The sequence below is a fragment of the Boleophthalmus pectinirostris genome, unplaced genomic scaffold, assembly GCF_026225935.1.
Source record: "Boleophthalmus pectinirostris isolate CB_2022bp ecotype Guang Dong unplaced genomic scaffold, ASM2622593v1 HiC_scaffold_9, whole genome shotgun sequence".
Lineage (NCBI taxonomy): Eukaryota > Metazoa > Chordata > Actinopteri > Gobiiformes > Gobiidae > Boleophthalmus > Boleophthalmus pectinirostris.
Window position 1 is genome coordinate 6,916,863 of NW_026571541.1, and position 235,908 is coordinate 7,152,770.

The 235,908-nt window shown below is 37.5% G+C and overlaps 5 protein-coding genes across 8 annotated transcripts; 4 read left to right on the forward strand and 1 right to left on the reverse strand.

Annotated features, from left to right (window-relative positions):
- Positions 1–4,888: 4,888 nt before the first annotated feature.
- Positions 4,889–122,764, forward strand: LOC110160369 (unconventional myosin-Ic). Of its 3 annotated transcripts, none has more exons than XM_020925006.2 (32): positions 4,889–5,049; positions 82,403–82,558; positions 83,443–83,558; positions 89,738–89,936; positions 90,514–90,594; positions 91,248–91,427; positions 95,819–95,917; positions 98,693–98,803; positions 99,736–99,807; positions 100,988–101,107; positions 101,808–101,881; positions 101,991–102,096; positions 103,113–103,193; positions 104,530–104,621; positions 104,722–104,816; positions 105,319–105,365; positions 105,468–105,548; positions 106,738–106,843; positions 108,975–109,092; positions 109,774–109,887; positions 110,953–111,029; positions 111,128–111,196; positions 111,953–112,037; positions 112,501–112,660; positions 113,250–113,333; positions 113,470–113,563; positions 114,996–115,051; positions 115,132–115,267; positions 116,158–116,228; positions 117,807–117,904; positions 118,251–118,350; positions 119,896–122,764. In XM_020925006.2, the coding sequence occupies exons 1-32, from the start codon at positions 4,960–4,962 to the stop codon at positions 119,920–119,922; spliced, it is 3,195 nt and encodes a 1,064-aa protein (XP_020780665.1). In that variant the 5' UTR covers positions 4,889–4,959; the 3' UTR covers positions 119,923–122,764. The 3 variants fall into 3 exon arrangements, with proteins under 3 accessions (XP_020780665.1, XP_020780668.1, XP_020780666.1); XM_020925009.2 differs by lacking the exon at positions 4,889–5,049 and adding an exon at positions 14,011–14,318; XM_020925007.2 differs by lacking the exon at positions 4,889–5,049 and adding an exon at positions 63,162–63,425.
- Positions 122,765–125,615: 2,851 nt separating this feature from the next.
- LOC110160358 (large neutral amino acids transporter small subunit 4-like) lies at positions 125,616–182,888 on the forward strand. The gene is made up of 14 exons (XM_020924996.2): positions 125,616–125,784; positions 130,713–130,942; positions 142,247–142,469; positions 143,203–143,258; positions 143,535–143,611; positions 164,713–164,805; positions 166,002–166,135; positions 167,713–167,918; positions 172,565–172,708; positions 174,493–174,619; positions 175,719–175,851; positions 176,812–176,885; positions 177,492–177,615; positions 178,335–182,888. The coding sequence occupies exons 2-14, from the start codon at positions 130,783–130,785 to the stop codon at positions 178,491–178,493; spliced, it is 1,710 nt and encodes a 569-aa protein (XP_020780655.1). The 5' UTR covers positions 125,616–125,784; positions 130,713–130,782; the 3' UTR covers positions 178,494–182,888.
- A 3,187-nt stretch (positions 182,889–186,075) lies between these two features.
- On the forward strand, positions 186,076–203,637 carry LOC110160363 (phosphatidylinositol transfer protein alpha isoform-like). The gene is made up of 11 exons (XM_020925001.2): positions 186,076–186,232; positions 189,748–189,778; positions 197,816–197,961; positions 198,960–199,051; positions 199,167–199,174; positions 199,528–199,602; positions 200,034–200,114; positions 200,188–200,376; positions 201,455–201,577; positions 202,068–202,117; positions 202,689–203,637. Exons 1-10 carry the CDS (start codon positions 186,216–186,218, stop codon positions 202,110–202,112), a joined length of 807 nt encoding a protein of 268 aa, XP_020780660.1. The 5' UTR covers positions 186,076–186,215; the 3' UTR covers positions 202,113–202,117; positions 202,689–203,637.
- A 1,227-nt stretch (positions 203,638–204,864) lies between these two features.
- On the forward strand, positions 204,865–221,160 carry inpp5ka (inositol polyphosphate-5-phosphatase Ka). Of its 2 annotated transcripts, XM_055166798.1 has the most exons (14): positions 204,865–205,013; positions 205,463–205,535; positions 208,746–208,850; positions 211,265–211,373; positions 212,426–212,542; positions 213,123–213,298; positions 213,731–213,842; positions 214,704–214,813; positions 214,896–214,922; positions 215,602–215,839; positions 216,232–216,369; positions 217,272–217,355; positions 217,440–217,544; positions 218,964–221,160. In XM_055166798.1, exons 2-14 carry the CDS (start codon positions 205,468–205,470, stop codon positions 219,054–219,056), a joined length of 1,482 nt encoding a protein of 493 aa, XP_055022773.1. In that variant the 5' UTR covers positions 204,865–205,013; positions 205,463–205,467; the 3' UTR covers positions 219,057–221,160. The 2 variants fall into 2 exon arrangements, with proteins under 2 accessions (XP_055022773.1, XP_020780659.1); XM_020925000.2 differs by lacking the exon at positions 214,896–214,922 and having other exon boundaries at positions 204,866–205,013.
- Positions 221,161–221,165: 5 nt separating this feature from the next.
- On the reverse strand, positions 221,166–232,085 carry xaf1 (XIAP associated factor 1). The gene is made up of 8 exons (XM_055166799.1): positions 231,952–232,085; positions 228,452–228,587; positions 228,084–228,140; positions 227,392–227,644; positions 224,729–224,796; positions 223,794–223,944; positions 222,522–222,616; positions 221,166–222,449 (listed from the first exon to the last, which is right to left on the reverse strand). The coding sequence occupies exons 1-8, from the start codon at positions 231,987–231,989 to the stop codon at positions 222,399–222,401; spliced, it is 849 nt and encodes a 282-aa protein (XP_055022774.1). The 5' UTR covers positions 231,990–232,085; the 3' UTR covers positions 221,166–222,398.
- Between the last annotated feature and the right edge of the window lie 3,823 nt (positions 232,086–235,908).

Below are 235,908 nucleotides of genomic sequence, written 5' to 3' on the forward strand. Positions count from 1 at the left end.
GTTGGCAATGGTGAAACAACCTGCATAGACTCATGATATCTGCAACGCTGTCCTATAGTGACCTGAGACATGAGGGACCAGGACTGAACCAGGACTGAACCAGAACTAAATCAGGACTAAATCAGGACTAAATCAGGACTAAATCAGGACTGAGTGTCAGGATGGGCCTAGAGGTGCGCCAGCGTAGACCATTGGGTTATCGCAGGCAAAAGGACCGGCACAGAGCTCCGTGCCACACAGAACCATGCCCAATCGGGCTTTGTGGACACCCTGCTTCACAGGCTCAAGGTTCTCTCTCTCTTTCTCTCTCCCTCCAGTCCAAGATTAGTCCTGGTTTAGTTCTCGTGGTTCAATCATGAATCACGTACCCCCACTAAAAATCCCCACTACACCACTGGTATTTAATAATAGTAATACATGGTAATAATAATTTCGATTTGCGTAGGCGCTACAGATGCAGTTTGCTGCTTTGGCTGATTTGCTCTTTGACTGTCCAATCAGCGAGTCTGAATCTGGTGACGTCGTACGCCTGCTAGAAAGCCCTGGCGACACCAACTCAAAATCTGATTGGTTGAAGCAACAGTTTCAATGACATTTATTTTGTGTTCGAGGGCCTGCAGAATGGATTGTGAAGGCCTCAGACTCTTCTTTGACTTTAACTCTGCCTGGCAACAAATGATGGCTGAAATGTGATTAGTTAAATGCTTTAATATGAAAACACATGTCTTGAAGCAACACAAGCATCGGAAAAGCTCTGAAAGGAAGTGGACAGATCATTTGGAATTATTTAATAATAATATAATTAACACCAGTCTGTTTTATTTTTTGTTGTATTATTTGTCTGGTTATTGATGTGCATGTATACACACTCAATGATTCAGATATTGACGGCCACTGGGTTAACGCCATTTGAAGAGGCAAAGGCAAGTTTATTTGTATAGCACAATTCGTACACAAAGTAATTCAAAGTGCTTTACAGAATAAGAAATACATTAAAATCATAATAAAAAATCTAAACATAAATAATCATAAAGATTAAAATTAAAAAAGAGAGACATAAATTAAAGAGAAGAGTTAAGAGTTAAGTTAAAGGTGCACTTTGTAACTTTTCTGCCGTATGTCCATCACCTGCTGGTCTCCATGGTGATGTTCTTGCTTTGTACCACAGTATGGCATTAAACTTTTCTATTGTCTTGGAGAAAAGCAGGTGTTTCCACCCGGGCCATGTTACAAATCAGATCTGTGGAGGGGCGGCCTTGACCCACTCACAGTAAGAATGCTTTAAGGTTTTTGTTTTATTGCTGGTAGTAAAGTTAATGCCATGCTGTGGAACAATCTAGTCTGTCTGTGTATATATGTGTGTCTCTGTGTATATGTGTGTGTCGGGGTGTGTTTGTGTGTGTGTGTGTGTTTGTATGTGTGTGTGTGTTTGTGTGCTCCTGTTCCTGTCTGGGCTGTGGGACAGGAAGAACCCTCTGTAGCGGCATAGGGTCCCTGTTTCGTTTTTTGGGAGCGGGTGGTGCCAGCGCGTGTCTCTCTGCGTGACCTGAGGGGGGCAGCACACACCCCACGCTCTGACAAAAGTCTGGGAGGAGGACACTGGGAACGTTCAAAGCAGGAAGAAACCAAAACAACAAGAGATCCACATCCATCACCCAGAAGAACAGGCTACTCCCTGAAAACAAGTCAGGACAGGTTTTTACAGGATTATAATCCAAATAAGAAACGAAACCAGTCTATTAAAGGTTCTGTATTACATAAAATAGACTCATGTGAGATTTAACTCATGTTAGAATGTTGTTGCATCCTCAAAAAATATTATTCCTGGAGTTGAGTTTTGTTTTATTCTCACATGTTTGAATAATCCTTTATTATTAGTCTGTCTACATCCCCAAAGCTAAATGTTTTTTTTTTTTTTTAAAGATTGGAAATTCCAGAGTTGAAATCATCCAAGTGATTCTAGTGACTTGTGTAGAGCACTTCCTGTGTTATTATATAATATCACAGAGTGTTTTCTATTTAAGAGTCAGTGTAAATCTGCAGGGTTTGTGTGTTAAATGTGTGAATGAAACAAAACACATCTCCACATCTGTTTGTCATGAGAAAACTTTATGATAGAGATCAGAAAATAGTGGCATATGGGCCCTTTAAGTGTAAGATCTACAGCTTTAAAACATTCAAAGCTATTTTAATTTGTAAGAGAAATTAGCAGTTCATTGCAATATAGATTTATAGATTTATGTTGTTTTACAATTTGATGCTACGTCTCTGGACCATGTAACTTTTTTTTTTTTTTTTTTTTTTTTTTTTACTTTTCTGCCACCTATTTGACTTCACTGAGATGTTACTGCCTTGTCTCCAATGTTCTACACAGTATGGCATTAACCAAATTTGCATGTGTTTCATGGCAGGCTAAGCTGGCCTGCCTAACTTGGCCTGGTGTCATCACAATCTTACCTTCATGGAGGTACATTTATTACAAGACTGTAGGGGGGTCTCCAACCTTTTTTCCCCAGTGAGCTCCTTTACAAAACAAAAATACCAAAGAGCTCCTCATTTCAGCAGTCAGAAAGAAACTGAGTAAATATAAGAGCCACAACAGGGCTAAGATGAGGAACACCTAGATGTTTATAAAGCATAAACCATTATCCATTTATCGGTCAACCAAGTTAGGCATCAAAATTTACAATTTACATTTACAATGGTAATTAATCAGATTTTAATTATTATCCACAATACATAGAATTCAGAAATCCCCTGGCGAGCTATTTGGAAGGGGGTGGAGAGCTACTGGAGACCCCCTGCTGTAGAACATTGCTGGCAAGATAAAAAATAAAAATTAAAATACCTAAAAAGGCAAAATAAATAAATGAATAAATAAATAAATAAAAATCTCTATGATGATGAGAAAGTGGCAGACCCTCCACTAGAAAACTTACATCTTTAATCTACACAGAAAGGACAATTATAACTGAATAGATAATAATTTAATGTCATATTGTGGAACATTCAAGACAAACCTGTAAATTCTCACTGGGCCACATATGAAAATGTAATACATCTGTAACCAAGAAGTCTAAATTAGAGTAAAGGAAACATGAATGTATAGGGCTGTATTATTACATATTGTATTAAGATAAATGACAATAGAAAAGTATTTCCTTAGACTGTTTATTGGCAAGATGAAGACAGATTACATTGTGACGAAGTGAAGTTTATGACTGATTAGTAGACTCCTAGTGAAGGCCATATATAAAAATATGCTTCCCAGCTAAACGATAAGAAAACATATTGCATTCCAAGATAACATAACATCGCCGGGACATTCCTGGAGTATTTAAAAACACATAAGTCCTGGTCCCTCCTCTCATATCCTTTCCCTGTGACATCTGCAGCTCCACATCCTCCTCGCTCAGTGCCATTTCACATCCTCTGCTCCAGACCAGAGGAAACGCGCTCAGGACTGCTGAAGGTAACACCCCTGTCCCACACCAGAGCGGGCAACACAACTACAGCCAATCACCGAGCTCGGATTGGTCCAACGTCTCCTCTGCGTCTCCAGGTAAGAGATTTCAGATTGACTTGTAGAAGATTTTTCTGTCATTTCATTCCTGGAGTTACAAGTGCTTCTAAGATTAGGACTAAAACTGGACTAAGTGAGAACTGAACCAGGAGTAAATAGGGACTGAATTGGGATTTAACCAGGTCAGAATCAGAACTACAGTAGGTCTAAACCAGGACTAAACCAGGTAGATGTGATATTGGACTAGTTCAGTTATGAAATAAGACTAAAACAGCTCTGACCCAGGACTAACCCAGGACTAACCCAGGACTAAACCAGGAGGACTAAACCAGGACTAAAACAAGTAGATATGACATTGGACTAGTTAAATTATGGAATAAGACTAAAATAGCACTAACCCAGTATTAAACCTGGACTAAACCTGGACTGAACTAGGTAGATCTGACACTGGACTAGTTCAGTTATGAAATAAGATTAAAATAGCACTAACGAAGTACTAAACCGGTACTAAACCAGTACTAAACCAGGACTAAACCAGGCAGATCTCATATTGGACTAGTTCAGTTATGAAATAAGACTAAAACAGCACTAACCCAGTACTAAACCTGGACTAAATCAGGACTAACCCAGGTAAATCTGACATTGGACTAGTTCAGTTATGAAATAGGATTAAACCAGGACTAAACCAGGACTAAACCGGGACTAAATCAGGTTGGTCTAATGTTGGACTTGTGCAGAACTAAAATAGGACTAAACCAGTACTAAACTAAATGACTAAAAGGAGTGTAACAGGTCTACAATTGGTCAAAGCAGGTCTAAAGCAGGACTTAAAAATGTGTTAAGATATTTTAAACATGGATTTTGTGGTAGTGCTAAACTTGAACTAAACCAGGTCTAAATCCAAAATGAAACTCAACAAGATCTAAAACATGTCTGCTTATGTACATCAGGTCTGAAGTGAGTAAATCAAGACTAAAGGAGGACTAAACGAGATTTAAACCAGAGCTAAACCAGGACCACAACCAGATTTTAATCCAGTACTAAACATGGACTCAGACAGTGTTTTTTCAACCTTTCTCTTGTCACGGCACACTTTTTTGTGAGACAAGCAAGTAGAGAAAAGTTACACAGTGCACCTTATATAAACTCAAACTGGACAATCGTTCAAGTTATGCAGTGTTGACAAGCGAAAGACTAGACCACCCATATCATCGTGAAGCATGCGTAATCGAGATTCTAATTTCAGATACTTGCAATAACTCAACATTCTCTCTCACTTCAGGACTTGGAGCTTGCTCAAGCCACAAAAGGGTGGATTTTTCAGCCACTTTTGACACACCAGGAGCAGCAGCAGAAGAAGAAGAAGAGGAAGAGGAAGAAGAGGAGAGAGGTCCACATTTGTGACTTTTCTTTTCGAAGAAGGGAAAGTTACAAAGATGATGGAGCTCACGATTCAGCTCATCCCGACCGGGGAGATCATCCTGTCTCCGGGGAAGAACGGGGAAAACTACTGCCACAACTGCAAGGTAAGTGTCAACAGTACACACAAAATTGAACTAACAGAAAAGCTATGACAGCATTACACACAAGATTTAAGTAACGCAAAATCTGCATCAGCATTACACACAAACTTGAAAGTTAACAGTACACACAAAATCTATGTCAGCATTACACAAAAAATTAAGTCAACATTACACACAAGATTTAAGTAAAAAACTAAGTCAACAATACACACAAAATGTAAGTAACGCAAAATCTATGTCACACACAAACTTTAAGTCAACATTACATGAAAGATTTAAATAATGCAAAATCTGTCAGCATTACACACAAACTTTAAGTCAACTGTACACACAAAATGTAAGTAATGCAAAATCTATGTCAACATTACACACGCACACACACGCACGCGCACACAAATTAAGTCAACAATACACACAAAATTTAAGTAACACAAAATCTATGTCAACATTACACACAAATTTTAAGTGAACAGTACACACAAAATTTGAGGAATGCAAAATTTCTATCAACATTACACACAAACTTGAAGTATTCTAATAAAAATAAGAGACTGTTTGTGACCTGTGCACCAGATGGAGTGAAGAGACTGAACATGTGTGTTTATATTCTGAAGTCTGTAAAAGTGACACTCATTTCAAGGTTGTTTAATAACTAGATCATTACAAACAAGCTTGTTTTTTGGATATGATAATATAATTTTTTGTGTTGGTTTGTGAAAATAGAAGTTATAGAAATACCTCATACAACTAAACTAGTTTAAAGTTACTATACTTGATGACGCTGAGGTCCGGCTGTGAAAATGTCTTATACTTACTAACAAGCTTGCTTTTGGTGATATAATGATATATAGATATGTTTAATGTTGGTTGGATCAAAATGTATACCTAATACTTCTGATATAATGTTGAAAATTGTTGGTGTAATCTTGTGTGGTACTTTGACAAGCTTGTTAAATGGTTTTCCTTTAGTATTAACTGTGTAGTATTGGTAGTAGAAGAGTAGTTTTCACTTTAACAATCTATCTACAGCAATTTTGGTAGACTTATTGAATTGTCCTTTAACTAAAAAAAACGTTTTACAGTTTAGTAGTGTTTTGTATAATATAGGTTAGATTAGATTACTTTATTTGCCATTTGAAATTAAAAATCACACTGGAAAAACATGTGCATAAGCTGAAAATATTGTGTTGCAAAAATCAAATAATAATATTCAAAAAAGCAAAAATACTGTAACCACTGTTTTCCAAACACAGGCTCCTTAAAGATGCACTGTGCAACTTTTCTTGTGGAGGGTCTCGCTAGATACTTGTCTCCATGGAGATGTCATTGCGTTGCCTGGAATGTTCCAGGGTATAACATTAAACACTTCCATCTAACATTTATTCATTATGGGTGTTTCTATTGCTCAAAAATACAATAATTCTCTCTGTGAATAGGGATGACACTCCACAGATCTGACGTGTAATGTAGCGTAGTGCTGTAACCTGCTCATCCGCATTGTGATAGAAAGGTTTAATGTATACTGTGGAACATTCCGGACAAGTTGGTACCGGATCCTCTACTAAAAATGTTACGCAGTGCACCTTTAAAGATTTAAACAGTAGCAATAAATGAGTCCAAGAAATGTTTTTATAGCTATATTCAGATTAGAGTATGAGCAGCAGCAGAGATCTATGGGAAACATCACTACACATACATACAAGTACCAGGGGACTGTCTGAAGTCTATAATGCATAGCTAACATAACACAACATTACATAGTGCCTGATGGATGGAGTGTTGATGGACAGAATACGCCCTGCCTTTACATTACAGCTGCTGCTCTGAGCACATTTCAAACATGAGTGTGTCGGATACACGCACACTGTGAGGGAGAGAGGGAGGGAGGGGCTCTGGAGGAACAGCTGGAACCAAACGCTGACAACAGAATCTCAGGAATGACATGAGAGCAGCAAAAATGTCTGATATGAAAACACGTAAAGGTGCATTGTGTAGCTTTTCTGGTGGGGGGTCCGTCAAATGCTTTACTCTGTGGAGATGTTATTGTTTTGTCTAGAATGTTTCACAGTATGGCGTTAAACCTTTTTATCTTCAGAGAGACTAAACCAGACCAAGTTACAGGTTAGATCTATGGAGAAGCAACTTTAGTTCAGTAGAGATTGGCAATTCCAGGGCTAAAATTATCCAAATGATTCTAGTGAAGCTCTGTGAAGTTTAAAAACACAATGAAGCACTTTCTGTATTACCACATGACATCACAAGGTGGAACAGAGCATTTTGTTTTTGAGAGAGGAATCTAAATATTCAGGGTTTGTGTGTTAAACATGTGTGAATGACACTAAAACAACTCCAGGTATGTTTCTGATGTAAATGGCTCGTTTTACCTTTAGTTCAGTAAAGATTGGCAATTCATGGGCTGAAAGTATCCAGATGTTTCTAAACTGTGTGGAGTTTAGAAACACAGTGGAGCACTGTATTGCCACATGATTACATCACAAGGTGCAACAAAGTGTTTTCATTTTGAGAGAAGAGGGAACCTAAATCTGCAGGGTTTGTGAATGAAACTAAAATAACATTATAACATTATTGGTCCTTTAAAGTACAACATGTAAACACACAAAAAGTGAAACCACATTCACCTCAAAGTGATATTTTCTCAAATGAATTCTAATAATATATTTCACGTATACTCGGGCGTGGCAGTGTCCAGTGGGTGGAGCTTGTTGTCTCCTCTTCTGTGCTGTCATTGATGCTCGGTTCAGGAATGCTGTAACTCCAATGGGAGGAAGACTCTGCACTTTGTTCCTTTCTCACATTCCTCCAAGGTCAAGGTCCACGTGAAGCCCTCTCCTGGGTGTGTGTGTCTCTGTGTGTGTGCACGTAAAGACCTCCTCTGTGTATGTGTGTGCACGTGAAGCCCTCTCCTGGGTGTGTGTGTCTGTGTGTGTGCACGTAAAGACCTCCTATGTCTATGTGTGTGTGCACGTGAAGCCCTCTCCTGGGTGTGTGTGTCTGTGTGTGTGCACGTAAAGACCTCCTATGTCTATGTGTGTGTGCACGTGAAGCCCTCTCCTGGGTGTGTGTGTTTGTGCGTACACGTGAAGCTCTAACCTTTGTGTGTGTGTGTGCATGTAAAGCCCTCTCCTGTCTGTGTGTGCACGTGAACTCCTGTCCTGTGTGTGTGCACGTGAATCCCTCCCCTGTGTCTATGTGTGCACGTGAAGCCCTCCCCTGTGTCTATGTGTGCACGTGAAGCCCTCCCCTGTGTGTGTGTGTGCATGTAAAGCCCTCTCCTGTGTGTGTTTGTGTGTGCACCTGAAGCCATCTCCTGTGTGTGTGTGTGTGCACGTGAACCCCTGTCCTGTGTGTGTGTGTGCACGTGACCAACATATGTACACACACTTACATTAAGAGGACCTGCCTCACTTATGGGGACAGTAACTAAATGAATCAGTTCTCCATGATTTATTTAATTGTGATTCATCTGTCTACATCTCCAAAGTTCAAAAAGCTCTGATCCACCTTGTGACGTCATGAAGCGGTAGTTTTACCTTCAGTACAGTTGAGATTGGCAATTCCAGGTTTGAAATTTCAGTGAAGGTGTATGGAGTTTTAAAAGCTATAGTTTTTGATGAGGGAACAACATTATAACATAGATCACAAAATAGAGTAATATGAGACCACTGATTGATCAAAAACATGATTTAAATTTCAGACAGACATTAGATTGGTTACAAATGGGAGTTAAGTGGTGACTGGGATCCAGGATTAGGTTTGGGTTTATCAGGAAGTGAATGAAAGTCTACGTAACATTCCCTGGAAGGATGAAAACCCAATGTGTGCTTGTGTGCGCAGGTGTGTGTGTGTATGTGATGTGTGCCTATGTTAAGCAGACTCAGGATTTCCAAAGACAATTTAGTCAACAACAAACCTGGCCCCAAGCCCAGTCATTGTGTTGAGGGCATCAGGCAGTTTACTACTTCCACCAAAAGACCTCATGTTTTTCCACTCCTGATCGGGAAATTACATTTGTCGTACAGTAAAGTGATGAGAAATTAAAATATGCATATGTACTTGAGTGGGCTTGCCTCTCCAGAGATCAAACTTGTTAAATTTTTCACTTGGCTCCACCTGCTGAGTTTAGATTCAGGCCCATACTGCGGAACATTCCAGACAAACCAGCAGTGGTGAAAGGTGACAAAGTATGAAAGTAAAAGTAAAAATACAATACTTTTACCTCACTACATTTGACAGCATGTATCTGTACTTTCTACTCCACTACATTTAAAAAGTACTTTTCTTCATAGTGTGAGACATGTTGAAAAAGCTGAAACTTATTTTTAGCACATTTAATTTGAGTAACGCCCCAACTTTGAGCAAACCAAACAAACAAAAATTAAGAAATCAGCTGAATCACTTAAAATCTGTTAAATTCTTTATCAAAATCTTTACTTTTGATGCTTTAACTGTAAAAAAAAGAAGAAAAAAAAAAAGAAAAAAATGCAAAATGCTTTTACTTTTCACTCTTAAAGTACATATTTAAAGAGGTACTTCAATAGTTTTAATTATTCATGTGAGACTTTTACTTTTACTTGAGGAATCTTTTGCTCTTGTTTCTGTACTTTTACTTAAATAACAAAATAGAGTACTTCATCCAGTAACCATTCTCCAGCTCCTTGTTTAGAAGTACCTAGAGTTGAGTTTAGGTTCAGGCCCATACTGCGGAACACTCCAGACTAACCAGCAGTACTGGAAGGTAAACAAAGTAAAAAAGTAAAAGTACAATACTTTTAACTCACTACATTTGACAGCATGTATCTGTACTTTCTACTCCAGTACATTTTAGATCTGGACTGAAAAGTAAAAAGTACTTTTCTTTATGATTTGAGATTCGCTGAAATGGCAGAGACTTATTTTTTAGTACATTTAATTTGAGTAACGTCCCAACTTTGAGCAAACCACAAACACACAAAAACACAAAAAAACTGCTAGAAAAAATAAGAAATCAGTTGAATTACTTAAAATCAGCTAAATTCTTTATCAAAATCACTACATTTGATGTTTTAACTCTAAAAAAAAAAAAAAAAAAAAAAGAAAAAGAAAAAATCTCTGCACTTTTCACTCTTAAAGTTCATTTTTCAACATGTGCTTCAGTAAGTCAATTTCTTCATGTGATACTTTTACTTTCACTTAAGGAATCTTTTGCCCCTGTAGCTGTACTTTTACTTAAGTAACAAAGTAGAGTACTTCATACAGTAACCATTCTCCAGCTCCTTAGTTAGAAGTAAGTAGAGCTGAAGAATGAGGATAGTAAATTAGGACCTCAATACAAAAAGGCCCTGTTTGCGTTACTTCAAAGTGCATTTTTTAAAATTATAATATATTTCATGTCTCCCAAATGTATCAAAAATGTAGAAAATATTAAAAAATAAATGAGCGGGTGTGTCCAAACTTGACGGGTAGTGTATATTGGTGTGCACATAAGCTCATTCAACTTACATAAGGATTACAGCATTACCCATCAATTACCATTAAGAGAGTTTATTTCAGGACTTTTTGTGATCTTGAAGTGGCTTGGCAGTGATAAAGGAGGCGGATTTCTCTGTTTTCCTCCTGTTGAAGTGTGTGAGTTTGACAGAGGTGTGGAGGGGCAGACTGGAGGAGGAGGAGAGAGAGGAAGGTGTGGAGGCTATCACTGTCACAGGGGCCTTTCCGCTCGCTGCAGCCTGCCTGTCTAACTCTGCCCCGTCAACAGGATACCCCCTCTCCCCGTGCACGCCAGGAATGTCTAAGTACCTATCCAATAAATTAAAATTAGGACAGTTGCTATAGCGATTAACAATGTACAGTAATGCAAAATGTCATATGTTTTGAATGGGACAAAAACGAAATGTATTATAATTGTTATACATTATATTTAAAGGAACACTATGTAACTTTTTGGTTGGGGGACAGTCACCTGCTTGATTTATGGATGATATGTCATTGCTCTGACTGGAATGTTCCACAGTATGACATTAAACGCTCTACCTTACATTTATTAAATTATAGGTGGTTTTAAAGCATTAAAATACCTTGGCATTCTGACTGTAAATCTAACGTGAAACTTGGTCTGGTTTGGTCTCCATGACGATAGAAAGGTTTAATACCATACTGTGAAACATTTCAGACAAAGCAATAACATCTCCATGGAGACAAGCGTTTGAATAAAAGTAAATAAAAGTGATTGACATTGCATCTTTCATTCACTCCACACTCAGTGGTGACAAGCTATTCTAGCCACAGCTGTCCTGGGGCAGACTGACAGGTGTGAGGCAGCCAATCTGTGCCATCAGCCCCTCTGACCAACACATACACAGAACACATTCATACAACATAATCTAAGTGAATTATCATGCCTAAAACATGAAAACAGGTGTACAAAACCAATGACAGTTTGTAGATCACCATCTATACATTTGTGAATATTAATGAGGCAAAAGTACTGTTCTTCCATAAATATTCAATCTGTAAAACTTTACAATCAAATCAAACACTAAGTTAAGTCAATGAGCAAAAGTAGCCATAAGCTAAAGCTTATTGTGCCCTCCAACTACAGCATGTTAATGGACATTCGTCTACAAAATTAATACAACATGTTACTGGTCATTTTACTTCATCATATTGAAAGAAAAAGCATTTTTTTTCTAATTATCATACATTTTCTTTACTATTGTTATTCTTTCACATACATTCCTTTTACTGCTAAATTATTCCTTGATTGTGGGAAAGATGGACTGGCGTGGGTGGTGTTGTGTTTTAGTTGTTCCTCGAGTGATACAGAAAAGAGGGAGCCACTGTCTGTGTGAATGTTCATGTATGTTAGCACGTATGTACTTGTTTTAATGTCATGTTTTCAAAGTGGCTCAGTTTGTGTTAAAAGCCTGGTATCTCCTGTCGAGTATACTTTATGTTTGATGTGTGATCTGTCTTCTTATTATTTTAAGTGTCTTCTAAATGTCATAAACTCGATGGTGCATGACACTAAATAAGTAAAATAAACTAAAACTAAAAAACTACTATTCTCTTAAATGCAAAACAAAAAATCTTCAACTTTTCACTTTGTCATTGCTGCAATAGTTCACCTTTTTCTGTAATTTTCCCATGTCAAATCCTGCACAGAGCAATCAAAAAGAAATCTGATTACTCCCGTCAGATTTAACTGTTCACATTTCGGTAATCTCATAACTGCAGAAATCAGATTATGATCAGATTTGAGCATGAGTGGACAGAACAGACCGTCAGAGGCTGGATCGATTACGCCCCCTTCTGGCAGTGCCTCCGTAGTACACCGCAGCCCTGGCTCTGTCTCCCCTGACCCCGTGGCTGTAAAAGGTCACCTTCACTGGCCTCCACGTGTTGCGTAAGTCGTATCTATAAACAGATTTGACACGGGCCTTACGTGGGCGAGGTGTATGGTAAAGGCTGTATAAAGAAATAGCAGACACAGTACTTCAAATGTGGGACAAAAATATATTCTTCAACATTTTACCATAACTTTTTTTTTCTTTTCACTTTTTTTTTTAGTTTCAATGCCTCCATACTAAATATTGACACCTTTAGTATCAGCAAATCAACCAGTATCTTAACTTATGCAGTGTTTGCACAAATCTGGGTGACGTTCAATGTCCTTTGAAGAAATTGGATTATAATGTACTTACATATTACCAAGCACAAAATCATTGTGTCTGTAACATGATTTAATTTTAATTAGTCTAAGAGCCCCACGCAAACTATCCCCGTAGCCCATATACTACTGAGACTGTTTTAATGGCTGCAAATTAATCAATAACTTGTGTGGTATCAGCACATTTCACAGTGACCTTCAGATTACTTTGAAGCAATGAGATTATAATGTACTTACTGATATGATGTTAGAAATATAAGTAATCTTGGTATATAGGGCAAGCACTAGCAGTGGCAAAGTCCCTATAGACCTAATTCTAAATTTTAGCTTCAAATTTTAGCTATATCAAAACAGGCTACTTTTTGTTTTAGACTTTTCAGCTTGTAACTTTCTTTTCTCAAAATCATTTATTTTAGTCATTATATATTTTTTCAAATTTATTACAATACTACAATGATGTAAGGAGTTGTGCTGTGCTGGCAGTCAAACAAACTCTGTGACCTTACTGTAGTGAAGGCTATTTATTGACGTGGGCGTGGCCTGCGGAGACGTGCCTGCGTAGCATATAGCTACAGAACTATAATAAACATAAAAAATAAATAATATATATATATAAACTATAAAAAGCATAGAACTATAAAAAACATAAAATAAAATAAAAAAAAGTTTATATAAAAAAGTTTATTTTTAAATAGGATCCAGCCTGCGTAAAGAAGTGCAATGCCAACTCTAACCAGCAGGAGGGGTGAGAGTGCTGCAAACCGCAACCTCATAGCCTTCTTTTGGAAACACAGGAAGGATGTTTTATTTTTAATTTATGATTTTAATCAAACACGCTACGAATTATTTCATCATATCACAGTCACGTATAACTAGGCTACATAGTTAGGCCCATATTAAAAAGTGGTCTTCCTATAAAATTTGCCAAGTCAAATTTTTTTCACGTTGCCAATGTCAATTTAGTAAGTTCTTTTTCTTTTAATTTTGAAATGTGACAACTAAACCTTACTATTTTTAAGTTGGTATAAATAAGATATTGAAATTGAAGCCTTGAGTCTAACTACTGGAACATCTGTAATCTTGATCACTAAAAGCAAGCAAGAAGGACTGGTAAAGGGCTTTATTTAGCTATTAAACATGTAAATAGTAATGTTTAACCCGCGTTTTTCTTGTTTTTCCAAAAACAAAGGGCACCGAGCAATTATCGTGGCTAAAACAAACCCCTATCATTCATTACGCGCCAGTGAGATGGTGCTTGGACTTCCTGATACCGCTGCCAGTGCCCTTCAGACGAGAAGTGGAGAAAAACTTAGAACACAGCTCAAAATAAGAGGAACAAACTGAGCCAAAAGGTCTCAAATTCGTTTTTTAAATAGCAGAATTATTTGGCGTTTCTGTTTCTTTTTTTTTTTTTTTTTGGGGGGTGGGAGTGTCCAGACGCACGGTGCAGCAGACGTCCACGTTACGTCTCCATTGACAGATACGAGTCCTTTTATTGAGTGGGTCTACACACTACTGCAAGGACTACATTGGACTCTGGACTAAAGATTTCCACTCCCGCGAAGGCAGGGGATCGCTACAGCGCGTTTTTACTCGGATTTTTCAGGTAGGACACGCGAATTTTGCAAGATCGCTGTTGCTTTAAGTGTAATTAAAGAGTTTTCCAGTACTTTGCCATTGCACGCTGGTCATGTGTGTATCGTTGCGGCATGTCTCAGTCTCTGTGAGGAGGTTGGATACCATATGTTTGTCAAATATGTGGAATTTTCCGTCTTTCTTTCACTTATACGAACTTTTGGATCCATAAATGTCCATTAATAGAGCTGCAACTGGCGATTGTTTAAGCTGTTGATTATCAGCAATTGTTATTTTTTTTCCAATTAGTCGACTTTCTATTGCACATTGAGATTTTACGTGCATTTTTAAGGTTAAAAACGGTGATTGGGGCCCTCTGGATATGAGATTTTACAGATTTTTGTGACGATAGTGTAGGATTTATTGATGATAAGTTTATGATTTTATTGCCTATTGCAGTTTTGTTACATGGTTTTTGGTTTGGTTTAGAGTCTGTAATACACTTCATGATAAACGAGTATGATTAATCGTTACAGCCATTGCATTTGACTTCTGGCAATGGTATGTACAGTTATGGTGAAATGCTTGTCAGTGTTTTGGCACCACTTTCGTTTTGTTTTGGCTGTTTTGGCTGAGTAACCCCACCTAGAACCTCCAGGCTTCACACTTGGGTTTTTATAGCTGGCAGACAGATTAAAGACAGCGTAAACTGAACTAATAGACTTCACACATGTGGTACACTTCAAATGGGTCCGTGCCATGTGAAAATTTACAGAAAAAGGAGAAAGAACTTGCTTATGTAATAGACTAAAATAAGAAGTTATACTCAGCCACTTCACCATGTGAGTAATAGGGAAAAGTAAGGAATTTATTTATAGGCAACCCAACTGTTTCTTGAGTAAACTATTTTAAACCACCAATGGCAGGCTATACTTCTTCCACAACTACATCACAGACTACTACTACTACTACTACTACTACTACTACTACTACTACTACTACTACTACTACTTATGCTTAACACACACACAAAATGAATTGAACTTTCTAAAATCTCTCATTAATTTACTAAATAAGACTTTCTCTGCTTAAGTTGCTTTAAATATGTGACTTTTAGTTCAAACCCTCATGCCCCTGTCACCCCTCCTTCCTCTCTCTTTAAAGCGCCTGCCCATATGTCGCCTGCCTCTGCACCTGTCAGTGTTTTGGTTCAGGGCAGGACCAAAGGGAAGCACCTGGGCCCTGTTCTCACCCAAATCTGAGGACGTGTGAGGTCGTAATGAGGGGGGTCCTGTCCTTGTGGCCTCACAGCTGCAGTGTCAATACAGAATGCACTCTTGGTCACTATATAGGCATTATTATTATTGCTTTAGTGTCTGGCTTTTATTGTTATACGGATGCCCCATTGAAGCAACTACTTAAAATAGTCTGCGCTAATATGACAATTGTGACTACGGGTTAGGCTAGGGGTGCAAAAATATCAAAATATCGATATCTTAATGTGATGATACAGTATCGATATCGTGGGCTGCCGTATCGATATATCGCCAAGAGTATTTTTTTGGTATATTTTACTTTGCTATTTTGTTACAGCGCTACAGTTTTGTTGCTTGTTTAGAGAATTTATGTGACACATTTGACATTTTCACTGCTTTTATGATTAAAATGTTTGTTTTTCATATGAACCTGATGCACAAGAAGTGGTTTAACAAAGACTTTTAGTATCACAGCCATTATTTTTACTGAACTGTATTGAATCGATTTGAAATATATCATATCAAACCAAAAGTGCACTGTATCAAGTTATGAATCGTATTGTGGCGTATGTATTGAGGTATGTATCGTATCAGCAAGTTCTTAATGATATCCAGCCCTAATTGTGACATTTCTACAAATATTTGTGGAAAAAATATATTATGTTTTCTGGTTTTGGTTTTTGGGTCAATTCACGAAAGGTCCTGTATTACACAAAATCGACTCTCGTGAGCTTTAGGCCATGTTAGAATGTTACCTCCTCAAAAACATACCTGGAGTTGTGTTTTGTTTCATTCAGACATGTTTGAATAACCCTTTTTTGTTAGTCTATCTACATCTCCAAAGCTCAAAATGCTCTGTTCCACCTTGGGATGTCATGAAGTGACTTTTCGAGTTAACTGCTATGTTTTATATTTTGTAGATATTGGCAATTCCAGGACTTATCCAAATTGATTCTGGTGAAGGTGTATTGAGTTTAAAAAACACAGTGGAGCACATGACATCACAAAGTGGAACAAAGTTTTCCATTTGAGAGAAGAACTCTGGCTTAAATATGCAGTTGAACATGTGAATGAAACAAAACACTACTTCAGGTATTTTTGCAATGAGAAAACAACATTATAACATAGATCAGAAAATGGTTAAATATGGGCTCTTGAAAATAAAAATGTACATAAAATATTCCACAAAAATTGTACTGTGATCATAAATGTGCACTGCTATTTGTTGCTTTATCTGCAATGTTCCACAATATGGCTTTATTAAATGCAAACAAATGCAAGATAGATAAGTTTAATGTTATAGCACTTGTGGAATATTCCAGGGAAAGCAATACGATTGCCACGGAGACAGACACGCAGCATATTTACCTAGCATACCTTTTGAGTGAATGAATCCTTACGTAATTTGTTTGGCAATGGTTGAATGAAACAAAATGTACCTGAATCTTATTTGTGTGCCTTGTATTGCGTGTGTGGTTCCACCCCCTTCGTTTAGATGATGCACTATCCTGCCGTCACTTGTTCAATGTTTACTCATCATTAGTGTGGACGTACTGTGTGTGCATGCACCTCTACATTCTTTTCCCAGAGAGATTTCTTAATAAATCTCGTCGAGTTTGGCACGTTTCACACGCATTCACATTTCATAACAACTTTGCGTCTTGTGTTGTTATATGCGCTATGTGAAAACACAACTAGGTAGAGCTTGGAGGGGCGTGGCATCGGAGTTAAATTGTGCTGGAAAACTGACCCCTCTCAAGGTCACACAAAGATCATGACCTCAGTGTGGTTTAAGGGCCTATATTACACTGTTTTTTGGTCTATGTCATAATTGTTTCCTCATCAAAAACATACCTAAAGTTGTGTTTTGCTTTATTTACACATGTTTAACACACAAACCCGGCATATTTAGGCCGAGTTCTTCTCTCAAACTGAAAACACTCTGCTCCACCTTGTGATGTCATGTGGTAATACAGGAAGTGCTCTACATAGACCTTCACTAGAATCATTTGGATCATTTCAGCCCTGAGATTTGCGAATCTCTACGGAACTAAAGGTAAAATAAACTACTAAAATTACCACTACATGACATCACAATGTGGAACATAGCATTTTGAGATGAGGAGACGTAGACAGACTAATAATAAAACATTACTCAAACTAGGGATGGGCATGATTAGTTGATTAAGCGATAATTGATCATTAAGAATTTCGTCGATTTACTGAACTGAACTGAATGTAGGTTGCTGTGCGTAGCGGCTATATTCCACTGAGTCGTGTCTTTTAGTTCGACAGAAGTTGACGCACAAGAGCTGTTTTTCTTGCTTAGTTTATGCAAATTAGCCATGTGGTTTTAAGTTTAGTTTCTGTGAGACTTGTGCAAAACTGCATTAAACATATAATGTCAGTGTTATGGTTTAAAGTTGAGTTTATTTATGCAGATTAGTAGTGCAGTTAGTAATAATAATGATGATAATTTGAATATAAAAACGCTGATGATTAATTGAAAATTTAATCGAATGCCCATCCCTAACTCAAACGTGTGAATGAAACAAAACACAACTCCAGGTCTTTTTAGTCAAATACAGGATCTTTAAAAATCTTTTCATTCATACAGTTCACTCGATTCTACTCTTTATCCATATGTCTAAATATTGTAACTAGCATAATTTATTCAACTTCATTCAGTTTCAGTATATTTCAATGAAAGTACATTGTTTGTGGACATATTTTAACTAATAACTTGGATAGAAATAGATCAGATATCAGTGTTTCTCAGTCATAAGTAATAATGATAATTGTAGTACTGATTACAATATTGAAGTAACATTTGGTATAGTGGTGTTTGTGGTGTTATTGCTGTAGTGAAACCATCATTGGTATTAATTCCTTAAAAACCCATGTTGCGTAAGTTCACTTTTGCTATAAACATCCATTTTCACTTTTATCTTGATGTTACATTAGTCAGTTACGATCTGCACTTATCCTCAGTTACACCCTGCAACCTAAACTTTGACTCGAGTCCAACTTGGCACAGCACCCCCTCTCGTCACTGCTGTCGTTACATACGTTCAGAATGCGTTTTTCTCTTGGGAGCTGTGTATCTTTTAGTTGTACTTCCTCCATCGGGAACAGTTTTTATAAAGCATGTTAAAAAGGCCCCACGGTGCACTTCTTAAGGGCAGGGCTGCTGATATTTCTGTTTGCGGTTGCATGTGCCATGTGGTGAGTTGAAGGTTAGAATTAGGTTTTAGTCCAAATGTGAGCCTGTATTTCTCCTGAAGGCATTTTTACTGTCCCTTTGCTTGGTGATAGTGTAAGCCACACATGTACTTACAGGTCCCGTATTACGCAAAATGGACTCTCGTGAGGTTAAAGCCATGTTAGAATGCTGTCGGGTTTTGTTTCATTCACCAATATCACATCCTTGTATCCTTGTAGTTATTGCTTTGCCTAAAATGATCCACAGTATTGCATTCAACTACTGATTGCATTTATTCGATTACAGGGGATTTTATTGTCTGGAAAAGCATGCATTTTTATTGGTGGCAGCATCACTTATCCACAGATCTGACCTGTAACTTGAAAGGTGTAACAATAACCGAAATATTGTGATATCGTATCGTCTATAGTTCTCACAATAATATCACAATATATTGAATCACCAGCCTCTTTGCTTAAATGAAGAGTTTAGACCATGATCCTTTGCTCCATTTCAGTGTAGACTACAAGAAGAAATAACAGTTCTAAGCACTTTTAAGTCTTAGTTCTTTGGATTAAGTCTTGTCAAGGCATTTTAAGAGGAAAAAGTCTCATATTAGCCGTTTTGTTGACTTCCACAAAATATTGCAATAAATATCGTACAAGAGATTTAGATATTGTTACATCCCTAATCGTGAGCCTTCCCACAATATCGTGAGCTTTCCCACGATATTCCCATAAATATCGTACTGTGAGGTTCATACCGTGACGATTTTGTGAGACTTGGATATCGTTACACCCCTAGTAACTTGGCCTAGTAGCTTCACCTGCATGACTCCGTGATGATATGTTTAAAGAGCCATTAAACATCCTCCTGAAGCTTTACTCTACCCCTAAGCAAAATAGGCAGGTGTGGGGCTGGCTCTGGAGCGATGATTGACAGCTGACTGACAGTCACAACATGTTGCAGACCAGTGTGCGGACTTTGAAACAGAGCAGACATTTGTGCTTGGATCACACCGTTTTCCTTTTCTCCAGACACAGGGACATCATGGTGCCTAGCAGTGCCAGGTAGGGGCGGAGCCAAGGGTCCTCACATACCACCCATAGATGCCAGTGGCTGTGCTTGTCACATAATAACCTGCGTCTGACTCTTTGGCAGCCGTTAGCCCAACCAGGAAATTCTAATGTACTGGCTGTAGTTGATCCTAAATAGACAGGTTACAGACACGACTTTGACCCAAAAGTCACATTTTTAACAAATATGCACCAAAATAAGGACAGGGATAGGTATACACTTCTATTTTACACTCATTTACACAGATCATCAGTAGAAAAGTGATTTTGGTGTTTCGTGGCCGTTTAATGAGCGGATGACCTACCACCAGAAAAGTTACATAGTGTACTTTTTAATCTAATCTGCCCATCTGTAACGCTGGGTGGACCCTATAGGATACACCTGACTCTTCCTCTTGTTATATTAATGCCTCCACTGTCAACAACAGGAAGGACTCTCCCAAACACTCATGATTCAGGCCTAAATTTGAACTTTGTGATGAGAAATGCTCACTTCCACTTTCGTGAAGCAGCCCTCTGCGTGTCCGGATCAAGGATGTTACTCAATATTATGCAAATGACATGAATGGGGAAAAGTCAGTGTGAACTCACGTGTTTGGGTGCTATATTTTCACCATTGCGAGACAGGGTCAAGAATATTAAAACTGTAGCAAAATACGGCTGAAGTACATTTGATGAGTTCACATTTCCACACATGTCAAAAACTTGGATCTTGAACCGAACCTGGACTGAACCTGGACTGAACCTGGACTGAACCTGGACTGAACCTAGACTGAACCTAGACTGAACCTAGACTGAACCTAGACTACTAAACCTGGACTATTAAACCATGACTTATAAAACTAAACCTGGACTAAACCTGGACTAAACCTGGACTAAACCTGGACTAAACCTGGACTAAACCTGGACTAAACCAAGAATAAATGAAGACTAGACTAGGACTAAACGAGGACTGAACCAGGACCGAACCAGAACTAAATGAGGACTAGATTTGGACAGAACCAGGTCTAAACCAGGTCTAAACCAGGTCTAAACTAGAAAAGCACTCAGAGAGCGCGGACCTCTGACAAGGACTACCCCCATTTTTTATATAAATTGTGATAAAATCAGTCTTCTGGATCAGATCTGGCCCCATTTACCACAATGTTAACTAAAATTTCAAAGTGATCCAGAATCCAGGATCACCCCCAAAATGAAATCAGTTCTTCCTTTTCACATTTCCAACAAATCCTGAAAATTTCATCAAAATCGGTCCATAACTTTTTGAGTTATTTTGCTAACAGACAAACAAACAAACAGACAAACGCCGGCAAAAACATAACCTCCTTGGCGGAGGTAACCAGGGTCAAACCAGGATCAAACCAGGACCAAACCAGGACTAAACCAGAACTAAATGAGGGCTAGATTTGAACTGAACCAGGTCTAAACCAAGACTAAATCTGGACTAAACGATGACTCAACCAGGTCTAAACCAGGGTCAAACCAGGGTCAAACCTGAAAATCGATTGTTTTTATAGTTTAGTTAAGATAAAAGTGGACTAAGGTTCAAAGGGATTATCTATAAAACATATTAATTTGTGGTTTATTTCATTGTACTAACAAATGTTATCTCAACCTAGACTTTAACCTGACTAAAAGCTAACGTCACATTTTCCTGGTGCAAATTTCCTGTTTGTGTTTACAACCTAAAATCACCCACCCCTAAATTGGTGTAATCTGGTAAAATTGCCTTAATTTACATGGATTTAGCCTTGGTCCTGTATTACACAAAATTGCCTCTTGTGAACTTTAAGCCATGTTAGAATGCTGTTACTTCCTCAGAAACATACCTGGAGTTGTGTTTCGTTTCATTCACACATGGAGTAATTCTTTGAACTGTGAACTTTAAAAATACCGTGGAGCACTTCCTGTATTACCACATGACATCAGAGTTTTTTGTTTGATAGAAGAACTCAATTTAAATCTGCAGGGTTTGTGTGTGAATGAAACAAAACACAACTCCAGGTCTGTTTTTGACGAGGAAACATTATAACATAGATGAGAAATTAGTGTAATATGGGCTCTTCAAATTTTCGTTTATTGTCTTGGCTGGTTTAAAAGCTGGAATTTGACTGGCTGCATTGAGATAAGCAAAGCCATGGTATCTGCACTGATAACATGAAGCTCCCGGTATCTGCCCAGACAAAGACAAAAGCTTTTGAATAAGTATTTGCAAGTTCAGGGACGATATACTGACATGTACCTTCTGTGGCTCGAATAAGTTTTCTACAGATTATTTCATTACTGATCTTCTGAAGCTAATAAAAAGTTACCTGTTACCTCCTCAAAAAGATACCTGGAGATGTGTTTTGTTTCATTCATACTAGGGCTGGGCGATATGGAAAAAAAAATCTTGATATAATTTTCTCCTTCCTATAGGTTGATGATTAAAAATGAAAAATGTAATTGTTAGACTTGTTTTGGTGATGCCTGTTACCTGCTTACCTACAAATAAGTCTAATTGGGCAACTTCTCCTCATTTGTCCTCATGTGACTTCTTTTTAATTTTGGCAAACAGGGTTTATCTTAAAGCAGGTGAAAAAAAAGACAATAAACTTGCGCAGTGAACAGTGTAGCCATGTTTCAGCCCCCTCGATGCTTATAAAATTTAGCTCCTTATCAACTTTGATAAGTGGAACTACAGCCCACACAGTCCTTTGTTTTACAGGAACACACTGTGGTGTTACTTTGGGACAGTTTCACACCCTAAACTGTAAAATTCTTAGACTAGATTACATTTTTATATTGGTCAATCTTGCAGTCTTCATTTTTAATTTGAATATGCAGCTCAGTTTCAAACGTCAATTCTAAAGGACCCATATTACGCAAATTTTTTTCTATCTTCATTTGGATAATTTCAGCTCTGGAACTGCCAATATTTACTGATCAAAAGGTAAAAGGTTAACCTGATTGATCAGCCAGTTTCACTTTGGGGAAACCATCTGACCTCGCAGCATTAGGATTCATTCGCTCGACGGTAGGTGGATACTTTATATTTAATTTTTTATTTAACCAATTGCCGCTATTTGGTTGTGACGTATGTAATGCGCCAAATCCCGTAGGAAGGTCAATAACGTCTTTTCCTTTGATAAAATTCACCAAACATACTCTTTGTTTCGGCTTTAAATCTTCAATCTTGGGAATCGTTCTAAACACAGAATGTATCTCTTCGTCTACATCCATCTCAACCACTTTGTTTACTGTTGTGCTCTACCACAAAAGGGACCCAGACAGGCGCTTGAGTTTGACGTCATGGCTTCTTTGCAGATTGGCCAGGTTTACAACTTCTGGGGGTTCTTACAAACCGTCCACTGTATTCCAGTTCCTGACCGAATCACTGGAGAGAAATTAAATTGAGTGAAGGCACAAGTGCCAGCCTGGCAAGTAAAAGGAGCTGTTAACTTGAAAACTACAGCTTCATGACCTCACAAGGTGGAACAGAGCATTTTGAGTTTTGGAGATGTACAGATAAATAATAAAGAATTACTCAAACCTGTGTGAATGAAACAAAACACAACTAACATGACTAAAAGCTCACACAAGTCCATTTTGAGTGATACAGGAGCTTTAATTGTCTCCCCACTTTGCTTGGCAGAATGAATGTCATCTATTGAGTTCAGAACAGCTTGTGTAGTGATGCAGTGATGTAGTGTGCAGATCTGAGCCTGTTATCTTGCAGTCTCTATTGTAAACATGTAGTAGTCCTGCACAGTGCTAACGTTATTACGGGAATCCAATTGTCCTGGTCATTATATGTGAGTGCAGGGGCCTGGTTAGATCATCAGGACAGATACACGGAGGCTGCTAAATGAATGTGAAATGAGTCAGAGCCACAGACGGGAAAGAGACCGAGACACTGGAGAGGAATGTCCATTGAGCTGAGAGACAATTCATGCATAAACTATAATAAAAATGTCAAATGAGTCACCTTTAATCAAACAGTGGTCAAATTATTAAAGTTTATTATTTCAGATTTTTATTGTAATGTTGTTTCCTCATCAAAAACAAACCTGAAGTTGTGTTTTGTTTCATTCACACATGTTTAACTCACAAACTCTGCAAATTTAAGCTTAGGAGTTCTTCTCTCAAACAGAAAACACTCTGTTCTACCTGGTGATGTCAAGTGGTAATACAAGAAGTGCTCCACTGTGTTTTTAAACTCTATACAGCTTCACTAGAATCATTTGGATCATTTCAGCCTTGGAATTGTTACCAGAGGACCAGAGGTCATTGTTTTGCAAGTCTCAAATAAGTCTCAAGTGTGCCTCAAATCTGAGTCAAGTCCCAGTCAAAGACGGTCCAAGTCAAGTCCAAGTCGTCTTCTAGTCATTTTCATATCACAGGATACTAGGGATGTAACAAGAACCAAAATATCGTGATATCGTTTAATCAAAGTTCTCACAATAATATCATGGACCATCACAATATATCGAATTAGAAGTCTGTTTGCTAAAAAAATACGGAGGGAGCTACATAGACCATGATCCTTTGCTTCATTTCAGTGTAGACTACAAGAACAAATAACATTTCTAAGCACTTTTCAGTTCTTTGGATTAAGTCTTTTCAAGGCATTTTAAGAAGAAAAATGAGCATATTAACAGTTTGATTAGTCTCCACAAAATATCGCAATAAATATCGTACCCTAATCATGAGCCTCCCCACCATATCATGAGCTTTCCTATGATATCACAATAAATATCGCACCATGAGATTCATACTGTAACGATATTGTATCATGAGATTTGGATATCGTTACACCCATACAGAATGCCATATCATAGTATTTCAGTTATATCCAAAGTAACAGAGAAATGAGAGGGACATGGTCCAGTTTGTTCCTGTAAAATTAACCTCTGCAAGCATTTTCTAAAAACATATATTTTTTTAGGAGAATCATCAAGTCTTAAGTCACAGGCCTCAAGTCTGAGTCACGTCCCAAGTCACTGATTTTCTTCTAAATAGAGTCCCAAGTCTTAGTCCATTTTTATCAAGTCCAGTCGTAGTCCTAAAAATATTGGCTCAAGTCTGTCTCGAGTCTACGTTATGACTTGCAAGGCCCCACCTCACCTCACCATAAACTGTATAAAGAAGTGGACTGAGTGAGTGTAACATCATGACATCACGAGGTGGAACCGCATCTTAAGTTTTGAAGAAGTAGGCTGACTGGGATAATGTGGGATTGCTAAAACTGTGTGAATGAAACAAAACACAAACACAGGTCGGTTTTTGATGAAGAAACAACATTCTAACATGGCTCAAAGCTCACAAGAGTTGATTGTGATGCATCTTTCAACTCTGGACTACGTGTCTGTAATGTTTTTATGAAGAAATTGTAGAGTGTGGCAATAAGGTTAGAGCTTTTCAATTTTGAGCAACATCAAAAGTTTTAGTCAACATAGATGTAAAGATAAGACTGCATATTCATAGTGCCCATGTCTAATTTTTGTGAGTGTAGCTATTACTGTACTGACTGACTCCAGCAATAGGACTCTGGAAATCACCCTGGACATGAGTCAAAGCCCGTTTTATTTCACCCTCCTCAGTGGGACAGTCTGAGTCAAAGAAACAGTCAGAATTGGCAGCTGCTTTCATCACAGCTTTATTTAGACATGACATATTTGTAACAGAAGCTCAATTTTTCTGTCTTTCTTAGTCATGCTTTTATTTTTGCCCGTTCCCCTTTAGTAGAAACAATAATAATCATCTAACTTCCTCCTATAGTTTAGGCCTTTACAAACATGTTCTAAAAGGTGATTCTCGGGTTAGTGTAGTAGTTTTTATTTAAGGGTGCTCTCAGATCTTAAAGTGCCTATGACAGGTTGGACTACGCATTTTACTAAACTAAAAAAGTTAAGATCATTATAATTAAGATTCTTGTAAAGACATTCTCACGTTTTCCCAATTTGGCAGTTTTTTAGGTATAAAAATTTACTTCCTGGTTGGAAAGCATGACATCTAGAGAATCCCATAACTGTTTCCTAGTAAAACTCCCAGGAAAAATGTACATAGAAATTATTATTTGGACTAAACCTGGACTAAAGAAGGACTAAACGAGGACTAAACAAGGACTGAACCAGGTCTAAACCAGGTCTAAACCACATCTAAACCAGATCTAAACCACATCTAAACCAGGTCTGAATCAGGTCTAAACCATGTCTAAACTAGGTCTAAACCAGGTCTAAACAAGTACTAAATGAGGACTAAAGGAGGTCTATATCAGGACTAAAGGAGGTCTAAACAAGAACTAAACAAGGTCTAAACAAGTACTAAACGAGGTCTAAACGAATACAAAACCAGGTCTAAACCAGGACTAGACCAGGACCGAACATGACAAATAAAATGATAACACCTTCATTTTGTTGAAATTGCTTTTCTTGCATGTAAACTGTGATGAACTTTTGGGTGGAATTCCCCCTAATGTGAAGTCATCAGTATCCTGAAAACGCCACATGATTTTCAACTTTTATTTACAAATTGCTTCTTGATTGGCGTAAAAACTATAATTTATATTTACAGCAGGTATTATCCAACCAAAATTAAGTAAAAATTTGAGAATTATAAAAATCTGTCATGTGCTCTTTAAGGCTCCTGGATGTGCTTAAAAAGAAAAAAATTTGAATGAAATCCTAAATTAAATGTAATTGCAATCACAATGTTTGGACTGAACAATATTGGTATTTCTGACAATCAAAAATGTGTACGTTTGATTTATATTTTATCCATAGATGTTTATATAAATAGACATAACTAACCCGCTAGTCACCGCGTTCCAAATAGGAAGTAAGCATGGGGGCACTTCCGGCTTCATCGACTCTGGCTCCAATTCACACTACCCTGAAAAATTGTTGCACCTCTCTCTGTAACTACTGCTTTCAGACTCCACATTTTGGTCTTAAAATGTTCAGATTAACCCTCTCTACATGATCCTGTTGTTTTTATTTTGCAATTTTGTCTGTAAAATTCCTATTCCTAACTTGGCTCCAAATTCGCTCCTATAACTGCCATCCTCAGTGAGCTTCATTTGACTGGAGCCGAACACTGTAGGAAATGTTACACTCCCTTAGTCCACCTCTTTATACAGCCTATGATTTGATCCCAGCTTCTTGTGGGGCAGGATGTTGTCATATCGCCTGAGCTCTGTTACCTGGTTGTAAAGCGCTGACTATCCAGATCTAATCCACCTGTAATGCCACACCCAGAGATTATGAGGTAATGCAAGATAACCACTAATCTCATTGACTCAGCTAAAGCGGTGAGCTGCATGTACGCTACATATGAAGTAAACCTATTATAACATTAAAGCTTGGAGCGTTGCATTGTACATTTCTATAGAATTCTGCAGAATACTTAGTCACTTGTAATCGTCAATGAACACACACCTCAGTTATGTCAAGTTCACTGGAAATGAACATTGAAATCCAGGCCTAGCTAGTGAACTGCTGGGTTTCAGATGACATCGCAGCATTCTATAGGCCATTGTTAATTAATACAGATGGACACAAAATAAAATAGTTAAAATGCAAAATTGGCCACGTTCATGTGATGTTTTTAATTCCAAATTAATTGTTCTGAATTAAATAGTTCTCAATTAAAATATTCTCCTTTGAGTTTACATCAAAATAATAATTCCGAATTGAGGTTTACATGGAAAACATGATAAATTGCCTTTATTTAATTATGCTCAAAGTCTGGGAGTGGGGAAGTGTTCTGATTGGACAGGGACAGAAATGTATTCATGTCTACCGGAAGAAAACACACACTTCCGCTGCTACCGGCTTTTTTGTCATCTCGGTTTGTCGTTACGCCACGGACACAAACATGATACAAACTTTTTTCACAGTTATTCTGATGATAATTAAACAGCTGCTTGAGAATTCTCTCATACACTTTACGTCTGTCAGCTGAGGAGGAGGAGAAGGAAAGAGTGTCAAAGAAGGGAGGAAAAAAACAAACTGAGTCAACGGCTGCTCTACCTCAGCCCACTCCCACATCCCACTCGCAAATCAAAAAAGCAGTGGATGAAAGTCCGAAGTGAGGACAGGTGAAGTTGTATCATCTGGATCGTGTCAGAAGGGCGACACAACGAGCATGCACTGAACAACCAAAATTATTTTTAAGAAGAATAAACATTTACATGATCAAGGAATAAATTAATTCAGCTTTAAAATCTAAATAAACCACCCATTTACTTCAGAATAAATTCCTAATGAAAATGATTATTTGGAATTAAACTTAAGTGTTTACATGTTTTTTTTTTTGTTTTTTTTTTTTAAGTGGATTTCATTTTTATTCAGAGTTAAAGCTCTCATGTAAACATGGCAAGTGTGTTGTCATACAGTGAGTTCTTGAGTTTAGTTAATAATTGAAAATACTAGGTTCAACATTTGTGAATTCATAACACTTAACACTTTCCAAGATACTCACAGATGCTTTAGAGACAAACGAAGGCAAACAAAAGAAAAAAGAAAGTTAATGAATGAATGAAAGGTGGTTTTAAAGAGATGTTTTTTCATGGGGAGTGTGGACGAGCCTCTGATGTGATTGGGCACGGAGTTCTAGAGGGTGCGGGCAGAAATGAAAAGGCCCTGTCCTCCCAGGTCTTATAAGTACAATGTAATCATTAAGAAAATCTGGCTCTTTCCCCCATCTGAGAGTATGACACATTCTAGAATCTGACAACCACCAAGCAGCAAGCATCAGTTTTCCATATCGATTACACTGTGCTTTACCATGAAATGCCCAAAAGGTAAATTCATGAATGTTGAACCTGATCATTTCTATTAGGGACTGGATCATAGAACTAATTGAATTACAACAAAAAACTTTATTTTTACTTACACTTCATCTGTTTTAAATAATATTGGCCTGTACAAAGTTGTGATGCCATCTGAAACCCAGCAATACAAGTAGGCCCTAGTTAAAAATGTGTAATATTATATCCTTTTTAGGTTAAGTTGTAGGTTTTATAGGGTTTTTAATGTAATTTAATAATACTCTCCTGTATTGACTACCCTTATGTTGTAGTTTTATACATTGGGCAGTGTTTATTTGAAACAGCGCTAATGTCCCATAGACCTCCTACGTCCTGCCCACTCGTGATGGTAGGTGGTCCCTCAGACATAAACCGTTCTCTCTCTTTAAATTGTAACTTTGTGGTTCATTGTTGTGGTAGGATTTGCAGACAGGAGCAGAGAACGATTTTATATATATTGTATTTTTTACCTGACAGACATCCTTGTGGTTGCATCATGTATGATATAGTTTCAAAATGAACAAGAGAAAGGCTAAAAATACTATGCAAAATGAAAAATTTACAAAGTTATATCACCACTCTATGTGTGTATTGCCACAATTGGGAAGCATTGTTCCCTGTCCCATTATACACTCCCAGTCAGTCAAAGGTTTGGACACACCCTCTCAACTCAACTTTAAGAAACAATTAGTAGAGCTATTTTCCTTTTTTTCTTTACTACATAATTCCTTATATCTTACTTTGTTTATTTGACATCTTCTGTATGTCTGTGAAGCAAAGAAGTAAAAATAAAGAGAAAGAAACATTGAATGAGAGGGTGTGTCCAGACTTTTGACAGCCAGTCTACCCCACAATCTACAATAAAGCCCACCTGAACCTTAAATTACCATATGCAATAGGAGTGTAAACATTTATCAAGACAGCGGCCCTGTCTCGCCATAACATGGGTAATATGTATGTAAAATCAACCCCAAAAAGTAGAGATTTAACGCCTTCAGAATCCCACAAAACAATATTTTTTTAAAAGATGTGCATCTCACGGTTCGACATTTATTGCGATATTTTGTAGAGGTTTACAAAATTGTGAATATGCTACTTTTTCCTTTGAAAAGCCTTTGAAAAGCCTTTAAAAAAACATTGGTACTGTTGTAATATGAATGAATTAAGGTTTGAAAGTGCTCAATAACAGTTGTTTCTTCATGTAATCTGCACTGACAACACCAAAGGATCATGGTCTATGTAGTTCTATCTTTTTTTTTTTTTTTTTTGCTACTACTGCACCATGACAAGGCAAATTCATACACAAAGTAATTCAAAGTGCTTTACAGAATAAGAAAATGTTAAAATCACAAAGAAAGTCATTAGAATCACCGTAACTATTCATTTAAGCAAAGAGGCTGGTAATTTAATATATTGTGATGGACTCCGATAGACTTTTGTCAATACGATATTATCACGATATTTCGGTTATTGTTGCATCCCTACCAAAAAGTCATTTATAGTAACTCACAAAGCACTAATTCAAGTCTAAGTCATGTTTCACGCAGATAATGTTCAAAATTTTAATAGAAATATGAACAACTTTTTCGTTTTGTTGCTAACAAACTGCCCAACAAGCCAAGTTAATATTTTCAAATGTTTTCAGTAAATAACCTTTGTTTATGGTGTGTTGTGTTGCATGTTTATGGTGAGAATTGCATAAACAAATTATCTTCTGGATCAGATATTGGCTTCCAAATATCGGTTCATCGGATTTCCTAATTGGGCATTGATGCAAAAAGACTATTTACTGGTCATAGTTGGCCTAGAAAATCTTATAATATTTTAACTTTTCTGTACAAAATTGGTCTGTAGAGATAAATAACAGCTCCATAACAGATTTGGATCAGTTTGGTTTGATTTTACTTTTGTTTAAAGGAAATTAAAGCTATTTTCAGTCTCTGTGCTTGTATCGGTTGATATCGGGAATCTGCAGATACTTTAAGCCTTAAAAGTACACTGTGTAACTTTTTTGCTGCTTGCTTCTATGGATATGTCATCGCTGTGCCTAGAATGTTCCACAGTAACAGTGACATTAACTACTTATCTACTTTACATTTATTCAATACAAAACTGAGACTCCCGCTTGCATGAATGAGACTTTTACAATACAGTTTTTTCAGTTATATTCTCGTCATAATCCAAACAAATTACCCATGATCCTCCTCACTGCATACCGTCAACAACTATCATTTTCCCAACACTTCCTATGACTTACCTGAGTTTTGGGACACTCCCTGGTTGTGTTTGTTGAGGTTAACCACTCGAAGCCAATCCCAGAGTACTGCAGAGACAGTGGGCGGAGCGGTTGTCACGGTGACATCATTACGGGTTGTAATACTGGGAGTGAGACAGGCAATAGAAAAAAAAAAAAAAAAAGACATAGGGTGAGTTATAGCAGGAGGAGGATTGGATTTCTAATAAAACATAACAATAGCCGCTCTGTTTGCTTTGAGAACTCCACGACTCCTCTGGAAATATAAAACCTGAGTTCACTTCGCAGTAAATGGGCCTTGACCTTGAGTTGTAAGATTCTGACATCTGAAGTGATATGGCTGGGTTCAGTAAAATATAATGTACAATATATAGCCCAGTAACATCAACCTGTCACTATAATTACTGTATTGACGTACTGTTCAATATATGGAAAAGTATTGCAGTAGTGGTAAGATTTGAGCTGTAAAGACTAGAATAAGAAACTTGGCTTATTATTGTTCATTCTGATGGCTTTTTGATGGTACAGTATATTTAAAGAAATGATTGGGATAAACATTGTAAATATTGACATTTTGAGACCAATTTCAACTAATATAATGACAATGTTATAAAAATGCAAATACACCCTTTCAAAGATCAATAAACTTATTTAACACTAGGTATGTAACAATATCCAAATCTCATGGTACGATATTTGCAAAGAGTGCAGGTGGCCTACAATGACGCTTTATGGGTGCTTTTGAGGATGCCACGATGGACGAGTGCGACTAATGTTTGTTACTGCACAAGTGAACACTTTGCAACCTGCACTTAGAATTTTAATGTACAGTTTCATCTGCAGACTGAACAAATCAGACAACGAAATAATAATGTCAGTCACAAATATAAAATTCAGTGCAATACGATATCAGTTCAATATGTGGAAACACTGGTATGGTTGTCTTTTAAAAACTTAAATGTTTATTGTTTTTTTCTCATGTCACTGTCCTTGTCTGTTTTAAAAATGGACCATGTAATGAGTCCAAAATAAAGATGATGATGATATTATCACGATATGCATCTCATGGGATGATATTTATTGCGATATTTTGAAAAGGCTGATATAATTGTAGATTCGACACTTCTGGTGTGAATTATTACCATCATAATCCCAAGAATTGAAGTAAAAAACATATTTTTTTGTTGTTGTCTGCACTGAAATGAATCATGGGATATGTAGTTCTCTATGTTTATAAGTTGTTGCTACTATAAAACAATGCATTTAAGCAAAGGAACTTGTGATTCGATATATTGTGACAGCCCATAATATTATTGTGAGACTTGACGATATCACGATATTTCGGGTTATTGTTACATCCCTATTAAACACAGGAATTGCAAGAAGACCCAAAACAATAGGCCTAAATAAAATAGACTTGTTAACATAAGAATAGGCTAATGTAGTCGGGTTTACAGCAAGGACTTGTTAACAAAAAATGCACTTAAATAAACCATTCAACCACCACCAAAACAACAAATAAAATGGATTATTAAATCTCTGTAACATTTTTGCCCGTTGCCTAGTAGCCTAATTGACACGTTCGTTCAAGCGTCAGTTGAAGCCTTTTGACATTCAGTCTCAGAAAAGAAACGAGCATGCAAATAGAAATTATCACGGGCGGAAAAGTTATCAAGCTCATTAAAAGTTATCATGCGATTAATTGATTTATTGGTTAGTGGAACAGGCCTAGTCCTATATCATGCAAAATTGACTCTTGTGAGCTTTGAACCATGAGCTAATGTTGTTCATCAGAAACATACTTGGAGTTGTGTTTTGTTTCATTCACACATGTTTGATTAATCCTTTATTATTAGGCTGTCTACATCTCCAAAGCTCATAATGCTCTGTTCCACCTTGTGATGTCATGAAGCAGTATCAGTAGTTTTCAAGTTAACAGCTTCTTTTACCTTTAGAGAGCATAGATCAGAAAATCATTAGTAATAGAATCATCAATAGTGTAATCATTCATCCATTCATAATAGGATTCTGTTTTAACACATCCAGAAGAGTTGACAAATAAACTGAAATATGAACTGACAAACTAACACAAGAATCACATTTCAGAACATGTTTGAACAAAGCTAAACTACAGGATTAGCTGTTTTTATGCAAAATAAAACAGGAAATTCATAGACTGTATAAAGAACTTAGGGAGTGTGATGTCATAGTGTTCATCTCCAAATGAAGGTCACAGTGTTAACAGTTACAGGGGCAAATTTGTTTTAACGGACAAAATAGTGAAATGAAAACACCAGGGTCATGTAGAGAAAGTTCATATGAACAATTTAAGACCAAAATGACGAGGCTCAGTGCAGCAGTTACAGAGAGAGGGGCCACAATATTCCGGTGTGAGTCAATGGGAGCCGGAAGAGCCCACATACTCACTTCCTATTTGGAATGTGGCGGCTAGTCAGTTAGCTGTGTCCATTTATATATACAGTCTATGGTGGGGCTGCAAAAACTTCTGCTCATTGCGTGCGTTCAATGACTAAATCTGGCACATTTACTAGTACATACTGTACTAACGTGTGGATTAATTTGCACTGTCCCATATTTAATACATTAACAGATGCTGTCTAATGAAAAATGCACTTTACAGTCTTTGTGCAGGGCCCCTCCCTGCACTGGACCCTGGGTAAACCGTACGCCCATGCTCATCAAATTTGTACACCCTTATATGTTAGAAAGTGTCTGACTCAGTTACAGTGGGCAGTGGTGAGAGTTGTGATCTAACCACCAACTTTTTTGAGCTGTGAAAACCTCCTCTGGTCTGGGCAGTGAACTGTAACACAGGAAACACAGGTGTTACATCTTTGGTTTGACTGTCAGTAATGTCTGGGTGTGCCTCAGCACTTTGACATAATTTCCAATAATTTAAGTAGAAGTAGAAATGGGTAGATTAGCAAAAAGAAAAAAAAGAAAAAAATAATAATAAAACATGCAAAATTGCTGATTAAAAATGACTGTTGTAAACTTCTAAATGACAAAGTGAGATTTCTGCACCTTGGTATTTTACAACCATTTCATATTTATCTGATAAATCCAACACATTCAAGAGCATGTCTGTAGGACTGATTGCAATTAAACAACATTCTATTTGAAACCAGTCAGGCAGCTGGAGTTTAGATTTGTACAAACATGTTCTAAATGTCATTTGTTTATTAGTCAGTTTCTGTTTCTGTCTTTCTGTCAGTTTGCGTTTAAAATGTGAACTTAAAACAGAATCCTATTAGTAAAACATACATCACAAATTGCAAAGCTGAAAGTCAGAAAAAATTACACATACATATTTTTCTCAAACTATAAAGATATAAACGGTTATTACACTTAGTTTTTATTTTAAATCAAGATTAAATTCACAGTGAACCATTTAAAACACACCAGTAATAATAAGATGTCATAGAAGGCTATTTCAGATCATCTACGTGAAAAGTCTCCTACAGGGTTATCAGACTTCATATCAAAACACATGGAGATTATTTTATGCTAATTTGTAATTTTGCAACCGTTCAAATTTCAGATCAGTTTTCTAGTGCAAATAAACAGCTGAAAAATTTACACAGCACCAGGCTACTGTATGTACCAAACCTAATCTCATATTCCATACGTGTTTACATATTTTTACACATATTTCAACATTTGAGAAGCATTTATATAACAGTTCTATCCTCTTCAGAACGTATTAGTCGGCCTGTTTCTTTTAGTACATCTCCATTCTCACTTGTGTCCTTCCTTTTAGTCATTGTGTGTTGAAAGCCACACCTTTAAGCTTAACTAAAGCTGTAGTTAAAGTTTAACACCTATTCTCTGATATTAGTTGGTTAAAGGTAGTGCTGCTCCTTATTCCGGAAAAAGAAACTAAAGATTACATGGCGGTTGAAGAATGAGAGAATGAGCTTTGATAGTACTTATCTGACCATGGCATTTCTGGTCTCCTTGATTTCCTTTGGGGTGTGATTGACAGGCGGATTGACCAATCAGAGGAAAGCAAAGCCTGATCGTGTCAAAGCAAATATGGCATTTTACAAAGCACCAAACTCTTCTTTATCTCAGGTAGAAGTTTTATATTTTATTCTGAATTATATAAGAATTCAGCCCATCCCAAGTCAAGATAAAAGTTTGAAGCCGTTTTGAAGCCCAGTTCCTGATGATTCACTTCTACTTCATCAACTTCTGCTTCTACTTCAGGGTGGACGATGTTGACTATTTTTGGCAGTCCCTGATAACAATATTCAGATGCTTTTTTCAGTCCAATGACAAAACCAGTGACAAAACGTTACAAAGACGAGCGAATCGTGAGCCGGATCCTGTCTCCCTGATTTCAGAGGTGAAAGTGTGATTGACAGGCGGATTAACCAATCAGAGAGATGCATGACCCGTTTTTTTGTATCAGTGTCTCTCAAATGCAGAAGACATCTCCTCTTGAAAATCCTTGTATCATTCAGAATAAAACCTATAACTTCTTCTACCTGATAAGTCGTAGTTTTGTGTTTTGATTGTTGATTTTGTAAAAATTCATGCTGTTTTAGTCATTTATATTGTTTTTCTAGTTTTTTATGTGTAAGCAGCTATGCTTGTTTTTGACACGAATAGCGCATGAGTCTCTTTGATTGGTTAATCCACCTGTCAATCACGCCATCTGAAATCAGGGAGATGGAGACACAGCTCGAGATCCACTTGTCCTTGTAAAGTTTTGTCAAAGTCTGTGGTTCTTCTGGCCAGGTAAATTTTACAGTTTCTACTAAAATACTCCCAATAAAATGTATTTACAGCCTTAGCATTCAGAGCCAGTGAGTTTCAGCCACACGCCTCACACAACACCCAGATGAAGTGCTGTTTGTGAAACTGAAGGTCGTTAGATTAATGTTTGACTCTGAGAGATTTTCTCCTGCTGTAAAAGTTGCAGTAAAAGTTGCAGTAAAAGTGGCGGGGGCGTTACAAGTGCGGAGTTTCTGAAGTAATAAACGTGCTAAAGAGATTGCCGCATATTTAATTGGATCATTCATTTAATGTGACTTCTAAATATGATTAAACTCCACTTTCTATGCTGAAAATACAACAACAACAACATTTACTACTACTTCTACTACTTGTACTATTTCTACTTCTACTACTCGTACTACTTCTACTATTACTACTACTACTACTACTACTACAACTACCACTACTACTTCTCCTTCTTGTACTACTTCTACTACTGCTAATATTACTACTATTACTACTACTACTATTACTACTACTACTTCTACTACTACTTTTACCACTACTACTTGTACTACTTGTATTGCTACTGCTACTGCTTCTACTACTACTTCTACTACTACTACTGTTACTACTGCTACTTCTACTACTTCTACTACTTCTTCTCCAACGACTATTACTCCTACTGCTACTACTACTACTACTTCTACTACTACTACTACTACTTCTACTAATTCTACTACTATTTCTACTAATTCTACTACTTCTACTACTTCTACTACTACTACTTCTACCACTCCTACTACTCCTACGACTACTAATATTACAACAACTACTATTACCATTACTACTCCTACTATTACTACTTCTACTACCACTACTACTACTACTATTACTACTAGTACTATTACTACTACTACTTCTACTCGTACTGCTACTTCTACCACTACTTCTACTCCTCCTCCTATTACTACTTCTTCTACTACTACTACTACTACTCCTAGTACTCCTACGACTACTATTACTACTACTTCTACTTTTACAACAACTACTACTGCATTATATAATGTTCCACATATTTTCTGACATATTTCTTATGCGTGATTGTTTTCATTAAATTTCATAGCTTTCATACCATTGTAATAATTTAATACAGTTAATTGTTGATAGTGAAATGATCTGAGACTTAAAATCTCAAACCAGCTGCATGAAAATATGTGACTGTCCATTAAGTCAGAATGCAGGCTTGAATATTTCTCTCAATTTTGTGGTTATTTTTATCCATAAGCCCTCACCGCAGCTGCCAGCCACATACCGACCTCCCAGACCCAGAAAAGGCAGCTCGAGTGTGGGGCATACCTTCCACCCACACCCCCTGCCCTGGACTGCGCTGAGCTGGGGGTCCTGGGGGTCAGATGTGAGGTATTCCCTGGTGGATGGGACCAAAAGCTGGACAACAGTTGTTTTAGATTTATGTCCAGGGGAATTCTCATCATGTGGGTGCGGTTCTGTAGAATCCATGAAATGTCAATTTGGTGTTTTAAATTGGATTACTTGTACTGAGATTCAGATGACATCACAACATTTTATACGCTAATATTGCTTAATCCTGTTGGGGGCAGCTAAAATGTAGTTTCTAAATGCTGATTTTTGATGTAATACAGTGAGATCTTGGGTCTAGTAAATAATAGAAATGATCAGGTTCCACATTTGTGCTTTTGCCTTTTGGATATTTCATGGCAAAGTACTATGTAAACAGTAGACGGATTATTTGTTTATCAGCACAGTGGATGTGCACGCAACCTGAGTGCAGAAAGAGCGATGTTGTCAGCACTAAAACAGTTTATCACTGTATGTAAAATAAATTATGATGCTACATGAACATTAGTGAGTGGGATATGTCTTAATAACCTTGTGCGTTAAATGGAGTTGAGTGCTTAAATGATGAGAAGAAATGGTTCAAATTTCAGTAGCTGGACATAGAGCTGGGCGATATGGAGCAAAAAAATACATCTCGATATTTGTACAGGAAAAATAACCTCCCATAAACTATTGCAAAAACAAATACGCCAAATTCCACAAGCTGTTTTTTTTATTGAAATGCAAAGAGGTAGGCAGTTCATGTAGGAATAAAGTGCTTCTGTGACATAAAAATAATAATTTAACTGTAAAATAAGAAATAATACATATTGCCTTCTTTTCATTCAAAAATAAAACAACTCAACTCAAGCTCATCTTTGCATTAACTCACCATAACCATGAGCTCCTTTACCATAGGAAGCTCGGGAGGTTCCTTATTTTAATAGATCCATGTTCCTCACCAGCTTAAAGAGCTATGAGGCATCCCACAATCCACTGCTGACCATTTCCAAATACTATTGTAGTATTGTAGCAGATTATTTATGCTGAAGATTTTAATGAAGAAACTTTACATTACTAAACTTTACAACATATAAACCTGTGTGTACTACTACAGAGCCACATCAGTTTGTTTGCTGTCCTGTGTTTAAAGCAGTTTTGCACATTTGTTTCCGTGTTACACAGACGAAACTTAAAACCACATGGCTCATTTGCATAAGCTATAAACACTGGGCATGCGAGCTGAGCAGGAATGAGCACAGAGAAGGCAAACAAGTGAAGCGTGGCAAAATCAGAGCATTATATCGATATGTACGATATGTCAGAATCCATTTCGTGTTTATATATTGAGATATTGCCCACCCCAAGCTGGCCATACATTCATAGCCCCTCCACCTGGTAGAGCCTGAAATCTGCAGAAATCCTACGAGACACTGACATGATACCAGGCAGGACAGCAGCTCCTTCTGCAGGTTACATGAGGAGCAGAGCGTGACGTGGTCTTATAATCCTTCGATAAGGAAATTCGGGAGTATGACGTCAGCAGACTAGCATAGACTGTTTGGCTCCATTCAAATGAAGTTCACAGGGCTAGGAGTTAAAGTGAATTTGGAGCCGAGTTTTATATTAAGAACAGGAATTTTTTTAATGGACAAAATAACAAAATAAAAACACCAGGATCATGCAGAGCGGGTTAATACAAACATTTTAATCTATACTGTGCAGGTGATGGACCCTGTACTAGAAATGTTACGCAGTGTACCTTTTTAAATTTTTATATATTTTGTAATTATTTGAAATATAAGTGGTGCTTATTCAAATGTATGGACAGTGTTTCTTTTCCTTAAACGCTGAACCACACCCATACGACTGTCCTTGTCTGTCTAGAGGGATTCATATCATACCATGTAAACGAAATGTACTTCAGCCGTTTGGTCACTGTTCATTAATGCTAACCAAATTACATGCACGAGTCCTCGTCTGGGTTATATAATGTTATAGTTGCAGTAATAGTACACAAATAGAGTGGAGGAGAAGGGTGTTGGATCAGAATGGGCAGAGCTGTAGGTTTCACTTTTCATTCTGTGGTATTTTTAGGATGGGCTGATATCAAGTAGTTGCAGACACAAGAGCGTTCCATGGCTGACACTGCAGTTTAAATGATGGTTAACCAAAATGCTAAATGTTCTTAAATTGTGTAAAACATTTACAAAATGCCCAAAATACGTATATTACTTTGTTAAAGGTGCCATATTACGCTATTTTCTGATCTGATATAATGTTGTTTCCTCATCACAAACATACCTCGAGTTTTGTTTTGTTTCTGTTTTTGTTTGTCATGTGGTAATACAGGAAGTGCTCCACTGTGTTTTTAAACTCCATACACCTTCAGTAGAATCATTTGGATTATTTCTGATCTGGAAATACCTGAATCTCCTGAACTACTGAACAAAAGGTAAAAGGAAATTGTTGAAAACTAATGATTCATGGTGGCACAGAGCTTTTTAAGTTTTAAGGAAGGTGTCCATCACCTGCTTGTTTCCATGGAGATGTTATTGCCTTGCCTGAAAGAATTGTTCCACGGTATATTAAACTATCTCCACGGAGACAAGAAGGCGATGTTACCAGGCCAAGTTACAGGGCAGATCAGGTATCCTCGCTCTTTGCATGTTTTTACATTTTTTTTTTTCTGTTAATGATAACCTGTATAAGAGAATAAGTACAATGTATATATTTATACCTTTAATGCTATGCTGTGGTAGCCTGACCGTTTGCTCCATTAGGATTCGTTCGCTCATCAGTGGGCGGGTACTTTTTTTATTTAACCAATAGCTGCTATTGGTCGCGACGTAAGTAATGCACCAGAACGCTCAGTGGTGTCCAAGTAATTGCTGGTGCAACAGCAAACAAAGCAGAGAGTGAAAATATTCGATCTTGGGAATCGTTGTCAATACAGAAGGTCTGTCTTCGTCTACATCCATCTCGACTGCTTTGTATACTGCTGTGCTGTACCACAAAAGAGACACAGACAGGTGCTTGAGTTTGATGTCATGGCTTCACAGCTCTTTGCTTATTGGCTGGTACACGGTCTACATCTTCTGGGGTTCTTGCAAACAGTCTAGTGTATTCTGATTCCTGACCTCGCTGGAGAGAAATGAAATTGAGTGGAGGCACTAGGTGGCGCCAGCCTGGCTAAAACTGTGGTGCATTCCAGTAAAAAAAACAACAACTATAAAATCTCAGAAACAAGGAGGCAGTAGCCCCTTCTCCAGAAAAGTTACACAGTGTTCCTTTTAAATATCTGGAACTTAAGATCCTCAGCTGACTCCTTCATGAAAAAAAAATCCTTCCGAGTGTAAATCAATGGTGAATTGGATTAAAATGGTGCAAATGGTTCTGAGAATAGTTCCATGACACGAACAGAAGTAATGGCTGTTGTTCACATACATCATAATAAGGAGGATGGTGCAAGCCCTCTGCAGCGGCCCAGCCCTGCCGCATAAATCCGAGAGGAGCCGATTCCTCACATGTCGTAATGGACCGGAGAAGTGAGAAAGTGTCTGTTTTGAGTGAACTTGTGTGGGGTTATCTTTAAAGGGAGGGTCCTTCTCCAGAGACAGTTCAAATATAAATCTGTATTAATTCGCCACCACTAATAACAAACTGATGAGTCTCTACGGGACAGTTTTGGCAACGCTCATCTGTATCTTTTTAATGACTCAGATAGTGTTGAAAAGTGTATTTTTTATATTATAGTATATGGTAAATAACAACATGGTATAGTGCTTTAGACCCTGGCACTTACGCTTCACAGCAAGAAGGTTCAGAGCTCAATTCTGGGCCTTTTTGTGTAAAGTTTGCATTTTCCCCCTGTGTCTGGGTGGGTCAAGTCCTCCAGCTAAAGTAGTCCTGGCCAAGACTAGCAGTAAGATCATGAAGAATGGGTCAAATGCAGAGGACATATTTCCCTACAGAGACAATAAAGTGGACAGTACCTTACCTTACAACGAAACAAAACAATTTCAATAGAGAAATTATAAGCTACCAGTTATAAGAGTTGCTGCTTCTCTATTTTAACAGTTTTAGTCAAGGCTTATGTAATATTACTTTGAAGAGTATCTTAATAGTATTTTAATGTTATACTATCTATATGGATGCAACGATATTGACAAAAGTATCCCAGTAACTATTATCAGAGGATATTTTGACCATGTGGTATATTAGAAATGTATGTTATTATTAATATTATAAATATGTTTACAAGATATGTTTTTTTTTTTTTTATCTTTAATCAGCACTTTTTGCTCCTCATCATATTTTCAAAACAACATTAAGTATCTGATTTACCACACACTCTAATGCAGGGGTGAATGAATCTTTTTAGAGGGAAAGTCTGGTATGTGCTCTCTTTCTTTTCTTGATAGTGTTTTCAGCACAAAATTGAACTGGAATAGTAATATTGGCACCCTTTCGCGGCCAAATGAAACTCCCTGGAGGGCCAAGTTTGGCTTGCGGGCCCCACTTTGGGCACCCCCCCTCTAATGCATTGTGGGATGTTGCTGTCTGCGTAGTACATCTTGATTCTTTTTTAGACGCTCTCTCCCTCACAAAAATGAACAGCTGATTCCACCAGCCTTCCATCTGCTGCATAGTTTTCTTACATCTTTATAGAGTGAGACTAAACTATAATGCATACAAAAATAAGTTGTTTATAATATTAATAGTGCTTATTGTGAAGTATTTTTGTATTAATCTGTGCTTGCAGTGACAATAAAGTATTTATGTATTTTTTGATACAGTGTGTATTACTATAGTCCTTATTTGATTGTATTTCAATATAACTTTTAGCGTCTCCTTGACACTAAATTGGCTCCATATTGAAAAAGTCAACTCACTGTACCATCCCTCTGAGTTGTTATGATCCAAACTGTGCTTTGTTCATGTTAATGGTATTTTCAGGGGAGTATAAACTAATACACACAGGCCCAAATCCCTAGAGGGCCAAGTTTGGGCATCTCTGCTCTAATTCATTGTGGTTTTCATTTTGCAATCTGCGTAGTACATCTTGATTATTGTTTTGACAGCTCCCTCCCTCACAAAAATGAACAGTGGATTGTACCATCCTTCCATCTGCTGCATAGTTTTCTTACATCATTATAGACCACAAGAGTGACACTAAACTATAATGCATACAAAAATAAGTCATTTATAATAGTAATAGTGCAACTTGTGATAAATAGTCTGTTTTAAACTGAGTTAAACCAGCGTAGATCTGTACCTCTCCTTTTGGCCCCTCCCTCCCTGTCCCCGGTGCACTGACAGCTGATAATGTAAACTACTGTTCGTGTCCATACAAGCCTGCACACCAGAGACCGCTCCTGTGCTGCTTTCAAGGCTCACAGGAATGTAGGAATTAGAATTTTGAAAGAATTATGTCTGTAACTTTATATTTTACATAACATATTACCTAAGCGGTGCTTATATTATTTACGTCAGGCTTACGTTATTGCTTGGTTGTAATCATTTTAAGTATGTTTATTAAGTTACTGTAGGTATATTTGAGGACACATTGCAGTAATTATTTTCATTTCATAAACAAGAACGAGAAGAGGCAGTCGTAAAAGTACTGTAGTCATGTAGTAAAATTAGAAGTTTCTGCAGTATTATAGATGCGATACTAGTTGTAACAATAGTACTTTCACATTTGAATTTAGCTGTGGTAGCCCAGAGGTTTTAGTGATTGCACAGATCAAATAGCAACATGAATGTAAAATGTAACGTGTAGAAAATGTTGAAGTGTCATTAAAGTGTCATTTTCATTGCAATACAAAAGCAGCCGTTATGTTGTTTTTGGTCCATTGGTCCCAAGTCCCCAAGATGTCTCCTCATCAGGACATGCACTTTTACCACAGTGCAGGGGCAGGTGGAGACTTGCCACAAAGAACTCCAAACATGGGAAACTTTTGCCTTTTGTCTATCCCCTGAACACTCCCTCCTCTGTGATTCTCACCGATAAACATTTGACCAGTTCTGTCAATCTGCTGGCTTTCATATCACCGCAAAAAGGAATAACTTGATACAAAATGAAAGGTGCACTACGTAGGCCTGTCATAATTATTATATTGACTTATCGTTCAATATATCAGAGCAGGACCTAATATACAGTATGTTTGGACTCAGTATCTATCATGTGTGCAATTTCTTTGTAGAGGTGATAAGATTTTTGCCATTTTTATGTAATACGGCTAATTATTGGTTCATTCTGCTGTTTGTTGTAGCTCAGGCTTTATGACTGTAAGTAGCAGTATATTTAAAACTGGTTCACTGGGATTATCCTGCTTTGTGTCTGTGGCGTAAAGTACTTTCATTATCATTTTCTGTAATATTTCTGTGTAACGATATCATACTTTATCTTGGCTCACCACATGCTTGTCTCAAGGAGATGTTTTTGCTTTGCCTCGAATGTTACACAGTATGAAACTAATCTTTTATGTCTTGTTTTTATTCAGTCACGGGACTTTTTATTGCTAATAAACGCTTTTTTAAACTGTGAGTGTGGTCAGCTCTTCATAGATTTGACTTGATCTGATGGCATCACCTACACAATAATATCGTGGGTCATCACAATATATTGAATTACAAGTCTCTTTGCTTAAATTAAGAGTTATGGTGCAGTAATAGCTAAAAAAAAAATACAGAGGGAACTACATAGATCATGATCCTTTGCTCCATTTCAGTGCAGACTACAAGAAGAAATAACAGTTCTAAGCACTTTTATGTCTTAGTTCTTTGGATTAAGTCTAGTCAAGGCATTTTAAGAGGAAAAAGTAGCTTATTAACAGTTTTGATGGCCTCCCCAAAATATCACAATAAATATCGAACCGTGAGATGTATATCGGGAAAATATCATACTGAGACATTTGGATATTGTTACATTCCTAATCATGAGCCTCCCCAACATATCGCGAGCTTTCCCATGATATCACAATAAATATCATATTGTGAGGTTCATACCGTGACGATATCGTTTCATGAGACTTGGATATCGTTACACTTCTATTAAGTATGTTTTGTATTCTGTACTTTTTAATTTCTTACTTTCTTCACTATTTTACACTACTTGGGTATTATTATTTGGATGTATTTTTCCTTACATACGTTCTCTGTATCTATGTATCTATCACAATAACACATTTTGAAGTATGATTGCTGAAGTATATTGCTGTATACAATATATTGTATATGATATAATGCTGAATAAACGATATATGCTGAAGTATATTGGTGAAGAAACTATAGTATTGAAATTCGACACTGACACTGTAAAACAAAAGCAGGTTTAAACCACAAAAACTATTCTAAATGTAAAATCTTGTTACAAAATCATGAGCTGCAATAAATCAACAGCAAAATGAAACACTTTAGCACTTAGTTTGCATCTGGTTCCCTGTCAGCTGCTGTTGCTGTTTGATTGAGTGCATTACATCATGAAGTGGAAGTGTTGCGTCTCTCTCCACAGATTCACACTTATTAAACATCACTCTACAGCTGGAGCTCAGCAAAACAATTGGCCAGTGCTGGATTTCCTGTTTACTTGTTGCACTTCCTGTCTGCTGATTGGGTGCTAATGGCAACATGACAAAACAATGCCGTTGAACACAATAATACGTTTAGATTTCAGATAAAATTAAGAGGAAATCAACATAGTCATTCTGAGAAGTCATCGTGGAGGGTCCGCTACATTTTTGTCACCATGGAGATGTTATTGCTTTACCTTGAATGCTCCATGGTGTGACTTTAAACATTTCCATCTAGCATTTCTTCATAATGGGTGTTACTATTGCGCAAAAATACAATAAGTCTCTGAATAGTTCTGTGAATAGGGGCGCCTCTCCACAGATCTGAAATGTAATGTAGCGTAGTTCTGTAACCTGCTTGTCTTCCTCATGATGTACAAGTTTAATCTATACTGTGGAACATTCTAGACAAAACACTAACATTTCCATGGAGATAAGCAGGTGGAGGAACCTTCACTAGAAATGTTACGCAGTGCGCCTTTTAAGATTTCCACATCAGTTTATTGTTTTTGCGTATACTATTTAGTGCATTTTTAGCATCAATGTTCCCAAATTCACAATATCTCCTTGGAGAGAAGCAGTCAGAACATGCAGAAAAGCTCCATCGTGCAGCTTTAAGGCTTATATTTGAACCATTGTTGATGTCCTTGCTTCTGCTCTTGTTCCCAACCTAGTATTATTATGTCTGTGGAAGTGTCTGTAGGAAATGCCTATTAGCCCTGAGCAGTGGAAAAGGAGGCGTGGCCAGGCCCAGGAGCACGTCCATATATGGAGTGTGTGCAGGGAAAGAGGAAGCGGCGCAGTTTTCCACACTGGCTCACTGAAATATTTGGGGTTGAAGTTCTGTCCCATTTTGTCCCATTAGTGTCATGTTATCGCAGAGACACCCTGCCCTCACCCGGACTCACACACAGGACGAAATCTGCTTTAGTCCAGGATTTGAGAATTCATTTGGCGCTTTGCAAAATAGGATTACTGTCATCATACCATCTCATTACTTAAATAAATGAAACTGAAATAGACAGTAGTTTTCTCAAATCAGTATTCCTTATGAGGATTTAGGTTGCACAAGGGGGACCTAATTTCCAAATTGCACTGGTATTTAAAGACGCACTGTGTAACTTTTTGATTGCTGATCCATCACCTGCTTGTTTCTATAGATATGTAATTGTAATTTGGCTTGCAAGTCTCCATGGAGATTCATAAGTTCATTACCATATGGTAAAATTTTTCTATAGCGCTTTTCCACCTTCAAGGCTTTACAACAAGGAAACACTCACCCATTCACACAGACACTGTGGACAAGGTGGGTTAAGTGTCTTGCCCAAGGACACAACAACAGCATTCATCTGTGGGAGCTGGAATCACACCAGCCAACCTGTGGGTCAGTGGATCTGACCGCTCAACCTGAGATGTTTATGTTGAGAGCTGGATTCGAACCGCCAACCTTCAGATCAGTGGGCGAATGCTCTACCAACTGAGCTACTGCCACCATACTGTGGAACATTTTAGTAGGCCTGTAAAGATAACAAATTTTGAAGTATGATATATTGCTTTGCTGAAGGAAATATACATAGATGATAAACGATAGTACTGAAAGTAATTTAAGGCCCTAAAGAAAAAAGTATTCTAAATCTACAATATTGTGAACAAAACACTTTAGTACTTAGTTTACATCTGTAATGAGTCATAGAAGTTAGTAATTCAACCTCCTACAGCTCAAATCTTATCATAAAACCAAAAAAATTACCAAAAAATGTCCAAGTTCTGCAAAGAAAAAGTCCCCACGATAAATATTGACTCCCTAAAATGATTGTTTCATCAGTCATACTCTTTAGTAATAAGTTGATATTGTAATTATTGTGACAGGCCTACATTTTAGGTTAACTGTCCAGTCAGAACCACAGGCTCTGACAAAACTTTACAAAGATGAGTGGATCTGGAGTTGTGTCTTGTCTACCTGATTTCAGAGGGCATGATTGACAGGTGGATTAAGCAATCAGAGAGAGGCATGCTCCGCTCGCGTCAAAAACAAAAGGACTCAAATAGCATGGATTTTTACAAATTTTTTTTTTAGAGTTTTATATTTTATTTTGAATCTTTACAACATTTTGGAGAAGTTTTCTGTATTTTTGCCCCCTATTGTCCAATTCCAGTCTCGTTTGGATTCAAACAGAACATAGAACAGGGGTGGGCAATTATTTTTTCCTTGGGGCCACATGAGAAACAGGAAATATTGTGGCGGGCCGGGCCAAAAAGCTGGTAAGAGTATATGCTATGACTAAGCAATGAAAAACTGATGTTGCCTCACAAAAATATAATTAAAAAAACACATCTAAAATAAAAGTAATGCAGCTTTAGTCCATACATGAGGTCAATTATAAAATCTGTTTATTTTGTAATTCCAAATGAGCTTAAACGGGCCGTTCACAGTTAACCGCATGTGGCGAGGTCTGACGTAAAAGGTAGTGACAGCTCAGGCAACATTTTAGGCTCATCTCCATGGAGACAAGCAGGTGATGGACCCTCCAGCAGATAAATTACACATTGCACCTTTATTGTAATATCCTGGTTTATAGTTGATAGTCCCTTGAGTCTTGGTTGAGCCTTGCGCCGGTCTCTGCTTTGCGCCCACATGGTTCACATTCCAGTGTCCTGACATCATCCGCCCGCTCCAACTCTCTCCTCTTTTCTCCTCATTTTTTCACTCCCATTTTCCCCTCATTCATTTGACCAGGTTCTCCCTCTTTCAGGATGGATAATTTATCTCCAGTTACACACCATTCCCAGTCTGCTTTGTATTTAAAGAATGTCATACCAGTGTCAGCAAGGTCAGCTTTGAGGTAAAATACACTGAATTGGAGTCTTCCTTTTATAATAGGAATAATAACAGGCACTATCCTAAATAAACCGATGGAGAGATAGAGACGGGGGGATGAATAGAGAGATAGAAAGGGAATAAAAATAAAAACAAATGTATGTATTCATTCTTATCAAAAGAATGAATACATATTTTTCTTCAGTAGTAGTAATAAGTAGTAAATTATTCAAGTAATTATGTAAGTAAATAAGTAAGTTGTGGTTAGAAGTAGGTAGGAGAAGTAGGAGTAGGAGTTGTAGGAGTAGGTAGTGGTGGTAGTAGTAGTGGTGGCGGTAGTAGGTAGTTAGTAGTAAGTAGTTAGCAGGTAGTAGTTGGTAGTTAGTAATAAGTAGTAGTAGTGGTAGTGGTGGTAGTAGTAGTAGGTAGTAAGTAGTAAGTAGTTGTTAGTAGTTGTTAGTGGTGGTAGTGGTGGTAGTAGCTACTTAGTAGTAAGTAGTTAGTAGTAGTGGTAGTAGGTACTTAGTAGTTAGTAGTAAGTAGTGGTAGTAGTAGGGGTGGTAGTAGTAGTAGTGGTAGTATGTAGCTAGTCGTGGTAGTAGTAGGTAGTAAGTAGTTAGTAGTAAGTAGTTAGTAGTAGTGGTAGTAGTTTAGTAGTAAGTAGTTAGTAGTAAGTAGTGGTAGTAGTAGGGGTGGTACTAGTAGTAGTGGTAGTATGTAGTTAGTCGTGGTAGTAGTAGGTAGTAAGTAGTTAGTAGTAAGTAGTTAGTAGTAGTGGTAGTAGTTTTGTAGTAAGTAGTTGGTAGTAGTGGTAGTAGTAGTAGGTGGTGGTAGTGGTGGTAGTAGTAGTGGTAGTAAGTAGTAGGTAGTTAACACTAAGTATTGGTAGTGGTAGTCGTAGTGGTAGTTGTAGTGGTAGTAGTGGTAGTAGTGGTAGTAGTGGGTAGTCAGCAGTAAGTAGTGGTAGTGGCAATAGTAGTAGCTAGTAGGTGGTAGTAGTTTGATTTCATGAGTACTTATACTATTTTGAAGTATTTGAGTATTCATCTCATGTATCAGACTAAATGCTGTTAAAAGCATGCATTAAGAACCACTATAGCCCATTTACTCTGTTAATGCAGTGTTCTGAGCTGAAGACATCCAGACTTGGCCCTGGTCTGGTTCAGCTCTGCTCTGTTGATTTAGGATCTTTTTGAGGAGGTTTTATTTATAGTTTGATTTGTGGAGAGACTTGGGCTCAGGTTTGGATCTCATCTGGCTTTTGTATCAGCCCAAAGCCCGACCTGACAGAGGGGTCAAAAGGTTACACAATATTTACTGTCAGAGCTTTTAAATGGGACGCGTCAATGAGGATTAGCATTTGAAGTTCTGTTATTGTCAGAAAATCCTTTAGTAAATTGCAGCAGGCATAAACATGTCACGCTGGATTATTTGTCGTAGTTAAGGAAGACCTAATGTGCTTGTGTCTGTTATAGTCATAAAACATTTTAAATCACAATATTCATATAAAGTAAATAAAAGAAACACATCTATAACCCATTGTAAGGATGTAATGCAAAATAAATCACACCGTATGATACAACTACGATATTATTGCGATATTGGGGATACTAACAGAATTGAAGAAATGCTACTTTTTCCTTTTAAAAAGCTTTGACTTGGAGCTATATTGTCATAATCCAAAGAATTAAGATAGGAAAGTTCTTTAAGAGTTATTTCGTTATGTTTTCTGTAGTGAAATGAAACAAAAAATAACGGTCTATAAAGCGTCCACCATTTTTGTTGCATTTTTGTCTGTTGCTGCAATAAAACGATGAATTTACGCAAAGATGTTTATAATTTGAAATATTGTGACAGCCCACGATATTATTCTGAGAACTTTGGTGATACATCACGGTGACATGTGATATATCGTATGTCGCCGTAAATGTCATCACAGCAAAGAGTCATGAAGTTATCAGTCCCTCGGATGGATACAATTTTTTAAATTTTATTTTGAAGTTCGCTGAAGTCAATATTGATGATAAATGATAATAATGGAACTAACTGATGCTACTGACACAAAAACCCAAGAGCAGATTTAAACCACAAAAACGATTCTAAATCTACAATATTGTAAAAAAAAAAAACAAGAAAAAATTTGTCATAGAATCATAGAAGTCATTAATTCAATCTTTTACTGCTTAAATCTGATCAAATAGCCAAAAAAATAACAAAACTTTTCCCAATCGTGCAAATAAAATGTACACACAATAAAAACTGAACCCAAAAAATATAGTTCCTTCTATTATATATTGAACTATAAGTTGAAATAGTAATTATCTTGACAGGCCTATGCAATGCTGCCAAATCCTACGTGTATCACTAAAAGAAAATTTTATTGGATAACGAAGTAATTGCAAAACAGTGGACATGCGGGGGATGGTGAAAAAGGGCGTAAATCGGCAATATGATGTCTTGAAAATAAGCGATTAAAGATGACTGAATACAACTTCACGAAGATAAATGAGAAGGAAAAGCAACTATAATATGATTTAAAGTTATAGGTCTGCTTTAAAATGCCTTTGGTTATAGCAATAATAATACGCTTGACAAAAAATAAAAACAGGAAATGAACTGCATTGGTTCAAATGTTTCCATAACCCCGCATTTCCTTTTCTATATATAAAAATCCAGGCCTCAACTCTTCCCAAAACCATCATAAAATGTCTTTGCTTCCTGCTGCGTGTACCCGAGGGAAAGTGTAAGAGCTTGCTATGTGAAGTGTCTTGCCCAAGAGCACAACAAATGTATGTACTGATCCAGGGCTGTAGCCGATTAATCCGTCAGTGGAGTCTTGGACTGTTTTTATTCTTTGACTAATAATTTGACGTAGGTTATAAGGATTTATGGGACAAGAGAAGAATGTATGGCGTGAGTTAACTGAAGATTTGGAAGTCAGTCGACCTTTTTAGTCAAATAATCAATCTTCAGGACAACAAGAATTTCTTTCGTCATCTACAGTCCCAATGTGGTCAGGTCTGGGGCTGAACTGTCTACCTGTATAACTAACATATATTATATTTGGTGTTTTTCAGTTTCCAGAATGTTATACTCCCAGATAAACAGGCGCCAGTTTTCCATATAAATTATATTTGATTACATGGGCATATTTTAAAAGGATCCACACATTTTGAACCAAACATTTAAAAAATTCTAAGGATACACTTTTAAATTGATGTAATAAGAATATTTCCTGTTTTTAATTGGCCCAGAAACTCTCATAATATTCAAACTTTTATTTAGAGCCTGCTTACATGAGAACACTTGCAGGTAAAAACGACAAAAACATTTTATTGGAAGTGCCTTTGATTTAGATGGTGACTGCATTTTTGGGGTTTAAAAACGCAAAAATCTGAAACCACCATCCATAGTGGAAAATTTGAATACTCTCCGCTGTAGCCTTTCCATCTACACTGCCCAAGATGCAAAACTCTGGTCAGATCTGCTCACATCACGCACGCGTTTACGTCACATACATACAGTACACAGAAACAAGCATGTCGGATCATTTCCATGCTTTGGACCTTCAAGCTGTACAGAATGTACAGAATACGCAGAGGTACTGTTAGTGAACAGAGAAGGATCTGCAATCACCTCTGTCAAATTCTGGATGCACCAGTTCGTTGCAGGCAAGCCAGACAACTATGGACGAGACCTGGAGAACCAGTCGATGGTGGGACAACTTTGTGGAAGGAATAGCTGATGAAAATGCGTGGCATGAAAACCATATGTCCAACAATGCCCGTGTTGTTTTGGGTATGCATGCCAGGTGGCATTCACTTAATCAAATTCCACATACTTTTGCGTCACTGTATGCAAGCAGATTTCCTCCTGAAAATTCTCATCTAAACGCAGAATAAAAAGTGAAGATGCGTCTTCTGTTCATACTGTCGTCATATATACGTAGCCTTAGACAAAGCTCTGTATTTACTTAAGTAATAAATAACAATCACACATATTTTGTCTTAGTTTCTTTCCGTTTTAAGGAAGAAATGCTGTTTTAAGGCTGCACTGTTGAGTATCGGCAAATACTTAAAGCTGTAGTATCGGTATCGGAAATGAAAAAGCTGGATCGGTGTAAAAAAAAAAAACAAAAACTTACATGACACATGTTCATGAAAAAAACCTAAAATAATTGTAATTTCTTTTGGCCTGCCTCTCTGGCTGACCCCTCCTCAGTGGACTTGTATGTCATATTTGCTTAACATTACAGGGTCAGTCCGGCTCCATTTGGGACTTCTGTGTTGAAACCTCCCTGAATGTGATCTTGGTTTGATTGAGGCGTGCTCTGTGTGATGTAACTGAGCTTCAGACGGAGGGTCCCAAATGTGGAAACATCATCTCTCTCAGCTCGCTAACGTTACACTGTCAGTTTGTAATGGCCCGCGTCCAAACCTGAGTAACTGTGGAGAGGTCATTTCAATGCTTATTTAATTAAGAGCCAAAATATTCAAAGTATACATGGAGCTGTGCCAATTGCGTAATATATACTTTCTCACTGGGCAGTATGGTCAGATTTTGGTCAAGAGTAAGGAGTTCAAATAGCTATAGATAATATTCAAACCACTATTCAAGGAATCCCTATATTCATATTGTTATTCCGTGTTATTAAAGGTGCATGGTGTAACTTTTCTGGTGGAGGGTATGCCACATGCTTGGAGATTTGCCTAGAATATTCCTCAATATGTCATTAAACGTATCTATCGCCATGGAGACAGAAATCATTAAGTGTTAGGGCTTGGTGATATGTTTTAATACTCATTTCCTTAACAATACAAACTTTTAATGATTACCATTTAAAGGTGCACTGTGTAACTTTCCAAGGGGAGGGTCTGCCACTTGCTTGTCTCTATGGTGATGTCATTGCTTTGTCTGGAATATTCCACAGTATGCCATTAAACTTACATTCATTCAGTTAAAGTAGTTTTTATTGCTCAAAAATACCACATTGAAATACACACATTCTTACTGTGAGCGGGGCCATCGCTCCATAGATCTGGCCTGTAACTTAGCTTAGTGACATTGCATGCTTGTTTCTATGGAAATGGTTAAGTCTAAATGGTAAATGGTCAGTTTTATATAGCGCTTTTCCACCTTCAGATCACTCAAAGCGCTTTACATTAAGGAACCACACTGGGGGAGAGGTGGTTTAAGTGTCTTGCCCAAGGATGCAATGACAGCATTCATCTGTGTGAGCAGGAATCGAACCACCAACCTTCTGATCAGTGAAACACTCTTACCAGCTGAGCTACTGCAATATGTACTGTCTATTACCATACTGTGGCACATTTCAGGCAAAGCAATTACATCTCCACTAGAAAAGTTACACAGTGCATCTTTTGCACAAAAAATAGTCACATATTTTCTAAAGCATATCATTGGCAATTAGGGGTGTAACAATAACCAAAATATCGTGACATTGTATCGTCAAAAGTCTCACAATAATATCGTGGGCCATCACAATCTATCGAATCACAAGTTTCTTTGCTTAAATTAATTGTTATGGTGCAGCAATAACTAAAAAACAGAGTACAACTACATTGACCATGATCCTTTGCTCCATTTTGGCGCAAACTACATGAAGAAACAGCAGTTCTAAGCACTTTTAAATCTTTGTTTTTTGCATGAAGTCTTGTCAAGGCATTTTAAGAAGGAAAAAGTAGCATATTCCCAATTTTCTTAGCCTCCGCAAAATATTGCAATAAATATTGTACCGTGAGATGTATATCGTGAAAATATCCTACCAAGACCAAATGACAGTATCGCTATTAAATTTCTGTCCACTATTGGTTCCTTTCTCACCAACAATGGCCACGTTTACATGATGTTTTTTAATTCTGAATAAATTGTTCTGAATTAAATAGTTTAGAATTAAAATAATCATTTTCGAGTTTACATGGAAAGAATAATTCCGAATTGAGATTTACATGGATGTTAAATCGCCTTTATGTAATTCCGCTCAACGTCTGGGGGTGGGGAAGGGTTCCGATTGGACAGGGAGCGCACAAATGTATTTACGTCGACAGAAAACACACACTTCAGCTACTACCGGCTTTATTGTCATCTCGGTTTGTCATTATGCCACGGACACAAACATCTAAACTTTTGTCGCAGTTGTTCCGATGATAATTAAGTAGCAGCTCAAAAATTCTCTCATCACTTTATGCTTTACGTCAGTCAGCTGAGGAGGAGAAAGGAAGAGTGTCGGAAAAGAGAGGAAGAAGACAAACTGAGTCAGCGGCTGCTCTACCTCAGCCCACTCTCACATCCCGCTCACAAATCCAAAGAGACGTGGATGAAAGTTTGAAGTGAGGACTGGTGGAGCTGGATCGTCCGGATCGTGTCAGAAGAGCAACCCAATGAGCATGCACTGAATGACCCGAATTATTTTTAAGAAGAATAAACGTTTACATGATCAAGGAATAAATTAATTTGGCTTTAAAATCAGAATAAACCACCCACTTACTTCAGAATTAAGTTTCATTCTGAATAATCATTTTCATTAGGAATTAAGTGTTTACCTGGTCTTTTTAAAGCAGAATTCATTTTTATTCAGAATTAAATTATGTGGCAATTGACTGAATGTGTAGTGTTCTATGTCGAGTAAGTAAGTATGCATGGAGATAACAATGCAGACTCAATCACAGCGTCGGCTTATGTCATGCACTTTCACTTGACTTGATGCTTGCTGTTCCCAGGCCTGGTGCATGAGTGTATGTGTGTGCCTATGGGTGGAAACTCTATATTTATCATGGACGGTCAGAGCAGAGATGGAGGAGGAGGAAGTGAGAGCGGAGAGAAGAATTTGGGGGAGGGCCGAGGGGAAGGAGAGGTTCCCACGAAGCCGAGGCCACATGTACAGCAGCGGTCACCGAGAGCAGTCTAAACAAAGAGACATGAGCTGTTACCGCAGCAACAAAGACGAGGAAAAGCAGTTTACAAAATCTGTCTTTATTGAATTCAAGTCAAGGAGATTCAAACTGAAAGATGAGTTGCCCCTATTCACAGAAGGAATGATTGTATTTTTGAGCAGTAAACACGCCCGTCATGAATAAATGCTAGATGGAATTGTTTAAAGTCATACCATGAAACCAGGCAAAGCAATAACATCTCCATGAAAACAAGCAGGTAGCGGACCCTCTACCAGAAAAGTTGCGCAGTGCACCTTTAAAGATAACTTTTCTGGTGGAGGGTCTGCAGTCTGCTGGTCTCCATTGACGTGATGTTCCACAGTATTACTTCAAATGTTCCTGTCTCCATGGAGAAAAGCATAAGAAGCCACAAGGCCAAGTTACAGGTCAGATTTGCGGAGAGGCTGCCACGGTCCCAGTTTAATGCATGGTTTTCAAGGAATACAATTGAATAAATGCAAAATAGAACATCTATACTGTGGGATATTCCAAGCAAGGCTATAAATGCATTAATTGACAAAGGATTTACAACATATGGAGATTTTTTTTTTTTTTGTATATTTTGATTCCCAACGTCAGCATCCATCCATTTTTTTATGTGGTTGCTATTAGGGATGGGCATGATTAGTTGACTTATCGATAACTGATCATTAAGAATTCTGTCGATCACATTAATTTTTATTCCACAAACTGAATGTAGGATGCTGTGTGTAGCGTAGCGTAAGGAGACGAGGCTGCATCTGACAGCACAAACACTGGAGTTGTGGCCTCACAGTCCCACTTTTGGGCACTGGCATCTCCTTGGAGACACTGCACCACTCAGTGAGTGTGTTTACATGCACATTAGTGTCCCGGGTATGATCGGGTTTTTTGTGATCCCGGTTTCGTCAAGATGAATATATACGCAGTATCCCAGTTTCTGCAGCATAAAGTTGAGTGCACATGCATCCAAAGACAAACACTTTTCAGTCTTTTCATCACAACAGGAGCCAACATAAATAAAGTGAGTGAAATGACTGTTGAATAAAGTGCTGTGCTAAACCTGCACACCTCTGATCTCTGAAAACATGACCCATCTCCAACATAACGCACACAGAACAGACTCACCATCATCATCATCATCATCATCATCATCAACAACATCAACATCCCTCTGTCGCAGAGAGAACACTCATATTTCACTGAGTTGTGTCTGCATGAACAGCATCAGCGCGCAAGGAAAGAGCTGTTTTGTTTATAGTTTATGCAAATGAGCCATGTGGTTTTAAGTTTAGGTTCTGTAAAACGTAAACAAATGTGTCAAAACTGCATTAAACACATTACAATGTCAAATGGGCTGATGTGGCTCTAGACTGGTTATGGTTTATATGCTGTAAAGTTGAGTTTATTTATGCAGATTAGTAATAGTAATAATAATGTCGTTAATTTTAAATATAAAAACTTTCAAAAATCTATCGTTAATTCTCCCAACAATTGATTAATAAAATTGAATGAATGCCCATCCCTACTTTCTATTTTTTTGTTTGTTTTTTTTTCTTGTGATGTACAGAATGGGATTAGCTGTATTTAATTGTATTATTATTTTTCTAACTGATTTTAACATTATACCAAAGCAAGAAACAAAAATTAAAGAAAAAATAAAACCCTCGTGGTTGTATAATTTATAATATGTTTCCTATGACAAAGGGATGGCTTTTATCTCTGTCACTGTAAACCACTTCCTTATTGCTTTGTGTTCTTTAGCTGAATGACCTGCTCTGTTTACCAAAGAGAGATATGAAGCATGTTTGGATTGTTGCCATGGCTGCGCTCCTATCACGGTGAATGTGAATTTGATATAATTTATGTATGTGCTATAAAAGTGAGATTGAGCAGCTGGTTTATGTGTGTGGGCTGTTTCCAGATAATTTGACATCATTCTTAGCCAAACAAGACTGCATAGCTCAAAGCATTTACTATTTGGTTTAGCTGGTATAGTGTGCCACCTGCATGTTCGAATGTTTCACAGTATGGCATTAAACATACATATTTTTTACATTAATTCACTGTTGTTTTATTGCTGAAAAATACCATGGACAAACACTGTAACTTGGCCTGATGGAATTGCCTGGTTGTCTCCCCTTTTCTACAGTTTTGGCAATTTTCTAGCCATAAAATGTCTATCTTAGAATTAAACAAACTATACTTTTTTCATTTATCTAAATTTGAATCAAAAATGCTTTACAAAAGGTGGTATTGTGCAAGGTCTAACTTTTTTTAAAATGCTTTTCTACATGGAGATGTTATTGCTTTGTCTGGAATGTTTCACAGTATGGCATTAAACCTTTCTATCTTCATGGAGACCAAACCAGACCAAGTTACAGGTCAGATCTGTGGAGAGGTGACCCCGCTCACAGTCAGAACCCTGCTCACACTACGATATTTATTGCGATATTTTGGAGTCTAATATAATTGTAGATAGGACATGTTACTGCTTTTAAAATACCCTGACAAGATTTTGGTGTGAATTATTTCCATCATAATCCGAAGAATTCAAGTAAAAAACATATTTCTTCATGTTGTTTACACTGAAATGAATCATGGGATATGTAGTTCCCAATGTTTATAATCTGTTGCTACTGTAAAACCGTGTATTTAAGCCAAGAAACTTGTAATTCGATATATTGTGACATCCCATGATATTATTGTGAGACTTTTGATGATACGATATCACGATATTTCCCGAAAAAACATCTGTCCTAAGTCCTTGTCCTATCTCTGTGGTGTTATCTTAAATATATTTTAGTGCAGAACGGGTTAACTTCTCCCAGCTGAGTCCCCCTCCTCCTCCTCCAGCTCAAATATGCTGCCTCAGCGTGAACCGGCACATTACACGCACTTTCTCTGCACCAGGGACAAACTCTAGACCCCCAAAAACACGAGACCACCAGTCTTTGTCCTGAGTCCAAAGACCCCAGAGTCCCAGGGTTTCAGGGTCCGGGGTCAGGTCCAGGTCCAGGTCTTATCAGGTCCGTATCATGTGTTCCTGAAGTGTGCCCTGTATTATCACACAGCAGTGACACACAAAGAGCTACACGTCTGGAAAAGATTAGAAGGATTCCTGCAGTGAAGCCTTGGGTTGGATTCTGCTTACAGAGGGGAAAGGGGCTACACTCACTATGACTCTATATAGAACTGCTCCAATAACACATTTTGAACAGACTTAGACAAACTTCACTGACACAAAAGGGAAATTCACACATCGCAATATATTATAATAAAAAAAAAATTGAGGGAATGAAAGTAATGTACGGTTGTAGTCAAATAATGATATAAATGTACAAGTACAAATTTGAAAGTATGACATATTGTAAAAAAGTTGTAGGGAGTATTATGTGTTAAGAAAAACAAAAGGGTGAGTTGTTGTGTAGTTGACATAGGGTATTATCTGTTACATAAGGGTGAGTTGTTGTGTAGTTGTAGGGAGTATTATCTGTTACATAAGGGTACGTTGTTGTACAGTTGTAGGGAGTATTATCTGTTACATATGAGTGAGTTGTTTTACAGTTGTAGGGAGTATTATCTGTTACATATGAGTGAGTTGTTGTACAGTTGTAGGGAGTATTATGTGTTACATAAGGGTGAGTTGTTTTACAGTTGTAGGGAGTATTATCTGTTACATATGAGTGAGTTGTTGTACAGTTGTAGGGAGTATTATCTGTTACATAAGGGTGAGTTGTACGGTTGTAGCAAGTATGATCTATTACATAAATTTGAGTTGTTTTACAGTTGTAGGGAGTATTATGTGTTACATAAGGGTGAGTTGTTGTGTAGTTGTAGGGAGTATTATCTGTTACGTAAGGGTACGTTGTTGTACAGTTGTAGGGAGTATTATCTGTTACATATGGCTGGGTTGTTGTACAGTTGTTGGGAGTATAGCCTGAATGAGTATAATCCAGTATAACCAGTATAATATTAATACTTAATGACACTGACGCAATAACAGTAATTGCAAGTTAATCCCTGTAAACATATTCTTAAATATTACAGTTTGATTACTAGGCCTGAGCTGCAACAAATAAATAACAGAATTAACCAGTAATAATCTGCCATAGAAGTTAGTTCCATGGACTAGTTTGAGTTAAATGCCAGTACTGTGGAACTTTTCAGGCAAAGCAGTGACATCTCCCTGGAGATTGAGACGAAGGACTTGCAGCAGGAGTCAGTTTGCATTATGAGTATAATTTTAACCTTTATAAAACTTTTCATTTTATAGAAGACAAGTCAGGACACGAATGCTTCAGATAAGTGTATTACCACACACCTGTTCACCTCTTTAGAAAAGACAAGTCTTGGCATTTAAAATTTTTATAGTTGAGCTTGGTTTTTCTTGAGAAACAGTTCAGATTTTAACTTGTATTTTTGCAATATTATTTAAAATTAACTTGTGTATGAAATTTACAAACTTCTTATTAACCATTTTGTAATAAGTTGTACACATTAGATTTTGATTTAAAGGTGCATGCGATGTTATTACTTTGGAATGTTTCACAGTATGGCATTGAACGTTTCTATCTTCATGGAGACCAAACCAGGCCAAGTTACAGGTAAAATCTGTGGAGAGGCGACCCCACTCACAGTCAGAATGTCTGTTTTTCTATATATATTTTCAGCTATAAAACCAGCTGTAATTGAATAAATGTATAGTAGATCTGTTTAATGTCATACTGTGGAACATTCCAGGCAGAGCAATGAATGATGTGTCCATAGAAACAACCAGACGACGGACCTCCAACCAAAAAGTTACACAGTGCACCTTTACATGTTGCAGAGGTATTTGGAGTGTACAGACTGAGGACAAAGTGAAGGTGGTTGTGTGCAGCCTCAGCATAAACCCTATAGCTCCGTATTAGGTTTCAGTGACCAGCAGAGGGCGTCATGGAGGAGGAAAATGTGATGAAGCATGCCTCCTACACCTGCTCACTATTCAGCTATGCCACAGCACAGTCCCACTCAAATGACAATGTGCAAGTCATGTCTCTCTCCAGAAATCAATGCTTTATACTAAAATGAGGTTTAGATGTGTATGTTACTATAAATATTTGTGGTATATTTCTTTATCATTTTTTATAAAAGATATGGAAAGCAACTAGAAAACTGTTTAAAGGGCCCATATTACGCTGTTTTCTGATCTGTTATAATGTTTCCTCATCAGAAACATACCTGAAGTGTACATGTATTTAATCACTAAAATTGATAAACATGTATTCTTACTGTGTCATACTGTAGAACATTCTTGTCACAGGAAAGCAGGAAAGTTACACGGTCTAGCTTTAACTTTTGCTAAATATAACACATCTGTATAATCTGAGCTTTGTGGTCTTTACGGGTCTGGGTCTGGATTCTCAGGAAGGAGCAGAGTGTCTAATGAGGCCCATAAACTCTGAGCTTTTCCTGCTGCTGCTGCTGCCTGAGCTTTGAAGACCAGTGTGTCCTGGAGCAGACTGTCCAGTGGCACAGAGGGGCTACTACAAAGACGGGATACTACAAAGAGGGGATACTACAGTAAGGGTATACATACTACAGTGAGGGGCTATTACAATGAGGAGTACTACAGCGAGAGACTACTAGAGTGAGGGGCTACTAGGGTGAGGGTATAGTACAGTAAAGAGCTACTTCAGTGAGGGTATACTACAGTGATGGTATACTACAATAAGGGTATACATACTACAGTGAGGGGATGCATACTACAGTGAGGAGATACATACTACAGTGAGGAGATACATACTACAGTGAGGGGATACATACTACAGTGACGGGATACTACAGTGACGGGATACTACAGTGACGGGATATGACAGTGAGGTTATACTACAGAGAGGGGTTACCACAATAAGGGGATACTACAGTGAAGGTATACATACCACAGTGTGAGGATACTGCAGCGAGGGTATACATACTACAGTGAGGGTATACTACAGTTAGGGTATACTGCAGCGAGGGTATACATACTACAGTGACTGGCTACAACATTGATGGGATACTACAGTGAGGGTACACGTACTACAGTGAGGGTATACTACAGTTAGGGTATACTGCAGTGAGGGTATATTACAGTGACGGGATACTACAGTGAGTGTATACATTCTACAGTGAGGCATTAGTACACTGAGGAGTACTACATTGAGGGTATACTACAGTAAGGGAAATCTGTAGTCAGGGGCTACTACAGTGAGGGGCTACTACAATGAGAGTATACATAATACAGTTAGAGTTTACTACAATGAGAGTATACATACTACAGTTAGAGTTTACTACAGTGAGAGTATGCATACTACAGTAAGGGGCTACTACAGTGAGAGTATACTACAGTAAGGAGCTACTACAGTGAGGGTATGTTTCCATGGAGATGTAATTGCTTTCTATATGGCATTAAACTGTTAAACACCAGCCCGAGTTACAGGTCTGATCTGTGGAGGCAACGGCACTCACAATAAGAACACATGCATTTCCATGTATGTTTTAACAATAATAACATATGTAATTGAATAAATGCAAGAAAAACTAATTTAATGTCACACGTTGGAACATTCTGGGCACTTCTAAGTAAACTCTTTCTTAAAATTCATGAATGCTTTTCAACTTTTAATTTCACAATGCCCCATCTCTTCTCTGAGCCAAATAAATAGCTGTTTTGAAAGGATAATTCCACTTTACGTCAACAGGCTTTGGCCCGGTCCATGAGTTTGTGCAGGTCTCCAGGTGTAGACACTTTATTTGCACTTTACTAATCTGTGTGTTGTAGTGGAAACATCTTTCTTCTCAAACACACATAGCCGCTCTGTGCTGTGCGAGGAGAGGTCACTGTTCTCCAGCTCCACACGGGCTTTCATGTTCTGCACTGGACTGTGAGAATAAACAGGTCTGACTCACTGACGCACTTTTATTAGAACAATGAAGGGTCACAGCTACACTACACTACACAACAAAAACAACATCTAGCTAAGTTAAAATGACTTAAATTTACAACATTTCACTTTATTTGAGTAGACATTTTGTAGTTCAAATATGACAATACATCTTGCTACAGTTAAGAGAAGAAAAACAACAACTCTTTATGGAATAAGTATGTTTGTCTTAATTCAAGCAACATTCGATTTTGTTTCTTATTTTATGTGCAAAGAGTTGTTGTTTTTTTATCCTAACTATAGCAAGATGTATTTTCATATTTTAACTACAAAACGTCTTATTTCATTTTTAGATAATTTTACTTGTCAAGTAAAATTTACTCAAAGCACGATAAAACTTTCTTAATTCAAGTCATCTTGGCTTGGCTAGGGTTTTGTTTTTGTGGTGTACGTTTGTGCTAGGGTCACAGGGTCCCTCACGATTCAATACGATTCTTGATACATGGCTCACGATACGATATTATCATGATATGACGATAATCGATATATCGCCCATGATGCTCTGTGCTATATTGCTGTTTTTTAAAGAACCAAATACATTTTAGCAACGGTATTTTTTTGTTAAACCACTACTTGAATACGAAATAAATCAAATCTGTTTTAATCATCAAAACTGTGAACAGTAAAAAGTCTCCTTCCATTTAATAAACATCCAATTTGTAGCGCGGTCACAAAAAATTGCTACAAGATATCAAAAAATACTCTTGCCGATATTAGGGCTGAGTATTATTAAGAAGTTGCTGGTATGATACATACCTCGATATATAGACCATGATATGATACATATTTCAATACAGTGAGTTTACGATTCAATACGATACATTTCAAATTGATTCGATACAGTTCAATAAAAAATAATGGCTAAATCGTGCCAGTGATACTAAAAGTCTTTGTTAAATCACAAACATTTGAATTCTCAAAACAGTGAAAATGTCAAATGTCTTGCATAAACGTGTTTCCTTCCACTAAACAAGCAACAAAACCGTAGAGCTATAACAAAAAAAATTTGTAAAATATACCAAAAGATACTCTTGGCGATATATTGATAAAGCAGCCCATGATATCGACACTGTATCAGCACATTAAACGATACAATATATTGATATTTTGATATTTTTGAACACCCCTAGCTGATATATCCAGCCCACAATAACAATACTGTCTTGTCAAATTTAGTATTGTGATATATCGATATTTCAGTATTTTTGCACACTCCTAGTTTGTGGAATATCTGATAAACCTGCAGCGCTGGGTAACCCATAGATGAGGTTGCTCTATTAGCTCTGAAATATATGTCAAATGCAGAAGACGGGGGCAATGTACAACCTAAGGACCTCTATATTCTACTTAAATATACATATAAACATTTTTGAACATTGGTATCTTTTAGCTGATCCCCTTTTTTGTGTTGATTTGAAGACATTTTTTTAATGTTGGACGCCCTTCCACTTGCAACAATCTACTTCCATGCATTCATTGTCTGTATATTATAAAACACATATGTTAATTAATTGAGATAACGTGGTGCAGAGTCACAGACCTGCTCAGACTCTTTTTGTGACCTTTTTTCCACGTTATATAATTTTGTTAAGTCTTGAATTATATGAAAATACTTTTATACTACAAGGTTTGTTTACAGTCACTACTTCTAACCATATTCCAGTTGCAAATGGGTAGTTAGTGAACACCAGATGTTTTTTTGCATGGGCTCCTTTGTCTCCTTCTGCACATAGGGTTAAAGAAGGCCTTAAATCTGGGGGAAAAGTGGGCGGATATCAGTACGTTGTAGTTTTTAGGGGGAGCGTGCTTTTGGAGAGCTTTACTGGAGAAAGCGAGAGAGAGAGAAAGGGAAAGGGGGGTTGCTGACTGTCACCCAATGCAGGGACCATTTCCTTTGTGGAGACGGGAGAGAGGGAGAGAGGGAGGGGAGAGGCTGGATAACTGTGTAGCTCTAGCCCGCAGAGGTGAGTGTGAGTGGGCTGTGAGAGAGGAGACCATGGGGCAGGAAGATCCAAGGACCACGGACAAACTTGGGAACATCTAAAAACAAACTATCCGGGACTGAAGTGTGGAGGAGTTTTTGTAGCTGGGGGATCAAATCTATACTGCAAAAAAAGAAAAGAAAAAGAGCCAAAGAAGTAGCCATGAAGTACAGACCAATGGTAAGGCATGCAAGAAAGTGAGTTTTGTAGTTTTCTAGTTAAAGCTACACTGTGTAACTTCTGTTTTTCTATACGGACGTGTTATTATTTTGCCTGAAATATTCCCCACTATGGCATTAAACTTATCTGCCTTGCATTTATTCAATTACAGGTGCTTTTGTTGCTTAAAAATACCTTGAAACACACATTCTTACTGCAACTGGGGTCACCTCTATTCCCCACATATCTGACCTGTAACTTGGCCTGGTATTGTCAGCTGCTTACACGGAAATGGAGGAGTTTAATACTGTACTGTGGAACATTCCAGGCAAAGCAGGTGGTGGACCCTCTATACCAAAATGTTACAGAGTGCAACTTTATCGTAAAATCACCTTTCAGTTTACTAAAGGTGAAATGGAATAAAGATTTTTCCATTAACACTTGTAATGTGATCCAAACGCAACCTTGAATGGCTGGCCTCAAACTTCAAGGACACAGGTGAGAGAGAGGGACAGGTAGCTCTGTTGTTTGTAGGGCTGGACGAAACAAAAAATACTCAAATAAAGTCTTAGCAAAGGTAAAAAGTACTAAAAAGATCATGAAAATGTAAGCAGAGATCAATATTGTTACTTAAGTAAACATTGAATCTGTGTATTCTGTATATGTACTGCTATAGAGTTACAAAAATACTTGCTACGATACTGCTATTTTTCTTTAAAGGGCCCATATTACACTATTTTCTGATCTATGTTATAATGTTATTTTCTCATCAAAACATACCTGTATTAAGGATGAATGATTTATCGTTTTGGACTGAAAATCGCAATCTCAGACAGCACGATTTTGGGAGCATTAAATCTGCATTTTTGCAGAGTTCCTAAAGCCCAATTTTAAGAGCGAAGTATAGTTCTGTGTTGACTCAGCGCACACTGCTGCCGTCGCCTTGTCGCCGTCATTTTTTATCTATGGATCTGCGTCGAGGTCTATGCACCCGCAAAGTAATTCACCGTCACAACACTAGGAGGCGAGGATTTAAACCTGCCGTTTGTGTAAAGTTTAACATGAACCATCTCCAACGCGACAGAAACACAGAACAGACTCACCATCAGCAGCACATCCTCTGTCACAGGAAGAACACTCATATTCCACTGAGTCTTTTCCTTTAGTCCGACAGAAGCTGACTGCATCACCGCACAAGGAGTGAGCTGTTGTTGTTTTTTTCAGTGCTTATAGTTCATGCAAATAAGCCATGTGGTTTTAAGTTTCATTTCTGTATAACGTAAACAAATGTGTACAAACAGTTCAGCGTCAAATCATCGGTGCAGGACTCTGGTATGATGTGAGTTTCTGTGATATTTGCAAATGTTCAGTGCACTTAAAATCGTGGATGAACTCTATATCGCAATATCTGCCGGAAATATCGCAATTCAGTTTTTTCTTAAAATCATTCAGCTCTAACCTGTCTCTTTGTTTTGTTTCATTCATACAGTACATGTTTAATACACAAACCGTGAATATTTAGGCTCTTTTGAGAAAGAAAAACACTCCACCTTCCACCTTGAAATGTCCCACAGTAATACAGGAAGTGCACCACTGTGTTTTTAAACTCCATCCACCTTCACCAGAATCAGTTGTATAATTTCAGCTCTGGAATTGACTACCTCTACTGAACAAAAGGTAAAAGGTAGATGTTACAGAACAGAGCATTTTGAGTTTTGGAGATGTAGACAGACTAATAAAAAGACTAATTGTGTGAATGAAACAAAACACAACTCCAGGTCTGTTTGTGATGAAGTAACAACACTCGAACTTGGCTTAAAGGTCACAACAGTCAACTTTGCGTAATATAGGACCTTTAAACACTAGTAAACTTTACAAAAATCAACATGGGATGAATGAAAACTTGTTATTAAAATGTCCATCCGAATTCCCATCACATTGCATCGCAGAGTCTATTTGTGGTGTGTCTGGTGTTTGGTGTTGATCTGTGGTATGTCTCTGGCCTGTGATAGTTCCATTATCTGCTGCCGTTTGATATGTGAGAGAGTGAGAGGTGTGTCCCTCCGCTGCCCTGATGCCTCGGGGTTTGGGGCTGTTGTGTGGCCGAGCAGCATTCCTTTACAGAGAGGGAGGGAGAGAGAGAGGAGAGAAGGAGGGAGAGAGGGAGAGAGGGGAAGAGATAGAGAGAGAAAAGAAGAGGGAGAGGGAGGGAGACGGAGAGGCAAGGAGGGAGAGTATGTGAAAGGGGGAGAAAGTGAGAGGGAGAGAGAGGAAAGACAGAGAGAGGGAGACAGGGAAAGATGAGAGAGAAGAGAACAGAGGGAGAGAGAGAGAGAACAGAGAGAGAAGGAGAACAGAGGGAGAGAGAGAAGGAGAACAGAGGGAGAGAGAGAAGGAGAACAGAGGGAGAGAGAGAAGGAGAACAGAGGGAGAGAGAGAAGGAGAACAGAGGGAGAGAGAGAAGGAGAACAGAGGGAGAGAGAGAAGAGAGAACAGAGGGAGAGAGAGAAGGAGAACAGAGGGAGAGAGAGAGAGAACAGGGAACAGAGGGAGAGAGAATAGAGGGAGAGAGAGTGAACGGTGAGAGAGAAGCGGAGAGAGACCAGGGGGGAGAGGTGAGAAAGAGAGAGAAAGGAGAACAGAGGGAGAGAGAGAAGGAGAACAGAGGGAGAGAGAGAAGGAGAGAGGGAGAGAGAGAAGGGAAACAGAGGGAGAGAGAGAAGGAGAACAGAGGGAGAGGGAGAGAGAGAGAGAACAGGGAACAGAGGGAGAGAGAATAGAGGGAGAGAGAGTGAACGGTGAGAGAGAAGCGGAGAGAGACCAGGGGGGAGAGGTGAGAAAGAGAGAGAAGGAGAACAGAGGGAGAGGGAGGACGAGAGAGAGAGAGAACAGAGGGAGAGGGAGGAAGAGAGAGAGAGAGAGAGAGAGAGCAGAGGGAGAGATAGAGAGAACAGGGAATAGAGGGAGAGAGAGAGATAAACTAGAGAGAGAATAGAGGGAGAGAGAGAACAGAGGTGGAGAGGGAGAGAATGGAGAGAGAGAGGGGAGAGAGAGAACAGAGGGATAGAGGGGGAGAGAGAGACCAGAGGGGGAGAGAGAATGGTGAAAGAGAGAGAGTAAACAGAGGGAGAGAGAGGGTGGTGAGAAGAGAGGGGGAGAGAAACAGAGACAAGGAAGGAAGGAGAGAGAGGGAGACAGAGAGACGGTGAGAAGGAGGAGTCAGGGAGAGGGAGGAGGGAGAGAAAGAGAGAGAGAGAAAGGGGAGGGATGGTTTGAACAGAGGGAGAGAGAAACAGACAGAGATAAGGAGAGGGAGGCAGAGAGACAGGGAAGGAAGGAGAGAGTGTGAGAGAGTGAACGGGAGATGGTGAGAAGGGAGAAGCAGGAGAGAGGGAGGAGAGAGAGAAACAGAAGGAGAGAGTTATAATGTGAAAAGGGTGTCATTGTTTTCTTGTGTGCAACACTCAATAGGAAACAAACGCAGCACCTACCAATATGCAAGAAACTGTCTCTCAAACAATCTTATCAGTGATGTCAATAAAAAGTAAAAAAAATAATTTGAAAAACGAGATGAGAGATTTGTAGTAGTTTCAACGACTACTATTGCTACTACTACTGCTACTGCTTCTACTTCTTCTTGAATATTGCTTTTTATTACCTTGCCTCCTAGACCTCGAAAGCAGTACTTATGTGTACAGTTGACGTTTGAATGGAACTTTTTCACTCTTTTTCTCAAACCGGATTGCTATATTGACAAAGTAGCTACAATTGAAGTATGCGTTGCAAAGTATTACCAATCGATACATGAAATCCTGCGTGTTTACTCCTAACCCAAAAGTTGTATGTCTATTCCCTTACACCTTTAACAGTTGCAGTCTTGTACACAAGCGGATTCTTGTCATTGCTGCCTGCAGGGCTGTGACATCACACCAGAGTACTTCATATCTCCCATCTCTCTCTCCACTCCTCACTTTGTCGTCCGTGTGGATTTTAAGTCTTCGGGGTTGACAGAAAATGACAGTTTTATCTTGGACATTATGAGCGGAGTACAGGAGCGTAATTCGGTGGAGTATCGCTGGGTGAGTGAAAGAAGCCCTGTGAAGTAGCTTTAGTAGTAGTAGTAGTAGTATAGCATTACTTAATGTTATAGGTCATGAATGAAGGCAGTGCTGCAGGTATGTGAACTATAAGATAACAGGAGTAATCGTAGTAGTTGTGGTAGTGGCTGTAGTAGTTTTAGTTGTTGGAATTGTAGTAGTAGTAGTAGTTGCAGAACTTGAAGTAAAGTACAATGTTGTATCTTTACTTCAAAGTTTCAACGTTTTTACTGCTTTTGTTCAAGAGTGTACTTTGCATACATTGTACTGCATTACTTCCTTTGTTATTGTAATGTTTTAGTTGCAGTAATACTAGTTGTAGTAGATGTTCTTGATAGTTGTTATAGTAGCATAGTATATGGTCAAAGTATGTAGTAGTGGTAGCATAAGTTGTAGTATTACTTGTTGTAGTAGTAGTAGTAGTAGTAATAACAGTATAGCAATAAAAGAGCACATTTTAAGGTTTATTTGTGTATATTGTGATAGTAATGGTTGTAGTAGTAGTAGCATTAGTTGGTGTACTAGTATTACATACATAGCTGAGTGATTTATAGTATTTGCAAATATTGAGGTAGCAGTAGTAGCAGCATTAGTAGTAGTAGTAGAATGTCACTAAGGGAAAGTACTATAAAAACATGACAGCCAGTTAAGTGAAACATATAGTGTAATCAAAAATATTGTCCTTAACCCACACCGAATCAGCTGCTTTTAATTGACTGCTGCGTTTTGATTCATGTGTCTGAAGCCACGCCCACTGGCCTGACAGTTCTGCACACGCTCAGTGCGAACCCTGGAGCTATTTGTCAGTGGTTGTCAATACGGCATTGTGGGAAAATAAACTAGTTTTACGCACACGACTTAGAGATATTTAAAGGGCCAATGTTACGCTATTTTCTGTTTCCTCATCACAAACATACTGCAGTCGTGTTTTGTTTCTCCTGCATATTAAGCTGAGATCCTTTTCTCAAACTGAGAACACTCTTTTCCACCTTGTGATGTAATATCGTAATACAAAAAGTGCTCTACTGTGTTTTTAGACACCACACACTTTCACTATGATCATTTGGGGAATTTCAGCCCTAGAATTTCCAAACTCTACTGAACAAAAGGTAAAAGGTGACATGAAAACTACCACTACATGACATCACAAGGTGGAACAGAGCATTTTGAACTTTGGGGTTGCAGACAAACTAATAATAAAGTATTACTCAAACATGATTGAAACAAAACACATCTTCAGGTCTGTTTTTGAGAAGGTAACAACATTATAACATGGCTTAAAGCTCATAAGAGTTAATATAGGAAGAATATTTGAGTTGTAATTTGTCACTTTTTTTGTACAGCTTTCTTGGGAACAGTTTGTGGTAACAGTCTCTAGTAGATGAACTGTGTGTATATAATGCGATGTAATGTAAGAAGGAGATACTGTTTTTCATAAAGTTCCATTAGTGATACTGGTATCGGTTACATTTCCGATACCGCACATTTTTAGGTATCAGGCTTCACTGTTGTTCACGCCCTGTGCTGTCATTCTTACACGGGATCCACTGGGGACAAGGATTTGATGTCATTGTTCTTCAGGTTCTTGTAGCCTTGTTGTTATATTACGCAAAATTGACTCTAAGCTTTAAGCCATGTTAGAATACCTGGAGTTGTGTTTTGTTTCATTCACTCGTGCTTGAGTAACCCTTTATTATTAGTCTGTCTACATCTAAAAAGCTCAAAATGCTCTGTTCCACCTTGTTATGAAGCTGTAGTTTTCAAGTTAACAGCTCATTCAGTAAAGATTGGCAATTCTAGGGCTGAAATTACTCGAATTATTCTAGTGAAAGTGTAGGAGAAGGAGTTTAAATAGCAATGGAGCACTTCCTGTATTACAAAATTACATCAGAAGCCTAAAAATGAAGTCTTTGTGTGTACAGTCTTTAGCTTGTGTTTTGTCCCTGGCTCTGACCCAACTATTACCTCAATATTAAAATGAAAGACTAAATGTTGGTAGGTAAGGAGAAGGCAGAAACCAGATGAGGACAAAGCAGACTGTGCCAGACTGAATCATGGTGGAAAAATGCAGAAATGGGCAAAACACTGGGAGAGCGTGAGGTTTACCAAGTCTTCATCAGAAACACACTTCTGGAGTTAGTTCTTATCAATAATGCCTCAAAATTCAAACCACACGTCAGAGTTATTTGTTTAATGTTACCCGGCTGCACGCTCCATTGCCGCCATTGCCGATTTCTGCATGTTTGTTGTGCTGTTTTGCATGAAGAATATCGAAAAGACTTAAGTGACACAGTACACCTTTAACGGTTTTGTGGTGGAGAGTCTGCGAGGGTGCCTGGGATGTTCCACAGTATGGCATTACACATATATATGTTGTATTTATTCAATTAGAGGTGTTTTTATTTCTCAAAACTACTGCAAAAACATGCATTATTACTGTGAGCGGGCCCACCTCTCCACAGATCTGACCTGTAACTTGGCCTGGTGACATAACCTGCTTGTCTTTTCTTCATGGAGATAATCAAAAAACATCCACAAGGAGTCAAACAGGTGTCGCACCCTGTACCAGAAAAGTTGCATAGTCCAGCTTTAAGTCAAATTGGAGCGTTTTATGGAATATTTATTGTGAAATTCAGAATTTTTGGCCCACATTCTTGGAGCCAAGACAACATTACAGCATAGATAAGAAAATAGCGTCATATCTCTCTTTTAAACATGAATCACAAAACATACTTACAAGTGATAAGTAGGTCTAAACTTCGGCTGAAATCCAAAAAATGTGATAATATAACGTTCTCCATACTTTAGGATTTAGATATTTTCCGCATGGGTTTTAACTTTGTCTTATAGCATTATCAGACTTCTGCCAATTCTGAATATCCAAGGTTAAATAAGTTATGTGAGTGTATAAAAATGCATTCATCTCTTATCTAGCTTGAATCTGTTTGTCTTAAACCGTTTACCTCCATATTTCACACAGAGGTCAAATGAGGTCAGATGAGGTCATGTTTATTGTGACCTGTTGTAAAACTGCGGCGCCTTCAGTGTCACTCAGAGACAACACGCCTCACTGTGTAAACTCTGTCTGTTATGTTTTCTGATAGACCAGTGATATCCTACAGCTTTAGCTATTCACTTCCTGCATGTTGGGTCATCATGAAGTTAAGGAATGTTACTATGACATTTCAGTATTGTGGTTCATTTTATTTAAAAAAAAAAAAAAAAAAAAGTATCCACCATCTGTCTTTTCTAGAAATAGAGAAAATGAGAGCATCTCCCATTTTTGTTCCACAGTTTTGGGTTCAATATTTTTATCTCCTTGGAGTCACAGTAAAATAGTTTGAAGTACAATACATTTGGTACAGAGATATACTGCAATAAACTACAGAGATATACTGCAATAAACTATAATATTGAAACTACTTTATAGCACTGATACCACTAAACCATTTTTAAAGAGATGGTATTGTTAAAAGACCTGAGCTGCAACAAATGCATTACAGAATAGCAAGAATTAGCCATAGAAGTCACTTATTCAACTTTTACAGATCAAATGTTATTGTAGTGCAACAAAAATACCCCAAATCTCCACACTTTTACAAAGAAAATGTACAGAAGATAAATATTCACCCCTCCACATATTTTGTCCCAGCTTTCATATATTCAACGATTTGTCTATGTAGTATTTATCGTGACCGGCCTACATGGAGACAAGCGGTTGAGGTATATTAAGATAAGATGATATAACTTTAATGAAACAATCTTTCTCTATATAAATGTATTGCTTTGCTTTAGTAGTCTGTTTGTTGCCTTGTTTTCCCAATCGCTTTTGTAACACTAATCATTTTTTAATGGTCCTATATCACACAAAGTGGATTCTTGTGAGCTTTAAGTCATGTTCGTTACTTGAATTTGTGTTATTAGGTTGAAGAGTTTGTTTTCATACCTGACAATTTCGACTGCTCCGTGCGATCTTCCTAAGAGTGGTCACGTGATGTTGCTGTCATGTGTCCGCTCAGCTGGTTTATACATATTTTGGCACTGTTTTCCTATTGGAGGAGGCAGGACGACAGCGCCATCTGCAGTCTGACTTCCTCAAGACAGTATCCCAGGTATGTGAGAGTAAACCGGGATGAGGGGGGCTTTTTTACTCTCACACACCTGGGAAACTGTCCTGAGGAAGTCGGAAGACCAAATGGACCGCATTGAACTACCTGAAGTTGTGTTTTGTCTCGTTCAGATGTTTGAGTAGCCCTTTATTATTAGTCTGTCTACATCTCCAAAGCTAAAAATGCTCTCTTCCACCTTGTGATGTCATGAAGTGGTAGTTTTCAAATGACCTTACCTAGCTTTTACCTTTAATTCTGTAGAGATTGGCAACTCCAGGACTGAAATCATCAAATTGATCCTAGAGAATGTATGCAGTTTAAAAACACAGTGGAGCATCCTGTATCCTGTGGGATTTGTGCCTTAAACATGTGTGAATGAAACAAAACACAACTCCAGGTCTGTTTGTGATAACGAAACAATATAATGTAGATCCGAAATGAACATGATATGGGCCCTTTAGCTCTATTCTGACTCTGTATACAGCTTATGTATTGTATAGAGTGACATTTTTGATGGTATATAGTGTAGTTTGATCCTAAAGCAGCAGGTTATTGCGGTGTTAACTCGTCTAAACAGAGCAGTGATACGTGAGCTGGGCCTGAGGCGAGAGGGAGGTCTCACTCTGAGCGCCTTTTGTTCACGGGCCAGACTCTGCTTCTCTCCCGGGACTCACTGTCAGGAGAGAGAAAGAGAGGCATTTATTTCATATCAAATACGGATTTATTTTTTATGAATTTGGAACCAAAACTGTGTTCGCTAAAGCCTTATCTCTGTTTTCACTCAATCTGGCCATTGTTTTTTTTAACAATTCAGTACAATATCTTTTTTTATTGGGACGGTCCGATGAGGATTTTCTGTTAATACAATATCTGATTTGTTGTTGCCTCTGGCTGATAAGCAATTTTTGCCTGTACCAGTAATACAATTTTAAAATTCATATCAAGACTCATACATTTATATACTATATTGCTCAAAATAAACCCTTATGAGCTTTAAGCCATTGTTATATGTTTATATCACTGCCATATGTTTGAGTAATCTTTTATTATTAGTCTGTCTACATCTCCAAAGGTCAAAATGATCTGAACACTTTGTGATGTCACGAAGAGGTAGTTTTCTAGTTAACTGCTACTTTTTATTTAGTAGAAATTGGACGTACCAGGGTTAGAAGACAGAAACCCTGCATATTTAGGCTGAGGTCTTCTTTCAGACTGACAACACTCTGTTCTACCTTGTAATAATAAAGGAAGTGCTCCACTGTGTTTTTAAACTCCATGCACCTTCACTTGAATCTTTTAGGTTATTTCAGCCCTGGAATTGCCAATCTCTCCTAAACTAAATGTAAAAGGTAGCTGTTAACTTGAAAACTACCACTAGACTTTAAACTTTAGACTTTAGATTTTTATTGTCCTCAAGGTTAAATTAATTTTAAAGCACACATAACTTATTTAACACATACAGCGCAACAAACACAGACACATTACAAAGATATTACAGTACACTCAGCGGGGACTGTTGTTCAAAGATGTGATGGCCGAAGGGATCAGGCTTCTGCCAAATCGGGCCCTCGTGCACATGAGTGCCCTGTACCTCCGTCCTGAGAGCAGACGGGTGAGATGTTCGTGTAGTGGGTGACCTTTTCTGTGGAGGGTGCAGTGCGTCCAATGGTCCTGTTGTTAAGATCTGCAAGGTTGGGTAGGAGTTCTATGATTTTAGCAGCTGTGTGTGTTGCCTTTGTGAGTTCAGACGGGTTTTTAACAGTGAGCATATTGAAAAAGCAGGTGGCACAATACAACATAATGGACTGGATGATGGATTGGTACAACAGTAATAACAGATGTGGAGAAACATAGAGTCCTTTGAGTTTTCTGATTACTGACAACTGTTGATGGCTTCTTTTGTAAAGAATGCGTGTATCATTCATTCATTTGTTTTTTAAAATAAAACCAAAAATAAGAAAACGAAAAAACAAATATTTTCTTCATTATTTGTCTCCAAAACCAAAATTAAAAAACAGTTAACGATTTTTTTGTTTTTTTTTGTTTTCGATTTTGTTTTTAAATGAAAAAAAAAAACAAACAAACAAAAAAAGAAACGGATAACGGCCGTTTCCTGTGTGTGTGACTTCCGTGACTGCGATGTTGGACTGAACCAGGACTTAAACCGGGACCAGGACCAGAACTGAGACCAAGATTGAGACCCAGAATAGGAACAGGACTGAGACCAGGACTGAGACTGAGACCAGGACTGAGCCTAGGGCAGAGATCGAGAAGAGGACCAGGACTGAGACCAGGACCAGACTGAGACCGGGACCAGACCAGGACCAGATCGGGACTGAGGCCGAGACTGAGGCCGGGACCAGATCAGGAGCAGACCAGGACTGAGGCCAGGATCCTGAGACCGGGATCAGGTGTGGACTGAGGCCGGGACCAAACCAAGACTGAGGCTGGGACCAGACCAGGACCAGACTAGGACTGAGACCAGGACTGAGACTGGGACCAGACCAGGACTGAAAACTGTTTAGTCCTGGTTTAGTCTTGTTTTAGTCCTGATTCAGTCCTGGTTTAGTCCTGGCGTCGCATAAGTGACATAAACAGGAAACAGCTGTTATCTGATTTTTTTCATTATTCAATTAAACACAAAATCGAAAAATGAAAAAAATTAATCGTTATCATCGGTATCATGTTTTTCATTTTGGTTTTGGAGACAAATAATGAAAAAAAAAATTTTTTTTTTGTTTTCTAACTTTTGGTTTTATATTGAAAAATGAATGAACGGATGATACATGAATTGTAACTGTCCATAATATGATGATCAAATGTAAGTGCATTGTCTTTTGATATTTGACACTACTTGACATCACAAGTTGAAACAGAGCATTTTGAACTTTGGAGATGTAGACAAACTAATAAAACATGTGTGAAAGACACAAAACACAACTACAGATATGTTTGTGATGAGGTAACAACATTCTAACATGGCTTAAAGCTCACAAGAGTCACTTCTGTGTAATCTAGTCCCTTCAAACATTGCATAATAAACATAATGCTTGTAGTGTAACATTGATTCCTCCATTACTCAAAACTTGGTCACCACTTACCTGGACCAGTCCTTTCCAGTTTTCTGCACAGGATTTGGAAAAGCTTACGTTATGTTTTGGGACGGGGTCAGGCTGGTACCCCGCTCTCCTCCGCTGTGCAGGGCGGAGGTCTGGAGAGTGGCGGTACAGTGAGGAAAGCCAAACACCGGGAACAATGAAGTCATGGAGAGAGAGAGGTGCGTGAGCTTTAGACCAATGGGACCGCAGCAAAGGAAGCAGCTACAGGCCTGGGTTTTTCCTCAAAGGTGGCATAATATTTGGAGGGTGCAGTCATTAAACGTGGCATTGTAGAGTGAATGGTGCCACTTTGAGATGTGTATATGATGGATTACTGAGATTTTAGGTTAAAGGGCTTCTTGTTCTGACCCACAAAATGTCATATAGTGTATTAAAGAGCCTATATTACATTATTTTCAGATTTGTTATGATGTTGTTTCCTCATCACAAACATACCTGGAGTTAGAGTTCTGCATAGATCTATTACATTACAGTACAGCACCGAACCCACCCATTAACCCTTGATTTTATAAAAGTTAAACCTGCACCCGTTACCCACCCGGACCCGTTAACATTCCACCCGTTACCCGCCCATGCCCGTGATTAATCACACACAAATTAAAAGCATTCCAACTGAAGCATCCATCAGAATACGAATTGAAAATTTACGACTTCAAGAATTACAGTCATGAAATGAAATGAAACTGTTACGCTTTCTTCATTATGAATATGAATAAAGACGCGACTCAACTATCATCACTTCACAGGCTTTATTTACTGAGCAGAGGAAAGACTGATCGAGATGCTGCACTTTTGCGACGCCCACGCCACTGACTGAACCAGGACTGAACCAGGACTAACCCATGGTTAATCAAGGACTGATCCCAGGACTGAACCAAGAGGACGAAACCAGGATGAAACCAGGACTAAAACAGGGCTAAAACAGAACTGAAACAGAAGTGAAACAGAACTGAAACAGAACTGAACCAGGACTCACTGTTGGGACGGGCTCGGAGGTGCGCAGACTGTCAGGTGATCGCAGGCAAAAGCACAGGCACAGGGCTCCGCACCCCACAGAGGTACGCGCAGCCATCGCCCAACTGCGCTTTCCGGACACCCTTAAGTCCAAGATTAATCCTGGTGTAGTCCTGGTCCAGTCCTGGTCCAGTCCTGGTTTAGTCCTGGTTTAGTCCTGGTTTAGTCCTGAATTAGTCCTAACGCACCTGAAAAATTCCAAGTTTGGTTTCATTCATACATGTTTAACACACAAAGTGTTCAAACTGAAACTCTGTCCACCTTGTGATGTCATGTGGTAATACAGGAAGTGCTCTACAGTGTTTTAACCTCCATACACCTTCACTAGAATCATTTGGAATTGCCAGTCTCTGAACAAAAGTTAAAAAGTTATTTGCTAATTTGAAAACTACCATTTCATGACATCACAAGGTAGAAGAGCGCATTTTGAGCTTTGGAGATGTAACCAGACTATACTAAATAAAGGGTTACTCAAACAAAACGCAACTCCAGGTATGTTTTTGAGGAGGTAACATTATAACTAAAGACAGAGTACAGTATTTACGCACTCCTTGATCATTGTAAGCAACATGTGGAAATGAGCCTTCCACGCTTGCCCCTCCCTTCAGTGAAAGTAAGTGGAAGTCTGGGACAATGGGTGACTATAGCACCTCTGGGACCAGTTTCTCTTCAGGAGAAAACCCGGTAGATAAAAAGATATTGTGATTGTGTTTTAATGAGGGGAAACCCGACTGGAAACACTTAGCGGGAGATAACTTTACTATAGATATATATAATAGTGTAATCTGTTGTATCGTAAAGATTTGACAAGGAACGAAAATAGGATAAGAGCATGTTTCAGTGGTTAGTTTGTATTAAAGCCTCACTGTGTAACTTTTTGCACCTTGCTACCTGCTTCTCTCCTTGTTCCTTTGGTTATATTATTCCACAATATGGCATTAAACATGACCTTTGTGTTTGAGGCATCAGGATGTTTGAAGACTGATTCTATATAAAGATATGGTTTCTGTGTACAGTGTATTTTTGTAGTGTTATCCCATATTTACCGTAATCGTTCCTAATTTAGCATTGAAAAGCTAAAAGTCCTGGTTTTGCCTTTCTTGGTCCCACTGTTTTCTCTTGTGTTTTAACGTTTGCTTCTTGTGGTCAGCACTCCAGCGCTTACAGGAAGTCATATATTCACAGCTGCACCAACCGCAGTCTATTCCCATCTCAAACAAAACACAGAACGCACCAAAATCTGTACAAATCACTAAATATTTATCCGCGGGGAATATTCTGAGGTTACATAATGTTCTCTTGGTTTGATTGACAGGTGAGAGGAGGTGTGGGCCGTACAGCTATAGTATTCCCCCTCTCCCTCCTCTCTCTCTCTCTCTCTTATGCTCTGTTGATATAGTTTTCTTTCATTCTCTCCTTCTTTTTTCTTTCCTTTTCAATCTCCCTCTCGCTTTTCCCGTTTATTTTTCTCAATATCCAATTCTCTATATATCAGTCTTTTCCTGTTTCTCTCCTGTCTCCCTCCCCTACTCTTTGTTTCTTTTCTCTCTTACTGTCTCTCTCCCTTTCTCTCTCTCTGTCTATGTGTGTTTCTCTCTCTCTCTTTCTGTCTCCGTCTTTCCCTCTCTCTCTGTGTGCCCCTCTTTCTCGCTCTGCCTCTGTTTGCCTCTGTTTCTCTCCGTCTCTCTCTCTTTTTGTGTGCCTTTGTCTCGCTCTCTCTGTTTCTCTCTCTCTGTTTCAGTGTATGTCTCTCTCTCTCTCTCTCTCTCTCTCTCTCTCTCTCTCTCTCTCTTTTCTCTGTTTCTCTATGTGCCTCTGTCTCACTCTGTCTTTCTCTCTGTGCACCTCTGTCTCTCTGGCTGTCTCTCTCTGTCTCTCTCCCTCTCTTTTTCTCTCTCTCTGTGCCTCTGTCTCTCTCTCTCCCTGTCACTGTGTGTCCCTCTTTCTCTCTCTTTTTCTCTGTCTGTCTCTGTTTGCCTCTGTCTCTCTCTCGCTCTTTGTCTCTTTCTCTCTGTGTGTGTGCACCTTTGTCTCTCTCTCTCTGTTTCTCTTTTTCTCTCTCTGTTTCGGTGTTCGTCTGTATCTCTTTGTCTGCCTCTGTCTCATTCTGTCTCTCTCTCTCTCTCTCTCTGTGCCTCTCTCTCACTCTGTCTCTCTCTCTGTGCCTCTGTCACTGTCTGTCTCTCTTTCTCTCTCTGTCTCTCTCTCTGTGTGCCCCCCTCTCTCTCTCTCTCTCTCTCTCTCTCTCTCTCTCTCTCTCTCTCTCTCTCTGTCTCTCTCTCTCTCTCTCTGTCTCTCCGTATGCCTCTGTCTCTCTCTCTGTCTCTCTCTCTCTCTCTGTCTCTCCGTATGCCTCTGTCTCTGTCTCTCTGTCTCTGTGTGCCTCTGTCCCACGTCCCTTTCTTCATCTCTCTCCCCCTCTCCATCTCAGTTACTCTCTCTTCTCCCATGTTAAACAGTAGGTCTCTGTGGGTCAGAGTGACTGGGGAGAGCTGAAAAATACACACACGATACCAAGATATTGTTACTGTATTCACAAAAATATTTATGGGAAGTAAAGGTGGAAATGACAAGCAAAGTACAACGTTATTACAAAAACTTCCTCCTTAACAATGGACCGATTAGAATCTGTTTCACCTTTGATTACTTCTCTGTACCAGGATTTGGTCCATGTGTTGATTGGCTATTTTGGTGACACATTTAAAAGCCACATTTAAAAACTTTAGCTCAGTTTTATCATATAGTTCTGTGCTTATCTGTTTGAAGGTCCTACATTATACAAAATTGACTTTGTGAGCTTTAAGCCATGTTATAATGGTGTCACCGCCTCAAAAACAGATCTTCACGTCACACACTTTCCTTCTATATTTTACCTTACCTCTGTCTCTGTCATGCTCTGTTTGAGTGACAGGAGATTCCAACCAGTTACCGTGAAGTTTTACCTCACAGATATAAGATAATAAAGTGTGAATGTGTTTGGGTCTCTCCTCTGCACACACACACATCTCTTTGCCAATTCAGTCTGTGGAGTATGCACACTTCAAAGTTCCACATTTAAGAGCTAAGTCAACATCCTTAATGTGATTATGGGCTCCCTGTGTCCCACTGTGGTGTCTGGATCAAAGCTGCCTTGAATCTTTTTGCGCTTCTTAAAAAAAATCAGGTTTAAACTCTATTTAAAGGTGCACTGTGTAACTTTTTGGTTGGGGGTCCATCACGTGCACATTGTGGTACTGGAATGTTCCACAGTATGACATTAAACAGCTCTATATTACATTTATTAAACTACAGGTGGTTTTATTGCTCAAAAACACACACACACTATATATATATATATATATATATATATATATATATATATATATATATATACCCTACCACAGATCTAACCTGTAACTTGGTCTGGTTTGGTCTCCGTGAAGATGAAAAGGTTTAATTCCATACTGTGAAACATTCAAGACAAAGCAATAACATGTCCATGGAGAAAAGCATTTGACAGACCCTTCATCAAAAAAGTTACACAATGCACCTTTAAGCTATGTTAAGTACTTTGTTACATGATAAATGGTCAGATTTTTATGTAGCGCTTTTCCACCTTCTTTACAGCAAAGAACCACTCACCCATTCACACACCAGTATACGCAGACACTAGGGGCAAGGTGGGTTAAGTGTATTGCCCAAGGACGCAACAACATTTATCTGTGGGAGCTAGAATCTTACCACTAACCTGTGGGTGAGTGGATCTGACCGCTTAAACAATGATGTTTTATGTTGAAAACGCTCTACCAACTGAGCTAGAGCATGTAAAAATTCTAAGATATTTATACATCCTATAAACTATACTTGTTTTCACTTTCAAGCAAAAACACAAACTCATTAAATTGTGAAAATAATGAGGTGACTTTATTACTCAGCTCTTAAAATTGTAAAATTAAACTGCAGCATCTCATCCATATTTATAGATCTTGTCCTCTGCAAATAATGACCCCCAGTCTCCAAAACAGCGCTGTGAATCCAGTCTGAAGTGTTATTTAAAAGTAAAAAGGCGAGAGTAGATCCTTACGTGTGTCTGTTTACATCCACATAGAGCGTGACTATACTTCCTGTGTACTTTATCGCCAGCCCCCTATGCATTACAAATCATGTATCTGAAGGAGAGATGTAACAGTAACCAAAATATCGTGATATCGTATCATCAAAAGTCTCACAATAATATCGTGGGCTGTCACAATATATCAAATCACAAGTTCCTTTGCTTAAATGTATGGTTTTATAGTAGCAACAGTTTATCAGCATAGGGAACTACATATCCCATGAAGAAATACGTTTTTTACTTGAATTCTTGGGATTATGATGATAATAATTCACACCAACATCTTATTAAGTTATTTTAAAAGCAAAAAAGTGTCCCATCTACAATTATATCAGCCTCTCCAAAATATCGCAATAAATATTGTTCTGTGAGATGCATATCGTGATAATATTGTACTTTGAGATCTGGATATCGTTACACCCCTAATAAAGTATTGCACCACATTTCACAAATAATAATAACACAGTTTGGACTTGTATCTAAAATAGAAGTGCAGAGCTCTGACCTTTTGAACACTTCTCTAAGCGATTGGTTTTAATGTAGACAGGAAACAGCTGAATCGAGGTGCGTTCACAACTCTGTAGCCTGTGGTCCGCAGCCATATCCTGCTGCAGTCTTTGCGATTAGAGATTTAAGATTTTTCTCGTGTCTGTGGCGTGCGCTTTTTACCTCATGCAATCTTTTAAGACTGAAAATCCTGTAGTGTGTGGTGGCCTTTACACAGTACACCTTTATTACTGAGAGCGAGCAAAAGTTACACCGTACTGCTTTAATTCTCAGATGGGACGTCTTACCTCTGGCCTGTGTTTTTCCCTCATGTAGCGCTCTATGCTTATTAATACATTCCCATAAGTTTTCTTTTCAACAACAACACCTGCTGCAGTTGTCTTTCACTGCAGTCTCCTTTACACTAACAGATGCAAACATGGACGTAGCCAACATTCGAAATCTTCTGCAGAAAACTAAAGACTCTATTTTAAAGACCGACCTCCTGACTAAGAGTATTGATGATTTCAAACTTGTAAGTCTAAAACTGCTGTTACTTTTATGTCATGAAGTATTGCTTGGGTGGGGCGTAGTTTCGGCGTAGTGAGAAGTTTATAGAGACATCTGTACGCTGTTTTAGAGACTCAGTGTGGTTAGAATTTTATGGTGCTTTTGTGACTATTAATGCCTGTGTCTAGTGCACGAAATGTATATAAAGACACTAAAACCGAAACCTTTTGTAATTTTAGATCATTTTGTAAATCCTTTCATTCATTGCTTTTTTGCTGCATTCAGTAATGTGTAATGAAATTTGTTGTTGTGGAATTTCCTTTGTCTGTAATATGGATGATTTTTGTTGTGTGTGTGTGTGGTGTGTATGCTTGTGTACTTATTAGTGTGTATACTTGTATACTTATTAATACCCATGGAGTCAGGGGATTTTGTTTGTTTATGTTTCTTGAAGGGCCCATATTACGCTATTTTCTGATCTATGCTCTGTTGTTTCCCCATGACAACCATACCTGGAATTGTGTTTTGTTTCATTCATACGTGTTTAACATACAAATCGGCCATTTAAGTTTTTCAGACAGAAAACACTCTGCTCCACCTTGTAATGTCATGTGGTAATACAGGAAGCGTTCTTCTGTGTTTTCAAACTCCCTACACCTTCACTAGAATCATTTGGATAATTTCTGGAATTGCCAATCTCTACTGAACAAAAGGTAAAAAATAGCTGTTCACTAGAAAACTACAGCTCCGCAACATCACAAGTTACGTCTTTACCTTTGGAGGTGTAGACACTTAGCCTGATTCATCAGCCAGTTTCACTTTGTGGAAACTGTCTGACCTCGTAGCATTAGGATTCATTCACTTGGCGGTAGGCGGGTACTTTTTTTATTTAACCAATCGCTGCTATTTGGTCGAGACGTACGTAATGCGCCAAATCCCGTAGGAAGAAGAGCAATAACGTCTTTACCCTTGATAAAATTCACCAAACATTCTCTTTGTTCCGGCTTTAAATCCTCGATCTTGGGAATCGTTCCCAACACAGAATGTATGTCTTCGTCTACATCCACCTCGACTGCTTTGTTTACTGTTGTGTTGTACCACAAAAGGGACCCAGACAGGCGCTTGAGTTTGACGTCATGGCTTCACAGCTCTTTGCTGATTGGCCGGTGTGCGGTCTACAACTTTCGGGGTTCTTGCAAACCGTCTAGTGTATTCCGATTCCTGACCTAGTTGCTGGAGAGAACTGAAACTGAGTGGAGGCACTAGGTGGCACCAGCCTGGCTAGTAGACACTAGACTAGAGAGACTAATAATTTTCAATTACTCAAACATGTCTAAGAAACAAAACACAACTCCAGGTATGTTTTGGATGAGGTAACAACATTCTAACATGACTTAAAGCTCACAAGAGTCAATTATGCATAATATAGTACCTTTAAATTATGTGCAGATTTTGGGATTTGTATCTTCTGATTTGTAATTATCTTTGCAGCCCTTGTTTGAAGTTTGTAATATCTGAATGCCTGTCCCTGGTCTTTACTGACTCCTCTTTGCATTTGTGTGTTGTTCAGGTGGTGGGGACAGACGGGGTGCGGGCGATGATGGAGTCTGCCCTCACAGCCAGAGACCGTGTCGGGGTCCAGGACTTCGTGCTCCTGGAGAACTTCACCAGCGAAGCAGCTTTCATCGAGAACCTGCGCAAACGCTTCAAAGAAAACCTTATCTATGTGAGTCACTGATAACATATTATAGGTCTATAGTAGTAGGAGTAATATTAATAGTAAACGTAAAAAATGTGTACAAATAAGAATGATTAAACTACAGATAAGCTGATATATTAAGCTGCTAGTTGGACTTCTTAGCTTTAGGTCTTAAATCTCCAGCATAACCTCTATGATAGCTGTACAAAATGTGACTACACAGCTTCCTTAAAGAAAAATGGCTGTGGGTGAGTTTAAATGTACATAATTTGAAAAAATAAAATAAAATCTAAATCTGCCCATAAATATCAGTCCGAAAATATCAACAAACCTTATCGGATTCTAAACAGTCGAAATCGTATTGAAATTGGCCATGGAAAAAAAAAAAAAAAAAAAAAAAAAACACCATATAAATATAAATCATATAATAAATTTGAATAGCTAGAAGTTCACAGTAGCATAAAGATAAAATGTTTACATGTCTAAGAGCAGGTACTGTTATACTATTGTGTAGTGTTTTAATACATTACAGATATTGTACTTTGTCTTGCTCAGCTTCATATATGTTCATAGACATGTAAGTTATGTTTCTTATTATACCATCTTGGTCCTCCAATTTAGCTGTAGTAGCAGTAGCAGTAATTTTATTCTGTTTAAATCCAGGCTCAAAACAGTTCTGTTTAGCTGTGCATATGACTGAAAGGTGTTTATTCTGCACTCTTCTCTTTTAATGTTGATTTTATGATTATTTATGTTTTGATTTGTGATTTTAATATATTTCTTATTCTGTAAAGCACTTTAAATTACTTTGTGTATGAATTTTGCTATACAAATAAACCTGCCTTAAGTAACAGTAGCAGTAGCAGTAGCAGTAGCAGTAGCAGTAGTAATGTCCTGTCTCCCTGTTTCAGACGTACATTGGCTCGGTGCTGGTGTCGGTGAACCCGTACAGAGACCTGGAGATCTACACCAAGAACCACATGGAGAGATACAGAGGAGTCAACTTCTACGAAGTCTCCCCACACATGTAAGGATGTTTTTACAACTATGAACAAGCTTAAGCAGCCAAAATGAAGAGTTAAAGAGTATTTTATTAAACAAATGAAAATGAGTGTGATATATTTGTCAGGGAAAATATTAGGACACTTGTGATGGTTAAGAAAAGATGGAAAAACTGAGGCGACTGATGTTTCTGCTGCTCTAGTAATGAAGAAGGAAAATGTTGTAGATGGAGGAGACTGCTTTTATTCTGTTTGAGACGTGCAGCAAATGTTTTTAAAGGTGCACTGTGCAACCTTTTTGGTCGAAGGTCCACCATCTGTTTGTCTCCATAGAGATGTTATTGCTTTGCCTGAAATGTCCCAAAGTATGGCATTTAACTTATTAATGTAGATAAAGTTACTGGTCAGATTTGTAAAGAGGCAATCCTGCTCACAATTTTTAATAATAACACCATGCAAGATTGATTAGGAACTTCACTGTCATACTGTGGAACATTTCAAAACATTATCATCTCCATGGAAACAAGCAGCTGACTGAAATCCACTAGAAATGTTATACAAAGCAACTTTTTATATGTTATAATGTTGTTTTCTCATCACAGAACATACCTGGAGTTGTGTTTTGTTTCATTCGCACATGTTTAACTCACAAATCTTGCATGTTTAGGCTGAGTTCTTCTCTCAGACAGGAAATACTCTGTTCCATCTTGTGATGTCATGTGGTAATACAGGAAGTGCTCCACTGTGTTTTTAAACTTCATACACTTTCACTAGGGTCATTTGGATAATATCAGCTCTGGAATTGCCAACAAAAGGTAAAAGGTAGCTGTTAAGTTAAACTATCACTTCATGACATCACAAGTTGAAACAGAGCATTTAGAAATTTGAAGATATAGCCAAACTAATAATAAAGGGTGTGAATGAAACAAAATCCAACTCCAGGTATGTTTTTGAGAATAAAACAGCATTATAACATGGCTTAAAACTCACAAGAGACCATTTACTGCACTTGCTACACCAAATAACATTCAAATATATAATGCACGCTCATAAATATATGCCATACCAATGGGGTGACATAAGGGCTTCAGTGTTGTAGTATTATGAAGTTTTTCCTCTCTGCGATGACATAATATTTGTGTGGGAACATTTGAAGAAGTCTGACTACCCAGTGCATGGCCTGACTCCTCTCTCTCAATACATTTCTTTGTGAGAGATCTCAGGCTTAAAGTGTTTGTTGAATAGTTGCCACAGGAATGGTCTTGGGGATTCCCTTCAAATCCTCCCACACAATCGGAGCATTATGGACTTTAAAGGGTCCATATGACTCTATTTACTGATCTATGTTCGAACGGAGTTGAGTTTTGTTTCATTCACACATGTTTAACACATGAACCCTGCATAATTATGCTGAGTTCTTCTCTCAAACTGAAATAAAAGTATGGAGATGTTAACTTCAAAACTACCACTCCGTGACATCACAAACAAACATGTGTGAATGAAACAAAACACAACTCCAGGTATGTTTTTAAGAAGAAAACGGCATTCGAACATGGCTTAAATAAAGCTCAGAAGATTCCATTTTCTGTCAAAGAGGACCTTTAACGTTTCAACATTTAGTTTTTTAAGTCCCTCTGAACTGCTTTTCTTTGTCTTTTGTTCTTGAGATTAGGGAATAGTGCTGTTCTTCCTCTCAGTATAAATAACTAAAGTAACTAAAGATGGTTTTGTTCAGGATTCTGTACTGTCTCGAGGGATTGGACTAATCTGTCTTGATCCGCAAAGGAAATTACTTGGTCATACTAGTTCAGTTGCACAATAGTTAAAAAGATAATACAAAATCTATCATTTGGTTTGCTTGCACTTATGACTCGAATCATGAAATGCCTGTAAGTTCTATTCACAATTACAGTAAATATATATTTTATGGCAAGACAGATTTAAACAACAACACAACACAAACTTTAAACATGTTCTTCAGTTGTTACTACCATTTATTTATGAACAAAGTAAAAAAAAATGCATGGGAATATGTACCGAAGTTCTAGATCTCACAAGATTCCCATACATACTTTTTGTAACCTGTAACCTGCCACCTGCTTGTCTCCATGGAGATGTTATCGCTTTGCCTGAAATGTCCCATAGCATGGCATGGAACACCTTTATCTCAAGAAGAATGCAATCCTGTGTATGATTTTCTGGTGAGAGGTACATCACCTGCCTGTTTCGAAGGAGATGTTGCTGCTTTGCCTAGAAAATGTCATAGTATTGCTTAAAACTTCTGTCTTTCATATATTTCAATTTACAGGTGTTTTATTGCTCACAAATCCTTTAAAAAGCATGGATAGAGTAAGTGATGTTGCCTCTCCACAGATCTGATTTGTAAACCTGATCTAGTGGTGTCTCTTGCTTGTCTCTATGGAGTAATATAACTTGACTGCCATACTTTGGAAGATTCCAGGCAAAGAACAAGCAAGTAGATGAGCCTTCCACCAAAAAATTACACAGTGTAGCTTTAAAGTTTGGTTGTGAACTTGTGATTGATCTTATTCTGAGTGGAAAGGAATACGTGATGTGGTGGTCACGCTGCAGAGTCTGTGAGTGTGAGTGGAAACTAAAGTAAACTCCAGTGTTTCCTCTCGAAGATTTTCCTCCTGAAAGGGAATCCCTCGACCTCCACCTGACCCCGCCACATCACACTATAACACTGTAGTACTGTGCACTATAACACTGTGCGCTATAACACTGTACACATGAAGTACTGTGCGCTATAACACTGTACACATGAAGTACTGTACACTATAACATTGTACACATGCAGTACTGTACAAGCATAGGAACAGAGTCAAACAATAGATTATAGAAGAGCTATGGGCTGTTTTTCTTGAATCTTTACTGAAAGTGCACTTTGCATTCTTTATGTGAGCGACTTGCTTCTCCACAGATCTGAGCTGTAACTTGATCTGGTGATGTCACCTGCTTGCCTGCATAGAGATAGATGAGGTTATTGCTATACCCTGCTGCATTTACAAGTGCACAGTGTAATTTTTCTGGTGAAGGGTCCGCCATCTGCAAGTCTCCATGGAGATATTATTGCTATGCCTTGATTATTGCACACTATGGAAATAAACTCAGCAATCACAATAGAGACAGGTTAATGATCAGATCTATGGAGAAGCAAGCCTGCACATGGTAAGAATTCATGTTCTTTAAAGAATTTTTGAGCTATAAAACACCTGTAATTGAACAAATGAAGGGGAGATGTGTTTAATACACTACTGTGGAACTTTCCGGGCAAAGAAATAACATCTCCATGGAGACAAGCAATTAGTGGACTCTCCAAAAGTTACACAGTGCACCCTTGTGGATCAATAAAGTTTGTCTAAGTTTGTCTAGCAATAACATCTCCATGGAAAACAAGCAGGTGGCTGACACTCTTCCAGAAAGGTTACATAATGCACCTTTAAGACTGAAATGTATTTGTTAAGAAAAATCTATACAAATTAATGTTAAAATAATATGGAAAAAATAAAATTGATTCTAATCTTCTGACCACATCGCCCAGTGGTACATGGTAGTCATAGCAGTAACAGCAGTAATGGACCTCTCGCTAACCCCTCTATTTTCCACTATTCACACTTCCCACTCTAGATTATGATCCAAAAAGGGAGTGTGTTTGCTATCTCGTTGTAATTACTTTGGTGTCAGAAAGTCTCCGCTCAGGCTGAATCAACAGCGTGGCCGTGATAGTGTCAAAGCACTGATAGATGAGACTGTAACTGAAGCAGGCTGAGCTCCACTGAGGAAACTGTGAACCAGAGTCCTCCATACGCCAGGGTCAAACACACACGGCATTCCACACATGATTTTGAGACGGGATCATGGATTTTAGAGGGAAGAGGGAGCAAAGTGTGTGGGATACCTTTACTGTTGCCTCCTGCTTTCTGTCTTCTATATACAATAGCGTAATCCTTCATGAAAGCTGCAGTAAACTCTTAAGATGTCTAGTGTAGAAATCAGGCAAAAGTATTTGTGGAGTTGTATTAGTAGAATTAGCCGTTGTAGCAGTAAATGGTATCAGTTTTGAATTTTCTACAGTTTACACCAATTGTGACTTTAAAAACGAAAAAATGTGATTCTGTATTTAATCAACTTTTTATCAATAATAGTATATTCTACAGAATAGGTGCGGACTTGCAAGTCGTGACTTGGACTTGATTCAGACTTGAGTCACTATTTTTAGGACTAAAGACTTGACTTGATAAAATGGACTAAGACTTGGGACTTGACTAGGACTTGAAGGTCAGTGACTTGGGAATTGGACTTGAGCCCTGTGACTTGAGAAGACTTGATGCTTCTCCTAAAAAAATAAATATTTTAACAAAATACTTTTCTCTTTACAGTTGATAAATCGGGTGCTGAATTTTACAGGAACAAACTGGAACATGTCCCTTGCACTTCTCCAATTGTTATTTTGGATTGAACGGAAGTACTGTGATACCCAAATGTACTACAGTAATATACAGTACAATACAGTAAATTACAGTACAGTACAGTAAAACTGAGGGAACTACACAGAACATGATCCTTCTATTTCAGTGCAGACTACACGACAAAGTTACTGTTATTTTTATTTATTTTTTTGTCTGAATTCTTTCTATTCTGACTGTAATGATGCACACTAAGATCTTGTCAAGACGTTTAAAAAGGAAAAAGTACCATTTCTACGAGTCTTATATAAGTACTCATATAGAAATATACCATGACCTTTTAAGTATTGTTTAGTTTAAAAGTCATATAAATAGCAAAAATGTGAGCTATATTTGGTTTAAAAACCTGAAATCTCAAACTTGAAGCTCAAAGCAGACAACTTGGACTTGACTTGGACTTATGGGCCAGTGACTCGAGACTTGACTTGGACTTGAGGTCAAAGACTCCAGACTTACTTGAGACTTGCAAAACCCACCTCTGATAAATGGACATAGCTAACCCGCTAGTTGCCGCATTCCAAGGAAATAGGAAATGATTACGGGGGTGCTTCCGGCTCCATCGACTCTGGCTCCCGTTGTTGAGAAATTGTCACTCCTCTCTCTGTAACTGCTGCTTGAGAATATTGTCTGTAAATAAATTCCTATTCCTAATATGGAACTGGCTCCAAATTTGCTCCTATAACTGCTAGCCTCGTGAGCTTCATTTGACTGGAGCCGAACGTTGTGAGTGACGTCACATTCCCTTAGTTGATTTCTTTATACAGTCTATGGTTAAATAATATAATAAACCGCTAAAATAAGTCAAATGAAAGATTTTAAATGTTTTGCAAACTGAAATTGCGTCAGTATTTTTTGCCATGTCGTCATTTTTTTCATTCATCCTGGCCTGAAAAGTTTGGGCCCCAGATCTAGACACTGGATAAATTAGAAGTACTCATAATAATGACATTTTTGTAAGCATTTTAGCCATTGAAATATATGTGTAAAAATGTATATTGTGAGGACATTTGTGGTGTGCTAGCAAGCTACAAAAGTAATTTAATAAAATGCACAGTAGCAGGGCTAACATTTTGCAATGTTGTTTGGGCATTTTTGGTAAACACAAATAGAAATAGGGAGTGCATTACGAAACTTATTTTTGCCTTGTCCATTCCAGGAACAACAACAAGTGGTACAAGTAAATGGCAAATATTTCCCATGGATATTTTTAAATCTGTTATTGCTAGAATTAGGGATGAGCCAAAACTGATGCTGCCATCAAATATTGGCACCAATACTGAACATTTTTGATGGATTGGGGTATTGATTTCATGATATCCGTTCTGCCAATATCCTGGCTCAACCTTTAATTGGTTGTAATAAGAATATTTACAGGCTGAATTTGGCCTTGGACGTCTCATAATGTTTGAACTTTTATTCATACTCAGCTGCTCAGTACTGATTTGAAGGATAAATAACAGTTACATAATACAATTGGATCTCTGTGTAATCAGTTAACTATGTTAAGTTCCATTTTCCATCTCTACACTGGTATCAGCTGATATTGGGCATCAGCAGATACTTAGTCAAAATATTGATATCAGTAACAAGACTTAATTTTGACTTTTATATTGAAGCTTTATAAAAATGCTTGAGCTCACCACTGATGTTGTTATGGTATTTGAGTATTTGATTGTTACTGAGATGTTCTAACACTTTGATGTATTGATTTTCAGCTATGCGGTGGCAGATAACTCTTACCGCTCGATGAGGACGGAGAGGAAGGACCAGTGTATCCTGATTTCTGGAGAGAGCGGAGCTGGAAAAACTGAGGCGTCCAAGAAGATCCTGCAGTACTACGCTGTGACCTGCCCCGCCAGCGATAAGGTCCAGACCATCAAAGACCGTCTGCTCCAGTCCAACCCCGTACTGGAGGTGAGACCACAGCAAGATTTAAGATTGGATCTGTTTTTGTTTTTTAGTTTTACTGATTATTTTATAAGCTTACCTGAACAAATGCACATGTGATATTGTCATTTGATGTGTATGGATTGTCTTAAAGGTCCTATAATTACACAAAAATGACTCGTGTGAGCTTTAAGTCATATTATAATGTTACATGTTAATGTTACGTTATCAAGAACACACCTGGAGTTGTATTTTTTGTTTTATTCACACGTTTGAGTTATCATGTATTATTATTCTGTCTACATCTCCAAAGCTCAAGATGCTCTGTTCCACCTTGTGATGTCATAAATTAATAAAACTAATGAAATCTATTAGTGTATGGAGTTTAAAAACACATAGAGCATGCAGTTTTTGTGTGTTAAATGAAACAAAACACAACTCCAGGTATGTTTGTGATGAGGAAACAACATTATAACATAGATCTGAACATAGCATAGTAGATATGGACCTTATAATGTCTGCCTACAGTATTTATATCTACAGTATCTATATATTTTCATATTTCTTATTTCTACATTACTTACTTCTATATTTCTCTCCATAGGCTTTTGGAAATGCCAAGACTCTGAGGAATGACAACTCCAGTCGCTTTGGAAAATACATGGACATCCAGTTTGACTTCAAGGTGAAATTGATTGATCAAATGAAAACAGTTTACTAATTTAACATAATTTTATTCTTGCTCAACTTTAAATCAATTCATGGGCTTCAAATTTAGAAAAAAAAAATAGCACTTGCTGTGGCAATTAACAAAAAAAAAAACAAATATTGCATGGACGAAAGTCACTTGTGAAACAGAAGCTGAAACCCACTGAAGACTTTATTACAAGACTTCATCATTGCTTATTGCTTTGTTTAGTCATTGAAAGATCTTACCAGATTCACTCTCAAGGAATTGACGTTTTTATAGATTCATTCAAGATGGAGAAACATGTTAAGGGACATTCAGTTCATTATTATTAAGCAGAAATAACCTGTACGTGGTATTAAAAGGTACTTGGTCAGATATTGTACATAATATATCACTCCTTCTTGCGTGTAGTACATTTGCACACACATTGTTCCCTGTGACCCCCCTTAACTTTCCCGCTTGACCATCACTCCATCTTTCCCTCTTTCCTTCTTCTCCTTCTTTCTCCTCTCCTCTCTCCCCCTCTGCTCTCCCTCTCCCCTTCTCCTTTCTCCCTCTCTCCCAATCTCCCCCTCTCCTCCTTTCTTCTCTCTCCTCTCCTCTGACCTCCTCTCCCCCTCTCACCCTCTCATCTGTCCCATCTGCAGGGAGCCCCCGTGGGAGGACACATCATAAACTACCTCCTGGAGAAGTCCCGTGTGGTGCACCAGAACCACGGAGAGAGGAACTTCCACATCTTCTACCAGCTGATCGAGGGTGGAGAGGAGGACCTGCTCCGGAGGCTGGGGCTGGAGAGGAACACGCAGCAGTATCAGTATCTCATCAAAGTAAGTCACTACAGTTTGATAAAAAAAAACAGAGCTAAAGGCAAATGACGTATGTACAGTATGTACAAAAAACTAAAAAGACAAACACTCAAATGCTCAAAACCAGTTGTCTAAGTCCAGTTCTATTAATATTTAACAATGTGGAAGTATGTACAAGTTATTCCTTTCTTTTTTTGCGCTGTTGTTGAAAGAAAACACACACTGAAAAATGTCACTTTCGATAAATACTAGAGATAGAGGGATACTTTATTGAGCTCCAGGGAAATTCATGTTTTCCTGCAGCCAACTGTTGCAGATTATGTTGCTGCAACATTTCCACTGTGTGTCTCAGTGACCTTTGTGTCTCAGTCAAAGGTCTCAGTGTGATTTAACAGGAGGACTGGTTAGGGAGGGTCAACAGTGTGGCCTTTCCTGTGGAAGGGCCAAGGTGTCCCTCCTCTGTGTTCTTCAGCAGCTCTTACTCTGCTCTGTTTTTTTTGTTGTTGAGGAAATGGTCCATTCCCTCAAAATATTCCCTCTGGAAGGTCTTCTACCACATTCGCTGCCACATTCGCTGCCTCATATGATGTAAAAAGCCTGTAGCATCTCAAATGCCCACAGCTATACATGCATCACAAATTTCTGGCTTCCCGTCATCTCACAATGCATACAGGGAAGGATTTTCCAAAAAAGTGAGCATCAAACCGCCATACTTAATTTCCCAGTGGGATGCGTCTATTGACAAAGCCAGTCTTTTCTAGTCTTTTGAACCATATTGCTTTTGTTTCTAGTTCTGATATCCTCATATTTTAGTTTTGGGATTCAGACATCGTAATTGTGTGGTTGTTGGATGTCCTAACAGCGGAAAACGGCGCGAGAAATGGGCTTCAGACGTTTGTGATCTCCATAAATGCAAAAGGGAATCAGATCTGTGTGAATCACGTTTTGGTCACTTTGCAGTGGAAGGTGATTCTTGGCGAACAGCTGGTGCCTTTCGCTTTGGCATTGAATTTTTAAATTCGTAACCAAGGTTGAGCGCTCCACATACAAAATGTTCGATGCAAACTTGGGATGAGTTCTTAGGCAGTCAAAGGTTTCCTTTTTCGTCCTTCCTGTGTATCAATACTGCCCATCATCTTCGCCTTTCTCTATTTTTCAATTCCGTTGGGAAGGGAAACAGTTAAAACGGAGGTTTGCAGTCACATAGATCTGATTCATTTTTGCAACTATGGAGTTCGCAAACTTTCGAAGCCCATTTCTCGAGCCGTTTTCCGCTGTTAGCACATCCAACAACCACACAATTAAGATGTCCAAATCCCATAACTAAGATATGACGATATCCAGCAAAAGTGATATGGTTCCAAACACTTGAAAAAATCTGCTTTGTCAATAGACGCATCCCACTGGGAAATCAAACATGGTGGGTTGATGCTCACTTTTTCAGAAAATCCTTACCAGTATGCATTGCACAATCACCGGAAGTCAGAAATTCGTGATGCATGTATTATAATTAGGGGTGTCAAATTATCGCGTTAATTGCGATTAATTAATTACAATCATATTTAGCGCGTTATGTTTTTTAATCGCGTTAATCTCATTTTTAATCTCTAACTTTACTGTTTCTGTATGCGAGTTGCTTTATTATAAAATCTGTTTTTATGTGTTGTTGGGACAACAACACATAAAAACACATTTATACATTTTTTTATTTCGGTAATTCCACTCATTGCCGGAAACCCACACAAAACGCGCGCAGTAAGAGCGATGTAAACGTCATGTTCACGTTGGCGGCGTCAGTCGCACAATGGACGAGGTCAAAGAGCCAGTAGAACAGAGGCAGCAGTGCACAGGTAAAAACACATTCGTGTCTTGGAAATTATTCTCCCGACGTGAAATATAAAAGAAAATAACAAATATAAAATCGCCTACAACTTAAATGTCACTGGTGAAAACAGCCTGCATAGGCTCATGATGTCTGCACTACTGTCCTATAGTGACCTGCCACATGAGGGGACACACACACAAACACACACAACACACACCTTCATCATCGTCATCAACCTGAGAACGCGCGGACCACGTTTCCTTCCGTAGACACTGCGCGGACACCGACGTGCTCCCGTGAGCCGCGTGTGGATCGTATTTTCTCGCTACGCTGCGTAAACCGCGCTTCCTCCTGTGCGCCTCTAAACCAGAACTAACACCAAGACTAAAACCGGGACTAACCCAGTCCAGGACTAAACCAGGTCTAAACCAGGTCTAAACCAGGTCTAAACCAGGACTAAACCAGGACTAAACCAGGACTAAACCAGAACTAAAACCAGAACTAAAACCAGGTCTAAACCAGGTCTAAACCAGGTCTAAACCAGGTCTAAACCAGGACTAAACCAGGATTAATCCATTCCAGGACTAAACTAGGACTAAAGTAGGACTAAAGCAGGTCTAAACCAGGACTAAAACAAGGACTAAAACCAGTGATCTCATATATAAAGCATTTCTCTATCAATAATATTTTTAATATGGTTAAGGAAAGACTGGACTTTTTATTGTCTTTAAGTAGACAAAAGTTATTATGTTCAGATTTCTTCATCTTTGCTACTTTACAGCAAACAGTTTCTTATTCATGGAGACTTGGGCTCAACAACCAATTTGCAGAGATTTGTTAAACAATAAATTACTTTATAAAGTCACTTTTTTTTGTTCTATATCAGTCTTTTGATCTGCCACAATAATGTAATAATGAATTTAAATGAAAATACCTCAAATTGAAGGCTTTTCTCAGCAATTTTTGGTGAGATTAAAATGAGATTAATTAGATTAATTAATTACAGATCATAATTAATTAATCTCTCAATTTTTTTGAATCGCATGACAGCACTAATTATAATAATATCGAATAACTCTTGCTCCACCATGCCAATTTACCTGATGAAAGAATTATTTTTATTTACCATTTGTATACTTTGAAGTATATTGTAAGTTAAAAATTGATGACTTGTTTTATTCCAAGACATTCTGAACACTTTAGTCCAAGCTTGGTAGTGAACCTGTGTACTACCAACATCCAAAGAGTCTAATGCTTTGCATTTTTGATAATTCATGCTTTCATGCTATGGCAATTGTTCTGTTATAGTGATTATGTAATTCAAATCTAAGCATTATATTTTTTGAATAGGCAAAGGTCCTCACAAATCCTTCAAATCAGGAAGAAATAGTATTGTAAGAGTCTAAAGAGTTATGCAAAATAAAAGAAAGAATGCATGAGTGACTCCATAGTTTAATCTGTTTATTAGTGCTTCTCTATATAGCTGCATTTGCCAGTCCTAGTACTCAATGCACAGGGTGTGTCTTTATTTGACCAAGAATTAATTATGCTTACTACAATCCTAACTATTTTATATTAGATATTTGTTTCATTATCTACTTATAGACTTTGATTAACTATAAAAACAAACAAACAATACAATACAATAAGCTGGTACAAGCCTTGCACAGTGTTAGTCAAGGCCCCAGTGGGATTTCTGTTTTCTCAGTCTGACTCTTCCCCTGAGGCCAAGCGCTGCGTTCAGGCTCCCTCCGAAAACACAGCTTCACCAACACACACACACACGCACACATACACCAACTGTTAGTGCCCCAGGACAGCACTTCACACGTGTGTCAACAGCCCTTTACGTGTTACTGATGTTTATGGAACCTGCTACATCTGTTAAGAACTGAAGAACACGGTGTGGTACAATGTGACACTTTTAACTACCTGCTCAAAAAAATCATTTATCATTTATTAATCATTTTGTCAGAATCAATCAGATCATTAAAGGTACATTGTGTAGCTTTTTTGGTGGAGGGTCCATCACCTGCTTGTTTTTATGGAAATGTCATTTATTGCATTTATTCAATTACAGGTGGTTTTATAGCTCAAAAATACAAGCATTCTGACTGTGAGCGGGGTTGTCTCTTCACAGATGTGACCTGTGACTTGGTCTAGTTTAGTCTACTTGAAGATTGAAAGGTTTAATCTCATACTGTGAAACATCCCAGACAAAGCAAAAACATCTGCATGAAGAAAATCATTTGAACGCTGCACCAGAAACGTTTCACAATGCAATTTCATTTCAAATTTTCTGTCAATATTGAGAATAAATTTACTTCTAGACCACCAACAGATGTAGGGAAAGTCTACGTAATATTCACAAAACTCATAGTGTAATTCCCTTAAGTGAATTTAAACACACAATATCTGTTTTCTTTTCATTGCAAGTGTTTTAACTGAATGTATGTACTTTTTATTGCACATTTTTATTCACTGTAAATGTTTTGAGTTGGGAGTTCCTAGTTAAATAACATAAATATTATAGATGGTTAGTGTATATCATATGTTGGTCTTTATTAGTTTTTTTAATGTTTTTTAGGGAAACTGTCCCAAAGTGAGCTCCATAAACGATCGAAGCGACTGGAAAGTGGTGAAGAAAGCCCTCACGGTGATTGGCTTCAATGAGGATGAAGTAGAGGTGAGTGCTACAAGGTTTTATACAGTCTGTCAAGAGCTGTTTTTAGGTCCTATATTACACAGAACTGACTCTTGTGAGCTTAAAACATGTTAGAATGTTGTTAGCTCCTCAAAAACATACCTGGAGTTGTGTTTTGTTTCATTCATACATGTTTGAGTAACCCTTTATTATTAGTGTGTCTACATCTCCAAAGCTCGAAATGCTTTGTTCCAACTTGTGATGTCATGAAGTGGTAGTTTTCAAGTTATCAGCTACCTTTTACTTTTTTTTCAGTAGAGATTGGCAATTCCATCCAACTACTGAAGATGTATGGAGTTCAAAAACAGCGGATCACTTCCTGTATTAACACATGACATCACAAGGTGTAACAGAGTGTTTTCAGTTTGAGAGAAGAATGCAGCCTAAATATGCAGGGTTTGTGTGTTAAACATGTGTGAATGAAACACAACTCCAGATATTTGTTTGATTATAGCATAGATCAGAAAATAGCCTAATACGGGCCCTTTAAGCAGATAGTTTTTTAGCTGCTGATGCATAAAATCTGACTTGTAAAAAGTACTATTGATTTATTTACGTGTAAAACATCTAGTGTAGCTTACATTGTGATATCTGAGGTTACTAGTATTTGTTTAGTTTCAGGGTGGTTGTCCTAAGGCAGGGTTAAGCCTAAACATACAGAGATACTGTACAATGATTTTCTTAGGTACACTGAACACTGTGTAATGCTGTTGTGTTGTGTTCACCCTCCACTGTGATTGGTTATTGATACTTTACAGTGACATCAGCTGGGGGTGTTCTACATGTATTTTTTTTTTAGCAGAATGTTTGTCAGTTATCATAGTGACGCAATGCAGCATGACCAAACACTGTCAAAAAAGTTTTAAGATTGTCTGAAAACTCAGGATATCAGGATATGGTGATTGATTTGATTGAGTGATTTGATTTGAATGGGGACAGTAGCTCAGTTGGTTAGAGCGTTTGTCCACTGATCCAAAGGTTGGTGGTTCAACTCCCACTCTCAACATAAACGTTATTGGTTGAGCTGGCCCACAGGTTGGCTGGTGTGATTCCAGCTCCCACAGATGAATGCTGTCATTGTGTCCTTGGGCAAGACACTTAACCTACCTTGCCTCAGTGTCTGCGTACTCTGGTATATGAATGGGTGAGTGGTTTCTTGATGTAAAGCTCTTTGAGTGCCTTAAAGGTGAAAAAGCCCTATTTACCATTTATTATCATATTGCTTAACCCTACTTAAAGCTACACTGCGTAACTTTACCAGTGGAAGGTACACCACCTCTTGCGTTCAGTGAAATTTTCCACAGTATGGCATTAAACAAAGAGTATAGCCATATACCTACATCATTGTAAATATCTTTTTAAAACGTACTGCTTTGAGTTTGAGAAATCTCACATGTTGAATTATAACACCATTTATTTTTTATTGCTTGAGTATTGCTTTTTAGTCTGTTTTACTTATTATACTTATGTCAGATTTCAAACTTTTAGCATGTATTTCCTGTGAAATCCTTCCCGGTGACAGCATGAGCTATGCAGCACATTCTCCCCTGTGTTTGAATTGGGCCGTTTCCGTTTGCGAAGCCATTTGAGAGTATATCTGCGGTCATTATACAGAGAGGAGTTATTTGTGCTCAGCGTGGGAGTCTTCGTGTGTTTTATAAGTCTGGGCTCGGGTCCAGATCTCTATAGGTCTCATGCTGTTTGAGAGACGCAGGTGTGTGCACTTAGAATACACTGTTATGTAATCGTATACAGTCAAAATAAAAGCCATATTTTGCTGATAATAGGAAGGAGTACTGAAGATTTGTACTCAACTTAAGGTGCATGTATGTATGTTACTTTTCTACTGCAGGGTCTGTCAACTTCTTGTTTCTATGGATATGTCATTGCTCTGCCTGGAATCTTCCACAGTATGATATTAAACAGTACTACCTTACATTTGAGCTCAAAAATACTTAGAAAAACAGGTATTGGGGTGAGCAAGGTCATCTCTCCACAGATCTGACCTGTAACCTGGTCTAGTTTGGTCTTCGTGGAGAAAAGCATTTGACGAATCCTCCACCAGAAAAGTTACACAATGCACCTTTTAAAATGCATTTATTTGGATTAAGACTCAAGTACTCAATTACAACAAGCAGTGCTGGCAAATTTGTACTTTAGTGTTAAGTATACGCTTGGAAAATACTCCTCACAGTACTAGTTACTTCTTTCACAATTGCAAGTTAGATTTAAATCCCTGCTACACACAAAACCTGCTTATTTTCTTCTGTCAAAGGGAAAACACTCTCCACTCCACGTTGTGATGTCACGTGGTAACGCAGGACGTACTCCACTGTGGTTTTAAACTCCATACACCTTTAGTAGAATCATTTGGATAATTTCAACCCTGGAATTCTCATTTTCTATTAAACAAAAAAGGAGCAGTTAATTTGAAAAGTAGCACTTAGTGACTTCACAAGGTGGAACAGAGCATTTAGAGTTTTGGAGATATAGACTCAAACATGAAACAAAACACAACTCCAGGTCTGTTTTTGAGGAGATAACAACATTCTAACATGTCTTAAAGCTCACAAGAATCCATTTTGAGTAATATGACCTTTTAAAGTATCGGCTGATCTAAGTGGTTAGATCTGTACTGATCAGACTCTGACTAAAGCGCTATAAAGATAAATATAATCTTATCTTGACACTCTTTCATGTTTATTGCCTTACGGATGATCTTGATCTAATCTTCTTCTTTGTTTTCCGTTGCCATAGGAACTGCTGAACATCATTGCCAGCGTACTCCACCTGGGGAATGTGCAGTACGGAGGAGAGGACGGCATCGCCTCCATCACCTCGGATACGCAAATCAAGTACCTGTCCCGGGTGAGTCTTTGTCCAAATCGTGCCCTAAATGTGTATTAGACCCAAACTAATAATATGTATTGATAAATAGAATCTGAAAACCTATAATATGTGCCAAATAGATATAGTTAAATAATTATGTATATGTTTTTAAATGGCTCCTTTTGATTGTTTGACTTTGACTCATGATTAAACTACTGAATACTGAAACTTTTTTGTTTAAAATGCAATGTGCAGTGAAATCAATAATTCTTTGATAAACTGACCTATTAATTAGTTAAAGAAATTACACAGAATATGAATAACTAGTGTATGTTTTGGAGGCATTTATTGAATACATTTGTTTTTATGTACTTGGATACTGGTGCACTATGTACATTTTTGGTTGAGGGTCTGTCATCTGCTTGTTTCTCTGGATTTGTAACTGCTCTGCCTGAAATGTTCCATAGTATAGCATTAAAGAGCTCTACTTTACATTTATTCAATTAAGGTGGTTTTATAGCTCAGAAATACCTAGAAAAATAGCCATTCTGACTGTGAGCGTGGTCGCCTCTCCACAGATCTGATCTATAACCTGGTCTGGTTGGTCTCCGTGAAGATAGAAAGGTTTAATACTATACTGTGAAACATTCTGGACAATAATAGTAATAATAACATCTACAGGAAGAAAAGCATTTGACGGACCATCCACCAGAAAAGTTACACAATGTACCTTTCAAACCTTTTTATGAAAATTTAGATTTAGAGACATTTAACACACATGCTAGTTTAATTCAGAGCGTTAAATTGTAAGAAGTACAACTCCTATTCCCACATGTAATTTATTCCTGAAAGTTTATTTGTATTTCTCACATAACTTGACAGATCTTACCAAGATTTCGTCTGTATCTTGGTTTATTTATTGATATTGTGAATGGTTGCGGTGTGTGCTAACTTTGCTCCTCTGTCTGCAGTTGCTGGGAGTGAACGGGGCTGTGCTGACAGAAGCTCTTACGCATAAAAAGATAATCGCCAAAGGGGAGGAGGTAGGCTGCTACACTGTTGCATTGTGGGTGATAATTGTTTGTATACAGGGCTTTCCTATGAGTAATGTCTGCTACAGGCTTAATTACATTTTAGCGGTCTCACGATTTATGTTATGACTGGACTAAACTTGGACTAAACTTGGACTAAACTTGGACTAAACTTGGACTGAACCTGGACTGAACCTAGACTAAACCTAGATTGAACCTGGACTAAAACTGGACTAAAACTGGACTAAAACTGGACTAAAACTGGACTAAATCTGGACTAAATCTGGACTAAACCAAGATTATAAAACACTGTGTATGCTGTTGTTGAAAAGAAAACCTCTCTGCCCTGATTATAAACAAGAGTATTGTATATTGGCTATTACATTTCCTACTTGTTCTCCAAGTTTATATAAAACTAAACCAGGTCTAAACAAGGTCTAAAACCAGGTCTAAAACCAGGTCTAAACCAGGTCTAAACCAGGTCTAAACCAGGTCTAAACCAGGTCTAAACCAGATCTTGACAAACTAAGGATCATGTTCATACTTGTCTTGGTCTTGAGCCCAGTGTTGTCCTGATGGCAGACCTGTTTTGATTCTGTTCTAGTCCTGGTTTAGTCCTGGTCTGAATTTAGTCCCAGTTTAGTTCCAATTCTGATGATGTGTGCAAATGTAAACTCACAAACCAAACAAATTAAAACTGACTCTTGTGAGCTTTAAACCATATTAGAATGCGGTTATCTTATCAAAAACATACTCAGAGTTGTGTTTCATTTCATTCACACATGTTTGAGTAATCCATTATTAGCCTGTTTACATTTCCAAAGCTCAGAATGCTCTGTTCCAACTTGTGATGTTATGAAGCAGTAGTTTTCAGGTTAACGGCTACCTTCAGTTTAGTAGAGATTATAATTCCAGGACTGAAATTATCCAAATGATTTTAGTGTGTAGGTGTATTGAGTTTAAAAACATGGTGACACATCCTGTATCACCTGCTTCTAAGCCTAAATTTGCAGAGTTTGTGTGTTAAACATGTGTGAATGAAACAAAACACAACTCCAGATATGTTTGTGATGAGGAAACAACATTATAAAATAGATCAGAAAATAGTAATATATAGTAATGGGCCCTTTAACCACAAATTAACCAGGACTAGAACATGATTTGATTAGTTTTGTTCTGTTCATATCCATAGTTGGTGAGCCCTCTGAACCTGGAGCAGGCCTCCTCCGCCCGGGACGCTCTGTCTAAAGCTGTGTACGGACGCACCTTCACCTGGCTCGTCAACAAGATCAACGCTTCACTGGCCTATATGGTAATACCATAGACTTTTTAATTAAAAACTACATAGCTAACCCGTAGCATCCAAATTCCAAATAGGAAGTGAAGTTGGGGGTGCTTCAGGCTTCATAGACTCTGGATCCAATTGACTTTACATTGGAAAACATCTCCTCTCTCTCTGTAACTGCTGCAGTGGGACTCATTTTTGGGCTTAAAATCTTCGTATTAACCCGCAATCATGTGATCCTTGTGTTTTTATTTAGCTTTTTTTTTTGCTAATAAATTCCTATTCCTAATATGGAACTCTGGTCCAAATTCACTCCTTTAACTGCAAGCCTCATGAGCCAAACATTGTGGGAGACATCCTTTTTCCTCCTTTTTCCACTTCTTTATACAGTTTATGGGTCATACTAATTTAACAATATAATTAATATAATAACTTCTGTCTTTTCTTCCCAGTGCTATTACTGTTATATAGCATGCATTCTGTTATGGTGTAGCAGCACCCCCTTGTGGCCAAGAATCTACCATGACAGAGTTATGATACCAATATCAACAATTAATATAAAAGAAAATCAGTTAATACCATAATTGAGTATAAAATGTATCTTACCAAAGCATAGAGAGCATAGAGTGTTCATTATTCATTATATGCAAATGATTCCTAATTTGTTATTTTAAATAGCGGATGTTTGCTGTGTGAAATAATAAATGTATTGAATGTTGTGTTTTAGGATGATTCTTACAAGCACTACTCTGTGATCGGCCTCTTGGACATCTATGGATTTGAGGTCTTCCAAAACAACAGGTAAACATATAAAAACTCTTAATTACACAAATCAATCAAAATACACTTTATGAGTGTGCTTACAATTGCCAGTTCTGTATTTTAACTCCTAAATATTGTTTTGTTTCAGTTTTGAGCAGTTCTGCATCAACTACTGTAATGAGAAACTGCAGCAGCTGTTTATTGAGCTCACCCTGAAGTCTGAGCAGGACGAGTACGAAGCTGAGGGCATCACGGTAGGACCAAATTATACTACTACTGCTACTATTATTACTACTATTACTCCTCAATACATTATTACTATGCTGAATGTTTTGTTCCTGTTCTGAAGTCACATTTAGTTAATAATGGCTTGTTGGGTTTATTCTGCCACACTACAGCGCTCCCTTGTGGCCATTTCTTTTCTTACACATCCCTGTTGAGAAAATAAAACTATTCTTAGCAGGCTACACTAATAACATTTTTAACTTAGAGATATTTGTTTAACTTATTTGGCCTAAAGAGACAAGCAAAATATGTGTTGTTTCATGTCTTTATTTCAAGTAAATTATGAAGAATGTGGATTGTAGAAAGTAGCCTCAGTTTTTGTTTCATTTTTTAAATTAATAATTATATTTTAAATAACTATACATAGCATAAGTTTTAAGCCTTGGGCATTTATTTTTGACTGCACCTTCTTGGTATAATCCAGCCTGTCCGACTCCTACCACATGGTTCCAGCTGCTAATATGTCATTTGTTAGTTCTATTATTATCCGAACAATCACTATTATTATTTGGAGACCTTTAATGGACCAGCACTTAAATCTGTTCATAATTCAAACAAAACATTTCTCTCTTTGTTATTTCATGTCATTTCAACCATAGACAGTCAAATAATAAGTCTATGAATTTATGCTTTTATGTCTCGTTTGTTTTGCATTGTGGGACAAGAGCCCGTTGTGTTAATGTGAATGCAGAGCAAACACGATGTGGGAGACGCTTTGAGTTTGCTTCATAAAGAGCCCATTATCGACTGACGTGAAAACTGTGGGTTGAGTAACTGTGTACAAATGATGCGGTGGCTAACCCTAACATGGTAACACAGCTGCTGTACATGTGTCTGCTCCATACGTCCGAGTGGGTGAGGACTAGATTCCTTACATTGTGTACATGGCTGGCAATACATAAATCTTCTTCTAGTATACGAAAGTGTGTAAAATATGCAGTATGTGAGTATAAAATGTGCACTGAGTTTGTTTGTTGTTTTCCAGTGGGAGCCGGTTCAGTACTTCAACAACAAGATCATCTGTGACCTGGTGGAGGAGAAGTTCAAAGGCATTATTTCAATTCTGGTAAGAAAAAAAACAAAAAACAAAAGAGTATGTGTCAGTGCTGGGAATGTTTTTTGCTGAGAATGTTCCACAGTATTGCATTACTTAGGTGCCCATATGTCCCTACTGAACCAAGGACAGTCCCAGTCCTAACAGATTTATACAAACCCAGTCATTTGTCCCACTCCCAGTTCCAGCTGTCCCTTTTTTTTGTCCAACTTTAACCCCGCCAACAGTAAACAAGGGACTATACAGTTGTTTATTTAGTTAAAATACAGAAAACTGCTTCAAAATGACCATAAGACGAAAAAATGCACAGAATAGACAATGTTATGCACTCCTTTTACAATTTTATTTATACCAACCATTCCAACCTGGGTGTGTCCCACTTTTGAATTTTGAAACTCTGGTCACCCTACCGTAGAAACATGCCCATAGTTAAGTATTTCCAAAACATCACTGAAGTTAAAGCTGCACTATGTAACTTTTTGCTCTGAATGTTCCACAGTATTGTGTTACTAAGGTGACCGGACTTCCCTATTGACCCAGGAGAGTCCCAGTTTTGAGCCCCGTGTCCCCCGTTCGAGCAGATTTTTACAGAACCAGTGATTTGTCCCAACTCCAGTTGTATACAAGAAATGTCGCAGTTGTCCGTTTATTGTCCAATTTTATGCCCGCCAACAGTAAACAGGGGACAATACAGTCATTTGTTTAGCTAAAATACAGGAAATCGTGCTTCAAAATGACCATAAGGAAAAAAAAAAAGATAAAATAATGCACAGGATGGACAATGTTACACACTCTTTTCACAATTTTATTTATACCAAAAATCCCAACCCGGGTGTGTCCCAGTTTTTAATTTTGAATCTTTGGTCACCCTACTGTAGATACATTCCCATAGTTTAGGATTTCCAAAACCTCACTGAAGTTAAAGCTGCACTATGTAACTTTTTGCCTTGGAATGTGCCGCAGTATTACATTCCACATATTCATATTACATTTATTTCATTTCACGAGTTTTTATTGCTCACAAATATATTGAATGACATGCGTTTTTACTGTTACCTGTATCACCTCTTCACAGATCTGACTTGTATCTTGGCCTGTTGTCCATGTACAGTAGTTGCTTAGTCTACATTTAATGCCATACTATGTAATATTCTAGGCAAAGAGTTGTCTTCTTCATTGAGAACCATATAAATGTAAATCTATAAAGCAGGTGATATATTCTGATAAACTTGATGTAAAATATTGACAATGGCATTGAATAACAGAGAGTCTGCGTAAAGGTCACACTCATTTTATCGACCTAAATAAAACTGTCTCACATAATTTTATTTTATGCTTTTCTCTTCAGGACGAGGAGTGCCTGAGACCCGGAGACGCCAGTGACATCACCTTTCTGGAGAAACTGGAGGACACAGTGGGAGGACATCCGCACTTTGTCACGTAAGTTTAAGCTTTTTGTTTACTAGTGCAACAAAAAATAAGTGTTATTAACAGAATAAACAGCCACTTTTGACTGTAAATGAGTAATTTTTTTCTATAGGCACAAGCTGGCTGATGGAAAGACCCGTAAGGTGATGGGGCGAGAGGAGTTTCGACTGCTGCACTACGCTGGAGAGGTCAACTACAATGTCAACGGTGAGGAGAAGAAGAATACATGTTAATTTACTTTACGTTTATTTACATACTGACAATATCGTGCCCAAAATAAACCACTCTCTATAATCTGGACAGCCTTTTGTAAATAAAAATGCATAAAGGGGGAAGCAGTTAGTATGAGGAATAGTAATAGGAGCCAAAGATGGTGATAATTGATAATCAAAGTACGCTTTATATCATTCTTTTCTAAGTCATATATCTTAATTTAGTTTAGTTTTTTTGTTTGTTTTTTAATAACATAAGAATTCCATAAATCTGGTCCACCTCACATAATCCACTGGAGATACATCGTTTACTCCTAATGAGATAGATCGTTTACTTTTTAGTTCATACTTTATTGCCTTTCATTCTGGGCCAAAAACTCCCTCAGAGGGGACCATCCCTTAACAAAAGAGTCCAAGTTTCCTTCAAGAATCTTTCATAGGGAAAAAATGTAACATTTATAATCCAATATGTGAAATAATCCTCTTTCCTCTCTCAGGATTTTTGGACAAGAACAATGACCTCCTTTTCAGAAACCTCAAAGAAGTACGTAACTAGAAACAACAAATAATGTGTACAAAAGTATTCAAATATACTAGTGCTGCACAATTGTCTTATCTTTGGCTGATGATGGCTTTTGTGTTCCAGGTTATGTGTATGTCTGAGAACAAGATCCTGACTCAGTGTTTTGACCGAGAGGAGCTGAGCGACAAGAAAAGACCTGACACTGTAAGATTATTATTATTATTTAAATTAAAGCTGCACTGTGTAACTTTTCTGGTAGAGTGTCTGCCACCTGCTTGTCTTCATGGAGATGTTATGGCTTATGTTAAGGCATTAAACATATTCATCTTGCTTTTACTCAATAACATGGGTTTTTGTTGACCTAAAACTATTGATTCTTAGTTTGAGTGGGCTCGCCTCTCCAAAGATCTGACGTTTAACTTAGCCCTGTGGCACTGCCTGCTGTCTCTGTAGAGATAAATAACTGTATTGCTATACTGTGACACATTCCAGGCAACATCTTTATGGAGAGAAGCAGGTAACGGACCCTCCACCACAAAGTTGCACAGTGCATCTCTCAGTTTTCCGATATCCAAATTTTGCAAAGTATGGTCATTTCCACATTCACAGTGTTATCAGTAATCTAGTATATTGCCTTTTACTTCTAAGCAGTTACAAGTATTTCAAAATTATTACTTCTATAGTAATAATAGTAAGAGTATATACTTCTTATAATTTTAAAGGGCCCATATTGCGCCATTTTCTGATCTATGTTAAAATGTCTCTTCATCACAAACAGACCTGGAGTTGTGTTTTGTTTCATTCACTCATGTTTAACACGCAAACCCTGCATATGTAGGCTGAGTCCCTCTCTCAAACTGAAAACACTCTGTTCTACCTTGTGATGTCATGTGGTAATACAGGAAGTGCTTCACTTTGTACACCTTTACTTGAATAATTTGGATGATTTCAGCCCTCGAATTGCCAATCTGTACTGCACTAAAGGTAAAAGGAGCAGTTAACTTGAATAATAATGCATAATATAGGACCTTTATGTCCCAGACTAGTATGTTTTCCCACAGTAAAACAAACGCAGATGTGTGCCCTGTCTCACTGTGGCGGTGGGCGGTCCTAAAGGGGATTCTCTCTCTCTCTCCTACTCTTCGAGGAATGCCCCTTCGAAACAGTGACCCAGTTAAATGCCCTACTGTCCCAAACCACACCGCCAGTCCTTCACAGTGGACCTTGTGTTAGCGTCCACATCATACGACCACTGCTCTGCCCGTCTCGCTATTTTCCTCATTAACGTCACCATCTCTGCATCCTAAAGCATCCGTAAAGTGTTGCATCGCTCTTCCAATCTTTCTGAACTAACTTTTCCCATTTGTTTCCCTTGTCGTGTGTGTGCGGTCAGGCGGCCACCCAGTTCAAAGCAAGTCTGGCGAAGCTAATGGAGATTCTGATGTCTAAGGAGCCGTCGTACGTGCGCTGCATCAAGCCCAATGACTCCAAACAATCAGGTAAAGAGCCGATTTATTTTGTATTCCTGAAGAGAAATGAACTTGCTGGATTTAATCACTTATGGGTGCACTGTGTAACATTTCTAGTGGAGTGTCTGCCATCTGCTTGTCTCCATAAAGATGTTATTGCTTTGTCTAGAATGTTCCACAGTATAGATTAACCCTATCGATCATGAGGGAGACAAGCAGGTTACAGCACTACGCTACATTACAGTTCAGATCTGTGGAGAGTCGCCTCTATTCACAGAAGGAATTAATGCATTTTTGAGAGATAGAAACACATGTAATGAATAAATGTTAAATGGAACTGTTTAATGTTATACCATGGAACATTCCAAAGAAAGAGAGACAAGTAGGTAGTGGACTGTCCAAGTTGCGCAGTGCACCTTTAAAATAAGAAATAGTGTGATGTAGTGTAATTTGCATATTGGTCAGATTAAATGTATTGATTTTTGATTGATGCGATTATTTTATTTTGACCGTATGAGCAAAACATGTACAATAAAAGGAAAGAGATCCGCACTACAGTTGTTTGAAGCTCCCAAATTTTTATTTCAATGACGCCACGTGTGACTTTTGGGTCAAGCTCTTCTTCAAATATATCTGTCTCTTTCCTTTTTTTGTACTATTTTTCTCTTTGGACCCAGCACGCATTTGGAATTTTGGTTGGATGTGCATGTCTCTGTCTGCTATATGAGCAAAATATAACATGAACTTTTGAACAGATTTTTTCTTTGGGATCAATAAAGTGTCTATCTATCAATCCATGTATCTTCTATCAAATGGCTTTTAAATGGCAGAACACAAAGCAGGATTTTTCATGTACAGATTAACACAAAGATACTCTGTCATTTTTGTGTTCACTGCTCACTTGAATAGTAAATTTTATGGATTTATCTCGGTTTGGGACAGGCACAAAAGTTAAATTTGGGTGTTATGGTTGGTTTGACATAGTAATGAGGTGATCTTGGTGTTATTGTGTTATAGCGGTTAGAAACAGTGTTAGATCAGTTCTATTACATGTACGCAAAGTTAAATGGCGGCAGGCTACTTGTTAAATGTGTTAACCAGTCTTCTGTGTGGTGTAAATTAGCTTCACTAATGCAAATACTTTCTTATTTTATCAAAAATTTAAACTAATTCATAAAATTTTCATACACATTAGCAATTTCACAATGTTACACTTGTATTAATTATTATGAAAGAAAAGTTTGCGATTCTCATGAAAATAAACAGTTTTAAAAATCATATCATTGTAACACTTGATCAAACATTATACATTTTACAGACAACTTTTTTAGACTACAGAAGATTATAGATACTAAAATCCTTAACCATAAAAATAGTAGAATCTTTAAATTGATCGATTTTGAGTTTATGTTTTGTTTTATTTAACCATTATTTATCCAGATAGGTCAATTGAAAATGACAAAATGGATGAATCTTGCCATCCCTCCTCTGGTTCACTCTCTCCAGACGCTGCGCTTGTTTCTGTATTTGTGTATATCTATCTGTCATTGTAGTGTTGAGTTTATGGCCTTTGTTTGGTTTCACAGTTCTCCTTTTGTTCATTCACACTGTTTCTCTGTGTGACTCCTACTGCTGCAGCTGAGCCATAACTGCCCCAGTCCGGTTCATTTCTGCCCCACACGTTACATATTTCCAATCTGACAAACAGGACACCCCCCTCTGACCCTCTTTCTATGCCTCATCCATAATGTCTATACATTGGGAGTATTAGGATTCATCTTGTTTATATCTTGGCGACTAGAGTGGTCATATAGTAAGACTTTCATAAATGATAAATTCTACATTCAAAACAATGTATGCTCTAAAAGTGAATGATCTTAAATGTAAATTACATTTTACATCTAACAGCAGCTGTTATACCTGGTATCAATCATCTGGGGAGTCTTTTAAGTGTGATCTTGTTGATTAAGTTAAGGATGGTGTTGATAGAAATGTGTATCATCCCGATTATTTTGTTAGTTATGTTTTACAAAGATTTTTTAAGAGGTAATTGGTCATTGTGCCCGATTTGTAAATGACATAATTGTCCATACTGTTACACATTTCCAGTCTAACTGTTCTGCCCCCTCTCCGTGTCCCCCTCCCCTCTTGTGTGTCCCAGGACGATTTGATGAGGTCCTGATCCGGCACCAGGTCAAGTACCTGGGGCTGATGGAGAATCTCAGAGTGCGCAGAGCAGGGTTTGCCTACAGGAGGCGCTATGAGATCTTCCTGCAGAGGTGAGCATAAACGTATATTTTATCCATGTCAAGGATGTCCAAAGTGGGGCCCGCGGGGAAACTAGGTCCTCCAGGGGGTTTCAATTGGCCGACAAGGGGGCTCTGAGCTCTTCTTAAGAAGAATCTATTTTGATTCAATTTTGTATTGAAAAGACTGTCAGAAGATGGGAAGGAGGCCAATCCTGTCTATTTCACTCAATTCAGTCATACATTTCTTTGCAGAAAAACTGTTTTGCAAACTATCATTACATTTGGACCTCAACCCTCTAATGTGCATTTATTTTGTCCCACTGAGGAAAACTTTGGGCACCCTTGAACTATGATAAAATGACACAGGTTTTGCTTTACTCACCATAACAAAATATTACATTTATGTAAATAGTAGTAGTAGATATTCATTGAATGTGAATATTTGGTGATTATTTTGTACTTTCATGGTACTTTTTGGTGTCTATTACTAAATATACCAGTAAAAGTACAATGTTATATGTGGTCACTATTCATAAATAAAAGCTGTAGAAGCAGTTTGTAATAAGTATAGTTATAATAGTAGTAACGTTGGTTGTAGTACTATGATTATGAAATGAAAAGATATTGTAAAGGTAGTGGGAAAACTCACTTCATTCATACACAGCTGGCATTGTTATATGTTTTAGTCTTATGAACTTTGACCTCTTGCAGATACAAGTCCCTGTGTCCGGAGACGTGGCCCAACTGGCAGGGCAAACAGTCGGATGGGGTGGCCACTCTGGTCAAACACCTGGGATACAAACCAGAGGAGTACAAGCTGGGCAGGTGAGAAAAACACCACTATAATGTTACTATCAAAGCATCACAGAAATCTAATGTTCCTATGTTTTTAAAGGTCCTATATAACACAATATGGACTCTTGTGAGCTTTAAGCCAGTTTGAGTTTTGTTTCATTCACACATGTTTGAGTAATCCTTTATTATTAGTCTGTGTACATCCACAAGTTCAAAACACTCTCTTCGACCTTGTGATGTTATGAAGCAATAGTTTTCAAATTAACAGCTACTTTTTACCTTTAGTTCAGTAGAGATTGGAAATTCAAGAGCTGAATTTATCCAAATGATTCTAATGAATGTGTATGAAGTTGAATACACAGTGGAGCACTTCCTCTATTACCACATGACATCACAAGGTGGAACAAAGTATTTTCTGTTTGAGAGAAGCCTCAGTATCAGCCTAAATATGCAGGATTTGTGTTTTAAAGCGTGTGAATTAAACAAAACACAACTCTGCATGTGTTTTTGATGAGGAAACAACATTATTACATAGATCACAAACTAGCTTAATATGGGACTTTTAATACATTTATTTATTTATTCATTCATTTATTTATTTGTTTGTTTGTTTGTTTATTTAATAGGGAAAGTGCATATTAATGAACATCTACAACATTGCAGTGTAAATGTGATAGATTATAGCAAAAATTTCCATCTGTAGTCCCTAAGCAGATGACACCACAAATTTAACAGCAAAAACAAGTGACAGTTATACACTAAAAATGTCCACAAGTCTGGTTTTCCGAACATCTTACAATTAGCAACATATTGCTTTATTTGTTATTTCATATGTTCCTTTCCATTCTTAAGATGTAATATTTGTTTTCTGTTGTTAAGCGCTATGGCAACAGCTCTCATTTTCATCATTCTGAAACCTATGGATAATGATTATTACAATTTGATAGTCATTTTGAGTAGTAAAAAGGTTAAAAAGTAGTTTTTGTATATTCCTATGAATGATTTTTGTGGGTGCTTACAATATACAAAACGTATTTGTCTAAATGTGTCGGAGCTTTTTCTTAAATAGTTTTTGTATTTTTTTTTTTTTTTTAGATCAAAGATCTTCATTCGTTTCCCAAAGACCTTGTTTGCCACTGAAGAGGCGCTAGAGACCAGAAAACACAGTCTTGGTAAGAGCTTTATTTACAAACATGATGTAATAATGTTAACAAAATGAATATTGTACAAAAGATTTTATTATAATACTTTGTTTTTGTGCCTTTTTTAGCTACAAAGCTCCAGGCCGGATGGAGAGGCTACAGCCAGAAGTCCAAATACCAGAAACTCAGAAATGCAGGTAAGAAATCTGTCAGTGAATATATACGATACGATGGAATTCGAAATCTTAGATTACAACAGTCTTATGCTCTTATCATACTTAAAGGTTCTATATTACACAAAATTGACTCTTCTGATGTTTAAGTCATGTTTTAATGCTGTTAACCTGTCAGAAACAGACCTGGAGTTGTGTTTTGTTTCATTCCCACATGTTTGAGTAAGCCTTTATTATAAGTCTGTCTACATCTCCAAAGCTCAAAATGCTCTGTTCCATTTTGTGATGTCATGAAGTGGTAGTTTTCAAGTTAACAGGCTACCTTTTACCTTCTTTTCCATTGAAATTGGGGAAATTATCCAAATGATTCTAGTGAAGGTGTATGGAGCTTAAAAACACAGTGGAGCACTTCCTGTATGACCACATGACATCACCACCTTGGGGTTTCTGTTTGAGAGAAGAACTTGGCCTAAATCTGCAGGGTTTGTGTGTTTAAACGTGTGTGAATGAAATAAAACACAACTCCAGGTCTGTTTGTGATGAGGAAACAACATTATAACATAGATCAGAAAATAGTGTAATATAGGCTCTTTTAAGTGTTCAAAACATTATATTGTATTTTTTATGTACTTGAGAAGTGGGATCAGACTAAACCTTGGCTTTAAATCTACTCTTTGAAATATTCATGATTGTTTTGTTGCTGTTTGAGCCTTATAAATACATTGAAAATCTATAGTTCATGTATTATTCAAGAATGCTGATATTTTGTTGTGTTTTTAGCTATCGTGTTCCAGGCTTGTTGGAGAGGCATTCTGGCTCGGAGGAGGGCCCAGCGCAGGAGACAGGCATCTGACACCATTCGCAGGTAAGATTAATGTGCAAAAGATGTATTATTGTGCTATTTTTCTTCACTTTTAATGTATATTGTAAGCATTTATTAAAAGGGCCTATATTACAGTACATTCTGATCTATGTTATAATGTTGTTTCCTCATCACAAACAGACTTGGAGTTGTGTTTTGTTTCAATCACACATGTTTAACACACAAACCCTTCTTCTCCCAAACTGAGAACACTCTGTTCCACCTTGTGATGTCATGTTGTAATAAAGGAAATGCTCCACTGTGTTTTTAAAGTCCAGAAACAAAACACAACTCCTGGTATTTTTTTTTATTTTTTTTGATGAGTAGAGTCACAAAAGTAAATTTTGCATAATATAGGACCTTTAAATAATCTACTTTTTAGTTGAATTATTTTGTGATTTTGGTGAATAAAAACTTAATGTACTTTGGCAGTCAGTTAATTATATAATTGTTATTTAATCTCCAGGTTCATCAAAGGTTTCATCTACCGCCACAAGGAGCGCTGTCCTGAGAACGAGTACTTTCTGGATTATGTGCGCTACTCTTTCCTCATGAACCTCAGAAGAAACCTGCCCAAAAACGTTCTGGACAAGAGCTGGCCAACCCCACCCGCCGCACTCGTAGAGGTGGTTTATTCTTATCATATTTAGTCTTTTATTGTTGTTTTAGTATTCTTTTTTACTCTTTTTTTTGTTGTTGTTATAGCACTGCCCTATTTACAGTTTGTATCTATCATGAAAATGTCAAATTCTGAGTTTGTTTTGGACTGTGTATGAGTCAATTGATCATAACCATTAGTTTGATCAGTATATTTATATAATTGTGATTTAAATGTTTTAAAGGCACACTTTGTAACATTTCTGGTGGACCGTCTGACACCTGCTTGTCAAAATCTTGCTTTGCTTTGAAGGTCTCACTGTGTAGCAGTCATCTTTTCTATCTTACAATTATTAGATTAGAGGTATTTAATTGTTCAGAAATAACTTGAAAAACATATATTCTTACTTTCAGTGGGGTTGCCTCTCCACAGATCTGACCTGTAATTGGAGCTGCTTGTCTCTTTGGAGATAGAATTTTAATGCCAAATCATAGAACATTTTAGGCAAAGCAATGCCATCACCATTAAGACAAGCAGGTGGCAGATGCTTCACCAGAAATGTTACATAGTGCAACTTTAGAAACATAGACTGATTTAGTTTTTCTTTTTGTTGTTAGGCTTCAGAGCATTTGAGGAAGCTGTGTATGCAGAATATGGTGTGGAATTACTGCAAGAGAATCAGCCCTGAATGGAAACTCCAGGTAAGATCATAATAATAATTCAATGATGTATTCAAATAATTTCCCTTGTGGATCAATACAGTTTGTCTAAATCTATTAAATAAATAAATAATAATAAAGTACTTTTTGTATTGTAACTGTTGCTGTCTGTTCACAGCTGGAGCAGAAGATGGTCGCCAGTGAAATCTTCAAAGATAAAAAGGACAACTACCCACAGAGCGTGCCCAAACTGTTCGTCAGCACCAGACTCAGTAAGAGCACTTTCATACACTTTTAAAATCGATTTTATTTCCATTTTTTTATGATTTAGTATTAATATTATTTCCAAGTTGTATTTTATATTAGTTTAAAGGGCCCATATTGCACTAGTTTCTGATTTGTGTTCTAATGTTTCCTCATCACAAACAAATGTGAGTTGTGTTTTGTTTCATTCACATATTTAACACAAAAAGTGCTGTATTTTTAGACTGTGTTCTTCTCTCAAACACTCTGTTCTACCTTGTGATCTCTTGTGGTAATACAAGAAATACTCCACTGTGTTTTTAAACTCCATACACCTTCACTAAGATCATATGGATAATTTTTCCTAGAATTTCCACTCTCTTCTGAATTTAAAAAAAAAAAAAAAAAGGTTGATGATGTTGAAAACTACCACTTCAGACAGAGCATTTTGAGCTTTGTAGATGTAGACAGACTAACAATAAAGGATTACCCAAACATGTATGAACAAAACAAAACACAACTCCAGGTCTGTTTTGAGGAGGTAACAACATTATAACACGGCTTAAAGCTCACATGAGTCAATTTTGCGTAGTATAATAGCTTTAGGCATTTGCATTGTTCAGAGCTGTGTGGTCAGACTGGGCCTTGTGTCAATAAATCCTTTATTGCCTTTTTGTGATGGTTTTTATGGTTTTGTCCTTATCTGCCGTTTGTGTTACAGTTTGAGCCTTGGGGGGTTGTAAAGTAATTTTATTTGTGTCTAAACAAAGGAAGGCCTCCAGGGTTTAGGAAGAAACCTCAGCATTACGATGGTCAATATTAGACCAAGGAAGCTTTTTAGTTTCAGACATATGGTGTTAAAAAAATAGTATACATAACCTTTTTGAAATGAATTAGTTCTTTGAAAATAGTTAGGTCTTTATTTCGAGCTATGTCACATCAGAACAAACAGACAGTGGTATAGAGATTAATGCAATCTGCTCACAAATGCATACAAATGAAGATAGTTCTCGAAATGGAGTGGGAAGACTTATTTTTTACCACTCAGCAATACAATACACACACACACACACCAACATTTAACATTTATATACACACATTATCACAGGTAACAATTATTTTTAAATACCAACAATGAAATTTGTAATGTAATTTGAAAAACAAGATTTATTTATTTTTTGTCTCATATTGATTGATTTTAAATTGTCTATTCAATTAAATTTTTTCTCTTTAAAAGTTTATAAAAATATCTTGGTATTCATTTCCTGAACATTAACAAATACATATAATCAGGGACATTGAAAGAACAATCATCGACGATTAGACATGACGGAATTGCAATCTTGAATTTGATTATTTCACAGATTTTCTTTGTCAATGCATTTTAGAGAAACTTTTTATAACATACTGTAATAACTTTGTACATTTTGGACATTGTTACATGAATAATTTCTGTTACAGGTGGAGAGGAAATTAACGCCAAAGCGATTCAGAGTCTGGGCAGTGAGAAGATGAAGGTTCGTATACAGTAGTTTTGTTTTGTCAATGCTGTTTTAACGTTTGTTTTCATTTCTTCTTCTTCTTCTTCTGTTGACAGTACGCAGTGCCAGTCACCAAATACGACCGAAAAGGCTACAAGCCTCGACGCCGGCAGCTGCTGCTCACCAGCAACTGCGTCATTATTGTTGAGGAGGGCAAACTGAAGCAACGCATCGACTATGGAGCCTTAAAGGGTACAGTATATAGAGAAGTACTTACAGACAAAGGAATTAAGTATAAAAATAAAAAAAAGGCTGACAAAGTTTTTAGAGTGAATACGTTTCTCAGTTCTGATTTAGTGATGTCACTCATAGTGTTCAGCCAAATGTTCCAGTCAAATGAAGCTCACTGAGACTTGCAGTTATAGGAGCAAATTTGGAGCCAGTTGTATATTAGGAACAGGAATTTATTTCCGGACAAAATAGTGAAATAAAAACACCGCACTGCAAAAAAGCTTGGCCACAATTTAAGATATAACGCTTAAATCTATCAGAAAAGGACTTAAAAGTAGTAACATTATCCGTCCATGCAGCAAGATAATTTAACTTAAATAAATAAATCTGAAAACAAGATGAATAACCTGATATAAGATTTTAATTCTTGGCCAGGTCAGAGACATTTGCAGTGGAGGATCATGTAGAGCGGGTTAATACGAACATTTTAAGACCAAAATGACGAGGCTCACAGCAACAGTTACTGAGAGGAGAGAATTTTTCAGTGTAAAGTTAATTGGAGCCAGAGTCGATGGAGCCAGAAGCGCCCTCATGCTCACTTCCTAATTGGAAAGCGGCGACTAGTGGGTTAGGTATGTCCATTTATATATACAGTTTATGATCTGAAGTGAGGATTTAACTGCACTGAAACTAACACATTCTAGTTGTTTACAAAAGTATCTGTTATTAAGTTAAGTCCATTGAACTACCTTAAGGTGCAAACTGTTACCTGGTCATGTTTTGCGTAGTTATTCATAGCTCTAATGTATTCTTTCACACATATATTATCATACTCTGATTGATCCTATTGTTTTCCTTGTTTAGGAAGTAGTTTTCAGTATACTTTGTAGTAATCTTTGGTTACTTTGCAGGTATCTCAGTCAGCTCCCTCAGCGATGGACTCTTTGTTTTGCACGTGCCCAGTGATGACAACAAGCAGAAGGTAAATATATGTGTTTATTTAATCTTATTTACCTATTTTTATTTAAATAGAGCACACAACAGCAAAAAATTGTAATGCACCGTGTAGGATTCTATCTGCATAACGATTACAATATTATGGCTTTAAAGATGCATTGTGTAATTTTTCTGGTGAAGGGTCTGTCAGATACTTTTCTCCATGGAGTTGTTATTGCTTTGTCTGGAATACGGATGGGCATTCGATGAAATTTTCTTAATCGCTCGTCGGAAGAATTAACGATTGATTATCGATTAATCATTAACGTTTTTATATTAAAATGATCATCATTATTATTACTATCTGCACTACTAAGCTGCATAAATAAATTCAACTTTACGACATATAAACCGTAACGACTCTAGAGCCACATCAGCCTGTTTGACATTATAATGTGTTTAATTCAGTTTTGTGCAAGTCTCACAGAAACAAAACTTAAAACCGCATCGCTAATTTGCATAAACTCAGCAAAGATAAAACTACAGCTCTTGTGCGCTGATGCGGTCAATTTCTGTTGGATTAAAATACATGATTCAGTGGAATACAGGTTAGTGTGACCAGATTTGCGTTTGTCAAAACCAGGACACCGTACGGGGGGAGGGAGGTGGGGACTCGTCATCGATTGCGCGACTCTCACCTGGTAAAGCTTTTCTGGACACCGAAACATATGTGCTGCTTTGTACACTGTGCACATGGACTCCCACTTGTCCCGAACGTAACGGAAAGCGTGGAATTTCTTGTACAAGTCATCGTTAAATACGCATTTGTGCTTCGGTACGCTGCAGACTGACCGAATGTTTGTGTCTCGCTCCTTCTGAGTGCAGAGAGACACATGTACACACCTGTTTGGTCACGATACACACAACAACCTACATTCGGTTTGTCGATTAAAATTAACCTAATCGATGAAATTCTTAATGATCAATTATCGATTAATCGATTAATCATGCCCATCCCTAGTCTGGAATGTTTCACAGTATGATATTAAACCTTTTTATCTTCATGGAAACCAAACCAGACCAAGTTACAGGTCAGATCTATGGAAAAGCGACCCCGCTCACAGTCAGAATGCCTGTATTTCTTGGTATTTTTGAGCTATAAAAAACTCCTGTAATTGAATAAATGTAAAGTAGAGCTCTTTAATATCATACTGTGGAACATTCTAGGCAGAGCAACGACATATCCATAGAAACAAGCAGGTGACGGTCTCCCAACCAAAAAGTTACATAGTGCAACTTTAAGTATCTGCTGATCCACCGATACCAACTGATACTAAAAAACAGCATTTATTTCCTTTAAACTGAAACAACAAGAGAAAAAACTGATCCAAATTAGTGATGTAGCTGTTGTGTCACTGTAGAACAACTTTGTGTAAATAAAAGTCCAAACATAATGAGACTTTCTACCAACTATGACCAGTAAATAGTCTCATTACATACATGTATTTGTCAAACCACGATATCGACTGAACCGATATCCAATCCAGCTAATATTGTCTGTTACAAATTCAAACCTCCACATTAAAATAAATGTACTCGATATAATGTCTTATATCTTTTACAGGGAGACGTGATTCTGCAGTGTGAGCATGTGATCGAGACTTTGACCAAACTCGCCATTTGCGGAGAGAAAGTGAACAACATCAACATCAACCAGGGCAGGTGAGATGGAGTTAAAGTTGTATTATTATTGTCGCTTACAGGTACGTACAGATGGGGGGCAGCTAACTTAAATACTGATAAATTGTAGGTTTTTGTTGTAGCATAGAAAGTCAATGGGTCTAGTCACCGATAGAAAATATTACATTAAAGATTTGTGAATACACTTTTTGGCTATTTCATGATTGTGTCTTGTCCCTCATCTGGGATTCTGGCATCATCACATTCTAGAATCTGAAAAACACCAATTTGGGATCTATTTAGAATAAAATAATTCCCATCATATTCAGAATTAACTGTTAAATATAAAATACAAAATGACCAACCGTGGTTCCTTGTGTAATTCCAGTATAAAGTTCACTGCGGGTCAGGGTAAAGAGGGAATCATAGACTTCACTCCTGGGTCTGAGCTTCTGGTGGCCAAGGCCAAGAACGGGCACCTGTCTGTGGTGAGTATCTCATTTTATTTTTACATATTTTTATGGTTTTGCTTTGGTTGGGGGTTTGTCAGCTGCTTGTTTCTATGGAGATGTCATTGCTCTGCCTGGAACGTTGCACAGTATGACATTAAACAGCTCTACCTTACATTTATTCAATTACAGGTGGTTTTATTACTTACCTGTATCTTCATCTGGTTTGATCACCATGACGATAGAAAGGTTTAATGCCATGCTGTGAATTATTACAGACAAAGCAATAACATCTCCATGTAGGAAAACAGGTGGCGAAACTTTCACCAGAAAAGTTACAACATTTTTAGCTCGAATTGAAACTTTTTAGCCAGTAATAATACAATAATTCTCTTCAATAATTCAATTTTGTTACATTTAAATGCCAGTTTGAATGTGTTATAATAGGAAATTGTGCTTTCAAAGTGTAAACTACAGATTTTCGATTGTACCAATAAATAAAATCAAAACATTTACATCATTTACATTAAATAACCTAAATATGACATAATAACATGCAAAAATAAGATTAAAATTGCACAAATAAGTCTAAAATACTAGTTATTAATGGGTATCATGGGCTGGGTATCATTAAGAAGTTGCCGATACGATACATACCTTGATACATAGGCCACGATATGATCTCGATACAGTGCACTTTCGATTCGATATGATGTATTTCAAATCGATTTGATACAGTACGATAAAAAATAACTGCTAAATGATGGCTGTGATCCTAAAAGTTTTTGTTAAACCACTTTTTGTGCAAAGTTTATATGAAACAGAAACATTTGAATCATCAAAACAGTGAAAATGTCAAATGTGTCGCATAAACAAGTTTCCTTCCACTAAACAAGCAACAAAACTGTAGTGCTGTTAAAAAAAAAAAAAGTTAAATATACCGTATTTTCCGCACAATAGGGCGCGCTCAAAAGCCTCCAACCGCATCATGACTGAGTGTCCCACAATCCAGAGCGTCCTATACACGAATCCACTCGGGTGTCCCAGCACGACTTCAGTAAACTACAAAGCTGCACCACTCGCAGAACACGCAAACACACACGGAGCAGACAGCGACCGCGCAGCAAAAAACACCCACAGACACACTCATCACTCCACGCCGACGAGGAACGGAACGGAGGAACGAACCGAAAAAGCGAGTCCAATGTGCCACTTCTAGACACAACTGAACAACTGAGTCACTGCGAACACGCCGACAATCCAGCGATCCCAGACAGCACCCTCCCTACACGCCACAACTGACCAGAGTCACCGTGAACGCCACAAACAAGTTTAAAGTCCGGTGGGGTTTATATGTGAAAAAAGTTTGAAAATAGACCATTCTATGACCTTTTATATGCCTTTTATAACCCAGAGCGCCTAATAGTGCGGAAAATACGGTACTAAAAAATCCTCTCTGCAATATATCGATACAGCAGCCCACGATCTTGATACTGTTTCATCACATTAAACAATACGATATATTGATATTTTGATATTTTTTGCACACCCCTAGTTATTAACATCTCAGTGTTTTATTTACAGACTGCTCCCCGACTGAACTCCAGATGATGTGGACCACAGCGCTCCGTCCGGGACTAACCTCCTCCCTCGTCCAATCGGGACTGCGGACTGCTCTGCCTTAGCCAATCAGAAACCAGCTGTCCTCTCAATATCACAGCACACGCTTCCAATACGAAAACTCCAGCGAGACTAATTGAAATATTTATGTTTCTATATTATATTTTTGAGATTAATAATGTTTTGAATATACTGATTTTATACGCAAAGCCAAGGAATAACAAAAGTGTGGGTGCGTTGCACCTTTTTGATTTGTGCGCTTTTGGGGTAATATTTGGTTAAAGGTACACCGTGTAACTTTCCTGGTGGAGGGTCCGGCAAGTGCTTGTTTCCATGGAGATGCCTTGGCGTTGTAGCGTCATTTGCCATTTGTTTCTTTGGCAGTGGATACGTTTAATACAGCGCTGTAAAAAATTCCAGGCAAAACAAAGTGACAGGTCAGATCTGTGGAGAGAATGAGTGTTTTTAAGGTATTTTTGAGCACTAAAAATACCTCTAAATGTAAGATATGTTTTATTACATACTGTAGAATGTTCCAGGCAAAGCAGTAACATTTCCATGGAGACCCTTTACCTGAAAAGTTACACCGTGCACCTTTCAGACAGGACCAAAAACCATTCGATTTCACCCTAATTTGAAACAACGCATTTAAAAGTTGTTGATGACGATTGGGACTGCCTTTTTGTTCCTGTTTACGATTATAATCACCACTGTACTATGGGTTAAGCATGTCGAAGCATCGAGATAGGTAGGTTTTATCACTGAATGTATTGAAAGAAGGGGAAAAAGGCAAGCGATGAACATGTTTTTTAAAAAGAAATGCACAGAAAGTGAAGAGAGGATACAGGTTGAGGGTAGAATAATAAGTAGGAAAGATGGTACAGCAGTGATTTGAAAGAAAACTAATTTATTCTTAACAATGTCCAGTGAGCTGGCAAATGAACATTACGAACAAAATAAGCAGGCTATCTTTGTTAACCTAATTGTTGCGTGCTTGCTTAAACTTTGGCACAGTGCAATAGGCCTATGTTATGGTCTAAAGTTGACCCAGAGTGGTGATAAGGCGAAACTACTTGCAATACTTTCCCTGATTTACTTCAACATCATAAATCAACTCATGCTTGTATCTTTTGTTTTTAAATGGTCTGTATGACGCTATTTTCTGATCTGTTGTAATGTTTTTTCCTCATCACAGACAGACATGGAGTTGTGTTTTGTTTCATTTACACAAATCAAGTTCTTCTCTCAAACAGAAAACATTCACGCAAGACAGTAAGTGCTCCACTGTATTTTTAAACTCCATATAACTTCACTAGATTCATTTGGATCATTTCAGCTCTGGAGTTGTCAATCTCTACTGAACGAAAGGTAAACAAAAACTTAACAACTTCGACTTTATGACATCACAAGTTGGAACAAAGCATTCTGAACTTTGGAGACACTGACAGACTACTAATAAAGGGTTACTCAAACGTGTGAATGGAACAAAACACAACTCCAGGTATGTTTTTGACGAAGTAACAGCATTATAACATGACTTAAAGCTCACAAGAGTCACATTTTGTGCAATATAGGACCTTTCACTTGTAAAGCCAAAACATAACTTATGCCTGAATAACGCCATGAAAATGCCATAAAAAAAAATATAGCTAGCCAAATATGTGCTCTAAGCAGGAAAAATAATCTTATAATTCACTTTCCATTTCAAATCATTGTACATGTCGAGGGCTGCAAGGCGAACTGACCACTATCTCGGATGTAGTCCACCTAAGGCCCATAGTTTTATTTCTATTTCTATATCTTCTATTATATTGGTTCATCATGCCTTTTATGGTCTAAACAACAAATGAGCAATCAAATAATCTTATTGTTTAGCACATTTTTTACATTTCAAATTTATCTTTCAAATGCTCAGGTTTAGAACTGATCTTACATTTATAAAACTAAACAAAAAACAAAAAAAAAACCCTCACAACTTTCATTTTTACGCCAAATATTGTAACATAATTCTTTAAAAGTGCATAGTGTAACTTTTGTCATGGAGGGTCAGCTACCAGCTTGTCACCATGGAGATGTTATTGCTTTGCTTGGTATGTCCCACAGTATGACTTTAAGCATATCTATTCCCATGGTAACGCCACCCACCAGGCCAAGTTACAGGTCAGATCTGTGGAGATGTCACCCTGCTTTCAGTTTTTGTTGAACTTGAGAGTAATAAAAACATCTGTAGTTGTATTGAACGTAAGATTTAAGTTGAATGTCATACTATGGAACATTCAAGGCAAAGCAATACCATCTCCTTGGAGACAAGCAAGTGGTAAAAGCTCCACTGCAAAAGTTCCACAGCACACCTTTAACTCCTGTCTGCTTTTTGCTCTAAGTGAGAAGACGGTGCAATAAATTGAAAACCGTGCTTGTTCTGCACTTACACGTTTTTTTAGCCAAAGAAGCAACGTTGATTCTTTGTGATTCTGTAAAATTTGTGCTATTTTTTGAGTTGAATGTCGTTTTTTTTTTTTTTTTTCAGGAGGGATTTGTAAATGTATAGTTATAAATGAGAGACTCAAGCCAAGTAAGGTTTGGGTATGTTAAAATTTTGGGGTGGAAAAAAAGTTTAAGTATTGTTTAATGTTAACCTTTTTATTCTGTGCCTTTTTGAATTGCAATGTTTGTAAGGGATCATAAGAGAAATACCTCCTTCCTTTGTAAATAAGCTTTAACCAAATCATAATAACATATTTCAAGCACTCTTCTGTCATTACTGTATCGTTATGCAGACACACTAAGAAATACTAAAGATCTGAACAATAAATCTGAGACTATAAGACTCATACTCGTGCTTGTTTCGTGTCATTTATGGCTTTGTAATACAGAAATTAAAGCTGCACTAAGTGATTTTTTTAGCAGAATGTTCACAGCCTGCCCGTTTCCATGGAGATGTGAGCACAGTATGGACAAAGGAGTCAGATGTGTGCAGAAGTGAGCCCATCCAGTGCATGTTCAAGGTATCTTTTTTCCAGCAATAAAAAGATAAGATGCAGTACATTCAACACTCTGCCGCTCGCCTCCTCCCCCACACCCGCTCCAGAGACCACATCACCCCTGTCCTTAGGCAACTCCACTGGCTCCCTGTACAATACCGCACCCAATACAAGGTTCTCCTCATCACCTACAAGTCCATCAGTAACCTGGCCCCTCCCCATCTCACCGACCTCCTCCGTCTGCCCCGTCCCACCCGCCGCCTCAGATCAGCCGACACCAACCTCCTCACTCCCCTCATCAGGACAAAGCACCGGACCTTGGGGGACCGAGCCTTCGCCGCCCCCTCCCTCTGGAACTCACTCCCACAATCCATCAGGAACTCGGACTCACTGCAGCACTTCAAATCACGACAAAAACTCACCTGTTTAAACTGGCATTCCCCCCATGATTCCCCCATTTTCTACAGTGTTTCATTTGGTTGTAAAGCATCTTTGAGTGTCCAAGAAAGCACTATATACCTACGATGTATTATTATTATTATTATTATTATTATTATTATTATTATTATTGTTAAAGATATGTTTAATTCAATACTGTGGAACATTCCAGGCAAATCAATGACCTCTCCATGTGGACAAGAGATAGCCTTCCACCAGAAAATAGTTAAAATGCTATAAACAAGGAAACTTATATTATATCGGCCTCATGAAGCAGCTATTATCAGACTGAAAGTGTGTTTGTGAAGTATGGATAAAGAAGCATTACAAGGCCAATTATTTCAAATTGTTTAGTTTTGCTGAGTGTATCTTCAAATGGAGCTCAACAATGACCACAGCCTGATTCTGGAACTAAATTTCCATTTCATTTTTCCCATAGGCTTTCCCCAAAAAATTCTATTAAAAGTTTGAAAGCTCTGGTCTAATCATCTTTATTTTGACTAATGACCACAAGAGCTCCAACTTTATTTAAAATCTGATTCTGAAAATTTATAAACCACAAAGTTATCTATAAAAAGAATCTTGCATTTTAAACAGCCTTTTTGGACTTAAAACAAGCACTGATGGATATTAGTTATTACGCAGATGCTTTGAAAAGTGAATGAGAACTGGAAATAAATGAATGGAAAATGTACTTCCAGAATTGGAGCAGGCTGTTACTGTTAAAGTTCATTTATAGACTAGACTGGGGCTTACTGGCAATCTGTACATTCGACTGTGGGGGCCATCTCCCCAGTCCTCAATTTTTGGTGAGGATTTGTAGAGGAAAAGTCCAGGGCTGTTTTCTGGGTCCCAGTCTGCCCCTGAGACTAGACCAGAGGTGGGCAATAATTTTTTTTCCATGCGGCCAAATGAGATACAGAAAATATTGTGGTACTTAACTCAATTCTGCATAATATTAACTGTATTTCTTCATAAAAAGCAGTAAATGTCGTTCTTTTGATGAGCTGGTAAGGCTGGTAAGAGTTTATGTTATGACTAAGCAATGAAAATGTAGGTTGCCTTTAAAGAAACACTTTTACAATAAAAGCAATGCAGCTTTAGTCCATGCATGAGGGAAAATTATAAAATATGTTTATTTTGTAATTCCAATTGAGCTTAAAGGGGCTATTTGTGACCTGGGAGCTGGACAATGCCCAAGTCTGGACTGGACCAACAAGCAAAGTTTACCTTAGTATATGTTTGGGCCATCAGACGTTTCTTTTTTTTAGTGTTTTTACTTCTTGGGTTGTAATGTACTAAACTAATAAATAACGAGCTGTTTATTTCCTTCTTAACCATCGAGCAGACAATTTCTCAGCACCTCTATCAACTATCCTGCCATCTCACTTTTTGCCAGTAGATGTCGCACTAAACGTGGGAGTTGAAATCTTGCTCTGAAGTTTTTTTTTTTTCTGCTGACTGATGTTTTGAGTCTGTCCGTGTACAAGCCATGTGCAGCTCCCTCTCTCCTCTCCTCCACTCCGGACTTCTGAGAAATACAAGTTTACCACGAAGGAGAAGTAAACAACCTGACACCACTACACCTAAGTTTCAAAGGTTGTTATAACACAATTAATCAGTCAAGTCAGTCAAGTCTGCAAACGCAAAATATGCTTCATTATGTGCAACTTTACAACTAATATTCTAAGTTATAAAGCGTATTTTGGATATGATATTAACGTGCGTAATTTGGCGAGGTTTTTGCAATTTGAAACAGACGACGCGAGGATTTCAGTGGTATTTTAGTAGCCCCATTTTACACCCGTGGGACCAGTTTTATGTTATGTTTTTGTAGATATCATTAAAACAAGAAACTGTAAGCCTCAATAATAAATAATCACCATTACGCACGTTTTTGGAGTGCAAGAAAACCACTGTAATAGTCAGTAGTAGTAATTAACAAACTAGGCTTTAGGTCTTTGTCTAGGTGTGCTTTTTCCGGTTGCTCCGATGAAACCTTTAAATCTTTCGTGTTTTTGCAAATTGTTTTCCAGTTTATTGAAAGGAAAGTCTGATCGATCATCCTGACTGTATGGTGTAACTTGTTTTGCGTTTAGTTCGCGCGTTGAGCGAAGAATTTTGGCAAAACAAATGGTCCAACTTAGGGAAACAAAAGTCATTAATATCCGTGTGTTCTGTTTGGCTGACGCTCGTCTCTAGCTCAGCCCTCGACCAACCAGAGCGCGGGGTTGTTTGTGAACGGCTCTGCGCTGGTATAAAAAGGCGAGCGATGAGAATGAGAGAAATTTTGATAGAAACCAGACCAAAGAAGCTGTTTACATGCAAAATACTTCTCCTTCTTTGTCTTTCTGTTACTGAGGGTAGGGGACATCCGCAGAGGGAGTCGTGACAGCGGACACAGCTCTTCTTGTCCCCCCGGATCCGGAGTCAGGTAAGCGGTCTGCAAAAAGGATGCTGTACCCTGCGCTGCTGTTTTGACAAAATTCACTTGATAAACGATAAAATGTTCAATGACATCTACACTTTAACGCACTCTTGGATTCAAAATAAGCTTCTAAGACTACAACTGATTTGTAAGATTCTAATTCCTGTATTTTATCCCCAAAATTACGCGCAAGGGAACACCAACATCGCTTTATCGTCAAATTAACTTTAAGTATACCATTTCTTTTGTTTGATTTTTGTTTGTTTTTGCTATTTTTGCTATTGTGGTTGAGTAACATTTTTGCAGAAGCCGGTTCCAGCCTGTTTTCAGATCATATCTATTACAAACTTGCAGATTTATTTCCCGTTTCCTTGTCTGCTGTTGTGATCGGACATTCAAACACTGCGCCGAAGTTTTTTATCACAATCTCCCCTGTTATCTCAAAAAATGTGGTTTAAAATACTAAAATGACGTTGGTGTCTCGGTTGTCTCGGGTTTTTTCATTCTTTTTCTGTCAGTAGCAGCAGCAGCGCGTTAGTTTGTTATTCTGCTCCCGCTGTTGTTGATACTGAACAGCTGAGCGCCTCTGGAGCGACAACAGCGTCAAGTTTCAACGGCAATAAACAGCGAGAACAGGAAGCGCCACCGCATTTTCACAATAAAGGCCGTTTACGCCAAACCTTGAGCTTTTTAGTTTTTATTATGCAAAAACAGCTGTATACCCTATATACCCTATACTGGTATAACCGTATGTCCTGTCAATAATCTTATCAATGTTGCACTGTCTTCCTATGACCTTTGTATAAGCCATATTTTATTAACTAGGGATGTAACAATAATCAAAATGGTATCGTATATCGTCAGAGTTCTCACAATAATATCGTGGACCATCACAATATATCGAATTACAAGTCTCTTTGCTTAAATGAAGAGTTATGATGCAGCAACAGACAGTGACCATGATCCTTTGCTCCATTTCAGTGCAGACTACAAGAAGAAATAACAGTTCTAAGCACTTTTAAGTCTTAGTTCTTTGGATTAAGTCTTGTCAAGGCATTTTAAGAGGAAAAAGTAGCATATTCACAGTTTTGTTAGTCTCCACAAAATAAATATCTCAATAAACGTACCGTGATATGTTTATCATGAAAATATTTGGATATTGTTACATCCCTAATCGTGAGCCTCCCCACTATATCATGAGATTTCCCACGATTTCGCAATAAATATCATACCGTGAGATTCATACCGTGACGATATCGCATTGTGACACTTGGATATCGTTACACCCCTATTTATTACTTACTTTTCTATTTTATTTTGCCTTCTACATTTACATTTATATACTTATGTCTTATTTGACAGCTGTCTCTTGCCACCTTTTTTGCTTATTTAGAATTTATTATTACCATTAATATTCTTTTTTTTATATTATTGCGATGTGTGAGTCACTGTGTCCAAATCATTTCCTGAGTCTAAGTCTACGTCTATGCAAGTTTAAGTTTTAGGCTACACCAAAAATGCAAAACGTAAGCTGGTTGAGTTTTTAGAGTTCTACAGTATACATTTTGTTATATTAATGTATTGATACAATTGGAAGTAAGCTATATGAATTTTTATTGAATTTGCCTCCATATGCTTATAAAAAAACAACAAGTAACCTATTTAAGATTTCATTAGGCAAAAGAAAAATGAATCTCAGGTGGAACATAGCCTAAAAAAAAACTTGCAAAGATTTCTATTCAAATTTCCTGAATATGTAGTTCATATTTAGTCTTATAGTTTTTCATTTCTGACTTGAGGTGAATTAGAGAACCTTTTATTTTCATGGTAACTACTGCACAGCTCATTGAAAACTGTTGTAAGAAGTAAAGTGATTTGGAAAAACTTTGCATCTTTGTATCTGACCCTTACAATGTTGTTAAGTCTTTTATTTTGAAAGCGTCTCCCCGGATGTGCGTGTTGGAACCTGTGTGCTGCTGGATGCTGGAGGGGGTGGGCTGTAGTCAGATGCAGATAAGTGGATGGAGGGAGGAGGAGGAGGAGGAGGAGGAGGGAGGGGTGTGCGGATGATTCTAGTCCAGTTCAGACCAGTTTTAGCTTCGCTCCTCATTCACCCTCTTTGTTCTGGATATGCTTTTAAAACTCATCAGGACACTGGATTATAAAGTCTGCAGTCCCCTCCTCCATCCTTTGAACTGACAATAAAATATGAGCGCTTCAGCTTGCAAAACAGACGGAGCATTCAGTGTGGGATAGCCAGGCCTACATCACAATACAGTACACAAGTTTGAGCAGGTTTTGAAGCTTGTTATTGCTTCCCGAAAACGCATTGTCGAATATTAATAAAAACAAAACACAATACAGAACATGCCGTGGGATTTGTCATTCAAACTTCCCATTTTAGTGTAACAGTTAAAAAAGAAAAGAAGAAAAGATACCAGACTAGAGTGGTACCTGAATCTCACGCCACACTGGTTAAAACTGGCTTAAGATATTGACGTTGCCTTCGTGTACTTTGATATACTGTGGTAAATTTGGTTATTCTGTCAGCTCATAGGAAAATAGAAAGATGCAAATCATACAGTAATTTGATAACAGTTCAGATATTCGTTGGTTTAAGCTTCCTGTTAATACTTTAGATACAGATTTAGTTTTGCTTAGTGGTTTATTTTTATCACTTTGAAACCCACAAACCTTCTCTCTTTTTTTCTACCTCTTAAACCTTGTATAGGTTTATTAATTATGATATAAGCATGCATTTTAATAGAATAAAGTAGAAGCATTTTCACTTTATATATACTAGTATATTCAAAGTGATATGCAAACATGAAAACGAAACATTATAATCAGTATAAGAGTGTTTCCCATGACAAAATTAGGTTTTGTTGCTCATAAAAGAGACTAAACTGGTCAAAAATGCCTGACTAAAGAGCAAAAATGACAAAAAAGCGACATTTATTATACTGTACAAACAGAAGGAGGTTAAATGATCAAAGACAAATAATCAAATCTCTGGGAAACACTGGGTATAGTTTGATATTTTTGTCTCTTTTTTGTGCGTTCAAAGCTCATATATTAGTCACATAGTGTGTAATGAACGTGACTGGGGCGTAGTGTCCTCCAGAACATCTCATGCCTCTGACAGGTTGTGATATAGAACACAGCACAGCATTTCCCCTATGGGCCATAAATGAACTGAAACTCACGTGTAGCTGCTGTATCTACTATGTCACTAACGGCCAATGGGAGCGAAGCAGGGATTCCCCTCGGCCAATCAGTGGAGGGCGGAGGCGGGGTGCGGAGATGAGGGGGCGGGACTGGCGCTCCTCAGCTGTTTTCTGTTTTCCTGAGCCCTCGTCATTAGCACAAAAGAACAAAGAAACCTAAATGATCTGAAATGAAACTGTTGTCAGAAATGCATATAATGTATGAATGAGCTTACATTTGATTAGTCTGAATGAATGAAGTACTTTAACCTAGTGTTCTCTTGTAAAACTGGCTTCACAAATATTTGCAGTACTTATAACTGCATTAAGACTGTGGTATAAGGATCACTGACGATGCTTGATTAAATTATCTGATTAAGTTCATTGTAAAGGGATCTTTGGACTTGATGTAGCCTTGGTTCAGACCAGATAAAATCCTGGTTTAGATCTTGTTTCTTCTTGATAACAGTTCTTATTTGGGCTCATTTTAATAAACATGACCCAGTATTTCTAGGTAATTATTGAAAAGCTAATCATTACTAATCAAGATTTCACTATATTATACAGTTTATACAGTTGTCATACCCAAATTCCAAAATCTATTTCGATACCAAGGAAAGTCATGATTCTCAATACTGATTTTGGTACCATAATGTTGATAAAAACAAATTTTTTAGACATTATAATTAGGGCCTGGCCGATATTATCAGTTGGCCGATATTATTGGCTGGAATGTGGACTTGGAGACATATCAGTTATTGGCCTAAATTTTGCCGATCTGGTCCAGTAGTCCGTGTGATCATGTTATACCTCATTATGAAATGTAGACTCTCTGTACTGAGTCCATTTAATCCAATTTACAGACAGATAAATGTCCTAATATGTGGCGCGGCATCAGTATTTATCAAAGGAGTAATTTGTCTGTGAGTCACGTCACTCACGTGTGCTTGTTTACACCCTGGTTTACACCCGTGCGCAGCCATAAATCCATGTGCGCAACACTGAGGCGCAGCTTTAAATGCTCTTGTAGTCCAGGATGCTCCTTGATTCACAATACTGAATGTAAATAAAAGTGAACTTCAGCGCACATTAGGCCATCAACAATCAAAGTGTTATCAAAATCAAATCTTAGTTTAATAATCACTTGGGAATTTACAATGAATTTTACATCTCTAAATATATATATCGACTAGCGACACCTCCAAATCCCCTTTTATCAGAATCATATCGGCTCCAAAAAATCCACAGGCCCTAATTATAATGCAATTTTTCTGATCACAAAATAATAGCTGTTTCTTTATGCTGTATTATCTTGTATTAGTCATGACATACAGTAGATAAAACTATTCAAGAAGAGTCCAGTTTTGAGTGTCCAGTTTCAGTTCTGGCTTTAATATTGATTAGAGTGTGTGTATAGATTTCTTCTTCAACCTTATACTGTTCAAATTACCATATATACTGCGCAGTATAGTATCTCTCTTATACCTGCTGCTACTGGCATTTGAAATCAGTCATTTGAACTTGTATTCTACCTGTTCTTTTATTTTTTATTGTGTAGTGTGTAGTTATGTGTGTTTAAGATACTATTAATGCAAACCAATTTAATGTAGACCTTTTGAACTTTTATAAATTTAAAGGTGCTCTTACTGTAAGCATGGTAACAGCTCCATAGATCTGACCTGTAACTTGCGCCTTAAAACACTAACTTATTTTTTTTGTCTTGTTTAGGCTCCAGCAGACTCCTCCAGCCCTCCTCCATTTCTCCAGGCCCACACAGCTCTACCTCTCCCCGGGCATCATGGCTCCGACCCTGGCTACGGCCTTCTCGCGCCGCTGGTGGATGGCCATCACGGCGGTCATCGAGAACCTGCTCTTCTCTGCTGTGCTTCTGGGATGGGGCTCTCTGCTCATCATGCTGAAGTCCGAGGGCTTCTACTCCTACCTCTGCAAGGGGCCAGGTCAGTGCACTACAGTCTAGGAGAGATATGGATTAGAGATACTGACTGGTTTTTTCATGGCTGATGCCGATACTGAACGTTTAGAAGCCAGAAGAAGTGATGGCCGATAAACCCCAATATTTTTGGGCTGATATATATGGCAGATTTTGATTTGCTTTGTGTGTACTCTTTAGGCAGTAGGTCAAACCAAAAACTAAATATCGGCCTGTAAGCTCTAAAATTAAGGTCGATATCCGAAAAAATACAACTATCAGTCCAATGAGGTTCTTTTGGTCTTCCGATAATTTATGTTATTAGGTTCTTTTTTCAGACCAGACCAGAGTTTGTTTTCATACCTGACAGTTTGGATTGTCACTAGCGCTCTTCCTCAGAGTGGTCACGTAATGTTGCTGTGACGTGTTGCTCAGCTGATTTATACAGGTTTTGGCGCTGTCTTCCTACTGGTGGAGGCAGGACGACAGCGCCATCTGCAGTCCGACTTCCTCATGACAGTATTCCAGGTGTGTGAGAGTGAAAAAGCAGCCTCGTCCCGGTTTATAGTCCCATGGGCATGTTTCTGTATTTCGATTGCCTTGCCTCTTTAATTTAAAGTGTTTGTTGTCCTATGTCCCAATGATGTTTTCTCTGTCCTAGTGAGCAGTCGAAACTGTCAGGTATGAAAAAGTCTTGGTCTGAATAAAGAACCTAATAACATGAGCACAAATATCGTTAAGCATTATCAGCCAACTGATACATCAATCTGTCTCTAATGTGGATATAGGAAACAATATGGCAAAATTACAGAGAAAATGTTTTAGATTTAGAAATAGACTTCTGACTTTTAAATTTTAATGACCAGGGGAATTACTGGGACATATAGCTCAATACATATACCATAAAACAATATGCATATAAGAATAATTCTGCATTACCTGCCTATTCATTGGTTTCAGCTTCTTAAAGGTGACATTTTGAGAACTTTTCACAATTCTAAAGAGATATTACGTTGCTTTCAGTTGTCAGCCAAGACATAACGCAGTTATCAACCAGTGGAGCTTTGGGGTTTGGAAAAATAAATGGAAGAATTAACATTATGAAACAAAATGATACAAGCTTGAAATGTGCGCTTATTTTCTTGTGAAGTAAACACAGAGTTTTACAAGATCATATTGACCTCAAAGCAACTCAAAGCCAAAGAGCAGTAGTAGTAGGAGGAGAAGTTTTCATCATTAACAGAAGTAACAGATGAAAGGACAAGCTCAGACTTGGTTGTTTTAGGCATATAAAGTTGGTCTCCGAGTAGTTCAATATGGAACAGAAAAGTCTTCTCATGTAAATAGTACTATTGATATCCCATCTCATATTTTTTCATAATATATAATACAGGTACTGACGATGTAATTAGTAGTGTTACATATTTTAACACATGGACAAGTGCACATGATCCCTGTCTTTGTAATCCTCATAAAAAGCAATGACCTGTTGTGATTTTAGCATACGCAGCATTATCCCTGTGTTCTTCTTGAACAGCTGGGGTTTCACCGTTCAATATCAGAGAATACAGAACGTCTCAGATCAAACGGACACTGCACCTGTCCTCATCTGCCCCTGATCAAAGCCCAGACACAACGCACTTAACCACCAATGGAGCTTTGGGCTTTGGAGAAATAAATAGAAGAATTAACGTTATGAAACAAAATGATAAAAGCTCGAGATGGGCACTTGTTTTGTTCTGAAGTAAACAGCGATTTCAGAGATCAGAATTCGAAGATCAGAGTGACCTTAAAGCAACTCAAAGCCACAGAGAAGTAGTAGTAGCAGTATTAGTAGTTGTAGTAGTAGTAGAAGTAGTAGTGGTAGTAGTGGTAGTAGTAGTGGTAGTAGCAGTGGTAGTAGCAGTAGTAGGCCTAATAGTATTTGTAATAGTGGTACTAGCAGTACTAATAGTAGTAGTGGTAGTGTTAATAGGAGTAGGCCTAGTGGTAGTAGTAGTTGTAGTAGTCTTATTGGTAATGGCAGTAGTAGTAGGCATAGTAGTAATGGTAATAATGGAAGTAGTATTGGTAGTGGTAGTAGAAGTAGTAGTAGTAGTAGTAGTAGTAGTAGTATTAGTAGTAGTAGTGGTGGTGGCAGCGGTAGTAGATGATGTAGTAGTAGTTGTAGTTGTGTAGTTGTGTTACTAGCAGTAGTAATAGTAGCAGTGCTGTAGTAGTTGTTGTAGTGATAGTGGGAGTGGTAGTAGAAGTAGACCTAATAGTAGTAGTAGTAGTAGTAGTACTAATAGTAGTAGTAGTAATGGCAGTAGTAGTTGTAGTGGTAGTGCTGGTAGTGGCAGTAGTAGTAGACCTTATAGTAATAGCAGTAATTGTACTAGTAGTGGTAGTAGTAGCAGTAGTGGTGGCAGTGGCAGTAGTAGTAAACCTAATATGTCTAGGTAGTAATGATAGTAGTAGTGGTAGTAGTGGTAGTAGTGGTAGTAGTAGTAGGCCTAATAATAGTAGTAGTGGTATTTGTATTTGAAACAATACAGTTAGTCAACAGATTTGTTAAAATGATAAAAAATCCCTGGTCTTGTCCTTCTTTTTAATATATCGTCATAGCAACAAGCAGCATCTAGAAAGTTGTGTCTGTTTTCTCGAGTGGTGTGGAAATCAGCCTGTTCAATAAAGATGGACCCAGCGCACAGTAATTATGTTAGCACTGTTGCACAAGGAAGCAGCGATGAAAGCTACAGCATCATTTAGCTTACAAAACTGCCCACACATTAGTCATCAGTTATTCATCTATGAACAGTACATTATATAAGAATAACATTTTGATATCAAATCTGTTTTAGCATTTTGTGTTGTATTTTGTATTTTTTTTCCTATATTCATTTGTCTGGCAGCATCTTTCTGACCTCAAAGCAACTCAAAGCCACAGAGGAGTAGTAGTAGTAGTATGAGTAGTAGTAGTAGCAGTGGTAGTAATGGTAGTCCAGTAGTCCAGCAGTAAGCCTTGTAGTAATTGTAGTAGTGGCACTAGCAATAGTAATAGTAGTAGTGATAATGTTGTAGTAGGAGTAGGCCTAGTGGTAGTAGTAGTTGTGGTAATGGTACTAGCAGAAGTAATAGTAGTGGTAGTAGTGGTAGTGGCTGTAGGAGTAGGCCTAGTAGTAGTAGTAGTAGTGGCACTAGCAGAAGTAATAGTAGTAGTAGTAGTGGTAACGGTAGTAAGAGTCGGCCTAGTTGTAGTAGCAGTGGTAGTAGTTGTAGTAGTGGTACTGGTAGTGGCAGTAGTAGTATAGTAATAGGCCTAGTAGTAATAGTGGTAGTGGCAGTAGTAATGGTAGTGATAGTAGTAGTAGTAGTAGTAGTAGTAGTACTAGTGATAATGGTAGTGAGAGTAGGCCGAGTGGTAGTAGTAGTAGTGGTACTGATAGTGGTAGTAGTAAAAAGTAAAAGTAGAAAAATAAACAGGACAAACATTGGAATTTTTCAGAATTGTCTTGATCTGTTGCAAACCACATGACAAAATGAAATAAACAGTTTTCACGACCATTGGAGAATCAAAATTGGTATCGAAATTGCGTTCCCTGGAGCAGAGCCCCTCCACCAGAAACATTCCACAATGCACCTTTAAACTCGTCAGTGGCCGTTATAGTTTCCATTGAAGGGTACTCAAGATAAGATGAGTGGCTCTGTGTTGTCAGCCAAAGTCCAGCTGCTAACAGTATCCAGAATGATGAATCTAGTAGTAGTAGTTTATTTGATCAAAATAAAACAAAACAAACATAGACTACAACCACATGGATCATGACTGGAATGTTTAAGCTGAAGTAAAAAGTACTTATAATGCCAAACCCTATTAAACAATTCCAAGAAAGAGTGTATGAAGAGCAACTTTTCATTTACAATTTCACTTACGACTTACAATACTTACGAGATATAAGAGACAAATATAAATTAAAACAAACAAAATTTAATGCATAATTCATTCATTCCAAAGCTCTATAACTTTCAAAATATAACGCTTTATACTCTTTTTTTAAAGGCTTCTACAGCATTAGACTTTTAAAAAAAAAAATCATTACTCAGATTGTCCCATATACTAACCCCTCTAACAGAAATACAATCACTTTTTTTTCTTAGTATTTATCTTCAAATTTTAAAGATGCCAGTTGTTTTTTTGTTTGTTTGTTTTTTCCTCCCAGTTTATGGTCGTACAAACTAAAAATAATGTTAACTAAGGCACAAAAGTTTATTTTGTGCCTAATGTTTAGTTTGAGGGTGGTGAGAGAATTGATTTTTAAAATTCATTTGACCTCTCAGGTTGTATTTGAATTCATTTGTGAAGAACAGTTTTTGAATGTTATCTGGGAGCAAGTTGAGTTTCAAATTTGAAAATAAGTTTTAAATAAGATTTGGCATATTTTAAATTTTACCAGGTCCCCAAATTTTAGTGTCTACATTTGTATGTTCTCTATATCCGAATCTCTACTCTTATACTATAAATATACTACTTATAGGCGGTAGTAGAAATAGTAGGCCTAATAGTAAAAATAGTAGTGGTAGTAGTGGTACTGGTAGTGGCAGTAGTAGTAGTAGTAGTAGCAGTAGTAGTAGTAGTAGTAGTAGTTGTTGTTGAGCCCCTCCCTGTACTGGACCCTTTACCCCCCAGTCCGGCGCCCCTGCTTAAAAGAACAGGACTGCAAAATACTGCATATAGTTCCTGTAATGGATTTGTAATGTACAGTACAGACATGTGCAGCTATTAAAGGGCTAATTTGACATCCCTACAAGCAGTTCATTTGGCAGTTAAGAAAAATGGAGTTTGCGATCCATTGCCAAGGTTTGTGTGAGATTTGGCTCCAAGAATCCTGTCTCAAATTGATTTCTACTCACTCAGCGTCACTGCATTCACTGATTAGTCACAAGCACATACGTCAGTCACCTTTGAAACTGTGATTAGTCCTATCAGCGGAATGGATGACTTCAAATTCTTAAAGGTGCTTTGTGTAACTTTTCTGGTGGAGGGTCCGTCCAATGCTTTTCTGAGATGTTATTGCTTCTCAATATAATATTAAACCTTTCTATGTTCATGGATACAAAACCAGGCCAAGTTATAGGTAAAATCTCACAGTCAAAATAACTGTATTTTTTAGGTATTTTTGGGCTATGAAACCAAATGTAATTGAATAAATGTAGTGTTGTATTACTCCAGACCGGTCTTGGTCTTGAGACCGGCCTCGAAAGTTTTTTACAGTCTTGGTCTTGTCTCGAACTCACCCGCGTTTGGACTTGATGTCCTCTCGGTCTTGAAGACGCTTGGACTCTGTCTTGTCTCGGTCTTGAAGGCGCTTGGACTTGGTCTTGTTTTGATCTCTAGCGCTGACACTTGACAAGTGATAAAATGGAGATTTATAAAAACATTGATATATATATATATGCCAAAATAAATAAAATACAAATAAATGTAAAAAATTACAATTTCTCTATTTGGTCTCGATGGGCCGTGGTCTCAGTCTTGTCTCGGTCTCTGCTTTTAAAAGTCTCGGTCTTGGTCTTGTCCTAGTCTCGGGACCCTGTGGTCTCGGACAGGTCTTGGTCTCAGTTAGTGCGGTCTTGACTACAACGCTAAATAAATGTAAGCTAGAGCTGTTTAATGTCATACTGTGGAACATTCCAGGCAGAGCAATGACATCTCCATAGAAACAAGCAGGTGACGGACTCCCAACCAAAAAGTTACACAGTGCATCTTCAACTTGTTAAGCTGATGACATTGTGATATCCTATCCATGGGTTTCAGAAATTTTTTTAAAATATTTTCACTCATTTTGATACTCCTTGGATGTAGTACTAACATTAGTACTTAAATGTGTAAGATCACATATATTTAATAAAAGTAAACTTGTTTTGCAGCACAACTCTTCACACTGTTATGAAAGGATTCAGACAGAAGTTGCATCTGAACTCTGTTGTGTCACAGTTGTGGGTTTTTGCATGTGTTGGTAGCTGTTTGTTTATCAGTTCAGTCTGCCCTTCTTTCCTCCTCTCAGCTTCCTTCCTTCCTCCATCTCTCTCTCTCTTCCTCTCTCCCTCCCTCCTTTTTGCTCTCGTTCTCCTCATTCTCTCTCTACCTTCCTCTAACTCACAATCTCCTTTGTCTATTTCTCTCTCACCCCCTCTTTCTCTCCTTACCCCCTCTCCCATCCACTCTTCCACTTTCTCTCTTCTCTCTACTCCCTTCTAACCCCCCCCTCCCCCCCTCCCTGTCTCCCTGATAAACTGATAAACCCGTCTCACCCTCCCTCACCTTTGTCTCTCTCTTTCTCTCCCCCCCTCCCTCTGTCTGGAGTTGTGCGTGTCATGTTTGTGTGTGTGTTTTGTGCGTGTTGTGCAGTGACAGTTAGAGCCGTGGTCTTTAAATGTGTCACCTCTGCTCGCATGACGGGCTCTGAACAAAACAGACTTCACCTTTTACACAAAGCCTGTGTGTAAACACATGCACAAGTGCTCTGAGTTCAACCGCGCAGCCTCTGGGGATAGAAATACATAAACATCAAAGTAACAGCTGATTTCTGTGCAATTGCCCTTCACTGGAAAAAAAACAACATCTAACTAAATTAACATGGCTTAAATTAGGAACATTTGACTTTATTTGAGGTGATTCAACTTGACAAGTCAAATATTTACTAATGGAATAAGTGTGTTTGTCTTAATTCAAGCAACATTAGGTTTTGTTTCTTATTTTAAGTGCAAAAAGTTGTTGTTTTTCTTATTTTAAGTGTAGCAAGATGTATTTTTATATTTTCAATACAAGTAGTAGTAGATTTTATTTTTTAAAGTGTGATAAAACATAAGAAAAAATATTCAATATTAGGGAAGGTTATTGGCCTAATAAATAATAAATAAGCTATGACAGGACCTGACTTGCCTCTCCATAGATCTAACTTGTCCATGGTAGTTGCACCTGCGTAGTTTATTATCATAGGAACATTCCAGGAAACACGACAATAGATTCATAGAAAAGCAGTAAAATGTTACATACAGTAGTACACCTTAGTATTATTAGTAATATTTTATTGTATTACATTGTTCTCCTTGGTCTAACTTTAACTGTAGTCACGTTTTAGAGGCTAAAGGTTACTGGGCCTCACCTACAGCTGCTTAAACACACACGCTAATAGTTTTCAACATGTCCAAACAAGATTACTGAAAAGAGGAGCTGTTGTGGATCATGTAGTAATAAACCAGGCCAAACCAACCCTGTCTTGTTTTTACTGTGTTGACCTAATTCGCATTTTGTCCGGCACTTCCCTTATTGACTGTGCTGTGTGTGATTATGCAGCACATCTCAGCTCTAGGGACGCGCCGCCATCTTTGTGTTAGTGCAAAACTCAGCACTTAATCCTCTTTATACAACACAACTCCCGTGCTAATCTAAAGTGCATCAACTTAACTTTGAGACAACAGCAAAGTGGGAAGCATGTCTGTCTCTCTTTGCGCAAATGCTTGGGGCAAATCCATTATATATTGTATTTCTACTACTAGTACTACCTTCTAATAGAAAAAAGTCTACAGTCCAGACAATTTAATGAATCTAACTGTGTTAAGAAAATGATAAAACATTTTGGACATAGGACCTAATTTCCTAGTGAGCCAGAGTGTTGGAGACACGTGGAGACACTTTTTGAAATATTTCATCCTGTCCTTGTATTTGCAGAGGTCGCTGGTGCTAGGCTAGTGCATGTCAATGGCAATAGTTCTCCTGTCACTAAAAACACTCCACAAAACACCCGAAGCAAAACAATTATTACACCAGACTGTGCACATGAATGTCTGTGATGACAGAAAAATGTTTGAAATAAAACTAACCTTGCATTGCATGAATCGTCGCATGTTGAGGGACTATTTTCTCATATATCGATCCGCCACTGCTGAGCTTTCTATCAGGAAGTACAACTCACTGCTGCTGCTCAGACATAAATCCTTCAAATTCAAGGTTGCTTTTACTTCTAAAATTATTCTATCAACACAGACATTCACATCTGCAGTCTGGCGTTATAATAGGTTTGCTTTGGGTGATTTGTGGAGTGGGTAAGACTGTTTTTAGTGGCAGGCTAACTATGTCCATTAGTTAGCCTGCTAACTAGGAAATGAGGTTATATGTTCAAAATTCTGAATTCTGTGCAGTTAAGTTTTTACTAAAGTTTCTCACTAAAGTATTCAAATGAAGCTTTGGGTGTATTCTTTAAGCAGCAGGGTGGCCAAAACTAAATATCGCAGGTATTTTGGAGTTTTATAGCGGATAGCTGCTTCATTAAAAAGTCCTAATATCAGCCCGATATATCACCAGTATCTGCAGTGTATCTCTAGACTGTAGTTATCCAGTAAAGCTCGAAATTTTAAAAAGATCCAAATTAAGAGTCAACTAAAAACACGTCATTATAATGAGTTCTTAAAACATGAGAGAAAACTGCATTTTTTCTACTGAAATAGATAAAATGCCATACTGTGGAACTTTCCAGGTGAGGCAATAACATGGAGAGAACCAGGTGCGCCATTAACACATTTCATTTTGCCATTGACACATTTTGATTGGGCAAGTCTCAGAACAACATATTCTTAATTAAAACAGCGTTGCCATGGTTACTTAATATCCCTATACCACCTTTCTTGTTTGTGGTGACCCTCTTAATGCTGCTTGCAGACTGTACTGAAAAGCGTAAACAACTCATTTGACCTTTCACCCACTCTAGGGTCCTCCCAGGCGGCCGAGTCCAGTTCTGCTGCAGGCTTCCTTATTGTGACATCATCATTTCCTGGTCTCAAACCCCACTTCCCCATTTCTTTCTAATCCTAGTTCGCCTCATTAAAGTACACAAGCAGGGTCGATGCAGTTAAAGTACTCCAGTGAGTACTCAAATAAAAAAGTACATGTTGTTTATCAGAGAAAGAGTCGTGACCCCTGTTGCTAAGGTGAGCGCCCCTCCTCTCTCCACTTGTGAAATGGCTTAGTCAGGTTTTGTTTTTTCCAATAGCTTAAACTAAAAACAAGTCAGAGAGAGGGAGGAGGGAAGGAGAGAAGGAGGGATAGACAGGGGAGAGGGTGTGTGAGAGAGAGTGGAGTGGAGAAAGGGGGAAAAGAGAGAGAGAAGTGAGAATGAAATAAGGGAAGGGAGAAAGAGACATGGATGAGGATAGAGAAATATGAGGTGAGACAAGAGAGAAAGGAGGTGTAAGAGAGAAAAGAGATAGAGGAGGGAGTGAGAGAGAGGAAGGGGGAAAGTGGGAGAAAGAGAAGAGAGGAAAGAAATAACTGTAGAAAGAGAGAGGAGAAAAAGGGATACAGAGAGAGGGTGAGGAAGAGATAAGATAGGAAAGTGAGAGAGAGTATGAGGAGATGAAAATGGAAAAACGAGAGCTGAGAAGAGGAGGAGAGATATAAGAGGAGAAGGTGAGGGATAGGGATAGAGGAGAGAGAGAAAAGATAGAGAGAGAACAAATTGAAAGACAAAAAAGAGAGACAGAAGGAGTAAAGTAAATGAGAGAGAAGAGACAGAGAGAGAGACAGAGAAAAGAGAGGATTGGGGTTAACAGAGAAAGAAAGATGCAGAAGAGTAGGGAGAGATAGAGAGGAGAGGAAAGAGAGGAGAGGTAAAGGACTGGAGAAAAAGACATAACTGTAGAGACAGAAAAAAGAGAAAGGTAGAGGGTGAGAAAGAGATGGATGGAAAAAGAAGAGAGATAGGGGAAAGAGAGAGATAAGAAGAGAAGGTCAGAGATAGGGGTAGAGGAGAGAAAGGAAAGAGTTAGTGTGAACAAAGAGAGAACGAAGTGAGAGACAAAAAAAAAGGAAAAGGAAAGAGAGATAAAAGGGGAAAAGATTGGAAAGAAGAAAAAAGACATAGCTGTAGAGATAGAAAGAGAGAGCGGAGAAAAGAGAGAAAGGTAGAGGGTGAGAAAGAGATAGTGAGAGAGAGGATGAGGAGATGAAGATGGAAAAAGAGAAATGAGAGGAGGAGAGAGATAAGGGGAGAAGGTGAGAGATAGGGGTAGAGGAGAGAGAGAAAGCAAAGTGAGAGACAAAATAGAATAGGAAATAGAGAGATGAGAGAGAGAGAGAACCTGGAGATAGATCTACAGAGAGAGAGAGACAGAAGGAGTAAAGTGAATGAGAGAGGAGAAACAAAGAGAGAGAGAAAACATAAAGAGAGTAGAGAAACAAAAAGAACAGGAAACAGAGAGATGGGAGAGAGAGAGAGAGAACCTGGAGATAGATATACAGAGAGAGAGAGAGAGACAGAAGGAGTAAAGTGAACAAGAGAAGAGAGACACACAGAGAGAGAAAACATAGAGAGAGTAGAGAGACAAAAATAAGAGGAAACAGAGATGGGAGAGAAAGAAACAGAGAGAGAGAGAGACAACCCAGAGATAGATATGTAGAGAAAGAGCGACAGGAGAGGTAAAATGATTGACAGAGGGGAAGCAAAGAGAGAGAGAAAGAGAAAAGATAGGGGGCATAGAGATTGAGACAAAAGAGAACAGGAAACAGAGAGATGAGACAAAGAAATAGAGAGAGAGAAAACCTAGAGACCATAGGAGTAAATCGAACAAGAGAGGAGAGACAAAAAAGGAGAGGAGCAGGATGAACAGAAAAAGATGCAGAAGGGATGAGAGGGATAAAGAGAAGAGGAAAGAAAAGAAAGGTAGATGAGAAATAGAGAGAGAGAAGGAAGAGCACTGAGTTCACAGGAGGGATATTTCCTAACTGTTTACAAGTCTCAGCCTGTGCCTCACACTGATACAGAGAAGCGGAGCGTGCAGCTTTAGTCGGTTCTATTTCTGGATCCGGAGAGTTCCCCCTCACGTGTTTATGAGTTTGTCTGACCTTCTGAAAAGCCATCAAATGTGTCAGCATAATGGAACTTTCAGATTGGACAGTGACACATGTAGGTCTATTTTCATTTGGACTCAACAGTGCAGATTAGGAGACAACTGCTGGCTTTGCAGAAATAAAAACATGTTTACAGATTCTAGTTTAGTGGATAAGATTAAACTACTCTGAACTATGGATTGATTCACAGAAGAACTACCTGATTGCACGTTTTTCACTGGCTTTTAAAGAGGCTTTTTTAGCATGTTGTTTTCTGATCTTATATTGTTGTTTCATCATCACAAACAGACTTGGAAGTTGTGTTTTGTTTCATTCACACAAACCCTTTATATTTAGGCTGAGTTCTCTCAAACTGTTCCACCTTGTGTTTTCATGTAGTAATGCTCCATACACCTTCACTAGAATCATTCAGATCATTTCAAATTGTTTTCTTGCGTCTTTTTATAGGAAACAGTTCGAGTATGAACATGTCCAACTCTTCAGACCCCCAGTCTTCGTCGGCAGAGGAAGAGGAGTATCTGGAAGTGAACGGGTGGCAGATCTGTAAAGACCAGGATGAGATGCTGAACCTGGCCTTCACCATCGGCTCCTTCCTCCTGTCGGCCATCACTCTGCCCATGGGCATCATCATGGACAAGTATGGCCCCCGCAAACTCCGACTGGCTGGCAGGTGAGTGAATAACACTCTGCACTACACTACACTACATTACAGTACACTACAGTATACTACCACTACAGTACACTACAGTATTCTACCACTACAGTACACTACAGTATTCTACCACTACAGTACACTACAGTATTCTACCACTACAGTACACTACAGTATACTACCACTACAGTACACTACAGTACACTATAGTACATTAGCACATCTGTAGTGTTGGGAAGTAACTAAATACATGTACCGAAAATGCTTATTCTGAATATGTATTATTTTCATATAACTGTATTCCGGTACACTTACTTTTTTATTTGGTGGTATTCATAATAAAATGACTTTTCTAAATTAAAAAGAATACATGGCTATAATTAATTGAGCAATTTTGGCTTTGGACTGCTCTTGTAATATGTGTGGGTAATGATTAGCAATACAGTAAGTTATTGCAAAACAAAACAATCAAGCTGTTTATGAATTACTCATCATTGCAGTTTTTTATCAGGCAGGTTTTTTTTTACATGCAACTCGGCGTTGCATTGTACTGTATTCAGAACACAGTACTCTGATTGGACCATGTGTCAAAATATGTTACAAAATACATTTTAATTTGGTTATTCAGTATTTTGTAACTAAATACATTTGTATATTTTTTTATTCTTTGTGTTCTTCCCATCACTTCATATATGTAGTAAAGTCTTGTGAAGAGAAAGAGTGTATAACTGTTGATTCTGTGTGTCCACAGCGCCTGCTTTGCCTTCTCCTGCCTCCTCATCGCCTATGGAGCCAGTGATCCTAACAGTAAGAACAAAATACACTTTGTCTACTTGAAAACATAATTTTAACATATATTTCTAAGATATAGTAACTTAGGGAAAATAATAATAGCAATATTGGGACAACAGTTGCTGCAGTTGAATGGTGTTCAAGGTCAAGCTTGACATTGACCTTGAACCTTGACCTTGACACACAACATTGAAGCTGCTTTGATGTCACATGTCTAAATCGATACTTTTAAGTCACAAAAAAGAAACATTTTATGTAGCATGATTTCACATTTATTTCTTTTTCCTCCAGGTCTGTCCATCCTCATCTTCTTCGCTTTGGCCATGAATGGGTTTGGAGGGATGTGCATGACCTTCACTTCTCTCACAGTAAGCTACAGAACTTTTTTATATTACATTTGAAAATGAAAAACCAAAGACACAGTTTTGATGGCACCAAAGACAGTGACAAGCACAATGTAACGAGATGGAGCGAGGCCCTGAGTACAAATCATCTTGGTTGTTACATGTTCATATTCTCTATATGAAAATAGCATATTACAGATTTTGTAAAGGGCCTCTCCCTGCTCCGGGCACTGTGTAAATAGTACATTTTATCCTCCAAGTCTGATCCTTCTTGATCAGACATAAGATCAATCTCATCTCAGACAAAAGTGCTGAATCATGAGAGTGTGCTGGAACTATAGAGTGTACATATAAATGAACACAGCTAAACCGCCAAGCACCGTATTCCAAATTGTGAGCTTCATTTGACTGGAGCTGAACTCTGTGGGTGACATCACACTCGCTTAGTCTACTTCTTTATACAGTTTATGGCTGGAACAGACAGAGACACAGACACAAGGCAGGAGCATCAGGCGGTCTGGGTGGTACTGATGCATTATTCACTGGTGTCAGGCCCTTAAAAAGACATGAGCTCTTCACTGTTACATCCACATAAGGCTGAGGACAGAGCAGGGCTTTTCTCACACACGTGGAGCAGTTGTGTAACAGTCTGACGTTATGGGTTAAAAGGGTAAAATGCAAAGTCACATATGAAAAAAAGCACTGAATTTTGACATGTTTAGACACAGCATTTTTACGTGTTTCGCATTGAGAAAAAAAAAAACAAAAAACTGAATGTGCATATGGCAAAGGAGTTACAAGATGAGGAATGATTCAAGGTGCATAATGCAACTTTCCTGGTGCCGTGTCATTGGTTTGCTTCAATGTTCCATAGTGTAGCATTAAATGTGTGTGTCTCCATGAAAACAAAACAGTAATGATGCCAAAGCCAGACTGTTCTCTTTAAGGAAAATGAATTCTTTTAATGTCAGTAATGTTCTTTATGACCTATTTTTATAAGTTTCATTGAATCTATTCTTGCATTTTGTATTGTCTGTCAGTTCGGTGTCCTCTCTATGTCTAGTAGAAATCGTCTGGCTCTTTTGGTCAAAGTGACAGGTAAAATTGTCGGCTTACAGCAGTCCCAGCTACAGGGCATCTACCAGGGGTTTGCAAAAATATTGAAATATCGATATATCGTATCATTTGTTGTGATGATACAGTATCAATATTGTGGACTCCTGTATCGATATATCTCCAAGAGTATTTTTGGTATATTTTACTGAATTATTTTGTCACAGAGCTACAGTTCTGTTGCTTGTTTAGAGGAAGGAAACTCGTTTAAGCGACACATTTGACATTTTCACTGTTTTGATGATTAAAATGGGTGTGTTTCATTTGAACTTTGCACAAGAAGTGGTTTAACAAATACTTTTAGTGTCACATGCACAATTTAGACTTTATTTTTTATTGAACCGTATCAAATCGATTTGAAATATATTGTATCAAATCAAAAGTGCACTGTATCGAGATATGTATCGTATCGTGGCCTATGCATCGAGGTATGCATCGTATCTGTAACGTCTTAATGATACCCAGCCCTAACATCTACAACAGAAGGGTGATTTGCAAGGCCCAACAAATAATTGAGAGCCCTAATCACCCACTCTTTGAGGAGTTTAAGCTCCTTCCTTCTAGGCAGCGTCTGAGAATGTCTGAGATCAGAACTCAGAGAACTTAGACTTCCTTTATTTCTGAAGCCATAACTAGGATGAATGCTCTCTTACAGCTTGGATCAGTCATGGTGAAATGCGGTTACATCTCCTGGTCTTCTTTTTTTCCCCTATTTTTAAAGGAATGTATATCTACTGTATGTCTGACACTGCTGCACAACAGTTCCCCTCTGGGACAATAATACAGTTGAAAGTTGAAGTTGAAAGTTGAATGCATGCTTTTCAAGGTAACTGAACAAATGCAAGATAGATAAGTTTAATGTCATACTATGGAACAATGTAAAGCTCTAACATCTCAGATAAAAGACCCAGCACCAGGAAAATTACATTGTGCATCTTTAAATCTTTCTTTATGTTAATATAATAATAAATGTTACACAACATATGGAGAAAATATATGACGTTAAACTCAAATACATCATTATAGTTACATAAGGCGAGTCAGCAGACACGTTTTACATTGCAGTCTTGGGGGCATGTTTTATTAATGTTGGGAAAAAGTACAATCAAAGCTTCCTCTGCTGTACAACTTCCGTGCATTTGAAATTTGCGATGCCATTCATATTTCATCTCCACTATTTGGTGATCACAAACACTACAGTCGTCTCCATATTTAATTCATAATGTGGTTTTCTACGCCTTAAGTTCATGTTATGCACGTCAGCTCTCAAGACATAAACAGGAAGCGCAGACAGAGAATCTGAGATGCGTCTTTGTATTTCCCCACACACAGACCCTGAATGCCTCACTCCCACAGTCCCACACACACACAAATGCAGTTGTTGTTCAGCTCGTTTACCCCAATCACCACAAAGAACCAGAAGAAGTAGAAGAAAAGATGAAATACTCAAAACATTTTATCTGCTACTTCACACAAAACTCATAACTATGTAAATAAGGGCCCATATTATGCTATTTTCATATCTGTTATAATGTTGTTTTCTCATCAAACACTTACCAGGAGTTTTGTTTTGTTTTATTTACACAAAAGCTGAGTTCTTCTGTCGAACGGAAAGCACCGTTCCACCTTGTGATGTTATGCTGCAATACAGGAAGTGCCCCACTGTGTTTTTAAACTCCATAGACCTTCACTAGAATCATTTGGATTTTTTAAGTCCTGGAATTTCCAATTTCTACTAAACAAAAGTTAAAAGGTGTTGAAAACTGCAACTACATGACATCACAAGGTGGAACAGAGCATTTTGAGCTTTGGAGATGTGGACAGACTAATAATGCAAGATTACCCAAACATGTGAACGAAACAAAACACAACTCCAAGGTTTGTTTTTGAAGATTCTAACATTCTAACAATGTTTAAATCTCACAAAAGTCAACTGTATGCAATGTAGGACCTTTCAGTACAAAGCAATGCAAGATCTAAAATGGTGCACCACTCTTTTCCATTTTAAAAAGAAGATGTTAAATGTTTAACTCTGGGCAGATACATGAATTATGATACTTAGTTTGTGCTATAGTACTTTGCTTACTGAGTTATTTGTTTCCTCTTGCTGTATTTGTGAATATGAACTGGTTTCAAAATGATGCTATGACAAAGGAATAGTTAGTTTTCTAGACATTACATATAGATAAATATAGATGCATTAATTTCTACAGCTAGAATAGTGAGGCTAGTGTTTAAAATTCCACTTGAAAATTCTTGGACAACTATTATGAAATACACATGAGTACCTTTTAATGCAAGTACACACAAACTGATGTAATAATATACTGTATGTTAATTTTAAATATTTAAAAGCACACAACCTTTCTGTTTCGTGTATGTAAACAGGTTCAAATTACAGATTGTTTTGACAGACTATTTGCTAAGAATTGACAAAAAATTTCATGATATAAAACTTTAATTATTATTTACCCATTATCCAATTCATAGTAGCACACACATTACAACCCAACCATTACCTTGAAGTAAAAGTATCTACAGTATACATATTTATTTTCCACCTCACGTCTAGACCTCCCCTCCTCCTCTTCCTCCTCTTCCTCCTCCTCCTCTTTCCCCCTTGAGTCTATGTTGTTTTTGTCTTCTCTAGTTTCAGTCGCCCGTGTGCTCTGGTTCATGTACAGTGACGTACAGTGTGCAGGTCTGTGTACACTGTGCGTTTAGCTGCGGACTGGGCCTTTAACCTGCTCCCAGGGCTTCATTAATGTTTCCTTCACTTTTGAGGTGTGTCCCTGTGAGGCAAACTGCTGCTCTGTCTCTGCTCAGGGCGCGCTAGTGAATTTTTAAACGTGCAGACACAGGTGAGGAAAGTAGTAAACGTTAACATAAAACTACAGTAAAGAGTATTGTCACTTCATAAAAACAGTGGCATAGTAGTAGTATTCATAGAAAGAACTGCAAGGTTGCAACTTTCCTACATACGGAGAATTTGGATAGCCAGAATAAACCAGAAACTGCATTCAAGTAGTGCATAAAATACAAAACATACATAATGCAAAATAAGTAACGATGTAACAATAACCAAAATATCGTGATATCGTATCGTCAAAAGTCTCACAGTAATATCGTGGGCTGTCACAATATATCAAATTACAAAATGATTTGCTTAAATTTATTGTTTTATAGTAGCAATAGCTAATAAACATCAGAAACTACATATCCTGTGATTAATTTCAGCACAGAAAACATGAAGAAATATGTTTTTACTTGAATTCTTGGGAATATCACATTAATAATTCATATCAAAATCTCAAAAAGCAAAGAACTGTCCTATCTACAATTATAACAGCCTCTTCAAAATATCGCAATAAATATCATACCGTAAGATGCATATCGTGATAATATCATATCGAAAGATTTGGATATCGTTACATCCCTAAAAATAAGTAATATTCAACCAGAAAGTGCTCAACAATTTAAACATGTTTTTGTTAGTGTACTGTAGTAATATGTCAGTCACTATAAATACTAATAGGTTTTGGCTCCTTGTTTCATCTGTGCCATTTTGAGGACTCCTTACAATTCAAAAGATGGTACTCTTACTCTACTGTAGTAATACTAGTATGTATAGATTGAGGACTCGTCACTATTCAAAAAATATTATGTTTTGTTGTAACTCAATGCTATCCAAATCTCTCGGTACGATATTATCACGATATGCATCTCACAGTACAATATTTATTGCGATATTTTGAAGAGGCTAATATAATTCTCGATAGGACACTTCTTTTTTTGCTTTTAAAATACTTTGACAAGATTTTGGTGTGAATTATTACTGTCAGAATCTCAAGAATTCAGGTAAAAAACATTTTTTTATGTTGTCTGTGCTGAAATGAGTCATAGGATATGTAGTTCCCTATGTTTATTAGCTGTTTCTACTAAAGAACAATGCATTTAAGCAAAGGAACTCATAATTTGAGATACTGTCACGTGTAGAGTAACCACAATTTAACTTTTACTAAAATTTTTCCCAAGTACATGTTTCTCTCTTATGAGGCAGACAGTATTTTCATCAGCTGAAGGTTTAGGCGCTTTAGACGGGCCTGTTTTATTTTACAGTCCTTTGTCCTCTGTAGACAGGTCGTCTCCGTGCTTTTTCTAGTCTTGGGTTACTCTTTTGTCTATGTGCACTAACTTCCTCAAGCTAACCCAGTATTGAGTGTCCCATTGAGATTTTTTTGGGAGGGGTTAAGGAAAAGAGACCCTCCTTCCTTCCCTCTTCCTGGTTTGAGTAAACAACATCTTGGAGTGTTTTGCTGTTTAAATGGATTCAGTTCTGTTGAGAACTGAAACACAGGCTCCTCCCCGTGTGCTCGGTGCCTCAGTTTGGGTTTAGTCCAATTTCTGGAAATGCCTTTACTAAGAAAAGTTATAACTAGTTGTTTTTCAAATCCAAGTCCAAGGGTCCCTAACTAGAATTGTTTTTGCCTAACCCAAGAGTTGATATCTGTTTATCTACTGTAAACGTCACGTTAGTGTTACAATATTGATTCAAAACAACTTTTTATTGCTTTGTCTGGAATATTTCACAACAATTAAACCTTTCAATCTTCATGGAGACCAAACCAGACCAAGTTACAGGTCAGATCTAGTGAAATCACCTAATTTTGCTTCTAAAATTCACAATTATTACTCATTCATTCTCACAATTATATTAAAACAACATTACATTACATTAAATAATCCTGACATTCCATACCACTTGTATACAGACAAATACACATTCAACAAAACCATATAACGCCTGATTGAAGACTAAAATCACTAAAATAACAATGACTAAAGCTGATGCACTATTTTAGGTCAACCCACTGCGCTTAACCCAGAACACATGTTGCTCTCATTTAACATCGTAAACTGCAAATCCACTGAACACCTGCACAAAAGCCTGGTGCGTTCAAAATACCAGCCAATTACCATAAAATGTCAACATGCAGTGTAATCTAAACATGCATCTATAGTCGTGGAAAAATGCCTTATAAAATGTATGTTGCAGATCTTGGCATGTGTATCTCTCTCTAGTAAAACCTATGGGGCTATTGTTAAGACTCCAAATTCCTGTGGCTGATAATATGAGGTGTGTGTTTGGTTTGTTGCAACACAAAACTGGATTCTCTGGGATCTGTCTGTCTGGGCTATTGCTTCCCATTGTGGTAATAATTGGTATAACAGCACTAGTACAACTGCCAAATAGTAGTATAAGTAGTAGTAGTAGTAACAGTAATGTAGTATTGTCGCATTCATTAATTATTTAGAATTACTGAGATATAGAGGTTTTGGTAGTATTTGTAGTAGTGGTAGTATTTTTAGTAGTAATAGTAGTAGTAGTAGAAGTATTGTGGTAGTAGTGGTAGTAGTAATAGTAATTGTAATAAGTAGTAGAAGTGGTAGTAGTAGTAATTGCTATAGTGTGGTAGTAGTGTAAGTAGTGATTTAAGTTAGTAGTAGTCATAGTAGTAGTAGTAGTAGTAGTGGTTTAGTGGTGGTAGTAGTAATTATAGTAAGTAGTAGTAGTTGTGGTATAAATATAAATATTGCTATAGTGTAGTAGTAGGAGTAGTAGGGGTAGTAGTAGTAGTAGTAGTAGTAGTGATGGTATAAATATAAATATTGCTATAGTGTAGTAGTAGTAGTAGTAGTCGTAGTAGTAGTGGTGGTGGTGATGGTGAGGTAGGACTACAGTTGTTGTAGTTGTAGTAGTAGTTGAAGCTGTAGTCACTGTAGTAAGCAGTATAAGTGGAAGTAGTAGTAGTAATTGTATAAATAGAAATATTGCTATAGTGTGGTTGTATAAAAGTATTAATAGTATGAGACATGAGACATTTGAGGGAGCATTCACACTCCTTGTATCATATTTAAACTGGGACTAAGTCTGGAACTAAACCTGGACCGGGTCAAGACTGAACCAGGATTACAACAGGACCAAATCGAGTCTAGATTCAGGATTACATTTTTGGTTCATGTTTGTTTAAAATGAAAACAATGTTAACAGAAATCCTTAATCCTTTCTTGCAAGTTACAACTCAGGTCTTAATTGTACTCGTGTGAGCATTTGTCCCAGGGCAGTGACGGCGGTTAGAAGCAGAGGAAGTGCTCCATGATTTGAGTGGTCACATGACGTGTTTTGGCGGTTAATAACAGATTGAATACTTTGAAAGGGCAAAAGTGAGTGTGAAACGTTAGATCAGAGTTGGAGATGCAGCAGTGTCATGGTTCAGGTTATTACAAATCTCCTTTTGACAGGCACTAAAGCAGTAATAGAGAGCAGGGTTGGAGAGGTACTGCTTCTGTTAGTGCCAAACACGATCTGAAAATGTCAAATTTACAGCTGTTTATTGTGGAACTTTTCTGGTGGAGGATCTGTCACCTGCTTGTTTCTATGGATATGTCATTGCTTTGCCCCGAATATTCCACAGTAGGGCATAAAAATTACATAAAAATACATTTAATTAACCAAAATGTTGTTTTTCAGCACAATGCATATAATTCAGAAATCTTTACTACTACTTGGAAAGGGTTGGAGAGCTATGCCATGATCAAGAAAAACAGACATTCTGACTGTGAGCAGGGTTGCCTCTCCACAGATTGGACCTGTAACTTGGTCTGCTTTGGTCTCCATGAAGATAGAAAAGTTTAATATCATACTGTGAAACATTCCAGACAAAGCAATAATATTTCCATGGAAACTCTCCACCAGAAAAGTTAAGAATTGTTTACTACTATTTTTCAGTGTTTTATTATGAAAAGAGTGAATCTGGTGAACAGCAAACATGAAAACTTTTAAGAAGACCCCCGCATGCTGTTTCACTCTTCATTTTATCAGCACCACATTACAGTCCCTCTGTGAGTGAGGTCAGGGTGACCCCCGTCAGTTACATGGTATTTAAAGGGAGGGGCCCCCGTATGACTTTGATTTAAAAATGCACATTCATAACTATTGTTTAAGAATATAGTATTAGCGACATGTTTTTCGTCGCAAAATCTACAAAATTCCTTGCATAGTCCAGCCGTGGTTCCTAGATTCCTCGTTCACAGTTGACTCTAAATTCTTGACGGTGTGTTAGTTTCACATCTGGGCAGCTTTCCAGGAATGTACATACAGTATGCGCAGAGGGAAATACCGTGGGGGTATGCTGCCTGTGTCCATGCACCACTGAGTACATGAACAAGGCCAGTCACAATATGGCTCACATTAGATCACCCCGTAATTATGTATTGGTGTGTGTTAACAAGCAAAAAAGAAATCTGATCTTCAAGAACATCTGGTTGCATGTGTCAGTTAAAGATGCACTGTGTAACTTTTTTGGTGGAGATGTTCTTGTTTACCTGAAATGTCCCAAAGTGCGGCAGTAGAATCATCTATATTGCGATTTTCAATTACAAGTGTTTTTATTGCCCAAAAATGCCTTGAAAAAATTTAACTTGTAACTTGGCCTGGAGACATCAGCTGTTTGTCTCCATGGGAAAAAATGTTTTAATCTTGACAAAACATTTCTATTGACACAAGCAGGTAGTGAACCATTCATTGGAAAGATTACATGGTGTACCTTTAGTTTGCAGCTTTATAGTGTAAGTATTGTACTCTTTCAATCTGTAACATTTTCTTTTTTTGTCTTTACCACTTTATTTCATCCTTTTTTGCATTATAAACAACAAAAGACAATCAGAAAGAAGTTCACATCAGAAGAAACTGTTTACATTTCTGCAATCTGATTACTCCAGAAACCAGATAATGATCAGATTTTTACATATAAACACAGCCCGCATTCTTACTCCTGTACCCCACTCCTCTGATTTTTATGATGGATGGACTGTCCCATGTCTGGATAGAACCGGTCCGAACTGGTTTCACAGGCGCACCGTCATTACCACCCTCTGACGGACAGCTTCCCTTTTCCATTCCTACATTTTACCCTGCAACTGCAATGTCAGATTTCCCCTCCGAATGACTGCTGCTCAGCTAGTTTCTCTTCTGCTCAGTATGACATCGCCTGCTCAAACTTGTCCCAGAAATCAATTGCAATCTCGACAAAACAGGTTATTTTGACTGACAGTAACCCCAACCAATGAAAAGAAATGATGGTATGTTTTTGTTTGGGGAATATGTATGGGCATGTATAGGGCGTCACGGTTTTGGAAAGTAATGAGATTGTAATTAGATTTTCAATACTTGTTTAAAAAAATACACTGTAAACAAATTCAGGAGTATTAAAGGTTATGTTTTAACTCTTGTGAGCGTTAAGCCATGTTATAATGTTGTTCTCATCAAAAACAGACCTGGAGTTGTGTTTTGTTTCATTCATAGATCAGAAAGTAGCGTCATATGAGCTGAAATATGAAGGATAAACTAATACAAGAATCATATCCATTCATACATGTACACAAAGGTCTAAAATACACGTACAGCAAGAGTTAAAAAAAAAAAAAAGTAATATTTTGCTTGTTGCAAGGGATATTCTTGGTTGTGATCCATTGTTTAGTCAGATATGATGGTCAGAACTGATGTAAGATTTAAGATTTAAGATTAACTGTCTGAGCCCTGGTTTTTAAAAAGCTCAACTCCAAATAATCCATTGTTCTTTATTTCTGCCAATCAAAATGCATTTATTTATTGCTCTAGTAGTTATAGGTTACTTATGAAACTATCAAGTCATATACCAGATTTTGTTCCTTAAATGTCCTATATTACGCATAATTGACTCTTGTGAGCTTTAAACCATGTTATAATTAGGGGTGTGCAAAATTATAAAAATATTGATATATCGTATCATTTAATGTGATGATACAGTATCGATATCAGGGATTGCTGTATCAGTATATTGCCAAGAGTATTTTTTTGTATATTTTACTGTATTATTTTGTTACCACTAGTTTTGTTGCTTGTTCAGAGGAAGGAAACTTCGTTTATGCAAAACATTTGACATATTCACTGTTTTGATGATTAAAATGTTTGTGTTTCATATTCACTTTGCACAAAAAGTGGTTTAACATAGACTTTTAGTATCACAGCCATGATTTAGCCTTTATCTTTTGTTGAACCGTATTGAATAGATTTGAAACATATCGTATCGAACCGAAAGTGCACTGTATCGAGATATGTATCATATCGTGGCCCATGTATCGAGGTGTGTATCACATCGGCGACTTCTGAATGATACCCAGCCCTAGTTGTAATGTTGTTACCTCATCAAAACATACCTTGTGTTTTGTTTCATTCATGCATGTTTGAGTAATGATGCGTTATTAATCTGTCTACATCTGCAAAGCTCAAAATGCTCCATTACATGTCATGAAGCGGTAGTTTTCAAGTTAACAACTACCTTACCATTAGTTCAATAGAGACTGACAATTCCAGGTCTGATTTGAGTGAGGGTGTAGGGCCCTATCTTGCATTGGTAAAGAATCATGTGTGATGTTCCTGGTAGTAAAAAATTTACACCAATAACAGCATTCTATTTTATTTTATACATATTTGGGTTGTATAAATACGATATTAACTAAAATTGTCACTAAAAATATGATCAAAATCCTTTCAAGCTTGACATCTCACACTAAAATCCTCCATATAAATTGTTGTGGTGGTCATTTTTTTATCACAACCAACTTTGCCATTACAATCAATAATTCAAACCAAAATTGTAAATTTTTTGAATGTTAAAAAAGTACTCAAATGGCACCTATAAAATGAAACCTATGAATTCTCCACATGCATCACTTGCTGAACATCATTGTGTTATTGTGTTATTAGTTTGACAAATATTTATTCGCTTGAGTCATTTGGGGTGCAGTGTTCTCTCACCACTGACTCATGATTTAATTACACTGATTACATTTAACACCCATAGGACATTAGGGCAGTTTGGACAAGCCTGGCTCTGTTTGAACTGGAGTTAAACCAGTCCCATCAAACAGTGGGCCTGGGCACCATCTAAATATTATGGTAATAAAATAGTATTGTAGTATATAAGCACCATTATTGCTAGTATTGTTAGTTGTCTTGTGGAGATGGTATTGCTTTGACATGAATGTCTCACAGTATGGCATGAAACTAAAAATAAGAAAACAAAAAAAAAACAATTTTCTTCATTATTTGTCTCCAAAACCAAAAAAAAAAAAAAATAAAATAAATAAATTGATATCAGTTCGCTTTTTCGATTTTATGTTTAAATGAATAATGGAAAAAACGGATAACAGCCGTTTCCCATTTCTATGACTTAAACTGTGAGGCTGGAATTTTGCATTGCATATGGACTGAACCAAGACTAAACCAGGAATGAACCTGGACTGAACAAGAACTAAACCAGGACTAAACCAGGTCTAAACCAGGTCTAAACCAGAACTGAACCAGGACTAAACCAGAACTGAACCAGGTATAAACCAGGTCTAAACCAGGTCTAAACCAGAACCGAACCAGGACTAAACCAAGACTAAAACAGTACTAAACCAGGTCTAAATCAAAACTGAAAAAGAACAAAACCAGGTCTAAACCAGGACTAAACCTGGACTAAAGCGGTCTCAGTCTTGGTCTGGTTCTGATCTGGTCCTTGTCTGGTCCCGGTCTCAATCCTGGTCTGGTCCCGGTCTAGTCCTGGTCTCAGTCCTGGTCTCAGTCCTGGTCTCAGTCCTGGTTTCAGTCCTGGTTTCAGTCCTGACCTTGTGCCGGTCTCAATCCCAGTCTCAGTCCCGGTCGGAGTCCCGGTCTCAGTCACGGTCTCAGTCCTGGTCTGGTCCTGGTCTGGTCTGCCAGTCTCTAATGAAATAAAGGTTAAAAAAAATTTATATCTGTTAACTTCAAAAAAACACTACATGACATCACAAGTTGAACAGAGCATTTTGAGCTTTGGAGATGTAGACAGACTAATCAACCAGGATTACTCAAACATGTGTGAATGAAACAAAACACAACTCTGGGTACGCTTTTGAGGAGATAACAACATTATAACATGTCTTAAAGCTCACAAGAGTCCATTTTGTGTAATATAGAACATTAAATTAAAACATTTGAAGCATGTCTCTTGTTCTTGGACAGTAGACTTCCAACCTGCTAAATCACTCGTGAATCTCTCCAACTTCATGCCCCATTAGTTTTCACACGGTTCATATAACGTGTGTTTGTGTCTGTGTAAGAAGTGCATCAGCAAAGACCAGGGACTTTTAGCAACAAAAAGTTCCCATTGTGTTTGTTGTCGCTGCTTGAGTGAATAGGTCCTCTGTTAGCCCAGTGTATCCAGGCAGAGAGTACACACACCACTGTTTGTTTAAAGCTAAATTTAGACCTACCTAAATGATTAGAGCAGCCGTTGGGTTATAAGTCAGGCGCAAAAAGCCATAAAGTCAGGTTTGTATAAAAAATAGAACAATTAGGGACAAACGGTTTATTGTAAATTATAGGTCAGTAGCAAATCATAATTTTTAAAAGCACTATCATTTCCTTCATAAACAACAAAATATCCTGTCTTTCTTCATTCTGCATTAAACTAACTCTGTTCAGATTTGTTTTGAAATGTGATTCTTGGATTTATCAGTTCATGTTTCAGTATTTTTGTCAATTTTTCTAGACGTGTTTATCGGAATGTTTGTTGGAAAATCGAAATCAGATTTTCATTTTCCTATCAAGCAATTTTTCACTTAGTCATTCTCACTTTCTTGCTGAAAATCAAACACAGGTTCCTGAAAATGTTGAGTTTCACACTATTTCAAAACTTTTTGGCAGCGTTTGCTAATGTGTGCATTGTGTCACCATGGTAACGGCTAAACATTCCACCATATAAATACATATAGAACACCCCTGCATGATTTCACAGCAAAATATCTTATTTATTTGCTGAATTTGAAAGGTGAGGTTTAAATCTACTTCATTTTGGACTGTTTTTGAACGACATTTGAGAAAAGAACTTAAAGGTGCATTGCGTAACTTTTCTGGAGGGTCCGTCACCTGCTTGTCTTCATGGAGATGTCATTGCTTTGTCTAGAATGTTCCATGGTAGAGATTAAACCTGTCTATCACAATTGAGACAACTATAAGAAAGATTACAGGTCAGATCTGTGGAGAGTCGCCCCTATTTACATTGAGAGTTACTGGGTTTTTGAGCAATGGAAACACCTGTAATGATTAAATGCTAGATAGATGCGTTTAATCTTCATACCGTGGAACATTCTAGACAAAACAATAACGTCTCCAGGCCCGTCGACAGAAATGTGAGGGCCTGGGGCAAGAAGCGTCACATGGGGCCCCCTTTAATATGAATTAATAGTGATAGGGTCCAATTCTGAGGCTACCTTTATATGATGACAGTCTGAACAGAAGACGCAAAAGTGGCGTCGCGTCTTTGATTTTATTCCGCGGTTAGACATGTGTTTTCGGGAGATGTAAGGCATAAGGTGACGCAAAAATGTGTGGAATTTGATTGTGTATGCATGTCAGGTGGCTAGGTGGTGTTGTATGTGACTTGAACGTGTACCTGACGTGAGCAGATTTGACCAGAGTTTTGTGTCTTGGGCAGTGTAGACGGAAACACTACGGTGGAGAGTATTCATCTTGTCCACTCTGGAGGGTGGTTTCAGATTTTTGCATTTTAAGCCCAAAACACCATCACTGTCTAAACAAAAGGCACATCCAATACAATATTTTGTTGTTTTTACCCACAAGCGTTCTCATGTAAACAGACCCTGAGCCCCTAACAACGCTGGGATCTGGGACAACAAACCCTTTGCTGCCCCTTCAAGGTAGTAGATACCTTGAACATCTCCATGGAGGCAAGCAGGTGACAGATCTTCCATCAGAAAAGTTGCCCACAGCACAAATTACTTTTTGCAGTGATGCTTTACACAATAGTTCACATACCAGTATTGAGAGTTGGACATTTTGTTTATTCCAGATCTTTGTAAAAATCTGCCCAGTGAGTCTCAAAGCAAAGATGAAAAACACATTTCTGACACGATTAAAAGTCCCCAAAAATATGACAACAGTTTCAGATTTTTGTGCTTTTAAGTTCCCAAGACACCATCACTGTCTAAACGAAAAGCACTTCCAATAAAATATTTTGTCGTTTTTACTCGTGTAAACAGACCCTGAGCCCCTAAAAGCCTGGAATCTGGGACAACAAACCCTTTGCTGCTCCCTGTCTACTGCCCTGAACATCTCCATGGTGACAGATCTTCCACCAGAAAAGATGCGCAGTGCACCTTTAAGTCATGTCTTACCATGTGTTTTTTGAAGTTGTATTTGAAATTTGAGGTTCAAAAGGCTAACACAGTATTTAATCATCTCATTGACTGTAATTGCTGTGATTTCTCCCCTCGAGCTTCTCTGCAAACATATTCAGAAGCTCAGTTTTACATAACAAACTGGTTTCACTCACTGCTTTCTGGGTAATATTTGGCGCTGACTACACACATATGCAAAGGAGACCATTCCTCTCTAAGAAAACACATTATATCACCCTTTTCTATTGAATTTTTTTCCAATAATTTTGATTCTTAAAGTGATGTTTTAAAGGTGCATTGTAGCAAAGTAACAATAACCAAAATATCGTAATATTATATCTTCAGAAGTCTCACAATAATATAGAGAGTTGTGACAGTATGTCGAATTACAAGTTCCTTTGCTTAAATGCATTATTCTTTAGTAGGAACAGGCTAATAAACATAGGGAATTACATGTCCCATGATTCATTTCAGCTTAGACAACATGAAGAAATATGTTTTTTACTTGAATTTTTGAGATTATGACATTAATAATTCACACCAAAATCTTGTCAAGGTATTTTAAAAGCAAAAAAGTGTTCTATCTAGAATTATATTTGTCACTCCAAAATATTGTTATAAATATCGTACCATGAGATGCATATTGTGATAAAATCGTACCGAGAGGTTTGGATATCGTTACATCCCTAGTGCATTGTGTAACTTTTCTGGTGGAGGGTCTGTCAAATCATTTCTCTGTGGAGATAAGATGTCGACAAACTTTTATTGATCCGCAAAAGAAATTACTTAAGATGTTATTGCTTTGTCTGGAATGTTTCACAGTGTGATATTAAAGCTTTCTATCTTCACGGAGATCAAACCAGACCACGTTACAGGTTGGATCTGTGGAGAGGCGACCCCACTCACAATCAGAATGCCTGTTTTTCTAGGTATTTTTGAGCTATAAACTAGAGCATTGACATCTCCATAGAAACAAGCAGGTGACTGACCCCCAACCAAAAAGTTACACAGTGCATCTTTAAAATATATGTGTTAGACTTTTTAGTAATTACACTTTAATTAGCTTTAATAAACAAAGACAACAAATAGTTAAGAATGATTCAAACTTAGGAAATGCTTAATTAATATCATAATTTCTAACGCTTAAAGGATCCATATTATGTTATTTTCAGATGTGTGTTGTTTCCTTATCAACAAAACAAAACTACCACTTCATGACATCACAAGGTAGAACAGAGCATTTTTGAGCTTTGGAGACGGAGACAGACTAAAATAAAGGATTACTTAGACATGAGTGAATGAAAGAAATCACAATTCCAGGTCTGTTTTTGATGAGGTAGCTGCATTACAACATGTCATTTTAACTTTCCTCATATTAATTTTGCAGTGATGTTTTACACAATAGTTCACATACCCACATGGACATTTTGTTTATTCCAGATCTTTGTAAAAGTCTGCCCACTGACTCTCAAGTCAAAGATGAAAAACACATTCCTGACACGATTAAAAGTCCCCAAAAATATGACGACTCTTCTGACGATTTATGTAAAGTTCCAGATTAGACTGTTCAAAAACACCTCCTGCCCAAAGGGGATTATGATGTTTTGATGTTTTTATTACCCACTGAAGTATTCACTGTTTCAAGCCTACAGTTCAGTGAGGTCACGTTAGTACACAGCAGGTCTACAGTATTTCTGCATTTAGTATTGACTTTTTATAGTGCTTCCTTTATTTCAGTGGGAAGAATTATAGAACTACTACTTCTGCTACTACTACTTCTACTACTACTGCAAATTTTACAACTAAAATCAGTAAAAAGTTCTATCTTCTTGCCAAATTTTGACATTAGAATTTAAATTTTGGAGATATACAAAGTGACATCTATTATAAACTATATTTTTAAAGGTAAAAATAGGGTAAAAATTACAAAGTGAACACATTTGCAGTATAAAAAGTGATATCTGCAATTTCTGTTTATTAATACAGTTCACTTTTGTGCCAAAGTTTAACCTTAATTCAATAAAGTGTTCTGACAGTTCAGAAGGATTGCCGTAATATCATCTTAATATTGTCAGTGAGGAAAATGAGATGTACAAATTGATCCCACACATTAAAATCTCATTATATTTACACGCTTTTTTTGCATTCTGAAAAAAACACTGGTACAAACAGTTCTTCATCTTTCTTTCTCCGTCCTCCTTTGTCTGTTGTGGTCTGGAGCTGTCTCTGTTTTTGTGTCCTCTGGTGTCTCATTTGTCTGACTGACGTGTTATTGACTTGTGTTTATCTCTCTGTCTCTTTCTCCCTCTCCCTCCCTTCCTCTCTCTCTCTCTCTCTTCACCCCTCTGTCCCTCTGTCCCTCCCCCTCTCTCTTTCTCTGTCTCTTTCTTTCTCCCTCTCCCTCCCTTCCTCTCTCTCTCTCTTCACCCCTCTCTCCCTCCCCCTCTCTCTTTCTCTGTCTCTTTCTTTCTCTATCTTTCTCCACCTCTCTCTCTCCCTCTTTCTCTCTTTCCTTCTTGTTCTCCCTCTCTTTCCTTCTCTCTCTCTCTCCCCCTCCCTCTCACTCTTTCTCTCCCCTGCTCTCTCTCCCTCTCTCTCTTTCCTTCTTTCTCTCCCTCTCTCTCTCCCCTACACTTTCTCTGTCTCCCCATCTCTCTTTCTCTTTCTTTCCCTCTCTCTCTTCCCTCCCTCCCTCCCTCCCTCCTCATCTCTCTCTCCTCTCCCTCCCTCTCTCACTCCCCCTCTCTCTCTCTCTCTTTCCTTCTTTTCTCCCTTTCTCCCCAACACTTTCTCTTTGTCTCCTTCTCTCTCTTTCTCCATCTCTCTCTTTCTCTCCCTCCCTGTCTTCCTACCCATCTCTCTCTCTCCTCTCCCTCTCTCTCCACAACTCTCCTACATCTCTTTCTCTCCCTCTCTCTCTTTCTCCCCAACACTTTCTCTTTCTCTCCCTCCTCTCTCTTTCTCCTCTCTTTCTTTCCTTCCCCCTCTCCCTCCCCCTCTCTCTTTACCTCTCTCTCTGTCCTTCTTTTCTCCCTTTCTCCCCAACACTTTCTCTTTCTCTCCCTCTCTCTCTTTCTCATCTCTTTCCCTCCCTCCTTCCTTGTCTCTCTCTTCATCTCTCTCTTTCCTCTCCCTCTCTTCCTCCTCTCTCTCTCTTTCTCTCCCTCTCTCTCCTTCTTCCCAACACTTTCTCTTTCTTTCCCCATTTCTCTCTTCATCTCTCTCTCCTCTCCCTCTCTCTCTCTACCCATTTTCTCTATCCCTTCTTCCATCTTTCCTCCTCTCTCTCTCTCCCTCTTCTTTCTTCCTCTCACTCCATCTGTTCCTGTATTATCTCTGCTCCTTCTTTGTCTCTCACTCTTCACACTCCACAACACTTCTGTTTTCTTCAGAAACCCACCGGACCAGTTCTGTTCTTGTTTTTCGTCCACGGCTGACGTCTCACTCATGACTGACCTTTTCACTTCATATTTTACTTGACGAAAAAATTTTTTGTTCTGACCCATTTTACACAACCGCTGACTAATCAAATATCTAAACTAATATTGAAAGTAGAAACTCATTTACGCAAGACCACGCGATAATATAAAAGAAAGTACTACAATTTAATGTTGAAAATGGATATTGCATCCTCTCTTTAGTGACCCCTACCCCACATTTGGACCCCCACACCTCCGTCAGAGTTCGGTGCCAGTATTCTGATATATTGGTTTCTGCAGACTCTGGCACATCAGAGAAAGCATGAGGAAGTGAGAGGGGTACTATATCTGAACTTGTTGACTGCACGTAGCTCATGGGTCGGCGCTGGCGCATCCTGCTGACCACGTCGTGTCCTTGGAGACCAGCTGGGCCGGACCCGTCCTGACCCGTGTCTCATGTACTGGGACAAAGGTTCTCACGCTCCCCTTTATCTGCGGTATTCAGACATACTCCCTGGCCTCGCCCGTTTGCATTGATCATTGCTTAAAGAATGTGCTGATAACATTTTCAAATTGTCTTATTTTTTGTGCAATTTTGTGGTTGGGGGTTCATAACCTGCTTGTTTCTAAGGAAATATCATTGTTCTGCCAGGAATGTTCCACAAACACCATTTATTATTTATATTTATTCAATTACAGATGGTTTTATAGATCAAAAATACCAAGATAAACAGGCATTCTGGCTGTGAGTGGGGTTGCCTCTCCACAGATCTGATCTGTAACTTGGTCTGGTTTGGTCTCCATGAAGATAGAAAGGTTTAATACTATACTGTGAAATGTTCCAAATCAATAACATCTCCATGGACAAAAGTATTTGCACTACAAAAGTTATACAAAGTTCTAAAAATGAAATGTGAAATAAGGCAATTAATAGTTGAAAAAATGTCCACAAAATAAAATTAAAGGACTCACTATGTAACTTCACTGGTGCGCCCGCAACCTGCTTGTCATGGAGATGTTATTACATTGCCTGGAATGTTCCACTGTATGGCATTAAACGTCTATCTTTCATTTATTATCTGACCTGTCACTTGGCCTGCCTGTGTCCTTGAAGATAGCTTAGAAGAAAAAGTTATTTAATTAGTTGTTTTATTTAAATGTTTTCCCCAATTTTTAGCATTTTATATAACAAAAAAGTCTTAATTTGAGAAAACATAGATTATTATTTGAGACATATGGATGTTGCTTAATTGTTAGTTTACATTCACTGACCTTTTAAATAATTCCCGGTGCACCTCGCAAAGTTTTTGGGTACGCTTAGAAGCCCCGGTACCTCTGATTGAAAAACACTCCCCCATTTGACCCCATTGTACTCGCTCAGTCCCCCGCTGTAAATTGTCATAACCTGTATTCTTCCACTCCAGTGCTACTACAGAAAAGCCTTGTTATTTGTACTACTTTTGGCTGGGTCAGAGTCATTTTGAACACTTACCTTTGTTCTAATTAACCAAAGAGTGACGTTTTCATGAGGTGAAAGGGTTCTCTAGCTGCTAACAAGCTGACCCCCGCAGAGACACAGAGTAACTGGAGGAGGGTTCTTGGTACGGTCAGGCACAAGGCTTTTTATGGTGAATGTGTTCCTCCTAATTGGAAATAGACTCATTTGTGCAACAGGCTCAGCATTTTACTGTATGTTGTAACTAGTGACAATTCAATATTTTTAAATGAAATTCATCAGTTTCAGCTTCCTGTTATATGGTGCCATTTTGAGGACAATTCAAAAGATTCTAGATAAGATAATATTCTGTTTTGAAATGTAGTTGTGCAACAGTACACAAAAATTATGGTTCTGTATGTACCTCGATTTTGAGGTCACGGTTCGGTTCATTTTTGGTACAGTATGGGAACAAAATGTAAAACCATTTGCTTGTTGTTTATTTTTGTTTTTATTAAACCAACAATTTATTTTAACATTATACAAATGGGAAAATAATTATTCCGTGCCAGCAAAAGGCGATAGCGAGGACCGTGGTGTGACAATCATAGTTTTGCGAGGATTCACATGGTTCGGAGGGACGTAGTCAAGGCGGCCATCCTAACTATAAAGCGCTATGGAAACACTGCCACCCCAATCACAGACAAGTTGTCATGAATATTAAAGAGTCGAGCCTTCTGTGCAGCTGTACGTGTAGTGGCGGAATGTAAACACACACAAATTGCACAAATTCACTCGTGCACAGCCCTGCACCGAACCAAACATCCCATATCGAAATGGTTTGGCACGAATACATGTACCATTACACCCCTACTGAATTGTATTCTGTCTATATCTCCAAAGCTCTATTCCACCTTGTGATGTCATGAAGTGGTAGTTTTTAAGTAAACATCTACTTTTTACCTTTTGTTCTGTAGAGATTGGTAATTCCAAGACTGAAATCATTCAAATGATTTTAGTAAAGGTGTATGGAGTAAAAACACACTGAAGCACTTCCTGTATTACCACATGACATCAGGTGGAACTGAGCTTTTTTTTGTATGAGAGAAGAACTCAGGTTAAATATGCAGCGTTGATGTGTTAAACATGTGTGAATGAAACAAAACTCCAGGTATGTTCAGGTATCTTCATACGGGCGCTTTGAAACGCATGACCTAAATGCATAACACACATAACTCGTCCCATGTTGACCGTATCAGATCTCCGGAGTGACGGTGCTGTCTGCGTCTGGTGTTGATCTGCAAAAGCATCTTGTTTATATGTGAACTCTGGGTTTGGAACAGTCTGTGCAGAGCTTCTTCTTCCGTCTTTATTGTGCAACTCTGTGTTCCACGTCAAACAGTAAAAGGATTGTGGTGACACAGAGAATCTGCAGCCAGTCATGCACAACCAGAAGAATGACACAGAGCTGCTTGTGATCAGGGTGTATCTCATGTGACTTCTAGAACTGAGAAAGGTTATTGTGAAAGGAGACATATGAAAAATGGACTTTCATATCTTGTAGTAAATCTTTGTTTACTTCACGTTGTATTAGATTGATTCATGCATATTTGAGTCATCTTGTGTTGTCATGCATTCAGGGCTTCACCTATATCTCCTTATGCAAAAATATACAAAACAATTAGAATAGCATAACATAAAACATGCTGCTTGCTATGGTGAAATTGCTCTACGAAGAGGTTTTATCAGTTCTATGCACATTTCAAGAATGGATTTATCCTCCAGAACCTAGCATGTCTTTTGAAATAAATCAATATATATATAACTATAACTGTAAGCTCTAAATATATAGAATCTCAGTTTATCTAATGTCGTATTTTGTTCTCTTTCAGCTGCCTAACATGTTTGGAGACTTGAGGTCCACCTTCATCGCTCTGATGATCGGCTCCTACGCTTCTTCTGCTGTCACCTTCCCTGGCATCAAGGTAATTCTCAGTACTGAAAGTTTGTACTGTATTTAACTGTACTTTGTAGAAAAAGTACTTTTATATAGCTACTAGGGATGCAAAGATATTTGATATAATATCAAATTGCTCAATACTGGTCTCACGATTCGATACACGTGTTTGGTCAATCCATGTGCCCATACGTACATATCCCTCCATGCGCTTTGTTTTGTCATTAAATTTGGTCTGAAAGGAGAACAGTTATCACAGCGTCCTCCTCAGATGCAGCAGAAAACAGTTCCATAGGGACTTAAAGAGGAAATATTCTAACAGAGGAGGATTTTATCTTTCAGTTACTTTATATTTTATGTTGATAAACCCAAGTATGACAAAGATATGAACTATGAAATACTTTAAAATAACTTTTGGCTTTACATCAGCTTTAATCAAATGCATTTGTATACGCACTTGCGAATATATGCAATTTTTTTCTTAGACTTTATCTTGTAAGTTTTACAGTCCGTTGAGACATTTTTTTCTAATATAACATAGTTTGAGTGTCCAGAAAGAGGATGGGAGAGCTTTGTGTGTCAGAAACTGTAGCAGCACAGTGTAGGAGGAGCTATGTACTGTCTCTGCTGGAGAGGGCAGAGCCGCAGACATGTGAGCATGTCAGGTGTAACTCATTGAACCAAATGAACTAAAACACTTTACATAAAACTTTACAGTAGTTGTGCTGTAGTGTATTGTATGTAATGTTTCATTAACATCTTAATGTTATTATATTTTACTCATAAGCAGAAAAAATTACATGAGATTTTTTTTGTCTTAAAACGTATCAAAATTGAATCAGTATCGTGACCCGTATATCGAGATACGTATCGAATCGTGGGAAAACCATATTGTTGCATCCCTAATGACTACAAATTTAATTAGTGTTGCCAAAAGTATAAAGTATACATGGATAAAACTCTTTCACACAGTTTTTGTAGTATTTATGTCTAGTCTTTCATAGAAAACTTGATTAATTAGACTGCAAACGCTACAAGATTGATAATGTGTTGAACTCAATGACATCTACTAAATTACAGTTTTGGATTAGCTACTTTAGACCCCTGGTATTGTCCCACGTTATGAACTGTCCTCTCTATCCTCTTTTGTTCTTCATCTTCTCTCTGTTCTGCCAACTCGAAAATGTGATATTGATTTCCCATTACTTCTGTTTTTGTGTCCAGGTCATTTACGATCTCGGAGCCACCTTCATCTCCATCCTGCTGGTCTGGGCCGGCTGCGCATGCCTCGTCTTCCTCAACTGCTTCGTCAACTGGCCCCTGGAACCCTTCCCCGGGCCCGAGGACATGGATTTCACGTAAGATATAACAACAGCGCAAACCGAAACAAGCTGACAATTTGGTAGCCTCGAGCGCCGTTTCAGATATCCATTATAATGCTATGAGGCTACACCTGCTCTAAAGCGGATTCACACAGAGCTGAAAAAATCTGCCTTTAAGCGCACAGAGATCACATAGACACTGTTAGGTTAGAAAGGTGAATGGTTATAGTCTCAAATCCCCTTGAAATGCACCGTAAACCCAGAGCTTTTAAACAGGAAATAGCATTAACTCTGCAGATCAAGTGGCTTCTCTCTTATTCGCATGGCTCACAAGTTTCCAAAAAGTCTTCCCTGTCAAAATTTTGCAGTTTTGTCTTAAAATGTTATAATATCCGTAGCTGAAGTGTTGTATTTTTTTGGAGAGACAGGTATAATAAATCCACAGGAAATCACACAGACTGGAGAAGAGATACCAGATATTGATCCTGTAGGAAATGAATGTTGTAGTGGCGGCATAAAAAAAAAAAGAAGAAGACAAAGCATGGGAAGATTTTTAAAGGGCCCATATTACACTGTTTTCTGATCTATATTATAATGTTGTTTTCTCATCACAAACAGACCTGGAGATTAGTTTTTTTTTTTATTTACACATGTTTAACACACAAGCCCTGCATATTTAGGGTGAGTTTCTCTCTCAAACCTTGTGATGTCATGTGGTAATACAGGAAGTGCTTTACTGTGTTTTTAAATTCCACACACTTTCACGAGAATCATTTGGATGATTTCAACTGTGGAACTTTTAATCTCTGCTGAACTAAAGGTAAAATGTAGCTGTTAACTTGAAAAATATCGCTTCATGACATCACAAGGTGAGACAGAGTATTTTGAGCTTTGGAAAGGTAGATAATAAAGGATTACTCAAACATCTGTAAATAAAACGCAACTCCATTTATGTTTTTGATGAAGTAACAATATTATAACACAGACATTTAGCGTAATATTGAATTAAAATTCAAATTATTAATATCCATTAGGGCTGGGTATCATTAAGAAGCTGCCGATACGATACATACTTCAATACATAGGCCACGATATAATACGTATCCCGATACAGTGCACTTTCTATTCAAAACGATATATTTCAAAACGATTTGATATGGTTCTGTAAAAAAAAAAAAAAGACTAAATCATGGCTGTGATACTAAAAGTCTTTGTTAAACCACTTCTTGTGCAGTTTATATGAAACACAAACATTTTAATCATCAAAACAGTAAAAATGCCAAATGTGACGCATAAACGAGTTTCCTTCAACTAAACAAGCAACAAAACTGTAGCGCTGTAACATAATAACTGAGTAAAATTGAGCGATATATCGATATAGCAGCTCACGATATCAATACGGTATCATCACATAAAACAATACGATATATTGATATTTCGATATTTTTGAACATCCCTAATATCCATTATACTTTAAAACTCTTAGCTATTTTACACAGTTACATAGTCACAGTTAATCATAATTATTTTGGCTACTGTATGTTTTGATAATCCTGACACCATTTTTCTATACTGTCCCTTACCTGTAATATAACCCTAACTGTATTTTTCAGGGTGAAGATTAAGTTCAGCTGGCTGGGCTTCGATCACAAAATCACAGGGAAGCAGTTCTATCGTCAGGTGACCACCGTGGGGCGCCGCCTCAGTGTGGGGAACACTCTGCAGCCTCCTGCCGCCAATGAACTGGCCACTCAGGAGGCCAACAAGCTCTGTCTGTCCACAGTGGACCTGGAAGTCAAGACCAACAAGCCTGAAGAGAGTGAGTCATATATGTGTCTATGAGGGACTACAGTATGAATCATGTGGAATTTCACTGCTGACACATCTGCTGAGTGCAACATAGTGCAGTCTGGGTTCTCTCTGTATGTTCTGTTGAGCTGCAACAATTCGTTTTGTTTTCTGGACAGCAGTGAGCAGCCACCCCCAGTTACAGAACTTAAAGATCTTTTCCATTTTCTTATAGACATTAAGAGGAGAAAAATTATATTAAAAGTTTTAAAGCTTGCTAATGGAAAATGTACTTTAATTATTAAGCAAGCGATCACTGTTGAGCTTCTTACAGACTATAAAACACAAGCCTGAAAGATTGTTTACAAGACAGTAGTTCAATAATACACTTAAATATTCTCTGTTTACGAGACTTGAGTCACCGTATTACAACCTTTTTTATTTTTAACCAAATCAAACTTTTCCCACATAGATTTACAGATAGTTGAAGCTCAACTAAACACACGTTAAGATATAAAAGCACATTTCAGCTGGATTGCAATTACAGCTTCCAGTTTCTGAAATAGGGGTATCACTAAAAGATTTAGATAATAGAATTTTGTCAACATTGTCCCATCTAAAATTGGTCAAATACTGTACAAGTAAGTTTAAACCCAAAAAACCTAGTTACCTTTGTCCCATATTACTCCACTTTGCCCCATTAACCCGAGTGACCACAATGCCACTGCTCCTCTCTGGTCCTATTATAACTCAGTGACTTACAGTGGGGGCCTGCTCTCCCCCCTCACGCTCTTTTCGGTACTAATGAACCGTGCACCAGGTCCGGACTCTTTCTTAGAAAAGCCTCTCAGCGGGAGAAGGGCAAACAGCAGGGGGCAGTGTAGTAGGTTAAGTATTTAGCTGTTGCATGTAATGCTCCTGTCCATTCATGTATTTTAGGCTGAGTTGGTGCCATTCTTGACATTTCGTTGACGGTTTTTGGTGTATTTAGGCGCTTGACTTTTGAGGAATTTTTTGAGATACAGACAAAATCTGTTGTGTCAGAATAAGGACGGAAACGCACTGATTAATTAGAATAGTACTTTTCTTAATATATGGTTGATAAGAGCTGGGTTGGTAGAGTGTTTGTAGTCAGGCTGGTGCCACCTAGTGCCTCTGCTCAATTTCATTTCTCTCCAGCGACTAGGTCAGGAATCGGAATATACTAGAAGGTTTGCAAGAACCCTGGAAGTTGTAGACCGGGCCAAACAGCGAAGAGCTGTGAAGCCATGACTTCAAACTCAAGCGCCTGTCTGGGTCCCTTTTGTGGTACAGCACAACAGTAAACAAAGCGTCGAGATGGATGTAGACGAAGACATTCTGTATTGGCAGCGATTCCTGAGATTGAGGATTTAAAGCTGGAACAAAGAGAATGTTTGGTGAATTTTATCAAGGGGAAACACGTTATTGCCCTTCTTCCTACGGGATTTGGCGCTTTACATACGTCATGACCAAACAGCAGGGATTGGTTAAATAAAAAAAGTACCCACCTACTGTCGAGTGAAAGAATCCTAATGCTGCAAGATTAGATGGTCTCCACAAAGTGAAACCGGCTGATGAAGCAAGCTAGTGTTGGTCCCCTGATCCAAAGTATGCCAGTTTGAAACTTGCTCTCGACATAATCATTGTTGTTGTGTCTTTGGGCAAGACACTTAATGGTCCTCGCTCCTCCTATGAAAGCATGTGTTAATGGACGAGTTGTTCCTTGATGTAAAGCTCTTTGAGTTTGATATAAACAAGTCTTGAGGTCAAAATAAGTCGGCTCTGAGCTATCAGCATCCAATTACGAAGCATTTTATTGTCTGAGAATCAGGAAATCTGCATTTGCATGCTAGTTGCATCACTGTTAGGTCAGATCTGTGGAGAGGCGACCCCGCTCACAATCAGAATGCCTGTTTTTCTAGGTATTTTTCACCTCTGCCTGTAATTGAATAAATGTAAGGTAGTGCTGTTTAATGCCATACTGCGGAACATTCCAGGCAGAGCAGTGTCGCATCCATAGAAACAAGCAGGTGACTGACCCCAAACAAAAATTACACCTTGAGAGCATTAGTCTCCACTTGTGCACTGAGCCTAAATCATAACAACCAAACTGCACCATCTGTGTTCACTTTCCTTTTTTAAAAGAGACCTATTAATGATCAACCTTTCCCAGCAGCTCCTTCCACTTGTTTAGGTTTTGTCCACAAGTTAACAGGAGTTTCCTTAGTAACCAAAGCCACTGTGAATATTTAGATAGTTCAAGTCACTGAGCCTGAGTCAGATAATACAAGGAGTTTCCATTTTGAAGGCACTTTGAGACAAGCAAAAGGCAACAGAGAAAAAAATGAACTAAAATGTTGCGTATGTTGCAGCTTATATATTTTTCTATTTTGGAATGCAAGCTTTATTGTTAGTAGTGTTGAGTTTAATATGCAAAATATATTGCGTTGAAATGTCTTGTTCATATATGCTGTTAATGTCTTTTTCTAGATTACTGCCTACCAAAATGTGAGGAGAGAGAGGCTGTTTTTCCTATTGGTATCAAATTTTCAGAACAAATTTCCCAAAAAGAAAATTTACAAATGTAGATTTTAGAATTTTATTTAATATAATGTAGAGTACACCCATAAAATGTTGAGAAATATCTGAAACCCAGCCATATTCACTTTTCAAATGGAGAGTCTGGCACCTGTTTGTCTCCATGGTGATGTTATTGCTTTGCCTGGTTTTACAATATGGCATCAATTTATCTAGTATTTATATTCAATTACAGGTGTCATCTGCATACTCTCCATGGAATTTAATGCCGTACATGGGGACATTTCAGGCAACGCGTTAACATTTCCTAGAAAGTCATAGTGCAGCCTTAAGCATTTCTGCTCATTTGCTTTTTACGTACTACAGTTTACTTTACTCTCTGATTTACCTTTGCAAACAGTGTATTACACAAAACGGACTCTTGTGAGCTTTAAACTATCATGTCTTCTTGGACAATATAAGACTTCATATGCTCCACTAGAAATTTGTGTGAATGAAACTTTGTGATCAGGAAATAACATTATAACATACTGTAGATCAGAAAATAACCTAATATTTACCAATGCGTAAAGACAGATTAACCACATGTAAATATGTGTGCAAGTGTGAAAAAGTGCAAAAATAAATGAGTATAAAGGTACACACTGTCAAGCTAAACTGTTACGTAACTGTGAGTAATGGCAAATACAACAACCCTGTGTCAGATATGGAAATGCATAGGCTCATGGCATCATCGTACTGTACAAAATATGAAGCAATACAGTGTAAGAACTTACGGCATAGTGAAACATTTTACAATAAAGTGCCATCTGATGTGTATGTACAGATTATGTAACAGATTAGAAATATTTGGGCGCCTAAGAAGGCCTGTCACCATAATGAATTTTGAAGTGCCACTGTGTACATTCCAGAACTAAATATAGACGATGCATGATAATATTGAAACAAGAGGTGGATGAAATACTCAGTTTTGTTACTTAAGTAAAAGTACAGATATAAAAAAGGTGAAAAGTTTCTCCAGTAAAAGTATCACATGAAAACTAATAAACTAAATAAGTGAAAGTGTAAGTAAACACATTTTTAACAGGTATGTTAAGAGTAAAAATTAAAGGTATTTTGCAGAGATTTTTAGAATAATTAAAGGATGAAATGTAGTGATTTTAAAAAAGAATTTAGCGGATTTTCTAGCTACTTTTGCGTCTCAAATTAAATATACTAAAAGCATGAAGGTCTCACACTGTAAAGAAAAATACTTTTGATTTTTCAGCCCAGATCTAAAATAAAGTGGAGTAAGAAGTACAGACTCAAATGTAGTGAAGTGAAGTAAAATTATCCACTGTAAAACTGATTTAAGTAAAGTACAGATACGTAAAATTTGTACTTAAGTATTGTACTATTACTTTCGTACTTCGTTACCTTCCACCACTGATTGAAACCAAACCATGAATCAAAATGATCCTCCAAAATTTACTATAAATCTACAATATTGTAATAAATTGCAGTTGAATGATAAGTTGATATAGTAGGACTGTGCAGGTTGAATGGGAGCAGTGACTGAAATGTACAGAATTTTGGTGCTTTTACAAATGGCAGCTCCTCCAAAGTCACATTTTTATATTGTAACTTCAGGAATGCACATTTTTTGTTTTGGTGATATAGTATTTTCATTCTCTGCTACACATGTTGTCTAAAGGCTAAAGTTATCTGAAGTTACGTTTGGTTCAGCTCAGCCCAGTGTTTTAAATAGATTTCTAGACTGGCAGCAGAAGCATACCTTATTTTAAAGGGCCTATGTTATATTACACTATTTTCTGATCTATGTTATAATGTTGTTTCCTCATCACAAACAGACCGGGAGTTGTGTTTCGTTTTATTCACACATGTTTAACACACAGATCCTGTATATTTAGGCTGAATTCTTTGCTCAAACACTTCTCTCTTCTAGCTCTGGAATTGCTAATATTGACTTCTGCATTACATAGTATTGTGTAATAATCCACTACTATATACTTACTCACCAAGAATGACTTTTACTTAAATGTTTGTGTTTCAGTAGAAAGTCAAGGGGGGACACAACGTTACCCATAACATAACAATCCATTTCTTTTGTTCCCACAGGTCAGTCGTTTATCCGCAGTATCCTGAGCCCCATCTTCCTGCTCTCCCTCATCACCATGTGTGTGACACAGCTCCGCCTCATCTTTTACATGGGAGCCATGAACACCATCCTGGAGTACCTCACCGAAGGAGACCTCAGCACAGGTACTATTAATGCTACTACTAATACTACTGCTGCTACTACTACTACTACTACTACTACTACTGCTATTACTATTACTAGGGATGTAACAATAACCGAAATACCGTCTTATTGTAGTGCCAAAACTCTCACAATAATATCATGGCCTGTCACAGTATATTAAATTATAAAGTCATTAGCTGAAAGGTATTTATGAAAGAGGGAACTACATAGACCATGATCCTTTGCTTCATTTCAATGTAGACAGCATGATAAAATAGCTGTTTTTAAAATAGCAATTTTAAATCTTTGGATTATAACAGTAATAATTCACGCTGAAGTCTTTTCAAAGAGTTCAAAAAGAGAAAAAGCTCATATTCACAACTGTGTCAGCTTCTCCCAAATATTTCAGTAAATATTGTACTGTGAGATTTGGATATTGTTACCTACAACTATTACTACTGCTGCTACTACTACTATTAGGCATACTGTTATTTTTTACAACAAGTACACCATTAACCCATCTTTAAGTCAGATAGAGGAAATATTCTCATAGTATCAGCATATTTTTTTAATGCTGTCACGGTATGGTATAATGTGCATTTTAAATATATTTTGTTGAAAGTACAAATAGAGATTAAGACATTTTTTCCCCATACAAATTAGTAGTAGATATTGTTACATTGATATAGCAGAGGTATTAGTTAAAGAACTCAAAAGTACATTAGTAGCTGTAAATGTCACTTTTAGTTGCATTAATTGAAGGAGCAAAATAGTAATTTCCACTTCACAAAAATACTTTTATACAAGAGATGTTATTACAGTGCGGTACTAATGAAGTTGTTGTGGTAGTTGCAGCTCGATCAATAGGACAATCTCACATTCAAAACTTCACAATAGTACGCTGTTCTTATAATTCCTACACTTTTTGCTTTGTGCTGATATGTGCTAACTAATCAAGTCTGAGTCTCCTTTGCCTGTCTGGCTTAAACCGCTTATGTTCTTGTTTCTAACCTGGTCCATGTTCTGCTCCTTCCTCTGCTCTGCTTCCTGTCACGCTGGCTTCCCGTTTCAGTCGAGAAGATGGAAGTTGGTAAGAGATTTTAGGACAAACTTTCAAATGACTCAAACATTTTGTGTTTCTTCAACTTCCTGCAGCTCCATGCCATCTTTGTCTGTCACATAAATGTCTATTGTGAATGTGAAACGGTTTGTCTGTTCTAGTTCATGCATCCCTTGACATAGACAAGTTTAAGTTTTTAATGCCATACTATAAATATCACCTCTGTGGAGACAAGCAGGTAGCACTCTATGTGATTATCACACACTTACTCAAACACCAGTGTAAGCAGTGTCTTGCCCAAGGACTCAAAGGCAGAATTTCATTTGACAATATTAGTTTTAGTGGGTGCGTCTCAACAAATTCTCGTAATACAAATGAGTCAATGTGTACCCAACATAAACTGTATAAAGAAGTGGACTAAGGGAGTGTGAAGTCATCCACAATGTTCAGCTCCAGTCAAATGAAGCTCAAGAGGCTGGCAGTTATGGGGTGAATTTGGAGTCGAGGTAAACATATTAGGTATTTATTTACAGACAAAATAGCAAAATAAAACAAACCAAAGTGACAATGCTCGCTGCAGTAGTTACAGAGAGAGGGTTAACAGTTTTTCAGTGCAGTCAATTGGAGCTTATGGCCTATGAAATCTCTAAATGTACACATCCCATCACATCTTCATGCTCATTTTGTATTTTTATTTAAATGCTAAACTAAAACCTAAACTGCTCTGTCTCATCTGTTTCCCAGTGAGCGTGTACACGTCCATCTTTGGCGTCCTGCAGCTCCTGTGTCTGGTCACGTCTCCCGTCATCGGTTACGTCATGGACTGGAGACTCAAAGACTGTGAGGACGAGAACGACAAACTCACCAAAAGGTCAGTCTCATCTCGTTTCACATTTGACCTGTTCATGGTGTTCATAGACGACGTTTTGAGTTCTGAGCTTGTTAATCGCTATGGCAACGGTGCTAATTTTTCATTACACAGACAGAAACACATGAATAGAAACAAAAAATACCCTGCTCAGATTTCATTTCCTGTTATGACCAGTTTTTAAAAGTAATACACAAGCACAGTACTACACAGAAATAATAGTTTTGCTTTGGAATGTTCCAGAGTATGGCATTAAATGTATCCATCTTGCATTTATTCAATTACAGGTGATTTTATTCTCCAAAACACTGTAAAAACTTGAAAAACCTTATCAGATTTGACTCATAACTTGACTTGCTGGCATCACGTGTTTGTCTCCATGGAGATAGATAAGCTTAATGCCATACTGTGGAGCATTCCAGGCAATAAATAGCATTCGATAAAGGCGAGCAAGTGGCAGGGCCTCACCCAGCAAAGTTACACAGTGCATCTTAAATATGCTATACCTGAATTTGACTGGAAAAGGATTGGATTGTCAGCCACCTTCACACCTAAGTCAACAAAAATGTGTTTCTGACAGCTGTTTTTAGAAGGTTGAGGAAATAAACTAAGAACTAAAAGATGCCTTGCCCAGATTTCAGTTCCTCTACACCTACTCCACCAACATGTCTTTTAAAGTGCGTGTGACAGGTTTTGATGATTCTCTAATGTTGAAAATATGTTGAAAATTACTGGAATTAGAGAGGAACTTCTGTGTACGTTACAGAAATGTTGGGGCAGGGTGCCACATGGTTGCTGGTAACAGTTATAGAATTCACAAGGAAGTCAAACTTTAATGCTAAACTAGGAAAAAGTGTGACGTCACCTATAGCGTTCAGTCAAATTAAGATTGTAAATGGTAGCGGCTATAGGAGCGAATTTGGAGCAAGGTCAATATTCGGAATAGGAATTTATTTATGGACAAAATCGTGAAATAAAATCACAGGATACAGAGTGAGGGGTGCCAATTTCTTAATGTAAAGTCAATTTGAAACAGAGTCGAAGGAGTACATTTATATATACAGTCTATTCTAAATACTTATTATTTACATTGTGCTAATAGGGAGCCTGGAGAGCCCCGTCGCCCGGACAAAAAGATCCAGAAGATTATAAACGCCACGAGAGCCTTCATCTTCACGAACCTGCTGCTGGTCGGCTTTGGGGTCACATGCCTCGTGCCCAACCTGCCCCTACAGGTAAACCGCTTAGATACAACAAGTATTTATATATACACAGAGGGGGGAGTGGAGTCATGTTTTGTTTCATTCAGGCTGAGGTCTTCTCTTGAACAGAAAACACTCTGTTCCACCTTATGAGGTCGTGGTATTACAGGAAGTGCTCCACTGTGTTTTTCCATACGCCTTCACTAGAATCATTTGGATAATTTTAGCCCTGGGATTGCTTGACGTCTACTGAACTAAGTAAAAGGTAACTCCTAAGGTGGAACAGAGCATTTTGATCTTTGGAGATGTAGACAGACTAATAATAATACAGGATTACTCAAACTTGTGAATGAAACAAAACAAAACACAACTCCAGGTCTGTTTTTGCTGACTTAAAGCTCACAAGAGTCAATTTTGTGTAATGTAGGACTTTTAAATAATGTTCAGAGTCTGGAATTCCCAAAAAATAAACACAAAAATGACAAAAACAAATCATAAGACGTGCAAATGTTTGAACCGTTTAATATCGTCAACAAGCATTTCTCAATTTAAAATTACCTGCAGTGGGGAGAGTAACCAACATTTTAGTACTGCTGATTCAAAGTAATTATTATTATTGAAGTAAACGTATTGCGTCAAAAAGCTGCAGTATTTTCAGAACCAAATAAATGGAACTCACTACCTACGTCATACAGCAGCGGCATTTTGAATATCAGCCAACCTTAACTTTCTTGTACATGTGGAAACTCAGATCAAATATATCAGATGTACTTTCATAAGGTCTACACTTTCAGTCATGTGTCAAAGATAACTTTAGCTGGAGTGAGTGTTATAGGGACAGTATGCACATGGCACTGCAGGTGATTCAGTACGCGCTCTGGTCTTATGCTGACACCTACTGGGCGCATGTGAGATTGCACGCCAGTTATTTTAGTCTGGGGGATTTTTATTTACAAGACTATTAAACTAATATACATTCTTTTCTTTTTCTAGATTCTGTCATTTATTTTGCACACTATTGTCAGAGGCTTCATCCACTCTGCTGTTGGAGGACTTTATGCTGCTGTGTAAGTTTAAAAATATATCATTAAGTATATTTCACATACTGGTTGCTATGCACTTATTGCTTTATGGAGCACTATGTAACTTTTCTGGCGGAGGATACACTAACTTGTTTCCATGGAGATATTATTGTTTTGACTTGAATACTCCACAATACTGCATAAAATGACTGTATCCATGCAGTATAATTTTAAGGTGCATTGTGTCACTTTTCTGGTGGAGGGTCCGTCAAATGCTTTTCTCCAGGGAGATGTTATCGCATTGTTTGGCATGTTTTGCAGTATGGCATTAAGCCTTTCTATCTTCATGAAGACCAAACCAAGTTACAGGTCAGATCTGTGGAGAAGCAGCTCTGCTCACAGTCGCAATGCCCATTTTCTAGGTATTTTTGAGCAGTAAAACCACCTGTAATTTAATAAATGTAAAGTAGAGCTGTTTAATGTTCTCCTGTGGAACATTCCAAGGACAATAATATCATATCCATAGAAACAAGAAGGTGACAGACCCCAAACTGAAACGTGACATAGTGCACCTTTAAGTACAGATGAATTAATTGCTCATAAATAGTTTGAATATGATGAAATGTGATCACTGTTGTTTGTCCCTGGCAGGTACCCGTCCTCTCAGTTCGGCAGTCTGACTGGGATGCAGTCTCTGATCAGCGCTCTGTTTGCACTCCTCCAGCAGCCTCTGTTCTTGGCCATGGTCGGACCCCTGAACGGAGACCCCCTCTGGGTGAGAAAACATGCATATTATTATGAATGTGTTTTTATAATAATTATTTGTAGTATTGGAAATAAATTCATCAGCTATATAAAATTAATTTTGTTAAATAAAAAATGCCTAATTAAGTTGGATCTTCAATCTCAAAACTCAGTATATATATATATTTTTTTAAAGGGTCCATATGACACTATTTTCTGATCTAGGCTATAATGTAGTTTCCTCATCAAAAACAGACCTGGAGTTGTGTTTTGTTTCATTCACACATGTTTAACTCACAAATCCTGCATATTTAGTTGTTGTTTTCAAACGGAAAACACTCTATTCCACCTTGTGATGTCATGTGGGAATACATGAAGTGCTCGCCTGCATTTTTAAACTCTATACATCTTCACTTGGATCATTTGGATAATTTCATCCCTGGAATTTCACTGAACAACATGTAAAATGTAGCTGCTAACTTGAAAACTACAGCTCCTTGACATCACAAGGTGGAACAGAGCATTTTAGGCATGTGTGAATGAAACAAAACGCAACCCTAGGTATGTTTTTGCTGAGGTAACAACATTCTAACTTGGCTTAAAGCTCACAGGAGTCGATTTATGACGTTAGAATAGGTACTTTTTTGTGTACATTCTGCACTACACCCTGTCCTGTCCAATTTACAAGTCTCTATTCCAAAACTCCAATCTCTCAGTTCTGCTTCTAAACCCATATATCCTCTTGTTTAGGTGAACGTGGGCTTGCTGGCTGTGAGCATGCTGGGCTTCTGTCTGCCCATGTACCTGCTCTGTCACAGCCGCAAACTGCAGCGTCTCAGGGATGAACGCGATTCTGACCCCAAAATCTACGTCAAGATGAACGGGGAGAAACCAGAGGCCTTCATCTAGATACACAGGAAAAAAACGGGAAAAAACAAGGTGTAATCTGCATGGAGAACCACACTGAAGACAGGATTTATCAACAGGTGAAATGAGACGGGGCATTCACGCTCCTTTTCCGAAAATACACAAACTTGAACTGTCTTCAACCACATGTGTCAAAGTCCTACCAATTCCCGACCGGTCCTCACCAAATCCTAGGTCCAAGCTGGATTTTAGTTTCACTTTCTCAGATACTGACGCTACACTGTGACTCCTACAGCCTACAGCCCAAAGGGGGCGCTACAGGGACACCACAGACAGTCCTCATCCCTCCTGCAACTGCGACATCATGGAGACAATGAAAAAAAAACTCAAAAAAGAGAGACTGTTTTTTGTTTTTCACTCCAGTTTTTTATGTTTAATTCTGTTACTGTTTCAGCACTGCCTGTTTATTTTGAGGTTTGAAACTATGTCCACACTTTTGTCTAAAATAATCATGCTTGGAAGTTTTAAGAACGCAACTGTAGCAGGTGTAGTGAACTTGTTAGACCAGCAAGGGGTGCTGTGCACTCTGTTGCAACTTTCATTACAGTTTTTGTTTTGTTTTTTTCTTTTCTGACGCTGTTGATTTCGCTTGGCAGTAGGGATAACATTCTTTCAAAAGCACAAGGATCTCTATGTATCATTTATAGTGAATTGTAACAAAAACTAGTTGATAAAATAGAAAATTCCATTGTTTTGTTGCTCCAATTGGATGGTGGTGGAGCATTTTCAGTTAACTTTTTATCCAACTGAAGAGTAGCAGACCCACTTTTGTGACAATTTTATAACACAAACGTCTTCTAAAAGTGAAGACATACTTTTAACTTTTATCAGTGTCTCATTTCAATTGTCTTACCTCAAAAAACATGACTCAAAGTCCATACATCTCATCTGTTTTTAATCATAAAATTACATTAGTGTGGACATAGTTTTGTAGGGGGCCGGAGATGTCGCCCCCTAGTGTTCCATAACAGTGTTTACGTACACAATTTTACCACAACTTTTAATTCACACTGGCCTACGAAGCGCACACAATAGTATAGCATTTCTTTTCTTCGTTTTTCTGGGCATTTCAAATTAGTATTAATATAAAGTAACCTCGAATTCACAAATAGAACACTGCAGCTTCTATCTGCATGTGTGTGACAATAAAGTACAAATGCATGATACCAGACGAAAGCTAGACAAACCACGAATGCTCAACTTGTTATGAAATTTTTACGTTGTGTTTTGTACTTTTTCAAATATTTCTTTTTGATAGTCATGGACAGAGTAGGTTCAGTAGGTTGATAGTTAAAGGACCCATGTTATGCTGTTTTCTGATCTGTTATAATGTCGTTTCCTCATCAAAAACACAACTCCAAGTGTGTTTTAAGGAAATAACAGCATAATAACATGACTTCAAGCTCACAAGAGTCCATTTTGCATAATATAGGACCTTTAAATTGTGGGACTGCAGTTTATTCTTTATCAATTTGTTGTAGCAATAACTATTTCTCTATGACTAAGGTGCTACCTGAGTGACACGATTTCCAAAGATTTATTTTACTCTCAATAGCATCTTCACAGTATTCATTTCGGTTGTTATTTTAAGGCAACACAATCACTTGGGAAACTTGAAAAATCTGCTTACACGTTGTAGTATTTGACTGAAAATACACACAAATTATAACGATTTTAGGGCTGTTTGAAGTAAACAATAACAGTTGTCTAAGTTAAAATGCTGGAAAATGTGTAATTGAATGTAATTTTAAAGGCGCACCATGTAACTTTTCTGGTGGAGAGTCCGTTACCTGCTTGTCTCCATGGAGATGTTATTGCTTTACGGCACTAACATAGCAGTTGCACGTTTTTCTAGCTCAAAAATACCTTCAAAACATGGATTTGTACTGTAAATGGGCTCGCCAATCCACAAATCTGACTTGGTGACGCCACCGTTTGGTCTCCATGGATATAGAAAAGCTGAAAAGTTACAAAGTACACCTTTAATTAGCTGAGTCTACACCAAGTTTGGATTTTAAAGTCTATTTTAAGAAGCCCAAAAGATCTTAAGATTAGAAAATATGGTGCTCCAAGTTTCCCCTTTCATCCCACTTTACATGATTACGACAAATACTACTACTACTACTACTACTACTACCATTTTATCCAATTTGCTTTCAGTTTGAGTTCCCATACTGAGAGACAGGCCTCTACCAAGTAAGCAAGTCAGCGAGAAAAGAATGGCACAAACTGCACTTTAGCCCACTATTAAAAGGACCTCCGTCATGTATGTTTATATAGAGAGCATGACTGCTTCTTCAAGTGGTGCATGAGCCTAAGAATGTATATGTAAAACTATATTAGAGCTTCACTTTGTATTCCAGAACATGGGGATTGGCAAAAAGCAGTTATTTTTATATTCTCAGAAGATTCACATGTTCACTGTATGGCCTTTGTAGATAAAACAGGAGAGGCTTGTCTCTCGGTGAAGGAAAGCAATAGCAGATAAAGGCAACGGTTAATTAAAACACACTGGGGTTATGGATGCAGTCATTCAGTTTCAATATTCATACTGAAATTTTGTAGCAAATGTAGTAAAAGTTATTATTTTAAAAGTAAAAAGTAAATTGTCATATTGAATGTGAAGTAATGTAAGAAGTACTGCATTTACATTTTTACATTTAGTAGCTTTATTCGGTCATTTTACAGCACTATAAAACAAAACAAAACAAAACATAGACTAAAACCACATGGATCATGACCGAAAGGGTTTAGGCTGAAGTCAGAAGTACTTGTAATGTCTAACACTTTTAAACAAAGACAGAATTCCAAAAAAGAAAAGCAGCAGAAACAGCAAGTTTGTGTTTACAATTTCACTTAGTTAGTTATTTTATTTCCAACCTGCACATACAGTTCACAACATAACAATACAAATGCAGATACAAACATGCAGGTTTGAAAGGGGATGGATGAAGCAAGGATTTTACATTTCCAATCCAATCCCACATTTGACTGACCAACACTTCAACTTAATATATCATACATGAAAAGACAAGACAAAACAAACATTCACACCTCAGACCTGAGCTCAGCTCTGTGCTCAGGGCATCACTGTCTCTCATCCAGGTATTTTTTATTTTGTTTCTCTTTTAAATAGTTTTTTTTTTTTTAAACTGTACCAGGCTCTACACACTTTTAGTTCTTCTGATCATCCGTTCCAAAGATGAACTCCACATACTGAGGTACACATTGACTTTAAGCTGTTCTAAATTTCAGCAGATAAAATTTATTATTACCTCTTAGTCTGTAGTTATGACGAGCATTTCAATCTGAAAATAAATAGTTTAAAATAGCTGGAAGAGAGTTGACAGATGCCCTGCACATAATTTGAGCTGTTTTAAAGTTTACCAGATCATGAAGTTTTAAGTCAGATTATTAAAAAAAAAAAAAAAAACACTTCCGATTTACTGTATATACAAGAGACAAAATATAAATTAAAACCAACACAATTTAATGCATAATTCATTCATTCATTCCACTAGTACTAGTAATACTAATACTACTAATCTCTAAAAACATTGTAGTCATTATGGTTAAGTAATGATATCAGGAATTCTCAATTGGAAAACTGGGATAATGAGTTTCATATTTTGTTGTTGCAATTGCCAATGAAGTTAAAGATAGTGTAAGATAAGAGGACCTTTATTTGTCATGCAATGGGGAAATTTCAGAGTTGCAACCACAAGTACAAGTATGCAATATCAAGAGTGCATCCTACCTAATCTGATACGTACTATATTAGAAACTTAATTACTGCATCCAAACCGTCAAACTTTACGGGTTTTAGCTTCTTTTACTGCTGACATTTTGAGGACTTTCCATCATTCAAAGATCTATAGGCTAATATTTTGTTTAAATCTGCCAACGGTCCTCATTTTCCATCATTCTGAAACTCATGGCTGGACAATATCTCCCTTCCACAAACAGAACCTTACATTATCAGACCGTTGTTTCGTGTCGCTCCAGCCGCTCTGAATGAACGATTTCCTATTAAGAATTAAACCAGCACTTTCTCTCACTGTTGTACCTTAATCCGCTCGCATATCCCGATCAGCAGCTTTGGTAACTATTCAAGCAGACTTTTCTTGAGTGATTGGTTGATAGAAAGGTTTTTAAAAGGTAAATAAAACTGTTGCATTGTGGGTGTTTCTGATTTGAGGCATGGACTTCTTTTTGTGTTACACTTCATCACTGTCGCTATTTTAAACTGTTATTTTAAGTATGTGTTCATGTTCTTATTGTGTTTTTGTATTGTCTTGTATCACCATATTGCCATTGTTAAGTTGATTTGTTGAAAAAAAGATCAATATTTGAAAATAAAGTTGATTATTTGTACAATTGAGCTTCTTTTGTGTTTATTTTAATCTATTTTTCTAGTTTTTCCAGTTGTTATTTATAATACTTTTTGAACTTTGTTATGTAGCTCACTGCTTTTACCAGTGGTGGATGCTACTTAAGTAAAAGTACAGATATAGAGGCAAAAATGTATTCAATTAAAAGTATTGCATGAAAAAAAAAAATCAACTTAAAGGTGCACTGTGTAACTTTCTGGTAGAGGGTCTGCCACCTTGTTTTCATGGAAATGTTCTACAGTGTATAATGGTATTAAACTTATCTATTTCCCACAATGCCTCAAGTCCAAGTTACAGGTCAGATCTGTAGAGAGGCAAGCTCATTCACCATAGGAATGCATGTTTTTAAGTAGTATTTTTGATCAGTAAAATACTCATATTGAATAAATGCAAAGTAAGTGAGTGAAACCTTTCAGGCAAAGCAATGATATCTCCATGGAAACAATCTTGTTGCTGTCTCCCTACCACATAAGTTACACAGTGCACCTTTAAGTAAGTGTACCCGATAGATTTCACACAGATTTTGATAAATGATACTGATAACATGATACAGATTTTGGTGAACACTTGCAATACCAATCAATTTCTGAATTGTCTTATGCATTTTGTGTGTTTATTTTTGTTTGCTGAAAACCTTTACACAGGTGTTACCACAAACATGGTAAAAAATAACCCACCAAATCATATGAAAAGCACTTTACTTCACTTTACTACTCAGTCCTATTCGAAAATGTAGTGGAGTAGAAAGTACAGATAAGATACCTGCTCTCAGATTTAGTGAAGTAAAAATAAAAAGTACCCACTTAAAAAAAACTACAGATACCTAACCTAAAAATTCTACTTAAGAACAGTACTTTACAACACATACTTTGTTATTACTAAAACTTAAAGTTCACTACAGGCCAATGCAATGTAGAGACACTGGTTGCAGGTTGGATTAGAGCTGCAACTAAGCAATTATGTTTTTCATCCAAGACACTAAATGTAGGCTACAAGTTTCCTCTGTGATTTTGATGTCATAACACCACAGTCTGAGTCATAAAATCCCTTCCCTCAACACTCAGTGGACTCACAGCTGAGAGGAATAGGCCACTACATTAGAAACAAACACGCAATTGCAATATCCTAACAGCAGGGGTCAGTATTTCACACAGATCTGAATGAACAGTTGTAAAAACGGAGGTTTAGGGTGAGCTGTTTTGTGAGTTGTGAAGCTGCGAGTTGTGGACTTTTATAGGGACTAAGGATAGCAGCCAGTCGAACCAGTTTTATTTTTACCGTTTAGTGAATCATGAGCTTTTGAGTTGTCCCAGAAACCACTGGATCATCATTAAAGAAACATATGTAATTTTATAAGCAGGTGAGTGTGTCAAATCATTAGGCTTTAAGTAATGTTATTAGAAGTCTATTAGTGATTAATGGGTAATTCCAAAAATAAATTAAGAACAGCCTCTATATAGCCAGTCTCTACTGAACAAAAGGTAAAAGGAGCAGATAACTTGAAAACTAATGCTTCATGACGTCACAAGGTTGAGCATGTGAGCATTCTGGCCTTTGGAGATGAAGACAAACAAACAAACAATACACAACCATGAATGAAACAAACTCTTACAAAAGTCAACTTTGCGTAATATTTGTATAGGACCTTTAAATGTAAATTAGACAAAACAATAATTAGACAAAACAAGATACCTACCTGAATGAATAAAAAAGGATAAGTTATACTGTTATATTCTGGTATACTATTAACATCTCCATGCAACAAACAGAGTCTGCACACTTTAAAAACAGGTGAAACATGAACAGCAAAGTGAGTCAGACGAACTTGAGTACATGATCGGCTTTGTAATGTGTGGTAACTGCACGGTTTGCTTTGAGTTGTTTTAACGTCGTCTTATAAACAAGTCAAACCAGAGCTGGAGGTTTCTCTGGACCAGAAGGACCAGGTTCAGCCCCACCTCAACCCCACCCTCCACCAAGACAACAAGACTATAATTCTGTTCTGCTTATAACACTTTGACACAGGGACTAACATAAGTTTAAGTCGGCCTATAGTGATAATCTAGAAACACAAAGTAATAAAGCTGTTCTTCCTAATGAATGACACGTGTACTAATAAATGACATGCTAATGCAGATACTATAAAGCATTATGCAATTCCTAAGATCAAAGGTGTGCTGGGCTGACCTCTCCACAGATCTGCCCTGTAACTTGGCCTTCTGGTGTCACTAAGGAAACAAGCAGACGAGAAGCCTCCACTAGAAATGTGATCGTGCACATTTAAAACCATATATTCTAAAGAAAATAAAACAAAAAAAGAAAAAAAAGAAAAGAAAAAAGAAAGAAAGAAAGTAAAAGAAAGTGTTTTTTTTTCTTTTTTTTTTAAGGATGGGCACTAAATATTATTTTAATTTTAATCTGTGACTCCAAAACCAACCTAGCACCTAGCCCTAGGTGTGCCCATTTAATGTCAGCTTTGGTGCATCTGCAGAGTTCAGCAGTTCAGCCAACCTTATAACCTATATTTTATCTTTTAAGGACAATTCTGAGATTCTAATATGAATAGCAATTCAGATAACAGACATTCATTCATACATTTTTAAGTCCTTGACAATTTTTTGTCTAGGCTACACTTTAAGCTAGGTCTAACTCTGTTTTAACCTGTGTGTGGCAAAAGGAGAAATTCAATTTATCAACTGAATAAAAGTTTATTTTGGTCTAATATGAAAACGTTTGTCCAGTTGACAAATTGAATTTCTCGTTTTGCCATGGATTCTACCTAGAGGACGGGGATTTTACACACATTTAAGTTAGAAAAAAAAAAAAAAAAAGTCTTGTTGTAATGTTTTCCAGGCCCCTAGGTTACAGGCTGTAATTTACTTTACAGGAAAAATGTGTCTCTAAACTTCCTGGCTTTGAATGACACTCAAAAGAATAACTTCATAAAAAACGGTCAAAATATGTGAATAGTCGAGTGATCAGTCAGACAGCAGGGAGGTGCCGTGACTCCAAATGAAGAGTACGCTATTTATTTATCCTCCCCAGAAACTATTTGTTAGAATTCTAAACGGAAATCACGCTTGTCAAGAAGAAAAGAACACGCGCATTTGAACGCCACCTGACGCTACCTGTAACGTAAGGTGAGACCCCCCGCCCCTTTCCTCCCTAAGCCACGCCCCTCCGCATCTTTCAGGAAGAAAAGCCTCAAAGGAGCGGTGTGAGGCGGCGAGCGCGCAACGGCCTGCTTTGCACCCACTTTCGCGGAGTTTTCCCCACTTTTTATGCTGCTTTTTGGGACGAATCCACAGCCGACATGCTAATCCACGAGTAGTAAGTACCGTCAAATCTGAAAAATGACGTTATAACGGTAGAGTTTGAATGGAAAGACTTCAGACCACAACATGTAGCGTACAGGAAAAGGTCTCCAAGAACTTCCCTTGAGACTAGCTTGGTTTCATCAAGGGTAAAACACACACGAGTTTTAATATAATTTAGCGTGGATCGACTTTAGGCTTTTGTTTACATCATAGCCTACACGTTTTGAATGGATTTGGTAAGCATTAATTATATGTATACTCAGAGATAAGGAAACCGTAAAGCAATCTTTGAAGTAGGTTACATTTTTAGCAGCAGTCATTTGATATCCTCTAATACAAAACACACACAAAAATCGATTTCACATACATACATTAGAACAATGTATGTAAAATATTGTCTTAGCTATAATCTTAATAATCCTAAACGTTGTTAAGGGCAATAGAATCTCTCATGGGGACTAAAATGGAAATCAGGCCATCCTAGGTAAACTTTGCTTCAAACTAAACAAATTAGGTTATATAGATTTCATTCACACGTAAATACGGGTAGTTCCAGTGCATGTTATAAGTTTAGAGAATATTGCTTGTAAAATTTTGGGGGAAAAAAGTATTAGTTAAAAATTTGCCCATAAAAGTTCATTTTTTTACTCGTTTGCTGTCATATGAACATCACTGCTCCCCAGCATCAGTGTCACATGACCAGGGGCCAAAGTGCACAGTCAGGCTTATCCCATTGGTTCTGCTGTGAAGACCATAATTCACTTAACATACTTATTTTAATCAAGTTTAGATTTTATCCTCTGCTTTCTATAGGTTAACTGCAGCTACCATTTTAAGCCCCCATTAAGCCAGCGTAGTCGGATAAGCTCGGTCTATATAGAAGTTGTTGCCTGGCAGTCTCCTCTTCCACTCTGTTCTAATGAAATATTTAGGACTGGCTACACTACGCGACAGGTGGCGATTAATTGGCTATTGTAAAATGTCACACAAAAGACACACACACAGCACACACACGTTTAATACTGTCCACAGACTACCCACACACACACGCACGCACATGGTATGACTTAAATAAACTTCGTTATTCAAGCCATACTCAGGGCTTCCCCAAATCCATTGTTACTGTAATATAATATTTTAAATGTAGGTTGAACATCGTGGATACGTCTACTATTTCACATTTTCTAACTACGTAATCATTTTTTTCTTATTGTGGTTGTAATTTATAGAATAGAGGTGGTAAATATTTGTTGGCAAACACTGAAGTCATAGCGGTCATGATATTGTATTGTTTAGAAGTACCGCTGTAACCTGAAGCCACTTACTGTAGATATGGTTTATACTTAGAGGTTTCAAAATGTGTGTTCAGTTGTGCCCAGCGAGTAGGCTTTTCAGATACAGTTAAGTTATTTTAAATGTACAGCTAAAAGATCCACATAAAGGTTTTCAAGTTTTTTTTGTTGATCCTGTCTGCTGTCTACTCTTGCCACTGCCACCTTGTGTTGATGCAATGAATTATTCTTTATGTTATGGCTGCTTCAACGCCGCTTTGACCACAGGGGTTTTTCCTCTGAATCAACCAATGAAAATGCAACTAGTCATTTCGAAATTTGTCACTTAAAGGGCCCATATTACACCATTTTCTGATCTATGTTATATAATGTTGTTTCCTCATTAAACATACCTGGAGTTGTGTTTTGTTTTGTTCACACATGTTTCACACACAAACCCTGCATATTTAGGCTAAGCTCTTCTCTCAAACTGAAAACACTCCACCTTGAGATGTCATTTGTTAATACAGGACCTGCTCCACTGTGGTTTTAAACTCCATACACCTTCAATAGAATCTAAATAAACTAAACAAAAGCTAAAAAATAAACTGTTAACTTGAAAACTACTGCTTCATGACATCACAAGGTGGAACAGAGCATTTTGAGCTTAAGAGACAGACTGATAAAGGTTACTCAAACATGTGTGAATGAGGGTGTAACATTATAATATGGCTTAAAGATCACAAGAGTCAGTTTTAACTAAATATTTGGGCCAGTTGCCACTAAATCTATGTATAATGATTCATTTTGTCCACATTTAAGTACAGTATGTAACTTTTGCTGATGGAGGGTCTGCCATCTGCTTCTCAATTAGATTAGATTTTATTCAACTCTATTGTCTACACACTTACAAATGTGCACTGTGTGACTTTTCTGGAGAGGATCCCTTAACAGTTTGTCTCCATGGAGATGTTAATGCTTTGGCTAAATTTATTCAATTACAGGTGTTATTTATAGCTCTAAAATACCTTAAACTTCCATTATTACTGTAAGTGGGATAACCTCTCCACAAATCTAATTTGTATTTTGGCTTGCAAGTATCCATAGAGATTCTTTTATTTTATGGCAACACTGTGAAACATTCTATGCACATGTCCATGGAGACAAGCAGATGACGAACCCTCCACCAGGCAAGTTACACTGCATCTTTAAAACCTTAAGTACAGCGCAAAAATGAATGCAGTTCATGGAGATGTTCTTGTTTTGCCTTGAATGTCCCACAGTACAGCATTAAACTTTGGCATTAAGATAACCAAGCTAAATTACAGGCCAGATCTGTGGAGAGACAACCTTGGTCAGAGTAAAAATGCATGTTTAAATATATTTTCTAGCAGTGAAAACATCTATAATTAAGTAAACACAAGTTCAATGCTACACACATTTCAGGCAAAGCATTTACATCTCCATGGAGACGGGCAGGTAAAAGTTGCTTAGTGCACTTTACTTGTGTTTAAACTGTCAAGGAGAGTAAAGTTAAAGATGATGTTCACTGCTATTTAATTTTATTAAACAGAAGTGGTAAAGAGACTTAAAGGAAGTGAACCAAGTGACCAATATCTCAAATACAGAGTTTAGAGAATCCAAAAATCTGTTCATTAAGTACTAAAAATATTCTTAGTGACTTTTAGATCTTATTTTAAGTTCCTATATTACACAAAATCGCCTCTTGTGAGTTTTAAGCCTTGTTATAATGTTGTTAACTCCTCAAAAACAGACCTGGAGTTGTGTTTTGTTTCATTCACACATGTTCGCGTAACCCATTAGTATTAGTTTGTCTACATCTCCAAAGCGCAAAATGCTCTGTTCCACCTTGTGATGTCACGAAGTAATGGCTTTCAAGTTAACCCCTACGTTTGACCTTTTGTTCAGTAGAGATTGGCAGTTCCATCACAAGGTGGAACAGAGTGTTTCCTGTTTGAGAGAAGAACTCAGCCTAAACATGCAGGATTTGTGTGTTTAACATGTGTGAATGAAACAAAACACAAGTTCAGGCATGTTAGTGACGAGGAAACAACATGATAACAGCTCAGAAACTAGCATAATATCAGTCTTTTAATCTTTCACAGAGTAATAACCTTTGTATCTTTAATATTCTGAGGAACATGCGCCTTTATAGCTGTTGCACTTACTTCCTTTACCTGAGGTCAGCTGCTGTGTTTCCGTTTTACACTAATTGTTTTATCTTTTTTTTTTTCAGCCGGATCATTCTGCCCATTTCAGTGGAAGAGGTAAGCGCTCACAAAATTATTTCATTTCATTCATTTCACTTTTTTTCATCTGAAGAATCCAAAAATCCACACTCAAGATTTTTCTGATCTATGTTATAACAATGTTTCTTTATCACAAACATACATGGAGTTGTGTTTTGTTTCATTCACTCACTCATTTAATGCACAAAATCTGCGTAATTAGTTAATATATTTAGTTCTTTAGAGTTCTTCTCTCAGACAGAAGACACGCTGGTCCACCTCCGCTGTGTTTTTAAACTCCACACACCTTTACTAGAATCATTTGGATGATTTCAGCCCTGGAATTGCCGATCTCTGCTGAGCAAAAGGTAAAAGGCAGCTGTTAACTTGAAAACTGCCACTACATGACGTTACAAGCCTCATAATCCAGGGTTACTTAAACACCCGTGAACGAAACAAAACACAAATTCAAGGAATGTTTTTGTTCTTTTAACCGCATTATAACATGACGTCAGTTTTACATAATATAGGACCATTAACCACATGCGCATTTTAACATGGAGAATTACTGTAAGGCTGTAGCTGATTGGACAGTTCTAGTTCATAGGAAATAAGACCACATTTTGCTCAGACTTTAATTTCTAAATTCACCTAACCTAAAGCGTGTTCCCGGTCGGTTCTCAGTGGGAGGAAGACCTGAGAAAACCCCGATGCTTTTCCTATGGGCTAAAATAACAGGAGGCTAGTTTGAAGATAAGACTATAGTGCATTGTGCTGCTTACAATGCTGGACCATCTCCTGTGAATGTTATCCCCACATAAAGGAAATGAGAGAAATAACTTGGGTTTAAGTTCGGGCTGGAGGCATGACGCAAATATCACACATGTATTTTCCTAGTATTGATTGGACTCATAAAATGTATTTCAGTACCAAATTTCTGAACTTAAAGAGTACAGATATGTGGTGTTTTGTTGTTTTAATAACATTTTTAATATGAGGTCCAGGCTGGACCGTCCAGCCCTAACTACAGCGTGTTTGGGCTAGTTCTGGTTTAGTTCCATTTAGTGTTGTCACAATACTAAAATGTCAAACTCTTGATACTAAGAAATAGACTTGATACTGATTTTCATAGGATGATGATAGTAAAAATACTATTTATTTAGACAATAGAATGTCCTTTTCATCATTAAATAGTGGTACTTTCCATTCTGTTCCCATGTGGTCTTACATCTGTGTAATCCCCCAATGATCCAGGTAGTTTCCATGGTGTATCATGGGTGTACACTAGTCTATGTGCTCTTATACTTGTTCTGACACATCTCAGGATCATTCTAAAGCTATTCAGGAAAGATACATTTTAGTCCTATTCTAAACTAGTTTTAGTTTTTACTCTTAGTGTGACAAGCCTAATCCCAGTTGACCTATTTAGAAGGGGTGTAACAGTACACAAAAATCGTGGTTCGGTACATACCTCGGTTTTGAGGTCACGGTTCGGTTCATTTTCGGTACAGTATGGGAACAAAATGCAAAACCGTTTGCTTGTTGTTTATTTGTGTTTTTATTAATCCAACAATTAGTTTTAACATTATACAAACATGAAAATAAGCGCTGCTTGGTAATACTAATAAGTTAAATAAAATATTCTCAAATAAGCAACAAATGTATGAAATATAATTAAAAAATAAATTCCTTGTAAACAGTAAACAAAACGTTTTGAAAAGTAAAGCGCAGCACTAACAGTTCCAGCATGAAGTTTTACTCAGTCTTCATGTTTTTGGCCAGAAAAAAACTTGTCCACATTGTCTGCAGTAAGTGCAGAACTGCTGGAGATTCTGTGCTGGCAAAAGGACCGGGGCGCTATGACTGTAGTTTTGCGAGGATTCACGGTTCGGATGGACGTAGTCAAGGTGGGGGGAAATTGTTGTTGATGCGGCCATCCTAACTATAAAGCACTGCGGGAAACACTGCCCCCCAATCACGGACGGGTTCCATCTGAATATTAAAGAGCCGAGCCTTCTGTGTAGCTGCACGTGTAGTGGTGGAATGTAAACACACACAAATTGCATGAACTCACTGGTGCACAACCCTGCACCGAATACATGTACTGTTACACCCCTAATATTTAGACCTATTTTATTCCTGCGTTGACCTCTCTTTGTTGTTTTAGTCCTCTGTAAACTTTTTTCAGGTTTTCTTGGCTTTTAGGTGCTGCTCAAATCATATATTTCCACATTCGCTGCCTTTAAACCTCCTTCAAATACCCTTGCTCCGGCTCTGGACTCTTATCTGCCTTTGCGCTCTTGAGCAGGTCACTCCAGCCCCCTCACCTTTGCCCTGATTTCACTCCCCGCTTCACAACATGCTTTACTTCCTGATTAATTTCTCCAGCTCGGGTTGGACCCACATCTCTACAGTGGCCCCTTTGTCCGGACCATTGCTCCACTAAACCCCTCTAAAGCTTTGGCTGTGTGACCGGCTTTCCTTATGATCCTCTCAGACGTCAACTAAGTTCAGTACACTTTATTTGGGAGGAAAGTCATAGGATTTTGTCTGGGATTCAGAAGACACACTTAAGCCGATCATGATAATTACTATATCGATTTATCATTCCACACATGAAAGCCTGAACAATATATTATGGGGCTCAGTATTTATTGTGTATATACTATTTGTTTTCAATAGTGAGGAGATTTTTGCCATTTTTTTGTAATAAGGTCAGATTTGAGCTGTAGAGAGTAGAATAAATGACTTCTGTAGCCTTCTTATTGCTTCGCTCTGCTATTTATTTGTTGCTGCTCAGGCTTTTTAATTTAAAATTGGTTTACTGAGATTATTCTGCTTTTTGTCAGCGGCATAAAGTAGTTTCAGTATTATTGTTTATCACAGTATTTCTCTGTAGCTATGTATCGTGTTTCAAAATGATTATAGTGACAGGCCTACTCACTCCTTCAGTACTATATGAAGATGTGAGTCTGGTCACCGGTGAATTTCCCAGAGTTCAAATTGGCGTGATTGACAGGTGGATTAACCTATCAGGGACATGCATGCTCTGTATCAAAGCAAATATGTCTGCTTATGAGGATAAAATAAGGAAAAAAATATGACAGTTGACTGAAAAACGTGACTGATTTCTGCAGGATCAAAGAGTGAAACACTAAACTCAAACTGAACGAATCGAGGTGAGAGAAATGCGATTTTATGTGTAAATAATAGATGAGCAGTGAGCTCCTTTGTTTCACATGTGTCACCAAACAAAAACAAAACAAATCAGACTACACAATCATGTTTGTTCAGACTTGAGACGCGACAGAGGAAGAGGGGACCAGACTGATGTTAATCTGTATAAAAAATGCAGCAGTGTCATTCTAGATTTGCCAGGCGGAGAAACTTTAGATGAAAACCTAACGAGACTGGCTGAAATTGTCCAAATGATTCTGGTGAAAGGAGGAGTATGGACTTTTTAAAAAATACAGTGAGACCTTTCTGTGGAGCGAAGTGTTTTCTGTTTGAGAGAAGAACTCAGCTTAAATGGGCAGGGTTTGTGTGTTAAATGTGTCCTTTTTTCTGTATATAGTGGTCCATGGGCGTGTACTAGTCTATTTGCTCTTCTATCTGTTCAAATGCAGCTCAAGATCATTCTAAAGCTGTTCAGAAAGAGTTCATTTTCATTCACTTATTCTTTTTTGTTTCAATACAGGTTTTAGTATTGATTTAGTAAGACAACCTTAGTCATAATTGATTTTAGTTTAGACCTACACTACTGGTCAAAAGTTTTAGAACACCCTAATTGTTCCAGTTATTTATTGCAGTTAAAGTTGTGCAAGCCCAATGAAGAGCTTGAAATGTTACAAAGGTAAGAACTGAACAGACAGAGGTTAAAAAAAAGATAAAAAAAAACAAAAACAAAGCACAAGTCCAGGCTCTGCCAAAACTACCTCAGGAAAAAACAACAAGATAGTGAGCTTGAAAACATGGAGTGTCCAGCACAGTCTCCAGATTTAATTAACACTGTAAAAACTAAATTCTAGCCAAGTTAAGATGACTTGAACAAAGAAAGTTTTATCATGATTTGTATACATTTCACTTGACAAGTAAAATGATGACTTTTTGTTGTTAAAATATGAAAGTACACATTGTGACACTTGAGATAAGAAAAAAAAACAACTCTTTGCACTTAAAATAAGAAACAAAATCAAATAAGAAAAACACACTTATTCCATTGGCAGATAATTTTACTTGTCAAGTTGTATCTATTCAAATAAAGTAAAATGTTCTTAATTTAAGTCTCTTTAACTTATCTAAATATTGTTTGTTGCCATGTTATCCCCATCGAACTGGTTTGGGATGAACTAGACAGAAGAGTGAAGCGATCTATGAGTGCCACACATTTATGGAATTTCTCCAATAGACTTGGGAAGAACTTTCTGAACATTTGATTTCTATTGTAGAACGAACGAGCCACGAGTGTGTTCAGCTGTTATATCTGCCACAGGTGGACACTTTCATGAATCAAAAGTTTAGAATATGTTTTGCTCAATAGTAAACAGTTAAAAAAAAAAAGGAAAATGTGTGGTGCTCTAAAACTTTTGATCAGTTGTGTATTTTATTCCTTAGTAGTCTCTGTGTTGATTTAGACCTGTTCAGACTTCTTTCAGTTATCTTTAGCTTGAATCATATATTTTTAGATGTTCCATATTCGTACCACACCTTGCCTCTTTGTCAAACATCATCTCGGTTTGGGAGTGCTCTGCCTCGGCATGTTTCCCCGTCCATAATCAGTGGCCATTTTAGGGTTGGCTTGTTCCTTGAGGCCTGTTTAAATCCGCATTACCTCGACCGACTGCAACACACTGGTCCAACCTGGAGAGCCACATTCCTGGTTCAAACTCACTGTCACAAAACTGAACCTCCACCAGAACTAGAGTAGGTCATAGATGTGCTGTTCTCTTCAGTTTATACTTCAGTTATCTGGTTTCTTCATTAGTCTATACTATTTTCTGTTATATGTTTTAATGTTGTTTCTTCATCACAAAGATACCTGGAGTTTAGGGCTGAGTATCATTAAGAAGTTGCCAATACGATACATAGCTCGATACCCAGGCCATGATGCGATACACTGAGCTTTCGATTCGATACGATATATTTCAAATCAATTCAATACAGTTTAATAAAAATAAAGGCTAAATCATGGCTGTGGTACTAAAAGTCTAAATCACCTCTTATGCAAAGTCAATATGAAACACAAACATTTTTATCATCAAAACAGTCAAAATGTCAAATGTGTCGCATGCACCGCAAAAAATAAAATCTTATCAAATTAAGATGACATGAATTAAGAAAGTTTTATTATGATTTGAGTAAATTTCACTTCAGAATAACACTTTTTGTACTTAAAATTTGAAAATACAATTTGCTACACTTAAAATAAGAAAAATAACTCTGTACACTTAAAATAAGAAATGAAATCAAATGTTGCTTGAATTAAGAAAAACACTTATTCCATTGGTAGAATCGACTCACATGTTCTTAAAGATATTTTAACTAACCTAAGTGTTACTTTTTGCAGTGTGAAATGAGTTTCCTTCCTCTGAACAAGCAACAAAACTGTAGCGCAGTAACAAAATGATTTAGTAAAATAAACAAAAGAAAATACTCTTGGGGATATATCGATTAAGCAGCCCACAATATCGATACTGTATCATCACATTAAATTATATGATATATCAATATTTCAGTACTTTTGCACACCTCTACTGGAGTTGTGTTTTGTTTCTTTCACACATGTTTAACACACAAATGCTGAGTTCTTCTCTCAGAGAGAAAATGCTCTGTTCTACCTTGTGATGTCATGTGGTGTCATGCGGTAATACTTTACTTTATATATTATATCTCCAAAGCTCAAAATGCTCTATTCTACCTTGTGATGTCATGTGATGTCATGTGGTAATACTTTACTTTAAATATTATATCTCCAAAGATCAAAATGCTCTGTTCCCCCTTGTGATGTCATGAAGCTGTAGTTTTCAAGTTAACAGCTACATTTTCACTTTAGTTCAGTAGAGATTGGCAATTCCAAAATTTGAAATTATTCATGTGATTCTAGTGAAGGTGTATGGAGTTTAAAAACACAGTGGAGAACTTCTTGACATGACATCACACGGTGGAAGAGTGTTTTTAGTATGAAAGTGGTGTGTGCGTGCGTCAGTGTTAGTGGTGGTCAGAGGGACCGATGGCGCAGATTGGCAGCTGCGCTTCCGTCAGTCTTCCCCAGGGCAGCTGCGGCTATAAAAGAAGTTTACCATCACTGGAGTAAATGAATAATGCTCTTTCAAGAGTCTTTGTGACATATGTCTGTGAAAAGAACTATATAAATAAATCTTACTTGCTTACTTTTCTATTTGAGGAAAAAAAACACAGCCTTAACATGTAGGATTTGTGTGTTAAACATGTCTGAATAAAACAAAGCACAATTCAACATTATAACAAAGATCAGGAAATGGCATAATCTAGGCCCTTTTAATGCTAGTATTTACTTATCCTTTGTATTCTGACATAACCATTGTGCCTACCAAATATATTATTACAACAGATTGGGAGTTGTGTTCCAACCGACAGCACAATACCTTTAATTATGATGAATGCACTACCACCATCTTACAGCCTCCCACCAGTGTAATACAGACCACAGACCAGAGTATTTATCTAATTAAAACTCTTGAGCTTCCTCTGCAGTCTGTCTTGTTTCATTGCACAGCTTTGGCAATAGTATTTTTGTGTGTGTGTGTGGTTTTGAGTCACTTTTTCCGGTGTCAGAGGAAAAGAGGACCAGCCCAGAACAGCTGACTCAGACAAACTGTGGCACTAAATATCGACCTATTTGTTCTGTGAGTTGCTGCGTGGAGTTTCTTGAATATTTTAGTACGTATACCATTGATTCAGTTGAATTTATGGCAGGTGGTATGACAAGAGAATTTTCCCTATGTTGCTCAATTCGGATTTACTATTTACTTTTTGTCTCATGAAAAACAAATAAAATGGCTTTCAGTATTAATTTCCTGAAATGAAACAATACAGACTTTCACCATTGTCATTTAAAACACAAATAGTAGGGATGAGATACGAGATTGGGTCCGCAAGAACAAAACAAGACGAGATTTGAACATAATTCCTAATGTATACGTATTACGGTTCAGTTTCCAGTTTCAGTTTGGTTTCACAATTTTGTTATTTCATTTCATAGTTTTCTTTCTATTGTAGTTCTGCTTTTTGGAGATGTAAGAGATGTAACTCGCCAACACATTACCCTTTTTTCAATCTGATCCAGTTTAAATGTAACACATGGAAAAAAACTCACAAGATTATTCTTTTCTTTTGTGCACGATCTTTTTGTCTGTTTGACAATTTTGTCTCGTGACATCTTGTGGCACGAGATCTTGTACCATCCCTAACAAATAGTCAAACTTCTTTCCTCCAGCAAAGACCCCAGTTTATCATTGAAGATTAGAAGTGACTGAATCTCAATCTTGATTCAAATATGCTTCAAATGTGATTAATTGCAGCCCTTGGCCAAACATGCTGAAATTGTGTCCTGTAATAAAAGTATTGGATTAGAACTTCCAACAGATTTTACTTGCACAATCAGCAGTAGCAGTAGTAAGTAAGTCTCCTCCAAATGCCACAAGCAGTGTATATTTACAAATTCGTTACTTGTACTTTGCAGCTGATGTCATCAACATTCCCAAGCTAACTAGAGACACTGTTCTGTCAGAAGTTCGACTTTAATCTGAGCTTTAGTTTAACACAATCGGACCATAAAAAGCATTGTTGGAACTACAACAGTGAAATGATTTCTGCTCTTAAGTCTCTTAGTCACTCTCACTTTTTTGTTGAAAACCATGAAAGCTTGTATTGATCATAGAGTTGCTGAAATCCATTTAGTATTTTTGAGTTTTTGTATCATCTTAAAACATTAGTGGCTGCAAAGTATCAATTTAAGAAATATTTTCTGTTTTGCACTTTTCTGAATTGTGCTAGTATACATATATAAAACTTCAAATGATTTTCCTGTGTTTTCAGTACCAAATTGGGCAGCTGTACGCCGTAGCGGAGGCCAGTAAAGGAGAGACAGGAGGAGGGGAGGGAGTGGAGGTCCTGGTGAATGAGCCCTACAAGAACGGAGATGAGGAGGGACAGTACACCCACAAGATCTACCACCTACAGAGGTAACTCCGCACACACACACACACGCACACGCATTCATTCATAAATCTTATAAATAGTGTTAATGCTTACATGTAAATAAAAATAAGACACTATTGGTTATTTCAGTCGCAGAGACAACGTTGTTTGAAGTGCTCATATTGTGCTATTTTCTGATCAATGTTGTAATGTTGCTTCCTCATCACAAACACACCTGGAGTTGTGTTTTGTTTTGTTTGCACATGTTTAACTCTGCATATTTAGGCTGAGTTCCTTTCTCAAACAGAAAACACTTTGTTCCACCTTGTGATGTCATGCGCTAATACAGGAAGTGCTCCACTGTGTTAATAAAAGGAGAAAGGTAGCCGCTAACATGAAAACTACAACTTTCTGACATCACACGATGGATGGAGCAGAGCATTTTGAGCTTTGGAGATGTAATCAGTTTATTAGTGTGTCTACATGTGTGCATAAAACAAAACACAACTCCAGATGTGTTTTTGATGAGGTAACAACATTTTGTGTAATATAGGACCTTTATTTATTCTCATCTCCACTGTTCCGGTTGTATGGCATTAAACTTATGTACCCTGCATATATTTAATTAGAGGTGTTTTGTTGGAGAGGAAAAAACATTAAACATTCAACAGCTCTACTTTACATTTATTCACTTACAGGTGGTTTTATAGCTCCAAAATAAGTAGAAAAACAGGCATTCCTACTGTGAGAGGGGGTCGCCTCTCCACGGATTGTCTTTGTGGAGATTGATAAATTTAATGCCATACTGTGGGACATTCCAGAAAAAGCATTAACATTAAAACAGCAGAGGGTGTCAGATAGTTTTCAAAGCATTCTTGGAAAAATGAGCGCCAAGTGATAAAAAGAACACATTGTCCACAAAGAAGTTTGAAAGAAGCACATTTATGTCCCCTTTAATGTGTAACCTAAATACAAAGATGCCATTATTATTTTTTAATGCTTATGAACTCAGTTGTATTTTTGTATTTTCTTCGGTTCTCAGTAAAGTCCCTGGTTGGATCAGAGCACTGGCACCCAAAGGTTCTTTAGAGATCCACGAAAAGGCCTGGAACGCGTATCCCTATTGTAAAACAGGTACAAAACTGTCAAAACCTATATATCTTCATTCACATGTACTGTATGCTTAACTATTATTCCCCATTTCTTTTCATGTGACTCCCTCCCTGTGCTCCTCGGGTCTCCCACACAGTCCTATCAGTAAGAACCTGAATTTTCAATGAAGCAATTTGTCACTTGTGCTGTGAAAAGCACTATGCAAATACACTTGACGTGTGTAAACTATGGCAAATTCTGATCACAATTGCAATTCTTGATTACAAAAATTTTGACTGGCCAAGCTGCTGTGTTTTTATTTAGTGTTTAGGTTCTCAAGCCAATTTGAAAGCTGAACGAGCCCTTTACTATCTGTTGCCAGATCCTTTGTGTAACAGTACTTAAGATTTCAGACCGTAAATAAACACTTGTGATTAAATAAAACATGTCTATGTGTTAACATCACGTTTTATATTGTCCAAATCTACTTAAAAATGTACTTAATTTTTTCTTTGCAGAGTGAGTATGTGGGCGATCGCTTCTCAATTGAGATCATCACGTGGCACAAACCGGACATGGGCACCATAGAAAATGTGAGTCACAGAATTTTAAACTTGTACAGTATTAATACAACTATAGAAAATACACTAATACAATATAATACAGTAGAGTAGAGCAGCTGTGTACAGGCTGTACAAAGAAAAATTATACAATTCTTTGTGTGTTACTAATATTATGGGAAGAAATGGAGCCAATATGGTAATACTGTGCACATATTTAACACACTGTAGGCCTGTCATGACCATTGCTCAAGAAGGTTTTCAGTATTTTTGGGGATGGAATTGAATAATTATAGTTGGGCTTTTCATCTATTGCAGCTCGTGTAATATTTACAATTTGGTTCACTTTGAAAAGGCTTTTTTGTCATCCTGTACATTTGCTTACAGTTTACTTTAAAATGTGTTTTGTGATAGACCCAAGCTTATGAATTATTTGAACTTGAACTTTTTGTTTCTCTTTACAGGTTCACGGTTTAACCGAAGCCCAATTGAAAGACCGTAAAGTGGTTGATATTGACATTGCTGCTAATTTAGACGACCCAAAGGTAATACAAGCTTAATTTAAAATTTGAAGTTATAAAGGAGTGAAACAAAAATGTATTGTTATTTTTCGAGCAGGACTACAAAGAAGACGAGGATCCAACAAAGTTTAAGTCAGTAAAAACTGGGCGAGGACCTCTGTCGGCTGGCTGGCAGAAAGCTCTGGAGTCTGACACAAACACGCCCCACATGTGTGCCTACAAACTGGTCAAGGCTGAGTTCAGGATGTTTCCTATTCAAGGCAAAGTAGAGAGCACTATTCAGAAGGTGAGTTCATTTACTTCAAAATGTAACATCTCAATGAATGTCTCTTTGATTTCACTTTTAAGTTTGTCTTAATGGCCCCAAATTGAAATCAATTTTAACTTTTATTCATGCTCACATAGACCACTTCACAACATTACCACTAGAGGGAGACAGGCACAAACCCAAGTGATTAGAGCAATTTGAGATGTAACATTTAACATTTATCAGATGACTCGGGCTTACTACTTAAGTAATGTCCCAACACTAACTCTTAACTGTAACCCTTTATTTATCTCTTTACTAAGCCTGAATCATTCTTAATAAATCATTGGTTCTTCACCAATTAATTCTTTGTTCTTGCTTTAGTAAAGCTACTTAAAATGTAGTCATTAGAAAGTGGTACCTGACATAGTATGTAAAGTAAAAAGGGCTGTATGAGTTGGAAAAACAACACTGAATTGCGTTTTTTCTGACTAACACTGAAATTAGATTTCTGATTTGTGTTTTAATAATTTGATTCTGTTCAAAGTTCATATTATAAAATTTTATGAATTGACAAAAAGACTGAAACGTGGTGTTACGGCTCGGTTTTATGACCGCAACAGAGAAAGGTGGTGGACATGATGACGGCAGAGGTTTTAGCTCTCTGCTGGAGCATTTATTAATGAGTTACAACAAATATGTGCATTGTGGTAATTGGCTGATGGTGCGGTTCGGTGGAGTCGAGCCAGAAGAGCAGCCATGGGTGTAGGGTCCTTTTTGATAGGCAGCTGGATGCGCTGAGCTCTAGTGCATCTGGGTCACCTCAAAAGAGAACAATAATTAATAGAAACACGGCACAACAGTTGCCATGACACATGGACTGATAAATTAATACAAGAATCACATTTCAGAACTACAGGGCTTGCAGTTTCATGCAGAATAAGACCAGACATGTTGTTGTTTGTGGAGGAAATGATAGGTCTTCAATATCTGCGGCTTTTTCACATTATGTCCATTGAAATTGTGATTTTGATACAATAGCCCGAAAAGTGAATACACAGTTGTGTCATGGTGTGTTTTTCAAAGACCTGTTTATATCTGAATCTTGTGGTTTCAGATGGAAAAGAGGTTGTTCACAACCTTCCACAGAAAGCTCTTCTGCACCCTGGACGACTGGCACGGCATGACCATGGCTGACATCCGAGAGATGGAAGAAAAGACCAAGGCCGAGCTCGATGAGGTGAGTTTAACCCCAACTTCTGCTCATCAGTGACAATGTCTTAACTTCAATAGTGTTCATTCCAGTAGCAATCAATAACAGTAGTAAGAGCCAATAACGGAATCATTTTGGCCAAGTGTAAATGTAATAAACCCATAATTTAATAAGAGGCCAATAATGTAACTCTAGTGAGGCAAAAATATAATCTTGTCAATAATGTAAGTTAAAGGCTCGTTTATCATATATTTTCTTAAATCTTATAATTAATAAATCACACTTCCAAATTTGTTATTGTGACAGGCCTAATAACGTGTCCCCACATATATTTTTATGTACTTATTTGCATATTTTTGTAATAGTAATTTCATCAGGTGGCAGACCGTCAACCAGAAAAGTTACATGGTCCATCTTTGAAGATTAAAATATAACACTTTCCCCGTTTTTAGCACAGTAATTATAATGTGATGTAATGCTACTCTTTTCCTCATTTTAACCAACTTTATCTTTACAGCTGAGGAAAAAGGGAGCTGTCCAAGGCACAAAAGCTGACAAATAACTCCAGTGAGTAAATATTACTTGTACATTTGAACAGACTGTATAAAGGTCCCATATTACTCTACCTTCTGATCTGTTTTAATGTTGTTTCCTCATTAAACGTATCTAGAATAGTTTGGTTTCATTCACACATCTTTGACACACAAACCCTGTATATTTAGGCTGAGTTCTTCTCTCAAACATAAAACACTTTGTTCCACCTTGAGATGTCATGAAGTAATTCAGGAACTCCCTACACCTTCACTAGAATCATTTGAATCATTTCAGCCTTGGAATTTCAAACAAAAGGTAAATGGTAGCTGTTAACTTGAAAACTACCACTTCATGACATCACAAGTTGGAATAGAGCATTTTGAGCTTTGGAGATATAGGCAGATTAGTGATAGAGGGTTACTCGACATCTGTGAATGAAACAAAACACAACTCCAGGTCTTTTTTTGATGAGGCAACACCATTATAACATGTCTTAAAGCTCACAATAAGAAATTTTGCATAATGACCTTTTAATTGCAAATCATATTTAGTGTTATAGTGTTAATATTAATATAGTGTTAATATATATTTTTTTACTTTTCAGACTCAAAGTCCTCTCAACTCTCCCCTCAACCATCATTGGACCAGTAGACCGATACACATCACTTTCAGCACCAATTGCTACTGACACTAAATAAACCCTGCATTTGTAATGTAATTATGTATTTTTGCACTACAAATGCAACCTTAGTAACTAACATTGATCAAACTTCTTACCATCAACATCAGTGTATTGGTCAGGGAGGATGGGATCAGGGAGTCTCACTGTTAAAGGCACTGTACTAGTTTTTAAAAACATTACCTTTATGCATTCCGATCATTATAAGTTCTTTTCACAACATTTAGAGACCAGAGTGGTGTTTTTTGCCATCACAGTAAAGCTAATAATAACTAGCATGCTAACAGTGTACTTCCTCATTCTCGGATTATAAAACACTTTCTAATTAGATTAGAGTAGAAGACAGCACAAAGCGGACTTACTTTGACCTCAAGAGCTGCTTGTATAATTTATCTGTACTGACACGTTTTGTCCAAATATATGAAAAAAAAAAGTCACGTACAGGGCCTTTAACTGTTGAAATGATTATACTTTTACTATTGTCGTTTTCTTGAATTTATTGATGTATCAGGTTTACAAAACAATCTCAATAAGAAGTTAAATACAGCTGGATGAAGACTAAGTTATGCATTGTAAACATAAAGGCATTTTCTATAAGGCAACCAGCAATTCTAGAAGAGTTTGTATGCTTGATGTTTTGTCTTGTGAGGTTGAGTTGTGATTGTTTAAAAAATGCTAACTTTGTATTTTGTGTTAGTATTTAATTAAATTTCGGTGATTTTACCCTATATTCACGATAATTCTGTTGAAATATGTTTCTGTAAATGCATTTGTTGAGTTTGAGCCTGTGAACGGCACCTTCCAAACTCAGTGTTCTTATACACAAAGTCCAGAGCAATCTGTTGCCTTGGAAATAAAACTTTAAGTGCTTTTAGTTTAAGAGTTGTGTTTGATTTGTGATAACACCCAAATAATGAATGAGATCATAAGATTTTACACTTTGACACCTGCAATTACACAATGATTAAAAAAAAAAAAAAAAAAAACAGAAGTAGATGGTTAAAATCTTATATTACACCATTTTCTGTATGTGATGTTAGAATTTTTCCTCATCAGAAGCATAACTGGAGCTGAGTTTTGTTTCATTCACACACATTCACGCTTTTTTCTCAAACAGAAAACACTCTATTCCACTTTGTGATGCCCTGTGTTAATACAAGAAGAGCTCCACTGTGTTTTTAAACTCCATAACACCTTCACTAGAATCATTTGACCAACTTCAGCCCTGGAATTGCCAATCTACTGAACTATGTTAAAACTGTTCACTTGAAAACTGCTGCTTCATGACAAAGTGGAACATAGTATTTTAAGGTTTGGAGATGTGAGCAGACTAATAATGCAGGATCACACAAAGATGTGTGAATGTGTGAACAAAATAGAACTCCAGTTATGTTTCGAAGAAATCATGTTACAGCATGTCTTAGAGCTCACAAGAGTTATGCAATATTTAATTTAAAAGTGCTATATTTTTCTCATGAATGGGCACCTACCTACTTTGTGATCTCAGATGTTATTGGTTTGCCTGGAATGTTCCACTTAATTGCATTAAACTATTGACTATATACAGTCTATGCATTAAACTAATCTATCTTGCATTAATTCTGTTACAGGCATTTTACTTGCTAATGAATAGATTGAAAAACATGCATTCTTATTGTGAATAGGGTCACTTATGTGATCTGTAACTTGATTTGGTGGCTTAAAAGCTTATCTCCATGGAGATATACACGTTTAATGCCTTACTTTGGAACATTCCCAATTTCTCCTCTCTGCAAAACCACTCCTTCAATGTAGCTGGGGCAACCTTTCAGGAGCAGTAACCTGTGCTGTACCTGATGATCTCTTTATTCAGTTATTTAGCTGAAAAATTTACCTTTCATAATATAAAATGTAAAAAAAAACGTTTATAGGCCACATTATATGTCTATTAGGCGATAAAATTATATTTATATATATATTTTTATTTCTGTTTTCTATATATTGTTCTAATGTGTATGCTTCTCAAATTTTCCCTGTTATCCTACTTAAAATTGTTGTTTACATCGAGCGGGTTACACTTATTTTGAAGTCGCGGTGCCTTTATTTTGAAATGCCGCTTGTTCCGGTGAAGGGGCGAGACACCGGAAAAACAACATTAGGCGCTGAGAGGCGCTCCTCCGCAGCTGCAGCTCGTGTTTTTACTGTACATTTGTTTACGGCAAAGGAAACGATCACGACGGCCTGTGCACTCACGATCACATCTGTTACAAGGTAAAACTAGCACTATGCTGTTCCTTATATCCTTAAATACTGTTTTAGTTTAGGACTGCGATGAAGTGTAGCTAAACACTGTAAAGTTCCCTGTTATCTAACAATATTAGACCATCTTATCACCAGAATCAGATTTGTGCCGTTAGTTAAATGCTGTCTTTGGGGTTGTATTTTTGTCAGAGATAATCTTCAAAATATCCAGAACAATAACTGGGTTCTATAAATTGATCATTATATTTAGTTATTACAGTAGAGTACTTGGACTATGATACTTTAAAGCTTCCACTTTTGTTTAGTTGTCTTTTGGGAAATATCCTATTATTTCTTAGACATTTCTACCACCAGATTTTGTGCCAAGCTCTACAGTTCTCTCTAGTTCTTCTTGTATTCAAATCTAATTATATTGTACTACACACTAATGCAAATGTACTTCCCTGTTTATTTTCCAGGTTCCATGGAGGAGTCAGAGGAGCAGTCAGATGACAGTCCAAAGAGGGGGAACCATGAAACAGAAACTTTCAGGTTAGGCTTATTCAAATAATGGTGATATTTCTTTTTTTTTTTTGCTGCAAGGACTCAACTTTCTCCTTGTGCTACTATTACTATGTACTACTACTTTCACTTCTCTAAACTTGTTTCTAATCGAGAAACAGGTTAGTTACTGCTTGTTACTTGCAGGAAAAATCTATATTGTACTGACTTTCTCCAAAAGAAGACTTACTCAATAAATCAATTTCCATGCTGCTGGTCCATGGAGTTACTAGCAAGGCACTTTGTATAGAAGTATGGCAAATACAGTACAGTGAAGCAGCTGACTTCTTTAGTGCAGTTTTTATTTAGTTGTCTTACTATTTCCTTTATTTAACTTAGTGATTGGTTCAAATGCAAAGGCCGAATTGTGTTTTGTTTCATTCACACATGTTTGAGTAATCCTTTATTATTAGTCTGTCTACATCTCTAAAGCTCAAAATGCTCTTTTACACCTTGTGATGTGATGAAATCATTGTTCTCAAGTTAACAGCTCCTTTTTATTTTACCTTTAGTTCAGTAGAGGTGTATGGAGTTTAAAGTGGAGCACATCCTCTATTTCAATGCTGTATTACAGAGTGTTTCAGTTTGAGAGAAGAACTCAGCCTAAATATGCAGGGTTTGTGTGTTAAACGTGTGTGAATGAAACAAAAAACAGCTCCAGGTATGGTTTTGATGGGGAAACAACTTTATAATATATACCAGAAAACTGTGTAACATAGGCCCTTTAACATTGATCATATAAAGTAAATTGAAAGAGGTTGTTTGCCAATAACATACGTAGAGTAGGATATTAAGTCTGACTACTAGGGCTTGTACTTGCACATTTCCTACTTCACTGTGCATATATTACCTTACATAATGTTGGGGGCATAACTGAAGGAATAATGATTGTGACATCCATAATTGTCCCAGTGATTGAATTAAACCCAAAGACTACCCCCCATTCTGGTCACTGGATTAGATTTCTCAACAAAAAATCCTAATCCGGATTCAAATAATATTGTGCCACTTGCCCATAGAGAGGTTTTCTTTTGCGTGGACCTAGCGCCCCACGATTTCCCAATTCGATTTTTTCTTGACATTGAGACATTTTACAATACAATAGGATTATGGGATTTTGAGTGCACAAAGAAAACTTGCAGACAAATTAACCAATTCCCTAATCACTGAGCTGGCTAATTACAAATCCTATGCCTACTCCAGAATCTCAGAATGTGTTCTTCACACCGCTGCAAAACATCAACCTGACACCTCCTTGCACCTATTTTTTTAAATTATTTTTATTTCAAAACTGTCAGTTATTTTTGCTCTACTGTAAAGAAGATAGAATTTTTACAATGGATGAGATTAATCGCATGTTTGGGAGTGTGGGGCGTGTCCGTTCGGAGAGCATGGCCAGTGATGCTACTCAGTCTACAGCCAGCAGACTGTTGCTGAGACATAGGCTGCACCAGCTCCTCACCTGTGTAGAAGACCTCCACCCCAAAGATGAGCTCAAAGTGGCCAAGACTCTGGACAATGCTTTTTTGGTTTGTGGCAAAAGAGCAAACAGACCCAAAAAAGACAACTTCAGGTAGAGCTAACCGGTGTTATGATATAATGTTGTTGTAAAAATTGAAAGGTGCATTGTGTCACTTTTCTGGTGGGTCTGTCAAATTATTTTCTTTCCGTGGAGATGTTATTTGGCTGGAATGTTTCACTGTATCTTCATGACCAAGACCAAACCGGACCAAGTTATAATGTCAGATCTGTATAGATGTGACCTTGCTTACAGTCAGAATGCCTGTTTTTCTAGGCATTTTTGAGCTATATAACAAGCTGTAATTTAATAACTAAAGGTAGAGCTGTTTAATGTCATACTGTAGAACATTCCAGGCAGACTAATTACATGTCCATAGAAACAAGCAGATAACGGACTCCAAACCAAAAAGTTACACAATGCACCTTTAAGCCTTGAAACACTATCATTTGTTGTTTGGAAGTTGTATTGCCAATGTATAGCAGTGTCTTGTTGCATTTTAGTATTATACTGTATATATTGGGCCTATTACTTGTAAATTCACCAATTTATTCACCAACTTGCATTTGAATTAGAGATGGGAAAATCATTGAAATTTTATTGTGTCAAGATTCAGTCATTTCTAATTGTCAGTAGGTCTTTTTAATGTAGGGGTCTACAGCCAATCCTCTATCAGTAAAAGCATGTATGAAGAAGAAGAAATCTGATATTTTTTGTGTTAAATAGCAAAGATTAAAAATCTGTATTGTTTATGTTCTGTAAATTAATACAGAAAGCAATTTTAATTTGTTTTTAAACATACATATGGAGTAAGTGAATTGTAATACTGTAATTACATTTTGAACTTGAATGGGTGTCAGGATTTGCAGGACTTTTGGATTGGCCAGATTTGCTGGACATAGTTTTGTTTTGCATACATACAAAGATACATTTAGGTACTGGCTTTTTTTTTTTTACTGCTGGGTTGGTCAGATGCTTATAGCTCTAGTTTGTTTATTGTATTGCAAACAGTGGTGTATTCATTCTTTAACTGCTTAATTTTCAGTTTTCTCAGAGGGTGTTTGATGGTTAGTATAGTAATAGTTAGTAATTGGCTTCATTGCTCTGTATGAAAGATGCTGTTGTTTCATTTCAGAAGTTGCATTGTTTTAACTCACAGACCAAAATTAAGCAATTCAATCAGTGTAAAATGTGTATGTCCTTTTCACATGGTCTTTCTGCTTAATCCTGTGCCTGTAGTGTATCTGAAGTCACACTTAAAGGTCCTATATTACGCTAAAATGTTTAAATCACAAGTTTGAGTCTGTGTGTCCAAAGCTCCAAATGCTCTGTTCCACCTGGTGATGTCATGTAGTGGTAGTTTTCAAGTTAACCGCTACCTTTTACTTTTCTTCAGTAGAGACTCGCAATCATCCAAATGATACAAGTGAGGTAGTATGGAGTTTAAAAACACAGTAGGGCCCGTCGTGTCTTATCACATGACATCACAAGGTGGAGCAGAGTGTTTCTGTTTGAGAGAAGAACAAAGCCTAAATATGCGGGGTTTGTGTGTTAAACTTGAATGACTAGAACACAACTCCAGGTGTGTTTTTGAATAAGAAATAACATAACGTGGACCTGAAAATATCTACCACTACACTAACACCAATCTAATTTGAATGCGTTTTGTGTTGTTGCTTCAGGCTGCACATGGTGACGTGGAATGTGGCCACAGCCGACCCTCCTGACGATGTGTCCTCACTTCTTCATTTGAATTCCCCAAAGAGTCCAGACCTCTACGTCATTGGGTAATAACTGACCATTCTGATTTAGATTCTGATGACTTTAGTAATCCCACCAGCGGCAGTTAGTTTGAACACAAAAAAGCCCTCACTTTTTAAAAATATGACTCTTTGTGCTAAGTATCATGTTGGTACAAAATTTGTTGCCCTGTTGTACCCCTGTGATTTTATAACAAGTTTGAATAGGATTAAGACTGTTCTTATCTTTGAGAGAGACGTTGTTGTTATCTATAGAGATTGTGAAACTAATAACAAGATATAATATTGTTAGAGATACAACGATAGGTTAATATTCATATTGGTAAGATTGTTTTCATTTAGACCATTTACAGTTTTGTCTAGAATATGCAAATGAAAACCAGATAAGTTTAATGCCATGTTAGATAACTTTCAGGGCAAAGCAATAATGCCTCACTGGCAACAAGCAGATGGTGGACTCTCCAACAGAAGTTTCATAATGCACATATAATGCTCTCCTTTTTTTACATCAGGACCCAATAAGTATTCAGAAGGGGTTATTTTACGTCTATGGGGTATATTAACTGCAAACACATAACATATTTCTGATCTGTTGTTTTGAAAATGCTATATTCAGCAGCATTACAACATTATAATATTACAAGGTACAACTTTATAAATTTCACTTTTAGTTTTTTATGCTCTTATCTTCACTCTGCACTAAGTCACTCCCTCTTTTGAGCACTATCACAACACAATCCATCCGTTAATGAAACTACTGCACATCACTTCAGATTTGTACAGTTGTTGTGTACAGTTTTGTATCATGTTTTTGTATTGTTACGGAGAATTGTTGTGTGGGAGTATGGGTGAGCATTGCATAGAATCTTTCAGCTAACTGTAAGGAGAGTTTGAATAAGGCCCGGGAGAGATCACAGGGATGACATCTAAAACCTCTTCAGGCATGTTTTTGATGAGGGAACGTTATAACATGGTAGATTTTTCATAATACCTCCTCTTTAAACTCAAGGGATAGATTAACATTATTATTATGTAAGTTCATTAATACAAGATGGATAAATAGTCATTTCAAATACTAAAATCTTTCATTACCTTCACTGACAACATATACAAATTCATTAATACAAAATTAATAAACACCTTTCAAGTCATATTTACAGTACATATATACCTAGGCCATATACAATCCAAAACTGACAAAACAAGCAAACCTAGATGTCCATTTTACAAAAAACCCCAAAACATTTCTTGAGTCTCTATGTGATATAGGAAATTACTGTCAAATTAAGGATTTGCGTGTGACGTGGCAGTTGTGACTTAATGTTTTGGCAGCCATACTGGAGGCCAAGGTTGGTCAACATTCAGTTATAACAATGTGATCATGGCTACTTTAAAGAGCGCAAAAAACATAAAACTGTCCGGAACTGCTGTCATTAGAAAGATGTAATAAAGATATAATGCTAAAGTCATCATCCTGGGTTGTGGAATAGATCCCTACTTCTGACGCTTGCTCTATGCCCAACCTTCAGTATCCAAATATTTATAACAACTTAATTAATTCTACATTGTCTTACACCCACCAAGAACTGAAAAGTTACAAGGGGTTAGAGGCTTATAAATATTTTGTAGTGGGACACATAAGATCTTTGTTGAGTGATCAATGGGGTTCAAAATCAGAACTGTAGCTACCCCAGGCGGTGGAAATTGAGGGGGAGGTTCCATGTCGCTGAAAGTGAGGACCGGGGTGGGCGATATTCCATGCCACCGAAAGTGAAAACCACACAGCGCATCCTTCTTATTTTATCGCACATTAAATACTACACATTGGTCCAGAGAGATACTTTGACCTCCAGTATGGCGGCATACAGGTCTCGTGCTTTTGTGACGTTGACGCAAAACCTGAATACATTTCGCATCAGCTTCTTTCAGCTCTGGTCAGACGCTGGTGGGCGCTGCCTTATATCGGTCTGCAGGGAGGAGTCAACTACACTGAAACTACTCTGAAACTAACACACCTACTTGTTTACAGTTTGTTTGTTAGTTATGTGTATTAAATGGCATATTAGTATAATCATTAAGGCCACTGATGGGAGCTTTCACATCCCTGAGAATACAGGCTATCCCTATTGTTTTCTTCGTTTTGATTTCGATTTGAGCATGGAGTTGTAAATAGGAGAGAGTTGATGTCAGAGGCCTCCATTTCTATTCAAAGATGGATTGTATTTCCTAACAAAAATAGCCTCTTTAACTCCCCTCTCAAACCATTTCTTTTCTCTGGCTAAGATCTATATATACCTCATTGTCCTCAAGGGAGTGGTTAGTGTAGTATGTTAAAGACCAGGCATCTTGAAAGCTCCACCCTATCACAGAGACGCTGTTATGTAATTAGCGCTGTGTAATTGAATCCAGTTGAAGCAGTTGAATAATGCATGCTGTGTCAGTCTGCAGGAGGTGTACTCGGGGCCGCTCAGATTCGTGTCAGATTCTGTGTTTGACGATCCATGGAGCCATCTCCTCATGTCCACTTTGGCCCCACGCAAATACGTCAAGGTACAACATGCACAGTATATGTCAAAGAAGTATTAAAGGGAACATATTGCGCTATTTTTAGATTTGTGTTATAATGTTGTTTCCTCATCACAAACATACATGGAGCTGCGTTTTATTTCATTCACACAAGCCCTGCATATTTAGACTCTGTTCTTCCCTCAAACAGAAAACACCTTCCACCTTCTGATGTCGTGTGGTAATACAGGAAGTGCTCCAATGTGTTTTTAAACTGGCATACACATTCACTAGAATTATTTGGATAATTTCAGCCCTGGAATTACTGATTTCTATTAAAAAAAAAAAGGTGAAAGGTGGCTGTCAACTGGAAATCTACCTCTACATGACATCAGAAGGTGGAAGAGAGCATTTTGAGCTTTGGAGATGTAGACAAACTAATAATAAAGGGTTACTCAGACATGTGTGAAATGTGAATGAAACTCCAGGTATGTTTTTGAGGTGGTAACAACATTATAACGTGGCTTAAAGCTCACAAGAATCAATTTGTATTTTTATTTAACACCATTCAGTTCTTTCTTTTCCAAGTAATGTGAAAAAAGTTAAATATTCCTGTTCAGTTTTAGTCTTTTTGTTGTAGAATAATTGAAATAGCTAGAGATGTAGTGTCAATACGGACCACTAACACATTGTGGTATTGTCCATTCAGGACCATTCAAGACTATGCTTCCATTGTAGGGAGTATTATAATGTGTAGGCCAGATAACAAGGACTGAGCTGGAGGTGTCCTTGGTACAATACTGCAATTTTCCTTCACTTCTTAAGCTAGTCCTGGTTTATCTTTGCTTTGGTCCTGATTTAGTATTTGGTAACTTAAAATTTTCATACAATTTGACTTGACTGGGTGTGTTAAAATATTACAAGTACAACTCTATTTAGATTTTTTTTTTTGTCTCACAGATTGTCCTGTCATGTCAAAACAAATTTAAATCCTGCTTCAAGACAGGCTTCAAAACTTTAAAAACTGTTTATAAAGTGCTTTTTACCTGTTAGTATTACTTCACTTAAAAGTGTTATACTGCCTTCTTGTGTTTCAGATCTCCTCTATCCGAATGCAAGGGCTTTTACTGCTGTTCTTCTCCAAACTGGAGCATGTCCCGTTCATCAGAGACATCCGGACCACATACACAAGAACAGGCCTGTTTGGTTATTGGGTATGGAAAAATATGTTTATTTATGTTGTAAAAAAAAAAAAGTAGGTAGTTAAAAAATATATATTTTCTATAACTTGACGAAAGCATGACAATGAATTTATACAAGCCAGTTTTATCCAATCACTACTCATATATATCATATTTTATTCAGTTAAGTATGTTCAGCTTTAAATAATAATAGTCATTTATTCTAGATGCACTGAAATAGAGCAACGAATTATTATGATCTATATTGTTCACTGCTTTTTAATTGTAAAAAAAAAAAAATGTATTTATTAAAAACAAGGATAGTGCACAGAAAACTTTAATCTCAGAGAGAAAAGATGCTCTGCGTCACATTTAGCTACAGGCTCCTTTACATCTGCCGTCTTGAACAGGTACAAAAACATTAGGAGACTATTTACATTAGAACACCTCTAATAACAACATTTCATCACTAACAGTGACACAGCAACACAACATCACAATCCTTTTAAGCTCTGGGACTAACCATTTTTGTAATATCCCATGATATCTTTACTACGCCACCGTGGCATTTATGAAAGAAGATTAACAACATATGTTGTGATTTTTGTTTCAGGGTAACAAAGGAGCTGTGACGGTCCGCCTCTCGTTCTATGGTCACATGTTATGTTTCCTTAACTGTCATTTGTCGGCTCACATGAAATACGCCACAGCCAGAGTGAATGAGTTTGAATACATCATGGACACGCAGACATTTGAATGTAAACAAGCCCCCAGTGTCCTCGACCACCGGTAAAAGCACTACACGTAGACCAAAGACAGATAAATACTTTATTTATTTCAAAGGAAATTCATTATACTGAATATAATATTCATTATAAATATTCATCATAAATTATATATTCATTATACTATATATAACATGTATATGTTATGCATATACATGGCAGAATTAAATACATTAAGTTGTACGTTTCTATCTATAATGAGTTCAGAGAAGTTCTTTGTGGCGACAGTAGCTCAGTTGGTGAATCTTTTGTCCATTGATCCAAAGGTTGGCGACATAAATATCATAATTTGAGCAGTCAGATCAGGACTCAGATCCACTGACTCACAGGTTGGTGGTTCCAGCTCCCTCTACACACTTATGCCACAAAAGAGAAGTAAAGTGCAGCAGTGTTTTTACTATAAATATGTGTAATATTTGTTCCTGTTTTGTTGTAGGTTAGTTTTTTGGTTTGGTGACCTCAACTTCCGCATTCAGGACCATGGGATGCACTTTGTGCGCTCCTGCATCAATTCACACAAGTACAACTTACTCTGGAGCAATGATCAGGTCAGAAAATATTTACTTTTCTTTTTTACACTGATTTTTTATTTTTTTTTAAAGCTTTCAAAGCCATTCAACCCTATCTTCTGCATCCTCTGCTGTCTTTCATACTCTCTTTCATTGTATCCATAAATCTTTGTTTCATGTTTTGGTTTTTCTCTTGATCCATTGATACTTTGCAGTGACATCATGCTGGAGTGTATTGCATGTATTTCTATTGGCGAAATGCTCACCACCATGGTGACACAGTGCACACATTAGCAAAAACTGCCAAAAATGTTTTAATATACATACAAAAAATACAGAATGAATTTAAACAACACATCTTCAAGAGCCTGTGACCAATACGAGCTTTCATGGCCCTGTTTAGGTGTGTGACAGAGTGATAGCTAGCTTGTGACAGTAATTGTAAATGTGAGACGTTTGTTTTAGTGCACTAATCATCTCACCTGAAAGGTCACCAACAGAGCGGTGCTTTTGGTTAGCTTCACACTCCTCAGGGAATGTTGATAACATCAACTGCAAAGTATCATTTGTTTCCTAGCATCTCTAACCTCAGCATCCTTCTGCCTGTATGTTCACTTTCCCTCTTCTATTCATGTTCAAACATCAAGTCTGGTACTTTTGAAGGTGTAACTTCTGCACCAGACTGTCTCATTGGATTTGCTACTGCTTTACCTGGAATGTTCCATAGTATGCCATTAGACCTATATCTCCATGGAGATTAGCAGATGGCACTCCTAGGCTAAGTTACAGGCCATATCTACTGACAGATAAAACATGTAATGTTTCTTATGCCACTGTGTCTAAGGGCTATACTAATTAAATAACGCACTGATTGTAATGAACTTGATTTTGTGTTTCCAGTTGATGATGATGAAGAAGAAAGTTGAGTCTCTGCAGGAGTTTGAGGAGGGGCCGCTGGACTTTCAGCCAACATATAAGTTTGACCTCAACTCTGATACTTATGACAGCAGGTACATTCTCTTCATATTTATATAGAAGAACTCTTCTCATTTCCTCTCAAATCAAAAGACATATTGTGTTATCTGATTTCAGGAGCTACTGGACATGGTTTTTCTTTAAGTAAGAAAGACTAGTCAAACTAACCAAAGATAACTAACACATGTACATTTCTCTTGTTAATAGTGCAAGTGGAGTATTTATATTTTATATTTTTATAGTATTTATTATACTATTGTTAAGTAATACAGCACAGTACTGCCTGCACTCATGTATTTGAAGCATGTATCATCCACCAAAATGGATTCACAACATTTAAAACAAAGTGTGTGAAGTTAGGATAAATATAACTCTGACTTAAACAAAAGAGAAATGGTATTGATATTCCAATTGGATGTTTGATTGTTTCTTTAATGGAATATCAGTAACTGTGTGTGCTTCAAATACAGTTTGGAGATGAAAGTGGTGTCTTTCATCACAGTCTGAGTGTAGAGTTGATGTTTTAATGTTTGCATTAATATGCTAGCTTTAACATAGCTTTAATTTTAATATTGGTTTTAGTATCTGTACTTTAAGCAGAATTTAACTGGATTATAATGCTTTCAGTGTGTGCCTCGTTCAGCAAAGATGCATGTATTACAGCTTTTTTTTTACGTATATTGTCAGAATGCCTTTGTCTGTTGTTTTAACAGATTTAATGTTTTTTTTTCTCAAGTCAAATAGTTATTATATAATGTTTTGACTACTATTTTCATTGGTGATTTACATATTGCTTTAATTGTCATACACCTGTTCTTGTCAGTGGAAAGAAGAGGAAGCCCGCCTGGACAGACAGGATTCTGTGGAGGCAGCGTCCCGAACCTGCTCTGCCCTCGGTGGACGAGGACAGTAACAACGGGGTGAAGATGACGTCTGCTCTGGTGAAGCAGATAGAGGAGTTCACCGAGTATCCTCTGAAAATCAAACAGGAGCTGTACACCAGTCAGATGGAGTACGGCATCAGTGACCACAAACCTGTGATCGCCCTCTTCAGTCTGGAGGTGAGAGCTGTCAGACTGTTAGAAAACACATTTATATAAGAGCATAGTAAATTTTACTTTTCACGTATTTATTCGCAGTAGTTTTTGAAGTATTTTTATTTTGCTTAGATTAGACAAAAAAAAATGATTTTAGGGTTTCTTATCTTGTGTCAAATTTAGTATTTTTAATACAGTCATTGGGCCAGTTTTAAAAATATTTAAAAACATTGATACTTCAATTGAACTGTTGCACTTGGAGAAACCTGTCTTTAGTTTTATTTTTAGGTATAAACCAAAATAAGACACAGACTTGACTTTTTTTTTACTTTTTGTCATTTAATATAGATTTAAACTACTTACTAGTACACTGTTTTACAACAGAAAAAAAAAAATCTGTATTTTTTTTGTTGTAGATGAGGAAAATGCATGACACTCCGCTGGTGTGTTTACGGGCAGTGGGAGATTGGAGCGCTGACATAGACTCTATCATCCTGTACAGCCCACAGCAGCCCTTCCCCTCCAGCTCCTGGGACTGGATCGGCCTCTACAAGGTGAGTTCACTGACCAGCTCCTCTCTTTGTCTGCTCCTCAGACTTTCTGTTTAAATATTGGAAGGCCTGGAACCATAGAGCGGTAACTGTCCAATTTTGCAATAATTGAATCACAGTCATTAAGTTTATAGAGCATGTCTCTCAAAGGTGCTTTAGAGAACTTTTCTGGTGGAGCCTCTTCTAATTCTTTTCTTCATGTTATTGCTTTTTCTGGAATGTTTCACAGTATGGCATTAATCCTTTCTATCTTCATGGAGACCAAACTAGACCAAGTTACAGGTCAGATCTGGAGAGAGGCAATCCAGCTCACAGTCAGAATGTCTGTTTTTATGCATTTTTGAGCTATAAAACCACAAGTAACTGAATATATGTAAGGTAGGAGCTGATTAAAATCATACTGTGGAACATTCCGGGCATATGACATATCCATAGAAACAAGCAGGTGATGGACCCCTCACCAAAAAGTTACATAGTCTACAAAGTATACAGCTTTTTACCTCAGACTTCATTTAGTTCTTTATTTCTAATTCCACAGAAATGTATGCTGTTTTTAGTTCTGTAATTATTATTTTCATTTCACTCGTAAGCCGCCATCATGTTTGTTTTTTACACAAATGGGCCATGCATTTCAATGTTAATCATGCCCATGTGAAATTGCAGAGACAAGATGCAGTTTCAGACTAATCTTTCTTAAAGTAGAGTAAACATCTCAGGTGGTACTTCTCTCAAAGGGCAAAAGCCACTAGCAATCAACCATTTAATACATTTGAATATGCAAATGAATGAGATTAATCAATATAATAACTAATACTGGACGTTGTACCTCTAATAATACTTGCAGTTTTGTATACAATGTAATTCTATGTTTGTATAATGTATTTCCGACCTGTATTTCTGCTCAGGTCGGCTTCACCAGTGTGTCAGACTACATCACTTACACTTGGGTCAAAGACAACGAAGCAGTTTTCAATGATGAACACATGCAGGTAATGAACCATGTTTTTATCAGACAACATACAAACACAGTCACTCCGGTAATAATATAATAAAGATCCATGTTTGTGTTTCAGGTTTTCATCAGTAAAGAGGAGATCCCAGTCCGAGGAGGAGACTGTGTCCTGTGTTATTACTCGAGTACATTACAGTGCATTATAGGCATCAGTGAACCATTCAAGGTAACTAGGATCCTGGGGTGTGCAAAAATATTGAAATTTCCATCGCCAAGAATATTTTTAGGTATATTTTACTAAATGATTTTGTGTAAGAGCTACAGTTGTGTTGACATTTTCACAGTTTTGATGAGTAAAATGGACATTTTTCATATTAACTGTGCACAAACTTAGTGGACTTCGTAGGCTTTAATATAACAGCCGAATCGATTTGAAATATACTGTATTGAATCATATTGAACTGAAAGTGCACTGTATTGAAAGACATTGTGTCGTGGCCTATGGATCGAGGTATGTATCGTATCGGCAACTTCTTCATGATACCCAGCTGTACTACTATTATATTACTACTACTATACTATACTACTACTAGGATACTACTACTACTAACTATTAAGCTCATTTCACTCAAAATATTATTACATTATTATATTTTATTAATTGTTTTGCTTAAAATTCTTGTCTAGTTTTTCTAGTTTGACCACTTTACTTTCTGGTTGGGCACAGGCAGCAGGTACGACTTAAGTAGAAGTAATTCCATAACTGTTAACAAACAAACAAACTGTAAACAACAGCTCTGATTTGAAGAAAATATATGACAAACTAACTTGCCAGCAAGATAAATTCTCGTAGTATTTTGCAGAGGTGTTCCAAGTACTGCATTTCATTACTTGGGTAAAAGTGCAGAAACAGCTGGTCAAATATTACTCTAGTACAGGTAAAAGTTGCACAGTCAAATGGTTACTTAAGTTAAAGTACTGAAGTATGTTATGAAAGTATTTCTTCCAAATCAGTTTAAATAAATACTGTAAATAATAACTTTGTGGGTTGAAAGATGAGATAGAAAACAAGACACAATTTGGTATTTTACTCTTGTTCTGTCAAATGATGGAACAGAGCAAAGTTATAAATAGACAGCCATTATTAACACCGCCTAAAATAGAATAAAGCAAGTCACAGCAACAAACCTGACTCAGATCCTAGTACTATCATGTTATAATCCTGTTGATACTTTTCAGCTCAGGTCATCAGCATTCTCTGGGGGTGTGATGCTAACTGAAAGCACTGCTCTATTAGAAGATCTGTTATTCAAGTTAGACTTTAATCTGAGTTCTTAGTCTGATTTGTGCTCTTAAAAAGTTTTTCAGTTAGTCACTCTCACCTTTTTGTTGAAAATCAAACACCTAAAAAGAACCATGAACGCTTAAACTGATCAGACTCTTGAAAATGTGCTGTTTAAATCTATTTTTTCTTGAGTTTTCAGACTATTGTTTAAACTTTTTGGCAGTTTTTGCTCATGTATGCGTTGCCACCATGGTAGCTGTTGGACAATTCTTCCAGTAGAGATACATGTAGAACACCCCCAGCATTATGTCACTGCAAACTCTCAATCTTTGGTGTTTTTTTTTTATTGTCTTGTTGCAGGTGCATGAGTCTAAAGTGGCTCTGGAGGAAGGACTGATGCCTGAAAAACTCAACGGACTCGACCAAATAGTGGCAGATGAGTTCTGGAAGTGATCAGGTTTGTTTTTTCACTGTGGACCAGACCAGAAGACAAGAAGATCGGACAAAACACGCAGAGAATGGAGAATATAGGAAATTATTTGAAGAAGAGATTTGAAGAAGTTCATTCAGAGCTTTGACTGAGTATTGACCCGTACTGTAGCTCATGTGATTATGGGACAGGGCATGACTGAATCGCTTTGAATGTAAAAGATGTTACTCAGTATGTATAGAAATTTGAATATTAGCTATTTGATGAAAATGAGAACCCCTTTTAAAATATATTTATCTCTTGAGTTACTGTCGCTTCTAAATTGCTGGAAATAGAAGAGTAGTGTGTATTTTAGGGCGGCTAGCTGCACATTACACATATTATGCAATGTTTTAACTGCAACAGATAGGACCATAGGCAAAGGGAAGATTAGTTGAATATAAAAATATAAGTTTGTATGGAGTAATTGTGAAAACGTCAATCATCATCATCATCAGTCGAAATATATTTGTTTACTTATATTTGTCACATATTACGCAAAATTAACTTGGATAACATTTTACCCATGATTTAACTTCCCTTCACCTTACTCAAAAATGTATTTAGGTCGTGTTTAGTTGCAATTATTTGAAAAATGAAGACTTTAAATGAAGTGTTTAAAAATACTGAGTGACCTGCTACCGTGAAATCAGTGAATCATTGAGCAGGATTTATTTTTTGGTCTATGTTATAATGTTGTTTCCTCATCACAAACAGACCTGGAGTTGTGTTTTGATTCATTCACACGTTTAACACACAAACCCCGTATGTTTAGACTGAAATAGCCACTGAACTAAAGGTAAAAAATAGCTGTTAACTTCAAAACTACTGCTTCTTGACATCACAAGGTGGAGCAGAGCATTGTGAGCTTTGGAGATGTAAATTTTATGCAATATAGGACCTTTAATTATGGTGTCAAACGTCCACAATTACTCCATACAAACCAAATACTACGTCACTTTTCAGAACAGACTGAATTTGATTTGGCGACTTAAACAGCAGAATAAAGTGCAATGTTAAAAAGGCAGAAGGTTACAAGCAACTGAAACTATCACTGTGTTAATGTGTCATGTTTTTAGTGTTCCTGTTTTGAAAACCCGAGTTACTCAAAATCTCCAAATATATTTTAAATTTGTTGCTGGATCAACCTCATTTATTTAATTTTAAAAGTATGTCTGACTGTTTGATATCTATAACCTGAACGATGTAAGATATTTCAACACTGTATTTCACTTGTTTTTCAGAGCACCATTTGTCCATTATAAACTGCTCTCACAACAGCTACACAAGTGGCTATCATGACTATATTTTTTATTTTCTTAATGCAATCTTATCCTTATTTCTTGCTGTAATGAAGCAAGGCTCACACCACTGGCATTTTAAGTTAATACATTTAATAATACTCGCTTTGAGAAGTGCCTTTAAAGGTGCAATATGTACATTTTCTGCTTGTCTCCATGGAGATGATACTGCTTTTCCTTCCTTACACAACACGGCCTTTATCTAAATAGCAATTTTTCTCCAAAATACCTTGGAAAAAGGTGTTCCTCCTGTGGTTTGGGTTGCCTCTCCACAGATGTGACCTGTAACTTAGCCTGGTCTCCGTACAAATAGACATGTTTTATACTGTACTGATCATTCAGGCCAAAGCAATAACATCGCCATGGAAACAAGCAGGTAGTGCGTCTTTATAATGAACATGGCTTTTGACCGTATACAAGTGCATGTAAATAGTCAGAATAACAATTCAACACAGTGACATATTCAAACTTTATAAAACATGTTCTAATGGTGAAATTTGTATTTTATTTTATATTTAATGAAATGTAATGAATCATATTATTACATTTACATTTCTCTTTTTAAATTGTTCCATTCAAATGAGTTACTTTTATCCAAAATGAACAGCTCAAATGTGGTGAAATTTATTTAACTAGTAAACTGTATTGTTCATACAAAAATACAACATGAAGCTTTTATTCTTTGTGGACATTTTGACCAAGTTGTTTACTGTGTGTGAACCTAATCTAAGCCATTACCAAATTTCCATCCCATACACAACTTCAATAAAATACATTCTGAACAGTCCTGAGTTGTGTTTTTGTTGATTTATTTCCACTTGCTTTCACCATATATTAACAGAGAACCAGATGCAAAAATCTTAATTTCAAACCCCTGGTAATACAGCTCGTTCATAAAAACAGTCTTTATGTCAAAATAAATTATCCTTTAAAGATGCATTGTGTAACTTTTCTGCTTGTTTCTATGGATATGTCATTTCTCTGCTTGGAATGTTCCACAGTATGACATTAAGCAGCTCTACCTTACATTTATTCAATTACAGGTGGTTTTATAGCTCAAAAAAACTGGTATTTTGTCTGTGAGCGGGGTTGCCTCTCCACAGATCTGAACTGTAACTTGATCTGGTTTGGTGTCACCAGAAAATTTACACAATGCACCTTTAAACTATCATCATTTTTAATTATAATGCTAGACAGTTATAGGGCTGTCAAAAAAAAAAAAAAAAAAAAAGCCAAAACTCGATACCAGAATGAGTATCGAAAACTATTAATTTCAACAATGCATTTAAACTGAAGAGAAACATGTCCAATAGAATGACATTTCCTGGAACTAGTATTTAAGAAACTACAAATATTTTACGTTGAAAATTACAATCTGTTGTTTCTAAGGCGTGTTCTATGGTTTGTATGGTATGTACGGTATACACTGTGAATAAGGATGTAACAATATCCAAATTTCTCTGTACGATATTTTCACGATATGCATTTCATAGTACAGTATTTATTGCGATAACCGAATTGTGAATATACTAGTTTTTCCTTCAAAAATGCCTTGACAAGCCTCATAACAGCTATTTCATTGTGTAAACTGGACTGTAACAGAGCAAAGGATCATGGTCTATGTAGTTCCCTCTGTTTCTTTTAGTTATTGCTGCACCATAACAATGAATTTAAGCAAACAGGCTTGAGATTCGATATGTTGTGATGGTCCACGATATTACTGAGAGACTTGCCGATATGATATCACGATATTTCGATTATTGTTACATCCCTAATTGTGATATTAACGTTTTTATTATCTTGGGCATCAAAATTATGTCATTTAGTATCATTAAAAAAGTTATGTCCTCCCTGTGACTGGACAAAAATATACAAACAAACATATAGTAACATGAAAGCATTTGACTTGTGTACAATCCGCCCATGCTACACAGAAAATCCTATTATTACTTCAAATGAAAATAAAATTCTTATTGATCACACGGCTTCCTAAAATGTACAGAAAACACAAAAACACATTTTATTTTAGACATCGCCCTTTCTGAGTTTGAGGTGTAAGTGCAATTTACACTTGTCCTGAAATCACAAAAATACACAATAATAATAAAAATCATGACTATAAGTGATTGGAAATGTGATATTACATACCATATGCCAGCGCAGAGTGGCCCTGGGCAGTACCAGCTGACAGTGTGGGCAGGTGGAGTGCTCATTGGGATCTTCTTCTACCTCCTCTTCGTCATCTATTACATTAAAGAAGAAATTATGTGTTTAAATTTGCTATATAGTTATAATCTATGACACTTGTGGATTATTATGGATTAAACTGTACATTTTAGATCATAATATATGTTTATAACAACACTGTAAAAGAAATATGTCCGCAGACTTCCGTGCTAGAAAACTGTGGTGCCCAGTGGGAGCTGGCATCACCGTAAATGAAAAAGTAGTAAAGTACTGTAAACATTTAGGTATCTGTATGGGTACTTTTTACTTTTACTGCACTACATTTGAAAGCAGGTAGCTGTACTTTCTACTCCACTACATTTTTGAACAGAACTGAAAAGTTATAGTATTTTACACAATAATGTTATAGATGTTTTTGGAGGAGGGTGCACCACCTTCTTGTCTCAGTGGTGTTGTCAGGATGTTCTAGACCAGACCTGGGCATTGTCAGGCTCCAGGGCCACATACATCCCTTTAGTTGACTCTGACTGGCCCCTTTGAGCTCATTTGGAATTACAAAATAAACACATTTTATAATTTTACCTCATGCATGGACTAAATATGCATTGCTTTTATTATTATTTTATTTTAGAGGACTTTTTAAAAATTATATTTTTTGTAAGGCAACCTCACTAAATCAGAACTAAACCAGATATAAACCAGGACTAAACCAGAACTAAACTGGGTCTAATCCGGATCTAAACCAGAACTAAACCGAGTCTAAACTAGGTCTAAACCAGAACTAAACCGAGTCTAAACTAGGTCTAAACCAGAACTAAACCAGAACTAATCCAGGTGTAAACCGGGTCTAAACCAGAACTAAACCGGGTCTAAACTAGGTCTAAACCAGTACTAAAGCAGAACTAATCCAAGTCTAAAACTGGACTAAACCAGAAGTAAACCAGGTCTAAACCAAGTCTAAACTAAGACTTAATGCGTTTAGTGGTTTACTGCTTTTAAAAACAAAATACAATTAATATTATGCAGAACTGAGTTAAACATTTTGGCTCAACCCTCCACAATATTTTCTGTTTCTCATATGGCCCCCTGGAAAAAAATAATTGCCCTTCAATGTTCTAGAGTATGGCATGACGTACCTATCTCCATAGCGACAAGCAAATGTCTCAAAAATGTCGTTCCAGCTTTCACATAGTGTACAATAAGACGTCATAGTCATGACTGTGATAGACTTACATCTCCAGGAGGAAGGGCCTCTCCTTGTTTTACTCATCAGGAAGTTCATCTGCTGAAGGTTGCGATGTGCGCCTGCATCTCTATCCGAATTGGAATCAGAATCGGAACTGGAGTCCTCAAAACTCTGCTTGGAGTCAGCAGTGCACCTCATCTTTGAACAGAGAAGAGAAAACTCATTACTTTTCATTGGATGATCTTGAAATTAACCAGTGGAAGAAGTACCTGATATTCTTACGTAAGTAAAAGTACTGATATAGAGCAAGTAAAAGTATCACACGAAAAATCTACTCAAGTAAAAGTATTCAAGTATAGGTATTAAAATGTACTTAAGGACTAAAAAGTTAAAGTATTTTGCACAGATTTTGAGATCTAATAATACAGCTTTAAATTGTGTTTTTGATACAGATTTGTGCTGAATTTTGTTCAGCAGAAATTATTGAACTAATTGTTTTTTCTAGCTGTTTTTATTTGTATATTTTTATTTGCTCAAATTAATAATAAATATAAATAAAATACTTTTACTTCATTCCAGTTAAAAATTTAGTGGTGTAGAAAGTACAGACCTGCTCTCAAATGTAGTGAAGTAAAAGTGAAACGTACCCACTGTAAAATCTACTTAAGTAAAGTGCAGATACCTACATGTTTTACTTAAGTACAGTACTTTACTACTTTTACTTTGTTACGTTCCACCACCATTGAAATTGCTATTACTATTACTATTTTTGTTGAAATACACAACATTCATAACCCAAAGTCATTTCATCATTAAATATTCAAGATGGAAATGACAGTGACAAATATTTTTTATCACTATAGTAAAAAAAATAATCCATTGTACCTGCTAGATAAATAGAACAAACACACATTCATGCCATGGATTTTAGACAAGGTACTTCCTGAAAAATAAATAAATAAAATAACAAGGGCAGACTTACCTCATGTCTTTTGATCTCTTCAGCAGGAAAAGTCAGCTTGCAGACTTTACACAGCACGTCTAGTTTTGCTTAAATACAAAAGAAAACTGAATTAGTATCCAATAAAACATAGCGCATTTGTCTTAAAAAATAAATAAATATTAAATAAACAAATATATAGCACCAGCACAACTACATCCCCACCTTAAGGCCCCACACACTACAGGATTTTTCGGTCTTAAAGGTTGTATAGAGGATTTTCCAAGGAACGAGAAATCCAGCGACTGTTTGTCCTTTTTCAAATGTTGCGCATGCGTGAAACCACCCCCCCTCCCCTACAGCTCCTACGTAGAAACGCCTCCTCCCGCCTTCTCTTTACGCCAGAAACAGGTTTGTTTACAGCCGGTGCGCTGCACTTGACTTGTAAACAACTAACTACAGTGTTGGTTAGGCAAGGTGGAGAAGTGAGGAGCGGGGGGAGCGGGTGCGCGGACATTTCGTGCGCGGACAAGAAGTGAGGAGCAGGGAGAAGAGCGGAGCAGGGAGAGAGGAGAGGAGAGAGGAGAGGAGAGAGGAGAGGGGAGAGGAGAGGGGAGCGGTGCACGGAGATTCCGTGCCCGGAGAAGTGAGGAGCAGGGGGAAGAGCGGAACGGGCAGCGGGGACAGGAGCAGGAAAGGGGTGCAGAGAAGGTTGCGCGGAGATTCTGTGCGAATGAACTAGCTACAACACGCAGCAGCAAGCGGACTCTTTCTTTGCCTTGAAAATTACGTTTTCAGACATAGGATATCGCTTTCGTGTCCTGAAAAACGTTTGTCTAGCTCTTGGAAATAAAGTATGTTTTCATAATAAGCAGAAGTGACCTGTCCAGGAGTAATTTGGCGACCAGTGCGTCAGTCTTTAGACTCTGCGTCTGCTTCAGTCGCGCCATCGCTGGAATGAATCTTCAAGAATCACCTTAGTTTGGCTTCGCTGCTTTTCCCCTTGTCTTCTTCTTTCAGCGACCTCAAAAATGGACTTTCTTTTGTTGCTAACTGCTCCTGGATTCTTGTCGCCATTGCAACAAACTTTGTGCTAACTGCGAGGAAGATATAGGTAAAAAAAAGCCTCTAAGAACTGTTGCGTTGGTGGAGTAAACAGCGTCTGTGCGTCTGTGGACTGCGTGACAGGCGTACGTAAACCACGTACCGGTGGTGCGCAGGCAAGTCAGTTACGCTAGAAACGTAGGGAGTTTGATTGACAGCCTGTCAGCTCACAGATAACAAGGCAATGTAATTGGCAAATGTTTAGCTGGCCCCACCACGTCCAGAGTTGATGAATTTTTATTCTCTTTTTTTTGGTCATCATAATTACAAGGCTACTGCACCTTTATAATGCTATCATTGACAATTTGAAACAAAAAAAATCCTCCATACAACCTTTAAACGATTTATAAATGTGTGACAAAAAGCGCACACCACAGACACGAGGAGAATCTTATGAGACTTAAAATCTGTGAGCCCAAAGACTGCAGTGGAATGTTTGCAGACCACAGGATATAAAGCTGTGAGTGCGATCGCGTCTGCTGGTTCCCGTCGACACAAGTGAGGAACTACTCTCGCCTTTTTACTTTCAAAGAACGCTTCAAACTGGATTATTAGTGCTGTTTTGTGGACTGGATGTTATTATTTGCGGAGGACAATTTCTCTGGAAAATGTAGATGCGACGTTGCACTTTAAATTACCACTTTAGGAGAGGAAAGTAATAAAGCCTTCTCATTATTTTCGCTGTTTCCTGAGTTTGTATGTTGCGTCTCTGTGTCCGTCGCTCCTCTGCCCGTGACGCTCTGTTTTATTGGCTGTTACTGTAGCGTTGCTGATGTTTGGTGGTTATGATCTGACAGAGCAGCTCAGAGTCACACTGACACCACACACACACGAGGAGCACAGCAGCTTCAAAATCACACACGAAGACACAAACTCTGGTCACACCTCCCTGAACTCTGGGAGAAGCAAATCGCAACCAAAATCAGGCAAATTCTCTTGTGGTGTGTGACGGCCTTTAGAGTGACCATGACTGTCCACATGTTTGTAATAAACCTGAAAGAAGTTTTGGGTTTAATATATGAAGCATTACACATGATTAGGGTTATATATCAGAATTTAAAAATATATTTTTATTTATCCACATACTTTTTATAGGGAACAGGAGCGGCATTTAATATAAAACTCAAAGTATTGGTATATGATCGATATTGTGATACTTGTCATAGTATTACTTTGTATTGAATTGAAACAAAAATCACTGGTTTCACCCATTATAATGAATGGGTGAGTCATTTCTTGATGAGCTTTAAAAGTGCATTGTGTAACTTTTCTGGTGGAGGCTCCGTCAAATGCTTTTCCCCATGGAGATGTATTTTGCTTTTTCTAATTTTTCACAGTATGGCATTAAGCATTTCTATCTTCATGGAGCCCAAACCAGACCAAGTTACAGGTTAGATCTGTGGAGAGGCGACCTCGCTCACAGTCAGAATGTTTGTTTTTCTAGGTATTTTTGAGCTTTAAAACCAATTGTAATTAATAAATGTAAGGTAGAGCTGTTTAATGTCATACTGTGGAACATTCCAGACAATGTGGATATGCAATGGCATATCCATAGAAACAAGCAGGTGACGCAACCCTAACAACCTCAAAAAGTTCCTTACGTGCTGTAGTAGTTGTAGTAGTTTTGGCTGGCCCCTGGGCTCCTTTGGGTGGGCTGTGGGGCCCATTGTACAGGTCCTGATCTGAGCACGCTCTGTTGTGCTCTTCTTTGTCTGACAGTTTGACGTAGCGCTTGCAGTCCGGACAGAGCTCAGTGCGACTCCCGCAGGCCACAGTGTGCTCCTGCAGCTGAGCCCAGGGCATCTCCAGCTCACAGAAGGTACAAGGCTCCACCCGCTCAGGGCACTCCTCCTCCTGGGGACAAACAGAAGAAGGTTAAAGGTCACTATTCACCTTCTACAGACCACACTATAGAGAGATACATACAGGACTACATGCATACTATAATACTCCCCACAACTGTACAACAACTCACCCTTATGTAACAGCTAATACTCCCTACAACTGTACAACGATTCTCCTTTATGTAACGTATAATACTCCCTACAACTGTACAACAACTCACCCTTATGTAACAGATACTACTCCCTACAACTGTACAATAACTCACCCTTATGTAACAGATAATACTCCCTACAACTGTAGAACAACTCACCCTTATGTAACAGATACTACTCCCTACAACTGTACAACGACTCACCCTTATGTAACAGATAATACTTAATACAATGCACCTATAATACCAAATAAATACAACTTCTCTTCTTTTATACACTTATACTTATTATTTTACCTGATGTTCAGGAAGGAGGCGCCGTTCCATCTTCTTTTTGCATTTGGTGCATCTCACCTGTGACAGTTTCATTTCATTGAGATTAAAAAGTGTTCCATGGGCTTTAATTACTGCATTAAATTACATTCTATAGGCCAATATTTTAATACAGACTGGAGCAGATGAAACAGATCAAGATAAAGACTAGACTTTTTGTCATAAAAAAAAAAATTCTTGAGATGACCATATATATACCTTTTAGATATTAACTATCAAAGTACAGTGTAATCAGTACTGTCTCTTGCCCCTATCTGGGACATCATCCCATCTTAGAAACTGAAAAATGCCAATAATAAACCAGACCCGAGCCCATTAGTAAAGAGTCTGACCTGTGCGTGCTGCTCCTGCTTGTGCTGCTGGAGCTCAGACCGTGGAACATTCTCCTCACAGTCTGGACACACGACCAGGAACCGGCTGCAGTGAGACTCGTGCAGGGCAAAGTTAGCCTCTGCCACCTCCTTTTTACTACAACACACATAAAACACCAAGGTTTATTATGAATATGTAAAAGACATAATATACGTGACATGTAAAGAGCTGCATAGAGCTTCTTTTAGGGATGCTGATGTAATGAGACAATTTACTGGACAATGTTAGTCCAAAACATCTCATAGTATTAAACTTATATTTTTACAAAGCTGTTCTGTATGCTGTAATATTTTCAATCTCTGGTATCGGTTGATTTCGGGGATCGGCAGATACTTTAAACCAAAGTATCCACAACGATATTGGTACTGGATCGGTGCATCTCTGGCCTCTTTGATTTCAATTACGCTCAATGATTCGGCAAAAGGTTTAGTATGAATGCTTATGCTTTTGTATGTAAGTATGTGGAAAAAATAAATAAATAAAAAAAAATGAATTTAATACAAAAGATCACAAATATAATCAATGTAAAATCAATATTATTTTCAATCAAACTTCCACATTCATATTTGGTTTGCTGTAGTGGTGTCCATGTTATAAGCCAGCTTCCAATAGCATGGTGTCTCAAGGAAGTTGAACCCTAAGCAAATGTTTGGCAAGCATTTTATACACAAAGATATGGGGAAAGTGTGCAGATTAAATTTGATTGAATTTCAGTAACAAAGCGCCCCCATAAACCCCCTGTTGGTAAAACAGTGGTCATTGTTTCAAAGGATGATCAAATCAGGTTCTCAGCTGGGATAACAGGGGTCAACAGATGAAGACCGCAGGGGCCTTTGATAGTATCCTGGGTAACGCGTTTAAGCGTAAAACACAACACCATATGAATTAAGGTGAAGATCAGGAGTGTAGCGGATGTGGTGTGCGGGGGTGCGCCGTCCACCAACTTCTCCTGACGTGAGATATAAAAAAAATAACAAATATAAAATAACTACATCTTAAATATCAAACCAGAGCTATTGACAATGGTGAAAACAACCTGTATAAGCTTATGATGTCTCCAGTACTGTCCTATAGTGACCTGAGACATGAGGGACCAGGACTGAAACAGGACTAAACCAGGACTAAACCAGGACTAAACCAGGAATGAACCAGGACTAAGCCAGGACTAAACCAGGACTAAACCAGGACTGAACCAGGACTGAACAGGACTAAACCAGGACTAAACCAGGACTGAACCAGGACTGAACCAGGACTAAACCAGAACTAAAACAGAAGTGAACCAGGACTGAATATCGGGGCTATGTGCAGCCGTTGCCCCATCGACCTTTGGGGAACACCCTGCTCCACAGACTCTAGGTTCTCTCTCTCATTCTCAAGTCCAAGATTAGTCTTAGTTTAGTTCTGTTTTAGTTCTGTTTTAGACCTGGTTTAGACCTGGTTCAGTCCTGGTTTACTCCTGGATTAGTTCTGGTTTAGTCCTGGTTTAGTCCTGGCTCAGTCCTGGTTCAGTTCTGGTTTAGATCTGGTTCAGTCCTGGTTTACTCCTGGATTAGTCCTGGTTTAGTCCTGGTTTTAGTCCTGGCTCAGTCCTGGATCAGTCCTGGATCAGTCCTGGCTCAGTCCTGGATCAGTCCTGGTTCAGTTCTGGTTTAGTCCTGGTTCAGTCCTGGTTCAGTTCTGCTTTACTCCTGATTTAGTCCTGGTTTAGTCCTGGTTTAGTCCTGGCTCAGTCCTGGTTCAGTTCTGGTTCAGTTCTGGTTTACTCCTGATTTAGTCCTGGCTTAGTCCTGGTTTAGTCCTGGTTCAGTCCTGGATCAGTCCTGGCTCAGTCCTGGCTCAGTCCTGGATCAGTCCTGGATCAGTCCTGGATCAGACCTGGTTCAGTTCTGGTTTAGTCCTGGTTCAGTCCTGGTTTAGATCTGTTTCAGTCCTGGTTCAGTTCTGGTTTACTCCTGATTTAGTCCTGGTTTAGTCCTGGTTTAGTCCTGGTTTAGTCCAGGCTTAGTCTAGGACTAAGGATGTGTTGTAGCCAATGGTTAAAGTTCTGTAGGTGATTATGAATGGTGTAAATGTTAATCTAAAAAAAACAAAAAAAAAAAAAAAACATCAGATATTACTGATATTTACTGGGTTGGTGCCTTTATGTCTGTACTGAAAGTGAGTTTTTTTTTGTTTTTTTTTTTTAAATAAACAAACAATCTGTATGACACCTGTGTGTATTTCCACATGTCAAGTTGAGTGTATGGCTTTTGGGGTGGAGGTTGGTCCTGGCTAAACAAAACATAAACTATAAATATACTTCACTACTTATACATTAAGCATGTTATAAAGGAGAGAAAAGGAAGCTACTGTTCATCTCTTTCTTTAAAATAATCAATGTGTAAATAGATTCTCCTTGCTGTGTGTGCTGAGTATGCATGACATTATCTCTCACAGGTATTCATTTACAAGTAGCTTGAAACTCTTACTGTGAGAGCATTTTCAGATATCACACGTGGAACTTGGCCTGGGAGCACCGCCTGCTTGTCTCCATGAAGATATGTTTAATGTCACACTGTGGGACATTCCAGGACAAACAGAAAGCGAAAATGTGTATTGTGCACCTAATCTCTGTTTTTGTCTTTTGTACCTGTCTCGTCTAATTGTACATTTAGATTTTTGATCTGTACAGCTATAAACTTTATATTTGTCTAAAGGTGCATTGTGCAACTTTTCGGGTGGACCCTTCTCAAGGAATGTTACACAGTGAATCTTAAATATGCACTTTTCCCCGTTTTCTTAATAAATCCTGTTCATGTTCCGAGGGGGCTGGTATACGGTCCCTTGTACTTTTTCGGAATAAATTTCTGTTTGTCCAGCTTCTGATAAAAGGAAACTCTCACAACCTCATTCTTGGAAATCTGTAACCCAAAAACACATTTAAGAAATATGTATAGGTGTTTTATATGAACTCTGCTTGGTCCCTGAATCTTGTTTAGTATCTGTTTAGTAAGATCTACTTCAGAGTGACATGGGGATTGTCAAAACTCAACAAATTCTCAGTCTGCTGTCTCATACACCTCAGGGACACCTCAGGGACACCTCAGGGACACCTGCAATAACTATTCTTATATTGACACCAAAACAAGTAGCAGAATTTGAAACTGAAACTTAACTTTCCTCTGTGTAGGGCTTGTTCCACTTAAAATGAGAGTGCGGAGTAGAGTTAAAGACAGCAGAGCTTCAGCTACATAAATAATAAATTCAATGTTACAGTCATTCTCTATAAAAGTGCTCCTCACCCCTGCTTATCCACACATAAGACACACATGCCCACACGTTCACTGACTTTAGACCTTAGGGCGAGGTTCACCATAATACGGCCTGTACTATTTTTTTATTTGTTTGTTTTGTTTGTTTTACCTGTCAGTGGCTCTACGTCTGATCAGAAACTCCGATCCCCCCTCAAAAACGTGCTTACCAGCGGCCACAGACGCGCGTCGCCTCTTCGTCCCCCATGGAGTTAAGGTTCTGGCGATTTAAACACTTAAAATAAGTCTTAAGATACCGACGTGCACTGTGGACTTGGACACTTGGTTGTTTTCCAGTTTTGGAGAACAGAAAGCGAAAGTCAAAGTGTATTCGGGATCGCAGCCACCAGAGGGCGCCAGAGAGTTTGTTTTGGATCTGTGCGCTTTTATTTAGAATTGCAAACTTTCCAACACAGTTAAAGTGTATAAAACCTGATGATACCAGATACAGATACTGATAAAAAAAAAAAAAAAAAAAAAAAGGAGATGAGATGAACAGAGCATTTGAAAGAAAGTCAAAATCGATCTTACAGTAGAAGCCAAGCTGTAGTAGTAGTAGCAGCAGTAAAAGTAGTAGCCTAGTAGTTATGTTTTTAGTAGTTATAGTAGTCGTGGTAGTAATAGTCATAGTAGTTGTAGTTGTATTAGTAGTATTAGTAATAGTAGCCTAATAGTTATATTATTAGTTGTATTAGCAGTTAGAGTAGTCGTCGTAGTATTAGTGGTAAAGGTAGTAGTAGTCATAGTTGTTGTAGTTGTAGTAGTAGTCATACTAGTTATAGTAGCAGCAGTAGTAATAGACTAGTAGTTATATTATTAGTTGTATTACTAATTAAGGGAAGTTGTCGTGGTAGTGGTAATGGTAGTAGTAGCAGTCGCAGTAGTAGTAGTGGCCTAGTAGTTATATTATTAGTTGTATTAGTATTTATAGTAATCGTCGTAGTAGTAGTGGTAATGGTAGTAGTAGTAGTTGTAGGCGCAGTAGTAGTATTGGTAGTAGTATTCGTCATGGTAGTTATAGTAGCAGTAGTAGTAGTTATATTATTAGTTGTATTAGTAGTTATAGTACTTGTCAGAGTAGTAGTAGTAGTAATGGTAGAAGTAGCAGTCATAGTCGTAGTAGTAGTAGTAGTATTGGCAGTAGTAGTTGTAGTAGTCATGGTAGTTAATGTAGCAGTAGTAGTAGCCTAGTAGTTATATTATTAGTTGCATTAGTAATTATAGTAATAGTTGCAGTAGTAGTGGTAATGGTAATAGTAGTTGTAGTAGTAGTTGTCATAGTAGTTATAGTAAGTGTCGTAGTAGTAGTGGTAATGGTAGTAGTAGTTGTGGTAGTTGTAGTAGTAATAATAGTAGTAGTTGTCATAGTAGTTATTGTAGCAGTAGTAGTAGTAGTAGCCTAGTTAGTTAGTATTAGTTGTATTAGTAGTAATAGTAATTGTCGTAGTAGTAGTGGTAATGGTAGTAGTATTAGTAATAATAGTGGTAGTTGTCATAGTAGTTATTATAGCAGTAGTAGTAGCCTAGTAGTTATATTATTACTTGTATTAGTAGTTATAGTAAATGTAGTAAATGTCATAGTAGTAGTGATAATGATAGTAACAGTCGTAGTTGTGGTAGGTGTAGTTGTAGTAGTATTGGTTGTAGTAGTAGTATTAATAGTATTAGTAGTAGTTTTTCCAACAGTTAGGCTTCCTTCTCCTTCAGTCATATTGCATGATGGGTAATGTAGTGTTATAGTCCAGAGTTCAGACCTGATCCTGTATAAATGGACACACATATGAGCAGTAAAAGTCCTGTCGGCCTATTCATTTTTACCACATACCCATAACACTCAGGGAGTATACGAAACGCCGTGTGCATCTGAACAAATACACTGGATGCTTGAATACTTTTGAATATTCAGTTGTATCGAGTTTGAATTCACAAACATGTTCCAGACAAGTCTGAGCCAAAGACAGACTGCAGCGTAATCCTGTTTCAAGCCAAGTTATTAAATAGTCTGGCATTTTTACAAAAACTAAAGACACATACATTTTATTACACTTTTTAATATACTTTCCATGCATTGACGTATATGGAGTGGTGGAAAAAGCACTCGGTTTTGATACTAACGTTTCTTGCGAAGGGTCCGCTACCTGATTGTCTCCATGGAGATGTTATTATTTTGTCCAGAATGTTCCATGCTATGACATTAAACATATCCATCTAGCATTTATTCCTTCTGTGAACAGGGGCGACTCTCCACAGATCTGAACTGTAATGTAACGTAGTGCTGTAACTTGCTTGTCTGATAGATAGGTTTAATCTATACTGTGGAACATTAGTAGTATTAGTACTTATAGTAGTTGTCATAGTAGTAGTAGTAGTAGTCAGGGTTGTGGTACTAGTGGTAGTTGTTGTAACATTTCCATGGAGACAAGCAGGGAAAGGACCCTCAACCAGAAACGTTACACAGTGCACCTTTAAGTAGAACTACAGATGCAGAAGCAGAAAAATACTCAAGTACAAGTAAAAGTACACAATGAAAAATTTACTGAAGTAAAAGGATTAAAGTACCTGTTTAAAAATGTACTTATAGAGCAAAAAGTATAAGTATTTTGCGCATATTTTGAGATCTAATAAAGCTTCAAATGTAGTAAGTTTGATACAGATTTTGATTCAGTTTTTTTTTTTTTTTTGCTCAAATGACAAATGTGTTAAAAAATAAACTCTCAGCCTTTTTCAGCAGGTCTCAGACAATAATAATAGTACATTTACTTTTCAATCCTTTTCAATCCGCTGCGGCCCTTTCAATTTCCTATCCAAAGGGCCGCAGCGGCGGCGCGCGCTCTCGTACCGCTGTTCTGGTTCTTCGTGGAATCACGTTAAGATGTGATTTGTTTACATTGGTGTTTACATATTTGCGCCACCCTCTGGCCACATGAGCCATATGTACGCCAAGATGTTTAATCAATTGTATCTGACATACCGTTTCATTTGCAGATTCGACAAGAACAATGCCGACTCTAGTCAAACTTGTCTAACATGACTGCGATTAATACATGGCTCCAGAATAAAGTAAATGAATGGTTGCAATTGTATATACAACTATAAGGTGTCCTTTAATGACTGTGATAGGCAGGTTATAACGATATGAGGAAGATGGTGCGTGGGCCTCGAACTCACATCACTAGTGAAGAAAACAACAAGTTCTGTTTCTACACCTCTATACTACAACATATCAAACAGTTTGTTCAGCACCTATATCTGTCATGAGCGTTACGGTCACATTGGAAGCATGTTAACTTGTGAGTTACTCGGACAAGTTAGCGCTGTTTTTAAAAGCGCTAGTCCGTCCTTTACTATAGTTACTATGTAATTACTATGTAATTAGAGCAGCTATAATGATCTGATATCATGTATAATAATGTTAAGTGAACGCAAAGTCACAAAAGTGTCAAACACAGCGACACGTCGTGGTCACTGTTGTTCAGACGTCATTGCCATGTTTTCTTGTGACATTACAATAGTCATTCGCTCATGGGCTATTACTTTCTCGAGCGCCACAGGCAGCGTAATGTGCGCATACATGACATCGTGGAAAGTCAACTATCAAGTGGCAATAAGTTCATATGGCAAAGTGAACATAGAAGCACTCGGCTTCTGACGCTGATGTGACGAGAGTCGCGCTTTTCAAAACAGCGTTAACTTGTCCTATGTTAAGCGTGACTTTCACAAGTTAACATGCTTCCAATGTGACTGTAACGCACATGAAAGATACAGGTGCTGAACTGATCGATATGTTAACGTAGGATAATAATAGGATAGTAGGATAATAACCGACACTTGTTATTTTCTTCACGGGTGATGTGAGTTCGAGGTCCACGTCCTCTTATATTTTTATAGCCTGTTTATCGTAGTCATTAAAGGACACCAAGCAACTTATAGTCATATACACAACTGCAAGCATTGATTAACTTTATTCTGAAGCCATGTATTAATCGCAGTCATGTTAGACAAGTTTGATTGGGGTCGGAATTGTTCTTGTCGAATCTGCAAATGAAACGGTATGTCAGATACAAATGATCAAACATTTTGACGTGCATGTGCCTGATGTGGCCTGAGGGTGGCGCAAATATGTAAAC

Coding starts and splice junctions, on each gene's coding strand:
- LOC110160369 (XM_020925006.2), top strand. CDS start 4,960: ATGATGGAGCTCACGATTCAGCTCATCCCGACCGGGGAGATCATCCTG. Junction 89,937..90,513: donor AGTCCAACCCCGTACTGGAG/GTGAGACCACAG, acceptor TTCTCTCCATAG/GCTTTTGGAAATGCCAAGAC. Junction 101,108..101,807: donor ACGCTTCACTGGCCTATATG/GTAATACCATAG, acceptor GTTGTGTTTTAG/GATGATTCTTACAAGCACTA.
- LOC110160358 (XM_020924996.2), top strand. CDS start 130,783: ATGGCTCCGACCCTGGCTACGGCCTTCTCGCGCCGCTGGTGGATGGCC. Junction 143,612..164,712: donor TGACCTTCACTTCTCTCACA/GTAAGCTACAGA, acceptor GTTCTCTTTCAG/CTGCCTAACATGTTTGGAGA. Junction 175,852..176,811: donor TGCCCAACCTGCCCCTACAG/GTAAACCGCTTA, acceptor TTCTTTTTCTAG/ATTCTGTCATTTATTTTGCA.
- LOC110160363 (XM_020925001.2), top strand. Junction 200,377..201,454: donor TAGAGAGCACTATTCAGAAG/GTGAGTTCATTT, acceptor TTGTGGTTTCAG/ATGGAAAAGAGGTTGTTCAC. Junction 201,578..202,067: donor CCAAGGCCGAGCTCGATGAG/GTGAGTTTAACC, acceptor TTATCTTTACAG/CTGAGGAAAAAGGGAGCTGT.
- inpp5ka (XM_055166798.1), top strand. CDS start 205,468: ATGGAGGAGTCAGAGGAGCAGTCAGATGACAGTCCAAAGAGGGGGAAC. Junction 214,814..214,895: donor TCTGATACTTATGACAGCAG/GTACATTCTCTT, acceptor ATCTGATTTCAG/GAGCTACTGGACATGGTTTT. Junction 214,923..215,601: donor TGGACATGGTTTTTCTTTAA/GTAAGAAAGACT, acceptor TGTTCTTGTCAG/TGGAAAGAAGAGGAAGCCCG.
- xaf1 (XM_055166799.1), bottom strand. CDS start 231,989: ATGGGGGACGAAGAGGCGACGCGCGTCTGTGGCCGCTG. Junction 222,617..223,793: donor AGGCCCTTCCTCCTGGAGAT/GTAAGTCTATCA, acceptor TTAATGTAATAG/ATGACGAAGAGGAGGTAGAA. Junction 222,450..222,521: donor CCACTCTGCGCTGGCATATG/GTATGTAATATC, acceptor TTGTGATTTCAG/GACAAGTGTAAATTGCACTT.